At 41.9% G+C, this 288,358-nt stretch overlaps 4 protein-coding genes and 1 long non-coding RNA gene across 9 annotated transcripts in view; 4 read left to right on the plus strand and 1 right to left on the minus strand.

Moving 5' to 3' along the window:
* Positions 1 to 46,432: 46,432 nt before the first annotated feature.
* On the plus strand, positions 46,433 to 189,863 carry LOC118370107 (zinc finger protein 385B-like). 2 transcript variants are annotated; one of them, XM_035754907.2, is made up of 9 exons: positions 46,433 to 46,597; positions 86,389 to 86,724; positions 130,764 to 130,906; positions 161,975 to 162,085; positions 180,689 to 180,878; positions 182,315 to 182,566; positions 182,782 to 182,963; positions 183,784 to 183,891; positions 185,084 to 189,863. In XM_035754907.2, exons 2-9 carry the CDS (start codon positions 86,391 to 86,393, stop codon positions 185,294 to 185,296), a joined length of 1,533 nt encoding a protein of 510 aa, XP_035610800.1. In that variant the 5' UTR covers positions 46,433 to 46,597; positions 86,389 to 86,390; the 3' UTR covers positions 185,297 to 189,863. The 2 variants fall into 2 exon arrangements, with proteins under 2 accessions (XP_035610800.1, XP_035610801.1); XM_035754908.2 differs by lacking the exons at positions 46,433 to 46,597; positions 86,389 to 86,724 and adding an exon at positions 93,156 to 93,276.
* Positions 189,864 to 201,679: 11,816 nt separating this feature from the next.
* Positions 201,680 to 223,560, minus strand: plekha3 (pleckstrin homology domain containing, family A (phosphoinositide binding specific) member 3). The gene is made up of 8 exons (XM_035754909.2): positions 223,210 to 223,560; positions 216,822 to 216,938; positions 216,416 to 216,571; positions 212,876 to 213,021; positions 209,458 to 209,631; positions 205,391 to 205,434; positions 205,049 to 205,164; positions 201,680 to 202,922 (listed from the first exon to the last, which is right to left on the minus strand). The coding sequence occupies exons 1-8, from the start codon at positions 223,247 to 223,249 to the stop codon at positions 202,789 to 202,791; spliced, it is 927 nt and encodes a 308-aa protein (XP_035610802.1). The 5' UTR covers positions 223,250 to 223,560; the 3' UTR covers positions 201,680 to 202,788.
* A 474-nt stretch (positions 223,561 to 224,034) lies between these two features.
* ankrd10a (ankyrin repeat domain 10a) lies at positions 224,035 to 262,805 on the plus strand. 3 transcript variants are annotated; one of them, XM_035754913.2, is made up of 6 exons: positions 224,035 to 224,235; positions 239,282 to 239,434; positions 241,816 to 241,907; positions 252,101 to 252,345; positions 252,612 to 252,695; positions 259,088 to 262,805. In XM_035754913.2, the coding sequence occupies exons 1-6, from the start codon at positions 224,179 to 224,181 to the stop codon at positions 259,555 to 259,557; spliced, it is 1,101 nt and encodes a 366-aa protein (XP_035610806.1). In that variant the 5' UTR covers positions 224,035 to 224,178; the 3' UTR covers positions 259,558 to 262,805. The 3 variants fall into 3 exon arrangements, with proteins under 3 accessions (XP_035610806.1, XP_035610803.1, XP_035610805.1); XM_035754910.2 differs by lacking the exon at positions 224,035 to 224,235 and adding an exon at positions 233,790 to 234,189; XM_035754912.2 differs by lacking the exon at positions 224,035 to 224,235 and adding an exon at positions 233,790 to 234,189 and having other exon boundaries at positions 259,091 to 262,805.
* A 10,712-nt stretch (positions 262,806 to 273,517) lies between these two features.
* Positions 273,518 to 276,566, plus strand: LOC127916648 (uncharacterized). Its single transcript, XR_008095423.1, has 3 exons — positions 273,518 to 273,840; positions 273,954 to 274,655; positions 274,765 to 276,566. It is a non-coding gene; the product is annotated as an uncharacterized LOC127916648 (long non-coding RNA).
* Positions 276,567 to 279,528: 2,962 nt separating this feature from the next.
* Positions 279,529 to 288,358, plus strand: part of cars2 (cysteinyl-tRNA synthetase 2, mitochondrial) — a 10,536-nt gene continuing 1,706 nt past the window's right edge. The window contains exons 1-14 of one of the 2 annotated variants that reach the window (XM_035754915.2): positions 279,529 to 280,248; positions 280,330 to 280,380; positions 280,479 to 280,596; positions 280,691 to 280,762; positions 280,911 to 281,016; positions 281,131 to 281,202; positions 284,551 to 284,680; positions 285,093 to 285,226; positions 285,476 to 285,543; positions 285,709 to 285,775; positions 285,878 to 286,016; positions 286,352 to 286,475; positions 286,744 to 286,842; positions 287,481 to 287,693. In XM_035754915.2, coding sequence (XP_035610808.1) covers positions 280,001 to 280,248; positions 280,330 to 280,380; positions 280,479 to 280,596; positions 280,691 to 280,762; positions 280,911 to 281,016; positions 281,131 to 281,202; positions 284,551 to 284,680; positions 285,093 to 285,226; positions 285,476 to 285,543; positions 285,709 to 285,775; positions 285,878 to 286,016; positions 286,352 to 286,475; positions 286,744 to 286,842; positions 287,481 to 287,693 — 1,641 coding nt within the window. In that variant the 5' untranslated portion in view covers positions 279,529 to 280,000. Of the gene's footprint in view, positions 280,249 to 280,329; positions 280,381 to 280,478; positions 280,597 to 280,690; positions 280,763 to 280,910; positions 281,017 to 281,130; positions 281,212 to 284,550; positions 284,681 to 285,092; positions 285,227 to 285,475; positions 285,544 to 285,708; positions 285,776 to 285,877; positions 286,017 to 286,351; positions 286,476 to 286,743; positions 286,843 to 287,480; positions 287,694 to 288,358 lie in introns of both variants that reach the window. The other variant, XM_035754914.2, reaches the window with a different exon arrangement.

The raw sequence follows: 288,358 nt of genomic DNA on the forward strand, positions 1-288,358 counted from the left end.
GACTTGCCTAGTTAAATAAAGGTTAAAATATTTTTATGAACTTATCCTCTCCAGCACAGGTAACTTGGGGTCTTCCATTCCTGTGGACGTCCTCATGAGAGCCAGTTTCGTCATAGCACTTGATGATTTTTGCGACTGCACTAGAAGAAACTTTCAAAGTTATTGAAATTTTCTGTATTGACTGACCTTCGTGTCAGTGGTGGGCAATTACAGTCCTCTGGGGCCTGATTGATGTCACATTTTCGCCCCAGACCCAGCTATCACAACTTACTCCAATAATCACCTAATCATGATCTTTAGTTTAGAATGTAATTTGATTAATCCGCTGTATTTGCTAGGATGGAGAAAAAGTGTGACACCAATCAGGCCCTCAAGGACTGGAGTTGCACACCCTTGTCTTAAACTAATGATGACTAACTAATGATGACTAACTAATGACTGTCATTTATCTTTGCTCGTTTGAGCTGTTCTTTCCATAATATGGAATTTGTATTTTACCAAGTAGGGCTATCTTCTGTATCTTCTGTACCTTGCACAACACAACTGATTGGCTCAAATGCTTTATTAAGAAGGAAATAATTTCCACAAATTAACTTTGAGAAGTGCACACCTGTTCATTAAAATAGCATTACCGGTGACTAACTCATGAAGCTGGTTGAGAGAATGCCAAGAGTGTGCAAAGCTGTCTTCAAGGCAAAGGGTGGCTATTTGAAGAATCTCAAATATAAAATATATTTTGATTTGTTTAACACTTTTTTGGTTACTACATGATTCCATCTGTGTTATTTCATAGTTTTGATGTCTTCACTATTATTCTACAATGTAGGAAATAATAAAAATAAAGAAAAACCCTTGAAAGAGTAGGTGTTCTAAAACTTTTGACCGGTACTGTATATTTCCTAGATTTCGGACAGACACTTCAAAACCTTGTGTCTTATGATTGATTTTATGACTGTCCTTTTTCCCATTCATGAATGTGTTCATTGTGTTTCTACGGGCTTTAGTAGTAAAGGCCAAAATCAATATATATATATATATATATATATATATATATATATATATATATATATATATATATATATATTGATTTAGGCCTTTATATATATATATATATATTTATTTTTATATTTATATATTTTTTTATTACATATTTTCTATACCTAAAGGGGTCATAAAAATCAAAAGTAAAAATAGCTAAAAGATCCATAATAGAACCATCTTAAATCAATTCCTATGTCAGCTTAGCACCCCCCCCCCCCCCCCAACGCCTTACTCTAAATAATTAAAGATCACATTGACTTTTAGACTAGGCTGAAGTCTCAATGGAGTGGAGTTAAAATTGGATTTGATACATGCCCGTTTTGCTATTGAATGACTGGAGCGCTTTGATCTCTTTGGTAAGATAAACTAAATCAGTGTCATATCTAATATCTATTCCCCTGCATAGTGCAGTACTTTAGACCAGAGCTTGAGGGGGTTGACTAGAGCTCACAGTATAGGACAGTGCATCCTATCATTATTTCCTATCATTTTTGCATTCTTCTGAGAATCTGGCTGCTGTGCATGAGCGCTTAAAAGTTCACCGAAAAGGATCTGTATAGAAATAAGACTGATTGCATTTTGATGTGTGTGGTCATTCGTTCCTGTGTGAAAGTTTGGGGATGGATCCGTGCCTCTGTGGATCACTGGTCTCTCAGACGTGGAAGAGTAACCCTTCTAATAGTCCATCTCTCACTATAGACTATCTCAATGTCATGCAATAAAATGCTAATTAATTTCTTAAAAATCATACAATGTGATTTTCTGGATTTTTTTAGATTCCGTCTCTCACAGTTGAAGTGTACCTATGATAAAAATTACAGATCTCAACATGCTTTGTAAGTAGGGAAACCTGCCAAATCGGCAGTGTATCAAATACTTGTTCTCCCCGCTGTACATAGGCATTTCATCATTAAGTCCTTAAGGAAATAATGTCTGCAGGGTGAAAATCCCAAAACATTCTCTTTTACTCAGAGTATTATTAATATCATCTCCCCTGTCTGATATCTTAACTTTCTCTATACCACAGAATCTAAAAGGTAGAAATGTCATGCTTTATAGGTCATTAAAATGTACTGTGACTAGATAATCCCTGTCGTTTCTCCTGATTGAACTTTTATGGTCACTAATTCTCTACCAACATAGCACAGCCCACATGGACATTTAATAATGTAAATAACATGGGTGTTGGAACATGTAATAATGTCATTTATTTGGAAACGTTTTCCTGTATGTGGGTGGCAGAAATATTCACACTTCATCATATTGTTGCACTGTGCGCATCCTCTGCATTTATAGCTACCATTTGGAAGAGGGCGTAAAAGAGCCTGGCTGATTGTCTTTTGTGGCTGGCAGTTGGCATGAACAAATTTATCGTGTAAATTATGACCTCTCCTATACACAATAAGTGGTGGATTTTTAAATACAGCTGGCAAAACCGGGTCCAATGATAAAATATGGCAGTATTTCTTGACCGGATCTCCCACTTTTCGGGAGTTCAAATTATATGTGGTTGTGAACATTACGGAGTGTTCTTTAGCTTTAGCAGTTTTTTTTGTAGCAGTTCATCTTGTGTTTTTCCCAATGCCAAATTACGAGCTTCATCCACACATTTTGGCTTATAGCCTCTTCTTAGAAACCTAATGCGCATCTCCGCTGCTTTTTCTAGATAATCCTCATGTACGGCGCAGTCTGAAAAACTGGCTTCTTGGAAGTCCTCTTTTTAATGGCTCAGGATGGAACCTGTCCCCCTGTAACAGAGTATTTCTGTCCATTTCTTTTCTATACAGAGTTGTTAACAGGGTTCCATTTGATTTCTCAATCCACATATCGAGGTAATGAACACGTCGAGTGTCACATTCAATAGTGAATTTGAGATTTGGGTCAATGTCATTAAGTAGTGCCATAAAATCTAACGTCAATATACCACTTCAGGACTTTATTCAAAAATAGATTTTTTATTTCATTATCAACAAAACGTTCTTCACAAAGACCAACATAAAGGTTAGCATAAGTCGGAGCGAATGTGGAGCCCATCGATGTTCCATTCGTTTGGAGGTAGTATTCATCATCAAACTTAAAATAGTTATATGTCAAAACATATTCAGCCAGCTCTAGAATAAAGTTTGTTGGTGGATAATTGTTATTTTCTCTGTCTCCCAAATAGTGAGCTAGCGCTGCCAGCCCTCCCACATGGGGAATGCTGGTTTATAGACTCTCGACATCTAATGTGAACAAAATACAGTCTTCTGTTATTGGTGAGATATTGTTTATGAAGAGTGTAGAGTCTTTTACATATGACGGCTGTCACGACCCCTATCGAAGTTGGCTCCACTTCCTGTTCGGGTGACACTCAACGGTCGTCGTCACTGATCCCTTTTCCCCCTTTCATGTTTATTGATTGCACCTGTGTTTAGTTTAGGCTAATTGGTTGGGCTTTATTTACCACTCTCTGCTTCCTGCGTCTGACTTCTTCCCCACTACACCCCGGGCGTAACAATGGCAATGCACATGAGTTTTAATAAAAGAGTCTACAAAGTTTGACAACAGCTCTAGCATTGAGCCTATTCCTGCAACCTCTGGTCTGCCTCGATAATTGCCTTATGTTTTAGATTTGTGTAATTTCGGTAAAATGTACAGGCATGGACGCATGGCACATTTGCAGCAGCGTTATTCATATTCAGGTTTTGAGATGAAGTGGTTTAATAGGGCTTGCTTGAGATTAGAGCATATTTCCCTTTGGAACACCTGTGTGGGATCAACACTCAGTTTTCTATAGAAACGTTAATTGCGGAGTTGTCTCTGAATTTCTTCTTTATATTTGTCATAGTCTAAAACAACCACAGCATCCCCCTTATCTGCAGGTTTCATAACCAAAGATGAATCTTTCATTAATTCATTAAGTGCCTGTTATTCTGTTCTAGTGAGATTCTTCTGAATGTAGTTTGTTTGTCTCATGTGTACTGACATGGCTTCTTGTTTGACTAACCTAAAAATAGGTATTAATCGAGGAGTTGTTAACCATAGGACAGAATTTGCTTTTGGGCTTAAAATGGGTACCAGTTCTTTGATGTGTTTCTATGCCCGAAACAGTGTTTGCAAAAACACATGCTTAAGTTTAATCTTGCAAAATAATTTAAACAGATCTACTTTTGTATCAAATGGTTTATCTGTACATGTAGTACAAAAGAGAGGCCCTTAGATAAGACTGAGACTTCAGCGTCAGTAAGGTCTTTTTTGGAGAGGTTAATTACCATGTCCTGCTATAGCTCCGTGTCCACGGCCTCTGTTCCTGGTCTCCTCTTCGACCACTTGCCTCTCCTAAATCATTTATTTTCTTTCATGGAGCCATATGTTGCTTCCGGGCTAAAAAAAAGTGACTGTGTGCCATGGTAGCTGGAGTCACTGTCTGTAGGGAATTCACTCTTAGTGGATGCCTCTGTGTCCAAGTTTCCATGTTCTCCCGCTGCTGCGTATCTGCATCCCCCAATCAGTGGTGCGTCCCTACATCGGCCTCTCCGGGCTCCTGTCCTTGGGCCTTCCATGCATACACCTGGTTGAGCTGGTAGTCCTCTGTGTCTCACTGATATTTTTTTATCTTTGTTGCTTATTTCAGGATTTCAGAGTGAAAAACAGTGATTCAAAAACTCACAAAAGCTCCGAAGAAGGCCGTGAGGCCGGTACATTCGCTTATTAAAGATCAGTGATACTGTCAAGAGCAGTGTGCCGTTTTCTTTTTCCTTCATCTTATTATTACGAGATGAAATCACATAACATCACGTTGTAACTAAATAATCCATTATCTTATTACAAGAAAGATAACGTTATAATGAGAAGAAAATGTCGATATTACGAAACAATCCGATGTGCGTTATTATGCGAAATAGCCTTTATTACGCAAAAACGTTAGGATAGGCTACTTTGCAAGCTTGGCTTCTTCTCAAGAACAGGTTGAAATTATGATCGGTTTGCTTGAGTTGATCAGCTTTTATTCTCTCCTCAGTTTGAGACATTGGGAGATATGTGTCACTGAGCAATATAGATGGTGTTGTCATTAGTTTATTCACAGTACATTACAGAGAATTCTGAGTTCTCTACGGATCTATAGACAGAAGAATATTATCTGACCTTGACATAGCGTTATTCCTTCTTGAGCAACTGGGCCGACATGGGAAGCTTCATAGATACAAATGAATGCATCTTACATGTATCCAAGCGGGATATGTGGTGACCCTAACCACAGTCAGGTGTTTAGTCTCTGAGAATGAGATTAGCTAGCTACCTTAACTTCACAACCAAGGGGATATAGAGGAACAGTTTAGGTAAGTGTCCTTTTTGTAATATTTGGAAGGTGCATTGAAACAATTAACTATCATGATAATATAATTTCTAGAGCAGCCAACTAGCTGGCTAGCTACTGTGTATGAACAATGCACTGAAATGAGCTACTGGGGGTTCACTATGGCAGCTGGAAAATGACTTTTCTCAAGAACAAGCAAGCCCCTATCTGAGAAGCATGTCCGACTGATCGAGCATTCTATTCAATGAGTCAGTGAGCCCTGATTGGATCAAAGTGCTTTACAGTGGCTTGGAAATACAATGACATTGCACAAGGAGGTAAATAATTAGAAGGAAAACCTTTTGTCATAATTTTGATGTCGCCAGATTGACTTTAAATGCATTATAATGTTAGCTAGCTAGCTTAGATTGAGAGACCACCAATTGTAGCTAGGTAATGTTAATCTTGCAAGCTATTATTCCTAATAAACATTTGCCTACTTTAGCAATGCCATCAGATTTCCAGGCCACTACAGTGTTATTTAGACAAAACAGTTGTTAGCCTCCATCAATCACAACCTTTGGGCGCCACTATAGTGATGCAGGCAGAAGACAGATTGAGAACGTTCATGACAATGGCTTGACGTGACCCAGTGATGGAGATGCAACCTTTGAGTAGCAATATTTGTTTTGCATTATTTTATCTATTTTACCCAGCTCTCACACTGTGTGTGTCTGTCCGTCTGTCTGGCTGCTAGTCTGTCTTTCTTGGAGTTCCCGATGTGGTTGAAGGAGTGGTGGTAGCCACTGGAGGGCAACTTTAATACTGGAGCACATGGAGGAGCTCATTGTCAAGCTGTAGGAGCCAAGTTCATCGCCATTCAACCAGTGGAGGCTCCTCAGAGGAGGAAGAGGTGGACCATCCTCAGTGAATTTCATAAAAATAGTGAAACATTAAAGTTATCCTTTTTAGATTAAACTATACTAAATTGATCTGTTTCACCTGTCTTTGTGCTCGTCTCCACCCCACTTCAGGTGTCGCCCATCTTCCCCCTATGACTGCGGGATCAGCCTGCTCCCAGGCAATGCCCCGGGAATGACTGTACTCTCTGTCGGGTCTGGAGACCAAGGTTATGGAGACCTACAATGAGGACTCTGTAGCTGCAGGGTGTATCCATCCTTCTGCCTTCCCCGCTGGCGCAGGGTTTCTTCATTAACAGTGTTTTCTGTTTTCTTTATATTTTGGTTAGGTCAGGGTGTGACTAGGGTGGGTACGCTAGTTTTTTATTGTCTAGGGTTTTGTTGTATGTCTAGGGTTTTGTAGGTCTAGGTGATTTGAACGTTTATGGTGGCCTGATATGGTTCCCAATCAGAGGCAGCTGTTTATCATTGTCTATGATTGGGGATCATATTTAGGTAACCATTTCCCTTTGGTGGTTGTGGGATCTTGTCTATGTGTAGTTGCCTGTCAACACTCATTTGTATAGCTTCACGGTTTGTTATTTTGTTAGTTTGTTCAGTGTTCATTCTTTTAATAAATAAGAATGTACGCATACCACACTGCGCTTTGGTCCGATCCTTAAAACAAACGTGACAGAGGCCTTAATGACATCACTGTGGAGAACCGCTACCACCTACCACTCATAGCCTCTGCCTTCGAACCGCACCAGGGGGCCACCATTTTCTCCACGTTGGACCTGCGGAAGGCCTACCACCTGGTGCGAATACGGGAAGGGTACGAGTGTAAGACTGCCTTCAACATAGCCAGCGGTCACTATGAATATTTAATCATGCCATTTGGCCTTACCAACGCTCCAACTTTGTTCCAGGCCCTTTCTCCCAAGAACACGTGCTCCACATCCGACAGGTCCTCCACTGCCTCCCGGAGAACCAGCTTTTAGTGAAAGCGGAGAAATGTGAATTCCATCGCTCCACCATCCCCTTCCTTGGTTAAATCATCGCTGCAGGGAATGTACAGATGGATCCCAGGATGGTGAGAGCGGTGGTGGATTGGCCCCAGCCTACATCCATGCAACTGCAACATTTCCTGGGATTGGCCAATTTATCCAGGGTTACATTACCCTGGCTTCTCCCCTGTCTGCACTCACCTCTCCCAAGGTTCCATTCACATGGTCCCAAGCTGTGGACCGGGCATTCCGGGACCTCAAGCACCACTTCACAACAGCTCCCATATTGGTTCATCCTGACCCGTTCCGTGAGTTCGTTGTGGAGGCCGTTGCTTCAGATGTCTGAGTGGGGGCTGTACTGTACCAGCATTCTGTCCTGGACCTCAAGTTACACCCCTGCGCATTCCTCTCCTATCACCTCAGCGCTATGGAGAGGAATTACGATGTGGGGAATCGTGAGCCTTTCATGGTGAAGATGGCGTTGAAGGAGTGGAGACACTGGTTGGAATGGAATCCTTTCATTGAGTGGACAGATCACAAGTACGTGGAAAATCTCTGCACTGCCAAGCTTCTCAATTCCAGACAAGCTATGTGGGCCCTGCTTTCCACCCAATTTAACTTCTCCCTCTCTTACTGACCGGGATCCAGGTATATCAAGCCAGATTCAATGTCACACCGCTATTGCAGCGCGGCTACACCCTCGGACCCCAAAACCAAACTTCCCACCTCGTGCCTGGCTGATGGCAGTCAGATGGGGAATAGGGAAGCAGGTCCGTGAGGGGCAGCGTTCCCAGCCGAACGCTGGGGGGTGCCCAGATAACCGGATTGTTGTTCCTGACATTGTCCATCCCTTGGTCCTGGTGTGGGCCCATTCCTCCAGGCTTACCTGCCACCTGGGCTCCCGTCGGACCCCGGCCTTTGTGCGGCAACGCTTTTGGTGGCCTACCATGGTCCCGGACGTCTCCGCGTTCATCGTCGCCTGCACGATCTGTGCTCAAAACAAGACTCCTTGGCGAGCTCCTGCTGGTCTCCTTCAACCGATGCCTGTCCTTCACCATCCCTGGTCTCACATATCCCTGGACTTTGTCACGGTCTCCCCCATCTAATGGCAACACTTCCATCCTGACAGTAGTGGGTAGGTTTTACGAAGCTACCCACTTCTTTCCTCTCCTTAAGCTACCCTCTGCCAAAGTGTCGGCCCAGCTCTTGGTGCAGCACGTCTTCCGGATCCATGGAGCTCCAACGGGGTTCCTCAGTTCTCATCCCGTTCCTGGAAGGCGTTCTCATTGAGTCGTTGGCCAGCCTGTCCTCCTGGTTCCACCCTCAGTCCAACGGCCAGTCAGAGCGAGCCAATCAACCTGGAGATGACCCTTCACTGCCTTGTCTCTGCCCCACCAGCTGGAGCCAGCAACTCGTATGGGTTGAATATTCCCGCAACACCCTCCCTTGCTCTGCCACTGGGCTCTCTTCTTTTGAGTGTCCCCTGGGTTATCAGCCCCCGCTCTTCCCGGGGTAAGAGGAAGAGGTCAGCATGTCCTCTGTCCAGATGATTGTCTGCCGCTGTCGCCATATCTGGAGGAGAGCACCTACAGTTATTGACGACAAGTGGACCGCCACCAGACCCCGGCATCGTCTCAGGCAGAGGGTATGGCTGTCCACTCAAGATGTTCTGCAAAATTTCCCCCCATTATATCGGCCCTCCCCATCTCCAAGATTACTGTCCCCTCAGCTGTTCGTCTTCTGTTGCACCGTACCCTCCGTTTACATCCCACTTTTCATGTGTCTAGGATTAAACCCATTTATCACAGCCCTTTGTCTCCTGTTTCTAGGCCCACCACTCTTCCCCATTTCATCGACAGCCAACCGGCACCTCCCGGAGGCTCGACCCATGGACAGGGGATTCCAGTACCTGGTTGACCGGGTCCCTGCTAGGGACATCCTGACACAGGCCTCAACACTCAGTTCCAAAGCCGGCGACCCGGTCAACCAGGTATGTGCCCAGGTAGGACGCCAGGTGACGCCCCTGGAGGGGTGGGTACTGTCACACCCTGATCGGTTTCACCTGTCTTTGTGCTTGTCTCCACTCCCCTCCAGGTGTCGCCCATCTTCTCCAGTGTACTTATGTGTTCTGTTTTTTTTGTTTCGTCAAGCCTAACAGCGTCTTTCTCTAGTTCCTGATTTCTAGCTTTCCCGGTTTTGGCCTTTCTGCCTGCCTGCCGTTCCGACTCTGCTCTTGACCTGTCGTTTGCCTGCACCCCTGTTCCTGCAATTAATGTTAGTTACATTGAAACAGTCTGCATCTGGGTCTTCTCCTGAGCCTTGATACTAAATATATTTATTTACATGTCACCAAATAATTGATTAAAACACTGTTTTGCAATGAAGGTCTACACTAGCCTCAACAGTACTCTGTATTGTGGCACCATGGTGTAGCCAGAAGACAGCAAGTTGTTGTCCCCCGCTGTGTACATTGACTTCAATACAAAATGTTGGAGACTCATTGTTTTCACCCCCTTCCATAGACTTACAGTAATTATGACAACTTCTGGAGGATGTCCTCCAACTATCAGAGCTCTTGTAGCATGAACTGACATGTTGTACACCCAATAAAATATCAGAGAATGGATCTAGCACTGAAAAGCATAACCTACCTAGCACTGCAGTTCATAAAATATGAGTAGTTGACTCAGATAGAAAGACAGTAGTTGAACAGTTTTGAACAAATGCATTTATTGAAAAATGAAGGAGAAGCATGAGAGCGAGAGAGCCAGCTATATTTCAAATTAACCTCAGTAGGGTAGGGGGCACTATTTTCACTTCCGGATGAAAAGCATGCCGAAAGCAAACTGCCTGCTACTCAGGCCCAGAAGCTAGAGTATGCATATAATTAGTAGATTTGGATAGAACACTCCAGTTTCTAAAACTGATCAAATAATGTCTGAGTATAACAGAACTGAAATGCCAGGCGAAACCCTGAGCAAAATCCATCCAGGAAGTGGGATTTTTTTATGTTTGTTATATAGGTTCCATTGACCCAAATAGCACTTCCTATGGCTTCCACTAGATGTCAGTCTTTAGAAATTGTTTCAGGCTTGTATTCTGAAAAATTAGGGAGTAAGACCACTGAATGAGTGGACAATGCAGTGTCCCAGAAGTTTTTCATGCACGTGACCGAGAGCCCACCATTATTTTTTTACCTTTATATTGACGAAACTTTTGTCCTGTTGAAATATTGATTATGACTAAAAACAACCTTAGGATTAATTATAAACATCGTTTGACGTGTTTCTACGAACTTTACTGGTACGTTTTGGCTTTTTCATCTGCCTGTTATGACTGCCTTTGAGCCTGTCGTTTACTGAACAGAGGTTTTTGGATATAAAGAGGTACTTTATCGAACAAAACAAACATTTATTGAGTAAATGGGAGTCTGTGAGTGCAACCATATGAAGATCAAAGGTAAGTGATTAACCTCTAGTGACACCCCGTCCTGTGAACGGAACCGTTGTCATCATCTGACACTAATTAGCATAACGCGACAGACATAAATATTACTAGAAAATATTCCTATTCATGAAAATCACAAGTGAAATATATTGAGACACAGCTTAGCCTTTTGTTAATCACCCTGTCATCTCAGATTTTCAAAATATGCTTTACAGCCAAAGCTAGACAAGCATTTGTGTAAGTTTATCGATAGCCTAGCATAGCATTTTGTCCAGCTAGCAGCAGGTAACTTGGTCACGGAAATCAGAAAAGCAATCAAATTAAATTGTTTACCTTTGATGAGCTTCGGATGTTTTCACTCACGAGACTCCCAGTTAGATAGCAAATGTTCCTTTTTTCCAAAATGTTATTTTTGTAGGCGAAATAGCTCTGTTTGTTCTTCACGTTCGGCTGAGAAATCGCCCGGAAATAGCAGTCATGAAAACAGCGAAAAATATTCCAAATTAGCTTCATAATATTGACAGAAACATGGCAAACGTTGTTTATAATCAATCCTCAAGGTGTTTTTCAAATATCTATTCGATAATATATCCATCGGGACAATTAGTTTTTCAGTAGGACCGATTGGAGTAATGGCTACCTCTGTATTTTACGCGAGAATCTCTCTGGGAGCATCAGGTGACAACTTGCGCAATGTAGCCGCCTACGGGTATTCTTCAACATAAATGTGTAAAACTACGTCACAATGCTGTAGAAACCTTCGGGAATACGGAGAAAGAGTAATCTGGTTGATAGACAATTCACGGCTCAATAGGGACACACGCTTTCAAAACACTTCCGGATTGGATTTTTCTCATGCTTTCGCCTGCAACATCAGTTCTGTTATACTCACAGACAATATTTTTACAGTTTTGGAAACATTAGTGTTTTCTATCCTAAGCTGTCAATTATATGCATATTCTAGCATCTTGTCCTGACAAAATATCCCGTTTACTACGGGAACGTTTTTTTTCTCCAAAAATGAAAATACTGCCCCCTAGTCACAAAAGGTTAACCTGTCTAGGACTGGAACCCCATTCCGCTAGCGGAACCCCTCGCCAACAGCCAATAAAATTGGCATCATTCAGACATCATTCAAACAGTTTTAGAAACTTCAGAGTGTTTTCTATCCAATAATAATATGCATATATTAGCATCTGAGACTGAGTAGGAGGCAGTTCACTCTGGGCCCGCTATTCATCCAAAGTGAAAATGCTACCCCCTATCCCAAACAAGTTTATTTTATCGCTATTTCTGAGTTCTCTACTTGGCTGTTAACTGATTGTAATGATTTGTCTGCTGGGCACTGTTCTCAGATATTCGCATGGTATGCTTTCGCCGTAAAGCCTTTTTTGAGATCTGACACCATGGTCGGATTAACAAGAAGTTAAGTGTTATACATCAGTTTAAAGATGATGTTTTATGAATTTTTACAATGTGTATTTCTGTTTTTGAATTTGGTGCTCTGCAATTTCACTGGATGTTGGCCAGGTGGGACGCTACCGCCCCACACCTCCTAGAGAGGTTAACACTTGCCCAGCAAGAAGGTAGTTCTAATCAGGGAAATTTCACCCTGGCTCTGTCACAGCCTATAGTCATTACTATATTAACATTACATTTTTATCATAAACATCACAATTATCCAAACCACAAGCTAGAACTCTCACATTTTCATTTTACTGGGTGAATAGGGAAGTTTCGACTACCTGTGTATTTGTCTGCTCATAGTGAACCACAAAGTCTGGCATTCATAGCAAAAACTGATACCGCCCGCTAGGTAGAGGGGGCATGCCCACAAACGTGAATAAATAATAAATACTCAAACCCCAGTTGTAACTAACCTGATTCAACTAACCAACCTGCTATTTAGAATCAGGTATGGTAGATTATATAACTGGGTATACAACAAGAGTGTTATTTGGTCAGAGTAACATACCAAAAAAAGTCTGAGTGTGTCTCTACGTGTAGAGACCACAAGTGCAGAGAACTGTAGCTACATATTGTTAACACCATGGAACAAACTGTATATCAGATGATAATATCGGGTACACTTTGACCTGGTACAGAACCTCAGTGTACTCCGAAAGCTGCACGCTAGGAGGTGGAGGGGGTAGGCCTACTCTTTCTTAACTGTGCGTGTGTGTGTGTGTGTGTGTGTGTGTGACTTAGAGAGGAGGAAAGGGAGAGAGGAGGGGTGGAAAGAAGGAGGTAGAGAGAGAGGCTCCCCTCTCTCTCTCCCCCCTCTCTCTCTGCACATTTTAAAACCTCAGTGCAGAGTGTCTCTTCGATTCACGCTGGGATGTTTAAAAATACTCTTCCAAACAGCGCTTCGACCTTTGCAAGGGAAATATTAGATGACAAACTTGGAATGAGTCCACCTCCTCAAAGAATATTGACTTTTGCTATTTCAAGAGTGGGGAAAAGTCAGTATTTTCAACTAGATGGAAGCAGAGACGACTACATTTCGTCACATTATCCATCTTGCCAATGAGTCAAGGGCACGATTCCTAGAATCCTCTGAGCTTTATAAATGGTTTATTTGAGGATATTGAGGACATGAGAAAGTGGGTAAAATTCCTAATTCCATATCCATCTTCAGCATGAATGTGATCCCATACAAATGTTAAGAATATGAGAGAATATGCACCTGGCAAGAGTGAAGTAAGTCATTTTTCACAAAAAAAGCAACATGCTGGGGCTAGAGACCACAGTTCAATGATAATGACTCATTTAAGTTGCATAGTGCTTTTCAAGAGACAATGCTTTAGAGCAGGGGTGTCAAAGTCAAATGGACGGAGGGCCAAATAAAAATTTAGCTACAAGCCGAGGGCCGGACTGTTCGAATGTTCATTGAAAATTTTTTAAATTACGCATATAGTCTAGTGAACCTAATTGAACCTACTGAAAACCTAACAAATATATTCCAATATGATCAGATAAATAAAGCAATATTTTCTTATGGCTCTGTCAGTAATCTTTAATTTTCAACAGACACAAAAGACAAATTTCCTTTATATAAAAATCCCCATAACATGAACATTAAATGAAAGAAACCGGTATTCAAGGCACCATCAGTAGCCTATATTTTCTATTTTAGCAAAAGTGGGCTAAATTTACTTCAAAGAAAAAAACAATAATAGCAATTTTCTATCATCCACTCAACTGAAATATTTTTAAAATATAATTGGATTGAAATACAATAAAATAAAGTGCAAAAATCTATTAATCAAAAACAACACTTTGTTTAAGGAGAAGTAACATGCAGTGAAAACAAATATTAAACTTTAACTTTTAAACTTGAACTGAGTAAAAACTCTAAATATGTGATTGCACAGTAATGTTCACTTGTTTGAGGTTGAGGGTGATACTTGGTGGTGTCCCATCTTTTCCACAAGTTCATCAATGTTCGGGGTAAGGCTCTGAGCTGAGGAAATCCTCAGAATTGAGTGGAGGTGTTCAGCAGTAAGTCGACTTCTGTGTGATGTTTTGTTCAAGTTCATCAAAGAAAACAGTTGTTCACACAGGTATGTGCTGCCAAACATAGACAACGTTTGAGCAGCCTGGATGCGCAGCTGGGGCATTGTGTCGGGAGGAAACGGGCGAACTCCGCAGCACCCACTGCCGCATATTTTGCCCTCAGTGCATCATTGCATTGAGGTCAATCAACTCCATTTGGAGGTTTGGTGGTGAGCTTTCCACGTCAACAGCAAATGGGTTACCGAGCAGTTCCAACCTGCTTTTTTGTGCTTCAAAGTCAGCAAATCGGCGTCGAAAGTCAGCGGCAAGCATACCTATTTTATCAGCCAACTGTGCGCTCGGGAACGCACTGGTAGAGAGCTTCTCTTTCATGGTCTGGCAGCTGGGAAAGTGGCTCAAATTTTCTTTCCGCATCTGCGTCTCCCACAGAGTCAGTTTGGTTTTAAATGCCTTCACTGTACTGTACATATCAGAGATGACACGATCCCGACCCTGCAGCTGCAAGTTCATTGCATTCAGATGACTCGTAATGTCACACAGAAAAGCCATTTCACACAGAAACATTTCGTCTCGGAGTTGTGTTGTGTCTTTCCCTTTGCTGTCCAAGAACAGACAAATCTCCTCACGAAGCTCGAAACATCTTTGAAGCACCTTTCCCTGGCTTAGCCATCGCACCTCTGTGTGATAAGGCAAATCACCATGCTCCGTTTCTAACTCCGTCAGAAATGCCTTGAACTGGCGGTGATTCAAACCTTTGGCTCTGATAAAGTTAACTGTGCGCGTGATGATGCTCATTACATGCTCCATTTTCAAGGCTTTACCGCACAACGCTTCCTGGTGTATGATACAATGATAAGCTGTCAGCTCACCTGTCGCGTTTTCCTCTTGCATCTTTTCCCGTATCTTCGCCACCAGTCCGCTCCTGTGTCCACACATCGCAGGTGCTCCGTCGGTTGTCAAACCCACGAGTTTTTCCCAAGGCAGCTCCATCTCATTTACACATCTTGACACCTCTTCATACAAATCATGCCCCGTAGTTGTGCCATGCATAGGACGTAAAGCCAAAAACTCCTCTGTCACGCTTAGGCTGGAGTCCACTCCGCAGATGAAAATTGACAACTGGGCAATGTCAGAAATGTCGGTGCTCTCATCCACAGCCAAGGAATATGCAATGAAATCTTTTCCCTTTTTCACAAGCTGCTCTTTTAGATTGATGGACAACTGGTCTACTCTCTCGGCAATGGTGTTTCTGCTCAGACTCACATTTAAAAAGAGTTGCCTTTTTTCTGGGCAAACTTCGTCACAAACTTTAATCATGCAGTTTTTGATGAAATCCCCCTCCGTAAATGGCCGGGCTGATTTAGCGATCTCTTCTGCCAAAATAAAACTGGCCTTGACAGCAGCCTGGCCTTGTGATTTGGCTTTTTTGAACAGAGCCTGTCGAGATTTGAGGCCTCGTTTTAATTCCTCTGCTTTTTGTGTAACCTTTGTTCCATGTCCATATTCTTGTTTTTGTCCGCGTGTTTCGTTTCATAATGTCGTCTCAGATTATACTCTTTCAGTACCGCCACACTTTCTCCACACAGAAGACACACAGGTTTTCCAGCTACCTCCGTGAACAAATACTCCGACTCCCACCTTGTTTGAAACCCCGGTTCTCAGTGTCCACCTTCCGTTTGCCATTTTTGATGGGTATCTGAAAGTTAATTTTACTGTGATGCTGACAACTGCTGTGCCAATAAATATTGAAATGAAGCAGCCTACTGCTCGGTGGTCACCGTTGCATTGTGGGAAATGTAGTATTGGTGCGTGTAAAAGATCTGCGGGCTGCCGGCTTGCTGCGGTCTGCGGGCCGGTTCTAATAATAAATCAAGATCATCCCAGGGGCCGTAAAAACCTTCTCGCGGGCCGGATGTGGCCCCGGGCCTTGACTCTGACATATGTGCTTTAGAGGATAGGTGTGACATATGTCATTTCCAGGTGTTAGATATTTAAGTCTGTGATTCAGTCATTCCATGGTTCGGGTGTTGTAGAGCCTCGCTGGTAAGCAGGCCAGTGCAAACATTTAGAGGAAGATGACACATGCATCAACTGTATATCATCCAACTGCCGGAGCCCAAAATAGCCCAATTGGCCTCATTGAGGTCTGTTACTATGCATGGCACAAAGACCTAGCGATGCCACCAGATAGAGGTTAGTCATGCATGCCATGCAGGACCCTGGCATTCTGGTGACTGCCCACCTTCTGGTTGTCTTTCAGTGGTTGTCAATTGTGGGTCACATTATGCCAGGCAATGCTCTGGTAAATTCTCTACAGAAATAAGAACCAAGGAGAAAAAGGCATTCACACCCACATGTGCTAATACACAGTCTACATGTTTTTCAAAATGAGGGCAACTGATGCTACTGAGCCAGATGTCTATGTGTGAGGGGAGAAGCTCCAGGTGGTGTCCGATTTTAAGTACTTAGGCATCATAATTAAATTCCAACCTCTCTTTTCAAAGGCAGGTGAAAAAGGTAACTCAAATAACCAATTTCAACCTAGCTGATTTCCAATTTGACTACAAACTGTTCTTTAATGCTCTGATACTTAACAACTTAACATACCGCTTGACTAGTTGGGCCAAGCTTGCTGTACAACATTAAAACCCTTTTAAATGTTTTATTTATTTAACTAGCCAAGTCAGTTAATAAGAACAAATTGGTATACACAATGACGGCCTACCCCGGTCTATAACGATTTTCTTCCTGGGAAGGAGAAGTGGACCAAAACGCAGCGTGGTTAGGGTTAAACAAAATCAAGACGAATACCGGGAAAAACACTACAAATATACAAAACAATAAAATGTGAAAAACGAAACAGTCCTGTGTGGTGAAACAGACACGGAAACAACCACCCACAAAACCCAACACAAAACAGGCTACCTAAATATGGTTCCCAATCTGAGACAATGACTAACACCTGCCTCTGATTGAGAACCACATCAGGCCCAAACACAGAAACAGACAAGCTAGACATCCAACATAGAATGCCCACTCAGATCACACCCTGACCAAACAAAACATAGAAACATACAAAGCAAACTATGGTCAGGGTGTGACACGGTCAAAACCTCCCCTAACCCGGACGACACTTGGCTAATTGTGCGCCACCCTATGGGACTCCCGATCACGGCTGGTTGTGATACAGCCCAGATCGAACCCAGGTCTGTAACTCAAATAACCAAATTCAACCTAGCTAAATTCCGATTTGACTATAAACTGTTATTTAATGCTCTGATACTTCACAACTTAACATACCGCTTGACTAGTTGGGCCAAGCTTGCTGTACAACATTAAAACCCTTTTTTTATTTAACTCGCCAAGTCAGTTAATAAGAACAAATTCTTATTCACAATGATGGCCTACCCCGGTCAAAACCTCCCCTAACCCGGACGTCACTTGGCCAATTGTGCGCCACCCTATGGGACTCCCGATCACGGCTGGTTATGATACAGCCCAGATCGAACCCACCCCTCTAGCACTAGCGATGCAGTGCCTTAGACCGCTGCGCCGCTCGGGAGGTCTAAAATTCAGTCTATCTACAAACAGGCTCTCAATGTGCTTGATCGGAGGCCCAATGACCATTATCACTGTTACATCCTCAGAAAGCACAAGCTCCTGAGTTGAAAAAATATTGTGCAATACATACAGAGCGTCTGCTAAATGACTTAAATGTAAATGTAATACACCGACGCATGTCTTGTATTCAAGATCCTAAATGGCCAAGCTCCCCATCAACTTAGTACTTTTGTCAAACAGAAAATCCAAACTCATGGCAGCAGATCCACACAGTCTGCCATGCGAGATGACTGTATAGTTAAAACCTCTCTGGGATATGTGGAATGCAGACTTTGTGGATCTGCTGCCATGAGTTTCGACTTTCTGTTTGACAAAAGCCAAAAGCCAGGGAAAATGCAGAGTGCCAAATTCAAATAAATTACTATAAAAAATCAAACTTTCCTTAAATCACACAGGCAAGATAGTAAATTAAAGCTACACTTATTGTGAATCCAGCCAACATGTCAGATTTCAAAAAGGCTTTTCGGCGAAAGCAAATGATGCTATTACCTCCGTAAACAAAGAGAGAAACCATATTTCAACCCTGCAAGTGCGACACAAAACGAAGAAATAAAAATATAATTCATGCCTTACCTTTGACGAGCTTCTTTTGTTGGCACTCCAATATGTCCCATAAACATCACAAGTGGTCCTTTTGTTAATTCCGATTAATTCCGTCGATATATATCCCAAAATGTCCATTTATTTGGCGCGTTTGATCCGGAAAAACACCTGTTCCAACGTGACTGCAAAATATTTCAAAAGTTACCTGTAAACTTTGCCAAAACATTTCAAACTACTTTTGTAATATAACTTTAGCTATTTATTTAATGTAAATAATCGATAAAATTCAAGTAACCCAAGATGACCGTACATTACACAAAGGAATAACCTCAACCAATTTCTAAAGACTGTTGACATCCAGTGGAAGCGATAGGAACTGCAAGAAGGTCCCTTAGAAATTTGGATTCCCAATGAAACCCTATTGAAAAGAGTGACCTCAAAAAACAAAATCTGAATGGTGTGTCCTCGGGGTTTCGCCTATATAGGTTCTGTTATACGGACACAGACATGATTCACACAGTTTTAGAAACTTCAGCGTGTTTTCTATCCAAATCTACTAATAACAGTCCTATCTTATCTTCTGGGGATGAGTAGCAGGCAGTTGCATTTGGGCATGCATTTCATCCGGATGTGAAAATACTGCCCCGGTCACCAAGAAGTTATAAGGAAAAGCACCTTTAGTCTATCTGCTTTCTCTGCTTTCTTTATGAGAGCTTCCCATATCTGTAACACACTGCTATCAGACACACACAACTGCACCACCTATCGCACCTTCACAAAAAACGTAAAGACATGGCTAAATCAGACTTGTGAACTTAATCTCTAGCCGTGTATTTCCATGTTAACTGTTGTCTGTTGCTTGTGAGGTGTGTGAACACTTTGTTGCTTTTATGGATTTTGTTTTGTTGCTTTTTGTGCAATTGCTCTGTCTGCGTGACACGTGTTGCTTGTCATATGTTTGTCTGAATGTGCTTACTGTTCATTGTTTGTCTGTACTGTTACTGCCCAGGGACTGAGGTTGAAATTAGCCTGCTGGCTAATACCGGCACTTTTACTGAAATGTTGATTAATTAAAAAATAAAATAAAACTCAACTCACACACGTGCACAACAGTGGAGGCTCCTCAGTGGAGGAAGGGGAGGACCATCCTACTCAGTCAATTTCATAAATTAAAAATAGTGAAACATTTAAAGTTATCCTTTTAAGAAAGGACTATACTCAATATATTCTCATGTCAAATAACTCATTTAAACACACTGTTTCACAATGAACATTACAGTAGCCTCAACAGCCCTCTGTAGTGTAGCATCATGGTGTAGCCAGAGGACAGCTAGCTTCCATCCTCCTCTTGGTACAATGACTTCAATACAAAACCTAGGAGGCTCATGGTTCTCACTCCCTTCCATAGACTGAGAAAGTTATTATGACAACTTCCAGAGGATGTCCTCCAACCTTTTGAGAGATCTTGCAGCATGAACTGACATGTTGTCCACCCAATCAAAGGATCAGAGAATTAATCGAGTACTGAAAGCATAAGCTACAGCTAGCTAGAGCCGCAGTGTATAACATGTGGTGAATATTTGACTCAAAGAGGGAGAAAGACAATAGTTGAACAGTTTTAACCAATTAATTTCTTTAACAATGTAGAAGCTAGAGAGAGAGAGTAAAACGAGAGAGCTAACTATATGTTGTTGTTTTATTTTTCACTTTCACTTAGCTAGCAAATGCAGCTAGCTAGTTTAGCCGAACACCTGGCTCAAACAGAGAGGGATACTATGTTAGCTAGCTGGCTATGGCTATCCAACACTGAAACTTTTCCAAGTCAAGGTAAGCTTTCTTAATTTATTGCCACCGGGGACCGCCGGTGTAACTGCTAAACTGCTTGCTTACACTGTACTGCAAGATTGTAGTGGGTTTACTAATGCTTTAGTTATTTTAGAAATGTTGACTTTGACATCAGCTAATATGGTGACAATGATGTAGGCTGTGTATAGCGGTTTTAAATTGATTCTTTGGCTTGGAAAGTCCACAAGCAAATGAAAAAGGTGAGAGGAGAGCACATAAATGCAAGAAGAAATTATACAACAAGCAACATGATGATGCTGTTTGTGTGTGGCTGCTATGAAAGTGAACTGTGTTTGCGTGTGATCAGGGGTGTACTCATTCTGCCAATTCTGTTGAAAACAAAATCTTAAATGGAAGCAAACAAAACAAAACCAGGATAAACATACCTGAATTTGTCCAACAGAATCTCCTATTTGCAACTGTTGGACTAATGATTACAGCCTAGATCAGCTAGATGCAGGCAATAGTGTTCAAGGCTCTTGTCATGTTCTGACCTTAGTTCCTTTGTTTTGTCTTTGTTTTAGTATGGTCAGGACGTGAGTTGGGCGGGCAGTCTATGTTTGTTTTTCTATGTTGGTTTTTGTGTTCGGCCTAGTATGGTTCTCAATCAGAGGCAGGTGTCGCTAGTTGTCTCTGATTGAGAATCATACTTAGGTAGCCTTTTTCCACCTGGGTTTCGTGGGTGTTTATTTCCTGTTTAGTGTTTTGTCATTTGGGACTGTTCGTTCGTTGTTTATTATTTTCGTTCAGTGTTCATTTTGCCTCATTAAATTATGGACACTTACCATGCTGTGCTTTGGTCCTCCTCACTTTCTCCAGACTACATCCGTTACAGCTGTATTTAATGTGCCAAATTTTTCTCTCAATCTGTGCACCGAGTGTACGTTGTATTCTTTCATTCATAGGCTAGGTTGTAGCAACCTCATGATGGGTATAGGGAAATTTGAGTATCATGTAGTAGCCTAACTCTTATATCTAACATTGAGCTGGGTGAATGGAATAGGAATGACAGTCATCCAATATGCGGTAATAGAAATAAGGCCATGCTCATTAAAAAAATTAGCGTTCGCCCTCATCTTAAACGGCACAGACGACCACTTGTGCGCACGCGCACACACACACGCACACACACACACTCCTCTGAGGCAGAGCAGTTGGCCAATTTCTGAGGGCAGCTTTTTCAGACAAACAGGCAGGAGCAGGAATAGAGAAACCTCTATCTGTTGGTTAACAACAAGTATGCATTCCAAATGTTACCCATTTCCCATTATTTATTTATTTTTATTTTTTTCCACCTTTATTTAACCAGGTAGGCTAGTTGAGAACAAGTTCTCATTTACAATTGCGACCTGGCCAAGATAAAGCAAAGCAGTGCGACACAAACAACACAGAGTTACACATGGAATAAACCAAAATACAGTCAATAATACAATAGAAAAGTCTATAGACAGTGTGTGCAAATGAGGTAGGATAAGGGAGTTATGGCAATAAATATTACACAGTGCCAAAATAATTACAATATAGCAATTAAACACTGGAGTGATAGATGTGCAGAAGATGAGTGTGCAAGTAGAGATACTGGGGTGCAAAGGAGCAAAATAAATAAAATAGGTAATAGTATGGGGATGAGATAGTTGGATGGGCTATATACAGATGGGCTATGTGCAGTGTGCAGTGATCTGTGAGCTGCTCTGACAGCTGGTGCTTAAAGTTAGTGATGGAGATGTGTCTCCAGCTTCAGTGATTTTTGCAGTTTGTTCCAGTCATTGGCAGCAGGAAACTGGAAGGAAAGGCAGCCAAAAGAGGAGTTGGCTTTGGGGGTGGCCAGTGAAATATACCTGCTGGAGCGCGTGCTATTATAGTGCACTAATTGTTACCAATTTTGCACTACGTAGGGAATAGGGTGCCATTTGGGATGCATTAATAGATTCTACAACAGGAGGCTAAACACACACCTCTAAACACACACTGTTGCTCAGCTTTTATATACTGTAAACCATAAAACATATAATGAACCCTTAGCCACTGGCAAGCTCTGTCCCCATAATTCTTTACCATTGGTCGTAAGACAATGGTATGGGAGTTTTTTAGTGGCAGTTGTGCTGCTGCTGGTGCACATCACTAAGGCTAGCAAGGTCAGACTGTGATCTTGAGGAAAGAGAGGGAGGGAGAGAAAAAGGGAGAGAGAGATAGTGATCAAAAGGGATAGAGAGTGAGGGGAGTAGAGGGCGATATAGAGTGAAAGAGAGGGGGAGAGAGTGATAGTGAGAGAGGGATGCATGGAAAGAGGGGGTAGTAGAGAGAGGGGTGGTATAAAGGATGAGCAAGATGGGGAGGGAGATAGAATGCGGTGTACATTTGTGACTGGTGGTGGGTAGCGGAGATGGTGATGTGTTAAATGTGCTATTTACAGGCATCCCCTGGCCAGCGGCGCCTGCTGTTTTATGACTAATTAATCTGATTTATCAAATTGCTCGGTGGCAAGGCGAGGCAGCTTGATTGTAGTCAAATAATTGTATTCTTAATTAACCTGGGGTGGGTGGAGAGAGATGGAGGCTTTGATGTGCTTCCGCAGACCTATTAAGTGGCCAGAGTGTGAAGGGAGAGAGGAGGAGAGGAGAAGCAAGTCCAGCAGAGCTGGCTTCTCCGAAGAGTGAGAGATGCATGTGTAGGCCGCGGCAACGCCAGCAGCTCACAGGAAATTGGGTTTTGCTGTGTACTAGGCAGGGAGAACATGACCAATAGCATGAAAAAAACCTTAGATTTGGGGTTAGACAGTTGAACTAAGCTCATGAGGCATTTATAAGTGATATTCTTCAAGAATCAATGAGTATAGTATCAAAAATATGACCGCCCGGTTCAAATCACCATTTGAAATTGTGTTTTTTACATTGGATAAAAGTAGAGACTCCTAGCTAGAAAATGGTATATCATACACTACAATTGAGGAACAATGGTAAAGTAATTCTGCTTTGAAAGTTGATAAACTTGTAACCTCACTTTTGAAAAAATGGTCTTGGAATGTTTTGGTACTACTACTAGAGAGCCCTTCTTTGTCTACACCCATTCAGCATCAACCCATCTCTTTAGGTGGATCTGAGTGTTCTGTCCTAACAACAGCAGTCAAGCACTGAAGCTAACTGGCTAATGTTGGATAGCTTGCTAGCTACTTCCAGACATGTGAGAGAACAGCTCACTGACCATTTTACTCGCCCTAGCAGAGCTGGTTAGACTGGTTTTATGCTATCCAGAGCGTTAGTAACGGCAACTGTGCTACCGGCAACAATAAATAAATACAAATTTGCTGACACAGGCAATATTCAACGGGTGTTGAACGTTCATAAATTCGTCAGTTATTCTTCACTCTGGCACACTCAAGGCGAGAGTGCTCTGAAATCAGAGTAGATAGCTAGCTACATCTATCAACAGTTTTCGCAGTGACATAATTTAAACCTCTTCAGGATCCCCCCTATTTTTTTTATTGACGCTTTGCCTGTTTGATGGTTTTTAATTAACCTTTCTAAGGCAGGCGTCCTGCTTACAGAACCCCTCGACAACATTCCGCTGAAAAGGCAGCGTGCGGAATTCAAAAATATATATTTTTAAATATATAACTTTCACACATTAACAAGTCCAATACAGCAAATGAAAGATAAACATCTTGCTAATCTACCCATCGTGTCAGATTTCAAAACTGCTTTACAGCGAAAGTACAACATATGATTATGTTAGGTCAATAGCCAAGTCAAAAAAAACACACAGCCATTTTTCCAGCCAAAGATAGGAGTCACAAAAAGCAGAAATATAGATACAATTAATCACTAACCTTTGATGATAGTCCTCAGATGACACTCATAGGACATCACGTTACACAATACATGTATGTTTTGTTCGATATTTGCATGTGCATATTTATATCCAAAAATCTCAGTTTACATTGGCGCGTTACGTGCAGTAATGTTTCGATTCCAAAATATCCGGTGATTTTGCAGAAATACTCATAACAAACGTTGATAAAAGATACAAGTGTTAGTCACAGAATTAAAGATAGACTTCTCCTTAATGCAACCGCTGTGTCAGATTTCAAAAATACTTTACAGAAAAAGCATAATCTGAGGATGGCGCTCAGAGCCCAAAACAGCCAGAGAAATATCCGCCATTTTGGAGTCAACAGCAGTTAGAAATAACATCATTAATATGTCGGAGTGGCATTGACTAAAATACAGTAGAATACAGTATATACATATGAAATGAGTAAATCAGTATGTAAATATTTTTAAAGTGAATGGTGTAGCATTATTAAATTGCTACAGAGGATAAGTTCATTAGAGTTACCAGCCACAGAAATTGCAGCCCAAATAAATTCTTCACAGGGTTCAAGTAACCGACAAATCTCAACATCAGCTGTTTTGAGGAGACTGCGTGAATCAGGCCTTTATGGTCAAATTGCTGCAAATAAACCACTACTAAAGGACACCAATAATAAGAAGAGACTTGCTTGAGCCAAGAAACACGAGGTTTTGACATTAGACCGATGAGTCCAAATGAGATTTTTGGTTCCAATCGCTGTGTCTTTGTGAGACGCAGAGTAGGTGAACGGATGATCTCCGCATGTATGGTTCCCACGGTGAAGCATGAAACATGGAGGAGGCGGTGTGATGGTGTGGGGTTGCTTTTGCCTGTGACCCAGGCTCCCAAGTGGCGCAGCAGTCTAAGGCACTGCATCTCAGTGCTAGAAGCGTCACTACAGACACTGTTTCGTTTCCAGGCAGTATCACAACCGGCCATGATTGGGAGTCCCATAGGGCGGCGCACAATTGGCCAAGCATCGTCCAGGTTAGGGTTTGGCTGGGGTAGGCCGTCAATGTAAATAAGTTAACTTAATTGCCTAGTGAAATAAAATAAACAAATATGTGGATTATAATACATATACATATTTGTTGGGGTTGATGCATTTGTCATTGTTTCTGGATGGCCAGATACAAATGAGTTTCAATCACCAATTAGCTATTATGACTATTTCGGTTGGCTAGTGTCCAATTCAATGGCTCATCTATGTATGGACTGTGACCGATGTCCATCACTACTGTCAATAACTCTTATTCTAACAATAAAAACACAGCATCAGAAATGTATTTAATTTGATTTTTAAACAATTTTTCAAAATGCATATGCTTATTAGACAAAACACAAGATAATTATATTTTTACTGGAGCCAACTGTATGCCTAATTCTCGAGATATGGGAGAGCAGAACATGTCCACACCTCAAGTCTTCATTATAACTCTGTCTTTCATGCTTTTTTTCAGGTTGCATCACTCATGGACATAAACCTCTGAGACACATTACAGATGATGAACACTGAGGTTCACTGGTAAGCTAAATTTACTTTAATGCCTCGTATCATATGACGCTGTACTTACTATAAAGTCAGAAACCTTTGGTTATTCATAACGCATACAGTTGAAGTCGGAAATGTACATACACCTTAGCCAAATACATTTATATTGTTCACAACTCCAGACATTTAGTCAAATCAAATGTATTTATATAGCCCTTCTTACATCAGCTGATGCCACAAAGTGCTGTACAGAAACCCAGCTTAAAACCCCAAACAGCAAGCAATGCAGGTGTAGAAGCACGGTGGCTAGGAAAAACTCCCTACAAAGGCCAAAACCTAGAGAGGAACCAGGCTATGAGGGGTGGCCAGTCCTCTTCTGGCTGAGCCGGGTGGAGATTATAACAGAACATGGCCAAGATGTTCACATGTTCATAAATGACCAACATGGTCAAATAATAATAATCACAGTAGTTGTCGAGGGTGCAACAGGTCAGCACCTCAGGAGTAAATGTCAGTTGGCTTTTCATAGTAGATCATTGAGAGTATCTCTACCGTTCCTGCTATCTCTCGAGAGTTGAAAACAGCAGGTCTGGGACAGGTAGCACGTCCGGTGAATCCATGTAAAATGTCCCTGTCCCTGCACTTAGCCTTCTACTTCCAGCATATAGTTACTATATACATTTTACAGACACAATCTATTTCACAATAGTTCTATTTTGTTTGTATTTTGTCCTTCCTCTATTTCCGATATCCATCCAGTTTATTCCTATTTGTAACTGTGCTATTTCCCAAAAGTTCTGAACCTATATACATTTTACAGACCTCGTAATGTTTTACATTTGTTATCTTGTTGTTTTTACTGCACTTCAGAAACACTGCTAACCACACAACAGAGCAAGTTTCATTGATTTTTCCCATAACTCAAAAGTCATCTCCTGGTGTGGTTTAAGCATTGCTGTAAACACAGAACATCTAATTTTTTTCTATTAAAAAGAGTGTTAAATAAAAAAGTGTGGGAAAACCAGAAAATAATTGGTGAAATCTGAAACCTGGAATAACAAAACCGAGTAAAGTAAACCAAATAATAAACGTCCTCTCACTGTCAACTGCGTTTATTTTCAGCAAACTTAACAGGTGTAAATATGTGTATGAACATAACAAGATTCAGCAACTGAGACATAAACTGAGCAAGTTCCACAGACATGTGACTAACAGAAAATATGTCCCTGAACAAAGGGGGGGTCAAAATCAAAGGAACAATCAGTATCTGGTGTGGCCACCAGCTGCATTAAGTACTGCAGTGTATCTCCTCCTCATGGACTGCACCAGATTTGCCAGTTCTTGCTGTGAGATATTACCCCACTCTTCCACCAAGGCACTCACAAATTCCCGGACATTTCTTTGGTGGAATGGCCCTATCCCTCACCCTCCGATCCAACAGGTCCCAGAAGTGTTCAATGGGATTGAGACCCGGGCTCTTCGCTGGCCATGGCAGAACATTGACATTCATGTCTTGCAAAAAATCACGCACAGCACTAGCAGTATGGCTGGTGGCATTGTCATGCTGGAGGGTCATGTCAGGATGAGCCTGCAGGAAGGGTACCACATGAGAGAGGAGAATGTCTTCCCTGTAACGCACAGCGTTGAGATTGCCTGCAATGACAAGCTCAGTCCGATGATGCTGTGAAACCGCCCCAGACCATGACGGACCCTCCACCTCCAAATCGATCCCGCTCCAGAGTACAGGCCTTGTTGTATCGCTAATTCCTTTGACAATAAAAGCGAATCCGACCATCATCCCCAGTGAGAAGAAACTGCGACTCTTCAGTAAAGAGCACTTTTTCGCTAGTCCTGTCTGGTCCAGTGACGGTGGGTTTGTGCCCGTTGTTGTCAGTGATGTCTGGTGAGGACCTGCCTTACAACAGGCCTACAAGCTCTCAGTCAAGCCTCTCTCAGCCTCTGTCCTTTCCTGGTGTAATTTGAGCAGTTGTTGTTGCCATCCTGTACCTGTCCCGCAGATGTGATGTTCGACTGTACCGATCCTGTGCAGGTGTTGTTACACGTGGTCTGCCACTGTGAGGACGATCAGCTGTCCGTCCTGTCTCCCTGTTGCGCTGTCTTATGCGTCACACAATACGGACATTGAAATTTATTGCCCTGGCCACATCTGCAGTCCTCATGCCTCCATGCAGCATGCTTAAGGCACGTTCACGCAGATGAGCAGGGACCCTGGGCATCTTTCTTTTTGTGTTTTTCAGAGTCAGTAGAACGGCCTCTTTAGTGTTTAGTTTTCATAACTGTGACCTTAATTGCCTACCATTTGTAAACTGCTAGTGTCTTAACGACCGTTCCACAGGTGCATGTTTATTAATTGTTCATGGTTCATTGAACAAACATGGGAAACAGTGTTTATACCCTTTTTTGCTGAGTTTATTTGACTGCACATGACTGCACTTTAGTGTGTCATCCTGCAGCACAGCATTTTGGGGAAAGTTTGGGTCAGGTCCAATATTGGCTATGCACCCAAGAGGGCCATCCTAGAAATGTTTTAAAGTAATAGAATATAATTTAGAAACTGGGTGATTCGAGCCCTGAATCCTGTTTGCCTGACAGCCGTGGTATATCAGATCGTATACCACAGGTATAACAAACCATTTATTTTTACTGCTCTAATTATGTTCGTAACCAGATTATAACAGCAATAAGGCACCTCAGGGTTTGTGGCATATGGGCAGTATAACACGGCTAAGGGCTGTGATTGAAGGCCCCAATTTGTATTTCTGCCTGGTAACTGCTTCTAGAAAGAGCAGTTGGTTCAAAGAAAATGAGTTGGCTACAATTATGAGAATAATACATGCATTTGCTTACCTTATCAAGACGATACACAAATGTATCACAACAAAGAGTGCTTTGAGTGAGTGCACCACAAACATCTTTCCAGGGTGTTGATGCATCCTCATTCCCATGTAACCTCTTTCAACACCATGGGTAGGGAAAAGGTATCCATCTGCAAAAGAAAAGTTTTGCTTTGATGTCAAGTCAGCTCATATTGTTGCTACCCTTAGCTTTTGTGCTAGCTAATATGCTACTCAACAGTGACACAAGGATATTAAAATGCATATACAAAGCCTTCAGAAAGTATTCCCAACCGTGGACTTATTTCAAATGGATTAAATATAGATTTTTCTTTTGTCACTGGCCTACACACAATAACCCATAATTTCAAAGTGGATTTATTTAAAATTCTAAATGTTTACAAATTCATAAAAATGAAAAGCTGAAATGTCTTGACTCTTGAAGAACAATCTGGCCTTAATAGCCATGTGCTCTTTTAATTTCCATCCAGCACAGCCTGAAGAGGACTGACCACTCATCAGAGCCTGGTTCCTCTCTAGGTTTCTGTTGATGTAAGAAGGGCTTAATAAATACATTTGATTGATTGATCGATTCAATAAGTATTCAACCCCTTTGTGAAGGCGAGCCTAAATAGCTTGCTTTAACAAGTCACCGAAGTTGCATGGACTGACTGTGTCCAATAATAGTGTTTAACATGATTTTTGAATGACTACCTCATCTCTGTACCCCACACTTACATTTATCTGTAAGGTCCCTCAGTCAAGCAGTGAATTTCAAACAAAGATTCAACCACGAAGACTAGAGAGGTTTTCCAATGGCTCGCAAAGAAGGGCACCTATTGGTAGGTGGGTAAACTACAAAAAGCAGATATTTAATATCCTTTTGAGCATGGTGAAGTTAATTAATTAATTAATTACACTTTGGATGGTGTATCAATGCACCAAGTCACTACAAAGATATGGGGGTCCTTCCTAACAGTTGCCAGAGAGGAAGGAAACAGCTCAGGGATTTCATCATGAGGCCAAAGGTGAATTTAACACAGTTACAGAGTTTAATGGCTGTGATAGGTGAAAACTGAGGATGGATCAACAACATTGTAGTTACTCCACAATACTAACCGAATTGACAGAGTAAAAAGAAGGAAGCCTGTAATGAAAAACATTCCAAAATAAGAATCATGTTTAAAATATAACTGCAATAAATGTGGCAAAGCAATTTACTTTTTGTTCTAAATATAAAGTGTTAAATTTGGGGCAAATACAATACAATACTTTACAGAGTACTACTCTCCACATTTTCAAACATGGTGGTGGCTGCATCCTTTTTATGGGTATGCTTCTAATTGTCAAGGACTGGTGAGTTTTTCCAGACTAAAAAAAATAAACAGAATGGAGCTAAGCACAAATCCTAGAGGAAAACCTGGTTCAGTCTGCTTTCCACCAGACCCTGGGAGATTACTTCACCTTTCAGTAGGACAATAACCTAAAACACAAGGCCAAATCTACACGGGAGTTGCTTACCAAGAAGACGGTGAATATTCCTGCATGGCCAAGTTACAGTTTTGTCTTAAATCTACTTGAAAATCTATGGCAAGGCCTGAAAATGGTTGTCTAGCAATGATCAACAACCAATTTGACAGAGCTTGAAGAATTTTGACAGGAGTAATGGGCAAATGTTGCACAATCCAGGTGTGGAAAGCTCTTACCCCGAAAGACTCAAAGCTGTAATTGATTCCAAAGGGCCATTTACAAAGTGTTGACTCAGGGGTGTGAAAACTTATGTAAATTAGATATTTGTGTATTTCATTTCCTATAAATGTACAGACATTTCTTAAAACATGTTTTCACTTTGTCATTAATGGGTATTGAGTGCAGATGCATGATTTGTTTACTTTTTAATCAATTTTGAATTCAGGCTGTAACACAACAAAATTATCAAGTTCTATGAATACTTTCTGAAGGTACTGTAGGTTTTAAAAAACAGCAACGTCTTCACCAAAAAATATGTGTTGAAAATATCCAGCGAATCATGAATTCGCAAGCTAGCTATCACATGCAAAAAAATATATGATAGCTAACTTTAGCTAGTTAAGCGCTAGATACTAGCTAGCTAGCCAGTCAGTGGCATTGACAGTGTCACGTTCTGACCATTATTTCCTTTGTTTTGTCTTTATTTAGTATGGTCAGGGCATGAGTTGGGGTGGGCAGTCTATGCTTGTTTTTCTATGTTTGGTTTCTGTTTCAGCCTAGTATGGTTCTCAATCAGAGGCAGGTGTCGTTAGTTGTCTCTGATTGAGAATCATACTTAGGTAGCCTGGGTTTCACTTTTGAGTTGTGGGTGTTTGTTTCAGTGTGAATGTTTGTTGCCACATGTTACTGTTTCGGTTTTCGTTCATGTTCACATTTATTGTTTATTATATTTCAGTGTTCAATTCGTTGTGAATAAATCATCATGAACACTTACCACACTACGCTTTGGCTGTCTCTCCGTCTTCTGCCTACAGGCGTTCCCACCTGTTCAGCGCCGCTAGAGCCTTCCTCCTCTCCAGAGCTGCCAGAGTCTCCCGTCTGTCCTGAGCCGCCAGAGTCTCCCGTCTGTCCTGAGCCGCCAGAGTCTCCCGTCTGTCCTGAGCCGCCAGAATCTCCCGTCTGTCCTGAGCCGCCAGAGCCGCCAGTCTGTCCTGAGCCGCCAGTCTGTCCTGAGCCATCAGAGCCGCCAGTGCCACCTGTCACGCCGGCAACGCCCTTCACTCCGGAGCTGCCGGAGTCTTCTGCCTGTCCGGCGCTGCCGGAAACTCCCGCCTGTCCGGCGCTGCCGGAGTCTCCCGCCTGTACGGCGCTGCCGGAGTCTCCCGTCCGTTCGGGACCCATTTCTAGGGTCCCCAGTCCGAGGTCGGCGGTGAGGGTCGCCGCTCGTAAGAGGCCACGGAAGCAGACAATGAGGCGGACAAAAACTTTGGTGAAGTGGGGTCCATGTCCCGCACCAGAGCTGCCACCGCGGACAGACGCCCACCCAGACCCTCCCCTATAGGTTCAGGTTTTGTGGCCGGAGTCTGTAGGCACTGTAGGTTTTAAAAGACAGCAACATCTTCACCAAAAAATATGTGTTGAAAATATCCAGCAAATCATGAATTCGCAAGCTGGCTATCACATGCAAAAAAATATATGATAACTAACTTTAGCTAGTTAAGCGCTAGATACTAGCTAGCTAGCCAGTCAGTGGCATTGACAGGTTCACGTTCTGACCTTTATTTCTTTATTTCCTTTGTTTTGTCTTTATTAGTATGGTCAGGGCGTGAGTTGGAGTGGGCAGTCTGTTTGTTTTTCTATGTTTGCTTTCTGTTTCGGCCTAGTATGGTTCTCAATCAGAGGCAGGTGTCGTTAGTTGTCTCTGATTGAGAATCATACTTAGGTAGCCTGGGTTTCACTTTTGAGTTGTGGGTGTTTGTTTCCGTGTGAGTGTTTGTTGCCGCACGGTACTGTTTCGGTTTTCGTTCATGTTCACGTTTATTGTTTTATATTTCATAGCGTTCAGTTATGAATAAACGTTATGGACACTTACCACGCTGCGCATTGGTCCTCCGATCCTTCTCGCTACTCCTCAGAAGAGGAGGAAGAATGCCGTTACAGACAGGTTTAAACTGATATATGATGTGTTTCACTCTATCCCATGAAACATGACATTGTTAACCAGGCATTAATTAGCTAACACATTAAAAATGTTTCATTAATAAGTTTAGACACTCCCCGGACAACATTGCAAGGTAGCTATATCCTTGGTCTCCATAAGCAACATATTTTTCTTCTCCCTCTGACTCATCGTCAATGGTTACTGGTTTGGAACACGTGTGTTCACCAGAGACGTCTACTGGTAAACTGTTTGCTACTAGTGGCAATACATATTGTTGCCAAAGGTATGCCACAGATTCAAATATAATCTTGAGAGACTTGTTTGCGAAAAAATTGTTTGGCACCAATAATATTTATTGCCACTAGAGGCAAAGGTTTTCTGGCAACATTTTGTGGCACACTATTTAGTTTGTATCAAATTGGCCACAAGCATGTGGTAAATTTGCAGCAATTTTGGTAAGGACACTGCTTATATGTTGAGATCAGTTTAATTAAATATGTCTGCCCGATTGAGCTATCATCAAGCATATGGGGTAATTACCTCAGTCATTCTTTGAAAGACTCTTTGATCCATAGGTCTCCACTTAACACTGCAGCTGTCATGCCTGCTCCCACTCTCGCTCCCTGGTGCACGGCAAGGCTCCCCAGCATTACGCACTCCTCCCACTCTCGCTCCCTGGTGCGGGCAAGGCTCCCCAGCATTACGCACTCCTCCCACCTGCCTTTCCCCGTCACGCACATCAGCGTATTATTTGACTCAATCACCTGTTTATTACTTCCCCTATATCTGTCAGTTCCCCATCCCTGTTCCCCGCTGCTACATTAATTGTAATTTGTCCTTGTATACCAATGTGCTGACTCTGCTCCTGTCCTGTTCTCTGTCTATTCCTAATTAAATGTAAACTCCCCATACCTGCTTCTCGAATCCAGCATCGGTCCCTAAAGTAGCTAAATTCCTATCATTGTCAGGGTGAAGTCAGGGGTCATTGGGATCGACATCACTGCATAGTGAGCACAATAGCACGGGACTGTTCTCTTGGAGGTTGATTTGAAGAGGGGCCACTATTGCCTTCCTCCTAGACGGCAGCCCGAGCAATGACCCATCATACCGAACCCAACACACCTCTCCCCCTTCAAGCCTCCTTGCCCAGGCCCAAACCACAGCCTGTCATACACCCCTCCTCGCCTGGTGATCGAATCGCAGTGATTAGAAATGTACTCCTACGGTTCTCTGAGCTCACCCCCCAGTCCAGAATGGCCCCCACTTAACTCTCTGAGTGAAGTAAGAGGGTTTGTCAGGCGTTTAGCATAGGACTGGATTGGTCAGGCCCCAGCCCAGAGGTTGCAGCAAAGCAGCAGCCTTTTCACAGTTGACTTGGCAGCATGGTTATAAAAATGCCACATGACCTTACCGGGTCAGAACACCAGGGCTTGCCTGAATAGGCCACATCTAGTCCAAATACTGTATATACAAGACAGGGACACAGTGCTTTGTAGAATGTTTACGATCTCTGCCCTTGCCATTGACTTCTTCTGCTTTGTTCTCCACCTTCCTTTCTCTCTCCCTCTTTCTTTCCCCAGAGTCCTCTGTCATTTACAAGAGAACATCAGAGGTTCCTCAAAATAGCTTTTCCTTGTGCTTAGATAAAAGTGAACCTACTGAACAGTGTCCCAGAAATCAATGATCTGTCTGCAATTATGACTCACCATGGTCGCTTTGATTGAAGTCAGATCAGGGATTTCTGGGACTGTTCAGTAGGTTCACTTTTATCTAAGCACTAAGGAAATGCTCTTTTGAGGAACCTCTGTTCTCCTATAAATGACAGAGGACTCTGTGGAAAGAGAGAGCGAGATAGAAAGAGAGGTCAGGTATATGCTGGAATATAACAGTAGGTAAAGGCATTCATGAGATGCAGAAGTCAACTGATATTCTATTGTGTGTCATCTGTAATTATGGCTCACCTTGGCCGCTTTGATTGAAGTTTACAGACGATAGAATGTCAGTTTACTTTTGCATCTCATGAATGCCTTTACTTACTGTTCTCTTCCAGCATATTCCTGTCTGTGTCACGTGTGCTCCCCCTCAAGCCTCACCTCAAGGTCACCAGGCTGCTCGTTAAGGCGTACACCTGTCACCATCGTTACACGCATTAGTGCAATATTACATTCCTTGATTACCTGCCCTATATATATATATATATATGTCACTCCCCTTGGTTCATTCCCCAGGCGTCATTGTTTCTGTTTCATGTCTGTGCGTTGTTCGTATTTCTTGTTTTGAGTTATGTTGCGATTTTTCATTAAAACACTCACTCCCTGAACTTGCTTCCCGACTCAGCGCACAACGTTACAGTCTGTGTCAAACAGTACTATAATTATAGCAATGATTAACATTGACACGGACATCCATCTCAGTTGTTTGTGTACTTGCAATATTTACAGTGCCTTGCGAAAGTATTCGGCCCCCTTGAACTTTGCGACCTTTTGCCACATTTCAGGCTTCAAACATAAAGATATAAAACTGTATTATTTTGTGAAGAATCAACAACAAGTGGGACACAATCATGAAGTGGAACGACATTTATTGGATATTTCAAACTTTTTTAACAAATCAAAAACTGAAAAATTGGGCGTGCAAAATTATTGAGCCCCTTTACTTTCAGTGCGGCAAACTCTCTCCAGAAGTTCAGTGAGGATCTCTGAATGATCCAATGTTGACCTAAATAACTAATGATGATAAATACAATCCACCTGTGTGTAATCAAGTCTCTGTATAAATGCACCTACACTGTGATAGTCTCAGAGGTCCGTTAAAAGCGCAGAGAGCATCATGAAGAACAAGGAACACACCAGGCAGGTCCGAGATACTGTTGTGAAGAAGTTTAAAGCCGGATTTGGATACAAAAAGATTTCCCAAGCTTTAAACATCCCAAGGAGCACTGTGCAAGCGATAATATTGAAATTGAAGGAGTATCAGACCACTGCAAATCTACCAAGACCTGGCCGTCCCTCTAAACGTTTAGCTCATACAAGGAGAAGACTGATCAGAGATGCAGCCAAGAGGCCCATGATCACTCTGGATGAACTGCAGAGATCTACAGCTGAGGTGGGAGACTCTGTCCATAGGACAACAATCAGTCGTATATTGCACAAATCTGGCCTTTATGGAAGAGTGGCAAGAAGAAAGCCATTTCTTAAAGATATCCATAAAAAGTGTCGTTTAAAGTTTGCCACAAGCCACCTGGGAGACACACCAAACATGTGGAAGAAGGTGCTCTGGTCAGATGAAACCAAAATTGAACTTTTTGGCAACAATGCAAAACATTATGTTTGGCGTAAAAGCAACACAGCTCATCACCCTGAACACACCATCTCCACTGTCAAACATGGTGGTGGCAGCATCATGGTTTGGGCCTGCTTTTCTTCAGCAGGGACAGGCAAGATGGTTAAAATTGATGGGAAGATGGATGGAGCCAAATACAGGACCATTCTGGAAGAAAACCTGATGGAGTCTGCAAAAGACCTGAGACTGGGACGGAGATTTGTCTTCCAACAAGACAATGATCCAAAACATAAAGCAAAATCTACAATGGAATGGTTCAAAAATAAACATATCCAGGTGTTAGAATTGCCAAGTCAAAGTCCAGACCTGAATCCAATCGAGAATCTGTGGAAAGAACTGAAAACTGCTGTTCACAAATGCTCTCCATCCAACCTCACTGAGCTCGAGCTGTTTTGCAAGGAGGAATGTGTAAAAATTTCAGTCTCTCGATGTGCAAAACTGATAGAGACATACCCCAAACGGCTTACAGCTGTAATCGCAGCAAAAGGTGGCGCTACAAAGTATTAACTTAAGGAGGCTGAATAATTTTGCACGCCCAATTTCAGTTTTTGATTTGTAAAAAAAGTTTGAAATATCCAATAAATGTCGTTCCACTTCATGATTGTGTCCCACTTGTTGATTCTTCACAAAAAAATACAGTTTTATATCTTTATGTTTGAAGCCTGAAATGTGGCAAAAGGTCGCAAAGTTCAAGGGGGCCGAATACTTTCGCAAGGCACTGTACATTACGTTTTATAGTTATGTTGAAATTGAAATGGGGCTCAGGTGGTTTTTAAAATGATTGCTGGGAATATAAAGTTGTCAATCAAAAAACAATCACATCAACATTTATGTAAACGCAAATAATTCAAATCACAAGGAAAAGTTCTCCAAGTTTCAGGAAGACAATGTGGATATTTGTGATTTAGGGCTGATGCACATAGTGGTCAGTGCTAAGGGTAGTAGAGCATTATGTCAGGGCAGAGCACAGTGAAAGCTGCCGATACTGTTTATATAAATGATTATGTATGGTCCTGTGTGGTTCAGTTGGTAGAGCATGGCACTTGCAGTGATAGAGTCGTGGGTTTCATTCCCCCTGTGGCCACCCATGTGAAAAAATCTTTGCATGCACTTTAGTAAGTCACTTTGGATAAAGCATCTGCTAAATGGCATATATTATATAAATAATCAAAGTAACTGGTTATCACCACACACAGATCTTACAGTTGCTGTAATATTATCATATTATGTCTATATTAACATGACCTTCGATTGGCTTCATCAATCTCGAATTCATTCAAGTCTTCTTACAAAATCGAATGTCCAAATAACTACTGTGATTTACCGTCGGATAAAACAAGTGTTTAAAATCCCCAATTACGAAGGAGCTATTAATTAATTTTATGCGACAATAAAATATCAGAGCTTACCAGTGAGAGCTAAAATCAGCGGGAGGAGTAACATTTGTAAGCAGCTGAGAACTCACATTTCTATGCAGTCCCTCTGCATCATCTGAGATGGTCAAATACAGCTATATTACCAAACAAAGCATTGGTTCACTTTTAAGCATTGTATAGCCAGCCGCACTTCATCAATTTAACAAAAAATGCCCTCCCACCCCATAAAAAAAAAACATCCAAAAAGCAGTACTTTCACAAACTATCCACTAATCACTCTGACAGTAGAAAAAGACTAACCAAGCCTTTCTCCTCCAACCTTGGGCAGTTCCTTCAAGGTTGCGACAGAATATTTGAATGTGTTATAGCTCATCTAGTGGAGAAAGTTAAGTTTGGAGCAATGATATTGGTCAGGGGGATGAGGGGAAGAGGGGAATGGGAACTCTTGGTAGTCGGCCAAGCACACACACACCTTTCACAGTCCCTCCACAGAACTTTGAGGGAATGTTGCACCTCACCCTCTGAGGCTAATTCCAGGAGCCTGTGTCATTCAGTCACACTCTGTGTGTAATTGTCGAGTCTGACTGAGCAATTGTCAGCGATGGCTCATGTGTTATTATCACTATCTCTCTTCAGCGAAGATGTGCTGCGTTTAATCACAACGTTCATCTCTATTAAAGACTCATCCATCACCGAGGGGATACTAATATATATATACAGTATATACAGTATCAATGTATTATTTCTCTAAAATGGCTTCCTCTGAACAATGTCTTATAAGCGTGTCAGAAGCACTTGATGATCAACTGTACTGTACGGCTGCTTTCACATACAGAGAGAATCCTTGACAGAGAGGTGAGGCAGGCTTGGCACAAGACAGAGCGAGAGAGAGAGCGAGAGAGAGCGAGAGAGAGAGAGAGGGTCTGTAGCAGGGGTGAGTATGGTGCTGGACTAGCTCGTACCAGAGAAAAGTATCTCAGACACACACACACACACACACAGGCCTACCTCCCTATGTTCTCTAACCCCCTCTCACGGTTGCAACTCTTGCTCTTAGCAGTAATATGAATTGGATAACAACACCTTGTCCTGTGTCTAAAGGCACCATCAGGAATACTCCTAATAACCTCTGTGCTTAGCAGCCTTTTCTTCATGGCCTTCAAGATAACTAACCATCATGTTCAAAATAACTACTGTACACTACATTACCAAAAGTATGTGAAAACCTGCTCGTCGAATATCTCATTTCAAAATCATGGACAATAATATGTGGTAGGAACACACCTATGCTGCTATAAGAGCCTCCACTCTTCTGGGGTTTTCCACTAGATGTTGGAACATTGCTGCGGGGACTTGCTTCCATTCAGCCACAGTGAGGTTGGTCAATGATGTTCGGTGATTAGGCCTGGCTTTCAGTCGTTGTTCCAATTCATCCCAAAGGTGTTCAATGGGGTTGAGATCAGGGCTCTGAGTAGTTCTGTCAAGTTCTTCCCCACCGATCTCGACATTTCCGTTTGGACCTTGCTTTGTGCACAGAGGCATTGTCATGCTAAAACAAGAAAGGGCCTTCCCCAAACTGTTGCCACAAAGTTGGAAGCACAGGATTGTCTACTATGTCATTGTATGCTGTAGCTTTAAGATATCCCTACACAGAACTAAGGGGCCTAGCAAAAACAATGAAAAACAGCCCCAGACCATTATTCTTCCTCCACCAAACTTTACAGCTGTCACTTTGCATTTGGGCAGGTAGCGTTCTCCTGGAATCCTCCAAACCCAGATTCATCCGTCGGACTGCCAGATGGTGATGCGTGATTCATCACTCCAGAGAATGCGTTTCCACTGCTCCAGAGTACAATGGCGACGAGCTTTACCCCACTTCAGCCTAAGCTTGGCATTGCACATAGTAATCTTTCGCTTGTGTGCGGCTGCTCAGCCATGGAAACCCATTTCATGAATCTCCTGATGAACAGTTCTTGTGCTGAGTGTTGCAACCGTGAACAGAATATTTTTACGCGCAACACGCTTTCAGCACTCGGCGGTCCCATTCTGTGAGCTTGTGTGGCCTACCACCTTGCTTTGAGCCGTTGTTAGTCCTAGACGTTTCCACTTCACAATAACAGCACTTACATTTAACCGGGGCAGCACTAGCCAAATCAAATCATATCAAATTGTATTGGTCACATACACGTATTTAGCAGATGCTATTGCGGGTGTAGCGAAATGCTTGTGTTTCTAGCTCCAACAGTGCTGTAATCTAACAAGTAATATCTAACAATTTCCCAACAATATAGCCAATACACGCAAATCTAAGTAAAGGAATGGAATTAAGAATAAGAATTAAATATTTAGAGGAGCAATGTCAGCACAACATAGACTAAGATAGAATAGAATACAGTACATACATATAAGATTAATAATGTTGAAATATTTTGCATTACCAAAGTGTCTAGTGTTCCATTATTAAAGTGGCCAGTGATTTCAAGTTTATGTATGTAGGGCAGCAGCCTCCAATGTGCTAGTGATTGCAATTTAACAGTCTAGTCTAGTCTAACCTTGAGATAGAAGCTGTTTTTCAGTCTTTCGGTCCCAGCTTTGACGCACCTGTACTGACCTCGCCTTCTGGATGATAACGGGGTGAACATGCAGTTTCTCAGGTGCATGTTGTCCTTGATGAGCTTTTTGGCCTTCCTGTGACATCGGGTGCTGTAGATGTCGAGGAGGGCAGGTAGTTTGCCCCTGGCGATGCGTTGGGCACCACCCTCTGGAAAGCCCTGCGGTTGCGTGCCTTGCAGTTGCCAAACCAGGTGATAAAGCCCGACAGGATGCTCTCGACTGTGCATCTATAAAAGTTTGAAGGTTTTAGGCGCCAAGACAACTTTCATCAGCCTCCTGAGGTTGAAGAGGTGTGTTGTGCCTTCTTCACCACGCTGTCTGTGCTCATGGACTATTTCAGTTTGTCAGTGATGTGTACACTGACTGACTTGAAACTTTCCTCCTTCTCCCTCTGCTGTTTCCTGAAGTCCACAATCAGCTCCTTTGTTTTGTTGACATTGAGTGAGAGGTTATTTTCCTGGCACCACACACCCAATGCCCTCACCTCCTCCCTGTAGGCTGTCTCGTCATTGTTGGTAATCAGGCCTACTACTGTTGTGTCATCTGAAAACTTGATGATTGAGTTGGAGGCGTGCGTGGCCACACAGTCATGGGTGAACAGGGAGTACAGGAGGGGGCTTGAGTATGCACCCTTGTGAGGCCCCAGTGTTGAGGATCAGCAAAGTGGAGGTGTTGTTTCCTACTCTCACCACCTAGGAGCGGCCCGTCAGGAAGTCCAGGACCAAGTTGTACAGGGTGGGGTTCAGACCCAGGGCCTTGAGCATAATGATGCGCTTGGAGGGTACTAGGATGTTGAATGCTGAGCAACAGTCAATGAACAGCATTCTTACATAGGTATTCCTCTTCTCCAGATGAGATAGGGCAGCGTGCAGTGCAATCACGATTGCATCGTTTGTCGATCTATTGGGGTGGTAAGCACATTGAAGTGGGTCTAGGGTGTCAGGTAAGGTAGAGGTGATATGATCCTTGACAAGCCTCTCAAAGCACTTCATGATGACCGAAGGGAGTGCTACAGGGCGAAAGTCATTTAGCTCAGTTACCTTTGCTTTCTTGGGTACAGGAGCAATGGTGGCCTTTTCGAAGCATGTGGGGAAAGCAGACTGGGATAGGGAGAGATTGATTATGTCTGTAAACACTCCAGCCAGCTGGTCTACGCATTCTCTGAAGATGCGGCTAGGGATGCCGTCTGGGCCGGCAGCCTTGCGAGGATTAGTACTCTTAAATGTCTTACTCACGTCGGCCACAGAGAAGGAGAGGTCACAGTCCTTGTTAGCGGGCCACGTCGGGGGCACTGTGTTATCTTCCAAGCGGACGAAGAAGGTGTTTAGCTTGTCTGGAAGCAAGACGTCAGTGTCCGATGTGTCTGGTTTTCCCTTTGTACTCCTTGATTGTCTGTAGACCCTGCCAGATATGTCTTGTGTCTGAGCCATTGAATTGCGACTCCACTTGCTCTCTATACTAACGTTTTGCCTGTTTGATTGTCTTACAGAGGGAATAACTGCACTGTTTGTATTTGGCCATATTTCCAGTCAACTTGCCATGTTTAAATGCAGTGGTTTGCACTTTCAGTTTTGCGCAAATGCTGCCATCTATCCATGGTTTCTGGTTGGTGTAGGTTTAAATAGTCACAGTTGGTACAACATTTCCTATACATTTCCTATACACTTCCTGCTTTTTCAAGCAGAAATTCGCTTCCTGCAACACTAACTCAAAGAAGTTCTGGGACACTGTAAAGTCCATGGAGAATAAGAACACCTCCTCCCAGCTGCCCACTGCACTGAAGATAGGAAACACTGTCACCACTGACAAATCCACCATAATTGAGAATTTCAATAAGCATTTTTCTACGGCTGGCCATGCTTTCCATCTGGCTACTCCTACCCCGGTCAACAGCACTGCACCCCCCACAGCAACTCGCCCAAGCCTTCCCCATTTCTCCTTCTCCCAAATCCGTTCAGCTGATGTTCTGAAAGAGCTGCAAAATCTGGACCCCTACAAATCAGCCGGGCTAGACAATCTGGACCCTTTATTTCTAAAATTATCTGCCGAAATTGTTGCCACCCCTCTTACTAGCCTGTTCAACCTCTCTTTCGTGTCGTCTGAGATTCCCAAAGATTGGAAAGCAGCTGCGGTCATCCCCCTTTTCAAAGGGGGGGACACTCTTGACCCAAACTGCAACAGACCTATATCTATCCTACCATGCCTTTCTAAGGTCTTCGAAAGCCAAGTCAACAAACAGATTACTGACCATTTCGAATCTCACCATACCTTCTCTGCTATGCAATCTGGTTTCAGAGTCATGGGTGCACCTCAGCCACGCTCAAGATCCTAAACGATATCTTAACCGCCATCAATAAGAAACATTACTGTGCAGCCGTATTCATTGATCTGGCCAAGGCTTTCGACTCTGTCAATCACAACATTCTTATTGGCAGACTCGACAGCCTTGGTTTCTCAAATGATTGCCTCGCCTGGTTCACCAACTACTTCTCTGATAGAGTTCAGTGTGTCACATCGGAGGGTCTGCTGTCCGGACCTCTGGCAGTCTCTATGGGGGTGCCACAGGGTTCAATTATTGGACCGACTCTCTTCTCTGTATACATCAATGAGGTCGCTCTTGCTGATGGTGAGTCTCTGATCCACCTCTACGCAGACAACACAATTCTGTATACTTCTGGCCCTTCTTTGGACACTGTGTTAACAACCCTCCAGGCAAGCTTCAATGCCATACAACTCTCCTTCCGTGGCCTCCAATTGCTCTTAAATACTAAATGCATGCTCTTCAACCGATCGCTACCTGCACCTGCCCGCCTGTCCAACATCACTACTCTGGACGGCTCTGACTTAGAATACGTGGACAACTACAAATACTTAGGTGTCTAGTTAGACTGTAAACTCTCCTTCCAGACCCATATCAAACATCTCCAATCCAAAGTTAAATCTAGAATTGGCTTCCTATTTCGCAACAAAGCATCCTTCACTCATGCTGCCAAACATACCCTTGTAAAACTGACCATCCTACCAATCCTCGACTTTGACGATGTCATTTACAAAATAGCCTCCAACACCCTACTCAACAAATTGGATGCAGTCTATCACAGTGCAATCCGTTTTGTCACCAAAGCCCCATATACTACCCACCATTGCGACCTGTGCGCTCTCGTTGGCTGGCCCTCGCTTCATACTCGTCGCCAAACCCACTGGCTCCATGTCATCTACAAGACCCTGCTAGGTAAAGTCCCCCTTATCTCAGCTCGCTGGTCACCATAGCATCTCCCAGCTATAGCACACGCTCCAGCAGGTATATCTCTCTAGTCACCCCCAAAACCAATTCTTTCTTTGGCCGCCTCTCCTTCTAGTTCTCTGCTGCCAATGACTGGAACGGACTACAAAAATCTCTGAAACTGGAAACACTTATCTCCCTCACTGGCTTTAAGCACCAACTGTCAGAACAGCTCACAAATTACTGCACCTGTACATAGCCCACCTATAATTTAGCCCAAACAACTACCTCTTTCCCTACTGTATATAATTAATTTATTTATTTTGCTCCTTTGCACCCCATTATTTTTATTTCTACTTTGCACATTCTTCCACTGCAAATCTACCATTCCAGTGTTTTACTTGCTATATTGTATTTACTTTGCCACCATGGCCTTTTTTTGCCTTTATCTCCCTTATCTCACCTCATTTGCTCACATTGTATATAGACTTGTTTATACTGTATTATTGACTGTATGTTTGTTTTACTCCATGTGTAACTCTGTGTCGTTGTATGTGTCGAACTGCTTTGCTTTATCTTGGACAGGTCACAATTGCAAATGAGAACTTGTTCTCAACTTGCATACCTGGTTAAATAAAGGTGAAATAAATAAAAATAAATAAATAAATAAAATACACGGCTGTGTCTATAACCGAAGAGAATTCTCTTGGGAGGTAATACGGTCGGCGTTTAATTGTGAGGTATTCTAGGTCACGTGAACAAAATCACACCATGTGTAGTTAATCATGAAACATACACCCCCGCCCTTCTTCTTCCCAGAGAGATATTTATTCCTGTCTAAGCGATGGACTGAGAAGCCACCTGGCTGTATGGACTCAGACAGTACTGTATATCCCGAGAGAGCCATGTTTCCGAAAAAACAGAGTAAGTTACAATCCCTGATGTCTCTCTGGAAGGAAATCCTCAGCCTGAGCTCGTCAACATTACTATCCAGAGACTGAACATTAGCGAGTAATATACTCGGAAGCGGGTATGGTAGTTTCGCTGGTGTGTGCGCCTCCTGAGTCGAACTCCGGTGCACTCCAAGAAGTCCACTCCGAATACCTCCTCTCCGCCGGTGTTCTTTGGGATCGGCTTCTGGAATCATTTACATTTCCCTGGGGGATACGAACAAAGGATCCGATTCGGGAAAGTCGTAATGCTTGTGAGTTACCGCCACTCTGATATCCAAAAGTTATTCTCAGCTGAATGCAATAACACAAAATAATTCTGAGAAAGTAATGTAAGAAGTAACACATAAACAAAAATACTGCAAAGTATTGAAACAGCCGAATACACCGATTTGAAGTGGTGTCCACATACTTTTATATATTCAGTTGAAATTGTAAGTTTACATATACCATAGCCAAATACATTTAAACTCAGTTTTTAACAATTCCTGACATTTAATCTTAGTAAAAATTGCCTGTCTTAGATCAGTTAGGATCACCACTTTATTTTAAGAATGTGAAATTTCAGAATAATAGTAGATAGAATTATTTATTTCAGCTTTTCAGAATGCTTTTAATTTCAGCTATTTCGTTCATCACATTCCCATTGGGTCAGAAGTTTACATACACTCAATTAGTATTTGGTAGCATTGCCTTTAAATTGTTTAACTTGGGTCAAACGTTTCAGGTAGCCTTCCACAAGCTTCCCACAATAAGTTGGGTGAATTTTGGCACATTCTTCCTGACAGAGCTAGTGTAACTGAGTCAGGTTTGTAGGCCTCCTTGCTCACACACGCTTTTTCAGTTCTGCCCACAAATTGTCTATGGGATTGAGGTCAGGGCTTTGTGATGGCCACTCCAATACCTTGACTTTGTGGTCCTTAAGCCATTGTGCCACAATTTTGGACGTATGCTTGGGGTCATTGTCCATTTGGAAGACCCATTTGTGACCAAGCTTTAACTTCCTGACTGATGTCTTGAGATGTTGCTTCAATATATCCACGTACTTTTCTATCCTCATGATGCCATCTATTTTGTGAAGTGCACTAGTCCCTCCTACAGAAAAGCACCCCCACAACATGATGCTGCCACCCCCGTGCTTCACAGTTGGCATGGTGTTTTTCGGGTTGCAAGGTTCCCCCTTTTCCTCCAATCATAACGATGGTCATTATGGCCAAACAGTTATATTTTGTTTCATCAGACCAGAGGACATTTCTCCAAAAGTACGACCTTTGTCCCCATGTGCAGTTGCAAACTGTAGTCTGGCATTTTATTGCGTTTTTTGAGCAGTGGCTTCTTCCTTGCTGAGCGACCTTTCAGGTTATGCCGATGTAGGACTCGTTTTACTGTGGATATAGATACTTTTGTACCTGTCTCCTCCAGCACTTCACAAGGTCCTTTGCAGCTGTTCTGGGATTGATTTGCACTTTTCGCACCAAAGTACGTTCATCTCTAGGAGACAGAACATGTCTCCTTGCTGAGCAGTGTGACGGCTGCGTGGTCCCATGGTGTTTATACTTGCGTACTATTGTTTGTACAGGGCCTCTGTGGCTCAGTTGGTAGAGCATGGCGCTTGTAACGCCAGGGTAGTGGGTTCGATTCCCGGGACCACCCATACATAGAATGTATGCACACATGACTGTAAGTTTTGGATAAAAGTCAGCTAAATGGCATATATTTATATATTTAATACCCTGTGATTGTTGAGGACGGCGCCCCACATCAAAATATTTTTCCATCAGCACAGGTTTCATAAATTCACAAATAGTGGTTAAATATTCACCTACTTTTAAAAAATCTTCCTCTGGTATGTCATCCAAAGAGGCCCAGCTACAACATGTTGTGTCGTTTTGTTAGATAAAATCCTTCTTTATATCCCAAAAAGTATGTTTAGTTCGTGCCATCTATTTGAGTAATCCACTTGTTCAACATGCAAAGAAAGGAATCCAAAAAGCTACCGCTAAACTTTGTTAAAACAAGTCAAAATACATTTCTATGTAATCCTCAGGTATCCTAAAATGTAATTAAATTATACTATTTCATATGGAAAGAAGTATGTTCAATAGAAAAACGATATTAGCAGCTGCGCGTCATCTTCGTTGCGCGTGGATAGACTGATTTCCAAAGCTGTATCCCAGTACTAAAACTCATAATTCTTCTTTGGGAAGAAACCAGCCTGAAACATTGAACAAAGACTACTGACATCCAGTGGAACCCATAGGAATTGCATACTAGGAGCGAGATAAACATTTTTCCCTATACGTTCTAATGGAAGAGCATGGGCTCTCAAAAAAAATTTCTGGTTGGTTTTCTCCTCCCATATCTACTGTGTTATAGTCTCCTACATTATTTTTAAAAATTCTACAAACTTCAGAGTGTTTTCTTTACAATGGTACCAATTATATGCATATCCTGGCTTCAGGGCCTGAGCAACAGGCAGTTTACTTTGGGCACGTCAGTCAGGCAGAAATAGAGAAAAATAGACCCTAGCCTGAGGAAGTTTTTAAAGCTCTTATTTCTCCACTTTCACAGGACATATTCTATTCAATAATTTTGAATGGTGTAAAATGTTTTTGAATAAGACAAAGGACATGTCACATGTATCAGTTTGTAGCATATTGTTGATTTATGTATTATTTATTTTATTTAGCCATCATAATTAATATCTTATCATATAGGCTATATCTCATATGCGGGTTTGGATGAGGCTGGGATACCTTGTTAGCGTCCCAACTATCTGACCATCAGATGCATAATCTCTAACATGTTATCACATCAAGATCACTTATTTTGTCATTAAACCGCACATAAGTGCACGGCGCAGTCAAGGAGAAAAAGTAGGACAACCGTCTGGTAAGGTAGTACAGTAGCCCCCTGAATGCTGCGGGTGAGCATGCGTAGAAAGATTGCAACCCAACATGAATCACATCACCCCAACATTTGGAGCGAACAACAACGCAACGTTATCATCAGTGTTTGACTCGGCATTCCACTGGCATCTGTTGGAAAATTTGCCTATCACTTGTCCACAGGTAAGAATATATAACGTTTATTTAAATAGCTTGACAAATGCAGTGCGCAAGTTTTGTTCTTACTTCTACCCTGGCTGTTGATCGGAAAGAGTAACTTTAATGTCAAAGAGAAATGTCAAGCAGCGTTTTTAATGTATGTTGTGGCTGTTTTGTTCACGAGCGAATAATCTGTCAGTGCACAAAAAAATAATATGATAATGTGTCTGACCTGATACACGGTTCAAATGTATCCGGTCTATTTCAGGACATATTTTACCTGGTCATACATTAAGACAGTCTACAGTAGTGCATTTTGTTCCACCCCAGAATTGGGATCTTGGTTATAGTTGACAGCATGATGATATATGTTCTGGTATTTCTGGCTTTGTGTACCTTTGGCGTCATAAAATCCAAAAGCTATCCGTTTGTTTTGTGTAAGAGCTCAATTATGAAAAAATGTGTTTTGCGACACTCAAACTTTTCTCTCAATGGGGGGATTCAGATACTGTAGATTTCAGCCACGTTTTGATTTTAATCCTCTCTGGTCCATCTCAGTCTGGTCTATCTATATAGTATAAATATGTATCCAGATACCTTTCATTAAAAGCTTTCCTGCTGTGCTCGGACACTTGGACCAACCTACGTTATCAGGAGTGCTGTTCTCTTTGTATTTTGTAATTGACAACAAGTGTGTGTCTAATTTAGCACTCACCAGTCCATTGAGAGCGAGAGAGAGTGTAAAACGTAACACCTTTTTAAACAGATTACAGTTGTCCTCACATAAGAAAGAAATAAAATGTTCTACTTTGGTGAAGGTTCCAAGTTCACATTATTCCACTGTTAGCTGGTTATGTGTTGCTATTTCTTGGTATCAAACAAGTAACACATGGAAAAATGACTAATTTAACATATCTCAAGCACTGTGTCAGAAGCATTCAGATCATTGAAGAATACTAAAATAATGCAGCTCATGGTGTTTGGTATAGAGGGCACTTTATGACCTCCCAAGAGGTGTTTGCAAATGTGTGAATATGGAGCAAGATTCATATTTGTATTACCAGGTAAGGATCTGTTTTGTATATATGTTATGTAGATCATTAGTAGGTTTATAATGCTGCCAGAGCGCATGTCAGCGGCTCTCCCTTACTTTTTTAAATTTGAGAATACATGAAGCTGGTAAAACTATTTACTTAAAAATGATAGAATGACAAACTAAATAAATATGTATAGCAGCCTAGAGGTAGGCCTAGCTACAGGGTGGTTTCTTCCTTGTCTTCTCTGTGGTGGTGGAGGGAATGATGAAGAACTATAGGCTATTTGTGTGAACTGCGGAGGCCCATCACGTTTGACCACTTTGGCCAATCAGAACGTTGATAAAAAGCTGCTGTTTTTGGTGCGTTCCGACATGTGGGCATTTCTGCATCTGCAGTAACCCCCCCTTTATACTTCAACTGGTTAATATTTAATTTAGGACAGGTGGGAGGAGAGGGTGTTCCAGTACAGTAAGTGGTGTTAATGCACAATAATGTTGGATGCCAGCCACCGATAATCCCCAGACTCTGTCGTAACCGGCCGCGACCGGGAGGTCTGTGAAGCGACGCACAATTGGCCTAGCGCCGTCCAGGTTAGGGAGGGGTTGGCCGGTAGGGATATCCTTGTCTCATCACGCACCAGCAACTCCAGTGGCGTGCCGGGCGCAGTGCGTGCTAACCAAGGTTGCCAGGTGCACGGTGTTTCCTCGGAAACACTGGTGCGGCTGGCTTCCGGGTTGGATGCGCGCTGTGTTAAGAAGCAGTGCGGCTTAGTTGGGTGGTGTATCGGAGGACGCATGACTTTCAACCTTCGTCTCTCCCGTGCCCGTACGGGAGTTGTAGCGATGAGACAAGATAGTAGCTACTAAAACACTTGGATACCATGAAATTGGGGAGAAAACTGGGTAAAAAAAATTAATAAATAAAAGAAGGGGCGGAGGCGAATACGGTAGCTCGCTTGCTGTACACTGGTAGACAGTGTCCTTCACCCCTGCGTGTCAGGCACTGTTTTCCCACAGTTCTGTTAACAACAGCGAGGGCAGGTGCTCGGCACGCGGGAGCGAAGGACACTGTGCTAGCTTAGCCAGCTAGTCCTAAGGAGGACTCTAGTACACAGCAGCTGGGAGGTGAGCAAGCTAACAAGCATACTGTGTCACTAACTATCAAGCTAGCTATTATACGGTGTTGCCCAAGCCTCGTGTGCTAGAGGGAGACGGTGATGACCTGTAGACAGTGTACCCCCACCTGTCGCAGACAGTTTTCTCTGGTACACAGCAGGCGGGAGCGACAGTGTGCTAGCTAGCTAACTAGAAAGCTAGCACACTGTGTCGCTAACTAGTATACGGTGTCACCCTAGGCTCCTGTCTGCTGTGCTAGTGGGAGGCAGGGAAGAGAGTGTCCTTCGTCCCCACCTATCGGGCACTGACTGAGGGCAGGTGGGAGGGAAGGACACTGTTGAAAATGTGAATGCATTTAGGTTATAGAACAACAAGTTTTTACCTCATCAGCTCGGGGATTCGATCCAGCAACCTTTCGGCTCCTGGCCCAACGCTCTAACCACTAGGCTACCTGCTGCTCCAAGATTGGTTCCCATACCAGGAGTCGAATCCGGGCCGCCAGGGTAAAAACCACGAATCCTAACCGCTAGACCATATGGGAAATGCATGAATACACCACACCAAAAGCTTGATTTTTATGGGTGTTTTAAAACGATTTTCCTGCAATTCTATGTCGTAAAGATTTATGTTTACTACTTGGCCAATTGATTTGATAGGTGGGAAATGTTCTTGTTACTTATGCTCATGCCAGTCACATTAGCTCAACAGTCCCGAGGGTGAAACACCAATCTGTAGAGATCCTTAAGAGGATTTATTAACCTCTAAAGGATCATTGCCACCTAAAGCGCAACTCTAAATTGTGCCTAGATTCCTAAGTCATATTGGCCTTTCTCATGCATTTCAAAGATGGGGAACAAAAAAATAATGCATGTTTTTGTCTTTGTATTATCTTTTACCAGATATGTGTCATTCTCCTACATTCATTTCACATTTCCACATTTCCACAAACTTCAAAGTGTTTCCTTTCAAATGGTATCAATCATATGCATATCATTGCTTCAGGTCCTGAGCTACAGGCAGTTATATTTGGGTATGTCATTTTAGGTGACATTTTAGAAAAGGGGTCCAATCCTCAAGAGGTCCTTTAAACAGTAACAGCAGCATAGGCGATGAGTCAAAATAGTTAGTGCAAAAAGGGTAAATGCAGATAGTTAACTATTTAGCAGTTTCCATTCCAAGTGGTGATGCTGCACGTCAAGATGCTCTCAATGGTGCAGCTGTAGAATGTTTTGAGGATCTGAGGGCCCATGCCAAATCTTTTCAGCATCCTGATGGGGAAGAGGTGTTGTCATGCCCTCTTCAGGACTGTGTTGGTGTGTGTGAACTAGGGCTGGGTGATATGGCCAAAATATCATCTCTCTTTCTAAATTTAGTTTATAAATAGTGAGTGACCCTAGGGTGGCAACACATACATTCTAAGTTATTTCAATGTGTCTTTTTCCATTCTGATGGTTTTATACTGTTCAGTTCAACTTCAACTGAAAATCATTTTTAGCATTTTCAGCAACTTCTGCATTTCGGGCACTCATTTCAGATCATTTCCACACTGCCACGTAAGGGCTGCACGATATGGCCAAACAATCTAAGCTGTATTTCTAACCAAATGTTGCAATTGTGATGTTAATTGCGATTTAGAGCAACACACTTGGGTAACCTGTTGAAATAACGGAAATAGAATGATCATTCAAATTCTATAGTTAGAATATAATAGTGGGCATTTTCAATAGTGTTTGACATGACAACGAATGAAAATGAAGAGTAGGAACCAAAGTGTTGATAAGTGTTTCCTTGTGGACTCTATAATCTTTGGATACATTTCATGTTCTCTTAGCTACAAGATGTAGCTGACATATTCTTGCTTCGCATATTCCTCTTTGATTTAGAAGATACTGTTGCAAAAACATGCTGATTTAGGTCTACACCATCACTGGTATTATCAGGCTGTATAGCTAATTGGGTTCGCTCTGACTCAGTACAAGTATTAGCTAGCTAGCAATTAGCATTAGCAATTAGTATGGACTATTAGCGGATAACAAGATTCTATTCAGCAAGTTGGGCATCAATCTAGCTGTTTCCAGATGTAAGAAGTCACAAACTAATAGTGTAATTACAGAATGCTAGTGGATTTACAATTGAAGTCAGTTTACATATACCTTAACCAAATACATATAAACTCAGTTTTCACAATTCCTGACATTTTAATGCTAGTAAAAATTCCCGGTCTTAGGATCACCACTTTATTTTAAGAATGTGAAATAATAATAGTAGAGAGAATCATTTATTTTAACTTTTATTTCTTTCATCACATTCCCATTGGGTCAGATGTTTACATACACTCAATTAGTATTTGGTAGCATTGCCTTTAAATTGTTTAACTTGGGTCAAACGTTTTGGGTAGCCTTTCACAAGCTTCCCTCGATAAGTTGGGCCCATTCCTCCTGACAGAGCTGGTGTAACCCTTCTCCACTGACAGAATTTTTTGGCATTTTCCAAGCTGTTTAAAGACAGTCAATTTATTGTATGTAAACTTCTAACCCACTGGAATTGTGATACACGGTATTATAAGTGAAATAATCTGTCTGTAAACAATTGTTGGAAAAATTACTTGTCATGCACAAATTAATGTCCTAACCGACTTGCCAAAACTATAGTTTGTTAACAAGACATTTGTGGAGTTATGACTCCAACCTAAGTGTATGTAAACTTCCGATTTCAACTGTCGTTAAAAGTGAAGAGTTTGTTATGTGGTGATTTTACGTGGGCACACAATCCATAAATGCAATTGGTTCGGATGTTGTAGATCAGTGTTTCCCAAACCTTTTTATAGTCCGGGACCCCTTCAAACATTCAACCTCCAGCTGCGTACCCCCCTAGCACCAGGGTCAGCATACTTTCAAATATATATTTTTCCATCATTGTAAGCCTGCCACAAACACACTATACAATAAATGTATTTAACATAAGGATGAGTGTGAGTTTCTCACTTCCCACGCCCCGGATTGTGACAAAGAGCTCTTATAAGACCACGGCACAAATACGAATACGAATATACATATTATCAATCATTTTGCTCTCTTATTTAGCAATGTTTCCTATAAAACCTTACTTGTTCATCAACAATTGTGAATAACTCACCACAGGTTAATGAGAAGGATGTGCTTGAAAGGATGCACATAACTCTGCAATGTTGTATTGGAGAGAGTCTGTCTTAAATCATTTTCCACTCGCAGTCTATGCCTGTATTTAGTTTTCATGCTAGTGTGAAACGGCCCTTTTTCAGGACCTTGTCTTTCAAAGATAATTAGTAAAAATTTAAATAACTTCACAGATCTTCATTGTAAAGGGTTTTAACAATGTTTCCAATGCTTGTTCAATGAACCATAAACAATTAATGAACATGCACCTGTGGAACGGTCATTAAGATACTAACAGCTTACAGACGGTAGGCAATTAAGGTCACAGTTAGGAAACTTAGGACGCCAAAGAGGCCTTTCTACTGACACTGAAAAACACCAAAATAAAGATCACCAGGGTCCCTGCACATCTGCGTGAACATGCCTTAGGCATGCTGCAAGGAGGCATGAGGACTGCAGATGTGGCCAGGGCAATAAATTGCAATGTTCATACTGTGAGACACCTAAGACAGCGCAACAAGGAGACAGGATGGACAGCTGATTGTCCTCGCAGTGGCAAACCACGTTTTACAACAACTGCACAGGATCGGTAAAAAAATAAACGCAGTTGACAGTGAGATGATTTTTCCTTTTTTGCTGAGTTTAGGCACGTGGTTGCAAAAAGCATGTGTCATTAACTTCTTTGGGATAGTGGTCAGCATTTTCACTTTTGGATGAATAGCGTGCCCAGAGTGAACTGCCTCCTACTCAGTCCTGGATGCTAATATATGCATATTATTATTGGATAGAAAACACTGACGTTTCTAAAACTGTTTGAATGATGTCTGTGAGTATAACAGAACTCATATATGGCAGGCAAAAATCTGAGAAGAACTCCAAACAGGAAGTGGGAAATCTGAGGTTTCTAGTTTTTGAACTCAACCCATATCCCCCTGTGAATTCAATAGGGGCTATGTTGCACTTCCTAAGACTTCCACTAGATGTCAACCGTCTTTAGAACGTTGTTTCAGGCTTCTCATGTGAAGGGGGGCCGGATGGGAGCTGTTTGACTAAGGGGTCTGCCAGCAGCCTCGTTCTCAGTCACGTGCATTTCGCATGAGGTATCTCTCGTTCCATTGCTTTTCTACAGTCAATAGAATTCTCCGGTTGGAACATTATTGAACATTTATGATAACATCCTAAAGATTGATTCTATACTTAGTTTGACAAGTTTCTTCGACCTGTAATAACTTTTTGAACTATTCGTCCGACTAGATCTGAACGCGCTTTTAAAACAAACATTTTATTGTGGAACTGCGATTCCTGGGAGTGCATTCTGATGAAGATCATCAAAGGTAAGTGAATATTTATAATGCTATTTTTGACTAATGTTGACTGCGCAACATGACATATTTATTTTCGCTGGTTTCGGCTCTGACCGTTCTCAGATGATACTTTTTCTGTAAAGTCTTTTTGAAATCTGACACACTTCTCCTTAAAGCAACCGCTGTATCTAAAGTTCCATGCATAACACTTGAATTTTCATCAACATTTATAATGAGTATTTCTGTGAATTCATGTGGCTCTCTGCAATATCACCCCATGTGTTCTGGAACTACTGAACATAACACGCCAATGTAAAATAAGATTTTTGGATATAAATATGAACTTTACCTAACAAAACATACATGTATTGTGTAACATGATGTCCTATGAGTGTCATCTGATGAAGATCATCAAAGGTTAGTGATTTCATTTTATCTCTTTGTGCTTTTTGTGACTCCTCTCTTTGGCTGGAAAATGGCTGGGTTTTTCTGAGTTGGTGGTGACCTAACATAATCATTTGTGGCGCTTTTGCTGTAAAGCATTTTTTAAATCGGACACTGTGGCTGGATTAACGAGAATTGTATATTTGAGAAATTTGCATATAATTCACTGGCTTGTATGCGAAGCAGTAATTGTTTCAAAACATCTCCTGCCATGTCACTGATGTGTCGTGAAACAGTGTTGTTTGATGAAGGAATTGTCTGTATAGTTCCCCCCCCCCCCCATCATTGTGCCAGCCATATCTGTGGCAGTAGGAATAATTAAGTCCTCCACAATACTTACTTACTGACTCTATTGTCCCCATGGGGAAATGTTGTTGCAGTGTCATGTACACATTTTAAAGTGGCATTTAAATACAAAACAAAATTGACAATACAACTTTCATAAGTTACATACCAATACATTTAAAAAATGTGTCTTTTTTTTAAAAGACTGGCATGCTGGCCTTACGGAGTCGATAGGAACATTAGCCCAAGCTATTTAGGATGGATTTCACGCCTGGCACAAATGATTGTCTAGTTCTGTTTTTCCTGCTGAGGGATCCCCTATACCTGCACCCAGAGGGGAGTAGTTCAAAGTCCAGGTACAGGGGGTCTAAAACTATTTTTGTGAGCCTTACGGAGGGTCCTGACCTTAAAGATCTCATCCAGTCCTGACTGTTTGACTTCAAATACCTTGCTTGTTGTGGTAATAATCCTTCTCAACATATTTCTCTGGCTAACAGTGGCATTGCCAAACCAACAAACAATACAAAAAGTTAAAATACTCTCATTAAAAGATTTGTAAAACAGAGGCAATATAGTACAGTCTACATTAAAATATCCCAGCTTTTTGAGAAAGTACAGTCTCTATTGGCTCTTTTTGTAGATCAGGTCTGTACATTTACTCCACTGAAGCTTATTGTCCAAAAGGACACCCAGATAATTGTATTCCTCTACAATTTCTATATTCTGACCTCTGACAGATGTTGCAGAGGTAGGTGTTGTACGCTTCCTGAAGTCTCTGCACATCTCTTTGGTCTTGTTGGTATTGAGGACCAAGTGTGATTCCTAACACCACTCTACAAAGTCATGCAACAGGCTGATCAAGGCAGTTGTCATCAGCGAACTTAACGAGGAACTAGTACAACTGTTACTGTACAGGAGTGGGGACAAAACACATCTCTGAGGAGAGCCTGTGTTGGTATTGCGTATATCTGACACGCGGGGACCTATTTTGAGCATTGGCTCAGGAAGTCCAACAGCCACAAAACCAGCCCCCCCATCTAAGGAGACGTCCCGAATGACATTCTGGCACAGAGACTAAGGCTGGATTGTGTTGAAGGCAGAAGAAAAGTCAACAAACAGAACCCTGACATGGGATTTGGCCCCCTCTAAATGTCTATCGACCATGTTAAGGAGGGTAAGAATGGCATCATCAACTCTGCTAGGCTGATAGGCAAACTGAAATGGGTCGAGAAGCTTCTGGGTGACACTGAGTATGACTTTTTGCAATTTTCTCAAGGCATTCCATTACTAAGGATGTCAAGGCGACAAGGCGGTAGTACAGAGGGATTAGATGCTTTAGGAAATGGTATAATTATTGTTTTTCCACAATACTGGCACGTGTTGCTGGTCGAGTGAGGATTGGAAAATGTCTGTTAAACACCAGCCAATTGTTCAGCACAGTGCTTTACCACACGTCCACTTATTTTGTCTGGGCCTGGGCTTTTGTATACGTTAAATCCCCTGAACAACATTAAAACATCAGACTGTTAAACAACAACTCTCTCAAACATTTGTAATGATGCTTCCATTTTTTTTTTGTTTTTTTTTTGTTATACCTCCGACACAAAGTTGTCCGATTCAAATCTTGAGAAGAAAACATTCAGTTCATTAGCCATGTTCTGGCCCTCATATCCCCCAAGGTCAGCACTGTTTTTTTTCCCCCTGCCTATGTGGGGGGTACTAGCCATGGATTTAATCCCTTGCCAGGCCACCCTTGGGTTTCTTGAGAGGGTCCTCTCCACCCTTTGCTTATATGCCTCCTTGTCCACCAGTATCTGTCTTTTGATCTCACATTGTATATCTCTAAAAGCCTGTCTATCACCCACAGCATGAACTGCCTTCTTCCTAGCAAGTAGCGATTTTAGATATTTTGATACCCAAGGGTTATTGTTAGGGAATACTTTACAGGTTTTAGTAGACACAACTGACTCAACACAAGTTTACGTAGTCTGAAATAACATCTGTGAGTTCATTAAGATCAGAGCTGCTGTGCTCAAATACCTCCCACAGTGTACAGTCAAAACACCCCTGGAGACAAGTGATACTGTTGTCATTCCAGATCTGGACAGTTCTAACAGTGGGTTTCTCCCTCTCCAGGAGCCGACAATAGATTGGCCTGAGGTAGACCACATTGTGGTCTGATGTCCCCAGGGGAGGTCTGGTGGTGGCAGAGAACGCATTTGGTATTGTCCCATAGCACAAATCAAGAGTCCTATTTTTGCTAGTGTGACATTTCACATACTGGTGCTATGTGCGCAGGACTTTGCAAGGTATAGTTTTTTAAAATCCCCTAAAATAAATTTGGGAGCGTCGGTGGAGATGGATTCGAGTTTATGTGACAGATTATAAATGATCTCTGATGCCTTTTTTTATATTAGCTTTCGGTTGAATGTGCACAACGGTAACAAACAATTGGGGGAACTCACAGGGCAGATGGTAAGGTCGCAGTGATACAGAAAACAATAGTATGGGTCTTGCCTGTCCTAGCCACTCGGGGGGCTCACCATCTAACGCTCCTAGCCCCTTCTTATTAATGGCATCTGTTGCTTTTATACATGTCTTGCTACTCAAGTTGTCTTAATTCTCGCTCAGAAAGCATCTGTGGCTTATTTTTCAAATTGGCATGTTTTTTTTTTTGTTTCTAAATTTCTTCACGCGTGAAGGTTTCATCGGGTTGTAAGAGTACTTTTGCACGTATAACACACTGTGGCTGAGGAAAGGCACTACTCCCAATATAAGTGAACCCCCACATGTGGAATTACTAATGCTTGCATTGGATGTGCTCGTGGAAGCAGAACAACTTGTTTCGTCGACACGTGCAGGTGTAGAACTGCTGGTAGAAGCAGTACTACCACCAGTAGACCTGATATGTGTCTCTATGGATGCGGGCATTACTACTTCTTTTTTTTTTTACCATTTTATGTATTTTTGAGCAAAAAGAATGAGCAGCAGCTACGTTTGGCTACATACGGACCGTTAGTGGAATTCCCGTGAGAGAGTAACGGTTAATGTGATTTGATTATTTATTTGACTAGGCTACCTGTATTTGACACGGTGTTGTTATTTCGCTGACCACTATATGGTTACATTTTATTTTTTTGGCAGTGAAACAAGGCTACTCGGGCAAGAATAAAACCTCACAAATGTATAGCACCGTTGGACGGCAGTGTGCGCACCCATGGGGGACACGTACCCCAGTTTGAGAATACCTGTTGTAGATTACAGCATGCCCTTGTTTTGCTGTAGGTAAGCACACTGTTCAAAGAAATAGGATATTAGCTGCGTATCCCAACTCCCTAGGTGACTTGGCTATGTTTTTAGAAATGACTGGGAATCTGTTCAAAACAGTCCATGTATTTCAAATTGGAAATCGGAGGTGGATACTTTGAAAACAGGGTTATGTTAAGTTGGCACCAAACAGTAAAAACTGTGAAATTGAGAGGTATCTCTAATTGTCAAATAAGAAGTGCTTGTTTTCATTTTCTGAAACATTTTGCTACAGTATGCTCTTGTGAACATGACCCAGGCCTCCTGGTAGATACAGGGAGAACTCGGATGCTGCAGGGGCCCCTATACTCGGCCTCCAGGGTTCTCTATATGGGCCTGCGCATGATTGAGAAGATGGTGTGGGAAGATTCATACTGTTTGTGAATGTGCCATTTAGGCAAATCCCACTCACATGAGAAAAGTGCAATCCAGGTGAGCTGTGCTGACTCTAGCCCTGAGGTCAACCTCCATCCCCCCTATCCATTCCCACTTCCCCCTTTCCCTCTCTCTCCCAGGTGTGCACTGCCTACTAGATAAGAAAGCGTCAGGTGCACCATGGGAAAATAAGTCATAAATCAGCAGAATAGGCCTGGGAAAAATTATAGATGCAGGGCTATGCACGTGAAATGCAGAAAGACAAAAACCACTTTGAATGCGAACTATGAACTTGACTTGATACTTTCGTGTTGATATGTTAGAATGGACCCGGACGATGTTGGGCCAATTGTGTTCCGCCCAATGGGACTCCAATCACGGCCCGATTTGATACAGCCTGGATTCAAACCAGGGATTGTAGTGACACCTCTTGCACTAAGATGCAGTGCCTTAGACCGCTGCGTCACTCGGCAGCGACCCCCGTAATGGGTTGCTCTATGATCGCTGTGAGATCCTATACCAGCTTTTGTTTACTGTAGTGGTTCTCATTGACTGGTATGAGACTGGACTGTTGTGCCTTTTTACTGTGAGGGTGGGGTTCATTAGACACTAGACAGAGAAACTGACAGACAGCCAGGGACCACCTGGACCTGTAAGAAACGCTCATTTACATGTTCTGTTGATTGCCCTCATGAACACAACACTGAAGTAGAGTGTTTTTGCACAGTAGTGGGGATAAGTCCTTCAACAAGCTAGAATTGGGAATTACCGTACTATTTGAATGAGCATTTGAGTTGAAGTATCCTGAAGGCTACAATATAGAAATCAACAATTGTAATGTTAATAGGTAAAATGTATGCAATATTGGAATGCTTTCATAACCTTACAATTTACATTTAGCAGGCGCTCTTATCCAGAGCGACTTAGTTAGTGCATTCATCTTAAGTTAGCTAGGTGAGACAACTACAAATCACAGTCGTAGTAAGTCTTTTTTTTCTCTCAGTGAAGGAGTTATCAGCAAAGTCAGTGCTATTACGAAAAGACAAGTGCAGTAAAAAAACAAACATTTATGGGGGTAACAATGAGATGTCTTATTTAAGATACTCTTTGAATAGGTAGGGTTTCAGAAGATGGGCAGTGACTGCTGTCCTAGTGTCAGGGGGAAGCTTGTTCCACCATTTGGGGTGCCAGGACAGAGAAGACCTTTTAATTAGGCTGGGATGGCCAAGAGACCAGACGTGGCAGAAAGGAGTGCTCCCGTTGCGGTGTGGGGTTTGAGCGTAGCCTGAAGGTAGAGGGGGGCAGTTCCCATTGCTGCTCCGTAGGCAACCCTCATGGTGTTGTGGTGGATTCAAGCTTCGAATGGAAGCCAGTGGAATGTGCAGAGTAGTGAGGTGACCTGGGAGAACTTGGAAAGGTTGAACACCAAGTGTTCTGGATAAGTTGCAGGGTTTTGATGGCGCAAGCGGGGAGCCCAGCCAACAGAGAGTTGCAGTAGTCCAGACGGGATATGACAAGTGCCTGGATTAGGACCTGTGCCGCTTCCTGTATGAAGAAAGGTTGTACTCTACGGATTAAACTCTATAGTATGTACCGATCTTTGAGTTTTCCACATTATGTTGCTCTAACATTAGTAAAAAGGTGTTGAGATTTATTTCGAGTCCAAATCTAGACCCCACTCAGCATAAATCAGAGAAATGAGATCCAAAGTTACAGACTACATTGTTATCATGTGGATCCCCCGACCCCCATGTACTTTACCATTGCCTTTGCATTGTGGGGCCCTGTGTTCACCATGAAATGTACATGTTTATACGACACTCGACGGAGCCCGCCATAGAGGTTGCTGGGTAGTGAACTGCACATAAATAAATTGGCTCCATGTCTCGGGTGTCTCGGCGGACCTAAACAAATGGTCGCTGTGGAGATGAACTAGGATATTGGGAAGGTCAGATGGTTCCAGCAATTAGCTGCAAGGATACGGAGAGTGAAGGAGTCTAGGTCTACGTCCCAACTGGCACCCTATTCCATATGTAGTGCATTACTTTTGATCAGGCTCTTGTCAAAAGTAGAGCAGTATGTAGTAGAGGTCGACCGATTATGATTTTTCAACACCAATACCGATTATTGGAGGACCCCAAAAAAAAAGCAGATACCGATTAATTGGCCGATTTTTAAACTGTGTGTGTGTGTGTGTGAGGATATATATACACATTTTTGTAATAATGACAATTGCAACAATACTGAATGAACAATGAACACTTTTATTTGAACTTAATACATATGGGTGTTCTTAAGGTGATTCCACAGGTTAGTGGTATTTTCTGATTTAGCCGTTGCTGACAACATGCTTACATCTTTATTACAAATAAGACACCTTGCTTTCCCCGGTGCCGATTCCATGTAATAGTCCCACACTGGTGCTCTGCTTTTCTCTGCCATCTGTAAAACACACACACAGCTCTGAAGTGACAATGATACTGAAGAGTCTGCTTAGGAGACAAATTCTCTCAATTGTTTGAATAAAAATGTAGTTTAAGTTACCTGTGATGAATGTTGAAACCAAAACTGTAATTTCTACGTGCAGGAAATCCTATTTTATTTTAATAATGGACATGGTAAGAATTGACTACCAAAGTGCGAGTTATAATTCCCATGACACCTAGCAAAATCTGAAAAGCGGTTCCTTCATTCATCTATTCCATAGGATATCTTTTTAGATTCACTTAAAATAAGGTCTGTGTTCCGTGTAGGCTTACACCACCTTGCCAATTTTATAACTGTGTAGATATCCATAGGACAAAGTAACTCTGATCAATATTGGCTAAATATAAGTGAATATCACAGACCTTATTTGAAGTAGATCAAGACCTTCTCTATGGAAGACATGAACGGTAAAATAACGAAGGAACCCCTTTCAAGTTCAGCCGCAAGTTATTACAGGAATTATAACGCGTCGACTATTTCTCTCTAAACCATATACGTTTGACTATTACGAGCCTCCTGCTGCCTACCACCCCTCAGTCAGACTGCTCTATCAAATATCAAATCATAGACTTAACTATAATAAACACACAGAAATACGAGCCTTAGGTCAAATCCGGAAACTATCACCTCAAACAAAACGTTTATTCCGTTCTGTATTTTATCTAACGGGTGGCAACCATGAGTCTAAATATTCTGGCAAATTAGTTCGCAAAAAGCCAGGCGGCCCAAACTGTTGCATATACCCTGACTCTGCGTGCAATGAACGCAAGAGAAGTGACACAATTTCACCTGGTTAATATTGCCTGCTATCCTGGATTTCTTTTAGCTAAATATACAGGTTTAAAAATATATATCTGTGTATTGATTTTAAGAAAGGCATTGATGTTTATGGTTAAGTACACATTGGAGCAACGACAGTCTTTGATTGATTTGTTTTTTATAAGATAACTTTAATGCTAGCTAGCAACGTACCTTGACTTACTGCATTCGCGTAACAGGCAGGCTCCTCATGAGGCAGGTGGTTAGAGAGTTGGACTAGTTAACTGTAAGGTAGCAAGATTTGATCCCCCGAGCTGACTTGGTAAAAAAACTGTCGTTCTGCCTCGTTCCTAGGCCGTCATTGAAAATAAGAGTGTGTTCTTAACTGACTTGCCTAGTTAAATAAAGATTAAATAAAGGTGTAAATAAAAAAAGTAAGGAAATTCGGCGCCCAAAATACCGATTTCCAATTGTTATGAAAACAACTTGAAATCGGCCCTAATTAATCAGCCATTCCGATTTAATCGGTCGACCTATGTAGGGAATAGCGTGCTAGTTAGATGCAGCCTGGGAGCTCGGAGGGGCGGTGCAAGAAGACGGGAGGGCTGGGGAAGAACCCTACTGTTGGGTGATTAATTCATCATTCCTGTCAGGTACAGAGCTATTATGGGTAGAGAACAGAGGGAAAAAGGAGTTCTTAAACAGCAATGGTCTATGTAAACTCATGTCATTAGCACACACACACCCACCCCCCCAAAAAACACATACGTCTATCCGTTGGCCTTCTCACAGATGGGTGAGGAGAGGACAGGCAAGTAGAGGTATGCTGTGAACCGTAGTTCATCTCGGGTTGCCAGTGATTATATGCTAGCCCATCTTGTGTAAGGTTCTCTTTATTGGTTTGGTCATTTTGTCCTGCTCTGCCATTCAGTTGAGCTGTAGAAGCTACCTCTGCACTCCCCCACTCTGCGCTTCCCCCATAGGTTAAAGATGCCAATCTAGGCCCCTCTCTGGCTGTCAGATCTGGAGGTCACGTCCCCCACAACATCGACAGCCCTTAGATGTGAATGTGTGATAGTGCAGATGTAAATGTGTGATAATTCACTCAATGCCCATCAAGGGCAGAGTGAAGGAGAGGAGCTGACGCATATTTGACTGCTGGAGTGCAGAGCAAGAGGCTGCCACCCTCCTCTCTGTTACCTCACCCTCTCCACACTCTCTGCTCTAGCAAAGGCTATTATGTAACTTCAAAACATGGCTCATTCTCCCTTGTTTTCGAAGAGGTATAACTATTCCCTGGGCTGCCTTCGCTTCATTAAACTGAGGTCAGGTTATGTGGCATGTTGAAGCTCTGCCAGTCATCGGGTCTGTTTGGAGAGGCAGTCAGATGGAAAACACTCCTCACAACAAGGCACTGGTTGCAAACGCAGCCCTGTCTCCCACACAATACTTCAACTCAGTCCAGTAGTATTTTCATACCTACAGTAGCATCTGGGTCATATTCATTAGTGCACACTGCTTCAAACCCTTTTGCAACGGAAAAGGAAAACAAGCGTTCAGGTAGGTCCCTCTCTGTTACATTGTGTTTTTTAAATTTGGTACCTGATTAACAAAACCCAGTCAGCAGATGATTCTCTGAAGACCACAAGGCCAACTTAACAGAAGTGATGTCATGGAGTAAAGGTCTACAGAGCCAAAATGGCTTCAATCAGTCCACTTAATCCTATGTTGTGCCGGAATACTTACTAATCAATGTTTACAATCAATATAAAATTGATTTGTCAGCCTGTTAAAGCAACGACTAACTTCATTAACTGATTATCTTAAATACAATGAATTACAGGCAAACTGAATAGCAGTCAGTCCCATAAATGCCCTACATTTATTAATACGTTTCTGAACAGGGCAGAGGTCACCTCAAGTAAGAAAGTAAAGAGTTATTGCATGAAGTAGATAGAAAGAAGGTAGAGGTCTCTTCAGTAAGGTATAGGAGCTGAAGGCACACATCCAAACACATAACTGGTGCAGACCAACCTCATAAGGTTATGATTATATACTGCAGAGTTAACCTTTAACCTTTAAGTCAGGACAGAGATCATACAAACCCTTCAAAGAAGTTTCTTAAAATATTAGACAATTTAATATCCCAGATTTCCAGTAAGTTCCCAGTACATGTCTTATCAAAATAATTCACGTTTTCAATTAAAACTCAAAATGTGTGTGTGTGTGTGTGTGTGTGTGTGTGTGTGTGTGTGTGTGTGTGTGTGTGTGTGTGTGTGTGTGTGCCTCTTTAAGATACCTTGGCACGAAGACCAAAGGAAAACTCACTAAACCCAAATGAAATAGAACACTCACAATAAATCAAATGTAGTATTTTAAAAACACCAACAAATTGTCATATCAGGTGTGTGGTGTGTGAGTATTTGCAAAACTAAAGGTAAAAACAAACAAAAATGGTCAGGCCTTATTTAATTTGGCAGTGTATGGCCTTAATCTCACTCACTACTCTCCCCAAGACCATAGCCCCAGGAAACATTTCAAAGAGAGAAAATGACTACCCACATTATCCTGGGAAAAAAATAAAAAATGTCAATTTCATTAGCATTCACTATAATAATATCAAAATCAGTAACTCAAAGGTTTATGATAAGTCCATTGTACTCCCTCAAATCATTAATCGTTTGTTTTAATGTACCCAAGCGCTTATGTGCGCTCAATTTAGCATGTGCTACCATTAGACTCTGTGGCGAGATACATTTAGCTGTGTATAACAATTCCCATATTATGACTGGTCTCTTTTTCATAACCATATAACATTATTCTGGAATCGTTACTAAATGTACTACTTTTTTAACTATCGCAAATGTCAATTTCTCAGCGTAAGGAATCAGTGATATTTGATCCCAGGCATCTATTAAAGTAGTTTGAGACATGGTCTCCTACGTCTCCCTTAAGGGTTTGTTTATTTTAAGTTTCAATTCCACTTAACATACATACTGTAGGGGACTTCCATCAGTCCTGGAAGGAAGAATCCTACTCAAAACACATCAGATAACACTGTTTCATCCAGTAATCTAATCATTTAAACCTGTCGCATTAATTTAGTAAAAATATAAACCTGTTGTTTAACAAATCTAGAACCTTCAAAAAGTTGGTGCTGTCTCATCACTGTAACAGTCAACTAACTGTCGCCGACTCTTAATTATGATGTGGGTGTTCCCCAAGGATCAGTACTATTCAGCCTGTACATTAATGGTCTGCCTTCTGTCTGTATTGTGGTCTGAAGTTCATATGTATGCAGATTGTTAAAAAGAAAAATACTATTGCAACCTCTCTGTAATAAGGAGTTGAGACCAAAAGCTCAAGAGAAGTTTCAAGTGTTTAATACCAAGGATACAGTCAGCTGAGTGCATGCATTTAGAAAGTTTACAACGCATCTTCCCTTGTGTGCGTCACCTCCCCAGCTACATTGGGGCAAAAAAGTATTTAGTCAGCCACCAATTGTGCAAGTTTTCCCACTGAAGATGAGAGAGGCCTGTAATTTCCATCATATGTACACTTCAACTATGACAGACAAAATGAGAAGAAAAAAAATCCAGAAAATCACATTGTAGGATTTTTAATGAATTTATTTGCAAATTATGGTGGAAAATAAGTATTTGGTCACCTACAAACAAGCAAGATTTCTGGCCATCACAGATCTGTAATGTCTTCTTTAAGAGGCTCCTCTGTCCTCTACTCGTTACCTGTATTAATGGCACCTGTTTGAACTTGTTATCAGTATAAAAGACACCTGTCCACAACCTCAAACAGTCACACTCCAAACTCTACTATGAACAAGACCAAAGAGCTGTCAAAGGACACCAGAAACAAAAAAGCCTGCACCAGGCTGGGAAGACTGAATCTGCAATAGGTAAGCAGCTTGGTTTGAAGAAATCAACCGTGGGAGCAATTATTAGGAAATGAAAGACATACAAACCACTGATAATCTCCATCGATCTGGGGCTCCAAGCAAGATTTCACCCCGTGGGGTCAAAATGATCACAAGAACGGTGAGAAAAAGTCCCAGAACCACACGGGGGGACCTAGTGAATGACCTGCAGAGAGCTGGGACCAAAGTAACAAAGCCTACCATCAGTAACACACTACGCCGCCAGGGACTCAAATCCTGCAGTGCCAGACGTGTCCCCCTGCTTAAGCCAGTACATGTCCAGGCCCGTCTGAAGTTTGCTATAGAGCATTTGGATGATCCAGAAGAAGATTGGGAGAATGTCATATGGTCAGATGAAACCAAAATATTACTTTTCGGTAAAAACTCAACTCGTCGTGTTTGGAGGACAAAGAATGCTGAGTTGCATCCAAAGAACACCATACCCACTGTGAAGCATGGGGGTGGAAACATCATGCTTTGGGGCTGTTTTTCTGCAAAGGGACCAGGATGATTGATCCATGTAAAGGAAAGAATGAATGGGGCCATATATCGTGAGATTTTGAGTGAAAACCTCCTTCCATCAGCAAGGGCATTGAAGATGAAACGTGGCTGGGTCTTTCAGCATGACAATGATCCCAAACACACCGCCCGGGCAACGAAGGAGTGGCTTCGTAAGAAGCATTTCAAGGTCCTGGAGTGGCCTAGCCAGTCTCCAGATCTCAACCCCATAGAAAATCTTTGGAGGGATTTGAAAGTCCGTGTTGCCTAGCAACAGCCCCAAAACATCACTGCTCTAGAGGAGATCTGCATGGAGGAATGGTCCAAAATACCAGCAACAGTGTGTGAAAACCTTGTGAAGACTTACAGAAAACGTTTGACCTCTTTCATTGCCAACAAAGGGTATATAACAAAGTATTGAGAAACTTTTGTTATTGACCAAATACTTATTTTCCACCACAAATCCTACAAAGTGATTTTCTGGATTTTTTTCTTTCTCATTTTGTCTGTCATAGTTGAAGTGTACCTATGATGAAAATTACAGGCCTCATCTTTTTAAGTTGGAGAACTTGCACAATTGGTGGCTGACTAAATACTTTTTTACCCCACTGTATGCATTTTATGACTCCCAATGAGCTTCCCTCTGGCTCCCCTGTGGAATGTCCATGGTCCTCTGTTTGTTAAGCCAGATGTCAGAATCACAACCCTGTCCATCTTCTGTTCTGGCCCTGACCCTGCTCTCCGATCCTCTTATCTGATTAGGTCACGGTTTCTAAATTAGCATGCACACAGTTTCATGGCCTAAACTCCATTAATACTCACAGTAATCATTCACTAAACAGGATACAAACTACATTTTTTAAACTTGAAACATGTTACATTTTAATAGAATCCATCAGTCCCCCCTAGTAAAGGCACAACAGTTTATTATCATTAACTGAAGACTGATAGTTTTTATCAAAGATTCTCTGTAATTAGTTATTACGCGATTAGACTGATTAATCATGTAACCGTAATTACTAGGAAGTCGGAGCACCAAGGAAAAATATTCCGATTACAAAGTTATCATTTCCTAAAATAACTTTTCAGATATTTTATCTGATCAATTAGTCTTCAAATTAATGAATAATTTTCTTTACCTCACGTTAGTCTCATTCCAAACGTTATTTGCACTAACCCAGTCTTCACTATGAGTCATCCATACATCCAATTGTCTTAAATCATTTATTTATTGCTAACTAAGTAATTCACAGAAACGCATAAACAAACAAACAAGGTAAATGTGGTTACATGAAATGAGAGGAGAATGTGCCCTAGTAGGCTGAACCGGCATGGCGGCTTGTTAGACAAAAGGGGAAGTGGGGGTCGACTAAAGTCACTACAAAGTGATAATTATAGCAATTGAAATGCTAATCCTTTGCACATGAACGCTCACTCATTCGGGAACAATTGCAATCAGTATATATATTTACGCTCAGTGTGTTGTCTTGATCGCTGGTGAAAAGTTTATTTATTTTGTAGAATTGTCCATCTCTCTCTCTCTCTCTCTCTCTCTCTTCTCTCTCTCTCTCTCTCTCTCTCTCTCTCTCTCTCTCTCTCTCTCTCTCTTCTCTGATTCTTCGATAGTCTAAGAGTTTAACCACGGTTGTGGTTCAGAGGGGATTGTTCAGAGTGACATTCGTAATAGAATAGATGTTTCGGCGGTTGTCGTTCTTTTCTTTGTTCAATGATACCGAATTCCTAGCTGCAGACTAGTAATTAATATCAAAGACTTGTTCTTATTCTGTCGGTATCGATAGTCTAAGAGTTTAACCACGTGGTATGGTTAAAAGATTCAGCAATGGTCTACAACCTTTGTCCTCCTAATGGAGAAAAACACGGTCTTCAACCTTTAGCCATCTCGTAATTGAGGTAAGCTCGGTCTGCTGATAATTTCTCAAAGTTGGGTTTTATTCGGAATGGCAGAAATGGGGCTGTCCCAGGAGGCCTGACCCTAACTGGGCTCAGGGGCGGTCCTCTGATTTAGTTCAAATCAAAAGGGAATTCTATTTTTCTTCATTAAACAGTCAAATCATATTACACAATTATACAAACAGTATCATACTCATTCATCTTATACAACAATTAGATGTAAACCTCATCTGAAGCTATTATATAAATAGTGTTATGGTAATGTGGCCACACCGTCTCCCATGAGCTTCCCCAAGTTGTGACAAACGGACCAGTTCTTAGCTGGATTCTTCACCAATCTTTTATACTTTCTCCGGAACATGAAATTTGTTCGTACCTCAAGTTCTGTGAGGTGGAAGGATGTCCTTTGTTTTCCATGAAAATCTACTCTCTATACTGTGTGTCCATGAGGAGATTCTCAGGAATTTACGACATCTCTCTGACCACAGCAACCTAGTTGAAGGAGGAAAGGGAGAGCAGTGGGTTTGAGAGTGTGTCCAGATCAACATATCTCTGACTACATTTACATTTTACATTTAAGTCATTTAGCAGACGCTCTTATCCAGAGCGACTTACAAATTGGTGCATTCACCTTATGACATCCAGTGGAACAGTCACTTTACAATAGTGCATCTAAATCTTAAAAGGGGGGGGGGGTGAGAAGGATTACTTATCCTATCCTAGGTATTCACATGCTTCCTGATTGTCCGCTGCAACAGATGAGCTGCCACAACTACTGAAAGCTTTTTCCTCTGGGAATACAGCTTCCTGTATACATGGGTCTGTGGCAACCCTCTCAATTGTTGTTCCCTCATCAGTAAAACCGTCACCATATGTGGATATTAAAGTCTGAAATGACTAAACTATTTCAGCGACGGTTATGATCACTCTCCTAGAGTCCTCCATGTTGAGGTTATCCTCATAGTAGTCCTTCCACTCTGCACAGTGGAGTGGTATCATTCTCTAATGAGTCTATCACCAATTTTCTTAATTTATAGGCGAGTCACATTTATTCCTCTATTTCCTGTCCCTGTAAAGACTATGGCCTTGGTTTTCAGAATACCCTGGAGAGGCCTTACATGGGTTACCCCCACATCTGACATCAACACTCCATATAAATGTCCAGTACTTCCCACACTCTGCCAAAGGCATTGTGTATATGCGTCTCATGAACTAAATAAGGCCTAACCGAGCCTGTAAATGAGCCTTCATCTGCTCATATCCCTCACTTTGCTCATGCCGTTTAACAATCGTTTATCTATCTGGTCATTATACTCTCTTTGCATAATATCATCCAGGGTCTGATTACCCCAACAAGCTATTTCTCACCAGGTCCTTAGCCTCTCACTATCTAAAATCTTCCCAGACCATTTAATTCCTGTTGGTGTTGGGTAATACGGGGTGACGGGTATGTAAAACCTCTTGCTCCGATATTATCTCCTCTTTTGTTTCTGTAGCTTCACCTGGCTTGACGTCCTGTGTCGTATAACTCTCAAAAGTGTTGTTCTCTGCCTACACTAACTTGAATGTTATTAATTCAACTGCTATTCTTATATCTGGAGTCTATCGCACACAATGCCAAGTTGAGGGAGGGTCGAGAATCTGGTTTCATCCCTCAAACTATCTATTCCATTGCGCTCTTTAGAAATGCATGTTTGTAAGAGAACCGTCCTCTTATCAGAACATCCTACGTCTAGGACACTAGACCTATTTTCTAATGGTGCCTCCCATATCCCCATGCCCTTATTATTAGTCACGCTCATGGCTTCAGCAACTTTGGATGTTAGTCTCTCCCAATCAACCCGAGTATCGAGCTATCCACTCTATATGAAGTGGTATTTGGATTTTCTCCCCTTGGAGTAGTAGTGATTATAGCAGCTGCCACAAAAACTACCCCAACTAAAAATGTCCCTAGGCCCCACATTAATGCCCTTCTACAGTGTGATCTACACTCCTTTTCCATTATCACCTCTATCAAATCTTGCTCTAGCCTCTCCCAATTTTGACTCCCATCTAATTTCCCGTGACCCATACAGCCTTTCATCAATTCATTAAATCTATTTCAGAATATGACGAAATATGCCCCCCCGCCCCGCCCCCCCCCCAATTTGGCTCCACATCCATCCATGTCAAATTATTTGGATATTGTTACTGGATCTATATTCAATGACATGGTTAATAGCTTTATCGCCTTAGATGATGACAATATTACCCTGCTAAATTAAGTTGTTTCCTGTCGCAAATGTAACATATATCTTATTTAATCCCTGGCATCTAAAAAATGTTGCGTGAGACGTGTCCTCCCACGTCTCCCTTCACGTAACTCTATGAACCACTATTGATCGAACTGAGGCCATACAACGCTATTTAAACGTTTCCTGCTCCTCTGCCTTTAACAGTTGCTCTGGTCTTTGGTTAAAGATGCAAAACACTTGGCATTGCTGCATTCTCTCCAAATGCACCGGGTGTAGTCGGCTCCATTACTACTCTACACTCATTCTTCCAATGGCCCCACATCTAAAACAGGGATCTATCACCTTAGAAACCAGGGTCTGGCCCTGAGCCATCGCTCCCTGGTACCTTATGGAACAGAAACGGCAACTCATGCTATGGAATGCGGTCACCCAAAGCATCGTAAATCTTCTGTCAGCATTAAGCCCCCCCCCCAGAGGCCCACTTTCAGTTCACACAGACACAATAGAGTTATAAGAACCATCAATGTTGCATTAAACAACCATTGATGCAATACAGCATTATAGGAATCTTGCAGACCATCATAAGGTTATGATTGTATAGAATTAACCTTCAGTACCAGCAGTGTTAAAACATTTAGGTAAAAAAAACTTGTTCTACTTACGAAGTTGTTTTGGGGTATCTGCACTTTATATTTTGTGTTCATTAGGCCCCAACCGAAGAAGATGGACGGAGACAGGAAGGGAGTACCTGGACAATAAGAAACACTCCTTTTCATGTAGAAAAGTCAAATGAATACTTGGACAAGGAGTACCTGGACAAAAAGAAACACTCCTTTTCATTTTCCGTTGCAAAGCTTCCTGCTCTAATGAACATGACCCAGGTGATTTGATTTCTTAATGTATATAATGGCAATCCAGCATAGAGTCCCCACAGGGTAGGCTATGCAGTCTGCGTATTTGTGGAAATTAATTGGACTTTTTTACTGCAATCCCTGGGGTGGAAATTAAGAGCACACAAACATAATAACACATTATAAACAGTATTGGTCCACTCCACTCTCAGTGATGTGTGTGTGCGTGTGTGCCATCATTGACATGTCCACCTCAATGTATTGTTTTATTGACAGCTAAGTCAGAAGGTAGAGAGTAGGGGCTGAGGTGAGGTCTGGAGTCGGCAGTACAACTAGGCCAGACTTCTGCACGGGTGTGTTTGTGAGTAAGAGAGTCATACAGTCCTACTGACATTGGTTTTGCATGCAGCAAGTGTGTCCGTCAGAGTAATGATATCATGCTCGGCCGGATGCTGTGCTGAGCAGGTGCATACACCGCAGACACTTTGACCTCTGACACTCCACATGCCAGCGTGGCAGATGGAGGAGAGTTTAGTCCTACCCCCCCCCTCCCCAAACCCTCTCCTCCCACCGACCGACCATCATCACCTTGTCCACAGCCCTCCGAGGAGAAACTAAATGAAATGTTCCGTCACTGTGTTGGCGCTGGCTCCTCTTCTCCTGGTTCCCTGCCTGGCCATTACCACACAGCCCTGTGTCGGCACAAAACCTGGCTACATGCATGGCACGAGTCTCACTAAGTACCTCCCTATGGAGAGACAGTATGGCCAAGCCGCTAGGGGAAAAGACAAGGCATCAAAATGATGCTGATTCAAGCCCCTATTTGGGATACATAAGTTTTATACAATTGTTTGTTTGTTGTTTATCACAGTGAATATATATATATATATTCTCGCTTTCATCCTTTGTTTTCTGTTTGGAACAGAGGTATTGTGGACTTGTGAAGACTAATTTGCTGAATGAAAAAAAAAAAAACCTGAGGCAAGTACTGACCTGGATGGGAGAATTAAGGGTTGTTGTCTCCAGCTGTTACCCTCCTCATAGGGATTGTTAGCAAACACAGAGGTTGAATCCTGAATGGAACCCTGTTCCCTTTATGGTACACTACATTTGGCTAGTGCCCATAGGGCTTTAGTCAAAGTAGTGCACTATAAAGGGAATATGGTGCCATTTGGGATGCATCCAGAAGCACTGGAGAGATTAGTCAAATAAGATTATTTAACTTGATTTGGAAAGATGAGTAGAAAATGTTTTGTACCTTTTCAGAAATATAAAATACAACTGTTGTCCATATGTTACACCGCCGAAAGATGGACATTTGTCTTCTGCTCCATTCTCAACCCATGCATCCCTGTTGATATTTTAAGTAGAAATTGTGCACCAATATTGAATTCTAAAAGCCTGTTATATTAAATGAATTGCCTTTTAATAAAGAACACATTCATTTTAATATGAATAAAGGCTTGGTAAAGTGCCAACAATCTGCATTTTGACATGTCCCTAATGTTTTCCGATTTCTAGGAAGATTTGTACACACTTAACAAAAATTAATATCATTGTAAAGTTACTTTGTTACCATTTCTGAAGATGATTATTAATTTCACATGATTCATTTTCATTTGTCCTTCATTTTAACATCAACTCTGTCACGTGAACTGAACTCTTGTTTTAATATGGTGAAAATATTCCTTTTAAAATTGTTTTTTTGCAACCGAAACATTGAACATCTAATAGTCAAATCATTATGTAATGGCCAGTGAGCTGGTTCTACTCTTTTTGGCAATTTTCTGGTGTTTTGTGGTGGAAAACTGAGCGGGTCGAGCACAACATGTCAACTCTGTTACCCATAGACAGATAGGCCATTTGAGTTTTTTGTCAAACTTGCATTCAATTGCCCTCCCTGTTGCATACAACAAGCTTCCATTTCCCCTGTCACTATGGGATTTATGACCGATTTTAAGATTACGTCAATCCTGTTACTTTAATTGACACCAGTCAGGGGTGGACATGGGAAATCAGCAAATTATATCACAAATTGGCTTAAACTACGATGCATTGTATTGAAAACTTTTTTCAACTGTTAATTTGTATCTGTCCCTAGTCTATTCAAAACATCTATTTGAAAATGAAGACAGAAAATATTCAAGTTAGATACATGTTAACTTAAGTAGTAACTGACTCCCATTGAATAATTACCAACCTTTGAAAGCAGTAAGGCAATTCCAAGGTAACTTAGACTTGTCCAGGGGCGCGCCATTCACTGGGGACATAATCCCCCCACATTCTGAAAGTGCATTTTTGTCCCCGTCCCCTGGAGTTTAATCATTGCACTGTGATACAAAAAGCGGAACCGGGGTGCCTTAGGACCATGCAGACACCTCAGAGCGGTTGGGTAGGCTGTTTGGTGGTTTTCCCAGACTGGATTTAGGTTGGCGCGGATACCACAGAGCGTGCGAACAGAGGTAGTTGTTGTCTGTGTGTTTTGCTTTTTATCAGAGTTGTAAAGCAAGCAGAGCAGAAACTGGCTACTCTTTATTTGGCTGATGAAGCTGGCAAGGTAACTGCTGTTTGACTTAACAGGAAACAAGTGTTTGCTCTGTGCTGAACTGGTAGTGTAACAGACATGTAAAGTAGGCTAATGTTTCATCCCCTCTTGACTGAAGTTCTGTCTGAAGTGAATTAACGAACTAGCTAGCTACAACAGCCAGTTCAGCTGTAGCCTCGAGCTATCTGCGAGGTAGCAGTATCTAACAGCTGTTGTATGTATGGTCATGTTTTGTAGCCTTTGTTTTGTCCCCTGCCTTTTGTTAAAAATCGCGCAACATTTCAGCGCCCTGCTATTCATGCCAGGAATATAGTATATGCATATGATTAGTATGTGTGGATAGAAAACACTCAGACGTTTCTAAAACTGGTTAAATCACGGCTGTGACTATAACAGAACGTGCGTTCCATCGAAAAGTGCAGGAAAATCTGATCACTGAAAATGGGAAAATATATCCATGCGCAACTTCAACCAATTGTTAAAAGTGACCCACATTAAATGGGGCCGAGGTTACAATACCTACAGCTTCCACACGATGTCAACAGTCTTGTCATTTGTCTCGGATTTGTTTCTTGGTCAAACCGAAACAAGGGAGCCAATTTCTTCCGGTCTCCGACAGGATGTTTTGGTTGAGAAATATCCGGACATGATTTCAAGACGTGGAGCTAAAGAATAAACATCGCCCCGTGATCATTTTGATAGATTATCAACGTTTACTAATACCTAAAGTTGCATTACAAAAGTATTTCGAAGTGTTTTGTGAAAGTTTATCGTCGACTTTTTTAATTTTTAAAAATGACGTTGCGTTATCAAACTCAGTTTTTTCCTTGATTACACAGTCTTCATTGATCGATATCTAGGCTATATATGGACCGATTTAATCGAGAAAAAAAAAGACCCAAATAAATGTATATGGGACATCTAGGAGTGCTAAGAAAGAAGCTCGTCAAAGGTAATGAATGTTTTATATTTTATTTCTGCGTTTTGGGTAGCGCCGGCTAATGCAAAATCAGCCTGTGAAGGTTGGCTAAATTCGGGCAGTGTTCTTTTATCTCAGCATGTCTACAGATTCCCTGTTTTTGTTTGCTTGGGAATGTTGATACTGGAGACTCTTACCTGAATAATCTCTTTAACCAAGCATTTGTGTCTAAGAAATGCTTTGCAATTAATTGGATGGTTGGTTATCCTCCCACGATTAATGGCAGAAATGTCAAGTTATGTATCACTAGATGAATTACAAGATTAAGAGTATACTGTGCAACTTTCATAAGGGGAGATACCTATTTAGGCAATCCCTAGCTACTGGGCTGTTCAGTCCTGGCTCAGGGGGTCTGCCGTACTGTCACTCTGGCCTTTGCCTAACACGCCTGAAACCAATAATGAATGTTTCACTGAGATCCTAAAGCAGACTGGGGTGTTGGGTTGGGACGGTGGACCCCTGAGGGCAGGACGAGATGATCCAGCTATATTGTGTACAAGTAAAAAGAGCTCTACAGTAAGATTAGGCCTATGGTATGAATGACAGTGCCTTCTGTAATTATTGGGACAGTGAAGCATTTTTTTTCTAATTTGGCTCTATGCTCAAAGTTTGGATTTGAAATTAAACATTGACTATGAAGTTAATGTGCAGACAGTCAGCTTTCATTTCAGGGTATTTAAAAAAAATCAATATCGGAAAACGTATTTAGAAATTACAGAACATTTTGTACATTGTTCCCCCATTGTAGGGAGGCAAAAGTATTTGGACAAATTCACTTATGTCTATTAAAGTAGTAAAACGTTAAGTATGTGGTCCCACATTCCATACACACAATGACTACATCAAGCTTGTGACTCTACTAATTTGTTGGATGCATTTGCTGTTTGTTCATCCAGACTGAATAGTGATGAGTGAGAGTTTTATATGCACAAATAATCATAATCATAATCATAGTCATAACTCCAAGACATGCTAATCTCTCACCAATACAATAATAGGGGAGGTTAGTATTTTTGGGGGGCATGATATTCGTGCGTCTAACTTTCTCACTCATCATTCACAATTCATTCAGGATGATCCATAATCATAGTAGCATCCACATTCATGTAAAAGTGTATAGAAATAAGTGATCCCAAAAGGGTCATATTAGATTGTATCAATGCAGGAAATTAGCTTTAGGTCCCCCAGACCCCTACCAGGTTGTGTCCCCATGTCCCCCCCACTTCTAAAACCAAAGTTGCACCCCTGGATTTTTCACATTAAAATATACAGTACCAGTCAAATGTTTGGATACACCTACTCATGCATTCCAGGTGACTACCACATTAATTATATTTATCACATGTGACGAAAACAACGGTGAAATGCTTACTTAAAAGCCCTTAATTAAAAAGCAGCAGTAAAATAACAGTAGCGAATACAGGGGGTACCGGTACAGAGTCAATGTTCGGGGGCACAGGTTAGTCAAGGTAATTGAGGTAATGTAGTTAGAGTTAGTGGCTATGCGTAGATAATATACCCAGAGTAGCAGCAGTGTACTGTATAAGAGGGGTCTGGGTAGCCCTTTGATTAGTCTCCTGAGGGGGAATCGGCTTTACCGTCCCCTCTTCAGGACTGTCTTGGTGTGTTTGGACCATGATAGTTTGTTGGTGATGCAGACACCAAGGAACTAGAAGCTCTCAACCTGCTAGACTACAGCCCCGTCGATGAGAATGGGAGTGTGCTCGGTCCTCCTTTTCCTGTAGTCCACAATCATCTCCTTAGTCTTGATCACATTGATGGAGAGGTTGTTATCCTGGCACCACACGGCCAGTCTCTGACACATAGGCTGTCTCATTGTTGTCGGTGATCAGGCCTACCACTGTTGTATCATCGGCAAACTTAATGATGGTGTTAGAGTCTTGCCTAACAATGAAGTCATGAGTGAACAGGGAGTACAGGAGGGGCCTGAGCAGGCACCCCTGAGGGGCACCCTTGTTGAGGATCAGCGTGGCGGATGTGTTGTTACCTACGCTTACCACGTGGGGGTGGCCCGTCAGGAAGTCCAGAATCCAGATGCAGAGGGAGGTGTTTAGTCCCAGGGTCCCAGTAGTCATTTAGGCAGGTTACCTTGGTGTTCTTGGGCACAGGGACTAGGGTGGTTTGCTTGAAACATGTTGGGATTGCACACTCAATCAGGGACAGGTTGAAAATGTCAGTGAAGACATTTGCCAGTTGGTCAGTGCATGCTTGGAGTACACGTTCAGGTAATTTGTCTGGCCTTGTGAATGTTGACCTGTTTAAAGGTCTTACTAACATCGGCTACGGAGAGCACAATCACAGTCATCTGGAACAGCCCTGCAAGCCCTGCCACAACCAACGAGCGTCAGCACTGGTGGAATACGATTCAATCAAAACAGTTCTGTAGCTGAGAATCTGTGTCATCTGACCACTTCTTTACTGACCGAGTCACTGGTGCTTCCTGCTTTAGATTTTGCTTGCAAGCAGGAAACAGGAGGATAGAATTATGGTCAGATTTGGAAAGACAGTACCGTGCAGTATCGAACAGCCCTCACTGCTGCTCGATCATCCTATTGTTCCAACTTAATTCAGGGAAATATGAACAATCCAGAATTTTGATACTGTCGCAAAGCTAACTAAAAAGTAGCGTTCCCTAAGAGAGTATGGCTTTCACTTCAGCAGTAATGAATTCATGAACTTCTTTGAGGAAAATATAATTAGAAAGCAAATTACGAACTCCTCATTAAATCTGCGTCTTCCTCCAAAGCTCAGTTGTCCTGAGTCTGCACAACTCTGCCAGGACCTAGGATCAAGAGAGACACTCAAATGTTTTAATACTATATCTCTTGACAAAATGATGAAAATAATCATGGCCTCTAAACCTTCAAGCTGCATACTGGACCCTATTCCAACTAAACTACTCAAAGAGCTGCTTCCTGTGCTTGGCCCTCCTATGTTGAACATAATAAACATCTCTCTATCCACCGGATGTGTACCAAACTCACTAAAAGTGGCAGTAATGAAGCCTCTCTGGAAAAAGCCAAACCTTGATCCAGAAAATATAAAAACTCAAATCGGCCTATATCAAATCTTGCATTCCTCTGAATAAAAAAATAAAACTGTTACACGGCAACTCACTGCCTTCCTGAAGACAAACAATGTATATGAAACGCTTCCGTCTGGTTTTAGACCCCATCATTACACTGAGACTGGACATGTGAAGGTGGTAAATTACCTTTAAATGGCGTCAGACCGAGGCTCTGCATCTGTCCTCGTGCTCCTACACCTTAGTGCTGCTTTTGATACCATCGATCACCACATTCTTTTGGAGAGATTGGAAACCCAATCTGGTCTACACAAGTCTGGTTTAGATCTTTTCTGTCAGAAAGATATCAGTTTGTCTCGGTGAATGGTTTGCCCTCTGCCAAATCAACTGTAAATGTCGGTGTTCCTCAAGGTTCTGTTTTAGGACCACTATTGTTTTGACTATATATTTGACCTCTTGGGGATGTCATTCGAAAACATGTTAACTTTCACTGATATATGGATGACACACAGCTGTACATTTCAATGAAACATGGTAAAGCCCCAATATTGCCCTAGCTGGAAGCCTGTGTTTCAGACAAGGAAGTGGACGGCTGCAAACTTTCTACTTTTAAATTCGGACAAAACAGATGCTTGTTCTAGGTCTCAAGAAACAGAGACTTTCTGTTGAATCTGACAATTAATCTTGATGGTTGTACAGTCGTCTCAAATAAAACTGTGAAGGACCTCTGCGTTACTCTGGACCCTGATCTCTCTTTTGACGAACATATCAAGACCATTTCAAGGACAACTTTTTTCCATCTACGTAACATTGCAAAAATCAGAAACTTTCTGTCCAAAAATGATGCAAAAAATGAATCCATGCTTTTGTCACTTCTAGGTTAGACTACTGCAATGCTCTACTTTCCGGCTACCCAGATAAAGTACTAAATAAACTTCAGTTAGTGCTAAATACGGCTGCTAGAATCCTGACTAGAACCAAAAAATGTGATCATATTAATCCAGTGCTAGCCTCCCTACACAGGCTTCCTGTTATGGCAAGGGCTAATTTCAAGGTTTCTCTGCTAACCTACAAAGCATTACATGGGCTTGCTCCTACCTATCTTTGCGATTTGGTCCTGCTGTACATACCTACATGTACGCTGCGGTCACAAGATGCAGGCCTCCTAATCCTCCCTAGAATTTCTAAGCAAACAGCTGGAGGCAGGGCTTTCTCCTACACAGCTCCATTTTTATGAAATGGTCTGCCTACCCATGTGAAAGACACAGACTCGGTCTCTACCTGAAAGTCTTTACTGAAGACTCATCTCTTCAGTAGTGGTGGCTGTGCTATGGCAAAGTGGGTGGGGTTATATCCTGCCTGTTTGGCCCTGTCTGGGGGTATCATCGGATGGGGCCACAGTGTCTCCTGACCCCTCCTGTCTCAGCCTCCAGTATTTATGCTGTAGTAGTTTGTGTGGCGGGGGGCTTATCTTGTCTTATCCGGTGTCCTGTATGGTCCTATAATTCTCTCTCTCTCTCTCTCTCTCTCTCTCTCTCTCTCTCTCTCGGAGGATGACCTGAGTCCTAGGACCATGCCTCAGGACTACCTGGCATGATGACTCCTTGTTGTCCCCAGTCCACCGTGCTGCTGCTCCAGTTTCAACTGTTCTGCCTGCGGCTATGGAACCCTGACCTGTTCACTGTGATTACTATTATTTGACCATGCTGGTCATTTATGAACATTTGAACATCTTGGCCATGTTCTGATATAATCTCCACCCGGCACAGCCAGAAGAGGACTGGCCACCACTCAAATCCTGGTTCCTCTCTAGGTTTTGGCCTTTCTAGGGAGTTTTTCCTCGCCACCGTGATTCTACACCTCCATTGCTTGCTGGTTGGGGTTTTAGGCTGGCGGCAGGGTAGCCTAGTGGTTAGAGCGTTGGACTAGCCTGGAAGGTTGCAAGTTCAAACCCCCGAGCTGACAAGGTACAAATCTGCCGTTCTGCCCCTGAACAAGCAGTTAACCCACTGTTCCTAGGCCGTCATTGAAAATAAGAATTTAGGCTGGATTTCTGTACAGCACTTTGATATATCAGCTGATGTAAGAAGGGCTATACTGTGGGGCAAATAAAGTATGTAGTCAGCCACCAATTGTGCAAGTTCTCCCACTTAAAAAGATGAGACCTGTAATTTTCATCATAGGTACACTTCAACTATGACAGACAAAATGAGGGAAAAAAATCCAGAAAATCACATTGTAGGATTTTTTTATGAATTTATTTGCAAATTATGGTGGAAAATAAGCCTAGAGAAGCCCATGCGCAATGCCAATCTTCGGTTGGAGTGGTGTAAAGCTCACTGCCATTGGACTCTGGAGGAGCAGTTGAAACACACTCTCTGGAGTGATGAGTCACGCTTCACCATCTGGCAGTCCGACGGGCGGATCTGGGTTTGGCAGATGCCAGAAGAACGCTACTTGCCCCAGTGCATAGTGCCAACTGTAAAGTTTGGGGGGGGGGTAATGGCCTGGGGCTGTTTTTCATGGAATGGCCTTAGTTCCAGTGCAGATAAATCTTAACGCTACAGCATACAATGACATTCTAGGCGATTACCAACCTTGTGGCAACAGTTTGGGGAAGGCCTTTTCCTTATATCAGCATGACAATGCCCCCATGCACAAAATGAGGTCCATACAGAAATGGTTTGGAGAGTGGAGGCTGGTATAGCAAAGGGGGACCAACTCCATATTAATGCCCATGATGTTGGGATGATATTAATGCCCATGATGTTGGGATGAGATGTTCTATGAGCAGGTGTCCACATACTTTTGGTAATGTTGTGTGTGTGTATGTGTGTGTGTATATATGTGTATATAAAAAATTAATTTTCTTATCATATGAGCATTAATGATTCATTGAACTTGGTTTATTCTGGCACAAAGAACCAAATCAAATCTACCATTATTTATACAGCCCATGTCAGACATGGACTGCAATGCACTTCACAATATTTTTTTAAATAAAAAACATTAAAATAAAAACAAATATTTTCTACAAAACATAAGAGGATAAAAACAAAAATAATAACAATAAAAACTGAACGACTACAAGGGACCCTAAAGAAAAGCAAAGCTAAAAAGTTGTGTTTTAAGATCTTTTAAATATATCCACCTTTTCAGCCCTCCTCAGGTTCTCTGGCAGGCTATTGCAGAGGTTGGGGGCATAATAAATAAAGGCTGCCTCTCCATGCCTCTTGGTCCTAGGCTTTGGGATATTTAAACGGTCAGTGCCAGAGAACCTTTTGGCTACATCTCCAACAGAACATGGGAGGGGTCTTGGCTGGGGAGTGACTGTTGTTGATGGTCTGGCTTGGGTGACTGTTTGGGTCTTTCTTTCTCGGGTTCATATTGCTATTGGCATTCTCTGTCCTTCTCGAACTGCTGTCCCAGGCGAACCAGTCTATCGACAGTGGTGACTCTTTCTCGGAGTTCACTGGCTAGTAGTGTGTTGATGTTCTTCAAGATCAACTTAATGACCTCTTCCTCCTCAATGCCAGGTTTCCACCTTCTGCACAGGGAGTGGTAACCGTATGCAAAGTCACGGATACTCTCTCTTTACACTCGATTCCTGACTCTGTCTGCTAGCTCATCGGTGTAGTGCTCAGACAGAGATGCAGAGGAAAACTTGGCCTCAGTCAGCACAGGAGGTCGTGGTGAGACGTGCCACATCCCACCAGTCTCGAGCTGTCCCATGCAACACATTCCTCAATGTGGCAAGGAGTATTCGTCAGCCAGGGGATTGAGGGCAAGAAAGTCACAACATATTTCCAGATACATTAGCTGATCAGGACTGTCTTCCTTTTTCTCCAAAGGTTTGAAATTGCAATTTAATGGGCATCGCCCCCACATGACGTCTACTCAAATCACAATGAAGAAAAGAGCTAGGAGGGATTGAGGAGGTAGAGGGGAAGGGAGTTATCAGACCATGAAAATGAACACCAGGATACATGGTGGATTGCATCCTGCAAGGGGTGGCTGCAGCATGGCCTTGTCTTAGCTGTTCTGTGGTGCCAGCTTCGCCAGTGGTCTGAACAGAAGTGGACACCAGAGAAGCTCTGTGCAAGGAGTTGTGCCTAATGGAGGCCATGTTAACAGACACGTCATCCAACATTAACACAATTAGAGCTCTGTCTGCAAGTGGTCTAAAGTGTTAACCAGAGGAGGAAAAAACAGAATTAACATCCTTGAGGACCTCAGTGTGGTGATGTTGCAGGCGCCCTTGGAGAGAGGCAGTGAGTTGGTTTTGTTGGTAGTCAAACTGCCTGTCCATGACACCAGTAATATCCCATCTTCGAACTCTCACTGAGCTCTGTCAACATGGGAGTAAGAGTGGTCAGTGAGTTTCTGAAATCCATTGCACTCTGTTGTTGGTCTTCACTCAGACATTTGAATTTATGGTGGATTAGAGTTTGGAGATGTTGAGTCCGACGAATATCAAGGAGGTCACCTTGAAGTTGTAAGACTACAACCTCTGGAGATAAACCGGACCATGGAGGAAGATTGGGTATCAGAGGGAGGGCTAGCTCAGTACTTCCACACAGATCCCTGTCAATAAGTGAGTAACTGGTTAGACCTCCTGTGGTCCAGACCGAACATTCGGATTCCCAGGGTTCAGACAAATTCAGGGCCGTCACAACAGGAGCATCAAAACCTCTACTACCAGGTTCAAGAATAGCTTTTAACCCAGTGCAATCCGCCTGCTAAACCAAGCAACCTGAGCTGGGGGTTTTTTTCATCCTACTTTTAGCACTTTGGCACATATGACTGAACTGTTTTTATGACCTTACCACTTAGCACTTTTAATTGATGTTATTTTTATTATATTTTTACTGTATATGTGTATGTACTGTCCTGTATGTGAGAGAGCCCCACAAAGATGTCCAATGTATTTATTACTTCTAATGCCTGCAAATGTCAAAAACTACTTGAGCATGAACTAATCTAATGACGTGTGTGTGTGTGTGTGTGTGTGTGTGTGTGTGTGTGTGTGTGTGTGTGTTAATGACCTGCCGCGCGCTTATATGTGTGTGCATTATGGTTGACTATTTTTTTTCGGCATTTTTCAAATGTTCCATCAACATGAAAATATATGTAGCTGCTCTCTTGGGTAAATGAATAAAACTAGCTCCAGAAAGCTAATCGTTTTGAGTGTGAACTGTATTACTCTACTGTATTTTGTTGCTGGATCGAATCCCGGAGCTGACAAGTTACAAATCTGTCGTTCTGCCCTTGAGCAAGGCAGTTAACCCACTGTTCCCCGGGCGCCGAAGACGTGGATGTCGATTAAGGCAGCCGCCCGCACCTCTCTGATTCAGAGGGGTTGGGTTAAATGTGGAAGACACATTTCAGTTGAATACATTGTTGTACAACTGACTAGGTATCCCCCTTTACCTGTATAATATGGACTGGATTTACGCACCTTGTTTAAAGCAGAAGAGGACATGCGATTCTGGTGCAGCACATGCGGCCTACAAAATTACAAGTATAGGCTAGCAAATTTTATTGACATTTTTTTAAATATAATATGGGGCTATTTGTCTAATTAGTAGGCTGACACATATAAACCTTTAATAATATTTCCCCTAATGGTATTAGCCTACCTCCTAATTTCATCTCTATTGTTGCTTAATTCCTCCCTCACTTTCAACAGGTAAATGAAATAAGTTTCGTTAGCCATGTCTTCCTCATTCCAATGGCATCCTTGAACAATATAGGACCAGCAGTAGATGGAGACGGCTTTCTCACTTCTCTTAACAAAGATTGAATGGTTATGCGTCTGAATCGTTAACTGCTATAGCCTACCGTGCTTGCGCGTTCGAATCTTCTTTCTTATATATAGGGCTATATCAATCTTGAACAGGATTATCTGTTTTGTTGCAATTTGAATGGAGTTGAGAGAGACTGCGAGAGGGTCCTCACGTGTGCACTGATTTTTTTAAAGCAATGACATTCAAGTGATTAACTGTTATAACACTCTGCAGCTGCAATTCATTTTTGGGGATCTTTACAATTAAAAAACAAGGTGAGCATAGGATATGCTGCAGCAACTGTAGGCCTTCCTGTCACAAGAGTGACATGATGAGATGATAGGTCTACATCCATTGTGAATTGCTTTCCATACTGAGATGGGTTGTCTGACCCCACCCTGAGCATTGATTCATCTTGCAGAAGCCGTAGATAAGCAGATTTAGACATTGCATATAATTTAACAGTTCCATTTCACGTCATGCTGTTCATATAAATAATTTATTGTCATTCACCGGCTTCTCGCAGTTATTTATCCCGGATAAAGGGAGTGGTAACCGGGTTCCCCGCCATTCAACCCTAGTGTGTATGTGCTTGGATGTGCGCCTGAATGTTTGTAACTGTGTATGCACGAGATGTGTCGCTGTTTGCATGAGAACGTGTGTATCTGGAAGGTTGCGTTAGCAGTTGATGTTATTCTTCAGTAACACACACCCCAAAGCAAATCGTGGGGGAGTAAAATATATTTATTCAAAGAGAACAAATCATAGTTGTTATGCTGGAAAGTATATGTTAGATGTTTATTCTTCCCTGTCCTCCAGTGTTTTCTCCAGTGAACAAAGAGACAGGATGTAGTTTATCCCCAAGCCTGTCACGCCCTGACCTTAGAGAGCCATTTTATTTCTCTATTTGGATAGGTCAGGGTGTGATGTGGGGTGGGCATTCTATGTTTTGTTTTCTATGTTTCTTTATTTCTATGTTTTGGCCGGGGTATGGTTCTCAATCAGGGACAGCTGTCTATCGTTGTCTCTGTTTGGGAATCATACTTAGGTAGCCATTTTTCCCTCCTTTCCGTGTGGGTAGTTAACTTTGTTAGTGGCACTTAGCCCTGTAAGCTTCATGGTTGTTTTGGTCGTTCGTTTGTTGTTTTGTTGGCGACATTTTTAAATAAAAGGAGAAATGTACGCTCACCACGCTGCACTTTGGTCCACTTATTTTGACGACGTGACAAAGCCTAGCCTTTGGTTGACCAATTGGAATTCCTTGCAGTAAAATTGGGCCAATTGCAAAATACCAAGTTTTCCATTTCAGGCTCAATGTAAAAACAGTTTGGACCAATGAGAACTTGCTATGAGTCCCGGACTGAAATTCCTACACAGATCCAAAATAGATGTTGAACTGAAAAACACAAGTTCCATTGCTCTCTAGCCCTCTTCACCTCTAGTCCTCTGCATTGTGTATTTATATTACACCCCAACTGTAAGAATGTTTCTATCTGTTAAGTATTCAGGCCCCTTGACCTTTTACACATTTTTATACAAACCTTATTTGAACATTTATTAAATTGTTGTATTTTTCCCTCAACAATCTACACACAATACCCCATAATGACAAAGCAACAACAGGTTTGTAAGAATTTTTGAAAATGTATAAAAACTGAAATATCCCATTTACATAAGTATTCATACCCTTTACTCAGTATTTTGTTGAAGCAGCTTTGGCAGCGATTGCAGCCTCAAGTCTTCTTGGGTCTGTCGCTACAAGCTTAGAACACCTTTATTTGGGGAGTTTCTCTCATTCTTCTCTGCAGAACCTCACAATCTCTGTCAGCTTGGATGGGGAGTGTTGCTGCACAGCTTTTTTCAGGTCTTTCCAGAGATGTTCAGGGATTTGCACTTGCAACCTTTCAGTTACTAGTCCAATGCTCTAACCACTAGGCTACCCTGCCGACTAGTCCAATGCTCTAACCACTAGGCTACCCTGCCGCGGGTTCAAGTTTGATCTGGCTGGGCCACTCTAGGACATTCAGAGACTGAAGACAGTCCTGTGTTGTCTTGGTTGTGTGCTTTGGGTCATTGTCCTGTTGGAAGGTGAACCTTCACCAAAGTCTGAGGTCCTGAGCACTTTGGAGTAGGTTTTCAACAAGGTTCTCTCTGTACTTTGCTCCATTAATCTTTGCCTCAATCCTGACTAGTCTCCCAGGCCCTGACGCTGAAAATCATCCATGCAGCATGATGCTGCCACCACCGCGCTTCACCGTAGGGATAGTCCCAGGTTTCCTCCACACGTGACACTTGTCATTGAGGCCAAAGAGTTCAATCTCGGTTTCATCAGATTAAAGAATCTTGTTTCTCCCCCTATTGCTCAGTTTGGCCAGCTCAAGGTGATTCCAAACTTCTTCCATTTAAGAATTATAGAGGCCACTGTGTTCTTGGGGACCCTCAATTCTGCAGACATCACCAATGAACTGGTCCAAACACACTAAGACAGTCGTGAAGAGTGCACAAAACACATTTTCCCTCTCAGGAGACTGAAAAGATTTGGCATGGGTCCCCAGATCCTCAAGAAGTTCCACAGCTGCACCATCGAGAGCATCCTGACCTGTTGCATCACTGCCTGGTATGGCAACTGCTCTGTATCTGATCGTAAGGTGCTACAGACGGTAGTGTGAATGGCCCAGTACAACACTGGGGCCAAGCTTCCCGCCATCCAGGACCTATATAATTGGGGCGGCAGGGTAGCCTAGTGGTTAGAGCATTGGACTAGTAACTGAAAGGTTGCAAGTGCAAATCCCCAAGCCGATAAGGTACAAATCTGTCATTCTGCCCCTGAACAGGCAGTTAACCCACTGTTCCTAGGCAGTCATTGAAAATAAGAATTTGTTCTTAACTGACTTGCCTGGTTAAATAAAGGTAAAAAATAAAACAATAATAATAATAGGCGATGTCAGAGGAAAGTCCAAAAATGGTCAGATACTCCAGTCACCCGAGTCTTAGACTGTTTTCTCTGTTACTGCACGGCAAGTGGTACCGGAGCGCCAAGTCTAGGACCAAAAGGCTCCTTAACAGCTTCTACCCCCAAGCCATAAGACTGAACAATTCATCAAATGGCCACCGGACCAGGTGACCTGGTGTTTACCAACTAGTTGCTAATCCATTTGGAACGAGTGGAGTGACAGTGCTTTGATAAACACCAGGTTCACCTCTGGCCCCCGGGAAGCCTGCACCCTCTGTTTGACACAACGAGTGTCTGAGAATCATCATTTTTCATCTCCGTCAAAGAAAAATCACTTGACCTTTTGCTGATAGGCAATTTGGCAGTGAGTAATGCTGGGTCTGGGCTATAGCTTTGTCCCAAATGGCACCCTATACCTGGGATAAAAGTAGCACACTGTATAGGGAATGGGTACCATTTTGGATACACGTTTTGTGATGATGGCAGAGCAGAGGTAAAACAAGTGGTACTAGTTGATGTGTTGACAGTTTTTGAGTGGAACTCAAAGGTAATGGCATGTGAAGACTTTGTGCAGAAGGTGACGCTAAAAAAAAAAAAAAAAGTGGTTTTGAGAGAAGACTTTTCTCCCTCTGCAATTACCGTCCTCGTATTTTTTGCCTGTATCCATGCTCTTGGTGTTACCTCAGGAGTTTTGCTACGAAATCCCAGCCGTTTGCACCCGAGTTGGAAAACTGAAGGGCAGCACACTGCAAGATGTCTAAAGAAGACCTTGCCAATTCTGTACCTGTTACTCATCTCTTGACTCACCCTGTTCCCCCGCTATGTTAATTTCTAGGTATGAAAAGGCCTCGGAGTCCAACCCAGTTGCTGCAGAAAGGCAGTGGCGGTGGCCATGGCGGAGGCGTGTGCTTGCCCTTCAACCTGTGTGGCGAGCTGCTACAGGAGCCCGAAGAAGGACACCCAGATGGCCCTCAGCAGAAGAAAAGGCTGCTCTACTCCCTCTGCGAGGTGTGCAACCTTCAGCTCAACTCAGCCGCCCAGGCCCAGGTCCACTACAACGGCCGTTCCCACCTGCGCAGGGTCAAGCAGCTCAACAATGGAGAGCTCCCCCCGAGCACAGGCAGCGGCACCAGTCCAGCACCGGCCAGCACTCTCACCTGCTCCAGCACAGGTAAGCTGGGACAACTCGCCATTCACCGATTCACTGGAACATAGAATAAAATAGAATAATATGTTATTAGTCTGTCTACTGAGACATAATTATTCTGCTCTACTTCCAACACCCAAAGAGTTGTTTGTCTCTGTTCATCTGTCTCTCTTTCTCTGGGCGTGCATGTGTGTGTGTGTGTGTGTGTGTGTGTGTGTGGGCACTGTGCACGCATGCAATTGTGAACGGAGGTGTGTGTGTTTTTGTGAGTGAGAGAGAAAAGTGCATCGTGTCCTGTGGGTTACTCATGGTGAAGAGATTCCCTGCCCCCCATGGTTGACGAGGCTTGTGATGGGCTGTGCCCTCTCTCTCCCCTGAATTAACCCAGCTGGAGATGCCTGTTTAGGGCCAGAGTCTGAGCATCATGCACCCGCACACCCTAGAGTAACGAGCTCTCATGGAGGAGAGAAGCCATGGACCTGGGGTTGGAGCTCGGCTAGAGCTGGCGATTGAGGGTCAGGCTGGAGCTGAGGCTGTGGGTCAGTTGATGCGGAGGTTGGAGCCCGAAGTCGGGCTGGGGCTGGGATTGTGGGTCGGCTTGGGCTGGAGTTGGGAGGTCGACTGTTGCCTGCTCATGGCAGAGCTGCAGCTCAAACACCACTCTCAGTGTATTATTGGTGAGAGAGCAGGGAGGAGAGAGTGAGAGGATTACATAGGTCAGGTGCAGTGGGGCAGAGGAATATAATCACAGTTACCAGGGCAGATGTACTGTAAACAGCATGGAAAGAGCACTTGCGGGTGAAACACCATTTAATAACACTGATGTTGTAGAGGGATGCATTGGGGAAACAAGATTAAACCCTTACGAATAGGTAAGGTTAGATGTTAATAAAAAACATTGAAGCGATTTGCAGAAACATTTAAATGGAACACCACTAGCTAAACAGTAACAGAGTTTTGGAAGAAAATGACTGGGACCATCCAGCAGAACTAGGTTCAAGTATTATTTATTTTCTTTCAGATTATGAACCAATGGAATAGTCCCCCAAAAAATGCTAATCCCACCCATCTGCCACACAATTGATAAAAAAGTATTTGAAAGAAAACAAGCTATGCTATTTGAACCCAGGTCTGTGTTAAAGTCTATTCATAACTCTCCTTTCAGTCAGGAGGTCCACACTGCTGTTGTTGTGTCTTTGTAGAGCTGTCTGAGCCAAACAAATGTAATTACAGCAGACTCAGGCTAGGACTGGAGATCCTCCTCAGTAATACTATATCATCCTAATCAGGAAGTGATGCAGAGCGCCTGGAAATCTCCTAAAGTCACCACACACCTTGTAAATAAATGAGTCCTTGACCTGCAGTGAACCAATCCGTGGCGTGCCTGGGCCTTCAGTGAAGTCCTACACAGTCCCACCCGAATTAATCCACCTCTTATTATCATCATTATGATGCCATGGCTCTAGACACTATACATTTAGACAGAAACGCAGTATAACCAGGCGTTGCATCACCTTGAAATTTACATTTTTATTCAGAGAATTGCAGGGGAGGAGTACAATACCTTTTCATTGTGCAGCTTTGTTGCCCTGCGCGCTTGTTCGTTGAGCTGTAGATCCACTCGGGTGTCCCCAAAGGTTTTCAAAAGCACCATTGCTTGTAAGTGCCCAGTCGTACTTTGGTGTCTCGTTGCTGTCTTTGTTAGACAACTCAGGTTTGCAAAGACAGTGTGGCTCCAAACACCAAATCGATCACTTGCAAATTATAGGCATGAGCAGTCTGGGTCAGCATGTAATGCTCTTGTGCAACAATGTACCAACATCCAGTGGAAAGCCTTCCCAGAAGAGTGAAGGCTGTTATAGCAGTAAAGGGGGGACCAACTCAATTAATGGCCATGATTTTTTTTTAATGAGATGCTCAACGAGCAGATGTTCACTTACTTTTGGTCTTGTGGTGTAGGTAGCCTAAACAGTACCAACTACCAGCCTACAGGATCCAGATAACACTGGCCTCACCACTAGATGGCAGTGCTGACAAAAAGCAGTAGCCAAGACACTGCACCATAGAGCCGCGGAAAGGGTTTATGGTGAGTGTTGGTGTTATGAATATAAAATATATATATTTGCACAGTAGCCCTTTTTGTCCCATGGTTGATTTAAAAACCAAATAATTGCTGTGGGGACTTTACTCCCCTCACAGGTATATATGCTTCCAGTGATCAGAATATCAATAATTTGTAGACAAAACAATTTGCCTTGGGTTTTCATTGAAATTCTAGCAATTCTTTGAATTTGACCTTTCATGTTCATTGGCATTTCTATGTAATTTGTAAATACAACATTGAAATGTCTCTTTGATGAGAGCTCAATAATAGAAATATAGGAATGTCACCGTGCAAATGGTGGGCAACATCATCCGTGTATATACAAAAATATTATCTGAAAGTACAAATGCAATTGTCTTATGTGCATGTATTTAGGCTACACACAGCATTTACATTTACATTTAACAGCACTGAGGTAAAAACTGTTCTGGTGCTTTGGTAGGTTCCTGAGCTCTGAAGCTATTTTACAAGTACAATGTAAAAGAGTCATGAGTGAGCAACAAAGCACATTTTCACCCATAGTCGATTTTGCATCACCTTGAGATTAATATGACAGAAACAATGACCTCATCAAACCTAGGCTGGGAGCATAACTGTTTGGAAAGTCAATTACTTTATTAGTTAATGAATGTGTTGTGTCTCTTGGGCATTGCTGTAAATATAATCATGTAATGGGATCTTGATTTACCAACAACGACGAGACGGCCTACAGGGAGGAGGTGAGGGCCCTCGGAGTGTGGTGTTAGGAAAGTAACCTCACACTCAATGTCAACAAAATGTGTGTGTGTGTATACGTATATGCTCGTCTATACATCTCCCAACATTGATGACAAAAAAAACGAACAAACACACGCACAAACACATCCCTCTGCCTGTCCCTGAGGACAGTGTTTCCGCAGTGTTTTGTCCTTCTCTTCTGATATAGTCATCGAAAAGACTTTCTGAATCGCACCAGTGACTAATCAGTGATTGCACTTCCCAACCAGTGTTGCAATCAATATGGCACTGGTACTGTATAATTCAAACTCATTTGTTCGCCTCTTTATTTACAATTGTAACAGACACTATTTGAAATCGCCCTTCGAGCATGAAAGCAGACATTGGCAAGATGCCAAGTTGGCCCCCTCTTGGTGATAATTGAAGCATTGCTCCAGATGCTATGGCAGAGGTCAAAAGTAGTGCACGATTTTGGGGAATAGGGTGCCATTTTGGAACGCAACCTTTAATTGAAACTCACCAGTGAGGGCAATCAGACAGGCTTTATTTGTTTCTGTACTTGGCACGGTCAATGGAGAAATGAGCTGCTAGCTAGGTCAGGGAAACTGCTGACACGTCATTGGGGAGCATCAAGATGCTATTGGGACAGATTGCACAGAGGACATTGGCACTCACTCAGACACACACACACTCTTGTGTGCACACACATACACGCATGTACACACACACACACACACACAACACACAGATGACGGCAAGAGCAGTGCACCATTCCGGGCTGTGGTGTGGGATCTCTCTATTTACTTTCCATTAAGGACAACTTCTGTTTAGGTTAGAGAAATAATGCACATGAAAAGTGATCTAATTTTGGTGTGAGTGGCATCCAGTGCCGGTGATTTGGTATTCAGGCACTGTCAAACTGCCTCCTGTCAACAGAAGCAGAGCAGGGCCAACACGGCAGGTTAGGGGGAAGGGAAGCGGGAGGAGAGGGGCGAGGACAGACTGATTTGGGCTTTGGGACCAGTAGGACCTCTAGAGAACGATCTTGAGAGAGCTAGATGTTTGACTGACATTTCTGTTGCTCCTGTCCACCAAGCTCCTTCCTCCCTCTGCCTCAACAGACTCCACTTGGAACACAAGGTCGTTTTCATTAGGACAGGGTATGGAGTACAGCTGGTCCAAATTGCTCCCTATAACCCCTCAATGTGGTTAGCATGTCTGGATAGGTATAAGCAGTGTAGTAGTAAAGCTTCCACCATATTGCTTGCTGCAAGGATTATGGCCAAGTAAAGTGATAGGGAACGAACTGGGACGAGCTTGTTGTGTAGTGTACCCAAGTACAGCGTAGCATTGTGTAGTGTCGGGGGTTGTGGCGGACTGCTGTGCATGCATTGCTTTCACACGCCAAGGTCACTTTCACACTCTTAACGTAGCACGTTTATTGTCTGCTCTTGTAGATTGACATGAGAGAGAGGTTGAAATATATCCCACATGAAAAAAGTTGTTTGAACCAGCGACACCCCCTATGGCTACAGTCCTTGTATTTCATCATTCTCAGTATTACTCCTGGCCAGCACCGTTGACTTGGCAGCACACAGTATATTTGAGGAGCTTTACATAGCCAAGATCTTTTCAGAAGCTTTGTTTTATTTCGGCCATAGTACATCCCTCATGTTTTTCCCCAAGGCTCGAGACATATGTTTGCTATATCAGAAGGTGGAACATTTGTGGCGTTTGGCACATGTCGAGGCTCTCACTCTGTGTCAGTGAGAACACATGCTCTGTCTCTGTCGGGAGCTCAGTGTTTGTAGTTCTCGTCCGTCATCTCTCTCCCTCTTCTCTCGCTCTCTCTCTCTATTCAATTTCAATTTAAGGGACTTTCTTGGCATGGGAAACGTGTTTACGTTGCCAAAGCAAGTGAAATAGATAATAAACAATACAAATGAACAGTAAACATTACACTCACAAAATTTCCAAAATACATTTCAAATGTCGTATTATGTCTGCATACAGTGTTGTAATGATGTGCAAATAGTTAAAGTACGTGTTAAAGTATTAAAACATAAATATTGGTTGTATTTACAATGGTGTTTGTTCTTCACTGGTCACCATTTTCTTGTGGCAACAGGTCGCAAATCTTGCTGCTGTGATGGCACACTGTGGTATTTGACCCAATAGATATGGGAGTTTATCAAAATTGGATTTGTTTTCGAATTCTATTTGGGTCTGTGTAATCTGAGGGAAATATGTGTCTCTAATATGGTCATACATTTGGCAGGAGGTTCTCTCTCTCTTTCTCTCTCTCTCTCTCTCCCTTTCTCTCTTGGCACAGGCCATGCCATCACACTGTGGCCACGGCCAGGCTCCCTGGTGCTGTGTGCCTGGCTCTCCGTGCCAGTCCTGCTTTATATATCCCATGCCTTGACCGTGCCAGGCCCTGCTGACGCCAGGAAGACCTCAGCCCTCCTACTCCTTCATACAGGGATTAAACTTGGCAACCACTAATAGGGACTCAGTGGCACTAAAGGTTCAGAGATTAAAAAGGAAATGCCGATAGGGATATGTCAGTTGAAATTTGATGGAGATGTCTTCTTCCTCTTTAAAAATGTGTATGTGTGTGTGTCACCGGCATACCACGCTTGCTCGCACCTTGCGGGTGGCCCCGCAAAACTACGTGCACGTGTGTCATTTCATTTCTCTCACTATAAACCGTGTGTGCATACATGTGTGGTGTGTACATGTGTGAGAAAGATGACAGAGACTAACAAGAGTAGACAGGCTATCGGCTTGTTAGCTGCTTGGTCAGATAGAGAGGAATGTTATAACATGTTCTGAACGTCAAACACACACACTCTCTCACACACACACACACACACACACACACACACACACACACACACACACACACACACACACACACACACACACACACACACACACACACACACACACACACACACACACACACACACACACACACACACACACACACACACACACACACACACACACACACACACACACACACACACACACACACACACACACACACACACACACACACACACACACACACACACACACACACACACACACACACACACACACACACACACACACACACACACACACACACACACACACACTTATTTACAACTTACTCAGAAGTGTCACTGTGAACTAGTCTCTCCTCACCTCATTTGTTATCTCTAGTGGCATGGCTTATCTGTGTTTGTGTGTACGTGCATGCGCCTGTGCACGTGTGCGTGCCAGCTTGCGTGTGTGTGTGTGCGCGTGTCACTCTCTCTTTCTTCCCACTGAGTGAAGGGTTTTGCTCAGGGGGAAATGAGCCAGTGTCTAGGGAGCTGCGGAGGTGTGCTGATCTTAAAGTGTGTTGTCACACTGACGATAAGGCTCAGAGGCAAGGCGCACTAGTTCTTCACCACTCAACACAGTGCAGCATTTCTCTCTCTTGCTCACTCTCTCTCCCTTTCTCTCTCTCCCTCAGCTCTCTCTTTCTCTGTCTGTTCCTCTCCCTTTTCCCCTACTCTCTCTCTTTCTTAGTCCACCTCTCTCTCCTTCAATCTCCTTCTCTCTGTCGCTCTCTGCCCCCCCTCCCCCCCCTCCACAAACACACACACACACACCTACCTCTCTCTCGATCTCTCTTTTAACATAGGAGGACACAGATTCTATTCAGCATTGGGAGGGAGGAGTTGTGTGTGTGAATATGTGGACCAGTCTACTGAGCCGAGGTGAGCGACGCTGTTCCGTTGTTGCTGATTGTTTTCAGTAGTGATGTGCTTGACAGAACTCGAAGCTGGTAACAGTACAGCAAATGCATGACTTTGAAATTTCTTTCAGTTTATTGGTTTCATAGTAGTTGTTCCCTGCTTTGAGTGAATATGTGTTTGATATACAGTGTCTCTGTTAGGTTACAGTATGCCAACAGATTTTTTTATTTATTGTCTTTTGTATTGACATTTGAGAAGCAATTTTTTTATGATGTATAGTATTTTGAATACACAGTTATGGACAACTCTTTATAGCACACTGTAAAGAGGATGTCGTGAATTTGACAGTAACTTATAGGCAGCTAGTGGTAAGTAAGTTACTGTATTTCATATTGGAGTACAACTACTGTAATCTAAATGCAGTATCAAAGCAAGTACTGAGTAATGACACACAGTAAAATAGAATTGATTGTATTATACTGTTTTTAAAAAAAAGTTAATGCTAATGTAATTGTATAGAATGAATGATTTGAATTAGTTAAATTCTTTAAGAGCAGATGGGATTTGTATTTCACAGTATTATACTGTAATTACATGGGATTGGTGCAAGCAGGTTTGTTGATAGCTAATGTGTTTACACATTACAGCATATCAATTCATATTTGGTATGTTATATCACTTGCACTTCTAGAGGTCTTATCAAATGCTTTCAAATTGGCTGCGACTACAGGGCAACACTGACCAAAAGGACATGTCAAAATGCTCAACAAGGTTTAAGACTTGATGCCATTCCAATCTGTCCCCTATACATTTTCATTTCATGGGGCGCTACTACTACATACCAGTTAAATTGGTGCAGCATTGTTTAAATATGTTAATGTGCCAGAAACAGCAATACCATGCACCCACTGTTGGTCAAAATGGTTTTGCACAATAACATGGTACTGTCCTGTATTCTGTGGGATGGAATTACTGCACACAAACCTTTCCCACAACGCATCATAAATTACAGTATGCTTCAGTAAATCTTTTTACACTATTTTACTGTTGATAATACCCCAAATTACCAGATAAATTACAGTTTTCCATTAGTGTGTCTGTATGTACTCTACTCATCTACTTGGGAATCAGAAGGTGTGTGTGTGTGTGTGTGTGTGTGTGTGTGTGTGTGGTGTGTGTGTGTGTGTGTGTGTGTGTGTGTGTGTGTGTGTGTGTGTGTGTGTGTGTGTGTGTGTGTGTGTGTGTGTGTGTACACAGCTTGTGACCATAGATTGTTGATACTAGAGTAAGGGCTGTTGTATTCTGTAACAGTCAATCATGACTGTGTGTGTCTGTCTGTGTGAGGGTTTGTGACTGTGTGTGTATTTTCTTTGGTTGTGCGTCTGTGCATGCGTGACTGTGTGTGTTTGTTTGCTGAAAGAGCTATATGGAGTCAGGAGTTTTTTCCTCTGTCATTATGCAGAAAGCTTATTCAATAGGTCAATATCACACCGTCTATCTATGTCTGCCTGCCTGTCTGCCTGTCTGTCTCACCATGGGCCATCAGAAATGAGTGAGGCTGCCCTGAACCCAGTATATTGGTCAATTCTAATGCCTGTTGATTGTATTTATTGGTGTTGTCTGGATTTGAATGTATGTCCAGCATTATACATTATGTTCTTCAAGCTTATGTACTTCAATTACTGTAGATCAATAGACACAGTATTAATGTGGAGAATAGCTTTAAATCAGCTTTACGGTGGTAGGGGGGGGCTTCATATCGCCTTCTCACACCATGTCACTTTTATGGGGGGGCTGAAAAGTAGTGTCAGTCTGCTTAATACTCGCCCCTAGGCTCCCTTATATTGGGTTGCGTTCATTAGGGTACGCAGCAAAAAAGTATTTAGCATTTTGCAAGGGAAAAATCCAGGTAGTACCTACCTGTTTCACTCCATTTCCCTTTATTTCGGACCACTTTCTTCTGTTTCTTGCCTAATGAACACAACCCTGTTGGTGTGATGCTTTAGCCTCGCAGTCCACTGCTCCTCCACAGTATAACCAGCTCATAGTCTGGAGGAAGCATGGTGAAATGGTTTCTCAGACGTTTGTCCTCAGACCGGCTGGCTGAAATTAATACAAACATTTGCATTTTCATGTGCATGTGAGTTCCTCTGGATAATTTTTATTTGGTCTCTCTGCTGAGTTAACCCACCTGTTGTGTTCCGGTCGAATTGGACCGATTTTACAAGGTTTCTCTCTGAAAAAGGTACACAGGGCATCTGAACACACAAAATACATTTTGATGATTTTCATTACATTTAGTTTTTTTTATTTGACTTTTGTACACCTGTGGTTTTCCTGGTCAAATATGACCGGTCATTAGAAATTAATGGATGAGACTACAATTAGTGTATAAAATTGAGTTCAGGAACATGCCCATTCATCAGATGGACACACTTCCTCTCCCAGACCCCCACATGCATGTTTGTTTGAGCACACACACACACACACCTCACTCCCCTTCTTGTCTTCCGTAGCAACCCCCTACGGGAACCTTTCCCCAATAGAAGCTTTCCCCCGCGGGAACCACACCTGTTGGCATTCTCACAAACAATCGCAACATTTTAACTTTTCTCGCAGCTCTGGAAAATAAAGCTTTTTTGAGGCCTTGCTCACAATTCATTCTGTGGCAGCACAATGACCAACCAATATACTTTATGTGAGGTTCTTGATCATATCTTTGATCATGACACTGGTGAGGAGGAGAGAGGCCAGGAAACTGACAGTGAAGATGCATTAGAGGAGGAAGTGTCAGAAGTTGAAGACAACACAGATTATGATCCAGACCAAGAGACAACCGATGTGGAACAATCCAGTGATGAGGAAGAGGGCCCTGCTGAGGTTGTTGTTACATTGCAGTGATGAGGAAGAGGGCCCTGCTGAGGTTGTTGTTACATTCCAGTGATGAGGAAGAGGGCCCTGCTGAGGTTGTTGTTACATTCCAGTGATGAGCAAGAGGGCCCTGCTGAGGTTGTTGTTACATTCCGGGTCAAATAATGGGAATTTGTCCTGGTCTTCATCCCCACCTGAGAGGAGAGGTCGGCTGTCAGCTGAAAATGTTATCAGGATGACCCCAGTGCCAACGAGATACGCCATATCCCGGGTTGATGACATAAAATCCTGATTTGAACTGTTCCTGACAGTCAATTGAAACTATAGTGATCAACATGACCAACTTGGAGGGGGAGACACGTTTACAAAGACAACTGGAAGTAGGTAGACCATACAGATGTTCAAGCATACGTAGGTCTCTTGATTTTGGCTGGCGTATACAGGTCCAGAAACAACCTACCACCAGTTTATGGGATGCAGAGTCTGGTCGTGCCACTATGTCATTTCAGACATTTCACCCGTGTTGTCAAGGGTGATTCGCTTCGACAACCATGATACATGACCAGGCCGCCGTCAACCAGACAAGCTGGCAGCAGTCAGATAGGTTTGGCACAAGTGGGTGGAGAGCCTGCCACTCATCTATAACCCAAGTCCAGGCACATGCAACAACCACCACACATTTTCCAACATGTGCATGAGAACACACAAAATGTTACCACCATTGATTGACAGATTGTGAACATTTTAATGTTTGTTATTGTTAGTAATACTGTTATTTTTTACTGTTGTTCTTTAGTGCGTTCAGACATACATTTTGTAATATGGTAAAGTTTTCAAGTGTGGTTTTGGGCCTATGTCCTTTCTTTACTTATAAAATCATACCGGTCAGTTTTGACCGGGAACTCAACCGATGTTATTTTGTGCCACTATTTAAAATGTTGAAATGGTTTCAAAACAAATGTCCTTAATTAACTTTGACACAAAGTGATAAATAGCACAATATGTTTCATCTGAGTATTTGTTATAGTCAAAATAATCCAAACATTATGCATTTTCTTTTACTCAAAACCGAGTTGTATGAGCTCAGGTCAATTAATAACAAATAGAAGTTCAAAACGTGTAATGTTCACAAGAACTTAAGTTGATAAAAAGATCTAACACAACATTAGGTGATAATATGTATAATTATGGATTTATAATCAGCTGTAATGGGGTGGTCATTTAGGACAAGGAACACAGAATGAATTAACATGAAACAAACACAACAGGAGGGTTAATTGAATCTTTGAAGTCTCTTCTGTGATGTTAAGCCCTGAGAACAACTAAGTGGTTGGGGCAGGGAAAAATGTAATGTAATACACTCATATTCATAGACGGAGCAATGGATGCAAGGATCAATGGCAATATATCATTATTTTAAAAGTCAACATTTGTATGTACCAATCCCAGATTGCAATTTCAGTACAACTGAAGTGGGTACCTTTTGGAAATTTGTGCGTCTTTCCACGTTAATATGAGAGTTCAATGCAATTTAATCACTTTTAGTCAAGTCAACTCTAACAACCGACACATTGCTGATTTAGTGTTGTACCAAGATCAAATATTAGATGAATAATGTGAGGAATGTCTTTAGAGATCAAATAGTAGCTTTGGTATTGCCAGTAGCGGTGCGTGGGTAAAATCAATGGGGGGGGAAAAAGCCATTTAACAACCTATGTGGTGTTATAATTGTGTTGTTTGCTCTATAACCGGTTCGTTTATATGCCTTGCAACCGTGATATGTAGGCCTGAGGCCAAAACAATAAGAATACACAGTGGCAGAATAAATTCAACCACACCTTGGCTTCATCACGAAACCGAAGAGCAACCTCTGTCCGGTAAGGCCTGTTTCAAGCCCAATACAATTAATAGGCAATATAAAGTGTGCGTGTCTGCTATCTGAAAGGTTATAGTTAGTCCTGAGCAATTAGTACTTTTCTAGGTCTGTTCGGTTTCAGTTTGATTATTCCGTTTTGCGGACCCCCACAAGTGTCAGGGGACTCATATAAAGGTAACCGTACTGGTTAAGGAAATGAGCCTCCACCGAAACCTCCAGCGACTGTTCACGGCCCGGAACCTCCAGCGACGGTCAACGTTCCAGAGCTTCCAGCGACGGTCAACGGTCCGGAACCTCCAGCAACGGTCCGGAGCTTCCAGCGACGGTCAACGGTCCGGAGCTTCCAGCGACGGTCAACGGTCCGGAGCTTCCAGCGACGGTCAACGGTCCGGAGCTTCCAGCGACGGTCAACGGTCCGGAGCCTCCAGCGACGGTCAACGGCCGGAGCCATCCTCTGCGCCGGTGCCCAGTCCAGGCACGGCGTCCAGTCCCGCACCATGGCCGGCGCCTTTCTCTGCTCCGGAGCCGCCACCAGCGCTAATTGCCCACCCTAACCCTTCAGGTTTTGCGGTCGGCGTCCACACCTTTAGGGGGGGTTCTGTCATGCCCTGACCATAGAGAGCCCTTGGGGTTAGCAACCGCTGAATAGCATAGCGCAACAGTCAAATAATATTACTAAAAAGTATTCATATTCATGAAAACACAAGTGCAATATTGCAAAACACAGCTTAGCTTTTTGTTAATCCACCTGTCGTCTCAGATTTTGAAATTATGCGAAAGCAATCCAAGCGTTTGTGTAAGTTTATCAATAGCCTAGCATAGCATTATGTACACTTAGCTCAGGAAGCTTGGTCACGAAAATCAGAAAAGCAATTAAATTAACCGTTTACCTTTGATCTTCGGATGTTTTCACTCACGAGACTCCCAGTTGCACAACAAATGTTCCCTTTGTTCCATAAAGATTATTTTTATACCCAAAATACCGACGTTTGTTTGTCGCGTTATGTTCAGAAATCCACAGGAAAGAGCGGTCACGACAATGCAGACGGAAATTCCAAATAGTCTTCATAATGTCCACAGAAACATGTCAAACGTTTTTTATAATCATTCCTCAGGTAGTTTTTAAAGTATATATTCGATAATATATCAACAGAGTGTGTAGGTTTTTCAATAACAGCGGGAGGAACAATGGCGGCTTTACTCTGTAGCGCAAAAACTCACTCTGAGAGCCCCCACCTATCCACTTACGCAATGTGATCTTTCACGCTCATTTTTCAAAATAAAAGCCTGAAACTATGTCTAAAGACTGACACCTTAGGGAAGCCAGAGAAAAAGGAATATGGTTGATGTCCCTTTAAATGGAGGATAGGCATGCATAGGAACAGAAGGGTTTCAAAATAAGAGGCACTTTCTGATTGGATTTTCCTCAGGCCTGCAATATCAGTTCTGTTATACGCACAGACACTAATTTGACAGTTTTGGAAACTTTAGAGTGTGTTCTATCCTAATCTGTCAATTATATGCATATGCTAGCATCTGGTCCTGAGAAATAGGCCGTTTTACTTTGGGAATGTTATTTTTCCAAACATAAATAGTGCCCCCTAGCTTCAAGAGGTTAACACTTTTTTTTGGTTACGACATCATTCCATGTGTTACTTCATAGTTTTGATGTCTTCACTATTACTCTATGGTGTAGCAAATAGTTAAAATGAAGTAGGTGTAGGTTAAAAATAGAAAAAGTAGGTTCAATTGAGTAGGTGTGACCAAACTTTGGACCGGTACGGTGTATATGTATTTATTTCTGTATTTTTTTGCCATTTATGAATGTGTTATTCAGTGTGTTTCTCTGGGCTATAGTAGTAAAGTCCAAATTCAATATATTATCCCCAAAGAATTATCCCTAAAGGGGTCCTAAAATTCCAAATCAAATAGTTCAATGATCCATAGTGTGACCACCTTAAAACATTCCAATATGTCAGTTTGGGAACCCCCCCCCCCAACGGCTTCGACTTTTAAAATGTAAGGATTAGCCCCTTTTTTTCCCGCATAAAATGACAAAAGTAGTGCGCTATGTAGGGAATAGTGTGCCATTTGAAGAAGCACACTGTATTGGAATAAGGTGCATTTTGGGACACACCCAAAATGCCAAAGCCTAGGCACTAGATCCCGAGATCAAGAAGAACCCAATGAAAGTTTCAGAAGGCTCCCACCCAATTACTGGCATTATTCAAATCCCAAGCTTGCTAAACACTGCATTGATAAACGGTGCATATATTTGATGTTTATTTCAAGAGCTTGAAGCTTTCAGAAGTTCCCACCTCAGACTGGTCAGACTGAGACATTGAGGGTATTATTATGTTGTGAATGGTGCCAATAAAAATAATGGAATGGTGGACTTGTTACTCTTTGAACTTGTAATTATACAGCACTATAGGTCAAAACACACAGCATTGTAAAAATGCCTTCAAATTGGTTGTTTGTTAGCATTGGCCCAACCACATTCCTTTGTTTGATAAATCCTGACTTTTTGTGTGGTTTGGGTTTTGTTGCACTGCACAGCACACCTATTGTTGGTCTACCTGTCTGTCTACCTGTCAACCTGTCTGCCTGCCTGGTTGTCTGCCTGTTTTGTCTTTCCTTTGGTCGATTCTCATCTGGCACTGTATGAAGCAAAGCAAAACTGCACTTTTACCAACCTCTTTCCATAGTATGTTCCGTCAGCTCAAATGACAGTGACAGTTGGAGAGCGATGACTCCATTGCCTCATTCACACTGTCACACATACAGCACCCCCACCAATGCTGAAAGGGTATTTCAGCACAAAGATTATCTGGAAGGTCTGTCCCGTTCTACTCAATGTTAATGATGTTGTGAACATTGTGGAAATTAAAGCTGGAGTGTATGAACTGTGATTGATGAGTGTGTCAGCTGTTTGGAATGAAAGGCCATTATCACTGGGAGATACAATTATAGATCATGACACAGTTGAATTTCACTGGGAGCTCTTTTCCTTAAGTCTAGTAGCTTAGTCTACACACAGCATCACGCTAGTTGTGTTAAGGGGAATACTCAAGCTTTTGTATTGGTAAGGAGACAGGACAAGCATTATGTTAGCCTCAGAACATCTTTACTAAGACAATACTGGATATGGTGTAGAGAGCATATGGGTTCTGTAGCATAATGCTTCAGCTCTGGTTAATGGTATGATGGTGTGAATAAATAAGAGGTGCTTGTATATGCTTCAATTCAAGATGTCTAAGTCAGGGGTGTCATTGACCCCCACATGACACCATATTCCCTATTTAGTGCACTTCTATTTTAACCAGGGCCCATTGGACTCTGGTCAAAAGTAGTTTAGGTAATAGGTTGCTAATTGAGACACATACCTATAACGCATCCAGGGCGAAACCAGGATGGAGACACAGGAGGCAGATGGTATTTATTGAAATACAATGGGCAGGTCGGGTACAGGCAGAAGTTCATAAACCAGGTCAGAGTCCAAAAGGTACAGTGGGGGTAGGCAGGCTCGAGGTCAAGGCAGGCTGAATGGTCAGGCAGGCAGGCTCAGTATCAGGGCAGGCAGAACTGGTCAAAACCGGGAGGGCTAGAAAAACAGAGGCTAGGAAAACAGGAGCACAGAAAACACGCTGGTAACCTTGACAAGACCAGACGTACTGGCAACAGACAAACAGAGAACACGGGTATAAATACACTTGGGATAATGAGGAAGATGGGCGACACCTGGAGTGGGGTGGCGAGAAGCACAAAGACAGGTGAAACAGATCAAGGTGTGACACATACCCAGTTTTACAGAAGACAAGAAAGGAGTTGTCCTTGGTCACGTTTTATGTTTGGGACCTTGGGAGAGCAAAGACAGCTGCTGTCATCGCTGTGGTTTACCCATGGCATTACGATGGTGGAGTTACAGGCTGGGTTGGTTACACAGGATAGCATTTATGCCACACATGACATAGGTTCTCCAATCTGACCAACCATTCAAAATATATAAGCCTGCTGTTTGTGTGAGAGAGAGTATATAACCTGCACATTTGTATGGGGCCTTTTGTGAAAATCTGACATTTGAGGAGTTGCTTGTGAAGGAAAACCAGATCTGTTTGAAATAAAGGACAAACAGCATTGTATGACCACTACAAACTGGAGAATGGAGTTGCTTAGCAGGTTAAAGGTGACTTATTAGCTTATTTCTGATTTACCAATAGGATGATATAATTGTATTTAATTTCAAGTTTGTTTCTCATGTTATGCTTCCCCTTCCACCTCTCGTTCCTCATACTTTTCAATGCACCGCAAGCTGATTCAATCCATTTCCACTAACATTGCTACATGTTCAAAACATTTTTCAGAAAGGAAGTTGAAAGTCAAAAGCAGTACATATGCTAAAAATTCACACATGGTGAACTATCCCTTGAAAAATCCTCAGGTAAACTTATTTCTGATAACAGAGAATTCAATCTGTTTGTGTCTCTCCTTTTTGCAGCCATGGGCTCTTCTCTCTAAAGAGAGATGTTAAATTTAAATATGAGATTCATTTCAAAGGGGATTCGGGATTCCAACAGCAGCACTGAGCACTTTGTCTCTGTACACATATTTGACTTTCTTGTTTGCTACTTCAAAGGCATCATTGTGCTTCTGGCTTGGTGTTCACCAATCGTGTATTCTAGTCCTGGCGTTTCTGTCTCGTACCGAATTGTTATTGTGCAAGTAAAGTCCTTGGAGAATAAACTGAATGATGTGATATCATACAATATTCAATATTCTTAATGTGAACCCACTTTTTCCTATTTTCTGCAAAATTAAGGATTTATGCTCTTACCAAGTGGGGGGGGGGGGGCGAGAAACAGACTTCAATTTGAGGTAAACCCCACTACAGCTTTGATATTCTTCTTTAAATACTGCTGTCAGGAATCCACAGGGAACCATATGGATTTTAGGGTTGAAAATAGTGCAGTTTATTATAATTGCCACTCAAGTTTCCCTTTATAAGACAGTCTGAGGACTCCCAGTTGAAGTCGGAACTTGACATACACCTTAGCCAAATATATTTAAACTCAGTTTTTCACAATTCCTAACATTTAATCTAAGTAAGAATGTTCTGTCGTAGCTCAGTTAGGATCACCACCTTATTTTAAGAATATGAAATGTCAGAATAACAGGAGAGAGAATTATTTATTTCAACTTTTATTTCTTTCACCACATTCCCAGTGGGTTTGAAGTTTACATACACTCAATTAGTATTTGGTAGCATTGCCTTTAAATTGTTTAACTTGGGTCAAACGTTTCGGGTAGCCTTCCACAAGCTGAATTTTGGCCTATTCCTCCTGACAGAGCTGGTGTAATGGAGTCAGGTTTGTAGGCCTCCTTCCTCGCACACGCTTTTTCAGTTCTGCCCACGCATTTTATATTGGATTGAGGTCAGGGCTTTGTGATGGCCACTCCAATACTTTGATTTTTTTGTCCTTAACCTCTCTGGGATATGTGGAACATATGGATTCCCAATGAAAACTAATTGAAAAGAGTGACAACAAAAAAAAAAGACATCTGAATGGTTTGTCCTCGGGGTTTCGCCTGCTAAATAGGTTCTGTTATACTCACAGACATGATTCAAACAGTTTTAGAAACTTCAGAGTGTTTTCCCACCTGACCAAAAGCCAGGGAAAATGCAGAGCGCCAAATTCAAATAAATTACTATAAAAATCAAACTTTCATGAAATCACACATGCAAGATAGCAAATTAAAGCTACACTTGTTGTAAATCCAGCCAACGTGACAGATTTCAAAAAGGCTTTTCGGCGAATGCAAATGATGCTACTATCTGAGGATAGCACCTCCGTAAATAAAGAGAGAGAACCATCTTTCAACCCTGCAGGCACGACACAAAACGCAGAAATAAAAATATAATTCATGCCTTACCTTTGACGAGCTTCTTTTGTTGGCACTCCAATATGTCCCATAAACATCACAAATGGTCCTTTTTGTTAGATGAATTCCATCGATATATATCCAAAATGTCTATTTATTTGGCACGTTTGATCCAGAAAAACACCAGTTCCAACTTGCGCAACGTGACTAAAAAAATATCTCAAAAGTTACCTGTAAACTTTGCCAAAACAATTCAAACTACTTTTGTAATACAACTTTAGCAATTTTTCTACGCAAATAATCATAACATTGAAGACCTGATGATCTGTGTTCAATACCGGAGGAAAACAAACTGGAGCTATCTTTCTGGTCACGCGCCTCTATCTAACAGTACACTACAAGTGACCCTCGTTCTGAACAGGGCTACTTCTTCATTACACAAAGGAAAAACCTCAACCAATTTCTAATGACTGGTGGCATCCAGTGGTGGCATCCAGTGGAAGCGGTAGGAACTGCAAGAAGGTCCCCCACTTCCCATTGGTCCTCCACTCTTGAGCACGCCCCTGCCAATCCCGAGGAGGGGGGGGGTCTGTGCATATTTGTAAACAACAGCTGGTGCACGAAATCTAAGGAAGTCTCTAGATTTTGCTCACCTGAGTATATTGTGATAAATTGCAGGCCACACTACTTGCCTAGAGAGTTTTCAGCTATACTTTACGTGGCTGTTTATTTACCACCACAGACAGATGCTGGCACTAAGACTGCACTCAGTCAGCGGTATAAGGAAATAAGCAAACAGGAAACCACTCACCCAGAGGCGGCGCTCCTAGTGGCCGGAGACTTTATTGCAGGGAAACTTAAATCAATTTTACCAAATTTACATCAACATGTGAAATGTGCAACCAGAGGGAAAGAAATTCTAGATCACCTGTACTCGACACACAGAGACTCATACAAAGCTCTCCCTCGCCCTCCATTTGGTAAATCTGACCACAACTCTATCCTCCTGATTCCTGCTTACAAGCAAAAATTAAAGCAGGAAGCACCAGTGACTCGGTCTATAAAAAAGTGGTCAGATGAAGCAGATGCTAAAACTACAGGACTGTTTTGCTATCACAGACTGGAACATGTTCTGGTATTCTTCCGATGGCATTGAGGAACACACCACATCAGTCACTGGCTTTATCAAAATGTGCATCGAGGACGTCGCCCCCACAGTGATTGTACGTACATACCAGAAGCCATGGATTACAGGCAACATTCGCACTGAGCTAAAGGGTAGAGCTGCCACTTTCAAGATGTGGGACTCTAACTCGGAAGCTTACAAGAAATCCTGCTATGCCCTGCGACGAACCATCAAACAGGCAAAGCGTCAATACAGGGCTAAGATTGAATCATACTACACCCGCTCCGACGCTCGTCTTATTTGGCAGGGCTTGCAAACTATTACAGACTACAAAGGGAAGCACAGCCACGAGCTGCCCAGTGACACGAGCCTACCAGATGACCTAAATCACTTCTATACTCGCTTCGAGGCAAGCAACACTGAGGCATGCATGAGAGCATCAGCTGTTCCAGACGACTGTGTGATCATGCTCTCCGTAGCTGACGTGAGTAAGATCTTTAAACAGGTCAACATACACAAGGCTGCAGGGCCTGACGGATTACCAGGATGTGTGCTCCGGGCATGTGCTGACCAACTGGCAGGTGTCTTCACTGACATTTTCAACATGTCCCTGATTGAGTCTGTAATACCAACATGTTTTAAGCAGACCAGCATAGTCATTGTGCCCAAGAACACAAAGGCAACCTGCCTAAATTACTACAGACCCATTTCACTCACGTCTGTAGCCATGAAGGGCTTTGGTAATGGCTCACATCAAAACCATTAACCCAGAAACCCTAGACCCACTCCACTTTTCATACTGCCCAAACAGATCCACAGATTATGCAATCTCTATTGCACTCCACACTGCCCTTTCCCACCTGGACAAAGGGAACACTTTTATGACAATGCTATTCATTGTCTACAGCTCAGCGTTCAACACAATAGTACCCTCAAAGCGCATCACTAAGGTAAGGATCCTGGGACTAAACACCTCCCTCTGCAACTGGATCCTGGACTTCCTGACAGGCCAGCCCCAGGTGGTGAGGTTAGGTAGCAACAAATCTGCCACGCTGATCCTCAACACTGGAGCTCCCCAGGGGTGTGTGCTCAGTCCCCTCCTGTACTCCCTGTTCACCCAGGACTGCATGGCCAGGCATGACTTCAACACCAAGTTTGCAGACGACATAACAGTGGTAGGCCTGATCACCGACAACGACGAGACAGCCTATAGGGAGGAAGTCAGAGACCTGGTCGGGTGGTGCCAGAATAACAACCTATCCCTCAACGTAACCAAGACTAATGAGATTATTGTGGACTACAGGAAAAGGAGCACCGAGCACGCCCCCATTCTCATCGACGGGGCTGTAGTGGAGCAGGTTGAGAGCTTCAAGTTCCTTGGTGTCCACATCAACAACAAACTAGAATGATCCAAACATACCAAGACAGTCGTGAAGAGGGCACGACAAAGCCTATTACCCCTCCGGAAATGAAAAAGATTTGGCATGGGTCCTGAGATCCTCAAAAGGTTCTACCGCTGCAACGTTGAGAGTATCCTGATTGGTTGCAACACTGTCAGGTACGGCAACTGCTCGGCCTCTGACCGCAAGACACTACAGAGGGTAGTGCATACGGCCCAGTACATCACTGGGGCTAAGCTGCCTGCCATCCAGGACCTCTACACCAGGCGGTGTCAAAGGAAGGCCATAAAAATTGTCAAAGACCCCAGCCACCCCAGTCATAGACTGTTCTCTCTACTACCGCATGGCAAGCGGTACCGGAGTGCCAAGTCTAGGACAAAAAGGCCCCTCAATAGTTTTTACCCCCAAGCCATAAGACTCCTGAACAGGTAATCAAATGGTTACCTGGACTATTTGCATTGTGTCCCTCCCCCCAGCCCCTCTTTTTACACTGCTGCTAATCTCTGTTTATCATATATACATAGTCACTTTAACTATACATTCATGTACATACTACCTCAATCAGCCTGACTAACTGGTGTCTGTATGTAGCCTCGCTACTTTTATAGCCTCGCTCATACTACCAGTGCTCCCACACGTTGGCTAACCGGGCTATCTGCATTGTGTCCTGCCACCCACCACCCGCCAACCCCTCTTTTACGCTACTGCTACTCTCTGTTCATCATATATGCATAGTCACTTTTACCATATCTACATGTACATACTGCCTCAATCAGCCTGACTAACCGGTGTCTGTATGTAGCCTCGCTACTTTTATAGCCTCGCTACTGTATATAGCCTGACTTTTTACTGTTGTTTTATTTTTTACCTACTTATTGTTCACCTAATACCTTTTTTTGCACTATTGGTTATAGCCTGTAAGTAAGCATTTCACTATAAGTTCTACACCTGTTGTATTCAGTGCATGTGACAAACTTTATTCATGCTTGTGTGACACTTGAATTTGTCTATGCGATTATAATGTGGGTCAAAAGAAATGGGAAATAAAGTATTACTTGAGTTTTTCGGGGATGGACACTGTCTAGGCATCTACCGGTGTCATCCCCACCTCCCACCTGCTGTGTAAAGGTGTCCTCCTAGCTAGCTATCACACAGTGTCCTTTGCTAACGCCACCTTTGTGTGTCTGTGTGTGTCAGAGAGGCAGTGGGTCAGCTCTGATTGAAGTCCTATTCTCTGGGAGCGAACGCCAGGAGCAGAACATATAAAACTTAAGAATTTGTTCTTAACTGACTTGCCTAGTTAAATAAAGGTTACATTTTAAAATATATATTTTCCTCCTGTCACTACACCTTATATCTTACCTCCTAAGCTGGTTGATATCCTCCTACCTCTTACCGCTTTCCTCAAATAAGCTAGATCCTACCTCTTACCTCCTTTCACCTACTGTAGCTCTTACCTCCTACCCCTCTACAGTCGCTCACTATTACCTCTTACATCCTACTTTGTAACTTATGCGGTGCCTGCTCCAACCGCTTACCTCCTACTGAAACTCGTACCTTCATAGCTCCTACACCCTACAGTAACTGTTCCTACCTAGTACTTCCTACATATTACAGTTTACCTTCTACCTCTGCTGTGGCTGCTGCTCCACTGACAGCTGCTTTATTGTCTGAGTGAGTCCGGCAGTTAGCGCACCAGCCACCTCCTCCCCCCACCGTGCCCCAGCGTGTGTTCCCCTGTCCTCACAGTAGAGCTAGCAGTGACAGCAGAATGCCAAAGTGGACCAGGAGGGGAGTTGCGTGGATGTACTCAGGCGTATTCACGATCACACTACATAGTGCAAGCATGCTTTTAGGTGAGTTGGACCGTTGGATTCCTTTTGATTTGATGGGAGCATGCAGTGCGTGGTGAAGGCGTCTGTTGACATGGTGTGGGCAGTTTGTGCTGATGTCAGAACACTCCCGTGTCTGTAGAATTGTCTGGAATTAATTGTTTGTTTGATCTAAATTTGAAAAGGTTTTTGAAATGTGGAAATGTCTTAAGTTGTCCAACAAGGATGTGTTTGAAGACTATATCTGTGCTGTCCTCTGTTACATAATACTTGGTTGTTGTTGCATTCTTATGCCTTTGAAATATGCGCTGTGCTCCTACTGTCACCGTGACAGTGTTCCTTAAGTGAGCAGCCAGCAGAACAGACGATGTTCAAGTGAATTGTGAAGGTGTTTTGAAAGAGCATTGATGATGATCCTACTTCTGCTTCAAATTCTAGATGGCATTGAGCTGAGAAATCAAGCTGAGAAATTCCCCTCCTGCTGTCAATCCCAGATAGGAGAGTACATCTGAAATTCCTGTCAACTTAAATTGAATGATAACAATGCGCCACTCTGAATATAGCAGCAATCACCTGTAACATCACCCTGACTGAATGAATGACTGAACTGTCACTTGGCGACTCGATGAAATGGTGTTCGCACCGCTATCGAATAGCTGGTGTAACATACTACCCTGCTGTCCTAGTAGATCTGTTTCCACTGCTAACAGTGAAAGGATGTATTGTGCATGTGTGTGTGCGTGGTTGTGTTTGTGCGTGTGCGTGTGTGTGTGTGTGTGTGTGTGTGTGTGTGTGTGTGTGTGTGTGTGTGTGTGTGTGTGTGTGTGTGTGTGTGTGTGTGTGTGTGTGTGTGTGTGTGTGTGTGTGTGTGTGTGTGTCCTCATAGGGCCCTGGAGAACACCAATGGGGTCTGTACCAGACTGACCCTGAGATAGAGCACTGCTGGGACCACTTGGCCATTCTGGCAAATGGTCCAGGGGGCTAACAGTTGCTCCTTTCAGACACTGCTTGGTTAAACTGAGGTATAAATGCCAGCATGTTCAACTGCAGTTGTACAGTTTTGAGCTCATGGCAATATGAGTGTATTACAGTATCTACTTTTATATAGTCTGTTTTGTTAATAATTACAACTTTGCAGGAGTAATTACATTGGTTGTGTCTCCACAATCTAGGACATAACTTAAGATCTGTGTGTATGTGTGTGCGTGTGCTCCTGTTCCACTGTCAGGAGAAAATTAAGGGAAGTTCCTCTCCTTATGTAGGCCCTTTGTTTCCATGGAAATCTTAAAGCTGAAACAACAAGAACATGCCCCTATTAAAATCAGTAAATTGAAGTCGATTTCTTTACACAGCTTACACTGTTTTGTGATGGGAAATAATTGATTGCTGTAAGCATGTGCTTGCCTATTTGTTTTCTTTGTCAAACCCCTTTGTTCAGAATTTAACATTTGGTTAACTTTGGGAAAGGTGGGGCGCTAGCTCCCCATCTCGACAACATCCGGTGAAATTGCAGAGCGCAAAATTCAAAATACAAAATATCGTAATATTAAACATTCATGAAAATACAAGTGTCTTACATCGTTTAAAAGCTTAACTTCTTGTTAACCCAGCAGCTTTGTCAGATTTCAAAAAGCCTTTACGGCGACAGCATACCATGCGATTATCTGAGGACAGCACCCCACACACAAAAGCATTACAAATATTTTCCAGACCAGCAGAGGTGTCACAAAAGTCAGAAATAGTGATAAAATAAATCACTTACCTTTGAAGATCTTCCTCTGTTTGCAATCCCAAGGGTCCCAGCTACATAACAAATGGTTGTTTTGTTCAATAAAGTCCTTTATATCTCAAAAAAGTCCGTTTAGTTGGCTCGTTTGATTCAGTAATACACCTGTTCCACTCATCCAAAATGCATACAAAGGAATCCCAAAAGTTATCAATAAACTTTGTCCAAACAAGTCAAACAACGTTTCTAATCAATCCGCAGGTACCCTAATATGTAAATAAATGATCAAATTTAAGACGGAGAATAGTATGTTCATTACTGGAGATAAATAACGAAGTGCAGGCCCTCATCCATGCGCGACAAAACACTACAGTCAAAATGAGAACCACCTAGAAAAACTACAAATTCTAACTTATTTTTCAAAAAACAAGCCTGAAACTGTTTCTAAAGACTTTTGACATCTGGTGGAAGCCCTAGGAACTGCAATCTGGGAGGTATTCCTTTGATTTTTCCCATAGACAGGCATTTTAAATGATGGTCACCTCAAAAAATTCAGGATCGATTCTCCTTGGGTTTTGCCTGCAATATCAGTTCTGTTTTACTTACAGACATTATACAGTTTAACAGTTTTAGAAACTTCAGAGTGTTTTCTATCCAATACTACAAATTCTATGCCTTTCCTAGCTTCTGGGCCTGAGTAACAGGCAGTTTACATGGGCACCTCAGTCATCCGAACTTCCGAATACTGCTCCCTAACCCGAAAAAGTTCTAAGGTTAGCTCAGTGCATTCAATGAATGCAATGGTAGGATATGGCATTGTGCTTTATATCTTTACATTGTGTTTCATGCCAGCTTATGAAAAGTGCATCTTGGGCATTTTGTTGATTCCTTCTGGTAATATGTGGTCTCAAAATAGTGAAGAGAATGCAATGGAAGGCAATTTCATTAGATACATTTTATTGTGTATGCTACTGTATTCAGCATCTCATTTACAGTGTGAGTCATACAACTGTTTTGTGTTTTGTCTCGTGTTTTTCCCATGTTGAGTGGACTTTAAGGGCATAAAGTGCCTTGATATTCATCCAAATGAATGATTTCACTGAGATGTGTGTGAGACTAATAGTGTTGTTGGCTGCTAAATGGAGACGGGCTTGCGTTTAGCTACAGCTTAGATGTGCCTGGATTGGTGTCTGCAGTGGTTTACCTGCATGTTTAATTCATTGGGCATCGTCGCCTCTTCCTGTCCCCATCTTGTGAACTTCACATCTAAGCATTACATTTTCATGTACTGTATGTATTTCATTGTATTTGTCACTGTAATGACTGGTAAAACCCAATACTTTTTTATTATCCAAAAGTTTTCGAGCAGATGTGAACTTCAGACCCACACTGACTGGTTCTCTACCACCTTTGGTCTTTAAGTTGGGCCTAATTGCAATGGTAGATTCTATTTCTTATAAAAGCATTACTGTAGCCTGTTTTCCAATTGTTCTGCCACTGGCTTTGACTTATGAAGGCTGTCTATATTTATTTCCCATGTGGAATCTGGACTTTCTTTTTCTGTAGATCAGCATTTCCCAAACTCGGTCCTGGGGAACCCAAGGTTTGCATGTTATGGTTTTTGTCCAAGGACTATACAACTGATTTAAATAATCAACTCATCATCAAGCTTTAATTATTTGAATCAGCTGTGTATTGCTAGTGCAAAAAAAAAAACCTGCACCACTTAGGCTCCCAAGGACCCGAGTTTGGGAAACTCTGCTGTAGAGAGAGATCCCAGGTACTCCCGTATTTATGGTTTCATTCACACTAGAAATTACTAATATCTTCCACGTTGAGATCCACCACTCTCCTTTCGTTTTATTCCAACATGTTGGATTTGTCTTTGCATTTGTCCATATTAGCAAGCAATATTTAATTATGACTTAATTATGTGGAATGTAGCCTCAGTGTTATACACAGATGCTCTGAAGTTTACATGTTTTAAGGAAGTGGAGCATGTTTTCTGTTTAGTGACCATGTTCACTGCTCTAAACCAACTCTGCCTTATGACTGGCAGCTATCTACTTATTAACCTCTGCTCCCACCAGGTCGTCTGCCTCTGCAATTAAATTAGTCCTCCCTGGCATGCGGACCCAAGTTTGTGATAAGCCCTAATTTAATTTAACCAGCCTGCATCAGGTGCTTCTAATAGAAGGGAACCTTCAATCTTCTCACAAAATCGTCTGTAGCATCCGAACGGTTTGGCCTACAAAATATTATGACCCCTCTATGGAAAGATGAGACTCTCACGAACACGTTTTGCTCTACGACCCCCACATGTATCTTAGGACTCCGTCTGAGTCGGTACAGCCAATCTGCCAACTTCTGTCTGTAGCGCCCGAACAGTTTGAGCTACACACAAATATACTCTCGCGAGACTCTCACGAACGCATACATGTTGGTTGTTTTGCTCTAGGATGCCCACAGTCCTCAGAAGACCCATCTGAAGGTCCACGGGTACCAGTTGAAAAAATGAATGGAAGTACAGAGCCTTCGGAAAGTATTCAGACCCCTTGACTTTTTTCCACATTTTGTTAGGTTAGATCCTTATTTTAATGTCAGGAGTCTGCAAAGCTCTCAAGGCAAAGGGTGGCTACTTTGAAGAATCCCCCCCAAAATTATATTTTTAATGTTTAACACTTTTTTTAGTTACTACATGACTCCATACAGTGCCTTGCAAAAGTATTCACCCCCCTTGCCATTTTTCCTATTTTTTTGCATGACAACCTGTAATTTAAATATATTTTTATTTGGATTTCATGTAATGGACATACACAAAATAGTCCAAATTGGTGAAGTGAAATAGAAAAAAATACTTGTTATCAAAAATAAATAATAAACGGAAAAGTTGCTTTCAATGCTATGAAGCCCCTAAATAAGATCTGGTGCAACCAATTACCTTCAGAATTCACATAATTAGTTAAATAAAGTCCACCTGTGTGCAAACTAAGAGTCACATGTTCTGTCACATGATCTCATTATATATACAACTGTTCTGGAAGACCCCAGAGTCTGCAACACCACTAAGCAAGGGGCACCACCAAGCAAGCGACACTATGAAGACCAAGGAGCTCTCCAAACAGGTCAAGTTGTGGAGAAGTACAGATAAGGGTTGGGTTATAAAAAATATCCAAAACTTTGAACATTCCACGGAGCACCATTTTAAATCCATTATTAAAAAATGGAAAGAATATGGCACCACAATAAACCTGCCAAGAGAGGGCCAAAACTCACAGACCAGGAAAGGAGGGCATTAATCAGAGAGGCAACAAAGATAACCCTGAAAAAACTGCAAAGCTCTGTCCATAGGACCAGTTTAAGCCTTACACTCTGCTGGGATTTACGGAAGAGTGGCCAGAAAAGAATAAGCAAACATGTTTGGTGTTCGCCAAAACGCATGTGGGAGACTCCCAAAACATATGGAAGAAGGTACTCTGGTCAGATGAGACTAAAATTAAGCTTTTTGGCCATCAAGGAAAACGCTGTCTGGCGCAAACCGAACACCTCTCATCACCCTGAGAATACCATCCCCACAGTGAAGCATGGTGGTGGCAGCATCATGCCTTGGGGATGTTTTTCATAAGCAGGGACTGGGAAACGGGTCAGAATTGAAGGAATGATGGATTGTGCTAAATACAGGGGCATTTGTGAGGGAAACCTGTTTCAGTCTTCCAGAGATTTGAGACTGGGACGGAGGTTCACCTTCCAGTAGGACAATGACCCTAAGCATATTGCTAAAGCAACACTTGGCACACCTGTATTTGGGGAATTTACCCCATTCTTCTCTGCAGATCCTCTCAATCTCTGTCAGGTTGCAGCTTTTTTTCGATCAGGTTCAAGTCCGGGCTCTGGCTGGGCCACTCAGAGACATTCAGAGTCCCGAAGCCACTCCTACTTTGTCTTGTCTGTGTGCTTAGGTCATTGTCCTGTTGGAAAGTGAACCTTCGCCCTTGTCTGAGGTCCTGAGTGCTCTGGAGTAGGTTTTCATCAAGGATCTCTCTGTACTTTTCTCCGTTCAAGCTTCACGTCTGGAGGAAACCTGGCACCATTCCTACAGTGAAGCATAGTGGTGTCAGCATTATGCTGTGGGGATGTTTTTCAGCAACAGGGACTGGCAGAGACTAGTCAGGCTTGAAGGAAAGGTGAACGGAGCTTAGTACAGAGAGATCCTTTATGAAAACCAGGTCCTGAGCGCTCACTACATCCAAACCACTTGAAAAATGATCATGTAAATCTGAAATGTCAGACTACAAATTGCAAGACAGATCGCTTTAGGGTAAAATGTTATCAGAATGTGTCATTTGTCCTATTAAACACAAACGATATGTTTCAAGTTAAAATTAGGCAGGTCTGATGCAAAAATAGAAAGTAATTTATTGCTTACTTCCCCCATATTGTATTTTCTTTTAGCAAAAAAGCAGTGTGTAGTTCCCGACCCTCTACATGTCAAAAAAAGTTATTAACCACTGAAAACACTACCTAGATTTGAATTAAGTTCAACTACCACCAAGCTACTTCAAAAATGCGATTACATTACTAGTTGAACTACAGTACATATCACTACTCTCCAACACTGTCACTAAAGACAATAATTAGACCTTTGATTTTAGCAATTTAAGACTTAAGACTTGGGGTTATGTCCCTCGAATTGGAACAATGTGTCTGCACTTAACCAGTGGCAGCCAATAGTTGGGGAAGGAAGAGGTTGTGGTAATGTGGTGGCTGTTTGTCTTTTTAACAGAGCTCAGGACTTAATTATAATAGATGACGCACTGGCTATTTAGCGAACATTGCCAGCTCTGAACAACCAACTGACCAGCATTTACAATTATTGTCATTTTTAGGTTCCCTCTAGCCTGGTCCCAGATTTGTTTTTTTGCTCTTGTCAACTCCATTGCTGCCATTGTCAAACCATGCTTTTTGTCATGACAATGAGTGACAAGGAGTTGACATAAGGGCACAAACAGACTGGCACTCAGGCTATCTTCCATATCATATGAGATCAAATGTGACCAACCGGCTCTATTCTGTTTTAGGCAGCAAAATTTGAAGTTGTGTTTTTTACATTGTATAAAAGTACAGTCAGATCTACAAAATTGTATATCATACACTACAGTTGAGGAACAATGGGAAAGTAATTCTGCTTTGAAAGTTGAGAAATTTGTTAACCCACTTTTGAGAAAATGGCCCTTGAATGTCTGGGTAATGTCACGCTTGCTCCCGCTCTTCCCCCCCCCTGGTGCTCGAGGACGCCAGGCTCCCCAGCGTTACACACTCCTGCCAGCATCATTACGCACACCTGCCTTCCCCCATAATGCGCACCAGCGATTATTGCACTCACCTGGACTCAATCACCTCTGTCATTACCTCCCCTATATCTCTCCGTTCCCAGCTTCAAAATTGATTGTCATATGTCCTTGTATACCCGTGTGCTAACGCTGTTCCTGTCTTGTTCCATGTCTGTTCCAATTAAATGTTTGACTCCCTGTACCTGCTTCTCTACTCCAGTGTCGGTCCTTACAAGTGCACCTACTGGAGAGCTCTTCTTTGTCTACACACATTCATAATCGTCACACACTTAAGCCTTATGCCCACCCATCACTTTAAGGATTCACATGTGAGGCCATGTGCTATACAGAGTAATAATATAATAATAATATATGCCATTTAGCAGACGCTTTTATCCAAAGCGACTTACAGTCATGTGTGCATACATTCTACGTATGGGTGGTCCCGGGGATTGAACCCACTACCCTGGCGTTACAAGCGCCATGCTCTACCAACTGAGCTACAGAAGGAGTAAGTACGGTAGTGTACTAAACAACCAAAGATTTCAAGATTAAAGGCTGGTTTATAATATGTCTATCGACATGTCTGTAGACAGTTGTTGCAGTGACATTATGAACATTCTAGTGTCGTCCGACATCCAACTTGTCGTTGTCTTGATGAAAAAGTATAAACACAAAAATGATCAGGGTTGGTAGTCCAACATATCATAACTGGTGTATTTTAACACAAATAAATCCATTACTGTAAAAATGTATTTTGTGTAAGTCACTCTAACAAACCAATCAACTAAAACCAACTCTCGAAACAATGTTTTGGTTAGATTCTAGCTTGTTAGCTAGAACCCCACTTTTTTTTGGACCGTAACATAAAGCTGACAATGTCTTAACTTTAGCTAATTTGTATTTGTTATTAAAGGAAAATAAACTCGCAACAATAGTTAATGGTGAGCTAATTACAGAAAATAGCTTACGGTTGTGAGTGTGAAGAAATAAAACGAGGGCATTCTACCGGAGAACTTAGACAATGTCTCATTGGCCTAATGCTATATCCTAATTTGACTTTGGTGCAGTTCATGTTGTTCTTCACATTACCATTAACAGTGACGCTGAGAAAAATGGCTTTACAGATTTTTTTTCTAGCTAGCTAGTAAATATGTTGTAAGAGAAAAATACACTGATTTCTCATATTATTAAGTAATGTTTATCATATAAACCATGACCACTGATTTGACCTATGACCCTTTAAATGCAGATACTGCACTCTGCCTTTGTATTACCTTAAAAAACTACACTGAGTGAACAAAACATTAGGAACACCTGCTCTTTCCATGACATAAACTGACCAGGTTAAACCAAGTGACAGCTATAATCCCTTATTGATGTCAATTGTTAAATCCACTTCCATCGGGGTAGATGAAGGGGAGGAGACAGGTTAAAGAAGTATTTTTAAGCCTTGAGACAATTGAGACATGGATTGTGTGTATGCCATTCAGAGGGTGAAAGGACAAGACAAAAGATTTAAGTGCCTTTGAACAGGATATGGTAGTAGGTACCATGCGCACCGGTTTGAGTGTATCAAGAACTGGAATGCTGCTCTGGGTCAGGAGACAGAGGAAACCAAAGGCTACCCTCGGGAACTACACGAACAAACCATGCAATCTTGAGTGAAAATGTCAAAGCTCTTGGCAATGACAAATCTGTTCTTTGCCACCAATTTAAGGGAAACTCTCCCAAAGTGGTCTGAAATCACACTGAACTACTTTTTAAAAATTGGATTACTATACATCAGTCATTATCCACCAGTCAGCTGTTTACCTATACAGGATTAAGTATAGTGGTTTGGCATAGTGGTCTTGTGTGGCTAAGCTAGTAAGGTTTTGGCGCTAGCAATTCCGAAGTGGTAGGTTCAACTCCCGCAAGGATCACCATCATGTACATACAGTACGTAAAATGTATGAACTCAGTACTGCAAGCCACTTCAGCTAAACGGATAGGCTAAGTGGCAGGTATAATTATTATATTATATATTATCAAATATTACTCTGAATACAAGTGAGCACTCACATTTGGTGTGCTGGAGAGTGGAAGTATTTCTCTCTTCTCACTATTTCACCCTCAGTTGGTGCTCTTGGGCCTCATGTAAAGGCTGCAAGACGAGGGTTATATTTTGTTGCATCTTTGTCCCAAACTGAGGGAGTAGGTTTGGGTCACTTCCATGTCAATTCAGGGATTGAAAGGTCTGCACAAAAATAAATGTGTCATTTCCTATTCAACCATTGAAATGCAATGTACAGTGGTTCCTCCTTTAAAAGTTGTGAGCTTGCACCGCGGGACTTAGAGGTACCCAGCGTCACGGCTTCATCGCGCCAGACCACCACAAGGGGGAAATAGAGCACTCGTTATGCATTTGGGTGTCAAGGTTTTTATATGACCAATCATATCGAGTGGTTCCAATGACGAATTTTGACGCGAGCCACCCGTCCCTGGGTGAAGATGGCTGACAAAACATTAAGGTGGAACCAAATGTAAGTTGTTATAACGTCATAACGAGTCAAGCAAAACATGTACAACTGAGAGGAATATGTTAGTTAATATAGAGACAAATGTTTATGCATATGTTATTAACAAAAAGTTAATTTACGAAAATTGCTATTTAGCAAGTTATCTGACTAGTTAACATTAGCCAGCTAGCTAATGTTAGGATAATACATTTGTAATTTGTGTTGTTTAATGTTTTAGGGACTCCTGAGAACCAGCAAACCAGGCTGTCATCTTGTGAAACAGTGGATGTAAAGAATCTAGTTTGCTAAAGCATTTACGGCATATTGAATGTACAATTGTGTAAGCTTGCCTTGCAATGCAGATGGAGTAATATAGCTAACTATTTACTTGCTTATTATGTGGTGGATGATTAAAAATAACTGTATGCCTATGGATGTGTAGCTAGCTACAGTATGTAGCCGATCTGTGTACGGAGCTAAAACGTTCGATTCTGAACTAATATTCATACCAATCTATGAACCTCAGCTATCATAGTTGCTGTATCAAGTCTGAATGGCATTAATGAAGCCTCTGTGTAATCGATGTGAAATGGCTAGCTAGTTAGCGGGGTGCGTGCTAATAGCGTTTCTATTGGTGACGTCACTCGCTCTGAGACATTGAAGTAGTTGTTCCTCTTGCTCTGCAAGAGCCATGGCTTTTGTGGAGCGATGCTTCCGAAGGTGGCTGTTGTCTGTGTGCAGAGGGTCCCTGGTTTGAGCCCAGGTAGGGGGAATGAGAGGGACGGAAGCTATACTGTTGCATATAGATAGAGTAGAATATAATATCTTTATTGTGCCAAGGATGCAAGTCCTATATACAAATGTACTGTAGATATTACCACGCATGAGATTCCCACATTGTAGCCTGTACATTGAATATATTCGCTGATCATGTTCTCTACCTTGGCAAATAAAGGTGTGGTTCAGGTATGAATCTCTGAGTCATTTCCTATACCAGGTGTATCAAACTCCATTATTTGAATGATGCTGTGTCTGCATGTATGTATTACAATTATACACTTCAACAGTGTTTACCACTGCTGCTCCGAGGTGGGGAGAGAGGTGTAGAAGACAGAAAGGGAAAGAGGTAAGAACAGCGGCAGACAGCTTTACAGTGCCACCCTAAAATTCTCTCAGTGCATCACAATTGCGGTGTCTCCTAACCAGCCTTGGGCCCTCAGATGGCCCAAGGGTTATCTTAAGAGCGGGTGAGGTGATGAGGGCGGGACTGGCTTCCTCTCTCACAACAAAACATACCTGCAGACGAGTGACAGATGGATAGAGAGAGCATGATAGAGAGAGCTCACCTATGATCATGCTGTGCCCTCTGTGTCAGCCAGTTCAGATGTGGGAGGGGTTCACCAAAACAGCTAATATACTGTAACCTTGGGGATTTAGGGGGAAGGGGGATAGGGATGAAGTGAAGGAGAGACTGTTGTTGTGTGTGGTCTCACCTGGTGTCCACACTAAGTGGCTACAGAGTACTTTATACTGAAAAACAGACACATGAGGACAAACAATAGAAGATAATGTCAATAGAAGATACTGTATGTGACGCAGACACCTATCAGAGTGTACCTGAAACATTTAAATATAGAAGGCTATGTGTCTCACCACCTGGTAATTGCAAGGCTAACCCTCAGCAACAGACAGCAACACATAGTCTTGTGAAAATGGCTGTGTTTGTGTGGTGTAAATCTGAAAATTAGCAGCTGACATCATAAGGTTTTTTTAAATAAATGAATGTGAGACAGGTTCCATGTACAACAAGACAGGTAGAGATGGAGAGAAAAAAAAGAACACAGAACAGTTTAATTACCTCTGGTTATGGACACTTTTGCCAGCAATAAAGCTTCCTCGGCCTGCTCCTCGTACAGTGAACATCTGGCAATATCTACATTTTCGACCCCTTGATCAGCTCGCTCTCTGAAAGTAAAGAAAACAGCTTATTTTTTATAGATATGAAAACAATAACTGAGATATGACCGTTCAATCTAAAGCAGCAGATGTCCTTTTTAGGATACGTCAATACAGCCCAGTGCTGCTCACCTGAGATGGCTTGTCCGCTTTAACTTCCTTTGTGTCGGGGAAAAGGTTGCCTTCAGAACAATTATTTTTGATTGAAAATAAAGGTTTTGTTCTTGACAAAAAGACACACATGTACCTCCATAGCATATAAGAATTTGCACGTGAATTATTATTTTACCTTTGTTTAACTAGGCAAGTCAGTTAAAGAACAAATTCTTATTTTCAATGACTGCCTAGGAACAGTGGGTTAACTGCCTCTTCAGGGGCAGATCGAGAGATTTGTACCTTGTCAGCTCGGGGATTTGAACTTGCAACCTTCTGGTTACTAGTCCAACGCTCTAACCACTAGGCTACCCTGCCGCCACTGAATAACCACACCTTCATAAAAATGTGGTACTGTATGCAGAATTCTTAACGGACAACCGATGATGCTGCCGTATCCTGCCAGCACGCCCACAAGCGAGCCACTCAGGAGCAGAATGATGATGCATGGAAGAGGGAAAGGAATGAGATGGGAACAACAATTTGTTGCAGGTTGGAGAGGGGGGCTAATAGCTGAACAATAGACTATTCAACCTTTACTAAAGAATAGTCTAATAGCCGAGCTAGGTGTGAAAGACACCCCTCCTATCACAGACTGGATTTGCCCTAACGACCAAGGGGTAGCTTGCTACTCAATGTAATAAAGTAATGACTTTTCAAATAAGTTACCTTACACATTATGTTGGCTAACAATTTGTTAGCTACACTGTTATTACGACAATAGAACAAGTCAAAAGGGACCCTCTGCACCCAAAGACAACAACCACCCTCGAAGCATTGTTACCCATCGCTCCACAAAATCCGTGGCCATGGCTCTTGCAGAGCAAGAGGAACAACTACTTGAAGGTCTCAGAGTGAATGATGTTACAGATTGAAACGCTATTAGCACGCACCCCGCTAACTAGCTAGCCATTTCACACCGGTTACACCCGACTTGAAAAAAACTGTGTACACAGTGAGATATTTGGTGAAATAGACCGGCATGCCTCTCCATAGGAAAACAATGGGGAGAGCTCAGCGTTCCAAGGGCAAAAAGTATTTAGGGGCTAGCATTTGATGACAACCGAGGTAGCTGCCCAGGCTTACGTAATTAGAAAGAGGAGATTCTCATGATTACAATTGCCTCCGACTTGAAAATAGTCCAAATATACACATTGCGAGCTATTTTGCGAAATAGACAGACATGCCAATATTTCCGCCATAGGAAACATTTGAAAGAACGCAGAGTTTTTGTTCTTTACATTTTAACTATAAAACAACGTGAGCAGGTCTCATTTCCCACAATACCGAAGCAGGCATTGTAATGTTGAACAATAAGCTGGGAAGAGAACGTTCAGATGGCGAGTTGATGCAATGGTGCTCAATAGTACTAATCGGAGCTGGCAGGGTGAAGAATGCAGATGTTCATTTAGTTATGGATCCATAACGAATTACTTTGGGAAGAAATATCACTGATTTACAGAAATGTTGGAACAAAGTTGTCTAATGAAGGCAAACCATTTAGAATTTAGAATCCTCCAATCCTGTAGCCTACTCCCAACAATCACGTTGTACAGTGCCATATTTTCCATTTTTCCACATATTTTCCACATGCAAAACCTTAGGGTTTCGTTTTTCTCTGAATGGAAACACCATAATATTAATAAAATTAATTAAGCCAAATATCTTAAAATCAATCCCATATACTATGATATTACAAGAAAGGTTTTAAATTCTCTTGTAATGCCAATACAGAATACTATCAAATGCTTCTCGAAGATGCCATCTGGTGGGTAAACTAGCAATAACTTACAGTAACAGAAGAAATGGCTGAGAATTAAATGACGTGCCACAGAATGCTGCAGCAGCACGCAGGGTGTGACGCAGACTGACGCAACTTTAAAAGGAGGAACCACTATCCCCCTTTATAGATAGAATAGAAATGGCATTGACCTTGACCCTGGAGTAGAGGAACTTCAACTCTTATACGATAATACCCCATAATGACAGAGTGAAAACATGTTTTTAGAAATGTTAGCAAATGTGTTAAATGAAATACAGAAATATCTCATTTACATAAGTAGTCGGTACATGTTCGAATCACCTTTGGCACCAATTACAGCTGTAAGTCTCTAAGAGCTTTGCACACCATCTTTAAATTATTCTAGCTCTGTCAAGTTGGTTATTGATCATTGCTAGACAGTCATTTTCAAGTCTTGCCATACATTTTAAGTCAAATCTGTAACTTGGCCACACAGGAACATTCAATGTTGTCTTGGTAAGCAACTCCATTGTATATTGGCCATGTGTTTTAGGTTATTCTCCTGCTGAATAACTGAATTTGTTTCCCAGTGTCTGTTGAAAAACGAACTGAACCAGGTTTTCCTCTAGGATTTTGCCTGTGCGTAGCTCCATTCTGTTGATTTTTAACCAAAAAAACTCCTTAGTCCTTGCCAATGACATGCATACCCATAACATGATGCAGCTTCTACCATGTTTGTGGTACTCAGTGATGTGTTATGTTGGATTTGACTCAAACATAATGCTTTGTATTCAGGAAATAAAAATAACATTTTTTATGGATTTTTATCAGTTTTACTTTAGTGCCATATTGCAAAACAGATCCATGTTTTGGAATATTTGTATTCTGTAAAGGCTTACTTATTTTCACTGTGGAGTAGTTTGGAGTAACTACAATGTTGTTGATCCATCCTCAGTTTTCTCGTATCACAGCCATTAAATTCTGTAACTGTTATAGTCACCATTGACATCATGGTGAAAACACTGAGCTGTTTCCTTCCTCTCCCTCAATTGAGTTAGGAAGGACACCTGTATCTTTGTAGTGACTTACTGTATTGATACCCCATCCAAAATGTAATTAATAACGTCAATGTCTGCTTTCTTTTTTCACCCATCTACAAATAGGTGCCCTTTGCGAGGTATTGGAAAACCTCCCTGCTCTCTGTGGTTGAATCTGTCATTTGAAATCCACTCCTCGACTGAGGGACATTACAGATAATTGTATGCGTGGGGTACAGAGATGAGATCATGTTAAACACTATATTCGCACAGTCCATGCAACTTATGCTGTGATTTGTTATGCACATTTTTACTCCTGAAAATATTTAGACTTGTCATAACAAAGGGGTTGAATACTTCTTGACAAAAAAAACATTTTGGCTTTTCATTTTTTATTGATTTGTTAAACATTTCAAAAACTTAATTCCACTTTGACATTATGAGGTATTGTGTGTAGGCCAGTGACACAAAAGCTATATTTAATCCATTTTAAATTCGGGCTGTAACACAACAAAATACGGACAAAATCAAGGGGTGTGAATACTTTCTGAAGGCAACCTTGCCAGAGACCTTAAGACTCGTGTTAGCTTCCTGAAGTAATACGAGATTAGTTTATTTGAAGCAAAAAGGTAATTAAAAAAAGAAACGTCCATTTTTCAGGACCCTGTCGTTCAAAGATAATTTGTCAAATCCAAATAACTTCACAGATCTTCATTGTAAAGGGTTTAAACACTGTTTCCCATGCTTCTTCAATGAACCATAAACAATTAATGAACATGCACCTGTGGAATGGTTGTTAAAAAACTAAAAGCTTAGACGGTAGGCAATTAAGGTCATAGTTATGAAAACTTAAGTCACTAAAGAGGCCTTTCTACTGACTCTGAAAAACACCAAAAGAAAGATGTCCCGGGTCCCTGCTCATCTGTGTGAATGTGCCATAGGCATGCTGCAAGGAGGTATGAGGACTGCAGATGTGGCCTGGGCAAAACATTGCCATGTCCGTAATGTGAGACGCCTAAGACAGAGCTACAGGGAGACAGGACGGACAGCTGATCATCCTCACAGTGACAGACCATGTGTAACAGCACCTGCACAGAATTGGTACATTTGAACATCACAACTGCGGGACAGGTACAGGATGGCAACAACAACTGCCCGAGTTACACCAGGAACGCACAATTTCTCCATCCATGCTCAGTCTGTCCGCAATAGGCTGAGAGAGGCTGGACAGGGCTTGGAGGCCTGTTGTAAGGCAGGTCCTCACCAGACATCACCGGCAACAATGTCGCCTATGGGCACAAACCCACCATCGCTGGACCAGACAGGGCTGCCAAAAAGTACTCTTCACTGATGAGTCGCGGTTTTGTCTCACCAAGGGTTATGGTCAGGTGTGCGTTTATAGTCAAAGGAATGAGCTTACACCGAGGCCTGTACTCTGGAGCGGGATCGATTTGGAGGTGGAGGGTCCCGTCATGGTCTGGGGCGGTGTGTCACAGCATCATCGGACTGAGCTTGTTGTCATTGCAGGCATTCTCAACACTGTGCATTACAAGAAATACTTCCTCCTCCCTCATGTGGTACCCTTCCTGCAGGCTCATCCTGACATGACCCTCCAGCATGACAATGCCACCAGCCATACTGCTCGTTCTGTGCGTGATTTCCTGCAAGACAGGAATGTCAGTGTTCTGCCATGGCCACGAAGAGCCCGGATCTCAATCCCATTGAGCACGTCTGGGACCTGTTGGATCGGAGGGTGAGGGCTAGGGCCATTCCACTCAAATGTCCAGGAACTTGCAGGTGCCTTGGTGGAAGAGTGGGGTAACATCTCACAGCAAGAACTTTAAATTCTGCTGCAGTCCATGAAGAGGAGAAGCACTGCGGTACTTAATGCAGCTGGTGGCCTCACCAAATACTGACTGTTACTTTATTCCATTTCTGTTAGTCACATGTCTGTGGAACTTGTTCAGTTTATGTCTCAGTTGTTGAATCTTGTTATGTTCATACAAATATTTACACATGTTAAGTTTGCTAAAAATAAATGCAGTTGACAGTGAGAGGATGTTTCTTTTTTTGCTGAGTTTATAAGTAAATATGCACTCAAAATTCAAGCAAACAAATACAGGTCTCAGGAATAGTTAGAATTTTGCACAGCTATCTTTTGAAATGTAAGGCTATATTGTCTGAGATGGCTTTCTCAGAGAGAGATACACAAATTCTGTTCGTGTGCCTGCATATGTGCATGTTTTCTTTCACCTTTATTTAACCAGGTAAGCTAGTTGAGAACAAGTTCTCATTTACAACCGCGACCTGGCCAAGATAAAGCAAAGCAGTGTGACAGAAACAGTGTGACAGAAACAACACAGAGTTACACATGGAATAAACAAGTCAATATGTCACGGCCTGACCTTAGAGAACCTTTATTTCTCTATTTTGGTTAGGTCAGGGTATGACTAGGGTGGGTAGTCTAGTTTTTTTCTTTTCTATGTTGGCCTGGTATGGTTCCCAATCAGAGACAGCTGTCTATCGTTGTCTCTGATTGGGGATCATATTTAGGCAGCCTTTTTCCACCTGTTGTGTGTGGGATCATGATTTTGTATTGTTGCTTTTTAGCCCTACAAAGCTGTACGTTTCGTTTGTTACTCTTTCTTGTTTTGTGCCGGTTATCATAAATGAAAAATGATTAACCTACCCCACTCTGCATCTTGGTCCGACCATCCTTCCAACAATGATGGTTACACAATAACACAATAGGAAAAAAAGAAAGTCTATTTACAGTGTGTGCAAAGGGCATAAGGAGGTAAGGCAATAAATTGGCCATAGTAGCAAAGTAATTACAATTTAGCAGATTAACACTGGAGTGATAGATGAGCAGATGATGACGAGTAGATGATGGTGTGTAAGTAGTGATACTGGTGTACCTAGCATAGGCTTATAGATGACCTGGAGCCAGTGGGTCTAGTGACAAATATGTAGCGAGGGCCAGCCGACTAGAACATACAGGTCGCAGCGGTGGGTGGTATAAGGCACTTTGGTAACAAAACGGATGGCACTGTGATAGACTACATCCAATTTGCTGAGTAGAGTATTGGAAGCTATTTTGTAGATGACATCGCCGAAGTTGAGGATCAGTAGGATAGTCAGTTTTACTAGGGTAAGTTTGGCGGCGTGAGTGAATGAGGCTTTGTTGCTGAATAGGAAGCCGACTCTAGATTTGATTTTGGTTTGGAGATGTTTGATATGAGTCTGGAAGGAGTTTACAATCTAGCCAGACACCTAGGTATTTGTAGTTGTCCGCGTATTCTAGGTCAGAACCGTCCAGAGTAGTTCAGAACATCTGCGATCTGGTTTTGGGTGAAGGAGAAGCTGGGGAGGCTCAGGCAAGTAGCTGCGAGGGGAGCGGAGCTGTTGGTTGGGGTAGCCAGGAGGAAAGCATGGCCAGCCGTTGAGAAATGCTTGGTGAAATGTTCGATTATCATGGATTTATTGGTGGTGACCGTGTCACCTAGCCTCAGTGCAGTGGGCAGCTGGGAGGAGGTGCTCTTGTTCTCCATGGACTTTACAGTGTTCCAAAACTTTTGGGATTTAGAGCTACAGGATGCACATTTCTGTTTGAAAAAGCTAGCCTTTGCTTTCCTGACTGACTGTGTGTATTGGTTCCTGACTTCCCTGAACAGTTGCATATCGTGAGATTGGGAGCATCTAGCTTAGATTGCAGGACTGCTGGGGTGTTAAGCATATTCCAGTTTAGGTCACCTAACAGAACGAACTCTGAAGATAGATGGGGGGCAATCAATTCATATATGGTGTCCAGTGCACAGCTGGGAGCTGAGGGGGTCTATAACAGGCAGCAACAGTTAGAGACTTATTTCTGGAGAGATTCATTTTAAAATTAGAAGCTCGAACTGTTTGGACATAGAACTGGAAAGTATGACAGAACTTTGCAAGCTATCTCTGCAGTAGATTGCAACTCCTCCCCCTTTGGCAGTTCTATCTTGACGGAAAATGTTGTAGTTGGGTATGGACATTTTTTGGTGGCCTTCCTAAGCCAGGATTCAGACATGGCTAGGACATCAGGGTTGGCGGAGTGTGCTAAAGCAGTGAGTAAAACAAATTTAGGGAGGAGGCTTCTGATGTTAACTGTCATGAAACCAAGGCTTTTTCAATTACAGAAGTCAACAAATGAGAGAGCCTGGGGACACGCAGGGCCTGGTTTAGCCTCCACATCACCCGACGAACAGAAGGATAAGGGTAAGGCTAAAGGCTAGCAAAACTGGTTGTCTAGTGCTTTGGGGACAGAGAATAAAAGGAGCAGATTTCTGGGCGTGGTAGAATAGATTCAGGGCATAATGTGCAGGAAGGGGTATGGTGGGGTGCAGATACAGTGGAGGTAAGCCCAGGCACTGAGTGATGATAAGAGAGGTTGCATCTCTGGACACGCTGGTTATACTGGGTGAGGTCACAGCATGTGTGGGAGGTGGGACAAAGGAGGTATCTAAGGCATGTACAGTGGGACTAGGGGCTCCGCAGTAAACTAAAACCATGATAATTACCCTAAACAACAGTATACAAGGCATATTGACATTTGAGAGAGGCATAAAACGAGGCATAAATCAATCACAGGTGTTGATTGGGAGATTGCTAAGTCATCAACGTGTAAGACAACAAGATCTATTCAGCTAAGACAACAACTACAGGTAAAATGTATGGGCAGGGAAGGGCGGTTAACTATATACAGGGTTAACTACACACAGTTAACTACACAAAGCTAGGGCCAAAAGATAAACTTAGGTAAACAAAGTGGAGTACCGTGATAGCTGATGCCTGCTGGACTGTTCATTTATGTAGCCAAGTGACCATAGGGTGCTTACTATGCTTACTACGCTAGCACGCGGGAGACACTGCGTTTAAAGTTAGCAGTCCGGGGTAAGTAGAAGCATCTCCTCTGTCGTCCGGCAAAGACTGGTTGAAGGCTGATGTAAATACGTCTGCGGGCCACTTGTGGTGGGGCGGGGCGCCGGGCCAGATGGCGAAAGAGGTAGTGTAGTTGTGGTAATTTCGTTTGCTAGCCGGGAGATGCGCCTGGCTCAGGGCTAGCTTCGGGGCTGGGTCACTCAGTGGCAGCTAGCTAGATGTGATGATCAATGGTCCAGGGTTTACGGCAGGAATACGGCAGGTATTATCCAGGCTAAAAAAAAATGGTGTGTGCGTGCTGCCATTAAATAATTTTGTTTTGGTTTTGTAATTTGCTCAACATTTCTTTGAATCGTCATTGTGTTTCCTTAGTGACTATTTCAGATTTCAAATTGCCTTGATGTTATTCAGAACAGAGTGTGCCGGCTGTTTTTGTCTCTCTCCAGTCTGGCTGTGGAGCTGCGATCACTGCTTTGAATATTGATGAGAGTTCAAAGAGATTGTTAGCATATGTTTCTTTCTGATTACAGCATCACTAATATGACCGGTGTATATCTGCTACTGGTGTGCTGTGCTATAACTTATATTGATATTTGAGCATAATCTCTCAATCATGTTTTAATGAGTGAAATTATACCTGCAAAATGTTACTGTCCATCCATATTTTATTGTTTGACAGATATAGTATGAAATGAAGGGGAGATAGAGAGAAGGGAGCTGCAGTGTATGGCCGGTAGATGCTGAGATTTGTACCATGGCAGGCAGAGGAATCATATACATGCTTTAACGACAAGGCCAGCCTCAAGCACCAATAGCTTTTGTTCAAAACATTTTTTTGTTCTATGGCCTGACATTGTCAAATGAATATTTAATCAAAAGAGATGAGAGGGATGCTCTATTGCATCGAGAGTTTGGTATGACCTTAGGAAAGAGGATCTAATTGAGGCCGTTAATCTTAAACTCTGGATTAAGCTGTCAGTTAGCCTGCTCCATGTTTTCAATAATTTTCAATAAACACTCTTTACGTTGACCTTATTCCATGCAGATGTGCATGAGTTATTGGTTCCTTTAAATGACACGGCAACTGGAAAATGTTAGATGTCTCAGAGACTTACCCAAAAGGTTGGCTGGTCTTCATTAAAGTCCCGTAAATCACTTCTGTATTCCCTTTTTGTTTGCTAAGCTCTACTGACCTTAACTTTGCTGTTAAAATATAAAAACATGAGATACCATGGGATTGGTTAACCTGAGGTTCCTCAGGTCTCCACCGACATAGGTAAATCCGCATTTAATTTTAAAGCACCTCATACCTGGAACGGATCGGCGTCCTGTCAACGGGACAGTTGTAAATCATGCAGCGCCTTGTGTCACGATCGCAGATTTTAGAGAAGCAATAAATGTCGGTACTTATAAGTGTCTTATATCGGCTGAAAGCTTAAATTCTTGTTAATATAACGGCTCTGTCCAATTTATAGTAGCTATTACTGCGAAAAAAATGCCATGCTATTGTTTGAGGAGAGCTCCTAACAACAAAACACTTTTCACGCACATTAGGTTTGATAAATTCACCTCTGAAGGTGAAACGTGTACTTACATTCTGAAATCTTGCTCTGATCTATCATCTAAAGGGTCCCAGAGATAACATGAGTTGTTGTTTTGTTAGATAAAATCATTTTTCATATCCTAAAAAGGTCCATACAGCATGCGTGATCGATTTTGTATTTCCACTCGTTCAATTTGCAAAGAAAGGAATCTGTGAAAATGTAACCCTAAACGTTGTGTCAACCAGCCAAATCACATTCGCATGTATTCCTCAGAGATCCTAGAATGTAACCAGACTTCACTATATCATTAGCGGTGTAGTATATCCTATAGGACACTATATTTGGTCAGAGAGCGACGCCTTCATGGCACGCCGATGACGCGGCCGGTCTTCACTTGAACGACTCTAACTTTGTCAAATAAGCACCCATCAGGGTCAACAAAGCTAGCTAGATAGCCAATGAGCTGGGCTTTATGGGAGTATCCGGTAACCCTGTATGTGTCCTAAAATGTAGCTACTAACCTTGTACAACAGCATGCCTTTTCCTTTTGGACAAAAATTTGAATTAATGTTCAGAGTTATGAAGTTATAAAAATTGTTTGTTTTGCAAATGTTGAACTTATAATATGGCTACTAATACCGGAAAAGTTCAATCGAAGTCCAAGCATACAAATTTGACGATATTCTTGCAGAAAAATGTAATATGAATGCAAATGTCTCCTTCACAATTTGCCCAAATGTACCTGGGTGACTTCACACTAGATGTCATGTAGTTCGCTCATACTTCAAGTTATCTGTCTGAAACTTTGCACATACACTGCTGCCATCTGGTGGACACCATCAGACTTACAGAGTGATTGCTTGAACTGGGACTTTTCCCTTGCATTTCAAAGATGGTTGTTTTTTTCTTAGTATTTTCTTCCACCAGATCTATTGTGTTATATTCTCCTACATTCAATTCACATTTACACAAACTTCAAAGTGTTTACTATCAAACGGTAAATATACATATCCTTGCTTCAGGGCCTGAGCTGAGATAGATTTGGTATGTCATTTTAGGCGAAATTGGAAAAAAAAGGAGACTATCCCTAAGAAGTTTTAACTCTTGAGGTTCCTCAGGTCTCCACCAAACTAGGTGAATCCACATTTAATTTTAACCTCTTAGGGATAAGTGAGACGTCTGCGTCCCACCTAGCCAGCAGGAAATGGAAATGCGAAACGCCAAATGCTAATAGTACTCGCTAAAACTCAAACTTTCATTAAAACACACATGCAAGGTACTGAATTTCACTGAATACTTGCGCTCCCAGGTCGCGCAGCAGTCTAAGGCAGTGTCGGCTGTCATTGTAAATAAGAATGTGTTTGTAATTGACTTGCCTAGTTAAATAAAGGTTAAATAAAATAAAATACTTATCCACGCTCCATCTCCTCTTCCTCCGTCCTCTTGATGCCATCCGTAGGAATGAATTACATGTGTGTGCAAGCACTGCTGCAGATATAACCATGGTTTCCTGTGAGTTTGGAAGACCTTTACGTATCTAATTTCTCTCTGTCTCATCCTCCCCTCACTATCGCTTTGTCTCTCTCTACTGTTGCTAAATTGCGTTCTCTCTCTCTTTCTGTAGGAAGTGACTTCCATAGCAGCTGTCTCCCAGCGTTGGTGCGGACCCCTCCTGTTATGATGCAGTCCACTCTGGATATGAAGTCCTTCATGTCCTTCCCGGTGGACACCACATCAGCAGTGGGACTCTTCCCCAACTTCAACACAGTGAGTCTCCTGCTATCACTTCCTATCTCGCTGAACTGCTCTGATCTGAATTGATAAGTGATGCTTTGGGCTGGACAATTAAAGCTAAAGTTGGTGATTGGTACATCCATTTTGGGACTTTAAAATTAATACAAATTAATACAACCTATATACAAATGGCTCATAAGCTTGGATCGACTGTCTTACCCCATCAAAAATGTCTTGTTTTTAGGAGCATTTATGTCCACTTGTTCTCATGTTGTCTTTTTGGTCTCGTCTCTTTCACTTCATTCTGTGCTGTGCACACCTTCCCATTTACTCACAAACGCCAAGCCCCTTTCCCTGCCACTCACAACAACAAAGGTGAAAGATCACTTCTTCCTTTCTGACAAGCGGTTTTAACTCGCCATTTGCATTTGAGGTTTGGTCCAACAAAATCGGTCATAAGGACACTGAAAGACATTTAGACATTATTTGTTAACCTTTCTAACAATACCCTTTTTATGTCTCAACTCCTCAAATTGCATGCAAAACAGACACTACTAAAACAGCACTATTAATGAAAATTGATCCTGGAAAATTCATGCTCAGTTTGTCATGCAGTACCAAGTACAGTTTGTCGTGCTGTACCAAGTACAGCTTGTCGTGCATTACCAAGTACAGTTTGTCGTGCTGTACCATGTACAGCTTGTCGTGTGTGGCATTGCGGTACCAAGTACTGCTAGCAGCATTTTAGCCAAAGACTGTTATACTAACTGTTATACTTTGTTTAGATGTTGAAATCAAGTGGCCTCCCAATTCCTTACATAATTGCAATTTATGCTTATTGCGCCTATGAAATAACACATATAACACAAATTATATTCCCACTAAGACCATACCAGGTGGGATGGTGCATTGCTGCTGAATGCTGTGGTAGTCATGCTGGTTAAGTGTGCCTTTAATTCTAAATAAATCACAGACAGTGTCACCAGCAAGGCCACACCATAACACCTCCTCCTCCATGATTTACTGTGGGAAATACACTTGCAGAGATCATCCGTTCACCAACACCGTGTCTCACAAAGACAGGAACCAAAAATCTCCAATTTGGACTCCAAACCAAACCAATTTGGACTCCAAACCAAAGGACAAATTTCCACCCGTCTAATGTCCATTGCTCTTGTTTCTTGGCCCCAGCAAGTCTCTTCTTCTTATTGGTGTCATTTAGTAGTGGTTTCTTTGCAGAAATTTCGACCATGAAGGCCTGATTCACACAGTCTCCTCTGAACAGTTGATGTGAATTGTGTCTGTTACTTGAACTCTGCGAAGCATTTATTTGGGCTGCAATTTCTGAGACTGGTTACTCTAATGAACTTATCCTCTGCAGCAGAGGTAACTCTGGGTCTTCCTTTCCTGTGGCGGTTCTCATGAGAGACAGTTTCATCATTGCGCTTGATGGTTTTTGCGACTGCACACAGTTCCTTAAATTTTCCGTATTGACTGACCAAATTTTCTGTATTGACGGACCTTCGTGTCTTAAAGTAATGTTGGACTGTCCTTTCTCTTTAATTATTTGAGCTGTTCTTGCCATAATCTGGAATTGGTATTTTATAATTTCTTAACCATTTCAGCGTAGATGATCTCCACGTTCTCTGGTATTGTCCTTTGGTAGAGTTGCAAAACCATTTCAACATGTAGCGACAGCTTCATGTTTTGGTCGAATGTAAATTGTCGGAAGTAGGTTTTATACTTTCAGTAGAAAAGGGGGCGCGTTCCATGACGCCGTGACGCCGTGTAATGTCTGTGCTCACAGGAGCATGGCCACTGACTGATCGTAGCTTACTATGAAAAACAATTATGTGTATACTTCTCAATGTGTGTCTCCTGTCTTTCATGAGGTCATCAAATAAAACAAATTCGACATTTTTTGCTTCCCCACTGACCGGTTCCACATTGTGAAAAAATTTGGGGATGTAGGAGTTTGTGGGAACAGCTTCTTTGTTCCACTGTGAAGTCCTCTCTCCCCATACTGCATGTCCAAACAGGGAGAGGGTCTCTTCAAGGAATTTACAACCTGCCATTTAGTCATAAAACTGTGGAGAGATAGAGAAGGGGGGGGGGGGGTCATGACAGACGCTTGGCCTGAAGAGCACTCAGAAGGACCTAGAACTGTTTTGTTTCTCAGTTTTTTTTGGCACACAATATTTAATAACGTTATTTTCTGGTTGTGAATTTGTTTTCTGGTTAAGAAGACATTATACAACCAGTTTACAACCAACTAATCAAATCAAAGTTTATTTGTCACGTGCACCGAATACAACAGTGAAATGCTTATTTACAGGATCTAACCAATAGTGCGGAGAAAAAAAAAGTATGTGTGTTTGTGTGTTTGTGTGTGTGGTAAGTAAAGAAATAAAACAACAGTAAAAAGACATTTGAAAATAAGAGTAGCAAGTCAATGTACAGACACCGGTTAGTCAGACTTATTGAGGTAGTATGTACATTAATGTATAGTTAAAGTGTATAGTTGACTATGCATATAAGATAAACAGAGAGTAGCAGCAGCGTAAAAGAGGGATTGGGGGGGCACACACAATGCAAATAGTCCGGGTAACCATTTGGTTACCTGTGCAGGAGTCTTATGGCTTTGGGGTAAAAACTGGTGAGAAGCCTTTTTGTCCTAGACTTGGCACGCTGGTTCCGTTTGCCATGCGGTAGTAGAGAGAACAGTCTATGACTGGGGTGGCTGGGGTCTTTGACCATTTTCAGGGCCTTCCTCTGGCACCGCCTGGTGTAGAGGTCCTGGATGGCAGGCAGCTTTGCCCCAGTGACGTACTGGGCCGTATGCACTACCCTCTGAAGTGCCTTGCGGTCAGAGGCCGAGCAATTTCCGTACCAGGCAGTGATGCAACCGGTCAGGATGCTCTCAATGTTGCAGCTGTAGAACCTTTTGAGGATCTCAGGACCCATGCCAAATCTTTTTAGTTTCCTGAGGGGGAATAGGCTTTGTCGTGCCCTCTTCATGACTGTCTTGGTGTTTGGACCAATCTAGTTTGTTGTTGATGTGGACACCAAGGAATTTGAAGCTCTCAACCTGCTCCAATACAGCCCCATCGATGAGAATGGGGTCGTGCTCGGTGCTCCTTTTCCTGTAGTCCACAATCATCTCCTTAGTCTAGGTTACGTTGAGGGATAGGTTGTTATTCTGGCACCACCCGGCCAGGTCTCTGACCTCCTCCCTATAGGCTGTCTTGTCGTTGACGGTGATCACTGTTGTGTCGTTCAGTAAACTTAATGATGGTGTTGGAGTCGTGCCTGGCCATGCAGTCGTGGGTGAAAAGGGAGTACAGGAGGGGACTGAGCTCGCACCCCTGGGGAGCTTCAGTGTTGAGAATCACCGTGGCAGATGTGTTGCTACCTGATCTCTGTTATAACAAGTTAATTAAAGAGACCTTTTTCATGATTTTAAAAATGTTAGAAAAAATATGTCATATAACCAGATGACAACCAGATAGACAGCCTTTTCTGGCTGCTAGAAATATCTTAGTAAAACGTCCTTATATGACCGGTATACAACCTGACCATGCGTTGTAAAATAAAACAGCGTTGTGGTGGAGTGTAAGAGATACTCCGCTGCCCTGGCATGAGGTCAGCAGTGTCCATGCATCCTTCATGGGAACAGCGAGCAGTTGTCCATGGTTACAATTCGCAGTGGTTACTCTTTTTCTGAGCGAAGAGAATAGGCAGGGCAATAGGTGGCATAGTATTGTAGCGTCACGAAAGTCAGAAATAACAATAAAATCAATTGCTTACCATTGAAGATCTTCTTCTGGTGGCAATGCCAAGTGTCCTAACTACCCAGTGAATGTTTGTTTTGTTTGATCAAATCCATTTTTATAGCCTAACACAAAACATTTGTAAACCGGTTGCGTCGTGATTTCTGTCTCATTCAACTTTGGACGAAGCGTTTGTGGTAATTACACACACTAAACAAACGTTTATCCAGTCATGGTTGGTTTCATTGCAATCCTCTGGTTGTTACTAACACAACCATACATGATGGTTCTTTTCCCGGGACGTGTTGACCGAAAAAACCTGATTTGAAGACACCAATCAATGACCTCATTGCGCACCAATGGTAGGACCGGTCTATCGTTGATTGACTGTATTTTGGCCCACTGACCACTGATCCTCTTGAAATCTAGCTTGGAAGATATCCAATGAGCTGAGGTAAACGGCAATATGTAATGGTTAAACGTTCGAAGACCAGCCTTTGTCGTAAACTCTGTCATAAAAGAGGTTCATTCGCCATTGCAAATCCTACTTGACGTAGCCACGAGTGTTACGCATAGCAGTACATATTCAATAGTATTTTCAACAAGTTTATATATTTAAATTATGGCGAATAAATCAGGAAAAGTTCAAACAAAATCTAGGTATACAGATTTAACTCAAATTATAGAGGAAATTGATTGAGACAGCGAGACCGAGTTTCTTCAGGAAGATGAATCTTTCAGCGAAGCTAGTTTTGCTAGTTTTGACTCCCAAGCGGAAGAAATGTTTCTGCACGGAGAGGATGCCATGCTGGATTGGTAAATTCTAGTGCTAATGTCATTGTTTGAAATGAATATGAAATATTATTCATTTTAGATTTTTTTTACATTTTCTTATTTTATAAAAGATATAATCTGTAATGAAATGTGTAAAGTACACATTGGCAATACTGTGTGTGTGTGATATATATTTTTTAATGTATTTGACATAAACATGGATTGGAACAGCACTTCACCATAGTGATTATGTTCCCTGTACTCTATATTTATCTGTATATGTTATGTGTTGATACAGGGCTCATACATGAAAGTATTGTTTCTGATTTTTTTTAAATATTTCACAGTGGCAGTGATTCTGATTTTGAGCCGCCAATGTCTAGGTGTCCATCTCCCTCTGAAGCTGGTTCATCCAGCCGGACCCCCGCTGTCTCCGGCTCCACACCTACCAGGCCATCTAGAGTTGTGAAGTCAGTGACAAAGAAGAGGAGGTGGGGAAAAGAGAAACCTGCAGACAGAGGGCCACAGGGTCGTTGGCACTCTGTGTTAGAAGATGTGGAACCAAATCCACCAGTTTTTAGACCCAAAAGGCAGCCAGGACCTCAACTAACCATGACTGCAAAGTGCAGCCCCCCTTCAACTTTTTCAACTGTTTTTCACCTCATCAGTTGTTGATTCCCTGGTGTCGAACACCAATAAGTATGGGGCTAAGAAGCAGGCAGGAAAGAAAGAGGCATGGAAGACCATTTCCATGTCAGACCTTTTCTGCTACTTGTCAATGGTCATTTACATGGGGCTGGTGAAGTTGAAAACTCTAAGGGACTACTGGAAAACGTCAGCTCTCTATCAACTGCCTTTCCCCATGACTGTCTTGTCTTGTAAAAAGGTTTCTATCTCACGGGCGCTTCACATCAGTGACCCAGAAGTTGATGGGGAGAATGACAAGAAGAGAGGCACACCAAGGTTTGATAGGCTCTATAAAATAAAAACCTCTCTACCCCAGCATCGTTGATGCCTGCAAGACTTATTTTCAGCCCGCCCAGAACCTGTCCATCGACGCGAGGATGGTAGCCTCAAAGGTCAGAATCAGCCTTGAACAATACATGCGTAACAAGCTGTTTGTTTTTGGCTGATTCTGTGTGTGACTACACTTGCATTTTGTTATGAGGGAAAATAACACTTTTGCTGCCGGAAATGGACTGAGTTATGAGTTACGGTCATGTGCTCCAGTATCCACAAGTCCTTCAGTGGAGATCACGTCGTCAGGCGTGTGAAGGATGGTAGCGGGGCATGGACCACAAAAAAATTCCCCCATTCCAGTTGCTGTGAAGGGCTACAACAAGGGCATGGGAGGTGTGGACCTGTCAGATGCGCTGATAGGATACTACAATGTTCTTCACAAGAGCATGAAATGGTACAAAACATTTTTCTATCATTTCATTGACATTGCTGTGGTGAATTCCTTCATCCTCCAGAAGGAAATGGCCAAGAGCTGTGGACAGCCCCCCATCTCACAGTTAGCCTTCAGGGAGCTGCTCATCCAGGAGCTTGCTAGCTACAGCAAGTCCACTGCAGCACCTTCTGCTCCAACCAGTGGTGTTCACCTGCCCAGATTAATCTCTGCAGGCATGAATGTGCCTCAGGGCAAAAAGGGCACAGTAGGGAGACGTCGTTGTGCCGTTGGTCACAGGAAATGCCCCATCACCTGCACCACCTGTTCAGTAAGCCTCTGCTTTACAGCAGAAAGAGACTGCTGTGGGCCATGGCACCAGCAGCACAATATTGTGTAGAGGACTGAGGGTCTTCACAATATTGTAAATAGAAAAACTGTAAATAGTTAACCTTGTTATTAGTTTGTTTATTATTATTTATTATATTTTATTTTTCATATATATATATATATATATATATATATATATATACATTTTTGGGGGTGTGTTAGAATAGAATTTATGTATTTTGTATATAGTTATTTCCTTCAAAATGTATCACTGTACCAATTCAGCCACTTGGGTACATTTGGGTACATTTGTGTGGGACACCTGGGTGACTTCATGCTCAATGTCATGTAGCTCGCTCATTTTTGAAGTTATCCGTCTAAAACTTTGCTCAGCTATTGTTGCCGTCTTATGTCCTTCATTCAAATCATCCCCAGCATCCCATCCGTATGTTTGGCTGTTCTTGGCCATTTGAAAGATGATACTACAACAATTAAAAAAACTGAAAACGTATGTTTATTCCCTTCCGTATTTTATTCTACCAGATGTATTGTGTTATATTCTCCTACATTCAATTCACATTTCCACAATTCAGAGTGTTTCCTTTTCAAATGATACCCTCATTTGAATATGCATATCCTTGCCTCTGGGCCTGAGCTACATGCAGTTTGATTAGGGTAAGTTTTTAGGCGTAAATTGAGAAGAATGGGGGGTACCCCAAAGAGGTTAAGGTTAGAATTAGTGTTAGGGTTAGAATTAGGGTCAGGAGCTAGGGTTAGAATTAGGGTCAGGAGCTAGGGTTAGTTTTAGGGTTAGGGTAAGAGTACGAGTTAGTGGTTAGGGAAAGTTTACCTGTACAAGAGTGTGTGTGTGTGTGTGTGTGTGTGTGTGTGTGTGTGTGTGTGTGTGTGTGTGTGTGTGTGTGTGTGTGTGTGTGTGTGTGTGTACTGGGATTAATGTTTGAACACACCAGACTATAACCTATACACATTGATATGTCTGTTCAGAAAGTGAAAGCCCTTGATTTTCTGGTTGAACTACTGTATCTCCGTTAGTAATCTAAAAGGGCATTCTGTGTGTGAATGTGTCTGTGTGTGTGTATGCGTGCTTATGTTTGCACACATAAATATATACACACACTACTTCCTGTGATGAATGACTAGGCAAGACTTCATTAGAACGATTCCGCGTACCCATCTATCAGGCTGATTAGTGGTGTGTGGCTGGGCATGCTGAAAATGATTTCTACATGATTGCATCATAGCCCCAGAGCCGGTGCTTGCCCTCCATTCTGAGACTGTGTAATCAATACTTGTTGGAAAGCAAACACAGCAGATAATGTCTGCGTTCCAAAGGGTAGCCTTTTCCCAATATAGTGCACTTCCTTTGACTAAAGCTCTTTGGACCATGATCAAAGTTGTGCACTAAATAGGGTGCCATTTGGGACGTAGACAATGGGCAACTAGAGGGCAGCCAAGCCAAAAAAAGGCCCTGATCAAAAATTTAACGGACGCGATTCAACTGTATACAGGGGGCTAGGCAAGAGGTGCTAACTTGACTTATATTAGTGGATGGACAATAAACAAGGTAATAGACAAACACACTCACACACACTCATCCATAGACAGACAGATACCAAAACAAGCAAGCACTCAATAGCAAGCCAGCGACAAACCAACACGTGTGAGTGACAAGCCTGAACACACCGACAAGCACATTCGTGACTATTGCCACCGCTTGATCAAATGAGTTTTTCTTGTGCATGCCGTGTCGGAATATATTTGTCTTGTTCCAAGCGTCTGTTACAGTCAGGTGTGTGTTAGGCTCAACCTATTAGGCTTTAATGGTCTATAACACTGCAACAGCGAGAACCACAGCTTTGCATGTGTGTGCGCGTGGGCATGTGCGTGTGAGCATCTGTGTCGTTAGTTGCTTTTTTCTGCTAGTGTATGCTACAGCCTGCATCTTCATTTGCTGCTCATGTTTTATGCATCCCACAGCACACAACCTCTTTGTTCCCGCGCCAGGATATGTAAAACTGGCGAGCCTCAGCTCTTCATGCCAAGCATTCCTGGCTCCAGACTTGACATTTGCCACACAGGACCTCTCAATGCCTGTTAAGTCAACAAACACTCAAACACTGCACCTCTCCTGTAATGGGGTGCGTGCTGGTGGCTGGGAAGTCAGGCGCAGGAGAATGAACTTGGTATAAACGAAGCAGTTTAATAAGTACTCAGAAACTCCATTAACCAAAATGTACAGCATAAAATAATTGGGTGAAACACCCGTCGTGCACCAGAACATAATCTTGCACAAACATACAACAAACAATGACATGAGGGGAAACAGAGGGTTAAATACACAACATGTAATTGATGGGATTCAAACCAGGTGTGATGTAAGACAAAGCAAAACCAATGGAAAATGAAAAAGGGATCAGCGATGGCTAGAAGGTCGGCGATGTCGACCACCGCCTGAACAAGGAGAGGGACCAACTTCGGCGGAAGTCGTGACATCGCCACTTGTTTTAAACATGATATTCTCTCTCTCTTGCTGCTTTGCTGTGCCCAAATTATAAATTATTGCTCCAAAACATACCCTTATAAGGTGTTTGAGTTAGAACCAGTAGTGGAAAAAATACCCAATTGACATCACCCAGTAAAATACTACCCGAGTAAAAATATTTGGTTTTACATATACTTAAGTCTCAAAAGTAAATGTAATTACTAAAATATGCTGAACCCTTTGACGCGTATGATCACGTATTTGTTGAGTGGTCCCTGCAGCGTATGCTCTCCAATATGTGACTGGAACAGTAGCAACAGAATGTACGACGCAACAAGCGCGTCTAAACAGCATTGTTGTCTGAACAATATCTACATATTGTTTTGCACTGATGGAAAATTAAGGTCTTAAACTTTATTCCTCAATTTGACCTTTTATTGTGAAAGCAACAGAACGTAAAAGATAAATGCGAACTTCATCATCCAAGAAATCACACGGAACACATCCACAGTCAAACTCATTCCATAAACTGTAATGAATACTCAGGGAGAAAAAGGTGTAGATTCACGCGCAGAGGGCAGCAGGTGTTTATTTCGCCCTCGCAGAACGCATGAATCAGTGGTCAAATGCAGGCAAGGCAAACAGGCAGGTGAATCAAAACTAGGACTGGTTCGCACAAACGAGCTAGGAAAAGGCTTAGTTGAGTCAAATTGAACAATACCTCACAAAGGCACAAACAGAATGAACTGAACTGAATAAGGAGCTGATGAGACCAGGTAGGGTAACTAACACAGGTGAAATCAATGAACAAAAATGAAAGACAGGGCTACGTTCAAGAACACAAAAGAAACAGAACACAAGGTTGACTTGCCAGACCTCACCCCCGAGGTAGCCCTCCCCCTTCAAGCCCATAACCTTCCCAGTCCACTAGATAGTGGATTGCACTCTCATGTGTTTGAAATCAAGGATGGCCTGAATGGCGTAGGCAGGTTCCCCTCCGATGTCCAATGGTAGGGGCACACTGGGTTGAGACTGGAGGATGAAGCGGACTGTAGGTGACCAGTTTTAACAGAGACACATGGAAGGACGAGGAGACTTTATATTGACGGAGGGGGTACGTGACAGGGTTGATGCAATGGGTTATCTTGAAGGGACCAATGAAGCGAGGAGAGAACTTTTTGCAGGGGAGGCGGAGCCGGATGTCTCTGGTAGAGAGCCACACATGCTGTCCGGGGTGAAAGAGTGGCGTAGGTTGGCGGCGTATGTCGGCAAAGCGTTTCTGGGTATTAGAGGCTTCCTGCAGATGCCGGTGAGTGGTCTCCCATATCCGCTACTACGCCAAAACCAGTCATCGACAGCTGGGACAGTACCAGGCTTCGCCTCCCAGGGAAATATGGGGGGGTTGTTAACCAAGTGAAACGGAGTAAGGTGGAAGGATGAATGCATGAGTGAGTTCTGAGGGTATTCGGCCCAGGCCATAAAAAGTGTGGAGAGGCAGAAGATTGTTGGCCGAGGTACTTCCCTATTTCTTGGTTCAGGCATTCCGTCTGCCCGTTGGTATGAGGATGGTACCTGGATCAGAGTCTTTTGGCTTTTAAGGGCAGTAAGGGCGGCAGTATAACAGAAGTTAAGAATGAACCGGCGATAGTAGTTTGAGAACCCAATGAAACATTGGAGTCCCTTATTAAAGGAAAATTCCACCCCAAACTATCTTTTTTTAAATTTATTTCATTATTCCATTGTTGACATAGTCCCAACATGTTTTGCTTGTCAGAAATCAAAGTTTTCCAGACATGTAACTTTTAAAATACAGAAATCATCCCCGTTTGGTGCATTTTGCATCATGTGATTTCTGTATTTTGAAGGGTACATGTCTTTATAACTTGATTGCTCACAAGCAAAACATTTTTGGATTATGTCAATAATGGACTAATGAAACAAATGCCAAAAGATAGATTTGGGGTGGCGTTTTCCTTTAAGTATCAAAAATAAAAGTATGAATAATTTCAAAATCCACAATATAGCAGGGGTGTAAAAGCCATAATATACTCTATATATTTTTCCAGTAGCATACTATGATCGATAATGTCAAAAGTCTAACAAAATAGCTCCCACAATATTTTTATTATCAATTTCTCTCAGCCAATTATGCGCCATTTGCGTAAGTGTCGTGCATATAGAATGCCCTTTCCTATAAGCGTGCTGCAATTCTGTTGTTAATTTATTTACTGTGAAATAGCATTGTATCTGGCCAAACACTATTTTTTCTAAAGGTTTACTAAGAGTTGTTAACAGGCTGATTGATTGGCTATTTGAGCCAGTAAAGAGTGCTTTACTATGCTTGTGTAGTGGAATTACCTTTTCTTCCCTCAAGGCCTGAGGGCACACACTTTTTGTAAGCGTAGATTGAAAGATGGCAAAATCATCCGCTATCATCCTCAGTCATTTTCCATCCAAGTTGTCAGACCTAGGTGACTTGTCATTGTTAATCGACAACAAAACAAAGCACCTCTTCCACACTCACTTTAAGGATTTCAAAATTACAATGCTTGTCTTTTATAATTTTGTCAGTTAAAGTTGGATGTGTAGGTTCGGTGTTTGTTGCTAGCATGTCATGCCTAAATTGGCTAATCTTGCCAATGAAAAAATGTGTAATTGGCAATATCAGTGGGTTTTGTGATGAATAAGCCTTCTGATTCAATGAATGATGGAGCTGAGTTTGCCTTTTTGCCAAAGATTACATTTAAGGTGCTCAAAAGCTTTTTACTTTCATTCTTTATATAATTTAGCTTTGTTTCATAGTATAGTTTCTTATTTTTGTTCTGTTTATTCACGATTTCTCAATTTGCAGTAGGTTCGCCAATTGTTTATGCTGCCAGACTTATTTGCCATTTCTTTTGCCTTGTCCCTCTCAACCATCAAATGTTTCAATTCCTCTTCAATCCACGCGGATTTAAGTTTTTCCAGTCATTTTCTTAACTTTTCTAATATTCTCTTGATAAGTGTGTGAATTGTACAAATGTCCTGCTAAATATTCAAAATATAACTAGTACTTTTGGGTGTCAAGAGAAATAAATGGACTAAAGTATATTATTTTCTTGAAAAATGTAGTGAAGTGAAAGTAAAAGTTGTCAAAAGTATAAATAGTCAAGTCCAGAAGATTAAACTACTTAAGTTAATTTCCCTAAAATGTTGTGCACAAAATTGTCAAGATAATCCATCAACCAGACAGATGTGGCATGTCAAGAAGCTGATTTAAACAGCATGATCATTACACAGGTGCACCTTGTGTTGGGGACAATAGAAGGCCACTCTAAAATACCTAGGATAGGATAAAGTAATCCTTCTCACCCCCCCTTAAAAGATTTAGATGCACTATTGTAAAGTGGCTGTTCACAGTATCGAAGGCAGCCGATAGGTCTAGAAGGATGAGAGCAGAGGAGAGAGAGTTAGCTTTAGCGGTGCGGAGCGCCTCCGTGATACAGAGAAGAGCAGTCTCAGTTGAATGACTAGTCTTGAAACCTGACTGATTTGGATCAAGAAGGTCATTCTGAGAGAGATAGCGGGAGAGCTGGCCAAGGACGGCACGTTCAAGAGTTTTGGAGAGAAAAGAAAGAAGGGATACTGGTCTGTAGTTGTTGACATCGGAGGGATCGAGTGTAGGTTTTTTCAGAAGGGGTGCAACTCTCGCTCTCTTGAAGACGGAAGGGACGTAGCCAGCGGTCAGGGATGAGTTGATGAGCGAGGTGAGGTAAGGGAGAAGGTCTCCGGAAATGGTCTGGAGAAGAGAGGAGGGGATAGGGTCAAGCGGGCAGGTTGTTGGGCGGCCGGCCGTCACAAGACGCAAGATTTCATCTGGGGAGAGAGGGGAGAAAGAGGTCAGAGCACAGGGTAGGGCAGTGTGAGCAGAACCAGCGGTGTCGTTTGACTTAGCAAACGAGGATCGGATGTCGTCGACCTTCTTTTCAAAATGGTTGACGAAGTCATCTGCAGAGAGGGAGGAGGGGGGGGGGAGGATTCAGGATGGAGGAGAAGGTGGAAAAGAGCTTCCTAGGGTTAGAGGCAGAAGCTTGGAATTTAGAGTGGTAGAAAGTGGCTTTAGCAGCAGAGACAGAAGAGGAAAATGTAGAGAGAGGAGGGAGCGAAAGGATGCCAGGTCCGCAGGGAGGCGAGTTTTCCTCCATTTCCGCTCGGCTGCCCGGAGCCCTGTTCTGTGAGCTCGCAATGAGTCGTCGAGCCACGGAGCGGGAGGGGAGGACCGAGCCGGCCTGGAGGATAGGGGGCATAGAGAGTCAAAGGATGCAGAAAGGGAGGAGAGGAGGGTTGAGGAGGCAGAATCAGGAGATAGGTTGGAGAAGGTTTGAGCAGAGGGAAGAGATGATAGGATGGAAGAGGAGAGAGTAGCGGGGGAGAGAGAGCGAAGGTTGGGACGGCGCGATACCATCCGAGTAGGGGCAGTGTGGGAAGTGTTGGATGAGAGCGAGAGGGAAAAGGATACAAGGTAGTGGTCGGAGACTTAGAGGGGAGTTGCAATGAGGTTAGTGGAAGAACAGCATCTAGTAAAGATGAGGTCGAGCGTATTGCCTGCCTTGTGAGTAGGGGGGGAAGGTGAGAGGGTGAGGTCAAAAGAGGAGAGGAGTGGAAAGAAGGAGGCAGAAAGGAATGAGTCAAAGGTAGACGTGGGGAGGTTAAAGTCGCCCAGAACTGTGAGAGGTGAGCCGTCCTCAGGAAAGGAGCTTATCAAGGCATCAAGCTCATTGATGAACTCTCCGAGGGAACCTGGAGGGCGATAAATGATAAGGATGTTAAGCTTGAAAGGGCTGGTAACTGTGACAGCATGGAATTCAAAGGAGGCGATAGACAGATGGGTAAGGGGAGAAAGAGAGAATGACCACTTGGGAGAGATGAGGATCCCGGTGCCACCACCCCGCTGACCAGAAGCTCTCGGGTGTGCGAGAACACGTGGGCGGACGAAGAGAGAGCAGTAGGAGTGGCAGTGTTATCTGTGGTGATCCATGTTTCCGTCAGTGCCAAGAAGTCGAGGGACTGGAGGGAGGCATAGGCTGAGATGAACTCTGCCTTGTTGGCCGCAGATCGGCAGTTCCAGAGGCTACCGGAGACCTGGAACTCCACGTGGGTCGTGCGCGCTGGGACCACCAGATTAGGTGGCCGCGGCCACGCGGTGTGGAGCGTTTGTATGGTCTGTGCAGAGAGGAGAGAACAGGGATAGACAGACACATAGTTGACAGGCTACAGAAGAGGCTACGCTAATGCAAAGGGGATTGAATGACAAGTAGACTACACGTCTCGAATGTTCAGAAAGTTAAGCTTACGTAGCAAGAATCTAATTGACTAAAATGATTAAAATGATACAGTACTGCTGAAGTAGGCTAGCTGGCAGTGGCTGCGTTGTTGACTTTGTAGGCTAGCTGGCAGTGGCTGCGTTGTTGACACTACACTAATCAAGTCGTTCCGTTGAGTGTAATAGTTTCTACAGTGCTGCTATTCGGGGGCTAGCTGGCTAGCTAGCAGTGTTGATTACGTTACGTTGCGTTAAAAGAACGACAATAGCTGGCTAGCTAACCTAGAAAATCACTCTAGACTACACAATTATCTTTGATACAAAGACGGCTATGTAGCTAGCTATGTAGCTAGCTACGATCAAACAAATCAAACCGTTGTACTGTAATGAAATGAAATGAAAATGTGATACTACCTGTGGAGCGAAGCGGAATGCGACCGGGTTGTTGAGTGCGGAAGTTCTATTCGGTAGACGTTGGCTAGCTGTTGGCTAGCTAGCAGTGTCTCCTACGTTAAGGACGACAAATAGCTGGCTAGCTAACCTCGGTAAATTAAGATAATCACTCTAAGACTACACGCTCTAAACTACACAATTATCTTGGATACGAAGACAGCAAAGACAACTATGTAGCTAGCTAACACTACACTAATCAAGTCGTTCAGTTGAGTGTAATAGTTTCTACAGTGCTGCTATTCGGTAGACGGTGGACGTTTGCTAGCTGGCTAGCTGCTGGGCAGATAGCAGTGTAGACTACGTTAGGACGACGAAATACGAAGTCCTTGAAGTTCTTGATGATCCGATAAATGGTTGATTTAGGTGCAATCTTACTGGCAGCAATATCCTTGCATATGAAGCCCTTTTTGTGCAAAGTAATGATGACGGCACATGTTTCCTTGCAGGTAACCATGTTTGACAGAGGAAGAACAATGATTCCAAGCACCACCCTCCTTTTAAAGCTTCCAGTCTGTTATTCGAACTCAATCAGCATAGAGTGATCTCCAGCCTTGTCCTCATCAACACTCACACCTGTGTTAACGAGAGAATTACTGACATGATGTCAGCTGGTCCTTTTGTGGCAGGGCTGAAATGCAGAGGAAATATTTTGGGGAGATTCAGTTGATTTACATGGCAAAGAGGGACTTTGCAATTAATTGCAATTCATCTGATCACTCTTCATAACATTCTGGAGTATATGCACATTTTCATCATACAAACTGAGGCAGCAGACTTTGTGAAAAGTATTATTTGTGTCATTCTCAAAACATTTGGCCACAACTATACACCACTGGTTATGATGCATAGCCTGAGGGGTGCCTGGGAATGGTTAGGCCGGGCAGATGCATTAAAAGATGAGGTGTGACACTCTTTATTATCAAATATACACTCAGTGGCCAGTTTATTAGGTACCCCACGTTTACATGCCTCTAAGAAATCAGGCTATTGTGGAGGAAAAGGGTTCCAACCCGGTTCTCGCTGTACCTAATGAATTGGCCACTGAGTGTAAATAGTTCATTGTATAACCAAACTTATAAACATACTGTGAAGATCACACCTCATCTTCTAATTCATTGTTCGATTGTTTTAAGGTAGCACCAGCAAACACCAGTTTTCTCCTAGCCGAGGGTGATGGGAATAGGTTTTTATTGGCTTTGGTACAGGAGTGGAGAGCAGGATGGGGAACATATCTACTATTGAAGTCTGAAAAACACTGAAACCCTGGATAGTACAGTATTTGGCAATAATACATCCCTGGATTATGTTCTATATGATGACAAAGTTTAAATTGATCCAATTGAGTAGAGCACAGAATAAGATCATTTGACAAGGATCGACACAGTGCATCCTCCCAATCATAATTTGATAAAGGATATATCATCACTGGAATAACATGAATAACATTTTATTAGGAATAACACCACAACATATTGTGTAAATATAACTCATTATTGTGGCATTTAGTGTGGTTTAAATATTGCATGCACACACACACACACATACACAGACTCACTGCGGAAGGGAGCTAACAGATTGGCATCACTCATGCGTATCGTGAGTGGTAATTATCTTCTTATATGAAGAGTGGCAGCTAAGGTAGTATGAAGAGTAATGAATGTTGTTTTTACACAGGAACAGAAACAATTAGTCACATCCACTAATCCCCACAGCTTGTGTGTGTGTGTGTGTGTGTGTGTGTGTGCGCAAACTCACAACCATCCATTTCTGTGTCCATGACGACAGTACATCTAGATCTCAGGAAGGCAGTAGCAACGTACTAAGCTAACATATGGAAATGTTTTAAGATGGTCATACCAAGGATCATTTAGCAATTTGATTTTGAATTTTAGGACCTCTTTAAGTATAATATAAATACATCCATTCTTTGTCACCATTCATTGTGTAACAATGAGCATTGGGATTGCAAACAGAGGAAGATCGTCAAAGGTAAACTATTCATTTTATTGCAGTTTGTGATTTTTGTTACACCTGTGCTGGTTGAAATAGTTGTTTTTTTATGGGGCTCTATCCTCAGATAATCGCATCGTATTCTGTCACAATAAATCATTTTTTAAATCTGACAACGCAGTTGGATTAGCAAGATTCTAGGCTTTTGAAACATGTGAGACACTTGTATTTTCATGAATGTTTAATATGACTATTTATGTAGCGATCACCGTATGTTGTCGAATTTCATCCCGCTACCGGGTTCGGTGCGCAGAGAGGTTAAGCCATTTTGCCACAACTTTGGAAGTATGCTTGGAGTCATTGTTCATTTGGAAGACCCATTTAACCCAAGCTTTAACTTCCTGACTGATTTCTTGAGATTTTGCTTCAATATATCCGCAGAATTTTCCATCCTCATGTTGCCATCTATTTTGTGAAGTTCACCAGTTCCTCCTGCAGCAACGCACCCCCACAACATTATGCTGCTACACCCGTGCTTCACGGTTGGGATGGGGTTCTTCGGCTTGCAAGCCTCCCCCTTTTTCCTCCAAACATAACGATGGTCATTATGGCCAAACAATTATATTTTTGTTTCATCAGACCAGACGAAATTTCTCCAAAAAGTACAATATTTGTCCCCATGTGCAGTTGCAAACCATAGTCTGGCTTTTTCATGGCGTTTTTGAGCAGCAGCACAGTGAATTGAGTGTATGTAAACCTCTGAACCACTGGAAATAGTGAAATAGTGAATTATAAGTGAAATAATCTGTCTATAAACAATTGTTGGAAAAATGACTTGTGTCATGCACAAAGTAGATGTCCTAACTGACTTGTCAAAACTTTTTAAAAAGACATTTGTGGAGTGGTTGAAAAACTAGTTTTAATGACTCCAGCCAAAGTGTATGTAAACTTCCGACTTCAACTGTACACACACACACACGGAACCGAACCATGGTCTGTAGTGGCGCCTCCAGCACTAAGATGCAATGCCTTAGACAGCTGTGCTACTCGGAAGAATTAAGAACAATATCTTCTTATTTTCACAATACGATGTGGCACATTGACAACTTAAATCGCTTTGAAAAAGAGCCTTCTAATTAGGCTTCATAACTAATGTTAGCCTATCAGAACATAACCAAACAATACCTTTACGTTCAATATAGAGATAATGAAATAGTTCAATTGAAACTTAAATAAACAATTCCCAGAATCGAATAGGCTATAGGCTCAATCTTTTATCAGCCGCACAGGTTTAGTCTAAACTTTATATGGCCTGCTTATGGTCTAAATGAGCGAAACCCTGAATTAACTAAATGATTGACTGAATTATCGTAATCAAATAGACCTACCTCCTTGCACGTTTTGCAGGCTGTGTATCCATTTACCTGGTTGTTGGCCTCCACAAAGACTCCAAAATTTCAACATTTCACTCACACAGCACCTGTTTCCACAATAGTGTATTCCACGATCATAACCTTTTTGTTCATTAGCTATTTTAAAGTAAGCTGGGCTAGCCAGGGAAAGTACATTTGGCAAGGTGTTGTCGTGTGGGGGGAGGTGATATAAGCTCTGCACGTGGACAAATTAGGAATGTTTCAGCACCACACAAATAATAGACAGTTCCCAGCTCTCGCTGCGTGGCTGTTAGTCTAGGCCTAGGCTACTATGTCTGCCTCACTGCTCACAGAATGGAATTCGCAACACAATACAACAAGCTCCTGGTTTTGTAAAAAAACAAATATTATCTTGATTTCTGACACAATAATTGTTCAATAATTGTTCAGAACCGCAACCGCAGGTTGAAATAATGTTTTCATTCACCCGCCAGCAGAATTTTTTGCGGGTCACCTGCGGGGAACAGTGGGTATCCGACCCGATGCAGGACTCTACTCTGTGCTGTGCTGTAGGGCTAGGTATACTCTTCCACTTCCTTTGACTAACAAAGAGCCCTTTAATTGCAGCACACAGTAAAGAGAAAGGCCAGCCTCTTCCTAACACGGGCACTCTAATGTTGACAACAGCTCCATGGGCTGACGACTATCAGTATATGCACAAACAGGCAGAAGACTAAATAATGAAGCTCTTCAGTTTATAGTACGAGAGAGAATGGGAAGAGAGAGTGATGGAGGGTGAGGGATTGAGAGAGCGAAAAGGGGAGTAGAGCGATATGGGAGGCGAGATAAAGGGGAGAGAGAGACAGAGGCTCAATCCCCATATCCCCCCCTTTAGCCGTCCCACTTAGCCCTACCCACTCCATTTTGTGCAATCCCGTGAGCTGGATGGAGAGGAAGTGGTGTCCCGATTGTACTTTGGCATAGTTCCTTTTCAGCGCTCTAGTTGGCCCTCCATGCAAATCGAATCGAGTTACTGACTTGCTAGCAAGTGGTACCCAAAATTCCCATGAAGCTCAGCAATCCAAGGCTGAAGAGTTGCTTCAGGAAAGATGGCAGCCAAAAACACTAGGATGGAAGCAAATATAAGTAATTATAACTTCATAACAAATCATGAAAAAAATGTACAGTTAAGAAGAATATGTTAGTTAATAGAGAGACAAATGATTGTGCATATTTAGCAAGCTAGCTGACTGGCTAACTTAGACAGCGAGCTCTATATTTAGCTAGATACAGTTGTCGGAGGTTTACATACACTAAGATTGAAGTCATTAAAAGTCGCTTTTCAACCAATCCACACATTTCTTGTTAACAAACTATAGTTTTGGCAAGTCGTTTAGGACATCTACTTTGTGCATGACACGTAATTTTTCCAACAATTGTTTACAGACAGATTATTTCATTAATAATTCATTGTATCACAATTCCAGTGGGTCAGAAGTTCACATACACTAAGTTAACTGTGCCTTTAAATAGCTTGGAAAAATCCAGAAAATTATGTCATGGCTTTAGAAGCTTCTGATAGGCTAATTGACATCATTGGAGACAGTGCCTCTTTAATTGACATCATGGGAAAATCAAAAGAAATCAGCCAAGACTTCAGAAAATAATTGTAGACCTCTACAGGTCTGGTTCATCCTTGGGAGCAATTTCCAAACACCTGAAGGTATCACATTAATTTGGACAAACAATAGTACGCAAGTATAAACACCATGGGACCACACAGCCGTCATACCGCTCAGGAAGGAGACGCGTTCTGTCTCCTAGAGATGAACGAACTTTGGTGCGAAAAATGCAAATCAATCCCAGAACAACAGCAAAGAACCTTGTGAAGATACTGGAGGAAACCGGTACAAAATATCTATATCCACAGTAAAACGAGTCCTATATCAACATAACCTGAAAGGCCACTCAGCAAGGAAGAAGCCACTGCTCCAAAACCGCCATAAAAAAGCCAGACTACGGTTTGCAACTGCACATGGGGACAAAGATCGTATTTTTTGGGAGAAATGTCCTCTGGTCTGATGAAACAAAAATAGAGCTGTTTGGCCATAGTGACCATCGTTGAGTTTGAAGGAAAAAGGGGGATGCTTGCCAGCTGAAGAACACCATCCCAACCGTGACGCACGGTGCTGGCAGCATCATGTTGTGGAGGTGCTTTGCTGCAGGAGAGACTGGTGCACTTCACAAAATAGAAGGCATTATGTGGATATATTGAAGCAACATCTCAAGACATCAGCCAGGAAGTTAAAGCTTGGTCACAAATCGGTCTTCCAAATGGACAATGACTCCAAGCACACAAGTTGTGGCAAAATGGCTGAAAAGGACAACAAGGACAACAAAGTCAAGCTCAGGACCTGAAGCTAGGATATGCATATTCTTGATACCATTTGAAAGGAAACACTTTGAAGTTTTTAAATGTGCAATTAATGTAGAAGAATAACACATTAGATCTGGTAAAATATAATACAAAGAAAAAATATGTGTTTTTTTGTACCATCTTTGAAATGAAGAGAAAGGCCATAATGTTTTATTCCAGCCCAGGCGCAATTTGGATTTGGGCACTAGGTGGCAGCAGTATCTGTTCTAAATGTTGTATCAAGACTGCCCAAATGTGCCTAATTTGTTTATTAATCTCCAGCGACGAGCAATCCCGTATCCGGGAGCGGAATCATAGCCTCAAGCGCATTACCATAACGCAACGTTTCCTATTCTTGAAAATCGTAAATAAAATGAAGTAAATATATTCACTGTCATCTCAGATTTTCAAAATATACGTTACAGCCAACGCTAGACAAGCATTTGTGTAAGTTTAGCATGGCATAATGCTATGCTAGGCTGTGCTGGCAGCAGGCAACATTTTCACAAAAATAAGAAAAGCAACCAAATTAAATAATTTACCTTTGAAGAACTTCAGATGCTTTCACTCAGGAGATAGCAAATGTTCCTTTTTTCCAAAAATAATATTTTTGTAGGTGACAAACGTCACATTTGTTCATCCTGCTTGGCTGAGAAACCGACCGAAAATACTTAAACTATAACGCCAAACTTTTTTCAAAATTTGCTCCATAATATCGACAGAAACACGGCAAACGTTGTTTAGGATCCATCCTCAAGGTGTTTTAAACATATGTATTCGATAATATATCCGTGGAGGCAGTTGGTTTCTCATAAGAAACGATTGGAAAAATGGCTACCTCAGTATTTTACGCAAGATTTTCTGCGGGAGACACCATGCGTCCACTCGCCCTATATGGTCTCTTACAGCCATTCTCCAATGGAAATGCCTAAAAAGACGTCACAATGCTGCAGACACCTTGGGGGAAACGTGGAAAATGTAAGCTGACTCCTAGCTCCTTCACAGCAATATAAGGAATCATTGGCATGAGGCCGTTTCAAAAAATGCTGCACTTCCTGATTGGATTTTTATTTGGGTTTCGCCTGTAACATCAGTTCTGTGGCACTCACAGACAATATCTTTGCAGTTTTGGAAACGTCAGAGTGTTTTCTTTCCAGAGCTGTCAATTATATGCTTAGTCGAGCATCTTTTTGTGACAAAATATCTTGTTTAAAACAGGAACGTTTTTCATCCAAAAAGTTAATACATGTTCAAGTTCATAATTGTGCGCTCTCCTCAAACAATAGCATGGTATTCTTTCACTGTAATAGCGACTGTAAATTGGACAGTGCAGTTAGATTAACAATAATTTAAGCTTTCTGCCCATATCAGATATGTCTACGTCCTTGGAAATGTTTTTTGTTACTTACAACTTCATGCTAATCACAATAGCCTACGTCACGGTTGGGGACACGCACACCGATCCCGTTGAGGTTAATATTGAACACTAGTCACTTTATTAATGTTCACATACTGCTTTACTCATTTCATATGTATATACTGTATTCTATTCTACTGTATTTTAGTCTATCCCACTCTGACATTGCTCATCCTGATATTATTATATTCCTTAATTCCATCCTTTTATTTTTAGATTTGTGTATATTGTTGTGAATAGTTAGATACTACTGCACTGTTGGAGCTAGGAACCCAAGCGTTTCGCTACACCCGCAATAACATCTGCTAAATATGTGTATGTGACCAATAAAATAGGATTTTATTTCATTTTGATCCCAAATGGCATTTTCCCTGAGCCTTATTGAGCGTGGTTCAGAAGCAGTGGGATCATTGCACAAATGAGTGCTTTTTGCTTCCCTTTGGTATTTTAAGTAGAAATTGTGCACCAACATAATATAATAATAATAATATAGTATTTGAAAAGCCTGTTATATTCAGTGTGCCCTTTAATATAGACTAGATGGAGAATTACTATAAATCCGATTTTAAAAAATTTTGAATTAAGACATGCATTAAGAGTGCATTTTCACATATTCCTCCATGTACCTTCTGTCATTTCTATGAAGATTTTAAACTAAACCTCAACATTTCTTCAAGTTTTCACTATCATTGTAAATAAATCCCGAGTTATTTTGTTGCTTTGACAAGGTCATTTCTGAAGGGTATTATTTCGTTAATGTGATTAGTGAAAGAAATAATAACCTGTCCTTCATTTTAAGGTCAACCCTGTTACGTACTCCTATTTTAATATGGTGAAACTATTTACTTTTAAAAATCTAAAGAAACATTGAACATCTCATAGTCAAATCATAGTGTCAAAGCAGGTGGGTTGGTTTTTCTCTTTTTGGCCATTTTCTGGTGTTTTAGTGGTGGAAAACTAAGTGGGTCGAAGCATAACACATCAACCCTGTTAGCTAGACAGCTTTTTGTGAAGCTTGATTTCAATTGATCCTCCCTGTTGAACACAACAAGCTTCCATTCCCCCTGTTACAAGGGGATTTATGGCTGATACAACATGAAATTGTCAACCCTGTTACTTTATTTGGTGCTTAACGGGCACTTTTTATTTTTATTTAACCTTTTGAGATGGGAAAACATGTTTTTCATTGCGTTGAAGATGTGGTCTTTATGACAGAATGTCAAATAGTGGTGAAATCATACGTTTTTTTTTCAAGAAGTTTAACATATCAAAAGGCACCGAATTGGTGGATATACCCGGTGCACTAACAAGGGAATAGGATGCAATTTTGGATGCACCCATAGTCTTTGATGCCCAAAAGGGTTATGGTGGTACTCTATCATTGCTTTTATGGGTTTATAACAAACACCCACTTTCTTTTGTTCTTCAATATGGTTTCTTGCTATTCAGTTTCTTTACTTTGAAGGTGAGATCTAAGACAGTGGAACAGAGAGACTGGGACTTTGATTATACTCTTGTCAACGGAATGTTTATTCTATTAAAGGATAATCATTGTGGATAAACACGTTTGATATTGATCGCTGCTCTGGCATTCACACAGAGAATCAATGACTATGCTGATTTTCCACCTCTCTGCCTCCCTGCTGTTTGCTTTCATCCCTCTAGTGGTTCTAATGTTTTTACTTACATAAACAAAAACTGTTGGTTTGACTTGATATCCCCTGTTTTCCTGTATACACATCTGTGTACATCATCCTTTTTCACCCAAACTCTCTTGCTCTCTCTCTCTCTATCTCTCTCTCACTCTCACTCTCACTCTCACTCTCACTCTCACTCTCCCTCACTCTCTATCTCACTCTCTATCTCACTCTCTATCTCTATCTCACTCTCACTCTCACTCTCAATCTCTGTCTTCCTCTCCATGCTCTTTCCCTCCCCTCTCTCTCTTTGTCCCATTTCTATCACACAGCGGTGCAACTTTGGTTTTAGAAGTGGGGAGGGGGAAGATCAGCTTTAACATTATCATAAATTAAATTGTGAATTTTAATGCTTGGTTGCAAATCCTTTGCAGGCAATGACTGCCTGAAGTCTGGAACCTATAGACATAGGCAGCTGGGTTTCTTCTCTGGTGATACTCTGCCAGGCCTTTACTGCAGCTGTCTTCAATTCCTGCTTGTTCTTGGGGCGTTTTGCCTTCAGCAAGTGAAATTTATGATCAATTGGATTCAGGTCAGGTGATTGACTTGGCCATTGCAGAACATTCCACTTCTTTGCCTTAAAAAAGTATTGGGTTGCTTTCGCAGTATGCTTCGGGTCATTGTCCATCTGCACTGTGAAGCACCGTCCAATGAGATTTGAAGCATTTGGCTGAATCTGAGCAGATAATATATAGCCCTAACACGTCAGATTTCATCCTGCCGCTTTTGTCAGCAGTCACATTATCAATAAATACAAAGGGACGAAACAGTGGATATCTTTCTCAAATCATATCAGGCATTTGAAAGAAAATGCATAAAAAGTATTCCACCAACATCAAAACAAAACATTTCTGTATTCTGAACATCAGAATATTAACCAAATCCATTGTCTGAACATCAAATGGAACTCATCAACATAACTTGGAATTTGGACTAATAAAGCTCTGTAAACTTTTCCCAGTCAGAGTTGCAGAGTTTTGAATTCCTTCGTTTTAAACGGCTCTGGTTCCTTAACTTGAGGCCACGCAAATGAATTATTTCTTTCAGCTGCTTGTTGCATGCAACATCAGATTGTATTATTGTATGGATTGGTGAATGATCAGGATTGACATCATTCTTTCTTCTCCGAAAATGTCATAGTTATGACACAGAATAGGATTCACATCTATTAAATGTTATTAATAGTCTATTGGTAGTAGGCTATACAATGATAACACTTAATAAAATTTGAAAAGTTAAATCAATTCCATCTCCCATTCTCTCTCAAACTTGTTTTGTTACTATTTCATTGCTAATGTTAATAATAATCACTTTACTATAATTTGAGCCTACGGCAACACTTTCCGTTGCATTGAGTTGCATTATTACACGATTATTACATGATAGTTAGTTATAATTATGCATTGTTACACTAACTGGTAAATATCTATTAATGCAGGTACACAAATGCAATTTCAAGATACCTACACAAAATGGCTACATAAAATGCCCATCAAACTCCTTCAATTCAAACTTGTACAGTCTTGATTTTTCATAAAGTGCCCAAAATGTGAGCAGCTATTAACTAATATAATTCCTAATCCATTTTTTTATCCATGTGTGTGTGTGTGTGTGCGTGCGTGCATGTAATATTATATTAACTAATATAATCCATCAGTTATACGTTACCTGCAGTGCAATAAAACATTTACTACAGTGTAATAGTGCAACTTAAAGTTATGTTTTATCCACCCATCTTTATATCCTATTGTATCCTATTCTGTTGCTGACAGTAGCATGAAACCATGAAAACAAAACCTTGCTTTTCTTCTGGCTAGTCTTTCCCCCTTCTCCTTACTAGACAACGGCATCTACAGTATAAAGATCATGTGCCTTGAAATACCTTAAAATGCCATAAATTAGTTTAAAATTATATTATTCAGTATTCATACAACAAGTAAATATGAACTGCATGATTAAATGTTGTAAACTAGTGAAAACGTGGAAAAACATTCAGCATAATGGTGACGTTGTGGTATTACATTCAACTTTTGTCGTGCTGAAGGACAGTCTAATACTGAAGAACGGATTTCATACATAAACATATTTAACAGGCAGTTCCTTATAAAGTAATGATCGTGACCTATAAAGACTATCCTTACTTTTCATATTTAATCTAGCTTTTTATAAAATAATAACATAAAAAGTATGTTTTCTGTGTTGTTGTTACAAAGGTTACTAGACGGTGAAAAGGTGAAATCATCAAATATTTCAGAGAGATTTACTCGCCTCATCACATTCATAGAGCGTCTTCAATGGGTCTTCTTTGTGATGTCACACACTGTCACATGATTACCATCATGTGATATGCTTTAAAATGGCTTTTTTTCCTTTGTTATACTGAATGACATTGATAAAGCACAAAAGTCCGGACAAAAGTTTAAGTATTTTTTAGATACTGTATGTAAATACTGTAATACAATAACGCCATGGGTGTTCATTTATATTTTTAGGATGAATTTCTACATTTTAAAAACACATTTGTCATTCTAATTTTAACCCGGACAGTTACACTGAACTGATTGGCTCAAACGCATAAAGAAGGAAAGAAATTCCACAAATGAACTTTTAACATGGCACACCTGTTAATTGAAATGCATTCCAGATGACTAACTCATGAAGCTGGTTGAGAGAATGACAAGAGTGTGCCAAGAACCTCAAATATATAAGTATATTTTGATTTGTTTCAAACCTTTTTGGTTACTACATGTTTCCATATGTATTATTTCATAGTTTTGATGTCTTCACTATTATTCTACAATGTAGAAAATACAATTTAAATAAAGATAAACCCTTGAATGAGTAGGTGTGTCCAATCATTTGACTGGTGCTGTATACATTTGAAGTTGGATGTTTACATACACCTGAGCCAAATATATTTAAACTCAGTTTTTCACTATTCCTAACATTGAATCCGAGTACAAATTCCCTGTCGTAGGTCAGTTAGGATCACCACTTTATTTTAAGAATGTGAAATGTCAGAATAATAGTAGAGAGAATTATTTATTTCAGCTTTTATTTATTTTAGCACATTCCCAGTGGGTCCGAAGTTTACACAAGCTTACCACAATAAGTTGGGTGAATTTTGGCCCATTCCTCCTGACAGCTGGTGTAACTGAGTCAGGTTTGTAGGCCTCCTTGCTTGCACACGCTTTTTCAGTTCTGCCCACAAAGTTTCTATGGGATTGAGTTCAGGGCTTTGTGATGGCCACTCTAATACCTTGACTTTGTTGTCCTCAGGCCATTTTTCCACAACTTTGGAAGTATGCTTGGGGTCATTATCCATTTGGAAGACCCTTTTGCAAACAGGCTTTAACTTCCTGACTGATTTCTTGAGATGTTGCTTCAATATATCCACATATTTTTCCCACCTCATGATGCCATCTATTTTGTGAAGTGCACCAGTCTCTCCTGCAGCAAAGCACCCCCGCAACATGATGCTGCCACCCTCGAGCTTCACGGTTGGGATGGGGTTCTTCGGCTTGCAAGCCTCCCACCTTTTCCTCCAAACATAATGATGGTCATTAGGGCCAAACAGTTCTATTTTTGTTTCGCCAGACCAGAGGACATTTCTCCAAAAATGTCCCCTCGTGCAGTTGCAAACCGTAATCTGACTTTTTTAAGGCAGTTTTGGAGCAGTGGCTTCTTCCTTCCTGAGTGGCCTTTCAGGTTATGTGAATATAGGACTCGTTTTACTGTGGATATAGATACTTTTGTACCTGTTTCCTCAAGAATCTTCACAAGGTCCTTTGCTGTTGTTCTGGGATTGATTTGAACTTTTCGCACCAAAGTACGTTCCAATCTAGGAGACAGAATCCATCTCCTTCCTGAGCGGTATGACGGCTTTTACCTGCATACTATTGTTTGTACAGATGAACGTGGTACCTTCAGGCATTTGGAAATTGCTCCCAAGGATGAACCAGACTTGTGGAGGTCTACAATTTATTTTCTGAGGTCTTGGCTGATTTCTATTGATTTTCCTTGATGTCAATTAAAGAGCCACTGAGTTTGAAGTTAGGCCTTGAAATACATCCACTGTTATACCTCCATTTGACTCCAATGATGTCAATTAGCCTATCAGAAGCTTCTAAAGCCATTACATAATGTTATAGATTTTTCCAAGCTGTTTAAAGGCACAGTCAACTCAGTGTATTTAAACTTCTGACCCACTGGAATTGTGATGCAGTGAATTATAAGTGAAATAATCTGTCTGTAAAAAATTGTTGGAAAAATTACTTGTCATGCACAAAGTATATGTCCTAACTGACTTGCCAAAACTATAGTTCATTAACAAGAAATGTGTGGAGTGGTTGAAAAATGAGTTTTAATGATTCCAACCTAAGTGTATGTGAACTTCCGACTTCATCTGTATATATTTATATTTATTTATACTTCTGATAAGTCTCCAGATTCAACATTTCCAAGCAAACAAAAAAAGGGAGTATCTGTAAACATGTTGAAATAAATGAACATACTCTTTGCCAGAATTCAGCCAGCCTTCACAAGACCACAACATATGCAAATATTTCCCCTTTGTGCTTTAAACCTCCAGCAGAATAATACAATTCCTGAGTGCATGATATTCAGTTTCACTGGCATATAGTACATTCAATGGATGGTTTTAACTGCAGTAATTTATGCCAGAGATTACTGCAGTTTAAACTTAAACTGCTTAAACTGTAGGTCTACCCATCAATTCGATATGGAACTTTATATCATTTACAACATATACTGCAAAATTCACCTGAGCTCCGTAGACTGGTCTTCCCTGGCTGTCTGACCCTGCTGGGACCCTGTCACTATCTGATCCTGCTAAGACATGATGAGCATAGTGTTGGGTACTGACTGCACTAAAGGGCTGCATTCCCAAGGGATGCCTGCGGGACCTGCGAGTCCCCACAGAGATCATTGCGGGGCGGGCAGCATTTGTCATGCTGCAGGCAGGTGCGGGCGGTCAGACAGACAAAAATGAAAAATGAAAATAGTTTTGTTGTCCAGTAGATTATTTTTTGAAACGGTCCTTTTTCTGCTTTGTTTGCTTTTGCCTAGCTATTATATTAAAATCACGTATTTTTCGCACTATTCACACAGAATGCCCAGCTTCCCCTTCAGTAGCCTGCCTCTCCTAGTTGGGCGGGAGAGCTCAAGTGCGCCTAGAATGTGTGGTCTCAACTACGTTGTAGTTAAACCTGAATTGGAAATTAACTTAAATATGATTAGACTGTACTTTACTAGTGTCTGTAAATACACATTGATAATGAAAAGAAGCGGAGGGCGCTCACCCAACGTGAGTCAAAGTGAAATTCAAAAAATGTAATCATCATTGAAAAGGAAAAGGCACAACGCGCACATAAATTGGGCTTCTATGGTGAGCGGAGTGTTGCGCCTTTTTATTTTCAATAAGTATGGATTACCCTAATATTTGTCTATGTCTGCAAATCGTACTCCTAAAAGGTAGGCTATATCATATAGGATTATGCAAAACGTCACAGGTGTCGCTGTCATAATTCTCGCTGCTTCCAGTTCAGTAGCCATACTTACGAGATCAGGTGCGCGTTTGCTCCCAATTAAATAGAGTAGGCTATAGACCGAGGTAAAGATAGGTTTACGTGGGATATTCGATGGGTATTCGCGCTTTCAAACCTCAATAGCTTTCAAACCACTTGAGCCACAGACTTCAAATAAATGTCATGATGTTGGGAAAATTATTTTCACCATTTCAACATTAATTCGCTTTCCAAAGCTAATAAACATAGAAATGTGAGCAGCATTTTGTATTCCTAGTTGAATTAGTTAGGGAGTGTAAACAAACTTTTTTTTACATTACATTTTTTTTTAACATTCAATAGGTCCTTGCTCATGTGACCTACTTGACTCAAACAAGGTTCAGAATATCCACTGACTACCCTTCTATATTGCACACCCTTTGGTTTGTCCATTTTCATCTCACACGTTTTTTAAATTCTAATTCTAATTTCAATAGCTCCTTGGTAATGTGACCTACTGACTTCAAACACGTTTCAGAATGTCAACTCAGTGGTCCTACACATTGCACACCCTTTAGTACTATTAAACTATTACTATTGAAAATTTTAATTGAGAAAAATTCATGTAAAATGTGTGAGATGAAAATGGACAAACTAAAGGTGTCCACTGAGTGAACATTCTGAACCTTGTTTCGATTCAATAGGTCAGATGACCAATGAGCTTTTGAAATTCAAAAATGTAAATAAATAATAAAAAATTGTGCGAGATGTAAATCGACAAAACAAAAGTGTGGAAAATGTGTGTCTATGCCATCGGGTTAGCTACAACCAGTTTTGAAAGTTTTAGGAGTAATGGTTAAAGAGCTATTGAAATTAGATTACATTTTGATTTGTCACTATGTTGACGGTCCCTAACTGCTGTTGGTGGCCATGAGGAAAGCTACAGGCAAATATCAGTCGAATATCCAACCTGAAACACTATTTACCTCGGTGGCTACAGCCTGTGTATACATGGGCAGAGAAGCACAGGGCAGTTATTCTAAATAGGCCCATGATAAGGCTATAGGTTAGGCTATAGTTTACTACATTGAATAGTAATAGGCCTAAATATTGATCACACATATTTCGCCGTCTGAAAATCTTCCCACTCCTAAAGGATAGGCTATGAAAATAGCTCAAGATGAAATGCAAGTGTCTCCAATTCTGCTCTCTTCAAACTACATCGACACATATTGGCTGATATAGCCCAGTAATACAATGTAAGGGCCATGTCAGAATCTCTGGTATTTTAACTTATTTCTTAAGTTATTTTTACACATTTGATATTGCCTACAGGGCGCAAAATCCCTGGGAACATGGCAGGCAAGTGAGCTAAGTCACATACGCCTAAAATAACATTGCGGGACTGCGGTTGGGTTTGAGACCAGTTCTTGCAGTAGGGAGTGGGAGTCCGACAGAAAGCCAACCGGTGCGGGCGGGAGCAGCGCAGATCACTACTGTGCACCATGACAGTGAAGCCTGTAATGTTAGAGCTGTTTTTTACTGTGTCAGTGTGAACAGTAGGGAATTAGCTTGGGATACTGACAGATCAATAACGTTACATTGACATACTGACTAATATAACTCTCATAGCACTGAAAAAGCATCCGAATATCAATCTTCGATTGTATGGCTGATGGTTTCATCGTTTGATTCAGGTCTAGTTTGATTGAGGCAAAAATGATGGTTCATCAACTGGCGAAAGCTTGCCAGGTTCATTTACTTCTGAAACATGACAACACAAAGGCTACAAAACTATTCCATACAAACAACTGCTGTTAGATAACGATATAAGGTGGTTATTCCAACGTCATGACGCTACTATCTGACAGATAACTACAGGCTAGGGCTGATCTGGCTGTGGTGGCTACTGTAATTTATTCATTCACCTCAGTCGAAAGGGGATGAAACATGCGATAACGTTACATGTCAGTTACAATACTAGCTCAGCAGCAGTTACCAGCAGTTACCTTGCCAGTTACATCAGTCAACTAAAGAGTAGCAAGTACACACTGATTACTGGGGGTAATTGGGGGGGACATTTCCCACCCGTTGCCAGTCAAAGTTGCGCCCCTGCTCTCACACACACATACTCTCTCTCCTTTTCTCTTTCTCCCCCTTTATTTTTAATCTGGTCTCTATGTGCTCTGCTTGTTTTCCAGATGGACCCTGTGCAGAAGGCCGTAATTAATCACACATTTGGAGTCTCCATCGCGCCGAAGAGAAAGCAAGTTATTTCCTGCAACATCTGCCAACTGCGCTTTAACTCAGATGTGAGTACATGGGAATCCTCTCTCTCTCTCTCTCTCTCTCTCTCTCTCTCTCTCACTCACTCACTCACTCACTCACTCACTCACTCACTCACTCACTCACTCACTCACTCACTCACTCACTCACTCACTCACTCACTCACTCACTCACTCACTCACTCACTCACTCACTCACTCAGCTTTGTGCATTGTCATTTGTCTTCAGGTAGCTATATTAAGTGTGTGTTCCCAGACAGTCTACTCTAAAGGTTCAGGGAGTACGATAATGTATGATTAATACAATTAATGATATCAAGACATCTATTTGCTGGCATCCATATTAGGACAAATGTAAGTTCTCTGACAGTCAATCAACTCTATAGGATGTTATGGATCATGCAGAAGGGGAATTTTTTAAATGTGTTCTTTATTTAACTTTTATTTAACGAGGCAAGTCAGTTTAGAACAAAATCTTATTTACAATGACGGCCTACCCAAGCCAAACCCTTCCCTAACCTGGACGACGCTGGGCCAATTGTGCACCGCCCTATGGGACTCCCAATCATGACCGGTTGTGATACAGTCCGGTATCGAACCAGGGTCTGTAGTGATGCCTCTAGCACGGAGATGCAGTGCCTTAGACTGCTGTGCCACTCGGGAGCTAAAAACAGTGGGGTGGACCACTGTCTCTAGTGGGGCGATGTGCTATTCGTTAACATACTGCTTGTTGTGTCTCCTGTTTAATGCCTCTTCAATTGACAGCAGCTGGGCTCTATTGTCCTCGGTCCAAGTGTTTTCCTCTCTCATACTCTCGCCAGACATGTGAAATGACTGAGGGTGTTTGAGACTGTTGTAGACAGGCAGCGTTCAAGAGAGCTTAAGTGTTGCAGTGTTTAAGTATTGTGGAGTTGACATTCTCTGCCCTGTGTAATTAGTTAGCAGTTGACTCTGAAAGGCTCATCAAATAGATGCAGTCAGAGAGAGAGAGAGAGAGAGAGACAGTGACAGAGAGAGGAGGAAAAAAGAGTGAGATCTTGTGAAATAAGCCCTACTGTGGAAGAGGAGGGTTCCACTGTCCTCCACTCATCATGGTCATAAAATCAAACAAACCACAGCACTATGGGTGAAACAGGACTTGGATCATTGACTTTTAAGATTCCTTACCAACTCCTTTGGTACATAATGGAAGTTTCAAGGGAGGGTATTAGGGGAGGTTCTTTCTTGTCAGTGCGTTTCAATGATTATCCAAGAATCTTCCGTTTCTACTGAACTGTAGTGCTGAACTCTTATTCCTGACCTCGTCAGTGTTTCGGAGCAAGAGTGCTGATCTAGGATCAGTTTTGTATTTTCAATCATGATGAATTAGATTACATGGACATGGGGTGGACCTGATTCTAGATTAGCACTCTTACTCTGAAACGCTTTATGAAAAAAGTTGGTTACTATGTGCCATGGTTACTGTGTGATTGAGAGCATAGCTGATTCAATATCAACAACATTGCAGAGGCATTCCACGCCAGACTACCCAAAATATAATTATGATGTTTTGCGTCTTCCCCAAATTAAATTCATAGAAAGGTCCGGGATTCAATCTGCAATGTACGTTTTAAAGCCAATGTTCCCGTGTTCGCAGAGCCTAAATTCACAGGAAATGCTTCAAATGGCAGATTTGGTCACTGATAAGTGCCTAAATTGGAACTTAGTGGCTGTAACATTCTATACAGTACATGATGTCGGAGCCCAGGGTCTCCACTTTACAGCTCTGTATACTATTCAACTGACAGCTGTTCTAAACTTGAGCAGCAAGTGCAACAAGAAGATGCCCCCATCCTCGCAGCAAATTGGGCTACTTTGGCAAATATTTTGTTGTCTGAGTGAGGGGAATGTGCTCTTTACATTTCCGTATTATAAAATTCATGTAATTTACAGTATCAATGTTTATGATCACTATGTTTGATGCACAGTTACAAGGATGACATGGCATTTTTCCTGTGTTGTTCTGAACAGAATGAGCCGATGTTTGTCGTATTTTGGAGAAAATGTGCCATGGAACACTCACTTGAATGCACTCATGACTCCATTCTGTGAGCACCAAACGTGTTATCTCTGAAGAGCCTTGTGAAAGGCTATCACTGTAAGATCGTATTTTATAGCGAGTCATGTCAGCAATTGAATAAGCTTTCAAATGTTGCCCACCTGACCCAGATTGCGATTTATAGTGGGCTGTTTTTGGATTGTGTAAACAACAGTAATTGTGTGATGGTGGGGATGCAGGGCTGTGTTCCAAATAAAAAACTACAAGAATGCTTGCTTCAGTTCCTCAATGGCACAGCCAGACGAGCAAAGAAAATCACATATGAATTAAATTACTTAAGAACTGTGCACACTTTGGAGAGATGTGTGGCAACTTGGAGACACCAGTGAGACCTCTAATTTGAACCCTTGTCATTTTTTGTCTTATGTTGCACCTACCCTAGATTTCCATGAATTCTTATTATATTAATGAATGTATCCAGAGTATTTTCAGATTTCGTTATTGACAAATGCTGCGAAAAGTACAGTAAATGTAAAATGCACATTAAACCAACAGTGTAATGTGTGATGTCTGGACTATCATTAAATGTGAAGACGTATTTAAATCAAATCCGTTCTCTAGGTTTAATTATTATGTGATTAAACTAATCCCGTAAACATTAATTAACTAGGAAGTCGGGGCACCACGGGAAAATGTTTAGAGTTACAGAGTTATCATTTCCCGAATATAACTCTAATTACAGTCTTCCATTAATGATTACTAATTGTTACCTTCTATCAGTCTCATCTGATCGTCGTAAAATTCTTTATCTGCACAAACCCTAGTTTCAATAATGAATCGGCAACATACAAATTGGTTTAATTATGTATTTACTAACACTTGTTCTGTAGTGAATCGATAGCCTCACAGTTTAACCATTTCCAGCTGTGTTCGCCAATACTCCACGTGGGATGGTTGTCTAGTCTTATCGTTTGTAGGGGTCTTAACCATTCACAACCACAGCTCATGCTGGGGTTTGCTTAGTCTGATGTGAATTCGGTCATCCCTCTCCAGCCAATGTCTCTTCACTTGGGTGGGGCCACTGAGTCAGCATAAAATGACTTCTGAAAACAATTCTCTCATTCAGAAGGCTAAAATTACATTTAATATTTTCACAATTAGTTTCATATTTAAACATTTCAATTGCACAACAATTCCATGTGAATCTGAATGTGAATCTGAACTAGAATGTGTAGAGGGAGAAAGTTGGTTTTATGACCCTCACCCAACAGGACAAAGTCATGACAAATGTTTGGATTCAGTCTTGTGTCAGGTGAACTGTTGTGTCCTCACCTTTTGGTTTAATAATTTCTCCATGATCTCCAAAGTGATCCCTTTCAATTGCTACCATGGTTATGCATATGCTTCTCAAATATATTTCAATTTGACCCTTTCCAATACTCACACTCATATTACAGATGGCGTCCTGAGTAAGGCCAAAATGTTTTTAACTTTAATGAATTTTTCTCAAATTATTTTGGATACAGATTTCAAATGTATGCCAAACACCCTTCCCTCCAATGACCTTTCTACAGATTTTAAAGAATATCCAAAACATCATGATTATCATTTGGCCAAACCGGCATGCATTTGCCCTGCATTATTGATCAAGGAGAATTAAAAAAATATATATATAGAAAGTCAGAGGCTGGAAATATATAACCAACTAATACCATTTCTTAAGGCTTGAAGGCTCTCAGTGTCACTCTGAATGGGCCTTGTCAGTTTCTGTATGAAGTCTATAATCAATGGCTTTGTCAATTTTATATTGCCCTTCATCTCTCTCCATGCAAAACCATGTCATTTAATATTGCCTCGCCCCACTTGTCAGGCGATTCAAACCCCACAGGCTGTGTGGTGTCCTCTGGGAGGCAGGTAGAAAAACAGAGGTACAGTGCATTCGGAAAGTATTCAGACCCTTTGACTTTTCTACATTTAGTTACATTACAGCCTTATTCTAAAATGTATTATTGTTTTTTTTCCATCATCAATCTACACACACTACCCCATAATTACAAAGCAAAAACAGGTTTTGAAATTTTTTGCAAATCTATAAAAATAAAAAAATATTGAAATATCACATTTCTGTAATTATTCAGACCTTTTACTCAATAACATTGTTGAAACACCTTTGGCAGTGATTACAGCCTCAGGTTCTCTTGGGTATGAAGCTACAAGCTTGGCACACCTGTATTTGGGGAGTTTATCCCATTCTTCTCTGCAAATCCTCTTAAGCTCTGTCAGGTTGGAATGGGGAGCATCGCTATGTTCAGGTCTCTCCAGAGAGGTTTGATCGGATTCAAGTTTGGGATCTGGCTGAGCCACTCAAGGACATTCAGAGACTTGTCCCGAAGCCACAATTGCATTGTCTAGGTTGTGTGCTTAGGGTCATTGTCCTGTTGGAAAGGCAACCTTCACCCCAGTCTGAGGTCCTGAGCGCTCTAGAGCAGGTTTTCATCAATGAGCTCTCTGTACTTTGCTCTGTTCATCTCTCCCTCAATCCTGACTAGTCTCCCAGAAACTGCCACTGAAAAACATCCCCACAGCAGGATGCTGCCACCATGCTTCACTGTAGAGATGGTGCTTGGTTTCCTCCAGACATGACGCTTGGCATTCAGGCCAAAGAGTTCAATCATGATTTAATCAAACCAGAGAATTTTGTTTCTCATGATCTGAGAGTCTTTAGATGCCTTTTGGCAAACTCCAAGGGGGCTGTCATGTGCCTTTTACTGTGGAGTGGCATCCATCTGGCCACTAAAGGCCTGATTGGTGGAGTGAGGCAGAGATGGTTGTCCTTCTGGAAGGTTCTACCTTCTCCACAGAGGAACTTTAGAGCTCTGTCAGAGTGACCATCGGGTTCTTAGTCACCTCCCTGACCAAGACCCTTCTCCCCCAATTGCTCAGTTTGGTCGGGCGAACGGCTCTAGGAAGAGTCCTTGTGGTTCCAAACTTCTTCCATTTAAGAATAATGGAGGCCAATGTGTTCTTGGGGATTTTAAATGCTGCAGACATTTTTCAGTACCCTTCCCCAGATCTGTGCCTCGACACAATCCTGTCTCTGAGCTCCAAAGACAATTCCTTCGACCTCATGGCTCCTTCTGTTCACCTGATTTAGAATTCCTCACAATCAAATGTAGACCGCATTATCTACCAAGAGAATTCTCTTCGATTATAATCACAGCCGTATATATCCCCCCCCAAGCAGACACATTGATGGCTCTGAACAAACTTTATTTAACTCTTTGCAAACTGGAAACCATTTATCCGGAGGCTGCATTCATTGTAGCTGGGGATTTTAACAAAGCTAATCTGAAAACAAGACTCCCTAAATTTTATCAGCATACGATTGCGCAACCAGGGGTGGTAAAACCTTGGATCATTGTTACTCTAACTTCGACGCATATAAAGCCCCCCTCGGAAAAGCTGACCACGACTCCATTTTGTTGATCCCTGCCTACAGACAGAAACTTAAACAAGAGGCTCCCACGCTGAGGTCTGTCCAACGCTGGTCCGACCAAGCTGACTCCACACTGTTTCGTATTGCGTCAGATAACAATATTGACGAATACGCTGATTCGGTGTGCGAGTTCATTAGAACGTGCGTTGAAGATGTCATTCCCATAGCAACGATAAAAACATTCCCTAACCAGAAACCGTGGATTGATGGCAGCATTCGCGTGAAACTGAAAGCGCGAACCACTGCTTTTAATCAGGGCAAGGTGTCTGGTAACATGACCGAATACAAACAGTGCAGCTATTCCCCCCGCAAGGCTATCAAACAAGCTAAGCGTCAGTACAGAGACAAAGTAGAATCTCAATTCAACGGCTCAGACACAAGAGGCATGTGGCAGGGTCTACAGTCAATCACGGACTACAAGAAGAAACCCAGCCCAGTCACGGACCAGGATGTCTTGCTCCCAGGCAGACTAAATAACTTTTTGCCCGCTTTGAGGACAATACAGTGCCACTGACACGGCCTGCAACGAAAACATGAGGTCTCTCCTTCACTGCAGCCGAGGTGAGTAAGACATTTAAACGTGTTAACCCTCGCAAGGCTGCAGGCCCAGACGGCATCCCCAGCCGCGCCCTCAGAGCATGCGCAGACCAGCTGGCCGGTGTGTTTACGGACATATTCAATCAATCCCTATACCAGTCTGCTGTTCCCACATGCTTCAAGAGGGCCACCATTGTTCCTGTTCCCAAGAAAGCTAAGGTAACTGAGCTAAACGACTACCGCCCGTAGCACTCACTTCCGTCATCATGAAGTGCTTTGAGAGACTAGTCAAGGACCATATCACCTCCACCCTACCTGACACCCTAGACCCACTCCAATTTGCTTACCGCCCAAATAGGTCCACAGACGATGCAATCTCAACCACACTGCACACTGCCCTAACCCATCTGGACAAGAGGAATACCTATGTGAGAATGCTGTTCATCGACTACAGCTCGGCATTCAACACCATAGTACCCTCCAAGCTCGTCATCAAGCTCGAGACCCTGGGTCTCGACCCCGCCCTGTGCAACTGGGTACTGGACTTCCTGACGGGCCGCCCCCAGGTGGTGAGGGTAGGCAACAACATCTCCTCCCCGCTGATCCTCAACACGGGGCCCCACAAGGGTGCGTTCTGAGCCCTCTCCTGTACTCCCTGTTCACCCACGACTGCGTGGCCACGCACGCCTCCAACTCAATCATCAACTTTGCGGACGACGCAACAGTGGTACGCTTGATTACCAACAACGACGAGACGGCCTACAGGGAGGAGGTGAGGGCCCTCGGAGTGTGGTGTCAGGAAAATAACCTCACACTCAACGTCAACAAAACTAAGGAGATGATTGTGGACTTCAGGAAACAGCAGAGGGAACACCCCCCTATCCACATCGATGGAACAGTAGTGGAGAGGGTAGCAAGTTTTAAGTTCCTCAGCGTACACATCACAGACAAACTGAATTGGTCCACCCACACAGACAGCGTTGTGAAGAAGGCGCAGCAGCGCCTCTTCAACCTCAGGAGGCTGAAGAAATACGGTTTGTCACCAAAAGCACCCAAACTTCTACAGATGCACAATCGAGAGCATCCTGCCGGGCTGTATCACCGCCGGGTACGGCAACTGCTCCGCCAGCAACCGCAAGGCTCTCCAGAGGGTAGCGAGGTCTGCACAACGCATCACCGGGGGCAAACTACCTGCCTTCCAGGACACCTACACCACCCAGGAAGGCCATAAAGATCATCAAGGACATCAACCACCCGAACCACTGCCTGTTCACCCCGCTATCATCCAGAAGGCGAGGTCAGTACAGGTGCATCAAAGCTGGGACCGAGAGACTGAAAAACAGCTTCTATCTCAAGGCCATCAGACTGTTAAACAGCCACCACTAACATTGAGTGGCTGCTGCCAACACAGTGACATTGACACTGACCCAACTCCAGCCACTTTAATAATGGGAATTGATGGGAAATAATGTAAATATATCACTAGCCACTTTAAACAATGCTACCTTATATAATGTTACTTACCCTACATTATTCATCTCATATGCATACGTATATACTGTACTCTATATCATCGACTGCATCCTTATGTAATACATGTATCACTAGCCACTTTAACTATGCCACTTTGTTTACTTTGTCTACATACTCATCTCATATGTATATACTGTACTCGATACCATCTACTGTATGCTGCCCTGTACCATCACTCATTCATATATCCTTATGTTCATATTCTTTATCCCCTTACACTGTGTATAAGACAGTAGTTTTGGAATTGTTAGTTAGATTACTTGTTGGTTATTACTGCATTGTCGGAACTAGAAGTACAAGCATTTCGCTACACTCGCATTAACATCTGCTAACCATGTGTATGTGACAAATAAAATCTGATTTGATTTAAATGCACTGTCAACTGTGGACATTATATAGACAGGTGTGTGCCTTTCCAAATCATGTACAATCAATTGAATTTACGACAGGTGGAATCCAATCAATTTGTAGAAACATCTCAAGGATGATCAATGGAAACAGGATGCACCTGAGCCCAATTTTGATTCCAAAGCAAAGGGTCTGAATACTTACGTAAATAAGGTATCTGTTTTTTACATTTAATATATAATATAATATATATAATTTCAAAAACCTGTTTTCACTTTGTCATTATGGGGTATTGTGTGTAGATTGACGTGGAAATTGTTTTATTTAATCAGTTTTAGAATAAGGCTGTAACCTATCAAAATGTGGAAAAGTCAAGGGGTCTGAATACTTTCCGAATGCACTGTATTGTCATATTTCTGAGGTGGAATGACAGGTGATTGGGGTCATTTTCATTAGGACACAATGGAAAACAAAAATGAGCTTTTCTTATTGGACGAGTCTAAGTAGTCCCTCCCTATTTCAGGCTGTTTTCTTCAGTTTGGTGCCTAATGAACACGACTTTGTTTCAGTAAGGATGCATGGAGGGACAGAGACCTGTTAAAGTAGACAGCTAATGGAGGAAACCCAACCAATCAAAAATTCAGTAGTGTTTGCAACTTCCTGACATCCCACAAGTTTGCCTCATGAACTTTGGTTAGGGCTGAATATAATTACCTTTGACACTGAAATATGACACTGTGTGTCTGTGTGCCCGTGCGTGTGTGTGCGTACATGCGTGTGTGCGTGCATGCATGCCAAACTTGATTAAATACTTTTGAAATCATTATAAATACATTAGCTGGGTTTTGAGATTGCCTGGCACAATGGAACCAATAGAATAGTCACAAAAGTGCAAACGGCACCTTCTGCACTTGAAGTAGGCTAAGGCAAATGCTAAAAGTATTTGAAGGGTTTCAAATAGTATTTGAACCCAGGTGTCTGGCGCCTGGGTGCGCGTCTGTGTTTGGCACTATAGATTAAAATGTGATTGATATAATCCAGTTCCATGTATGTTCCCCTCAAGGCACGTACTCTGAGTGAGTGAAGATCTAACCCCAAGAATATTTCCCAAAGGAAGCTAGTGAAGTTAGATAGCAATTTACAGCATTAAATCCGCTGCCACTGTTATTGTATGTTTGGGGGTGAAGCTTTAGTGAATTGAAAGGGAATGAGATAACCACGAACACGTTGATGTATTACTTCTATGTCTGAATCCCACATGGCACTCTATTCCCTATTTTGTGCAAGACCTATGGGTTCTGGTCAAAAGTAGTGCACTTTATAGGGATAGGGTGCCATTTGGGACGATACCTAAATCTAGACGGCAGAGAATAATCAGATGGGAATAGAAGCTGATTCATTGAAGAGACGGAAGAAGCTTTTATTCACTGAATAGAGGATCCATTGTTCTTTCTACGGAAACTTTATTGAGTGGTTTTATATGTAGGCTTCTACTATACCTGTAGAGTCTCTAAACACCACAGCTATAGTGGCTTCCAAAGAAATACATTCAGCAAAAAAAGAAACAGGACCCTGTCTTTCAAAAATAGTCCATAAAAATCCAAATAGCTTCACAGATCTTCATTGTAAAAGGGTTTAAACAATTAATGAACATGCACCTATGGAATGGTCGTTAAGACACTAACAGCTTACAGACGGTAGGCATTTAAGGTCACAGCCATGAAAACTTAGGACACTAAATAGGTCTTTATACTGAAACACACCAAAAGAAAGGTGCCCAGGGTCACAGCTCATCTGCGTGAACGTGCCTTAGGCATGCAAGAAGGCATGAGGACTGCAGATGTGGCCAGGGCAATAAAATGCAATGTCTGTACTGTGAGACGCCTAAGACAGCGCTACAGGGAGACGGGACGGACAGCTGATCGTCCCCGTAGTGGCAGACCATATGCAACAACACCTGCACAGGATCGGTACATCCGAACATCACAACTGCGGGACAGGAACGCACAATCCCTCCATCAGTGCTCAGTCTGTCCGCAATAGGCTGAGAGAGGCTGGACATTACTTTTAGGCCTGTTGTAAGGCAGGTCCTCACCAGACATCACCGGCAACAACCGGACTGGTAAAAAAAAGTGCTCTTCACTGATGAGTTGCGTTTTTGTCTCACCAGGGGTGATGGTCAGATTGCCGTTTATGGTCGAAGGAATGAGCATTACACCGAGGCCTGTACTCCGGAGCGGGTTCGATTTATAGGTGTAGGGTCCATCATGGTCTGGGGCGGTGTGTAACAGCATCATCGGACTGAGCTTGTTGTCATTACAGGCAATCTCAACGCTATGCGTCACAGGGAAGACTTACTCCTCCCTCATGTGGTACTCTTCCTGCTGGCTCATCCTGACATGACCCTCCAGCATGACAATGACACCAGCCATACTGCTCGTTCTGTGCCTGATTCCCTGCAAGAATGGAATATCCATGGCCATGGCCATCGAAGAGCCCGGATCCCATTGAGCACGTCTGGGACCTGTTGGATCGGAGGGTGAGGGATAGGGCCATTCCCCCCAGAAATGTCCGGGAACTTGCAGGTGCCTTGGTGGAAGAGTGGGGTAACATCTCACAGCAAGAACTGGCAAATCTGATGCAGTCACTGAGGAGGAGATGCACTGCAGTACTTAATGCAGCTGGTGGCCACACCAGATACTGACTGTTACTTTGATTTTGACCCCCCTTTATTCAGGGACACATTATTCATGTCTGTGGAACTTGCTCAGTTTATGTCTCAGTTGTTGAATCTTGTTTTGTTCATGCGAATATTTACATTATGTTAAGTTTGCTGAAAATAAACGCAGTTGAGAGTGCGAGGACGTTTCTTTTTTTGCTGAGTTTAGAATCAAGATTCTGTTTCTATGGTGGCAGCTATAACAAGGCTGAAGTGGCCTGTGCTTACACATTTGGTACAAATCAAGGATTATGCCACGCCTCCAATAGCCAGGTATTGCCAGGTGTACAGGGTGAAAGAGGGTAGGAGGGAGCATGAGTTTGCTCTGGAGCACTAGACTGACAAGTGATTCAGATGGCCATGCAAAATCAAGGAGGTATATAGTATATAGGTAGCCTGGTCCCAGATCTGTTTGTGCTGTATAGCCTTACAGCAACAAACATACCTATAGCACAAGCATATATGGGACCAAGCTAGAGTAGTAGTGTTGGGGATTTTTACTTGGAATGACTGTGATATGGTTGTCTTACTTACCTTAGTTAAATGCACTGACTGTAAGTTGCTCTGACTAAAATGTCAAATGTAATCCTAGGTCTTCCTCATGTCATGATATTCTCTCTGTAAACCAATAAGGAAACTGTAGTTTTGGGCATGCGTAGGAATGTATTCTTTCTCTGATATTCTGCCCAAACTCTGTATGCCATGGGCTCTCCAACCTTGTTCCTACAGCTACCCAGTGCATAATTTGGGAAACCAAGTGAAATCTGTTCGGCAACATCGATAGTAACATGTTTTCTCCACAAAACCCATGTCATTTGACTGTAGACAGCCCCTCTATATTTTTTGTTGCACTTTGTACCCCTGATAGCCAATTGGTAGTCCCATCGCTGCAACTCCCGTGTGGACTTAGGAGAGGCGAAGGTCGAGAGCCATGCGTCCTCCAAAACACGACCCTGCCAAGCTGGATTGCTTCTTGACACACTGCTCGCTTAACCCAGAAGCCAGCGGCACCATTGCGTCAGCGGAAACACCATTACAACTCCAAAGTCAACATGCATGTGCCCGGCACACCACAAGGACTTTCTAGACCGCGATGGAACAAGGACATCCCGCCCTGCCAAACCCTACCCGGACGACGCTGGGACAATTGTGCACCACCTCATGGGTCTCCCGGGTTGTGGCTGGCTGCGATACAGCCTGATATTGAACCCGGGTCTGTAGTGATGCCTCATGCACTGAGATGCAGTGCCTTAGAATGCTGCGCAAATCGGGAGGCCCAGCCCCTCTCTCTGTGCTCTTGAGGAAGGAATAAAGGAGAGGGGGAAGAAGATGACCTTATTAGATCAGTGCACTACTTTCACGTTTCGATGTTGGTTTATTGTTTTGCTTTGGAGTTTCACCGAAATAAAGATGTGGAACTCTACACATGCGCCTTGGTCCATCTCTCCTCACAATCGTGACAGGATCAAGCAGCGTGTGACAGAGGTAGTTTTGGACCTGGGAAGAAATGTTGTGAGGTTGTGAGACCCTTCCTTGGAAGGAGACACAAAGGAAGGTGGAAGGACAGCGATTACGCCGGGGACCGTGGCCACAGAAACCCCAAATTTTTCTTTGGGGGGTGGCACAAGGGGTGGTCGGCGGAGCAGCGGAGAGTGGAAGAGCGGGGCATCAGCCATTTGTGCCAGCTCACCGTGAAGAGCCAGAGACCGTCAGGGAGGTGATGGAGAAGTTGGGAGAGATGAGAGAAATGTTGTGTAGGTGTGTTCTGCACGGCATCCGACCTGAAGAGCCTGTCAGCAGTCTGGTGAGTCCTGTGCCAGTTCTCTGCACCCTTCCTGAAGTGCGTGTCACCAGTCCGGTGCCACCTGTGCCGGATCCTCGCACCTGGCCTCCAGTGCGTCTCCCCAGCCCAGTAATTCCAGTGCCAGCTCCAAGGCTGGTGTCTTCCTCTGCGCCGGTGCCCAGTCCAGGCACGGTATCCAGTCCAGCTCCAAGGTTGGAGCCTTCCTCTGCGCCGATGCCCAGTCCTAGCACGGCGTCCAGTCCCGCTCCAAGGCCGGAGCCTTCCTCTGCGCCAGTGCCCAGTCCAGGCACGGCGGCCAGCCCAGCTCCAGGGCCGGAGCCCTCTGCTCCGGTGCCCAGTCCAGGCACGTCCTGTGCCAGCTCCCCGCACTAGCCCTGAAGTGTGTATCACCAGTCCAGTGCCACCTGTGCCGGCTCCACGCACCAGGCCTCCAGTGCGTCTCCCCAGTCCGGCACGTCCTGTGCCAGCTCCCCGCACTAGCCCTGAAGTGTGTATCACCAGTCCAGTGCCACCTGTGCCGGCTCCACGCACCAGGCCTCCAGTGCATCTCCCCAGCCCGGTCCTTCCTGCGTCGGTGCCCAGTCCAGGCACGGTGTCCAGTCCAGCTCCAAGGCCGGAGCCTTCCTCTGCGCCTGGGTGTCCAGTCCAGGCACGGTATCCAGTCCAGCTCCAAGGGCGGAGCCTTCCTTCTATGTTGGTGTTTTGTATGGTTCCCAATTAGAGGCAGCTGGTCATCGTTGCCTCTAATTGGGGATCATATTTAGGTAGCCATTTTTCCCACCTGTATTTGTGGGATATTGTTTGTGTGTGTGCTAGTTTCCAGACGTATGTTACGGTTCGTTTCTTGTTTATTGTTTTTTATTTTGGTTTTTTAAGTTTCACTGAATAAAATACGTGGAACTCAGAACACGCTGCACCTTGGTCCGTCTCTCATAATGATCGTGATAGATATTCTGTAGCTAAAGGTAATATGTCAGCCTATTAATTATGAAAACATAAAAATGCCCTATTACTAGGCTATTCAAAATCAAATACAAATTTGCTACAATTTTAGGGTAACTGTAAATCGTCCTGCACAATCAATAAACCAACAGCTCGCTTAGGCCTATACGTTCTCTCCCAGACTCATGGATAAAACATTTGGAGTGTAGTATAAGGTAACCAGTCCATCCAATATGCATTATAATACAGTCCACAGTCAAAGATGATTACTAGAATTTGTTTAATTTTGCAATAGATGCTAAACCAATTATGTAACAAAGACATCTTAAATCATTTTTCAAATTTGTATTTCTGCTTTACGTAATATGCTGTAGGCTAAAGTTGTATAACATCACAGTCATTATTTTAATTTGTGGTTTGAATGGGTGTTTTGAATTAATCATCACCTTTCATTTTGTTAGGCTTTGAAACAACATCCACTTAGTTTCAACCTGTTGTTCAACTTCTTTCTTCAAATGAATCAATCACAGTGAGGTAAGTTGTTAAAGCACATACTATTTTGATGAGTGGCACAGCGGTCTAAGGTACTGCATCTCAGTGCTAGAGGTGTCACTACAGACCCTGGTTCAATTCCAGGCTGAATCACAACTGGCTGTGATTGGGAGACCCATAGGGCTGCGCACTGTGATTGGCCCAGCGTCATCCGGGTTAGGGTTTGGCCGGGGTAGGCCGTCCTTGTAAATAAGAATTTGTTCTTAACTGGCTTGCCTAGTTAAATAAAGGTTAAATAAAATAGAGCCCTGAGTACTAGGTCATTAGCGACCTGATGATTGTTAGGGAGTTGGGTTGTACCAATGTATGTCCAGAGTGCATTAAAGGAGATTACTGTGACTCAATGGTCACATGTAATTGTACTCCGGTCATAACTTATGACTGCCAGTGTGGCAGCAACAGCCTTAGGGGGAAATGAACAAGTATGTTCTTGTACACAACCGTTGGTTTAGAGAGTGACTGCTGTGAAGTGTGTGTGTGTGTGTGTGTGTGTGTGTGTGTGTGTGTGTGTGTGTGTGTGTGTGTGTGTGTGTGTGTGTGTGTGTGTGTGTGTGTGTGTGTGTGTGTGTGTGTGTGTGAGAGCCACATGATGAAATCACATGCTATCACTACATTTGGGTTTAAATTTCGCTTTCAAGTTCATTATTTTTGTTTCCAATACTAAGAATTTTGTTCTCGACTTCAAAAGTTTTGCTTGATATTAATGGCACAAAAGTAATTCAGTCTAGAGGATTGCGTCGTATAATAACACTATTACTCTACTGAAGGTATTTATAGTGGCAATCCTTAATTGAAACATTAACTAAGTGTACCCAACACCACAGTTTCAGTAAAGAGCTGAAGGATGTGGCTGGAAAAATGCAACCACTCTCAAATTCATAGACTAAATCAAATCAAATCAAATTGTATTGGTCACATACACATGGTTAGCAGATGATAATGCGAGTGTAGCAACATGCTTGTGCTTCCAGTTCTGACTATGCAGTAAAATCAAACAAGTATCTTACAAATTCACAACATCTACCTTATACACACAAATGTAAACGGCTGATTAAGAATATGTACATAAAAATACATGGATGAGCGATGGCATAGGCAGATGCAGTAGATGGTGTAGAATACAGTATGTACAGTGCCTTGCGAAAGTATTCGCCCCCCTTGAACTTTGCGACCTTTTGCCACATTTCAGGCTTCAAACATAAAGATATAAAACTGTATTTTTTTTGTGAAGAATCAACAACAAGTGGGACACAATCATGAAGTGGAACGACATTTATTGGATATTTCAAACTTTTTTAACAAATCAAAAACTGAAAAATTGGGCGTGCAAAATTATTCAGCCCCTTTACTTTCAGTGCAGCAAACTCTCTCCAGAAGTTCAGTGAGGATCTCTAAATGATCCAATGTTGACCTAAATGACTAATGATGATAAATACAATCCACCTGTGTGTAATCAAGTCTCCGTATAAATGCACCTGCACTGCGATAGTCTCAGAGGTCCGTTAAAAGCGCAGAGAGCATCATGAAGAACAAGGAACACACCAGGCAGGTCTGAGATACTGTTGTGAAGAAGTTTAAAGCCGGATTTGGATACAAAAATATTTCCCAAGCTTTAAACATCCCAAGGAGCACTGTGCGAGCGATAATATTGAAATGGAAGGAGTATCAGACCACTGCAAATCTACCAAGACCTGGCCGTCCCTCTAAACTTTCAGCTCATACAAGGAGAAGACTGGTCAGAGATGCAGCCAAGAGGCCCATGATCACTCTGGATGAACTGCAGAGATCTACAGCTGAGGTGGGAGACTCTGTCCATAGGACAACAATCAGTCGTATATTGCACAAATCTGGCCTTTATGGAAGAGTGGCAAGAAGAAAGCCGTTTCTTAAAGACATCCATAAAAAGTGTTCTTTAAAGTTTGCCACAAGCCACCTGGGAGACACCAAACATGTGGAAGAAGGTGCTCTGGTCAGATGAAACCAAAATTGAACTTTTTGGCAACAATGCAAAACGTTATGTTTGGTGTAAAAGCAACACAGCTCATCACCCTGAATACACCATCCCCACTGTCAAACATGGTGGTGGCAGCATCATTGTTTGGGCCTGCTTTTCTTCAGCAGGGACAGGGAAGATGGTTAAAATTGATGGGAAGATGGATGGAGCCAAATACAGGACCATTCTGGAAGAAATATCCAATAAATGTCGTTCCACTTCATGATTGTGTCCCACTTGTTGTTGATTCTTCACAAAAAAATACAGTTTTATATCTTTATGTTTGAAGCCTGAAATGTGGCAAAAGGTCGCAAAGTTCAAGGGGGCCCGAATACTTTCGCAAGGCACTGTATATTCAAACACAAGCTTAGCCTTTTGTTAACAACACTGTCATCTCAGATTTTCAAAATATGCGTTACAGCCAACGCTAGACAAGCATTTGTGTAAGTTTAGCATGGCATAATGCTATGCTAGGCTCTGCTGGCAGCAGGCAACATTTTCACAAAAATAAGAAAAGCAACCAAATTAAATAATTTACCTTTGAAGAACTTCAGATGCTTTCACTCAGGAGACTCCCAGTTAGATAGCAAATGTTCCTTTTTTCCAAAAATATTATTTTTGTAGGAGAAATAGCTCCCGTTTCTTCATCATGCTTGGCTGAGAAATCGACTGGAAAATGTTGCAACTATAACGCCAAACTATTTTCAAAATTTGCTCCATAATATCGACAGAAACACGGCAAACGTTGTTTAGGATCTATCCTCAAGGTGTTTTTAACATATATATTCGATAATATATCCGTTGAGGCAATTGGTTTCTCATAAGAAGCGATTCGAAAAATGGCTACCTCCAGTATTTTACACAAGATTTTCTGCGGGAGACACCATGTGACCACATGCTATATATGGTCCCTTACAGCCATTCTTCAATGGAAAATGCCTAAAAAGACGTCACAATGCTGTAGACACCTTGGGGAATATGTGGAAAACGTAAGCTCATTCGTAGCGCATTCACAGCCATATAAGGAGTCATTGGCATGAGGCGGTTTCAAAAAATGCGGCACTTCCTGGTTGGATTTTTATCTGCGTTTCGCCTGTAACATCAGTTCTGTGGGCTCACAGACCATATCTTTGCAGTTTTGGAAACGTCAGAGTGTCTTCTTTCCAAAGCTGTCAATTATATGCATAGTCAAGCATCGTTTCGTGACAAAATATCTTGTTTAAAACGGGAACGTTTTTCATCCAAAAATTAAAATGGCTGCAATGCTCCAAAGCACCTCTCGCTCACGTTGCTCTCTCAGATATCTCAAAACTTATTAGCCGATGCCAGTCACATGATAATTTCAGCTAAGAAGTAGGTAACAAGTGAATGAAGACAGACACATCAGGGATGCAACTGCGTGTGTCCCTCTTATCAAATTCCGAAGAGCATATTGAAGATGTTAGAAGTGTCCACATTTATCCTACTTTTCATCAGCCAACAAGATGAGTAGGCCTAACGAACAGCAAAAGAACTAGCCTATGTCAATCTACTATTCCTCCATAGTACAAAAGTTGATCTATTCTTGTAGTCAACTTGTCCTTCTGTGCAATAAATTAATATTCCAAACATACTCGCATCAAAAAAATGTTTAAAAGCATTGAGGCTGATGTAACAGATCAGAACCGTTTAGCTTAAAATGTTGATAAACTATTAGGCTATTTCTTCACATTATAAGCGCATCAATGTGCACAAGGTAGTAGGCTATAAATGTGAATATTACAAAATAAAATTAATTAGCAGTAATACACTGTTTCCGAAAGTAACAGCAAATGCAATTATGCATGTAGTGCTGTATTATAAAGGTGCATTTTTATGGTGAAAATGATCTTCCCCAAACTTGAAACTCACATGCAGCCTATGTACAGATGCCAGTTAGGCTCTACACCAGTTATAAAGCAGACTAATGTGCTTAATTTTAAGAAGCTATTTGGCCACAATTGTGATACAAACCTTATCAAAACATATAGGCCTATGGTCTAGGCTACATAAGGTGTGTGACTATGATTTGAAAAAGTCGCAATGCTCTGTTTCTTACCTTACTGTACAAGCTGGGCATCATTCACAAGTGAAAGTATATCATTCACAAGTGATATATTGTCACCCCATCAGACTCTTGTTAATTTAATGTTGTCTTTACATATACTAAATAATATATGTGTGTAATGATCATCTTAATATTAGGACAGTTGATAAATGAATATAGTAGGCCTAGCCTATAGAAAGCTGATGGGATCATCCTGTTTTTAATAGAGGCTTTCAAAACTCTGTTTTCTCACGCAATTACATAGCCTATAGAATTGTTGTGCAACATGACCTCATGGGCTCTCATTAAGTGTTTGATAAATATTTTTGAGTGATGAGTGGGACAATAGAGTCCCCAGTACCAGGCAGTTAGCAAGTCTGGTAGGCTACTAATGACCATCAGTAGAATCAGAGCTTAGAGAAGCCTAGTTACCGTCACGTGGAATTTGACCTTGGTCATCATGACCCGTGACTGCTGGTGTGGCCGTAATAAGGTCACATTAACAGCCCTTGGCCTGCCTGCGTGCGTGCGTGCATGTGTGTGGCAGTAACCTCTGTGTTAGAAATTAGCCTGACGGAACAGTTCATTTCTTCCCCTTTGTAGAGCCAAGCCGATGCACACTACAAAGGCAGCAAACATGCCAAGAAGTTCAAAGCGCAGGAGACCCCTAAACATAAGACCCTGAAGAACAACAGCACACCCAGCCAGGACAGAGGAAAGAGATTCATATCCTCCACCACCTCCTCTTCCTCCTCCAGTATTGCTGTCACTGCCTGCAGCTCTGAACAACCAGGTTAATAGCTCATCTTGTTTAAGGTTGAGTTCCAAATGGCATCCTATTCCCTACACAGTGCATTACTTTTGACTAGAACCCTATGTGGGCTCTGGTCAAAGGTAGCGCACGATATAGGGAATAGTGTACCATTTGGGACAGGCCCATTGTCTACTCCGAATATTTATGCTGCATGCTCTATACAGCCGTTGTCTTATTGGCCTTTGTCTCAAGCGTTTGGACTTGTGATGATGTTAAGTGTGTTTGTGAATGTGTGTATGTGCTTCTCTGTGTGTCATTGTTATACCTCAGCTTAGAGGAGCTTGTGAACATGTGTCAGGGTCATTTGAATGTGCTGCCTACATCAATGTGCCGCGTTGGATTGCTAAAGTCACTGACAAATGAAAGTGGTGTTGGATTGCAATACCCATTGATCTGAGTTGGGAATGGTAGGCTACGCTACCACCTGGGCAGTTGCTTGGTTTAATGATAGATGTATTCGTGCTGGATAAGTAGTGGTGGATCCCAATATCAATCATTTGTTATGATATCGATATGAGCAAGGCATATTGTGAATAAGTTTAACCCCGCTACAGCTTAGGGATGTGGCTGGATAAATGTAAGCACCTGCAAATTCATAGACAAAGCTATGGATACAGGGAATGACCTTCCATGATAGCAACATTATAGGCAAAGTGGCCATCAACAGTTACATTGTTTACAAACAATGGAGTAGAACAAGCTTATATTTTGGGTTCTGATCGGTCACGACAGTTGAATTAAGCTCATGTGGCATTCAGAATTTACTGTGTATTCTTAAAGAATCGATGGATATATATAATTCATTTATGTACCAATTGCAGATTGCCTGTAAAAAAATATATATTTAAAAGAAGCACCATCGTGTGTACGGTCTGTTCCTCCACAGGTCAGCTCAAATTTACTGGCTAATTCATAGTCACGAAAAGGAAGAAACCGGTCCAAAATGGGGAGTCTCTGACTCATCAATCCTGAACAGATGGAAGTCAGATGACGTTAGGTTTGAATAAGGTTAGATAAAACCATCTTCTCTTATGGTAACAAGGGCATGTATCAATACCTTACAGACATGCAATTCAGACTAGTTTGAGAGAGAAAAGGCTCTCAACTCATTCATTCAATTGATCACAGATTGCGTGTATCAATGCCAATTCTGTGGCCTGTCGTGGTCAAGCGGTCTAAGCCGCTGCCTCCAGAATACAGCCGTGCAAGCGTGGTTTCGAGCTCGTGTCCTATCTAATAAAACACACACACCAAAAAAAGCCCAATACCCCTAATTTACTAACTCTGTAGCACAACACTGTGTTAAGTGGGTTATGAGGTGGTTTAACTGTTGTATCTGTTGGATTTCCAGTTAAAATAGGGTTACATCCAAACAATCTCTACACCATGGCGTCTTCAAAATCATTTCCCCCCAGCTGCTGGCCTGGCATTGGCGCCCTCATCTATCCTGTGTAAACCTCTGTGTGAGCCCACACCTGCCAGTCCGGCCCCAGAGATGTCAAAGCCCACCCTCGCTAAACCAACCCCAGTGCCTGCTGTGCCTGCTGCCCCCGCCCCGTGCAAGCACTCCGACGAATCAGAGGAGGAGAAGGCCAAGAAGCTCCTCTACTGTTCGTTATGCAAAGTGGCCGTCAACTCCCTCTCCCAGCTCGAGGCCCACAACACAGGTCGGCTAAATGGAATCTACTAGTTGCTAATTGTTCACGTGAAACTTTGGCTATGGTTCATATACTGTACATATAATGTAATAATATGTGTATTGTCTGGGGAGGTGTAATTTCTGTCCATCTATGGGATGTGCCCCTTTTGGCTCAAGAGCACCCTTTATACGTGACGAATAGCCTCTTTGATTTGCTTGCTTGTTATTCCACATCCTTACCAGGTTCCAAGCACAAAACGATGCTGGAGGCGAGGGATGGAGCAGGGCCCATCAAAGCCTATCCCAGGCCAGGGGCTAAGCTCAAGGTCCAGGCCACCATCACCAAAGGCTCAGGCCTGCAGAATAAGATGTTTCACTGCGAAATCTGTGATGTCCACGTCAACTCAGAGATCCAGCTCAAACAGGTAAAGAAATAGACAATTACAGACAATCTCAACATGTATTCATTGAATTGATCACAAATCCAAAATAATACATTTTACCTCTGTACAACAAGTGGATTGAGTTGGCAGAACAATTGCCTCAGTGTGTGTGCAACACAACACTCCGTCTTCGTCACAAAATCCTGTACCGCGGTATAGTTTTTTATTTCTACAACTTTTTGTGTATGTGCCATGCCATTGCCTGTGTAGTCAAATACATTTGAAATGTCTATAGTATGATATGTCATCTTGCAAAGTTGATCATATGAAGTCTCTAATTCATAGAATATCGCCTCCATGAGTTAAACACTAGGCGGGTGGCTTTTATATTTTTCTCCCACAGGTATCTCATAATTACACTGTCAATCTCCACCAAAATTAGCAGTTAATAACTTCACATTTATAATGAACAGGCCTAAGGCATGGGTTGTCATTTTTGGGATGGCCGCAGTATGTGCAAGCTTTTGTTCCAAATGTTAAAAAACCTGATAAACTAGTCTTGATTTAAAATGTATTATTTCAATTTAATCATGTGTTAGTACTGGGCTGGAATAAAAGCCTGCACATACTGCGACCCTGTAAGACCAGAGCTTCCCATCACTGAGATATGTCCTACAATCAACTAGATCAAACTGATTAGCTCTGAAGAAATACGAAATCAGTGCCAGTTTAGTGATTTTCTTACGTGGGCCATATTGAGTTTGTATATACACTATGTTTCAAATGAGTATGAACGACTTTGAAAGGTAATATTTCATGCGCCTACAGGACTTATGTCAATCCTTTTTTGTACTTGTTTCAGCACATTTCCAGTCGCAGGCACAAAGACCGAGTGGCCGGGAAACCCTTGAAGCCCAAATACAGTCCTTACAGCAAGCAGCAACACGGCACCGCCACCACCACACTAGAAGTAAGGCAGTATTATCATCAGTCATTTTCCTCAGTTTTGGTGGAGATTTGTCAAATCTACACTGAGTGCACAAAACATTAAGAACACGGCAGGTGGCCTGGTGGGTAGGAGCGTTTGCCTGTAACCGAAAGGCTGCTGGATCAAATCGCCAACTTGACAAGGTAAAAATCTGTCATTCTGCCCCTGATCAAGGCAGTTAACCAACTTTTCCCCGTGCGCCGATGACGTGGATGTTGATTAAAGCAGCCCCCCGCACCTCTCTGACTCAGAGGGGTTGGGTTAAATGTGTAAGATGTATTTCAGTTGAATGCATTCAGTTGTTCAACTGACTAGCTATTTCCTTCCCACCTTCCTAATACTCCACCTTCCACCTTTCCACCTTCCTTTTGCCCTCAGAACAACTTCAATTTGGCAGGGCATGGCCTCTACAAGGTGTCGAAAGCGTTCCATAGGGATGCTAGCCCATGTTGACTCCAATGCTTCCGACAGTTGTGTCAAGTTGGCTGGATGTCCTTTGGGTGGTGAATCAGTCTTGATACACATGGGAAACAGTTGTGTGTGAAAAACCCAGCAGTGTTGCAGTTCTTGACACACTCCAACCGGTGCGCCTGGCACGTACTACCATACACCATCCAAAGGCACTTAAATATTTTCTCTTGCACATTCACCCTGTGAATGGCACACATACACAATCCATGTCTCAATAATCTCAAGGCTTAAAATCCTTCTTTAACCTGTCTACTACACTTCGTCTACACTGATTGAAGTAGATTTAACAAGTGACATCAATAAGGTATCATAGCTTTCACCTCGATTCAGCTGGTCAGTCTGTCATGCAAAGAGCACACTCAGTGTATATACACTATGTTTCCAGATGAAAAGAGAATAGCAACTCACTGAAATAATATCCAGTATCCTGAGATAATGTCCTGAGATAATATCTGTATTAATTCAGTTGACAATGTACAGAATTAACTGTATTATCTCACCCGGTGGCTGTTCTCTTTTAATTGATATTACACATTGCCTATGGGTAGTCTGTTTGAGCAGAGAGGCAAGAATCATCTCTCTGATGGATTCGTTTACAGATTTATTTGTTGACTAATCAGTCAATTATAGAATTGGATAGCATTTACACACCTTGCCCCCATGTGAATTGTTGTGTCTCATGGAGTTGCTCTCTTCCCCTCAGGCTAAACTGGCATTCCAGAAGGACCTTCTGAAGCCCCTGTCTCAGGCTTTCCTCTCCAGCCCGTTCATCCCCACCACAATACCCTCCATCTCCCTCCACCCGCGGCCCAACACCTCCATCTTCCAGAAAGCCGCCCTCCCGCCCTCTTTCCTGCGAGCGGCTCCTGGCCCTATCCGGCCAACAGGAGGGTCCATCCTCTTCGCCCCATACTGACTCCTCATCCCGACCACCTGAGCACCAAGGGAGGTCCAGCTTCGTGTGTACAGTGTCCATATTATGACAGCCTCCGAGTCACAAGTAGTTGGTGTCAAACTGTTCCTCAGAGAGCTCTGAGATGTGTATGAGAGGTGTTACCATTGCAATGTTCACACTGGTGCAGTCAGGATTATGGAGCTTGACCCGACAACATGTTTCACCTAAACCTGCTGAACCTTAACCGAGGGGAGCATTGAACTGTCTACACCCTGATTGACTTGAGTTACGGCGGTTTCTCGGGCACAATGTAAGGCCAACACCAGTCATGTGTACGGTGACCTATTAGGACAGCCTCAGTGTCAGGACTTCTTTCAATCTCACCTTACACATGATCGGTGTGAATTTGTGGTAGTGCTGGACAGCAGATGAAGTGCTGTGTTGTTTTAGACCGATGATGGGGGCTAGCTTGTCTCCAGTGTTTGTATGGTGGAGAAAGCTATGGGATACAGTGCCATGATTGACCTCAAATCAGGCTTTTTTCTAACTCTTGTGGGCTGAACAACTGACACCAGCTGCGAATTAACTCTTTCAAATCCACAATAAACATCCCTGCAAAATCTGGGATGTTTTCCTTCGGTCCTTCAATTTCAGTGTTATTATAAGATAAACAACTGTTTGTTTTTCCAAAGACAAAATGGAGAATTGCACATTAATTAATTAACCTGCCTGTTGTCTGGCAGGGACATCATGGGCGTTTGATTTCTATGTGATGTCAACGTTTTTTCAGGGCACTGTATTGTGACCCCTTAATGCAATAATGTACAGAGTTTAAGATACATGTACAGTATATACAAAACTATGTTAGGTAGTATTGTAACAGAGTACTAGAAATAGAGTTTATGCACACATTGTGGTTTGGAGAGTTCGGAAAATACTGCTTTAAACTTTTTTTTAAATCAAGAAACGAAATATGAATGTTAGAATTGTGCTCCTTTAAGTACGGAATTGTGAGCTTAGGATCAAAATTGAAAAACTGCCATCTCTGGATGATACAGTGATGTCCTTTGCTATGCAAGAAGTTGATAACTATTATCACCACATTTTAAGCAATATTGTGTACGGTTTTAACTGCGGCAACAACAGCAAGATTTAACCTGTATGGTGTTAATATTGCGACACCCTCATTCTCAGCAGGACTTGTTTCAATCTTAACAGGCAGTCCTAATATAGACACCGTCAAACAGAGTTGATTACAATAGAAGGTGGCTAGATGTTTATCCATAGGAATTCTTTGAAGGTATGCCTTCAGAAAGTATTCACACCCATTGACTATTTCCACATTTTGTTGTGTTAGAAAATGGGCTTAAATTGGATTTAATTGTCATTTTTGATAACGTTCTACACAAAATGTAATGTGAAAGTGGATATCTTTTTTGAACATTTGTAAAAACTATTCATGAAAAATAAAACACTAATATATCTTGATTAGATACAGTTGAAGTTGGCAGTGTACATATACATCTTAGCCAAATACATTTAAACTCCGTTTTTCACAATTCTTTACATTTAATCCCAGTAAAAATGCCCTGTCTTAGGTCAGTTAGGATCACCATTCAGAGAAAATGATTTATTTCAGCTTTGATTTATTTCATCGCATTCCCAGTGGGTCAGAAGTTTACATACACTCAATTAGTATTTGGTAGCATTGCCGTTAAATTGTTTAACCTCGGTCAAACATTTCGGGTAGCCTTCTACAAGCTTCCCACAGTAAGTTGGGTCAATTTTGGCCCATTCCTTCAGACAGAGCTGGTGTAACTGAGTCAGGTTTGTAGGCCTCCTCACTTTTTCAGTTATGTCCACAAATATTCTATAGGATTGAGGTCAGGGCTTTGTGATGGCCACTCCATTACCTTGACTTTGTTGTCCTTAAGCCATTTTTCCAGAATTTTGAAAGTATGCTTGGGGCCATTGTCCATTTGGAAGACCCATTTGTGACCAAGCTTTAACTTCCTGACTGATGTCTTGAGATGTTTGCAAGCCTCCCCCTTGTTCCGCTAAACATAACGATGGTCATTATGGCCAAACAGTTCTATTTGTGTTTCATCAGACGAGAGGACATTTCTACAAAAAGTACAATCTTTGTCCCCATGTGTAGTTGCAAACAGTAGTCTGGCTTTTTTATGTTGGTTTTGGAGCAGTGGCTTCTTCCTTGCTAAGCGGTCTTTCAGGTTATGTTGATATAGGACTCGTTTGACTGTGGATATAGATACGTTTGTACCTGTTTTCTCCAGCATCTTCACAAGGTCCTTTTCTGTTGTTCTGGGATTGATTTGCACTTTTCACACCAAAGTACATTCATCTCTAGGAGACAGAACGCATCTCCTTCCTGAGTGGTATGACGGCTGCGTGGTCCCATGGTGTTTATACTTGCGTACTATTGTTTGTACAGATGAACGTGGTACCTTCAGCCATTTGGAAATTGCTCCCAAGGATGAACCAGACTTGTGGAGGAGGTCTACAATTTTTTTCTGATGCTGATTTCTTTAGATTTTCCCATGATGTCAAGCAAAAAAAAGGCACTGCGTTTGAATCTTCTAAAGCCATGACATCATTTTCTGGAATTTTCCAAGCTGTTTAAAGGCACAGTCAACTTAGTGCATGTAATCTTCTGACCCACTGGAATTGTGATACAGTGAATTATAAGTTAAATAATCTGTCTGTAAACAATTGTTGGATTACCTGTGTCATGCACAAAGTAGACGGCAGCAGTGTAGCCTAGTGGTTAGAGTGTTGGACTAGTAACCGAAAGGTTGCAAGTTTAAATCCCCGAGCTGACAAGGTGTAAACCTGTCGTTCTGCCCCTGAACAAGGCAGTTAACCCACTGTTCCTAGGCCGTCATTGAAAATAAGAATTTGTTCTTAACTGACTTGCCTAGTAAAATAAAAAGTAAAAATATGTCCTAACCTACCTGCCAAAACTATAGTTTCTTAACAATAATTTTTTGGAGTGGTTAAAAAATTGAGTTTTAATGACTCCAACATAAGTGTATGTGAAGTAAGTATTCAACCCCATGAGTCAAAACATGCTAGAATCAACTTTTGCAGCAATTTGAGTCTTTCTGGGTAATGCTCTAAGAGCTTTGCACACCTGGATTGTACAATATTTGCACATTATTATTTTTTTAAATGTTCAAGCTCTGTCAAGTTGATTGTTGGTTATTGCTCGACAGCCATTTTCAAGTATTTTTAAGTCATAACTGAAACTAGGCCAATTAGTAACGTTCAATGTCGTCTTGGTAAGCAACTCCAGTGTATATTTGGCCTTTTGTTTTAGGTTTTTGTCCTGCTGAATGGCGAATTTGTTCCCAGTGTCTGATGGAAAGCAGACTGAACCAGGTTTTCCTCTAGAATTTTGCCTGTGCTTAGCTCTATTCCATTTATTTTTATCCTAAAAACTCCCTAGTCCTTGCTGATGACAAGCATACCTATAGCATCATTCAGCCACCACTTTGATTGAATATATGAAGAGTGATACTCAGTGATGTGTTTTATGGATTTGCCCCAAACGTAATGCTTTGTATTCAGGACAAAAAGTTAATTTCTTTGCCAAAATGTTTGCAGGTTTAATTTAGTGCCTTATTGTAAACAGGATGCATGTTTTGGAAGATTTTATTCTGTACAGGCTTCCTTCTTTTCACACTGTCAATTAGGCTAGTATTGTGGAGTAACTACAATGTTGATCCATCCTCAGTTTTCTCCTATCATAGCCATTAAACTATGTAACTGTTTTAAAGTGACCATTGGCGTCATGATTAAATCCTTGAGCAGTTTCCTTCCTCTCCTGCAACTTAGTTAGGAAGGATGTCTGTATCTTTGTAGCGACTGGGTTTATTGATACACCATCCAAAGTGTAATTAATAACTTCACCATGCACAAAGGGAGTTTTAATGTCCGCTTGTCCCTTGTCTTTGTGGTTGACTCTGTGTTTGAAAGTAATTATTGACTGAGGGATCTTACAGATAATTGTATGTGTGGGGTACAGAGATTAGGTAGTCTTGCAAAAATCATGTTATTGAGTCCATGCAACTTATTGTGACTTTTGTACTCCTGAACTTATTTAGTCTTGCCATAACAAAGGGGTTGAATACTTATTGACTCAATACATTTCAGCTTTTCATAAAAATGTGTTTTGTAAAAAGCTCTAAAAACATAATTCCACTTTGACATTATGGGGTATTGTACATAGGCCAGTGACAAATTTAATAAATTTTAAATTCTGGCTGTAACACAAAAAAATGTGGAAAAAGTCAAGGGGTGTGAAAAATTTCTTAAGGCACTGTGCCTCTATGGGTCCACAGTGGGATTTGTAATATGGCGTGTTAACCAGAATTTACAAAGTCCTCCTAAACAAATTGGTACCATACATGGGTATTTCTAGAATATTAAGTCATTTACACTGCTCAGATGAGACAACAGAGGTTATTTGTGAGGATGTGGGGACTTGATAAGTGTATAAGATGTATGTATGAGAAAAAAGTATACATTGAAAGTATTTCAATAAAATAATATATTTGTTTCACAACCACCTCAATGTTGTTGTTTTTTACTGCACATTAACAATACTTCTCACCTGAATACAGTATGATCATCCCTGAATTTGAGCGTAAATAGAAATAAATAAAACTGTGTTTGGAAAATGTAGGAGATAATCAATTAAACTACCATCATTATCCACTTATCAGGTGCAATGGAACACGCAATTGGATGATTGGTCTTATTTTTCCTCTTTTGTCCTATTTGCTTGACAAAAATGTCAAGGCAAGATTTATGACGATTTACTAAGCATTTGCTTCAGGTGCAAAATTACAACTGTTTTTTCAACAAGTGATAAAACATCAAAACAATGCTAAAACATGAAACTGCATTATTTACAATTTACTTTAGATTTATTCTTTCTCGTAACTGTTAATTTACTTGTTTTGCTCTGTCCTCAATGTTTAATACCGATTTGAATATTTTTCAATATTGGCCCTATGTGAGTGTAAAAACATCATACTGTACAGTGGCTTGCGAAAGTATTTAACCCCCTTGGCATTTTTTCTATTTTGTTGCCTTACACCCTGGAATTAAAATATATTTTGGGGGGGGGGGTGTATCATTTGACTTACACAACACGCCTACCACTTTGAAGATGCTAAATATTTTTTATTGTGAAACAAACAAGAAATTAGACAGGAAAAGCAATCAGAGACAGCAATCTTTAAGTCATACCACAGATTCTCAATTAGATTGAGGTCTGGGCTTTGACTAGGCCATTCCAAGACATTTAAATGTTTCACCTTAAACCACTCGAGTGTTGCTTTAGCAGTATGCTTAGGGTCATTGTCCTGCTGGAAGGTGAACCTCCGTCCCAGTCTCAAATCTCTGGAAGACTGAAACAGGTTTCCCTCAAAAATGTCCCTGTATTTAGCGCCATCCATTAGCGCCATCCATCATTCTTCTGACCAGCTTCCCAGTCCCTGCCAATGAAAAACATCCCCACAGCATGATGCTGCCACCACCACGCTTCATTATGGGGAAGTGGTTCTCGGGGTGATGAGAGGTGTTGGGTTTGTGCCAGACATAGCGTTTTCCTTGATGGCCAAAAAGTAACATTTTAGTCTCATCTGACCAGAGTACCTTCTTCCTTATGTTTGGGGAGTCTCCCACATTCCTTTTGGCGAACACCAAACATGTTTGTTTTTTGGCCACTCTTCCGTAAATCCCAGCTCTGTGGAGTGTACGGCATAAAGTAGTCATATGGACAGATACTCTAATCTCCGCTGTGGAGCTTTGCAGCTCATTCGGAGTTATATTTGGTCTCTTTGTTGCCTCTCTGATTAATGCCCTCCTTGCCTGGCCCGTGAGTTTTTGTGGGTGGCCCTTTCTCGGTAGGTTTGTTGTGCAATATTCTTTACATTTTTTAAAATAATGGATTTAATGGTGCTCTGTGGGATGTTCAAAGTTTCTGATATTTCTTTATAACCCAACCCTGATCGGTACTTCTCCACAACTTTGTCCCTGACCTGTTTGGATAGCTCCTTGGTCTTCATAGTGCTGTTTGCTTGGTGGTGCCCCTTGCTTAGTGGTGTTGCAGAATCTGAGATCATGTGAAAGATCTTGTGACACTTAGATTGCACACAGGTGGACTTTATTTAACTAATTATGTGACTTCTGAAGGTATTTGGTTGCACCAGATCTTATTTAGGGACTTCATAGCAAAAGGGGTGAATACATATGCACGCACCACTGGTCCATATTTGTTTTTTTCCCCGAATTTTTAAAAAAGTAATTTTTTTCATTTCACTTCACAAATTTGGACCATTTTGTGTATGTCCATTACATGAAATCCAAATAAAAATACTTGTAAATTACAGGATATATTGCAAGAAAATAGGAAAAACACCAAGGGGTGTGAATACTTTACCAAGGCACTGTATGTCATATGGGTTTATCCACCAATGTGAGTAAGTATTAGTGTGACTCATGCGGCAGCAGGATTTCATTATGCAAGCAGGTTATGTAAAGAACATGTGTGTCTTTTGATCCTCCTGCCGAGTGCTGTGTAAGAAGCTCAGCAGCACTCCACTGACACCACATCTAGCTTATACTCATGTTTACATAAAATCACTTAGTACAGGCTACAACGCATGAGAAAAGCATACAAGAACAAAAATATGCAATGGCCAGTTAATGTTTTCAGCCATATCAGCGAAATCACCAGACATTTCATATTTCACAATTTACACATTAGCTACATTGGCCATGTTGATCATTTAGTTCTGCAGTATAGTTTTGAGCCTTAATGCTGCTGTTATGACAGGCAAATCTTACCACATATGTCAAAGAACACAATCTTACCCTAGAAAAGCTTTAAGAAATCTTAGGAAAGTATTTTAGCAGTGTGAAAGACTCAAGTCCTCAAGTCTTTTCCCCCTTTTCCTTTGAAGTGAATGCCGAGGTTAAACCGTGGTTGTCATAGTATTATGAAAGCCTTATGTCAGCTTATCTCCTCTTTTCACTCGCGCTTGATGCGGTTGATCCCACTTAAACACTCAGGCCCCATGCATAATGTTGAAAGCAAGTCATTACAGTCAAGAGCGCTGAAAGAGGAACACAAGTGGAACAAGTGTCGCAAATCTCCCTTGATTGCAGTTAATGCCAGATTTAGAAAGCATAGTTCTCTCCCTTCATATCTTTTAAATGTCAGTACTTATTAACTTGCACAATTGATCTGATAGGCATGGTCGGCTGGTTTGTGCTACTGTAGAGTAAGAATTAATAGTAAATACTAAATAACAATAACACTGGGTAGTTCTCATCATTTTATGCTTGGCCCTACATGAAAATGACCTTGCAAATAATCCAATAGTAAATCATAGAAACATGTACAGTATGTAGGCTACTGAATATTAATGCTATGCCTGTAATGAATACAACAGGAGACAGAGAGCTGGTTTCAAGCACATACAAATCATAAAAATCCAGACAGAAAATATTTACACAAGAAGCAATCTAATATCACACAGTCAAAACTCTCCGTCGTTTAGTTAAGTTCACCAGGTGTTTATTTGTAAAGGACTACAGGAGGAGGCAGGTAGCTGGGTCCAGGGGCAGGCAGAAGGTCATAAACAAGGGTCCAAAAAGGCAACAGTACAGGCAGGGAGAAGGCTACAGACATAGTCTGGGAGATCAGGCAAGAGATTGATGACAGGAAATCCAACAGGCAAAAGTACAGGCAGGGAATAGGCAAAAAGGCATGGTTAGTGAGGATGGCCAAAACTATGGTACACAGGAGGACTAACACGGGCAAACCCAGCACTCCAAGTAGACATGTGTATCAACACAAACAATTCCTCACAATGATGGGGTGCTAGGGAACTGAACTAAATAGTGTGTGTAAATTACATACAGGTGTGTGAACAGGTGATCAGAATTCAGGTGATTGGGATCTGGAGAGTGAGCTGCGTTCAGGGGATCTATGTGTTTGAGAGTGTGAGTTGGAAGCCGACGTTACAATGCCTTGAAACACAATTTCTGCCTACTATGAAAAGGACTCCAAATTGCAACATTTTCTCTATATAGTGTACTGACCAGAGTCCTATAGACCCTAGTGAAAAGTAGAGCTTATATAGAGAATAGGGTGTCATTTGGGATGCAAGCACTTTGTTAACAGTTTGCCTGGAGTGCTTTATATGCACAACCATTAGTCTGTTAATCCTTGTGAGACTGGGAGCAACAGCTCGACTCTAGCCTTCTGTTACGAAAGATGACACCATGGAATCTCTCAGTTTCTCTCAGAGCTAATATCACACTGACATGACTGAACATACCAGAGTATGATACCATTCAGGTAGGAGAGGGAGAATGGACCTCTGTTAAAAACGATTGGGAAAATAAATACAGTAGTTTGCATATGGACATAAACATTTAGAAGAGCATCACTACTTTCAGTTATTCTGGGCTGCCTGCTCACTTCCTCCTGATATACAGAAAGCTCTGTGTTAGTCTTATTGAGTTGGCCCTGGCATCCTCTCTGCAGGGAAGCCCCATTTTGTTCAGCAGTGAGTAATCCAGACAGAAAATATTTACACAAGAAGCAACCTAATATCACACAGTCAATCTCTCAGTCATTTAGTAAGTTCACCATTCTGCGATTCTCCCTCTTAAACATGTCTACTACCAATGTTCATCAGTGCTCAGAAACAACCCCAAGCCCTCCTCCACCTTAGACACTTGAAGATCTGAGAGGATATGCTAATAGCTCTACCTTACCCTTGTTGTGTCTTTGGCTATGCCGGATTCAGTGATATGACATGCTATTCTATAAAATAATTTATCCGTAATTAATATCACCTGATTGAGCTAATCATGTAAATGTAATTAACTAGAGAGTCAGGCACCACAAAATAATATTTATAGAGCTGTTATCTTCCGAATAAACTCTTAAAGACCTAGTAATATCTCCTGGGTGACGCAGTGGCTAAGGGCACACTTTGGCGCGGCTGGCTTCTGGGTTGGATGGCGATGTGTTAAGAAGCAGTGCGGCTTGGTTGGGTTGTGTATCGGAGGATGCATGACTTTCTACCTTCGTCTCTCCCGAGCCCGTACGGGAGTTGTAGCGATGAGACAAGATAGTAGCTACTAAACAATTGGATACCACGAAATTGGGGAGAAAATGGGGTAAAAAAAATAAATTTAAAATTAAATACATTTTTAAAAATTAAAAGACCTAGTAATATTTTACATCAATAGCAGTCAATATTAATCGTCATCTTATTTCAGTCTCATCTGAAAGTTGTAAATTCTTGGTTATCTGCACGAAGCCTGGCTAACAAGTTGAATCAGCAATACAAAATTGGGGTTAATTATTTATTTACTAACTAACTAATCACACAGAATTACATATACAAAGAATGAATTATACCTCGATTGCAAATTACGTCATAAAGGAAAACCTCCCTAGCGGGCGGAACAGATATGACAGCTGGTTACACAAATGAAAAGAAATTGGGGTGAAACTTTGAGTGAAAGAGCGGGAAGACTGAGGGACACAGGGAGAAGCTGTGCTATCCTAAATACAGTATCTCATGCATTCTAAATTACTGCCCATTTGGAAAAGGAAAATGCAATAAATATTTACTTTGAGCTGCGCTTCAGTAGGTTGGTGGTAGATGGGAAAGTCGTGTTGCCAAACCAAGTCCTTTGTCCTTTGAAGAATGTCTCTGGTGGTCAATTGGATACGTTGTAATAGAGTCGTTGTGTGATAGACGGAATACTCTGTCTGTTCCTTCCTAACTCTCGTTTGCAGCTTCTGTTGCTAACTCAACGGCTAGTAGGTATCACCTCTGTAGTGAAGAGTTCAAAATTCATACCATTCGCAACCAAAGCTCACACATATGTTGGCTTCGTTCTGTAGTTATTATCTGGACCATTCTGACATAGGACCGTCAGCCTCAAGTCCTCGGAACAGGAGGTTATATTGTCGTCAAGGGCTTATATAGGAAGGGAGAGGAGGGCGTGTTTGAAAAGTTTTATAGCCCATGTCCCTTCACAGGGGCGGGCCACTGATTGAGCAGAGCCCTATCTTATGAAAACCCAAATCTCACATTTTAGAAGCTAAAATCACATTTCATACCATCACAAATAATTTCATATTCAAACATTTAAATTTAACAACAATTCCATGTGAATCCGATAACACTGATGTGTAGACTTTCCACTGAGTTTATGTCATCTTATCATTGATGTGAATATCTCAGATGACAACTGAACTGACATCATATTCATTATTAAGTACCATCGCATATGTTTAATTGATTGGATTGCCAGAATATAGTTCATTTCCCCCCACCTTCTGATGTTCCCAGAATCTCTATGTTAACCATTTTTTTTTGCAAATGTAACCTCAGTAGGGTAGAGAGAGGAAAAATGGGGGAAGAGGTATTTATGACTGTCATAAACCTACCCCCCAGACCAACGTCATGACACCCTCTTATAGGCTAGGTGGAATAAACAACTGTGCAATCCTCTCACATCTCCACAAGTGCCTAGGCCAGGGGGTAGTGGCGGGCACCTATGTGAAGGTAGCCACAATTAGGATTAGCCACAATAGTAGAATTTACGATTAGCCTCCAAAATAAAAATCACTAATTGAAAGTGATGCAAATGGTTACAAATAGTGTTATCAAGACATATTTGGACTAGATAGGTAGCCTCAAGGTTAGAGCATTTGATGAGTAAATGAAAGGTTATTGGTTCAAATACCAGATCCAACAAAGTAAAAAAAGAAATTGAAATCTGTCACTGTGCCTTGCCTAATTTCTGTACAATGGTGCCACTGAGTAGGCTGATACCAACTTCATGGGTGCACAATCCATAGCTTAGGCTGTACTGTGCATATAAGTACGCCCCCAATGCAATTCTAAATCCACAGTGGGATTTTAACCGACTTTTATTTTTTTGAATTTTTGTATTATTAACTATTGTCATCTGTTTAATATATATAACAACATTCCAACCGTAGCATTATCTAGTCCAAATATGATTCCATTATTTTTAATTAGTTTGAATCATTTTCAATTGGGCACTTTTATTTTGGAGGCGATTCTCAAATTCCACCATTGTAGCTAATCCTTATTGTGGCTAGCTTCACACCGGTGTGGCGAGCAAGGAGTTGTTTCTGGATAGGGCCTATAGACCTTTATTCTAAAAGCCTAAAGAGAAGCACATGACTTGTTGCCAGTGTAAACTAGCTGATAAATCACTTCGGGGGGGCAGGAAGCCTAGTGGTTAGAGTGTTGGACTAGTACCCGAAAGGTTGCAAGATCAAATTCCTGAGCTGACAGGGTACAAATGTGTTGTTCTGCCCCTGAACAAGGCAGTTAACCCACTGTTCCTAAGCCATCATTGAAAATAAGAATCTGTTTTTAACTGACTTGCGTAGTTAAAGGTTGAAAAAAAGTTGAAAGATCTATGACAGTTTATTACAGCTCTCAGATGAATGTGTGGCTGATCATTTTGTGAATTCATGCATTTAATGACATCACTCTGTGTTCCACATTTGTTCGATGATGGCTCCTGATTTGGAGCAATTTACAGCCAATCAGTACAATGCAATTCAAAGTGAAAAGCTTTGCAGGCTCATTTATCCTGAACATAGTCCAGTCAAACCATTTCCATTTCACATTCTCTACACTCAATTGCTCCACAGTGACAGTAAGCAGTGAGGTGAGGTGTATATGATAGTACAATGACAACAGACTTTTCTACAGTTCAAATTATCTTGCCACACCAGAATTACACCACATCTCAACTGCAAACGAGAATGATTTTGGAACTGGGCCCTGAACTTGTTTTCATGATAGTATGGCGCCCTCTACTGTTATATGTGATATAACAAAAGCGCATTGAATTGTAAAAACAAATTTGGACATCCCTTGTGTTTTACGATCTTTTATTATTCCCATTTAATGCTTCTTGTTTGCTTTTACTTCTTTTCATTTTACAATTTTACTGTAAAGTGTGCTGCAATTTTAAATGCACTGCAATTATAAATGATTTTAAATGCACTTTAAAGTTTGATTTCACTTTTAATTTGACCATCTTTCTGTACTAACTACAGGTGGAAGATCTGATTCAGAATGCAAATAGAGCATTTATCACCACAAAAATGACCAGCCTTTTGTCATGACGTGGCCCTTTATGGGTATAGATCGTGGCATCCCCCTCTCTATCTCCTACACCCAGGTTCTGTTATCTCAGGTCGTGCATTTCTGGAGGAGACTCCCTTCCTTTGGGAATGCAGAAAGAGAGCCACATAGAGAGAACAAAGGATTTCAACATGGCGAACTCCTAAATTCCCAAAATGGGAATTTGATACAAAAGGTCCACTTGTGAGAAGGTGGGAATGGTTCGTGGACACTTACGGGACGAGTGTGTTTCATTTGGTGACCTCAGTGAGGACAGGAAACACACATAACTATATCTCTGAATATCTAAATTTCTCAATTATGGGGTTTGCATCTAATTCTTGTATAAAATGAATGAGTAAAGATTAAACTACTTGTGAAATTATATAAGGTTTCCTTTAAAGTTTAACTAAGTCATTGGCCCTCCCCCATGAGCGCAGACATGATCTGGCGTCATGGAACAGTCCTCTTCTACTGTTACGAATAAAACCATCTCCTGAGGAAATCCTCTTCGGACCACAAAAACAGTATAAGCTAAGGTTGTAATGGTTGTTGAATTCCTAACCATACCACATGGAGCATTGGCTACACGGCTGGAAATGGTTAAACCATGAGACTATCGATTCCTACAGAAAAAGAACAAATCTTAGATAATAATTACTTGTCTGCAGCTAGAAATTATGTCAACCAGGGATGCGAAGATAGACAACCACCGAAACACCTATTCTATGAGAACATTTCTAAAAGGTACTCTGAAGTAACCATTCTAACCAGGAAATACTTTGATCTTCAGGGAAGCAGAGAGAGTGACGATGATAAACTGACTCCAACAGACGGACCGGATTCCAACAGAAATCACGACGACACACTGGGCGTAAATATATATTGATTGCAATTATTCCCAAATGAGTGAGTGTTCATGTGCAAAGGATTAGCATTTCAATTCATATAATTATCAACTGTGTAGTGATTCCTTTTTGTCTTTCCGGCCTGTTCTCAGTCCACACCCACTTCCCAAGCCGTCATATCAGCTAGCCCACTAGGGAACCTCCCCTATCATTTCCTTGTAACCATAACTGTTGTTTGTTTATGCGTTTCTGTGCGTTTAGTTGGTAAATAAATGATTAAGACAATTGGTGTATGGATGATTCATAGTAAAGGTTGGGTTCGTGCAGATAACCAACAATTTATGACGTTTGGAATGAGACGAACGTGAGTTAAAGAATAATTCATTAATATGAAGGCTAATTGATCAGATATTAAAATATCTGAAGAGTTATTTTAGGAAAATTATAACTTTGTAATCTGAAGGTATTCCTTGGTGCTCCGACTTCCTAGTTAATTACATTTACATGATTAGTTTAATCATGTAATAATAATTACAGAGAATTGATTTGATAAAATAAGTCTTCACTTTAATGATGCCAAAGACAAAACACTTTCTTTGAAGGAATGAAGTTCCAGTAAGTGACGGTAAAACATTAAGGATCTGTTGGTAATAAAATCAAATGGAAAATCAACAAGGAAATGAATCGAATTGACAGCAATCACTTTTTTTCCCTCTGCACTACATTTTGAGAGTAACAGAATGTTCAGTTCACTTAATTGGCCTTTGTGGGTGTTTGACTCACATTTCTTAGAAATAAAATCAACTGTTGTCAACTATGTGTCCTAAAGACTAGTCTCTCATGACAGACGTTAACATAGGTGTAATTCAAATATAAAGGTGAATAAAAACACATGGCTGACTGACTGTTTGCTGTAATGCTGCAATCAAGAGACAGTTCAGACCTCTTGAGCTGGCTCACCTCGTGATTGACAGGAGGACTATCCTTCAACCACTCCGCTGTCAGGAGGGCAGAAAAGGAACACAGACACCTTACTGTCATAGGATCTGGCCTGCACATGATGCACAGCACTCTGGGCCAGGCCGGGACGCTGCAAGACATGCGGTTCAGCTCGGGATCCGACACAACCTTCTGAGATGAGCCTGGACAGTCAACGGCACCTCAGTACCTCCAGGCTCTGATCAGGCCCTACACCCAAACAAGGGCACTGCGTTCATCCACCTCTGGCCTGCTCGCCTCCCTACCACTGAGGAAGTACAGTTCCCGCTCAGCCCAGTCAAAACTGTTCGCTGCTCTGGCCCCCCAATGGTGGAACAAACTCCCTCACGACGCCAGGACAGCGGAGTCAATCACCACCTTCCGGAGACACCTGAAACCCCACCTCTTCAAGGAATACCTAGGATAGGGTAAGTAATCCTTCTCCCCCTAAAAAGATTTAGATGCACTATTGTAAAGTGGCTGTTCCACTGGATGTCTTAAGGTGTATGCACCAATTTGTAAGTCGCTCTGGATAAGAGCGTCTGCTAAATGACTTAAATGTAAATGTAAATGTCAACCTCCCTCAGGATCATCAGAGGGGTTTCTGGGGTCGACACACAGGATGGACTCCCAGAGGAATTTAGCCTTGCACCGGTCAGCAGTTCCTGCACGGTGAGTGACTTTGAATTCGGAACCAAGAGATGAAGCTGTAGCCGGGTTGTTACCATTGGAGACTGGAGCAGTATGCTACTGCTACTAGAGTTGCATCCTGTGGTAACCTCAGATCCCAGAAAATGCATTTTCTGTCACAAGAGACTATTCCTATGGATTCTTGAAAAGTGAGTAGAGTATTTGGAGATTACAAACTAGGCCTAGTTGAATTTACACCACTTCTAAATAAACGGACATCTTGAATTGAAATGCTGTGAGAAATGTTTTTTTTTACATTTTAGAACTGCTTTTAGGCATAAGCGACAGAAGCTGTAAGTTCAACATTTGGTTGTGCAGCAGCAGTTTTTTTTGTTTTGTCAGTCACTGACAGTCACACAACAGTGCTTTCAGAAAGTATTCATACCACATGTTGTTGCGGTGTGAACAAACTACTGTACAATTCCTAAGCTATCATTCATTACATTAACAGCTAGACCTAGTTCCATGTCAGTGATGCTTTGACCTGCTTGCTTTGACTCTTAAAAGGATCACTTTCCCCCCAAAATCATTTTTGGGTATAAGTCCGCTGTTGATATGGTCCCAAAAATGTTGCATGTCAGCAGGAAGGTTTTTATGATAGAGCTTTTTTGAGTAAAAAGAAGTAAAAAAGCAACCAACATTTTTTTGAATAAAAAGCAAAAAATTGGAGATGCAACATGCACCATATTATTGTCCATGGAAGAACGGGCCACAGAGGTCATCCTCAGTGTGGGACCCTTACAGTCACTACACTGACTATTTCAATTGCATTTCCTTGATTCCTTGCATCCTCTCGTTGCCTCCTTAAAAACCATTGGATGCGATCAGAAAGGAGGGACCTCCCTTCTGATCTTTCAAACCCCAAAAGGATGCCGAAGGACACAAGGAAAGGCAATTGAGATTCTCATTGTGTGACATTTAGTAAATTGGTCTCCTTCACAGTGGCAGGTGCGTGCAACCCTGGAGGTCAGGTGCTTGAAATGGGTCATCAATATGTCAGCAGCACCCCCTGCTGGCATAGATATGTGGCTGTGTCACTTCATTGTCGGTTCTCTCCGAGAAGCTTAAAACTGACTGGCATCTGAAATTCTTTCACAGATAATGAATGCATTGCATAATTCATCTTATTCTTAAGATGAAAAGGGGTTAGGCTATTTGTGACAGCCTTTCAGAATAGAGACACTATATGACAGGTAATTCTGTCAGATACACCAAGAGGGCGATATTCAAAAAACATTTTAGACTAGTAGTACTGATCTAGAATCGGCAAACTCCTACCCATATAATTTGATTCATTATGGTCTAATTGCTAAACTGATCCTAGATCAGCACTTCTACACTGAGGCACTATGAAGATGAGCCCTGCTTCTCATTGCAACATATTTCCAAAGGACATTTTCATAGTGCTAAATAATTGTGGGAAGCGCAAAAATGGCCATAACCCTCATTATATAATCTGGCAGCATACTTTAATTAGGAACTTTTCTTCAACAATGTGTGTTATATTAAAAAAAAAATGTAATCGCCTGCAAGATGAGGTTGACAGTAATTTGACATTGCACAATTATTTTGCATTACGAAAACATCAACCTTTGTCTTCTGTCAGATTTAACAGTATTATGATACAATCAATGTAGAAATTATATACAAACAAGTGATTTCACTTAATTTTTAAGACACATCTTCACATTTTACACATCAACATCATACAGTCACATAACTCCTTCCATGCCCAGAATCTCTGTTAAGGCATTACTCTTTTTTTGGTGGATGTAATGAATGGCAAACATAACTTTAAAAAATAACAATAAAAAGTGTCTGTCACATAGCAATATGGTGAACACTGGGGGCGTGCCAAATTTTAAATATTGGGCAAGTTTGTTTTGCATCTCCCAGTGACTTGGGAGGGTGGAGATTTCACTTTAGGACCAATTGAATGGTCTAAAATAGACAAAACTCTGCCCATCCGGGGTACCAGGAGATGCATGTGAACTCAGCCCATTGATGAAAATGTACCCACATCCACACATTCTGAATTGGTCCTTGGCACAGTTAGCAACCCTAACATTTACGGGTTTTGGTTAAAGGCTAATATGTCCCACCTCTGTGTTTCAAGGACAATTTTTCACTCCATAGTGAATGAACAGTAATGTTGCATATCAAACATTTTATTCCGCAATAATAACATAAAACTTCCTGGAATAGTACAAACATTCAAAAAGGACTTTGTTTTGATCCATAATTCTTAAAGTGCAAAGCAATGCTTCCACAGGAAAAAATACAATACTTTTTGAAAATACCATTAACGCATTGCTAAGCAGTGACTGCATTGCAGTATGTGAGCAATAAAAGCTGGGGAGTGTTCATTAGGCACTGAAGGGAAGAAAATGACAGGGAAGGACAACTAGAGTTGTTCAATAAGAAACACTAATTTTCTTTTTTAGTTTTAAAACGTTTTTCCATTGCGTGCCCTAATGAACACAACCTTAGTAACACCTCACATTACAGTAGCCTCAGATCAGTCTAACTTCAGTCGAGTAACTGAAGTACCTGATACATTCAGCTATTCACGCTTTAGCCAAGTCATTATTCAGAAAAGATAGACAGTACTTTGCCTACAAGTTTGCACAGGCCTACTGACCAGACGGACCAGTCACTTGACAGCAGACGACCAATCTCAACTCCAGGACCTGGATTCACAAAACACTTCGAAAGTCTCTTTATCTGAAGATACTGCAATGTATTTGGTGAGTGACAGGACAGGTCAAATGGACAGGTCAGTATCTGGAGTGTCTGACATAGCTCGGGGACTGGTAGGACTGATGGCACCACACTCCTCGGGGATACTGTGGGAGGAGTCCCCGTTCACACTGGCATTGAGACACAGCACAGCAGTGCCTGTATGGATGAGACAAAATGGAGACCAGGCTCATTTTCAGCAGGAGAATACAGGAGAAAGTATTTTGAAATGGAGGTGCCTCGTCATACATGAACTTGTCCAATTAGAACCCAAAGTGTTTAGGTACGTTGTGCCCTCCCCTACTACACACCAGCCCCGACTAACAACTTAGAAAAAGGGAATGTATGTGTGCAAGAGAAATACTGAACTAACATAACAAAATGCTAAAAAAATACATTTTTTATTTATTTCACCTTTACTTAACCAGTTAGGCTAGTTGAGAACAAGTTCTCATTTACAACTGCGACCTGGCCAAGATAAAGCAAAGCAGTGCGACACAAACAACAGAGTTACACATGGAATAAACAAACATACAGTCAATAACACAATAGAATAAAAGTTTATATACAGTGTGTGCAAATTAGGTAAGATAAGGGAGGTAAGGCAATAAATAGGCCATAGTGGCAAAATAATTACAATTTAGCAATTAAACACTGAAGTGATAGATGCACAGAAGATGAATGCGCAAGAACAGATACTGGGGTGCAAAGGAGCAAAAATAAATAACAGTATGGGGATGCGGTAGTTGGATGGGCTATTTACAGATGGGCTATGTACAGGTGCAGTGATCTGTGAGCTGCTCTGACAGCTGGTGCTTAAAGTTCGTGAGGGAGATACGAGTCTCCATCTTCAGTGATTTTTGCAATTCATTCCAGTCATTGGCAGCAGAGAACTGGAAGGAAAGGCGGCCAAAAGAGGAATTGGCTTTGGGGGTGACCAGTGAAATATATCTGCTGGAGCGCTTGCTACTGGTGGGTGCTGTATGGTGAACAGTGAGCTGAGATAAGGCGGGGCTTTACCTAGCAAAGACTTGTTGATGACCTGGAGCCAGTGGGTCTGGCGACAAATTTGAACCGAGGGCCAGCCAACAATAGCATACAGGTCGCAGTGGTGGGTAATATATGGGGCTTTGGTGACAAAACGGATGGCACTGTGATAGACTGCATCCAATTTCCTGAGTAGAGTGTTGGAGGGTATTTTATAAATGACATTGCCGAAGTTAAGGATCGGCAGGATAGTCAGTTTTACGAGGGTATGTTTGGCAGCACGAGTGAAGGATGCTTGGTTGTGAAATAGGAAGCCGATTCTAGATTTAATTTTGGATTGGAGATGCTTAATGTGAGTCTGGAAGGAGAGTTTACAGTCTAACCAGACACATATTCTAAGTCAGAACCGTTCAAAGTAGTGATGCTGGACGGGCGGGCAGGTGCGGGCAGCGATCGGTTGAAGTGCATGCATTTAGTTTTACTTGCATTTAGGAGCAGTTGGAGGCCACGGAAGGAGAGTTGGATGGCATTGAAGCTCGTCTGGAGGTTAGTTAACACAGTGTCCAAAGAAGGGTCAGAATTATATAGAATGGTGTCGTAAAGGGTAGAGGTGGATCAAGGAATCACCTGCAGCAAGAGCGACATCATTGATATATACAGAAAAATGGGTCAGCCCGAGAAGAGACTACCACACCGTGCTTCTACAACTGCATTGCTTGCTGTTTGGAGTTTTAGGCTGGGTTTCTGTACAGCACTTTGATATATCAGCTGATGTAAGGGGGGCTATATAAATAAATTTGTCCGGACAACAGGTCCTCTGATTTGACATGTTGAACTCTATCTGAGAAGTAGTTGGTGAACTAGGCGAGGCAGTCATTTGAGAAACCAAGGCTGTTGAGTCTGCCGATAAGAATGTGGTGATTGACAGAGTCGAATGCCTTGGCCAGGTCGATGAATACAGCTGCACAGTATTGTCTCTTATTGATGGCGGATATGATATCGTTTAGGACCTTGAGCGACGCTGAGGTGCACCAATGACCAGCTTGGAAACCAGATTGCATAGCAGAGAAGGTACGGTGGGATTTGAAATGGTCGGTGATCTGTTTGTTAACTTGGCTTTCGAGGACCTTAGAAAGGCAGGGTAGGAATATGAATAAATAAAATGAAAACACATGGAAGATGTCTTGTATGTGAATTCACAAATGTAGAGTCTGAGAAGTGACATAATTTGGTAATTACTGTAATGTTTGAGGGGAGCAGTGTGCGTGTATGTGTTTGTTCGTTCAAATATCTCTTACGGTCCATCTCATAAACACAGCTGTCACTGTGAGCCTCTGTGTCCGAACAAGTCCGTATCCTCCTCTGGGTTGACCTTTGACCTGATAACACACCCTCCTTTGGCGGGAGACCAGACCTGGAAATGACAACGGCTTCACTTAGAAACACAGCTCCAGGGTGAATTTCCCCTAGATACAGATCTAGGATCAGCTTCCCCAACCCTAACCATTAGTGGGGGAAATATAAAAATGTCCCAAAGATCAGCGTCTAAGGGCAAATTCACTCTACACCTAGAAGCACACTGGTAATGACAAGGACCTTTGTAGTAGAACCAGTGAAATGTTTTCTGTACGCAATAATACCTGTCGAAGTTGTACGTGCCCGGGTAACTTATGGACCGCTTCATCTGCAAATGAAAAAAGGAAAATGGACACCGTTAGTACTTGTGCCTATCACTGAATATCAAGGACTTTAAAATTACAAAATATGATTCCTATATTGAGCCTATTCACAGCAGCATAAAAGCGCACATCCGTAATTGTGGTATATTCCAAAACGGGTGTATAAAAAGTAAGTAGCATAGGAAACTAAAACACAGTCTCTGTTCAAGTCTACAGAAATGACTTAGTATCTTGTTCAAACGACTTTTAGTACCTTTTTCAAACAATTCTCTCATTTGTCATTCAAACGGTAGTACCTATTTAGAAACAAATTAGTATAAGTAGTTTCAACCACTTATCTTGTTTGAATGACAATTGTTATTTTGTCTAATTAGACCTCATTTGTTATGTAGCTTGTCAGACCATGTAATGGTTGTTGCAGCCATTCCATCCATTGATATGATTATTAATTGACAGTTCTTTGATCGTGCAGGGCTGCTTTTGAATGCCAGAGCATGTAAGTAGGCCGCAGAGCGTAATTTGAGCAGATTTAAAAAATGTTGTCGGCCTTCTCTCCCACTCCAATGTCACTCTGGTACTGCTCAGCCACAAGCTCTGGGCATGCCCCACCAAGCATTTTGTTTCCTTTATCACTATTTCAATTAGGCCTATTCGGTTGTAATCATTTAGCCTACTCCACCCACCGTAGTCTATATCTAGTTTATATTCTACTTTCTAACTGTAGGAAATGTCATTTCAATTTTTAAGGACTTCAAATGTATTAACATATGTTTTAGGTAGGCAATACATTTATTTTTTTATTTTACCTTTATTTAACTAGGCAAGTCAGTTAAGAACAAATTCTTATTTTCAATGACGGCCTAGGAACAGTGGGTTAACTGCCTGTTCAGGGGCAGAACGACAGATTTGTACCTTGTCAGCTCGGGGGTTTGAACTTGCAACCTTTCAGTCCAACGCTCTAACCACTAGGCTACCCTGCCGCCCACATAGGCTACTGTCAAATGTTTTTCTTGGAATAGAAACACCATAACATAAATCAATTTAATTAAGCTAAAATATCAGAAATAAAAAGTAAATAAAAGGCCACTATGAGCTTCTTTTCATAAATAATCATCTCAAACTGCCAGTCAATTGATTTGCGCGCAGCAACAAGCACCAACAAGCTTCACATGTGCAAATGAGTGTGGGAAATGTGCTCGACAAATATATTCTAATTATTATAAAAAGACAGAAAAATACACATGTAAAAGCTTAATTACATAAAGGAATATTAGTGAGAATATAGACAAGAGAAAGTAATATATTTGAAAAGCCTCAAATTGAAAAAAAAAATGCATTGATAAAGCCGCCCCCGTGTGTGGATGTTATTTAAGTAGGGACCGGCACGGAGTTCAGCAGGACCGTGTCAAAAGGCTGCATCGTCGTAGGCCTACACTTCACCACTGCTGGAGGGAATACACAGCCGTCCTTGACTGTGAGCTAGAATTTAAATGTTGAATTTAAATGTGTGCGACACTACACGTAAACAATAGAATCAATGTGGGAAGGTAACGCGATAAGGAAATTGCTTTAGACTGCATTTACCGGTAGGACTAGTTATCTTACGCGCTCTGGTAGAGAAATAGCCTGTTTAATAGCCTCTTTAACAGTAGCCTAAAGTAAAGTATCCATCACCAACAAATTCAGGAATTTCAGAGATAATAGGCTGGTTTATGCTGCGAACAACATGCTTTTATCAGCCTACCAGAATCACCTACAAAAACAGGTTTGTGATAGGCCTTTAATTTAATTGTTCTAGCCCACAGTTTATAAAAACAGGAAAACAAAAATGGATTTAAATCACTGAAATAAAATGAAACTTTCATGACATTTAATTTAATTTAAAGTGTTGGCTAATGGTTTACTGAAACATAAAGGAAGCTATCTGATTTTCAAAAGCACCGATGACAATAACCTATTAACTTGATGGAAAGGCAAAAAATATATATTGATTTGAACGCATCCTTGAGAAGGAGCACTTAAGAGGGAGAACCATGTGTGATGGATGGAGTGTTGCTAAATAAATCCTTGCATTGCAGGGATCCACTTGATTTTTGAATGACTACCTCATCTATGTACCTCACACATACAGATAATTGTCCCACAGTCGAGCAGTGAATTTCAAACACAGTTTCAACCACAAAGACCAGGGAGGTTTTCCTATGCCTCGCAAAGAAGTGCACCTATTGGTAGATGGATACATTTTTTTTTAAAACAGACATTGAATATCCTTTTGAGCATGGTGAAGTTATTAATTACACTTTGGATGGTGCATCAACACACAGTCACTAAAAAAATACAGGCGTCCTTCCTAACTTAGTTGTCAGGGATTCCAGCACGAGGCCAATGGTGACTTTAAGAGAGTTACAGAGTTTAATGGCTGTGATAGGAGAAAACTGAGGATCAATCAACAACATTGTAGTTACTCCACAATGCTAACCTAATTGACAGAGTGAAAAGGAAGCCTGGACAGAATAAAAATATTCCAAAACATGCATCCTGTTTGCAACAAGGCACTAAAGTAATAATGCAAAAAATATGGCAAAGCAATTCCATTTTTTCCTGATTACAAAGTGTTATGTTTGGGGCAAATCCAATACAACACATTACTGAGTACCACTCTCCATATGTGCAAGCATAGTGGTGGCTGCATCATGTTATGGGTATGCTTGTAATCATTAAGGACTGGGGAGTTTTTCAGGATAAAAAGAAACAGAATGGAGCTAACCACAGGCAAAATCCTAGAGAAAAACCTGGTTCAGTCTGCTTTCCACTAGACACTGGGAGATTAATTCAACTTTCAGCAGGACAATAGCCTAAAACACAAGGCCAAATCTACACTGGAGTTGTTAACCATGTTCATGAGTGGCCGAGTTACAGTTTTGACTTAAATCTGCTTGAAAATCTATTGGCAAGACCTCAAAATGGTTGTCTAGCAATGATCAACAACCAATTTGACAGCATTTGAAGAATTTAGAAAAGAATAACGAGCAAATATTGCACAATCCAGGTGAGGAAAGCTCTTAGAGACTTACCCAAAAAGACTCACATCTGTAATTGCTCCCAAAGGTGATTCTAACATGTATTAACTCAGGAGGTTGAATACTTATCTAATCAAGATATTCGTGTTTCAATTATAAATCATTTATTACAAATGTTATAATTTTTCTTCCACTTTGACTTTACAAAGTATTTTGTGTAGACCGTTTCCATTTTAATCCCACTTTGTAACACAACAAAATGTTGAAAAAGTCAAGGGGTGTAAATACTTTCTGAAGGTATTGTAATTAAACAGTATTTTAGGGAGTGCAGATTACCAGCATAGAGCTGTTTTTACACAATAATCTGTGTTCTCTTTTGGTGATATCATCATTGCGCATGCCCTTGGTGAGTGTGTTAGATTATACAGCCAAACATTGTTTTGTCGAGTTAGTAGTGAGTCTCTTATAGAACTTGGATAATTAAGTTGCCTGAGTAATTCAGTTTTATAGACAGGATATTCTTGTACAGTAAAAGCACCTCCCTTGTCCACTGGGTGGAAGGTTATAGAGGTGTCATTCGGCGGGTAAAGTTATTCCTAACATGGGGAATATGAAATGCAAATCTTTGAAATTGTTGCATGTTGAGTTTATATTCTTGTTCAGCATACATAGGGGACTGTATAGCTGTGCTTTGGATCAAGTCAAGCAAGGATGCAGCAGATAAAATTAGGCACCAAATGGGAGAAAACGGATTGAAACGGAGTGACAACCTGTAATCTTCCAATACGAAATGCTTATTTTGCAATATGTTTTAAAACGTTGTCTGTTGCATGCACTAATGAACACCCCTGTGATAAAGCTGTACAGAGTATGGTGAAGTCGCCCCTAGACATTGATCATGGGTGAAGTTTTGCATTTGCCCCACCAATTGGATTGGGGAGGGGAATCTGATCCAAGACCTAGGGGAAACTTCACTCGAGCTAGACAGTACATTGAATACCATCCTACCCGGGCCATCTGTATTGGGGACGGAGAAACAGGGGACATCATCATGTCATCTGGAGGGTTCAACAGCACCATGTCTGTCTTGAACTTTGAGTTGGCCATCTTCATACATTCTTCCAGTGTTTTGATGAAGGTGTTACACGTGGCACTCAGTAAAGAGGAGGCCTCATTCAGAGTCTGGAGCAACAAAGAAAAGAATAAGGAGAGGCAAATCAGTCAACTACAATTGGAGATAGGGCACGGACGAAAATACAATTCATAAATATACACAATATCAAGCCTAATATATTACTACATGTGCCTCAGGCTTTCTTAGCTGGTGTGAAGAAACTACTCCTTAAATTGGCAACACAATTTGTTACTAAAAAGGGCTTGAAGAGTTTACAATGCTCCAAACTACAACCATTTAGCCACATTTCACGACCCTTTGACTTGGTAGTGAAGGTTACATTTTTTTTAAATTGGACATACCGGTGAGAGTTGCACATTTTAGCTGGTCACCTCAATCAAAACTTCAAGATGTTTTGGATGGATAAACTCATGCTTTTGTCAAACAGTAAAGTGCATTATCCTCATGGTTCCTGTAATGAAATTGTCTGCCCTGCCACTGTGCCTGTTTTGACAGGGCCGGCTGATGCAATGAGTGAGTCTCTCACACCCTCTTCTCCCCCCCTCGTGCACCCCGAAAAATGCATTATGATTGTATAACATTAAAAAATGCAGTAGCGGGGGTAAAACAACTTTGGAAGCAAGGTGTTATATTTTTAGTCAGCAACCTAGCTAATGTGTTTGAAATGTTCACTTCCTTAGGTGGTGAATTAGTACCAATTGAATTCTGGAGTCCTATTTGGACATTAAAACATAACAATAATAATTATCAATCCCAAATTCATGACAATTGCTGGATTATGTTACATATCAAAAATATATTGAATTACACATTCCTGCTTGGACATGTTATATGTAACAACGTATTTATTGAATACTATAACAGTCCATTACACTAGCATTGTACATCTAAATTACTTTCTATTGCGTGACCCCGCAAAAATGTTGTGGTGCGACCAAATTGCTGCTAGTGCCACCAACTGAAGAAGTTACTGGCTCCAGTGCCACTAGGGGGAAATGTTAGTCTGGAGCTCTGGTTTAACATAATTAACTTAATTTCTGTACTCATCAAAACAAATATATACTTTTGTTGACTGTTTTTAATTCCCAACCCTGGGCTTCCAGACACACCACACCAAACACACACGATGAGTGCCTTGCTCAAGGGCAAAACTGCAGTACCAGCTTGCACCAAATATTTTCCTGCCAGCCCAGGGATTCACACCGGCAACCGTCCAGATCTTGGCCTGTCGCTCTGATCTCTATCTAGTACAGTGTCACTACCACGACTTCATTTGGCGTAGATGAAGAGTAAAAGAGCAAATAGGGAAAGGTGGATACCTAGTCAGTTGTACAGGGGGGGGGGGGTGTATTTGATCTCCTGCTGATTTTGTACGTTTGCCCACTGACAAAGAAATGATCAGTCTATCATTTTAATGGTAGGTTTATTTGAACAGTGAGACAGCATAACATTTTTTTTAAACATGTCAAAAATGTTATAAATTGATTTGCATTTTAATGAGGAAAATAAGTATTTGTCCCCAGATTTCTGGCTCCCAGGTGTCTTTTATACAGGTAACGAGCTGAGATTAGGAGCACACTCTTAAAGGGAGTGCTCCTAATCACAGCTTGTTACCTGTATAAAAAACAGCTGTCCACAGAAGCAATCAATCAGATTCCAAACTCTCCACCATGGCCAAGACCAAAGAGCTCTCCAAGGATGTCAGGGACAAGATTGTAGACCTACACCTGGCTGGAATGGGCTACAAGACCATCGCCAAGCAGCTTGGTGAGAAGGAGACAACAGTTGGTCCGATTATTCGTAAATGGAAGAAACACAAAAGAACTGTCAATTTCCCTCGGCCTGGGGCTCCATGCAAGATCTCACCTCGTGGAGTTGCAATGATCATGAGAACAGTGAGGAATCAGCCCAGAACTACACGGGAGGATCTTGTCAATGATCTCAAGGCAAGACCATAGTCACCAAGAAAACACTATGCCGTGAAGGACTGAAATCCTGCAGCGCCCGCAAGGTCCCCCTGCTCAAGAAAGCACATATACATGCCCATCTGAAGTTAGCCAATGAACATCTGAATGACTCAGAGGACAACTGGGTGAAAGTGTTGTGGTCAGATGAGACCAAAATTGAGCTCTTTGGCATCAACTCAACTCGCTGTGTTTGGAGGAGGAATGCTGCCTATGACCCCAAGAACACCATCTCCACCGTCAAACATGGAGGTGGAAACATTATGCTTTGCGGGTGTTTTTCTGCTAAGGGGACAGGACAACACCACATCAAAGGGACGATGGACGGGGCCATGTACCGTTGGGTGAGAATCTCCTTCCCTCAGCCAGGGCATTGAAAATGGGTCGTGGATGGGTATTCCAGCATGACAATGACTCAAAACACACGCCCAAGGCAACAAAAGAGTGGCTCAAGAAGAAGCACATTGGCTAGGCCACTCCAGGACCTTAGTCTCCAGAACTTAATCCCATAGAAAATCTGTGGAGGGAGCTGAAGGTTCGAGTTGCCAAACGTCAGCCTTGAAACCTTAATGACTTGGAGAAGATCTGCAAAGAGGAGTGTGACAAAATCCCTCCTGAGATGTGTGCAAACCTGGTGGCCAACTACAAAAAACATCTGACCTCTGTGATTGCCAACAAGGGTTTTGCCAACAAGGACTAAGTCATGTTTTGCATAGGGGTCAAATACTTATTTCCCTCATTAAAATGCAAATCAATTTATAACATTTTTGACATGGGTTTTTCTGGATTTTTTTGTTGTTATTCTGTCTCTCACTGTTCAAATAAACCTACCATTAAAGTTATAGACTGATCATTTCTTTGTTAGTGGGCAAACGTACAAAATCAGCAGGGGATCAAATACGTTTTTTCCTTCACTGTATAACTGAATGCATTCAACTGAGATGTGTCTTTCACATTTAACCCAACCCCTCTGAATCAGAGAGGTACGGGGGGGCTGCCATAATCAACATCCACGTCTTCGGCGCCTGGGGAACAGTGGGTTAACTGCCTTGTTCAGGGGCAGAAAGACAGATTTTTTACCTCCTCAGCTCAGGGATTGGATCTAACAACCGTTCAGTTACTGGCCCAATACTCTAACCACTACCTGCCGCCACGCTGGCGATTCCCGACAGCCAACACTTGGGCTGCATCCCTATGGCACCCTATTCCATACAGTGCACTACTTTTGACCGGGGCCCATAGGTCTCCGGGCAAATGAAGTGCAGTATGTAGGGAAAAGGGTGCCATTTGGGACGCAGCCTAGCTAAAACCTTGCAGGTATAGTTACCTCCGAGCTGGAATTGGAGTGGTCTCTTTCCTGGTCCTCCTGGCCCACAGACTCCTGTATCGTGTGGACCTGCTGCATTAGCAAGTCACAGTAGAGACGCAGCTCGGACATCTTTGTTTTCAGAGATTCTGTCGTCTCTGTTATTTCTTCCAATAAAAAAAAAACAGAACACTGTTATGTTAGTGAAAGGACCTTTAAGGTACTGTAACTCTAGCCTGGTCAGTGGTCCTAGATCTGTTGGTGCTCTTCAGTTTCCCCCTAGGATTTTTATCCAGCAGCAGTGTCAGAGTTAGCGGTGGGGGGTCTCCCTTCAGGGGAGATGGGGTCTTTCTTGGGCATACATCTATACATCTCCATATGTTTTTTTACCATTGCGGCCACGATTGCGATATGCTTGAAGGGTAAACACTGCTATTTCCAACTTAATTTCTGTCATTTGGCATCACAATTCCATAAGGAGTAGTCAGCAAGAGAGCATAAACAGACTGGCATCCAGGCAAAGGTAACACATGATCACTCATCTAAGGGTGTTTTTAGTTCGGTTCCCTTTTTAAGAGCATTGTGAACATAAAGCTCCCCAGGTTCGCTTGTCATTATTCCCGCACCACACAGACTACTGCAACACTGTTTCCCCTGCCCCTCACATTGGTGCCACAAAACAGAGATGATGATGTGAAAGTTGGTGGGAAAAACATGTGCCGTTATTGGATATTGATTAGCGATTTTCAAGGATGGAGAGAAATTCCCAAATATGTGCAGAGATTTGTACTGGCACGATAATATGTTATTAGTTTGCAATATGTGATATACTCCAATGTAGATTTGGCCATGTGTTTTAGGTTATTGTTCTGCTGAAAGTGACATTAATTTAAGCAATTATTTTACTGCTGAACTTATTTAGTTAGGCTTGCCATGCCAAAGGGGTTGAGTACTTATTGACTCAAGACATTTCATTTTTAATTCATTTGTAAACATTTCAGAAAAACATAATTCCACTTAGACATTATTGGGTATTGTTTGTAGGCCAGCGAGAGAGAAATTCATGTTTACCCTGGGAGCTTGAGTGTGCGGCTCTCTTTATCTATTTTTATAGCCTACAAATTAAGGATGTAACACAACAAAACATGTAAAAAGTCAAGGGGTGTGAATACTTTCTGAAGGCACTGTGCATGAATGATCCCAATTCAAGTTCAAAGACGGCGGCAATTACAAAAAAAAAAAGAAAAAGTAGATTGTGCTGATTTACAGGTACACTGAATGAACCGTATCACGTCATAGATCAAAAAGTCTGTGAATAGTGCCCAAACAAAGACGTCATATCTGAATTCCTCCATCTTTATGCACCTTCGCCATTACAGCATTACTTAATCTGCAGTATTCTTCTGCTAATTATTCTGTTACCAATAATATTTACATGCTAATATGTTCTGATTAGAATTGTCTCATCTTTTAACTAAATGCAACCAGACCTGTCTGGTCCAGCTACGGTGGGTTTGTGTCCATAGGTGACATTGTTGCCAGTGATGCCTGGTGAGGATCTGCCTTACAACAGGCCTACAAGCCCTCAGTCCAGCCTCTCTCTATTGCGTACAGTCTGAGCACTGATGGAGGGATTGTGCGTTCCTGGTGTAACTCGGGCAGTTGTTGTTGCCATCCTGTACCTGTCCCGCAGTTGTGATGTTCGGATGTACCAATCCTGTGCAGGTGTTGTTACATGTGGTCTGCCACTACAGGGACGATCAGCTGTCCGTCCTGTCTCCCTGTAGCGCTGTCTTAGGTGTCTCACAGTACGTACATGGCAATTTATTGCCCTGGCCACATTCTGCATGCCTCCTTGCAGCATGCCTAAGGCACGGTCACGTAGCTGAGCAGGCACCCTGGGCATCTTTGTTTTGGTGTTTTTCAGAGTCAGTAGAAAGGCCTCTTTAGTGTCCTAAGTTTCATAACTGTAACCTTAATTGCCTACCGTCTGTAAGCTGTTAGTGTTTTAATGACCATTCCACAGGTGTATATGTTCATTAATTGTTTATGGTGCATTGAACAAGCATGGGAAACAGTGTTTAAACCCTTTACAATGAAGATCTGTGAAGTTATTTGGATTTTTACGAATTATCTTTGAAAGACAGGATTCTGAAAAAGAGACGTTTCTTTTATTAGCTGAGTTTATATGCATAAGTGAGTTTGTGTGTGCTAAGGTGCGGAGAATCAGAGCAGGTGGTCAGTCCAGTTCAAGTGTTCAACAGTCTGATGGCTTGTAGACAGAAATTGTCTCTGAGCCTGTTGGTATCTGACTTCATGCTCCATTCCCTCCCTTACCGTAGGGCAGATGGTAACAGCTTGTGGCTGGGGTGTGTGGGGTCCTTGACGATGGGGTCCTTCCTCAGGCAACATTTTGAGTAGATGTCCTGGATGGGTGGGAGTACGGTCCCAGTGATGCATTGGGCCATCTTCACCACCTGCTAGAGGACATTGTGGTCGTGGACGGAGCAATTAACGTCCCAGGCCGTGATGCAATTGGTCAGGACGCTCTCGAAGCGGTAAAAGCCCTGACCTCAATCCCATAGAAAATGTGTGGGCAGAACTGAAAAAGCGTGTGCGAGCAAGGAGGCCTACAAACCTGAATCAGTTACACCAGCTCTGTCAGGAGGAATGGGCCAAAATTCACCCAACTTATTATGGGAAGCTTGTGGAAGGCTACAAAAAACGTTTGACCCAAATTAAACCATTTAAAGGCAATGCTATCAAATACTAATTGAGTGTTTGTAAACTTCTGACCGACTGGGAATGTGTTGAAAGAAATAAAAGCTGAAATAAATAATTCTCTATTATTCTGACATTTAACATTCTTAAAATAAAGTGGTGATCCTAACTGACCTAAGACAGGGAATTTTTACTTGGATTAAATGTATTTGGCTAAGGTGTATGTAAACTTCTGACATCAACTCTACCTCATTGCTATAGGCTGACTTGTCGTTATTTGTTAAAAGGCCTACAACCTTGGTGTCGTCAGCAAACTTGATGATGCAGTTGGTGTCGTGCAAAGCCACACAGTCGTGGGTGAATGGGAAGTACAGCAGAGGACTGAAGAGGGGCCCCTGTTTTAAGAGTCAGTGTAGGGTAGGTGTTGTTGTCAATCCTCACAGCCTGTGGTCTGGCCATCAGGAAGTCTAGGATCCAGTTGCAGAGAGTGGTGTTCAGTCCCAGGGCTCTAAGTTTGGTGTTGAGCTTGGAGGAAACAATATTGTTGAATGCTGAACTGTAGTCAATGAAGAGCATTCTCACATAGGTTTTTCTCTTGTCTTGCCGTGTGAACAGCGATGGAAATAGCATTTTCCGTGGATCTGTTGGAGTGGGTCCAGTGTGCCTGGCATGATGGCCTTGATGTGGGCCATGAACAGCCTCTCAAAGAACTTCACGATAGTCATTTGGGCACAACAGTAAATATTCAATTAGGACACTGAATGACAACGCATGAGGGTCAATGTGAGAGGGAGACAAGCACAAAGAAAACGAACAAAGAAAACACTGCTGGGTCAGTACCTTTTTCTTTATTGGCCCTCGTGTCAGCAAGGCCAGCTTTGGAACTTCCAAGTGCCACAAGCCACTTCTGTCGTTCGGCAGCATTGACAGCTTTGACGTAAAAATGCTGCTCTCCTGGTATGATCAGTTCCAGTCTGTTATTGTCGGTGGGGTGAACTAATGAAAAATAAGTCAACACAACCCTTCAGCACAAGAATCAAGCATAAATTGAGATTTCAATAGCAAATACTTCCTGTACTGAGATTAGAGGGGTTTAACTGTCAATCTGGGATTTAAAACAACAATGAAGCAGAAACCCTGCCAATGTTTGGGAAAACAGCTGAGGGATGGGAGTTGAGAAATGTAACCACTATCAAATTCATAGGGTGAGTGGCAACAATATAGGCCTTTCAGAAACAAATCATACCTTTGATTTCACAGACGGACATCTTAATACTTCCTTTGCTCCCTTTGCAGACATCATCTTGAGAATCATAGTAGGAAATTATTCCATCGTCTAAAACAAACCAGCGTGGCTGCCACCCTGTAATCATTTCAGATAAGCTAGGTTAGTTCTTCTTGCACTGACAACTTCTGTTTTTACAGGTTGGTTCTTCCTGTGCAGACAATTGATGAATCAAGCTAGCTAGATATCAACACAACCAACCAGTATTACCAAGAACACCTAGTGAAACATTCTCTTCCAGGTAGCCTAAACTCAACTCCACAATTTACGATGGAGTTGAGCGGTGACTAGTGTGTGACTAGTCAATTGCGACCTGCAATTTGGGGCAGAATTGCACGTGGGCATTCTTGCATAAGCAGGAATCCCTCATTATACTTATATTGGTCCATTTTAAGCTAGAATTCCAGTACACAAGCGGTAGGTGGGGGCGCTCCAGTACAGTAGGTGGCAATAATGCACCATAACGATGGATGCCAACTGACGATAAACTACACAGAAGAAAAGACAGGGCGACAACGGTCGCTAGCTATGGTAAACAGTGTCCTTCACTCCCGCCTGTCGTGCAATGTTTTCCTGCAGTTCTGTTAACAAGGGCAGTTCTCCGGCAGGCATTTAGGACAATAGGTGCTAGCTAGCTAGCTAGTTAGCAAGCTAGGTACACAGCAAGCAGCCGGCGGGATAGGTAACTAGCTAGCACACCGGTAGACAGTATCCCTCCCAGCCCCTGCCTGTCAGGCACTGCTTTTCCGCAGTTCTGTTAACGTTGGTGAGGCAAGGTGTTTGGCAAGAGGGAGCAAAATACACTGTGTGCTAGCTAGTTAACTGGGTCATTCCTACATTGCGGTGCCTGTTCTGTCGCCAGGAAATATCAGTTCTTATTTAGTTTAAAATGTGAATCCAAAAAACTGTAAATATGAGATCAGGTGTCCTTTACCTTAACACCCAAATATGGCTATTGAAAGGGCATTTTATGCAATTTGAATATTTTTTCTGTGGATTTGGGTGTTTTTGCCATGTACCCAGGTGTTATTCATCAATTTCTAATAGAACTATAAGCCAGTCCTAGTTAATAAAATCTCTCAATTTTTTTTTTCATGATTGTATTTATTTTTATTGCATTTAAAATGTTCTGTGTCCTTTATCACTTTCCACCTTGTTAGTTTGTCGTAATTCTCCTTTAAAGCTGTAAAATGTAACCGTTTGGGTGACCTGACCAAATTCACATAGAAATGAGTTATAGAGATAGAATTGCTTTCTATGACAATTACATGTGCACTATTTCTATTCAAATCACATACATGGTTAGCAGATGTTAATGCGAGTATAGCGAAATGCTTGTGCTTCTAGTTCCGACAATGCAGTAATAACCAACAAGTAATCTAGCTAACAATTCCAAAACTACTACCTTATAGACACAAATGTAAGGGGATAAGAATATGTACATAAAGATATATGAGTGAGTGATGGTACAGAGCGGCATAGGCAAGATACAGTAGATGGTATTGAGTGCAGTATATACATATGAGATAAGTATGTAAACAAAGTGGCATAGTTAAAGTGGCTAGTGATACATGTATTACATAAAGATGCAGTAGATGATATAGAGTACAGTATATACATATACATATGAGATGAATAATGTAGGTTATGTAAACATTATATTAGGTAGCATTGTTTAAAGTGGCTAGTGATATATTTTACATCATTTCCCATCAATTCCCATTATTAAAGTGGCTGGAGTTGAGTCAGTGTGTTGGCAGCAGCCACTCAATGTTAGTGGTGGCTGTTTAACAGTCTGATGGCCTTGAGATAGAAGCTGTTTTTCAGTCTCTCGGTCCCAGCTTTGATGCACCTGTACTGACCTCGCCTTCTGGATGATAGCGGGGTGAACAGGCAGTGGCTCGGGTGGTTGTTGTCCTTGATGATCTTTATGGCCTTCCTGTGACATCGGGTGGTGTAGGTGTCCTGGAGGGCAGGTAGTTTGCCCCCGGTGATGCGTTGTGCAGACCTCCCTACCCTCTGGAGAGCCTTACGGTTGTGGGCGGAGCAGTTGCCGTACCAGGCGGTGATACAGCCCGACAGGATGCTCTCGATTGTGCATCTGTAGAAGTTTGTGAGTGCTTTTGGTGACAAGCCAAATTTCTTCAGCCTCCTGAGGTTGAAGAGGCGCTGCTGCGACTGTGTGTGTGGGTGGACCAATTCAGCGTGTCTGTAATGTGTACGCCTAGGAACTTAAAACTTACTACCCTCTCCACTACTGTCCCATAAATGTGGATAGGGGGGTGTTCCCTCTGCTGTTTCCTGAAGTCCACAATAATCTCCTTAGTTTTGTTGACGTTGAGTGTGAGGTTATTTTCCTGACACCACACTCCGAGGGCCCTCACCTCCTACCTGTAGGCCGTCTCGTCGTTGTTGGTAATCAAGCCTACCACTGTTGTGTCGTCCGCAAACTTGATGATTGAGTTGGAGGCGTGCGTGGCCACGCAGTCATGGGTGAACAGGGAGTATAGGAGAAGGCTCAGAACGCACCCTTGTGGGGCCCCAGTGTTGAGGATCAGCGGGGTGTAAATGTTGTTGCCTACCCTCACCACTTGGGGGCGGCCCGTCAGGAAGTCCAGTACCCAGTTGCACAGGGCGGGGTCGAGACCCAGGGCCTCGAGCTTGATTAGAGCTTTATTTTGGCGGTAAACAAATTGGTGTGGGTCTAGGGTGTCAGGTAGGGTGGAGGTTATATGGTCCTTGACTAGTCTCAAAGCACTTCATGATGACGGAAGTGAGTGCTACGGGGCGGTAGTCGTTTAGCTCAGTTACCTTAGCTTTCTTGGGAACAGGAACAATGGTGGCCCTCTTGAAGCATGTGGGAACAACAGACTGGGATAGGGATTGATTGAATATGTCCGTAAACACACCAGCCAGCTGGTCTGTCCTCAAAGCAGTATTGTCCTCAAAGCGGGCAAAAACGTTATTTAGTCTGCCTGGGAGCAAGACATCCTGGTCTGTGACTGGGCTGGTTTTCTTTTTGTAATCCGTGATTGACTGTAGACCCTGCCACATACCTCTTGTGTCTGAGCCGTTGATTTGAGATTCTACTTTGTCTCTATACTGACGCTTAGCTTGTTTGATTTCCTTGCGGAGGGAATAGTTACACTGTTTGTATTCGGTCATGTTTCCGGTCACCTTGCCCTGATTAAAAGCAGTGGTTCGGGCTTTCAGTTTCTCGCGAATGCTGCCATCAATCCACGGTTTCTGGTTTGGGAATGTTTTAATCGTTGCTATGGGAACGACATCTTCAACGCACGTTCTAATGAACTCGCTCACCGAATCAGCGTATTCGTCAATGTTGTTGTCTGACGCAATACGAAACATATCCCAGTCCACGTGATGGAAGCAGTCTTGGAGTGTGGAATCAGATTGGTCGGACCAGCGTTGAACAGACCTCAGCGCGGGAGCTTCTTGTTTTAGTTTCTGTCTGTAGGCAGGGATCAACAAAATGGAGTCGTGGTCAGCTTTTCCGAAAGGAGGGCGGGGCAGGGCCTTATATGCGTCGCAGAATTTAGAATAGCAGTGATCCAAGGTTTTTCCAGCCCTGGTTGCGCAATCGATATGCTGATAAAATTTAGGGAGTCTTGTTTTCAGATTAGCCTTGTTAAAATCCCCAGCTACATTGAATGCAGCCTCCGGATAAATGGATTCCAGTTTGCAAAGAGTCAAATAAAGTTCGTTCAGAGCCATCTATGTGTCTGCTTGGGGGGGAATATATACGGCTGTGATTATAATCGAAGAGAATTCCCTTGGAAGATAATGCGGTCGACATTTGATTGTGAGGAATTCTAAATCAGGTGAACAGAAGGACTTGAGTACCTGTATGTTGTTATGATCACACCACGTCACGTTAACCATTAAGCATTCGCCCCCGCCCCTCTTCTTACCAGAAAGATGTTTGTTTCTGTCGGCGCGATGCGTGGAGAATTTGTAAGTCGCTCTGGATAAGAGCGTCTGCTAAATGACTTAAATGTAAATGTAAATGTGAGAAACCAGCTGGCTGCACCGATTCCGATAGAGTCTCTCCAGTGAGCCATGTTTCCGTGAAGCAAAGAACGTTACAGTCTCTGATGTCCCTCTGGAATGCTACCCTTGCTCGGATTTCATCAACCTTGTTGTCAATAGACTGGACATTGGCGAGAAGAATGCTAGGGAGTGGTGCACGATGTGCCCGTCTCCGGAGTCTGACCAGAAGACCGCTCCGTTTCTCCCTTTTACGACATCTTTGTTTTGGGTCGCAGGCTGGGATCCATTCCGTTGTCCTGGGTGAAAGGAAGAAAACACAGGATCCGCTTCGCGAAACTCATATTCTTGGTCGTACTGATGGTGAGTTGACGCTGCTCTTATGTTCAGTAGTTCTTCTCGACTGTATGTAATGAAACCTAAGATGACTTGGGGTACTAATGTAAGAAATAACACGTAAAAAAAAATAAAACTGCATAGTTTCCTAGGAACGCGAAGCGAGGCGGCCATCTCTGTCGGCGCCGGAAGTATTCTTCCCATTCTTAAATTTAGTTTTAGCCTCGGTTTTGTACACCAGCTTCAAACTGCTGAAAATACTATATTTTTGGTTGTGGAAAATATATTTCGCAACAGTTTAGATGGTACAATGATTCTATATAACAACCTTGCTTATTTTGTCACGAACTGAAAATAGCCCATTCTATTCTAATTTTAGCAACCAGAAAATGACAGAGCGATTTCTGCATAGCACATCTTTAGATTTGCTTTCAATGACAATATCATATCCATAACACCTATTTCTATGTTCATGTTGTTGTTTGGTGGGAAAACAATGGTGCGAAGCTAAATAAATATAAAACACTTGGTTTGATTTATTTTCCCACGTTTCATGACACTTGTCTGTCTCACACATGCATTTCCACCCTATTAGGCTAAATTAGAGAAGATTTAACATATTTTCTAAATGTTAAAATACATTTCATATAGAAGTTCAAAACCTGTTCAAATGTTTACCATTATGCTAGTTTAATCTCAATCACCCACAGAGTTACGGCTAATTAAGGCTACACATTTCCACCCTGTTAGGTTTTGGCGGTAGGAGGTGGAGATGGGGTATCCACAGGAACGTGTTGTTTACCCCACTTTTTGTGGCGCCGGTGGGTTCTGTCGCTTGTGTTTTTAATCTGTTGACGCATTGCACGTGATGCTCAATATGTAAAAAATAGCCGAACATAACCGAATGCAGTAGACCGAAGCACATTTCCTCACAATCAGCTGGAAGTGTTTGCCTGTTCGGTTAGGCTCGGCCATATGTAAGTGTTTGTCACATACGAATTGCATCAGTATTGAAAATAAAAACCAGAAATACAAACGATAAACATACCAGCATAGGCCTACTTAATGTCTGGTTGATAACACTTACTCTGAATATTTTGTCTCACACGGTCAACCCAACCGGTGAAGTATTTTATTCAGCATTCTGTCTCAGAGGTCGTGAAAGGAAACGTTCCTGGTCCAAACGCTAACTTCTGTCTAGGGTCTTTAGGCTAGGTTCCACCCTGTTATTATTATGCAATAAGTATGGGATTATGCACCTAAAATAGATCAAGTGCCTTAGTTTGACCAATATGTTTTTCTGTAAGTCAAAGATGTGCTTTTTCTGAATAAAAATAAAACTATTTGTTTTGTATTCTAAAGTTATGAGGTCCAAAAGGTACTGTAATGTAGGTATGACCCAGCTAGGAGGACTCCGATACACAGCAGGCCGGAGGGTGACACCGATAGATATCTAGGACACTTGTATTTCCCTTTTGACAACATTTTAATCGCATAGACAATAAAGGGAAATCCAGAATATCAAAAGTGTCACAGAAGCATTAAGATGGCGTGCACGCAGGAACGCCCCGAATTGCAGGTCGCAATCATACACAATTGACTAGTGTGGGCAGACTGGAACATCAACGTCACAAAAAAAACGACTGATTTCAGCACCCAAAGAACAGCACGCAATTACACACGACATTGGTAATGGTATGTGACAGCTCCAGTCCGCCCACAAGCACAGCTCCATCGTAAATCGTTGAGTTTAGTCGGTTAGTGCAGAGTTAGCTAACTTACATAAGTGTAGGTTGTAAGTTAGTAAGTATTTTATAAGTTAGTTACCTTACACATGTATCAAAATGACACAGCAAGGGCTGTGAAGGGCAGACAAGCAGGGGTAGGTTGTGTATCTAAGCTAACGTTAGCTTAGCTAAATTTAATGTCAATGTGACAGCTATGCTAACGAGATAGTTTAGCTAGCTAGCTTGACTATGGACCAAACACATTAAATGCATAACGTTACCTGTCATATAATTTGTCCACTTATAGAGAACTCCTTCCATAATGAGCTTGCAGAAATACCACACGATCCACGTCCCCCAAAATCTCGTCACTAGTTAATACTGATATCGTACCAAAGCTAGTAAGCAATTTAGCTTGTCAACTTCATGATGCTAGCTAGCTAAAACCAAACTAAATATGTATGTTAACCTCAAAGTATATAGTGCCATGTGAATGACTATGCGTCAGCCAACAACACTGTGTGAATTCCATTCATGGTGTTATCTTGTTGTAATTGAACTGGCGTTGAATAAACAATTGCCAGCGGATTGCTTTTTAGGCAGCTAGCTAGCTGTATTTGTAAACAAAAATAACGTCACGTCCGTTTTGAGACTTCAAAATACAAGCTCCGGTTTGATTTAGATGCTTTCTTTACAAGCACAACTTTACACCCCATAATTATCCTACATGGAAGAGAGAAATAGTAATATCGTCTTTTTGTATGTTTTTTTTTAATAAACTACGAAAATAAGTTATGTTCTAAACACACGTTTAGATCTTATACTTTTTCTTCTATGCGTTCATTTTCACTTTTTGTGAATTTGGATGAATTTATGTAATCAAAAAAAGCACAAAGGCTTATTCATAAAGGTAATGTTAACTGACTAATATTATCTCATACAACAAAAAGTATAACATCTCATAAACCTGGCATTTATACCAAAGGGATGGTTGAACAAACCAGAGGTAACTCATTTCCGGGTTGTAGGACTACAAACTGGCGAGCTCTATAATCGCTGTGATTTCATGCCCCCTGCTTTTGGTGAGATGGGGTAACTGGCAGTTAATCCAAGAAAGAAGACAAGTAGGCTGCCAGTCCATTGCAATAGACACGATTTATCTTAGCTTCCCCTGTAAACTAAAGTGCACTTTAAAATGCTCAATAATATTTATCCAGGCTTCGTTTCAACCTTGGCCAAAACTGCGGACCATGCATATTCTTCTCCTGTACCTTCACCCAAACATGCTGGACTCCTCTTCAAGACTGGTTTGCGCTTTATTTTTCGAGATATTATATCATATACTGTATATGGTGCTATAACATATTCAAATTCGGAATTTCTAACCAATATAATAAATATTGGCGATTTTTTATCGTCAAAGTGACATTTACAAGTCTAACCCCAACTCTGATTTCCAACATGAATTCCACATTTATACGGAATTCCTTAAATTGCTGAAGAACAAAAAAGTATGTAAACTTCAGACAACTGTTATGGATGCAAATCCGATTTTAAGAGAACCCCTGCTACAGTATGTATTGTTGTCCTACTCTTTAAAAAAAAAATGTGTATGTATCCTATTATTTTCATTTGTAAATCCTGCGCAGGCCTTTGTTTGTATGCTATTGTGCAACTATTGTGCCTATTGTTGTAAATTGAATTATTGTGAATATTTTTTCTTCTTCTTAAAACTTCTCATTTGATTAGAAGGCATTACAATTTTACATAAAATAATCATGTTCACAGTTATTGTTTAAATCATCAAATGTAATTATGATTAATACAAATGACATACAATAATAAACACATTTTTTGACATAATAAATTACCAGACAGTTATTTGGACTGATTGAAACTAACATCAAAATGTTAATTTCAAGGTGCCTAAAGAAATAAAATAACTTGCAACAAATTTGAACAGAAAGTTAGCAAAAATAGATACGATTTTGCTATTACGGTAAGGATGTCTATTTGTGGAAAAATCACCATGATTCATTCTTTAGTCACATCCCAGTTTATCTATCTTATTTATGTCCCGGCACATGGAAAACAATTTGTCTTTAAAATAATTTGAGCAAAAATTATTTCCCTTTATTTGGAATGGCAAGCCAGACAAAATAAAACATGCCTATTTGTATAATGAATATGAGTTTTGGGGGCTTAACTCATGAAATATTAAAGCATTAAACCTCTCACTAAAAGCATCAGGGCTCCAGAGTGGCGCAGCGGTCTAAGGCACTGCATTTCAGTGCTAGAGGCGTCACTACAGACCATGGTTATATCCTGGGCTGTATCACAACCGGCCGTGATTGGGAGTCCCATAGGGCAGCGCACAATTGGCCCTGCGTTGTCCAGGTTAGAGCTTGGCCGGGGTTGGACGTCATTGTAAAATAAGAATTTATTCTTAACTGGCTTGCCTAGTTAAATAAAGGTTCAATACAATTCATTTTAAAATCCTGTCATAGAAAGGTTATACTTCAACCTGAACTTGTTCTCCAGTAGATTAGTAAAAATGGATCATCCCTTGTTCAAAAATTGCCTTTTTCCCTTTATCCAGATTACAACCTCTCATTTTCAGTTAAATGAAATGGAACCTTTTTCTAAAATATTTCCTTTTCTGAAACAAGCCACACAAAGCTGGTTGCTATTCCAGTTTCATCCTTGAGAAAAGACAGATCAAATATTCCAACAACTAATATGGTTAAATTCAAATGCACTACACTGAACAAAAATATAAACGCAACATGTAAAGTGTTGGTCCCATGTTTCACAAGCTGAAATAAAAGATCCCAAAAATGTTCCATAATTATGCACGAAAGGCTTATTCCTCTCAAATTGTGTGCATACATTTGTTTACATTCCTGTTAGTGAGCATTTTAGCCCTTGTCAAGATAATCCATCCACCTGACAGGTGTGGCATATCAAGAAGCTGATTAAACAGCATGATCATTACACAGGTGCACCTTGTGCTGGGGACAAAAGGCCACTCTAAAATGTGCAGTTTTGTCACACAACACAACACAATAATGAGGCTATATACAGGGTGTACCAAAACCACGTACCAGCAGGGGTAAAGGTTAGTCAAGGTAATTTGTACAGTAGGGGTAAAGTGACTATGCATAGATACAGTTGAAGATGGAAGTTTACATACACTTTAGCCAAATACATTTCAAATCAGTTTTTCACAATTCCTGACATTTAATCGTGGTAAAAATGTATCGTCTTAGGTCAGTTAGGATCACCACTTTAATTTAAGAATGTAAAATGCCAGAATAATAGTAGAGAGTGATTTATTTAAGCTTTTATTTCTTTCATCACACTCCCAGTGGGTCAGAATTTGACATACACTCAATTAGTATTTGGTAGCGTTGCCTTTAAATTGTTTAACTTGGGTCAAATGTTTCAGGTAGCCGTCTACAAGCTTCCCACAATAAGTTGTGTGAATATTGGCCCATTCCTCCTGACAGAGCTGGTGTAACTGAGTCAGGTTTTTCTATGGGATTGAGGTCAGGGCTTTGTGATGGCCACTCCAATACCTTGACTTTGTTGTCCTTAAGCCATTTTTCCACAACTTTGGAACTGTGCTTGGGGTCATTGTTCATTTGGAAGACCCACTTGCGAACAAGCTTTAACTTCCTGACTGATGTCTTGAGATGTTGCTTCAATATTTCCACAGAATTTTCCTGCCTCATGATGCCATCTATTTTGTGAAGTGCACCAGTCCCTCCTGCAGCAAAGAACCCCCACAACATTATGCTGCCAACCCCGTGCTTCACGGTTGGGAGGGTGTTCTTCTGCTTGCAAGCCTCCCCCTTTTTCCTCCAAACATAACAATGATCATTATGGCCAAACAATTCTATTTTTGTTTCATCAGACCAGAGGATATTTCTCCAAAAAGTATGATCTTTGTCCCCATGTGTAGTTAAAAACCGTAGTCTGGCTTTTTAATGGTGGTTTAGGAGCAGTGGCTTCTTCCTTGCTGAGTGGCCTTTCAGGTTATGTCGATATAGGACTCGTTTTACTGTCGATATAGATACTTTTGTACCTGTTTCCTCCAGCATTTTCACAAGGTCATTTGCTGTTGTTCTGGGATTGATTTGCACTTTTCTCACCAAAGTACGTTCATTTCTAGGAGACAGAAGACGTCTCCTTCCTGAGCGGTATGAAGGCTGCGTGGTCGCATGGTGTTTATACTTGCGTACTATTGTTTGTACAGATGAACTTGGTACCTTCAGACATTTGAAAATTGCTCCCAAGGATGAGCCAGACTTGTGGAGGTCTACAATTTATGTTTTGAGGTCTAGGCTGATTTCTTTTGATTTTCCCATGATGTCAAGCAAAGAGGCACTGAGTTTAAAGGTAGGCCTTGAAAGACATCCACAGGTACACCTCCAATTGTCTCAAATTATGTCAATTAGCCTATCAGAAGCTTCTAAAGCCATTACATCATTTTCTGGAATTTTCAAAGCTGTTTAATTGCACACTTAGTGTATGTAAACTTCTGACCCACTGGAATTGTGATACAGTGAATAATATGTGAAATTATCTGTCTGTAAACAATTGTTGGAAAAATTACATGTGTCATGCACAAAGTAAATGTACTAACCGCCTTGCCAAAGCTATAGTTTGTTAACATGAAATTAGTTGAAAAACAAGTTTTAATGACTCCAGCCTAAGTGTATGTAAACTTCAGACGTCAACTGTTGTAAACAGTGAGTAGCAGCAGCGTAAATAGAAACGGGGGTGTCAATGCAAATATTTGATTAATTGTTCAGCAGTCATATGGCTTGGGGGTAGAAGCTGTTAAAGAGGCTTATGTTTCCCAGTGATGTACTGGGATATTTATTTTTTTATTTCACCTTTATTTAACCAGGTAGGCTAGTTGAGAACAAGTTCTCATTTGCAACTGCGACCTGGCCAAGATAAAGTGTATTAATTCGACACATACAACAACACATGGAATAAACAAAACATACAGTCAATAATACAGTAGAACAAAAAAAGAAAAAAAGTCTATATACAGTGAGTGCAAATTAGGTAAGTTAAGGAAATAAATAGGCCATGGTGGCGAAGTAATTACAATATAGCAAATAAACACTGGAATGGTAGATCGGCAGAAGATGAATGTGCAAGTAGAGATACTGGGGTACAAAGGAGCAAAATAAATAAATACCAGTATGGTGATGAGGTAGGTAGATAGATGGGCTGTTTACAGATGGGCCATGTACAGGTGCAGTGATCTGTAAGCTGCTCTGGCAGCTGGTGCTTAAAGCTAGTGAGGGAGATGTGAGTCTCCAGCTTCAAAGATTTTTGCAATTCGTTCCAGTCATGGGCAGCAGAGAACTGGAAGGAAAGACGACCAAAGGAGGAATTGGCTTTGGGGGTGACCAGTGCGATATACCTGCTGGAGCGCGTGCTACAAGTGGGTGCTGCTATGGTGACCAGTGAGCTGAGATACGGCGGGGGTTTACCTAGCAGAGACTTGTAGATAACCTGTAGCCAGTGGGTTTGGTGACGAGTATGAAGCGATGGCCAACCAACGAGAGCGTACAGGTCGCAATGGTGGGTAGTGTATGGGGCTTTGGTGACAAAACGGATGGCAATGTGATAGACTGCATCCAGTTTGTTGAGTAGAGTGTTGGAGGCTATTTTATAGATGACATCACCGAAGTCGAGGATCAAATCAAATCAAATGTATTTATATAGCCCTTCGTACATCAGCTGATATCTCAAAGTGCGGTACAAAAATCAGTAGTAGAATCAGTACGATGGTCAGTTTTACGAGGGTATGTTTGGCAGCGTGAGTGAAGGATGCTTTGTTGCGATATAGGAGGCCGATTCTAGATGTAATATTGGATTGGAGATGCTTAATGTGAGTCTGGAAGGAGAGTTTACAGTCTAACCAGACATCCAGGTATTTGTAGTTGTCCACGTATTCTAAGTCAGAGCCGTCCAGAGTAGTGATGCTGGACGGGCGAGCAGGTGCGAGCAGTGATCGATTGAATAGCATGCATTTAGTTTTACTTCCGTTTAAGAGTAGTTGGAGGCCATGGAAGGAGAGTTGTATGGCATTGAAGCTCGTCTGGAGGTTAGTTAACACAGTGTCCAAGGAGGGGCCAGATGTATACAGAATGGTGTCGTCTGCGTAGAGGTGGATCAGAGAATCACCAGCAGCAAGAGCAACATCATTGATATATACAGAAAAGAGAGTCGGAGAGAAGAGAATTGAACCCTGTGGCACACCCATAGAGACTGTCAGAGGTCCGGACAACGGGTCCTCCGATTTGACACATTGAACTCTATCAGAGAAGTAGTTGGTAAACCAGTGTCGTGGCAGAATCAGAATTCTTTAGGTAACATTTATAAATACGATGTTTTATTCATTTTATAGCATGCTTATGTGGAAAAAGTTACTTGGGCCCAGAGAAGGGAGAGGTCTGGTTAATCTTATCTGTGGTTATGATGTCGTTTAGAACCTTGAGCGTGGCTGAGGTGCACCCATGACCAGCTCTGAAACCAGATTGCATAGCGGAGAAGGTATGGTGGGATTCGAAATGGTCAGTAATCTGTTTGTTAACTTGGCATTCGAAGACCTTAGAAAGACAGGGTAGGATAGATATAGGTCTGTAGCAGTTTGGGTCTAGAGTGTCACCCCCTTTGAAGAGGGGGATTACCACGGCAGCTTTCCAATCTTTGGGAATCTCAGACAATACGAAAGAGAGGTTGAACAGGCTAGTAATAGGGGTTGCAACAATTTTGGCAGATAATTTTAGAAAGAGAGGGGCCAGATTGTCTAGCCTGGCTGATTTGTAGGGGTCCAGATGTTGCAGCTCTTTCAGAACATCAGCTATCTGGATTTGGGTAAAGGATAAATGGTGGGGGATTTGGCGGGATGCTGTGGAGGGTGCCGGGCAGTTGACCGGGGTAGGGGTAGCCATGTGGAAAGCATGGCCAGCCGTAGAGAAATGCTTATTGAAATTCTCAATTCTAGTGGATTTATCGGTGGTGACAGTGTTTCCTAGCCTCAGAGCAGTGGGCAGCTGGGAGGAGGTGCTCTTATTCTCCATGAACTTTACAGTGTCCCCAAACTTTTTTGAGTTAGTACTATAGAATGCAAATTTCTGTTTGAAAAAGCTTGCCTTAGCTTTTCTAACTGCCTGTGTATATTTGTTCCTAACTTCCCTGAGAAGTTGCATATCACGGGGCCTATTCGATGCTAATGCAGAACACCACAGGATGTTTTTGTGCTGGTCAAGGGCAGACAGGTCTGGAGTGAACCAAGGACTATATCTATTCCTAGTTCTATTTTTTCTTTGAGAGGGGCATGCTTATTTAAGTTCGTGAGGAAGGCACTTTTATTGAATAGCCAGGCATCATCTACTGACGGGATGAGGTCAATGTCATTCCAGGATACCCCGGCCAGGTCAATTAGAAAGGCCTGCTCGCAGAAGTGTTTCAGGAAGCGTTTGACAGTGATGAGGGGTGGTCGTTTGGTCGCAGACCGATTACGGATGCAGGCAATGAGGCAGTGATCCCTGAGATCTTGATTGAAAACAGCAGAGGTGTATTTGGAGGGCGAGTTAGTTAGGATGACATCTATGAGGGTGCCCGTGTTTACTGATTTGGGGTTATACCTGGTAGGTTCATTGATAATTTGTGTGAGATTGAGGGCATCAAGCTTAGATTGTAGGTTGGCTGGGGTGTTAAGCATGTCCCAGTTTAGGTCTCCTAGTAGCACAAGCTCAGAGGATAGATGGGGGGCAATCAATTCACATATGGTATCGAGGGCACAGCTGGGGTCAGAGGGAGGTCTATAGCAAGCGGCATCAGTGAGAGACTTGCTTCTGGAAAGGTGCATTTTTAGAAGTAGAAGCTCAAATTTTTGGGTACAGACTTAGATAGTAATACAGAACTCTGCAGGCTATCTTTGCAGTAGATTGCAACACCTCCCCCTTTGGCAGTTCTATCTTGGCAGAAAACGTTATAGTTAGCAATGGAGATTTCAGGGTTTTTGGTGGTTTTCCTAAGCCAGGATTCAGACATGGCTAAAACATCTGGGTTGGCAGAGTGTGCTAAAGCAGTGAGTAAAACAAACTTAGCAAGCAGTTAGCAGGGGCTAGCAGTTAGCAGACCGGGCAGGCAAGCTAGCAGTTAGCATACCGGGGCCGGCAAGCTAGCAGTTAGCAGACCGGTTTAGCAAGCAGATAGTAGGGGCTAGCAAGTTAGCCTTTGGGGGACGTTGCAATGGGGGTAAGTCTGTTTTTGCCTCTTCGTGTGGTGGTGTCGATAGACAAGTCATGGAATTAGTAGGGTTCCAAGTAGCTCTAGGTAGCTAGCAGGCCTAACTGGTTAGCAGAATGGGTCTTCAGCGGGCGTCGCGCCTGAGGGGCCTGTTGGAGTCCTCGGGCAGATTATGTTGGTAGTCGCTGGTGCGCGATGAGACAAGGATATCCCTACCGGCCAACCCCTCCCTAACCCGGGGGACGCTAGGCCAATTGTGCATCACCCCACGGACCTCCTGGTCGCGGCCTGTTATGACAGAGCCTGGGTGCAAACCCAGTCTCTGGTGGCACAGCTGGCGCTGCAGTACAGTGCCCTTAACCACTGCGCCACCCGGGAGGCCGCTGATTAACTTTTTGAGCATCTGTGGACCCATGCCAAATCTTTTCAGTCTCCCGAGGGAGAATAGGTGTTGTCGTACCATCTTCACAACATTCTTGGTGAGTTTGGACCATGATAGTTTGTTGATGATGTCGACACGAAGGAACTTGAAACTCTCGACCGCTCCACTACAGCCCTGTCGATGTGAATGAAGGCCATGTTCGGCCTTCCTTTTCCTGTAGTCCATGATCATCTCCTTTGTCTTACTCACGTTGAGGGAGAGGTTGTTGTCCTGGCACCACACAGCCAGTTCTCTGACCTCCTCCCTATAGGCTGTCTCATCATTGATGTAGGCCTGAGGAGGCACCCCCGTGTTGAGGATCAGCGTGGCAGATGTGTTGTTGCCTACCCTTACCACCTGGGGGAGTCCCGTAAGGAAGTCCAGGATCCAGTTGCAGAGGGAGGTGTTTAGTCCCAGGGTCCTTAGCTTAGTGATGAGCTTTGTGGGCACTATGGTGTTGAACGCTGAGCTGTAGTCAAAGAACAGCATTGTCACATAGGTGTTCCTTTTGTCCAGGTGGGAAAGAACAGTGTAGAGTGCGATTGAGATTGTGTCATCTGTGGATCTATTGGTGCGGTATACAAATTGTAGTATGTCTAGGGTGTCCGGGATGATGGTGTCTTGAGCCTTGTCTAGCCTTTCAAAACACTTCATGCCTACGGGGCGGTAGTTATTTAGGCAGGTTACATTCGCTTTCTTGGGCACAGGGACTATGGTGGTCTGCTTGAAACAGACACTTGCCAGTTGGTCTGCGCATGCTCTGAGTACACATACTGATAATCCTTCTGGCCCCGCGGCCTTGTGAATGTTGACCTGTTTAATGGTCTTGCTCACATCGGCTACGGAGAGCGTGATTACATAGTCATCCGGAACAGTTGGTGCTGTTATGCATGCTTCAGTGTTGCTTGCCTCGAAGCAAGCATAAAAGCAGCTCACAGATGGGTTTCCCTTTATAGTCTGTAATAGTTTGCATAGTGGGTCTTCTTATAAGTGTCCGTATTAGTGCCCCTCTCCTTGAAAGCAGCTGCTCTAGTCTTTAGCTTGGTGCGATTTTGCCTGTAATTCATTGCTTCTGGTTGGGATATGTACAGTGGGGCAAAAAAGTATTTAGTCAGCCACCAATTGTGCAAGTTCTCCCACTTAAAAAGATGAGAGAGGCCTGTCATTTTCATCATAGGTACACTTCAACTATGACAGACAAAATGGGGAAAAAAAATCCAGAAAATCACATTGTAGGATTGTTAAAGAATTTATTTGCAAATTATGGTGGAAAACGGAAGAGTTGTTGTCTGTCCTTTTGCGTTTTGATGTTGACACTGCCTAACAAAGTTCTGTTAGGATAATAAATTATCCCGTATGAGCTTTGTGCCAAATACATTAAGTTGTTATAGGTGTCAAGCTTATGGGCATGTTGCAGCAGTGTGTAGGAGGGAGGTTCGTAGGTGTGAGAAATGTGATGAAGGGCATGAGACAAAGGAATATGTAGCATTGGGGAAAATAGTGGTATTTGTTAATTGTAGGGTTGCCCATGGGGCTGGGGATCAAAAATGTCCGGTGTAAGAGCAGCAGATTTCCAGGGTTAGAGTAGTGCAGAAGTTGTTGTATGCTGAAGCAATGAAGAAAGTAGAGGAAGATGGATAAAGGAGGAGGGATCCTGAGAGGAGTGGTGTGAATAGTACAGCTGTACAAGGATAGGCCAACAAGTGATATGTTTCAGTAAGATTTGATTTTTAGCATTTCTAGCAATGGTTATCAACTGTACTGCAGGGATAGAATGTAAGTCGCAGAAAATTGAGGTTGTGGTGGCAGCTGCAAGGAGGTATTTGGATATGCAAGACTGGACGTCAGAAGAGTTACAGGGTATGTTAAGTGGTGGTATCCCATCCTTTCAGGCTGTTGGCCTGAGGTAGGACTAAATTGATTTAAACAGTTGAGTAGGATGGTGAGTTTTTAGTGAGTGTAGGGTTAGATGGTAGGGTATTTATTTATTTGTTTATTCATATTTATTTATTTTTTAATTCTCCAGCAAAGTCTAAGGGACTTATATTCCAGTCTAGTAGGTGGCGGTAATGCAACCTTTATTGGATGCCAACCGCCGTTAAACCTCATCGACAAAGTAGAAGATTTAACAAAGGACTCCATGACGGGTTTTGATAGAACCAAGCAGCCAAGAAAAAACAGTCCGTGTTTTGCGATTCGCGCCAAGTTGAAAGCGCGAGCTCTCATCTCTTCCTTTCCTTTGTGTATCACTTGTGCATGTTCCTGTAGGGGCGTGCGAAGCGGGTTAAATTCTTGGCGACTAAGGCAACTTGATACGGCTACTTTTCTCCCAAACATCTGTACACACCGTATCGCAACCATGTCCGTCAGCGTAGAGTCTGGATTTTCAAACGACGAGGTGCTGAACATTCGTTACCCTCTCCACCGGGCGTGCAGGGATGGAGACGTTGTTGCTTTGTGTTCGCTTCTTCAGTGCACCACAAACCAAGCAGACCTCATCACGGAAGACTCCGTCTATGGCTGGAGTCCCATTCATTGGGCAGCACATTTTGGAAAGGTAGCTTGCAAACATTCTAAAACTAATAGAGATTATTCATATTGTCACATTGTTAGCAGGCGTAAATCTAGCAAGAAATGCTATTATCATTTTCGAAAGAACTGACATAGTTAGATTTTCCGATTTGTGATGCTAATCCGATACTTAAATGGTATGTATATTTGTATCAATGTATCTAAAACGTTACAATGTAGCAAGCTGTCTAACTGAACAGCGATTTACGTCATTTGTCTCAACACTCATAAGAATGTTTTCTAATATTTTCTAATTGTTTGGTGTTTGTTCATCTCCATAATCTGAAATCAAATGTTATCACCTAATGTCGTGAAACGTGCGTGCGTTCACACCTGAAAGCAAAGATTGTGTGAATGTACAGCGATGTAATATCGACATTGATTGTCCTAATAGTGCATTCGGGCTGCTGTTGAAGCCTAGTTGTCAGTATTTCAGTTGGGCCATAGCGCTAACGTTAGTCTTCCCGAGAAAGTAGCTAGTCTTCCCGAGAAAGTAGCTAGTCTTCCCGAGAAAGTAGCTAGTCTTCCCGAGAAAGTAGCTAGTCTTCCCGAGAAAGTAGCTAGTCTTTCCGAGAAAGTAGCTAGTCTTCCCTTCCTGTCAGTTTATTTCAGGAAATGTCCAATATTTTATAAAGCACTGCATCGTTTTCTATTGGCTGTACATGGGCCAATGGCAAACAACCCGCCAACAATATCTACAGTTTAAACAACTTGCACGTACGTACGTACCTGCTCTGCATACTATGCTGTGCTCATGGAACAAACCATTTTCTCAAAAGTCTTTCATGACTGTGGCATTGTTTTATTCAAACTTTGTTTTACAAGTATATCCCATAAAAAATTACGTAACCCCCCCCCCCAAAAAAAAATCTTTCAAACTTTTGACTTGTCTAATTGCAATGTACTGACAGGCTCCCAACTGAGAGCACTGGTACTCACAACTTTAAGAAGTTAAGAACGCAACATTACATTTAGGAGCACCAAAATGTTTTATTTGTATTGGTTGAGATATAGCCTATATGAATTCTAGCTACTTCTGAAGCACATGCTGTGCCCAAGATAAACAATATTTAACTGTGTAAAAGCTAAAAATTTTACGATTAAACAGTAATGTGTCATATGAGGTTTCAACATGTGAAATCACAATTTTTCTATTGCAATACATTCTAGAACATTTACACGACGTCTTTAAGAAGTCAAGTTTCTGATGACAACATGCTAGATCTCCTGAAGAAGCTTTTCCTTTCTTTTTGTGCCCCCAAATGTAGGGATATACTGGTAATGTTACCAGGTTGTTAGCTAGCTAATGAGGTAACAAACATCACTGAACAATGTCTAAAACAAATGGTTAAACTTGCCAGCAATTAGCTTTAGAACAACCTGTGACACGGTTTATGAATAAAGCGGGTTGTTTTTCTGGCCGGGTTACCCCCGTGGGAAGAATTTGAGCCGGGTGAGCCTGCTGGGGGTGAGCCAGGTGCCATGCTCTGGCCTATGGTGTCTGCTCAAAACTCTGCTCAAAACAAAAGGGAATAATTAGTGGTTTCAAAATACTTAAATGATACTTAAGTAGTTTTTGGGCTATCTGTATTCTACTATTTATATTTGACAACTAACTTCTACATTCCTAAAGAAAATAATGTATTTTACTCCATACATTTTCCCTGACACCCAAAAGTACTCATTACATTTTGAATGCTTAGTAGGACATGAATGCTCTAATTTGTTAAACTTATCTTTAGATCATCCCTGGTCTAACCTACTGAATCTGATCTGGCGGACTCACTAAAAACACATGCTTAGTTTGTAAATTATGTTGGAGTGTGCCCCTGGCTATCCGCAAAAAACATAAGGTGCCGTCTAGTTTGCTTAATATGAGGAACTTAAAATTTATACTTTTACTTCTGACAAAGTATATTTTCACAATTACTTTTAGACTTTTACTCAAGCCGTATTTTACTGGGTGACATAATTGAGTAATTTTCTAATTAAGTTCTCTTTTACTTTTACTCAACTATGACGATTGGGTGCTTTTTCCACCACTGCATAATTAAGTGATGAGTAGGATTCTGTTTACATATGGAAAAGTGTTTTAATTTTGAAAAAATTGCTGTATCGGCCATTCCAATGATAACTATTGGACAATAGATGCATGTTTATGGACGATGCACCATGCTGCCTTGTTGACAACATGACAGAGCGGTGCAGATTTCTGTTTGATTTGTGAATGGCGCTCCTCCCTCCCTGCTTTCGCTCAGTGACGTGACGGGCCATTGCTTGGTTCAACCTGGGCCAGCGTAATAGAGCTCCCTCAATATAAAATGCATGCCCACAATCCTCGACAGGAAGAAAAAAAACATTGCGCTGGTGATATGGGTCAGATCTTTTTAAAGGGATGGTTCGGGACTTTGGCAAGGAGGGCCTTTTTCTACTTTCCCAGAGTCAGATGAACTTGTGGCTACCATTTTTATGTCTGTTTCCAGTATGAAGGAAGGTAGAGGTTGTTTTGTGAGCATTGGCTAGTGCATTGACTGGAAGTCTATCTGCTAGCATGCAAAACTACCTCTTAACATCCTTCATACTGGACATGGAGACAAAAATGGTATCCACAAGGTCATTGGACTCTGAGGAAGTAAAGGGCCTAATTGCCAAAATCCTCGAAGTACAGTGCCTTGGAAAAGTATTCAGACCCCTTGACTTTTTCCACATTTTGTTATGTTAGCCTTATTCTAAAATTGATTAAATTGAATTTGACTCATTCTACACATAATACACAAAAAAATACATTCTCCCAATCTATTAGGGAGGTGACCAAGAACCCGATGGTCACTGACAGAGCTCCAGAGTTCCTCTGTGGAGATGGTTGTCCTTCTGGAAGGTTCTCCTCTCTGCAGCACTCCACCAATCAGGCCTTTATGGTAGAGTGGCCAGACGGAAGCCACTCCTCAGTAAAAGGCACATGACAGCCTGCTTGGAGTTTGCCAAAAGGAACCTAAAGAAACTCCGACCATGAGAAACAAGATTATCTGGTGTGATGAAACCAAGATTGATCTTTGGCCTGAATGCCAAGTGTCACAGCTGGAGGAAACCTGGCACAATCCCTTCAATGAAGCATGGTCGTGGCAGCCCCATGCTGTCGTGTTGTTTTTCACCGGCAATGACTGGGAGACTAGTCAGGATCAAGTGAAAGCTGAACAGAGCAATGTACAGAGAGATCCTTGATGAAAACCTGCTCCAGAGTGAAGGTTCATCTTCCAACAGAACTAGGACCCTAAGCACACAGCCAAGACAACGCAGGAGTGGCTTTGGGACACGTCTCTGAATGTCCTTGAGTGCCCCAGCCAGAGCCCGGACTTGAATCCAATTGAACATCTCTGGAGAGACTTGAAAATAGCTGTGCAGCGACGCTTCCCATCCAACCTGACAGAGTTTGAGAGGATCTGCAGAGAAGAATGGGAGAAACTCTCCAAATACAGGTGTGCCAAGCTTGTAGCGTCATACCCAAGAAGACTCGAGGCTGTAATTGCTGCCAAAGGTGCTTCAAAGTACTGAACACTTACGTAAATGTGAGGTTTCTGTTTTTTAATTTTAATAAATTAGCGAACATTTCGAAAACTGGTTTTACCTCGTCATTATGGGGTGTTATGTTTCGATTGATAGAACAATTTAATCCATTTTAGAATAAGGCTGTAACAGAATGTGGAAAAAGTCAAGGGATCCGAATTCTTTCCGAATACATTATGTATATTTTGTCGCATATGCGACCAAATTGGTCACACTAGAGATCTGTGTGTGTCACTGGCAAGGTTCCCCTGAGTGAGGTGGTTTGGAGAAAGTTCCACAGATGTTGGAGAAGGAACAGGGCAGAAGAGGAAAGGAATGAGGCAGTTATTAGTTACTATTGTGCCGAAACAACAAATTAAACAGTGGCGTTCTCTGACCCATGTCCACAGCATGGCCATCCGGACTATCATATCTGCATTTTATCTTAATCATATCGGCACTTCTCAATCTAGAGATGCACGTTAGACAGGAGGGAGAGAGATTGTTTAGTTAAGCCAGTCAGGCATACACATTTTGAACAGCTGCTTGGATCATGTTTTTAAACTACATGTACTGTATTTACCAAGCCCGGTCTTCAAGTGGGACTTTGGTACAATATCAACTATGACTCACGGCCTGGTCTTTGTTGCAGAGCTATTAGGCTACAGGTCCTCCTAGACAACATTATTTGATATGGTGGGGTTAAAGTGTCTTTGTTTGCTAGGAAAACTGCAGTGTGTCCCGCCAAAACTGCTTAGGCTGGGTGTGCTCACTCTTCCCACACAGAGGCTGGCCTGAACATAAGTCAGTGGGAGTGACTGCAGTTGAAGCCCCTATACTGTGACCAAATATGGGCTTAGGTGTCCTCTTCGGTACAAGAAGCTCAATACAGGGGGAAAAAAGGAGACCAACAAGATTAGGGATGGGATAATGCCAGTATCGCAATACTCATTACTATCGCAGCAAGGAAACAAAACACGTAGTGTCTTGAACTGCTTTAGGAAAACAGCCCTAATGTTGGAAACAAACAATTTATGTTGTCACCCAGAGTCCCATTTTCCAAGCTATAGCACACTATTTGACATACCGCAGGTTTTTAAAGGACTGAATCAATCAAATGTATTTATAAAGCCCTTCTTATATCAGCTGATGTCACAAAGTGCTGTACAGAAACCCAGCCTAAAACTCAAAACAGCAAGCAATGCAGGTGTAAAAGCACGGAAGAGTTTGCTCTTCGTGTTTTCATTTTTTGGCATGAAAACAATATTGTGATACTGGTATTGTCCAGGCCCTAATAAAGATGCCACTGTTTGGTTAGTGTGCCTTTGGGGTTTACCTCAAACAAACACACTTTCTTTTGCTGTGGTTTGGTTTCTGTAATGACATAGAGCTTTGAATACAACAGTCTGTAGTGATAATCTCACTGTGATTTGCGTAATGGCTGTGTCTTGTCAATCATTAACTCTGCTCTCAACAGAAAAGCTTTTGTGATTGGTCAACTACAGTATGTTGACTCACTCTCACTTTCTTTACAGTTGGAGTGTGTAATGTGCCTGGTGCAGGTGGGCTGCAAGGTGGACGCCATGACGATGAGGTTTGCCCAGACGCCCGCACACATCGCGGCTTTTGGAGGCCACCCAGAGTGTGTGCTGTGGCTGTTGCAGGCAGGGGCCGACATCAACAGACAGGTGGGTCTCAGTCTTACAGGTTACAAGACAATGGCACTTATGACTGGATATACCAAATAACAAGACAGACTACAAGTACTTTCCCTGTTTGCAAAAGTGAGTCAAACCTATGTCGTCTATCTTTTCCATGTGGCCCAAGTAGGCCAGAATTATCCTACTATCTAGGGATCAGGCTTTCTGGGAGACAGAGCTATAGTTCATGCTGTGTGTCGGTTTATCTGAGACTGTCTCTTCACAGCAGACTGTTTGACTAGAGACTATGTATGGCCTCGGAGTCACAGCATAGAGCCAAAAGGCAGGCAGCTGTGTCATGACCACAGCTCAAATAGGGTCTGCCCCGGCCTGCCGGTGCTACTGTTTGTCTGTGACTACCTTTTTTTTTTTTTTTTTTAAAAGCACCTAAAGGAAGCAGCCAGGGAAGCTCTGCTCGGGAATTCAGATTAGGAGGTCATGATTGCATAACATTCTACTGCTTCATCCTTTCCACCTGGCTCTCTCCACTGTGACATTTAGAGGTTCATGGGTCAAGTTCAGCAGTCTGATCCAATGTAATGGGGTAAGTAGGAGAAGATTGTGATGCCTCAGAGGTATGGGAGAGCATCGCTACACTGGCCTGCAACAAACATACACACATAAATAAATAGTAGGGATGTGTATCGTTCCCTTTTAAGACTATTTGATACGCTTCTGGATACATGGCTCTGAAACGATTCAGGAATGGTAAGTTTTAGTTTGAAACGATTCTGTACGGTTCCGTTTACTGCGATATGATTCGATGCACTAATGTTTGTTACATAAACGCATTCATTTTCCATTCGATGTATACTGAATATACCAAACATTAGGAAAACCTTCCTACTATTGAGTTGTACACCCTCCCCCCTCTCTTTGCCCTCAGAACAGCCTCAACACGTCAGGGCATCGACTCTACAGGGTGTCGAAAGCTGGCCCATGTTGTCTCCAAAGCTTCCCACAGTTGTGTCAAGTTGGCTGGATGTCCTTTGGGAGGTGGACCATTTTTGATATACACAGGAACCTGTTGAGTGTGAAAAACCCAGCAAGTGAATCCTGTCCTAGTTATGAAATGATCAACTTTACCCTGTGTATCTAAAAATGACCATACGCCCTTGATTGTTTAAAGCAAAACTACCAGAACTATTGGTGAACCTATAAAACAATATAACAATTAATATAAAATAAAAACTATTGTAAGCCCCCCTGTTCAGCAGGTATAGCCAGCTGAGAGTTGTCTCCAGTAGCTTACTTTTATTATGCTAAAACAACCACCTAGCAAATTACATAGGGTGTCACTCAACTAATAAAGCCTAATATCTAGCCATTTTTGTGTTTGAATGTTTGAAGGTGCCACCCAGATGTGCAAGATCAGGAACAGGCCATGTACTTCACATTGGTTAGCTCGCTAAGCTGGGCACAGTTTGACTAGGCTAATGATATTCCCTGGGGTTGTTCGGTATGCAAAATGACTTGTAGATCAATGACTGTCAACACAGTAACATGCTTAATTTGACACTCAAGGTGAAAAATGCATCAGTTGTAACAAAAGATAAGGTATTTATGGAAGGTAGAAAAAGTAATGAGCAACAGTTGTTGATTTTTTTTGGACCACCGCAAGCTTAATTTGGATCAGTTTGGGGTCCGCCGAACAATGTAATCATATCTTATGCATCTGTCCCTGATTCAAATGTTTTTCAGTGAATGTTACATCCCTAATACATAAACACAGAGCCCCTTATCCCTTCACCACCCTTAACTGTTCACTAACAGTGAAATTGTGCAGCCTGACTTGGAGCAGAACGGGCTGGTAGCTGGAGGGCGGATTTGCTGGCTAGAGTGCAATGTGTCAGTTCTCCTTGGCTTGAGGGGGTGCCGGAGAGCTGGGTGAGGAGTTCAGCGGCTGTCTCCAGTGCCCACTGTCTCTGTTGGCAGCAGACACCTTTTCACAGCCTCTCTCTGTGATTAGTCTCTCTGGAGGACTGTTGCTGCTGTGCTCAACTGTTGGAGCATGCCACACAGATAATTGCCCCTTTCAGCAGACACTTGGAGCCTTATTTATGAGTGGCCACTATCAACGTAAGCGGCAGGTGGTTAATAGCCTAGTGGTTAAGAGCGTTGGTCGCTGGTTTGAATCCCTGAGCCGACGAGGTGAAAAATCTGTGAATGTGCCCTTGAGCAAGGTACTTAATCCTAATTGCTCCTGTAAGTCGTCTGCTAAATTACTAAAATGTAATAACAATGCCTTGTATATTGATATATTGCAAGCAATAATGTTTTTCCATTCTCCCCATTGTACTGGTTGAGTGCATGATTATGATTTTCTATCACTTTGTATAGTGATATGTTTTTGCCTTGTCTTGTTCCAGGACTATGTAGGTGAGAGCCCTATCCACAAGGCAGCCCGGGCTGGTAGTATGGAGTGTGTCAAGGCCCTCTTGATACAGGGTGCTAAACCGGAGTAAGTCCCCCACATCACTGTGCCCGTTTACACCAAACTGTACCACACAATACTTTGTTACCACAGCAACAACATTATTGTTGAAAGGGGAACTCCACCAGATGGCCTCCATTCTGCCCCCCTGAAGTCGAGGCAATTTAGCTGCGTGAATTTGGCACCCCGTATTGCTCAATGATTTGTCTTTGTGCCACTTCTGTGCTGGGTTGTGTTGTAGAAAATGTTTGTGCCAGTAGGGTGTCTTTACAAGCATGCCTGCTCAAACAAATTATTTTATGAACCAAATCAGTACAAACATGGCAGAAACTAATGATAAATCTGGTTGTTTCTGAGTGACCTACTTCTCTTTTTGAATGTAATCACTAATTGACACAATTGTCACAGCGCAGGTGCCAGATGGCTCTGTAATGAAAGGCCTGATCAGGCTGATGATTCGTTCGGGGTGCTTCTGCAGCAAATGGAGCTTTGTAAGGATTTGGCTGTTAGGCTGCTCCATAAGCTCATTTGCATTTCGGTGGGTGACATCCAAATCCTCTGTGTCCATAAGGTGACTCATGATAAAGCCCCTTTCCCAAGGGGTTGATGAGGAAGTTGTTTCTGTGTGATTTATTAAAAAACAGCTTAGTTGGTGATGGCAGTGCCAATTAGTCAGTTCCCAACCTTCTCAGGAATACTCTCCCTCGCTGCACTGTATCATTACCATGTGCCATCCACTTCAACCACTCCAAATTATGGTCTTGAATTCAAATTTGCCACCACAACCACACTCATACTTATTGTAGTTGACATTTTGTCCCAGTTGTCTACTGCCGTTTGTGCGATACAAATGGCTTTTGGAGAATGTTTGTTGGGTGGTGTTCCTCATCAATAAGTCTGCTGTAGTGGTTATTTCAATGTTTACGTTTCATTGTCTTTTATAACTTTATGCTATCTGAATGCGTTTAAAATGTCTGATGTAAATATGTACTAGAAATATACTATTTAGAGTTAATGTACTTCTCTTAGCAGGGCATAGGGCAAATGCACATTTCCTCCTGGCTAATACGGAGTCTGGATTTCTCCCTCCTTGCTAGTGCCATCTAATAATTCTCTCACCATGTGAGGGATGTGACAACAGAACTATAGCATATATGTAGTGTTACGGAACCAGTGGTATGTGATATCTTAACTTAACCTAGGCCTAACGCCTCGATCACACCAATCGCGTCAGTGCATTTTGGTACGCCAGAAGTACATTAATTTCCAATGGAACGCTGCGTTTGCCTTGCAGCGCGTTCTGTATGGTTCCAATGGTATGTGTCAAACTGTATCCGGAGACGGCTTGACAGAAATGGTAGCAGAAGGTGAATGTTGAAGTGTACGTGTTTACTTTGGCATCTTTTGAACTTATTCAGTTGTCATGTTGAGTTTTTAAAAATCTGCTTTAAACTGCATTTTATCGGATACTGGCGCAAACAGTTAGGCCCTGTACTAATTTAGTATGTTTGCTGGTATTGAGGAATGCAGTGTTAAGACGGGCATACCCCACCTTAAGTGTTGAGTATTTTGTAAGCTTGATAACAAGCATTGTACCTGGACACCTCGCCTAATTGATTTGACCACATTTACTGTCAAGTTTCACAGTCAAGCCCATTAGTCACAATGAAGATTTCACTTCCTTGTCATGTTTTTGTCACAATTTCATAAATCTCCACAAGGATTATTTAATCATGAAATAATTGAAAATGAGGAAATGTGCATTTGGTCCATGTTTCCTGCCAAAACTTATCAATGAAAAATGATTTGTAAGAAATGTGGTACAAGTCATAATATAACTCTTAGTAGTCTGCATCTGTGTATATTTATAGCATTATGTAATGCCCATGTTTTTCCATGCCTTTGACAGCTACTAAGATCTAGTATATTAGTCCTTATGTTGGTGAAAAGTTTAGGTAAAATGTATAGTGACTAGTAAAGTGAAGGAAGCTCATGTTTTGTAGACTATTTTAATTTGCAGTCACTCAAGAAGATGACATCTGAGACTGACATTATCATTACTTTGAGATTTTCAACCATTTTGAAAATTTAAAGATCCATGTTAATTCCTTTAAAGTAACTTTAATTGGCACAATACGAGAACCTTAAATCCAAAATGTATTCTACATCCACCAATTTAGAATATGGCTATAAGATAAGAACTCACCATTTCTATGGCTTTCAAATTAATTTCTGTAGCAGGGATTGGTTCTAATTTTAATGGACAATGCTTCTGTATTGACTTCCCCAGGCCAATTGAGCCAAAATACTGGATTAGCGGCTTCCATTAAAAACAGACTATTCAACTGTTTATACCTCAAGAGTTGATATTGCCTCCAACTTTGGCACAATAAGAGTTGAGGTTTTAAATAATGTCTCTCAAAAGTGTGTCCTTCCTCACTACACTCAATCAGGACTGTAGTGTCTTCCAAAAGATGGAAACTTTTGATTTCTCTTGAATCCCTTATCATGACTTCAAAGATGACACGTACCAACCAAAGCCACCATGGAAAAATTGAGTGTTATGTCCTTGTTACACCATATTTATTCTCGTTCAAAGCCTGGAGATTAAGGCAGGTTTTTACTTGTTCACAATTCATTCCACGTTGTGTCCATGGAGAGACTGTTTATATTGATCTTATTGGACATCTCTCCAAATCGTGGGTTTAACGTTGAACTTTATAAGGAGCTTTTTTTTTTGTGGTAGGATGACTCTGTCCTAGACCACATGATTACTCAGTTTTTCTCTTAAAATAAATCGTAATTCCAAATAGAACGTTCTGAGCAAAACCTTTACATTCCTTACTCAAATTACGCCATTACATTTTTTTATAACACCCTCCTCAACCATACCTGAAAACAACATTGCTTGAACAACTATACATCTTGAAGATGTCATTATCAATAAAAACATCACAATAAGGTGCAGAGGATTAGATTTGCCTGCTGGCGGGAAAGGAGACTCCAAGCTCTGCCAAAACCATTGACAACTGCGTGACGTTTTCAAGGGATTGTCAACTATTTGGTTGTAATATCATCCATCACCTCTTGATGAACAGAGTCAGAACTACAAATTTCTGATTATTCCGTGCAAAACAATTGCTCACATTTAGCTACATCATAGTTGTACAGAAAGTAATGGCATGCTTTAAAAGATCAGTAAACATCCATTTATCATGTCCAAATATTGTTTGTTTTGCTTGCAATCTATAGTGATGATGACAGTCGTCCGACTGACAACTTCACTAAGACGAGGACTTGCCAATGTCAAGCTCTTTCCAAAGCTTAATCTTTGTTAAAGCAAGCTAAATGACACGTTGCTTAGCTAGCTACATGCCAAATGGAGAGGTTACACGTGCGAATCTGAGAATACATCATCAATTTATGTTTACTGGTCTTGAAAAGCATGCAGTTACTTGCTGTGTAACACTGATGGAGCTAAATGTGAGCAATTGTTTTGCATGGGATAATCAAAGGCCTCTACATTGTTCCAAATTCCTGCATATACTTTTCCAAAATCAAGTTATGTACATGCCAGTGCCTTGATCACCGGGCTGTAGGTAGCCTAGCTGTTAGAGCGTTGGGCCAGTAACCGAAAGGTTGCTAGTTCAATTCCCGAGCCGACAAGGTGAAACATATCGACGTGTCCTTGAGCAAGACACTCAGCCCTAATTGCTCCAGGGTTACAGTTGATAATGGCTGACTCTGGCTGTGACGTTATTCTCCAAGGTTGTCTCAGGGGAGTTGGGATATGCAAAAAACACATTTCAGTTCCATGCGTATAATACACACTTGTGCATATGCGAAACAGGACTAAGTACCCATCAAATGTTTATTTAGATTTTGTTATTAACTACCCCATGCATTCCAATTCGTTCCATTATTTATACTGCCCGATTCACCTGGACATGGAGCAGTATTTATTTTGGTAATTTCTTATCAACTTATTAACAATCCTCCATGTGCCATAGTTACTAGATTTTGACTAGACTTTTTAACTTCCATGTCTTTGCAAAAATGACTCATTAATTTAAAGATACACTTTCAAGAGAAACCAAATGCATAGTCCTGAAATTTATACATATACAGTTAAGTGACTGCTATATTATTATATTTTTCTACATCATGAGCTTTCAGGTTCTTGAATTTGGTGGGAAAGTCAGTGAAGGGGTGATAATATAGAGATGTTAAGACAGCAGTTCCTGTGTGGGTTTAGGTTGCTTACTTATTACAGCATAACTGATTCATTAATGTTTCCATGTTTTATGTAGGATTGTTTCACTGTTTTGAATGTTCATATATTTGATTTAGATATTTTTGAAATAATTTGCTAAATGGCCATCTAAGAATTGATTGCAAAAAAATTGTACTGTCACTAAAAAACAAATCCCCTGCACGTTTCGATGTTTTGCAGCTATTGAATTTGAACTTGAATTTCCCAAGTAATCCCAGAAAGGGGGAGCATTCCAAATAGGCACTGCAGAATCTGCCACAAGTGCTACAGCGAACATCTTACAGTTGTGGCATTGAGTGTTCTCACTATCGCTTGGTTTCTACACTGGCAAACTGTCAAGGTATTTCTTGCAGTGATTGGTTTTAATGCTAGGATAGCAGTCATGATAGTCATGTCTAGACCTGCATGTTTAGTTTACCTTAATTGTTAATCTATTTTTTTTCCAGGTACTTGCTAACTAACCATAGGATTATTGGTCAAGCTCAGGATTTACAAATCAGAAATAGTGCAGAATGCAGTCCAATAGAGTCATTAGTATGCATTTAGCAAATTTGTTACAGGTCTTACTCTCAATGCCAGACAAGAAAAGTAAGCCTAATTTAATACCCAATCTTGAAAGGGTATAAATCCCATAGAGCCAATCAATGTCATTGGAAAAAGATCAATCCTTTTTTTATAAGAAGCCTGATAAGCATCTTGTTCATTTTATAATCCGACTAAATGACAACAGTAGCCACTGGCATACATACAATGTGTACCAGGCCCAAGTCCATCATAGGATATTGTGTATACAGACTTCTCTATTAATAGCAAACACTGTTGCTATATTGGTCTGTTTTCATGGTCCCCTGGTATCCGGATGTTAGTGGTGCAAGGCAAAACAGTAGTCCTATTCTTCCCGCGCTGAAAGAAAGCCCAAACAAACATGATCACTGAGGTTTTTTTTTGTTTGTTTTTTTTGACAAAGACTAAATGGTGCTTTCCTAACTGATTTTTATTAGGATCTATGGCTTTGTTTACAAGCCACCTCCATTCAACTTGAACGCAAATGGGTGAACTGATTGGAAAATAGATGAGCAGACCATTCAAAGGTGTTGGGTTAGGGTTCTTCCTTGCAGGTTGCCTGGCATTGAGAGCGACTCTCCAGGTGACTCCCCAATACTAAGTCATGTCTGTTATTAGACAGTTAAAAAAATAAAATCTGATCATGTTTGGAAACATTTTATTTGTATATAGTGGATAGCTGGGGTATACTGGGGGAAATGGCTGTATGCAAATCTGTTCGTTTAATTTGTAATGTAATATGATTGTGCACTTGAAATTCTAACTTACAACTAATTGCATTTTGCTGTTTATTTTACTACATTATTTGAGCTTGTTATACAAGTGATGAGGAATAAAGTAGAGCTTAGGCCTATGTTGCATTTGTCTGAATTCATAAATGATCAATCTCCATAAGTAGTAGTAATGACCAAATTTATGTCAAAGGACCTGTAGGGCCTATTTCAACGAACATTGGTCAGCGCACTAATACAAGATTATCTCCTGCACAGCTGATCTCAATTACAACCATCATTGGCCACTGATTTTTACTACTCCTTAAAGTAGATGCCAAGGTTATCCCTACACTGTGCATATTTGAAATATGTAACTAAATCAAGTCAATCATGATGAGTTACATATCTTAATTTATCAAATTAAAAAGTTATTTCAAATGTCACATTATTTTGCAATTTTAAGATGAAGCGTTTGAATGAAGTCTACTACTACTTCTATATTCTTAAGTATTTTACATTCATCAGGCCCATGGTTTCCGATGCTCCCGATAGGTCATTATTTCGTTGATGGGTGGGAATAGAGAACTTGGACAACAAAAGAGCAGCTAAATCACTAGTTTATTCATGTTGGTTTTTCATTGCAATCAAGCTCATTTTTGCACGCATGTGCAGTGTGCTTGTAAACGTCTGGTAGTATAGTTTTGAGAAGAGAGAAAAACGCTCTAACACAGGGCTCAATGTAAAGTCCCTTGTCTTTGTTGCAATGCACCCAAAATTCTGTTTCCACATTACCATAGGCTACCATAATGAGCAACCCTGTACAATTGACTGGTGCTGCAGTGTTGGGAGACATTTATTTATTTTTTTAAACATTCCCTAATTTCAATGTAATTTCAGAAGCTATCGCCTGCAGGAGAATTTCCCTGACAGAACCAATGTTCTGCCCACAGCCCTCTGAGTGCCAAACCTTCTGATGCCAAACAAGTTTGATATTTACCACCTGTGGAAAATACAGTGCATTCTGAAAGTATTCAGACCCCTTGTTACATCCTTATTCTAAAATGGATGAAAATATATCAATCTACACACAGTACACCATAGTGAAAAAGCAAAAATAGGTTTATAGACATTTTTTGCAAATGTATTAAAAATAAACTGATTACATTTACATAAGAATTCTGACCCTTTACTCAGTACTTTGTTGAAGCACCTTTTGCAGCGATTACAGCCTCGAGTCATCTTGGGCATGATGCTGCAAGCTTGGCACAACTGTATTTGGGGAGTTTCTCCCATTCTTCTCTGCAGATTCTCTCAAGCTCTGTCCGGTTGGATGGGGAGCGTCGCTGCACATCTATTTTCAGGTCTCCAGAGATGATAGATCGAGTTCAAGTTTGGGCTCTGGCTGGGCCACTCAAGGACAATCCGAGACTTGTCACGAACTCACTGTTGCATTCTCTTGGCTGTCTGCTTAAGGTTGTTGTCCTGCTGGAAGGTGCACCTTCGCCCCAGTCTGAGGTACTGAGCACTCTAGAGCAGTTTTTCATCAAGGATCTCTGTCTATTGCGCCATTCATCTTTCCCTCGATCCTGACTAGCTTCTCAGTCCCTGCCGTTGAAAAAAAATCCCCACAGCTTGATTCTGCCACCACGCTTCACCGTAGGGATGGTGCCAGGATTCCTCCAGACATGATGCTTGGTATTCAGGCCAAATAATTCCATCTTGGTTTCATCAGACCAGAGAATCTTGTTTCTTATGGTCGGAGAGTCTTTTAGGTGTCTTTTTGGCAAACTCCAAGGGGGCTGTCATGTGGCTTCTGTCTTGCCACTCTACCATAAAGGCCTGATTGGTGAAGTGCTTCAGAGATGGTTGACCTTCTGGAAGGTTCTCCCATCTCCATAGAGGAACTCTGGAGCTCTGTCAGTGACCATCAGGTTCTTGGTCACCCACCTGACCAAGCCCCTTCTTCCCAGATTGCTCAGTTTGGCTGGGCAGACAGCTCTGGGAGAGTCTTTGTGGTTCCAAACTTCTTCCATTTAAGAATGATGGAGGGCACTGTGTTCATGAACCTTCAATGCTGCAGAAATGTGCTCTGACATGCACTGTTCACTGTGTGACCTTATATAGACAGGTGTGCTTTTCCAAATCATGTCAAATCAATTGAATTTACCACATGTGGACTCCAATCAAGTTGTAGAAACATCAAGTACGATCAATGGAAACAGAATGCACCTGAGCGCAATTTTCGAGTATCCTAGCAAAGGGTCTGAATACTTAAGTAAATAAGGTATTTGTTCTATTTGTAATTAATTTAAACAAATTCTGAAACTGCTTTAGCTTTGTTATTATAGGTTGTGTGTAGATTGAGAAAATCTATTTAATCATTTTAGAATACGGCTGTGACGTAACAAAATGTGGAGTAAGTCAAGGGGTCTGAATATTTTCCAGAATGCACTGTATATTGTAATGTTTTTGGCTACCTCTTTTAAATGAGGTAGACGGGGCCAAAGGAACTGACAGTTTAGGTCAGGTGGAAAATGTTCTCTAAACATTTTGTTTACACTGAAACCAAGTAGGGCTGGGAATTGCCAGGGATCTCATAAGACGATATTATCACGATACTTAGGTGCCGATACGATATGTATTGTAATTCTCATGATTCTGTATGTATTGCAATTTGATACTGTGATTATAAAATATATATATATATATATATATATATATATATATATATATATATATATATATATATATTATTTATTTATTGCAATTGAACATTCTAAACGTATAGCTCACCATATGTCTGCTGCAGAGGAACGGGAGAGCTCTGAATTTATTTTGATCAGTCCTACAAATAAACGTGCTGAAAACAAATTTGCTCCCCTTTCAAAAAAGAACAAGCTATGCAGAGTTTTGGTGCAGGTACAGCCAACTAGCACACAAATAATATTGCAATATTGTCAAATTGATACCATAAGAAATATCGTCAAATGATTTCCCATCACTAAAACCAAGGGTATTTTAGTCAGTTTCTTCTCAGAACATGTTTTCTTAAGTGACAAGATAAAGATCAAGTAATATCTTCTACTTTTCGAACCAGTCATATTAAAAATATTTAATTAGTATTTAATTAGATTTCTGAACATCTTGATGTATTGTGGTACAGACAAACCCATACTAGTGACATGCACTTTATGACATGATTTCTTCTATGAATAGTATTGGGAGGCTCAAGTGAGTTACGAGACTAATTAAAGGGTTTTGTTCATTCATGAATTCAGACCAGGATTAGCTCACACTGCAGTGGGAGATGGTCAGGTCTAAGGTGAGGATGCTACAATCCATGTTGATGCTGTGTCCATTCCAAACGGTCACTTGGCCAACATGCCTTTCCTGTGTGTCTCAGGCTGTGTTTACACGGGCATCTCAATAATGGGAATAAAATCTGTATTGGGCTGCTTGTGTTAACACAGCCTTACTACTTTCACATTATTCATTTAGGGTGAAGGAATACAGTTCCTTAACTTCAATTAAACATTATTTTGGTCTCTTCTCTGTTCCTGCTTAGACATTCTGAATATCTAACCTTCTTGTTCGCTATGAATATGGAATGAACGTCTAGGCCTATTCAATGCCTGAAATACCATCTTGGATCATGGCTTTGACGCAGATGTACATTCCGGCAGGCCCTTTCACTTGAACATTCTCCTGTCCATATCCAGAAAGCTTGACAATCTTGGCTTCTCTAATGTCTATAATGAAGGGACACCACACCGGGTCTTCACTTTCTCGATGGATCCCACTCTTACTTCCTCTGCAAATTATCATATTTTTCCGTCATCAACCACATCATGAAGATCTGGACTTTGTGGAGCTTGTTGACATGGCATCCTCTTGGAAAGACTATTTGAACATAAGTTACTGGTAGGGCCCAGAGAAATGTTGACTTCTATTTTAACTGGTAGTTTAGTCAACCAGCACCAATAGGTTGTTGCAGTAGCCTACATTCTCAAGTCTGTTCTTAAAAGGATAGTTTTCTTACGTGTGTTAACTCTTCTTACCATGGAGTCAATGAATGATTAATTGCAACAACCAACTGAGTATTGTAGTGAGTTTCAAAGCAGAGAAATGCTACATCTTTGAATCCTTAAACAACTAAGATGCTCTGTCTACATGGCGTAACATTTTATGCAGTCTACCTTGCTATCCAGAAAATATGTAAACGGAACACTTTTTCTACCAATTGGTTTCAGCACAAGGTTTTTTTCACAATTATATCTTTTTGGGACTGCATTCTCTAAAACCTCACTTTTGGGTTACATTTTAGTTGAAGCTTTGGTCCTCTTCTGTCTAGCTGGACCTACTCTATCCACTGAACTACTACAAAAAGTCAAATTATTTCCTGGATTGTCACGTTTAATGCTACCCATAGATGGACATTAATCATCTCTTACTGCAGTGTTGGTTTCTACCATCCTTCGTCTATTTTTGTTTTGTTATTTCAGGGTAAGATTTGGGTCAGTTTCAGTGTAACTGAGTCAGTGCAATAAAATGTAGAATGATCGCAGAAGTAGAGCAGACAGGGTTTGATATAGAGGGGGCTGTGTGACTTGTCTTGTACGTGCTTGCTTTAGCTTGGAAGTTCCTAACTTTGGTCCCATCTCACCGGGCAGCTTAAGGAACGCTAATGGCTTGACGGCGGCAGACCTGGCCCACGCCCAGGGCTTCTGGGAGTGCGCCCAGCTGCTCTCCAATGCTCAAAACCACCTCAACCAGCTCAATGGTTTCCACTCCAACGGGGCACTAAACGGCCACCGCTCTCTCAGCCAAAGCCAGGGTCTCCTCAATGGGCTGGCCAATAGAAAGAGGCTTCTGGACGGTGTGGAGCCCAATCGCATCAAGAAGGCCAGAACAGACGGTAGGGGCCTATCTAGTCTGTTGCAGGGCCTGAGAAATGTTCAAATGTGTGTATTTATCTTTGTCAATGTGCTTCTTCGATATGAATCAGTTGGACTATCTTTCTAGCTCTTACAAAAATGTAATTGCCTGGCAAGTCAGTGGGCATTAAAGTCTGAACGGCAACTCTTATAGATACCATATGAGAACAAAATTTGATCTGTAGACATTCTTATAGTAGGTCCTTAACTATGCCTAATTCCGCTCTGTCTGTCCGTCGTCCCTCAGGTGTGGACCTGCCCAAGTGGATGCAGCATGGCTGCGGGGAGGAGCTGGAGACCATGTATATGGAGTCTGCAGACCCTGTCTCAGGTGTGACTGGCCCCTCCACAGCCCTGATAGAGCTGGATATCTCTACTGTGGTCTCCATGCAGATCCTATGCCGCTGCACTAACTCCTGCGCCTATTTGTAGTGGCCTTTCTTAAGCCAGTTTCACACTCTGAATCATGTGTATGTATAAGCGAGGTTGTTATCGTCTTGACTTTAATATCTTGTCAAGATCAAGGCATCTGAAAATGTTCAATGGTTCAGAAATGTATTAAGCTTCTAGTAATGTTAACTTTCATTATCCCTGAGCAGCTCATCCTACACCTTCTGCATTTCTGGAACATTCATGTTCAAGATGTAGGAATGCACACAAATCCAGACATGCATATTTTATGCATGGAATGCATTTTCCCATTCCGTGTGTACCCAAATGTCCTTTCCTTACTGTTCAGTTTGAAATATTTCCCTTGTTCTTGATAGGCCTCCACAATATGGTAGTTGTGTGAATGGACCTCAACAAATTACATTTGTTCTTCACAATCGTCTGTCATCCACAATTTGGTTATGCCCTAGTCGAATCCTGTGTACCATTTATGCTTTGGCAACAACCAAATGGCAGAATCGCTACCTGGACTGAAACTATAAGGCTTTAAAGAATGTATTCTGTAGATTTAAGGTTGTCTTGAAAGAGGGTGTTTATGAAGTACATTTTGACTGATTACATGGTATAAGTGTTATTCCAAGTTCGCCCCCTCCATATTCCCTTCTGTCAATACTGAGGTTATTATAGTAAACAATTGTTTTTCCCAATTTGTTAAAATAATGAACATTTAGTTTCAGTATCATTTACTTGGTTATTTTTTAATTTGTTATCCATTGCTACGCCACTTGGAGGACAGTCTAAAGCACTGCTGCGGTGCACAATTGGCCTAGCGTTGTCTGGGTTAGGGAAAGGTTTGGCTGGGGGGGCTTTACTTGGCTCATTGCACTCTATCGACTCCTTGTGGCGGGCCGGCCGCCTGCAGGCTTGACTTCAGTCGTCAGTTGAATGGTGTTTTCTCTGACTCATTGGTGCAGCTGGCTTCCGGGTTAAGAAGCACAGTTCGGCAAATCATGTTTCAGAGCACGCATGACTTAGTTTTCTGAATCTGGTGGAAAAATGCTGCCAGTAGATGGCAATGTTTCAAATAGGTCTAGCTTGTGCATCACTATCACAACCTAACGGGGAAGAAATCTGAGGGTGAGCAATGGTGGCAGCAAAAGGTAAAGCGCTGTATGGGATTGTTTTGAGTACATTGCTGGAAAGGACCATGTATTATAGTGTCAGCAGTGTGTATGGAACAGAGGTAAAAGGGAAGTCCAAACCAATCTCTAAGTTAATCTGAACAGTGCCCACAAAGAATCATACAAACAATTTCAGGCTAAAGACCAGGTGAGACAGCCAGAAGCTACAAGTAGCTGCACGGCAACGTTACGACAACCAACTAGCAGTTTGAATGAAAAGAGCAGAAACATGGAAACCTCATTCAAATCTGGGAAAAAAAACACAAAAAAACAGCACTGGTTAATTTATTCATCCAGTCTGGCAAGTCCACAAGACTGTGTGATGAACCAGCCCTCAGACAATTCAACCAAATACCCCACTGGGCATACATTGGTTGAATCAATGTTGAATTGATGTCTTTGCCCATTGGGACTTGATCCCAAAATGTAAAACTCCTGCCTCTGCTAGAGTAAATGTGTTGATTGCTTTGCAAATGGATATAGCAACACAAAGTTAGGGACATTCTAAAAGAGGCATGAAAATCAACCCTGTGTGTTGACTGCTGGAGCAAGAAAGGACTGACTGCTTTGTTTATGTTTATATCAGCCTGCTTCTATCACCCCTCCAACAAGACACCACGTGTTGCTCAGCCTCTATTGGATTTAACATCCACACACCAGAGTGGTAATTGACTGCACATTGGACGTATAGGACAGAGAAGAGCCTACTCGTAACTGACAACGGGGCGAACATGGCTATCAAGCTTTCCAAACGGGCAAAAGAATACCCATGAACAAGAACCCCCAGAGCTGGCTATGACTATAAACGGCGTGGCAGAAATGTTTGAATCAGACACCGACGATTATCCTTTTAAATCCAAGTCACATTAAGTTCCTTTAAACATTGCCAAACCTTCAGCTTGTATTACTGCCCCCAGTGGCAAGATGTGAAAATCCCCAAAAAACAACAAAAGGCCAACAACACATACAGTGGGGAAAAAAGGTATTTAGTCAGCCACCAATTGTGCAAGTTCTCCCACTTAAAAAGATGAGAGAGGCCTGTAATTTTCATCATAGGTACACTTCAACTATGACAGACGAAATGAGAGAGAAAAAAAATCCAGAAAATCACATCGTAGGATTTTTTTTAATGAATTTATTTGCAAATTATGGTGGAAAATAAGTATTTGGTCACCTACAAACAAGCAAGATTTCTGGCTCTCACAGACCTGCAACTTTTTAAGAGGCTCCTCTGTCCTCCACTCATTACCTGTATTCATGGAACCTGTTTGAAGTTGTTATCAGTATAAAATACACCTGTCCACAAACTCAAACAGTCACACTCCAAACTCCACTATGGTCAAGACCGAAGAGCTGTCAAAAGACACCAGAAACAAATGTGTAGACCTGCACCAGGCTGGGAAGACTGAATTTGCAATAGGTAAGCAGCTTGGTTTGAAGAAATCAACTGTGGGAGCAATTATTAGGAAATTGAAGACATACAAGACCACTGATAATCTCCCTCGATCTGGTGCTCCACACAAGATCTCACCCTGTGGGGTCAAAATAATCACAAGAACGGTGAGCAAAAATCCCAGAACCACATGGGGGGACCTAGTGAATGACCTGCAGAGAGCTGGGGGACCTAGTGAATGACCTGCAGAGAGCTGGGACCAAAGTAACAAAGCCTACCATCAGTAACACACTACGCCGCCAAGGACTCAAATCCTGCAGTGCCAGACGTGTCCCCCTGCTTAAGCCAGTACATGTCCAGGCCCGTCTCAAGTTTGCTAGAGAGCATTTGGATGATCCAGAAGAAGATTGGGAGAAGGTCAGATGAAACCAAAATATAACTTTTTGGTAAAAACTCAACTCGTTGTGTTTGGAGGACAAAGAATGCTGAGTTGCATCCAAAGAACACCATACCTACTGTGAAGCATGGGGGTGGAAACATCATGCTTTGGGGCTGTTTTTCTGCAAAGGGACCAGGACGACTGATCCGTGTAAAGGAAAGAATGAATGGGGCCATGTATTGTGAGATTTTGAGTGAAAACCTCCTTCCATCAGCAAGGGCATTGAAGATGAAACGTGGCTGGGTCTTTCAGCATGACCATGATCCCAAACACACCACCCGGGCAACGAAGGAGTGGCTTCATAAGAAGCATTTCAAGGTCCTGGAGTGGCCTAGCCAGTCTCCAGATCTCAACCCCATAGAAAATCTTTGGAGGGAGTTGAAAGTCCGTGTTGCCCAGCAACAGCCCCAAAACATCACTGCTCTAGAGGAGATCTGTATGGAGGAATGGGACAAAATACCAGCAACAGTGTGTGAAAACCTTGTGAAGACTTACAGAAAACGTTTGACCTCTGTCATTGCCAACAAAGGATATATAACAAAGTATTGAGAAACTTTTGTTATTGACCAAATACTTGTTTTCCACCATAATTTGCAAATAAATTAATTAAAAGTCCTACAATGTGATTTTCTGGATTTTCTTTCTCATTTTGTCTGTCATAGTTGAAGTGTACCTATGATGAAAATTACAGGCCTCTCTCATCTTTTTAAGTGGGAGAACTTGCACAATTGGTGGCTGACTAAATATTTTTTTTGCACCACTGTAAATGGCTCCTAGCTTCCCACACATGGGCTACTTTCTGTCCGTAACACAAACTAAATAATACAACAAAAAAATAGACAGGTTTTAGATTTAGTTTTATGAAATCATAACTGAATTTCAAATAAAATTTGAAGAACTAATAGAAACTAATACAAAATCAAAACTACACTGCTCAAAAAAATTAAGGGAACACTAAAATAACACATCCTAGATCTGAATGAATGAAATATTCTTAATACTTTTTTCTTCACATAGTTGAATGTGCTGACAACAAAATCACACAAAAAGTATCAATGGAAATCAAATGTATCAACCCATGGCGGTCTGGATTTGGAGTGGCACTCAAAATTAAAGTGGAAAACCACACTACAGGCTGATCCAACTTTGATGTAATGTCCTTAAAACAAGTCAAAATGAGGCTCAGTAGTGTGTGTGGCCTTCGCGTGCCTGTATGACCTCCCTACAACGCCTGGGCATTCTCCTGATGAGGTAGCGGATGGTCTCCTGAGGGATCTTCTCCCAGACATGGACTAAAGCATCCGCCAACTCCTGGACAGTCTGGTGCAACGTGGTGTTGGTGGATAGAGCGAGACATGATATCCCAGATGTGCTCAATTGGATTCAGGTCTGGGGAACGGGTGGGCCAGTCCATAGCATCAATGCCTTCCTCTGGCAGGAACTGCTGACACACTCCAGCCACATGAGGTCTAGCATTGTCTTGCATTAGGAGGAACCCAGGGCCAACCGCACCAGCATATGGTCTGAGGATCTCATCTCGCTACCTAATGGCAGTCAGGCTACCTCTGGCGAGCACATGGAGGGCTGTGCGGCCCCCCCAAAGAAATGCCACCCCACACCATGACTGACCCACCGCCAAACCGGTCATGCTGGAGGATGTTGCAGGCAGCAGAACATTCTCCACGGCGTCTCCAGACTCTGTCACGTCTGTCACGTGCTCAGTGTGAACCTGCTTTCATCTGTGAAGAGCACAGGGCGCCAGTGGTGAATTTGCCAATCTTTGTGTTCTCTGGCAAATGCCAAACGTCCTGCACAGTGTTGGGCTGTAAGCACAACCCTCACCTGTGGACGTCGGGCCCTCATACCACCATCATGGAGTATGTTTCTGACCGTTTGAGCAGACACATGCACATTTGTGGCCTGTTGGAGGTCATTTTGCAGGGCTCTGGCAGTGCTCCTCCTGCTCCTCCTTGCACAAAGGCGGAGGTAGCGGTCCTGCTGCTGGGTTGTTGCCCTCATACGGCCTCCTCCACGTCTCCTGATGTACTGGCCTGTCTCCTGGTAGCGCCTCCATGCTCTGGACACTACGCTGACAGACACAGCAAACCTTCTTGCCACAGCTCGCATTGATGTGCCATCCTGGATGAGCTGCACTACCTGAGCCACTTGTGTGGGTTGTAGACTCCGTCTCATGCTACCACTAGAGTGAAAGCACCGCCAGCATTCAAAAGTGACCAAAACATCAGCCAGGAAGCATAGGAACTGAGAAGTGGTCTGTGGTTGCCACCTGCAAAACCACTCCTTTATTGGGGGTGTCTTGCTAATTGCCTATAATTTCCACCTGTTGTCTATTCCATTTGCACAACAGCATGTGAAATTTATTGTCAGTGTTGCTTCCTAAGTGGACAGTTTGATTTCACAGAAATGTGATTGACTTGTAGTTACATTGTGTTGTTTAAGTTTTCCCTTTATTTTTTTGAGCAGTGTATAATAGCCTTGTCCAAAACTCTGTTTGATCTTTAGAAAATTAAGAGAATGAGATCCAAGCTGGTGCTTTGGTTTAACTCCTTGTAAATCCTTTGTTTAAGAGCCAAAGGGTAGACTTCTTACTCCCCTGACTGATTCTAAATTTCAAAGGGAAGCGATGAGAAATTAACTTGTTTGTACTATAACATTGGCCAGTTGTGGTTTAATCAGTTCAATGAAACATAATATGGACTGCATTGTATAATAATTAAGGATTTGTGCTGTGCCACTGTATTTGACAAACCTCAGCAAATAATACATTTTCAATTTTATTTGCATGGTATGGTAGTTATTAATCTGACAGTATCTTTCAACTGTACGTTACAGAAATAATTACCAATGTTTATAGTACACCTAGATTTATTTCTGATTCTGACAGTTGTATTCATGTTTTGTTAGTGTAAGTACAAATCTAGTTTGGCCAGGGGTATATATTTCTGGTACATTGTCATGTGTTTGAAAGGCACATCGATAGAGAATGTATACTCAAGTCATATTTTTATTAACCTTTTTGATGACCTTGACGTGATGAAATTTCATAGGCATTTAATTACATTGAAATCATCTGTCTAGGGTAAAGTAATTGTCTGGGTCATATTCAATGGTTTATTTTTTTGTAAAAGTATCATGAGAATCGGACAAGGATATGTTTGCAAAACAAAATCAAGTTGCTTACCTCGTATTTATGTGTTTGGAGAGTTGCTACCAAATCCTGTTCATTAACCTGCCAAGTGTGTTCTTTCTATGTGCCATCCAACATTTGAATATGACTAGTCATGTCTTTTTTTCAACAGCAGATGACCCCAAAGCCACCACGGGTCAGACGAACGGCAACAATGGGCCACAGAACGGTGCCATCTCCACCAATGGCCACATGCCAAAACACCTAAGTGGGGACAACCCTGCTGTGCTGTCAACCGGCTTCTCCACGCCATGGGGACTGCCGGCCGTGGCTACTTCCACTGAAAACGGTCTGTCGTCATCACGGCTAGCTAATCAGGAGGCGGAGGAGACCCGGCGGCATTCAGCCCACGAGATGTGCGGTTCGCTACACCTGACGGGAAGCCCCAGCAGCTGCGTGTCCCACCGACCCTCCTGGGAGGCCATGGCCAGCGACCTGGGAGACACTCTGCACTACGGACATTACCATGGCTTTGGGGACACTGCAGAGGACCTGGCTGAAGAGCACAGCAACTCGGTGTGCGTGGAGCAGTGTTACGACCAGGCCGTGCTCAGTGACATGCACCTCTACCACGGATCCTAAATTGGGGAGGCTGGCCCTTCCCATGTAAGTAGTCAGTCTATCTACCTACCCCAGCGGTGACACAACTTTGCATAGAGCCGCTAGCCTGCCTTAAAATCCAATGGTTACCATAACATCATTGTTGCACTGGGGATGGAGTGGAGAGCGACACTTTGGCCCATCTACCAAAGGGAACAAGCACAGTTGAAGTCGGAAGTTTACATACACCTTAGCCAAATACATTTAAACTCAGTTTTTCACAATACCTGATATTTAATCCTAGTAAAAACGGCCTGTCTTTGGTCAGTTAGGATCACTTTATTTTAAGAATGTGATGTCAGAATAATAGTAGAGAGAATTATTTCTTTCAACTTTTATTTCTTTCATCACATTCCCAGTGGGTCAGAAGTTTACATACACTCAATTAGTATTTGGTAGCATTGCCTTTAAATTGTTTACCTTGGGTCAAACTTTTCGGGTAGCCTTCCACACTCTTCCCATAATAAGTTGGGTGAATTTTGGCCCCAGTTTTCTATGGGATTGAGGTCAGGGCTTTGTGATGGCCACTCCAATACCTTGACTCTGTTGTCCTTAAACCATTTTGCCACAACTTTGGAAGTATGCTTGGGGTCATTGTCCATTTGGAAGGCCTATTTGCGACCAAAGCGTTAACTTCCTGACTGATGTCTTGAGATGTTCAATATATCCACATTATTTTCCATCCTCATGATGCCACCTATTTTGTGAAGTGCACCAGTCCCTCCTGCAGAAAAGCACCCCCACAACATGATGCTGCCACCCACGTGCTCCACATTTGGGATGGTGTTCTTCAGCTTGCAAGCCTCCCCCTTTTTCCTCCAAACATAACAACGGTCATTATGGTCAAACTGTTCTATTTTTGTTTCATCAGACCAGAGGACATGTCTCCAAAAATTACGATCTTTGTCCCCATGTGCAGTTGCGAACTGTGTCTGGCTTTTTTAATGGCGGTTGTGGAGCAGTGGCTTCTTCCTTGCTGAGTGGCCTTTCAGGTTATGTCGATATAGGACTTGTTTTACTGTGGATATCCAGTCATGGCCAAAAGTTTTGAGAATGACACAAATATTAATTTCCACAAAGTGTGGCTTCAGTGTCTTTAGACACTGATGTTACTATGGAATACTGAAGTATAATTACAAGCATTTTGTAAGTGTCAGACTTTTATTGACAATTATATGAAGTTGATGCAAGGAGTCAATATTTGTATTGTTGACCCTTCTTTTTCAAGACCTCTGTAATCCACCCTGGCATGCTGTCAATTAACTTCTCGGCCACATCCTGACTGATGGCAGTACATTCTTGCATAATCAATGTTTGTCAGAATTTGTGGGTTTGTTTGTCCACCTGCCTCTTGAAGATTGAACACAAGTTCTCAATGGGATTAAGGTCTGGGGAGTTTCCTGGCGATGGTCCCAAAATATTGATGTTTTGTTCCCCAAGCCACTTAGTTATCACTTTTGCCTTATGGCAAGGTTTGCCATCATGCTGGAAAAGGCATTGTTTGTCACCAAACTGTTCCTGGATGGTTGGGAGAAGTTGCCCTCGGAGGATGTGACCGGAGGATGTGTTGGTACCATTCTTTATTCATGGCTGTGTTCTGAGGCAAAATTGTGTGTGAGCCCACTCCCTTGGCTTAGAAGCAACCCCACACATGAATGGTCTCAAGATACTTTACTGTTGGCATGACACATGACTGATGGTAGCGCTCACCTTGTCTTCTCCGGACAAGCTTTTTTCCGGATACCCCAAACAATCAGAAAGGGGTTTCGTCAGAGAAAATGACTTTACCCCAGTCCTCAGCAGTTCAATCCCTGTACCTTTTGCAGAATGTCAGTATGTCCCTGATGTTTTTCCTGGAGAGACGTGGCTTCTTTGCTGCCCTTCTTGACACCAGGCCATTCTCCAAAAGTCTTCGCCTCACAGTGTGTGCAGATGCACTCACACCTGCCTGCTGCCATTCCTGAGCAAGCTCTATACTGGTGGTGCCCAGATCCTGCAGCTGAATCAACTTTAGGAGCAATTCATCTGATCACTCTTCATAACATTCTGGAGTATATGCAAATTTCCATCATACAAACTGAGGCAGCAGACTTTGTGAAAATGTATATTTGTGTCGTTCTCAAAACTTTTGGTCACGACTGGATAATTTTGTACCTGTTTCCTCCAGCATCTTCACAAGGTCCTTTGCTGTTGTTCTGGGATTGATTTGCACTTTTTGCACCAAAGTACGTTCATCTCTAGGAGACAGAATGCGTCTCCTTCCTGAACGGTATGACGGCTGCGTGGTCCCATGGTGTTTAAACTTGCGTACTATTGTTTGTACAGATGAAAGTGGTATTTCCAGGCGTTTGGAAATTGCTCCCATGGATAAACCAGACTTGTGGATTTCTACAATTTATTTTCTGTGGTCTTGGCTGATTTCGTTTTAATTTTACCATGATGTCAAGCAAGAGGCACGAAGTTCAAAGGTAGGCCTTGAAATAGATCCACAGGTACACCCCCAATTAACTCAAATGATCAGAAGCTTCTAAAGCCATGACATCATTTTCTGGAATATTCCAAGCTGTTTAATGGCACAGTCAACTTGGTGTATGTAAAGTTCTGACCCACTGGAATTGCGATACAGTGAATTATAAGTGAAATAATCTTGTCTGTAAACAATTGTTAGAAAAATTACTTGTCATGCACAAAGTAGATGTCCTAACCAACTTGCCAAAACTATAGTTTGTTAACAAGAAGTTTGTGGAGTGGTTGAAAAACAAGTTTTAATGACTTGTTTGTGTATGTAAACCTCTGTCTTCAACTGTAGCATTGTCGTTTTTGTATTTGATATTTGAAATTCTTATTTTATTACTGTCTGTTGTAGCGCAAGAGATGTGATTGTGGTAAGCTGATCCTAGTTTGTCTGGTGATGGTATTGCATAAAATGCAGGTTATTAGAATTATGAGTTATGATAAGTCGGCGATGCCTGTTTTTTATTTTTTTTTAGACCAAAAGGGTAAATTACTTGTGTTTGGCATGTAGGTTATGTGCCAACACTTATGTTAAATCTATTATGGCATAAAAAAAAGTGTTTTTACTCAGTTTGTTTTACCTTGTTGTTCATTGTCTGTACTTGGAGCACTGCAAACAGTATTTATCATGTAGACAATCTGTAAACTGACTTATGACAGTCCTTTTTAGATTCATTTTTTTGGGTCTTCTGAAATAAACGTGTTACCAAATTGCATACTTGACCATGTCTTCCCTTCTGCTTCTATGACGTTGCTAAAATGTTTGAATGATTTTGTTGAATGACCTTGTCTTATCTTGCTTGTGCAACTAGCATTTATTTTAAATGGGAATTATAGGGTTGTGTTGGACTTAATAATACAAACTCAATCATGTCTGAAGATGTGCTTTCATGGGATACTACTGTAATCAAATCAAATTTGACCACATGCCACGAATAAAACTGGCGAGACAGAGGCATTGATGTGAGTAACCAGTCTTGTTCAGTACATCACAACACATCCGGGTATCTCAACCACCCCGGTAAAACACAAGAGTTGCAGAAATGAACATTTACCAACAGATGGCATCACTGCGCCATCTTAAACCCATAACATCTTCCATTTAATAAAATGGGACAGGAGGTGTCAATTCACTAACAAAACAAACCTATTAACAATTTCCAACATAAACAGTTTATTTTTATTTGTTTATTCTCAGGTAACAACAACACATTTTGATATTCTCTTCACTTTTATCTCTGTCTGTCAACAATCCCTGATGGGAAGCCTACAGATGAAGTCTTTTTGGTGGCTGGGACAGACGCCTGCAGCGTGAAGGACTGCGGGTCCCTGCACAGGCGTGTCACCTGACTGTCTTAAGGGGAGAATTGATAGGCGAGGGAGCGGCCGACCTGTGATCCCCTGGCTCTTCGCCCAGTGCCTCAGGCCCCATGTGACTTGCTGGGGTTCTGTCTTTTGTCATGCGACCCCTTTGGCCATCAGGGTTCGGAGTAGGTGCTGGCTCAGCAATCCGAAGGTCAACCCTGTTACGACGGTACAGTGATCCATTCACTTCGACCAAGTAGGAGCGTTGTGCCACTTTCTGTACACAGGATCTGAGTCTCCAGAGGCCTGTCCGGTCCCCTGGTAGTGGCTTCATTCGCACCGTTTCACCTACCCTGAGCTCAGGTAAGTCTTTTGCTGATTTGTCGTAGATGAACTTGGAGACCTGTCTTCTGTGTCGTAGCTTCACCAGCACGTCTGTCACCACACATGGCTCCAGGAGAGTGCTGGCTACTGGCAGAGCTGCTTTTAAGCGCCGTGCCATGAGGTGCTGTGCCGGGCTGCTATCCATGCCTTCTGTCGGGGTATTGCGCCACTGCAGGATTGCTTTCCAGGCATCTTTGCCCTCCCACAGAGCCTTTTTGCAGAGGTACTTTGCGATTTTTACTGCGGACTCCGCCTTCCCATTTAGCTTTTGGGTGTCGTGGTGATGAAGTGACGTGCTCAAATTCCCATCCTGCGGCAAATTTTCGGAACTCAACTCTGGAGAATTGGGGTCCATTGTCTGAAATTACCCTATCTGGCTGGCCATAGCGGGCAAACTGAGCCTTGCAGCGTTTGATCGTTGTCTCTGCTGAGAGGTCGGGGAGGAGGTCAATCTCCCAAAAGTCTGAGTAATGATCGACTACCAGCAGAAAGTCTTTGCCACTGTGCTGGAAGAGATCTAGACTTACTATCTGCCAGGGGCGCATCGGTAGCTCATTGGACATAGTCTCTCTCTGTTGCTCAATGGCATATTCATTGCAGATTGTGCATTTACTGACACAGTCTTTGATTTCACTCTGCATTCCTGGCCAATACAGTGTGTCACATGCTTGTCTGTAACAGGCCTCACCTCCTATGTGACTTGACTGCACGCACGCCAACATCTCAGGGCGCATAGGCCGGAGAATAACGACTCTCTGACACTTGAATATTACTCCGTTTTGAACACTGAGCTCCTCTTTGACTGGCCAATATTCTCTGACGGCTAAAGCAATTTCTTCCTTGCAGTCAGGCCAGCCCATCAGAATCACAGACCTCAATGCCTGGAGTTGCTCGTCCCTGTCTGTGTGCTGTCTGATTTGTATAAGGCGCTGGTCCGTAACATTGAGGTAGTCAGTCGTTTTGGGGCATTCAGAAGAGAGAAGGAGTGCCTCAGCTGAAGATAGCAATAAGGGGCTTGTGGTCTGTCTCTGCGGTAATATTGTCGCGCCTGTACAGGTAGTGGTGGAAGCGTTGGCATGCAAACACAATGCTGAGGCACTCCTTCTCTATCTGGGCATAGTTCTGCTCTGTTGGGGTCAGTGCCCTAGAGGCGAATGCCACAAGCTGGCCCTCCTGCATGAGGCAACAGCCAAGTCCATACTGGCTTGAGTCACTCTGAGCCCGGTTGAGGTGTTTAGGATCAATGCATATCCGTAGCTTGTCTGTTTTTTTTACGATAACCATATTACTTATCCAGTCTGTAGGCTCGGTGACGGATATGATGTGGCCATCTGCTTCGTATTTGTCAAGCTGAGCCTTCGTAGCTGCTTTCATGGCCACTGGTACATTGCGGGGTGCACACTGGACAGGCTGGATTGCTGCGTCCAACTCAAAGTGGACTTCCCCGGGAACTGACTCGACCGGTGCGTTGAAGACATCATGGTACTTGCTTAGGAGTGTCTCCTTGCTCAGGGGCCCAGCCTGGACTTTGTCTATAATGTTAAGATCAGCTGGGATGGTGAAGTTAATAAGCCCAAGGCGCTTGCATGTAGAACCTGACAGTAATGGCTGTTGACTAGCCTCAACTATTTCAAACTCAAGGGTGTGTTTCTGGCCACATAAAACACACTCTGTCACAAACAGGCCAAAAGAGGTCATGAACTGGCCTGAATACAGTTTCAGCTTGGTGCTACTCTGTGTGAGTTTGTTTCTGGGCGCGAGCCACCTTTTGTCTTTAAGGCTCATAACGTTGCACGTGGCCCCTGAATCTAGCTGGCATTGCTGTGGTGTATTATTAAGTAGCAGAGTGACAAACCACTTTTGTCCTTTTGCCCTCACTGCCCCTATGCACTCGCTAGCATATACATCCTCTGTGCTTTCGTTCCCTTCATCTGTGTTTGTTTCCATGGAGTGCACTTTACCCTCCTTTCTCTTGCTTTTCATGCAGACCCTTGCGAAGTGATTAGCTGTACCACAGGATTTGCATATTTTTCCATAGGCTGGGCAGTGTTCTTTTCCTCGTCCATGAGAAATGCCACAATATCGGCATGTATTGGGGTTGTCCACTGCAGAGTTGGCTGTAGTATTAGCATTAGCTGTGGCAAAGGGGAATTTCTTTACTGGCTGCCTGAATGTAGCATTGACATTGTCCATATGTTGCCTTTCTAACTCCATGGACCTTATCCGTACATCAGTAAACTCTGCTGCACGGCATGTCTCCACTGCCAAGGCCAGCGTCAGGCCATGTTCTCTCAGCAAACGTCTGCAGGTGCCCTCATCAGTTATGCCAAGCACAATCTTATCTCTGATCAGTTCATCTCTTAAAGCACCGTAGTCTCGTGTAGCTAGCTGCCTTTTCCCTTAACCTAGTGACAAAGCTGTCAATGGACTCCCCGTCCGCCTGTTTGCAACGACCGAAAACATAACGCTCATAGATGACGTTCTTTGCTGGTGTAAAGTAATGTTCAAGAGCATCAAGAATAGCTATAGCGTTACCTTGCTGAGCTGCTGTTAGGTTCAGGTTGTGTTTGTATACATGTCGGCATTCAGTTCCCATTATAGTCCTCAAAGTGGCAGCCACTACATCATCGTCCTTTTCCAGAAGTCCCGTTGCTAGCGCATAGTCCTCCCATTCACCTCTAAACATATCCCAGTTCGTGCTCCAATCCCCGCTGAGCTTCATAACGGCGGGAGGGGGAATGTTCGCTGCCATGTCTAACCGGTGCTAACAACACTGAAGCTAACTAGCTCACTAGCTAGCTAAGGCCAATTCTGGGCAACATTTTACACAAATAAGCATTTGTTTGGTAAACCAGAACAGGTGACTAATTTGCGGAAAGCATGGTTAGTTATCCGACTCTGACACCATGTTTGAATGTTAAATGATGAGACAGAGGCATTGATGCGAGTAACCAGTCTTGTTGAGTACATCACAACACATCTGGGTATCTCAAGCACCCTGGTAAAACATGAGTTGCAGTAATGAACATTTACCAACAGATGGCATCACTGTGCCATCTTACACCCATAAGACAAAATGCTTACATTACTAGCTCCTAACAACGCCGTCAAACAATTTAAAATTAGCCTAAAAAAAGGCAAGGGCTGCAGTCCAAACACTTAAAAGACACCCTCGTCCACTTGCCCTCGAGGAATCCCCGTCGCCATCTTGGAGGGTGGTCCAAATGATTAGCCAAGCAGGCGAAGTTTGCAATTTAAGCCCTTCAGCCCTCCTTTTTAGTCGGCTTTGCGAGTGTACAATTATGTTCACTTCGGGGCCTGAAACGGCCCATAATTCAATTTGCGACAGTTGTACATCTAAGAAAAGTCAGCAGAAACTTAACTCCATCATTAATATGGAGAAGTCAACATACAAGTGTAAAGTGAAAACGAATGTAAATACATTTGAAATGGTGATACTAATGCAAATGGCGGAACAAACATGTATTGTAAAAGTAATGTTTTTGTTTGGTTAGCTTTTGGAAAATGTAGAAATAAAACATTTTCCTTCTTCAGATGTTCCAGCTATGCAGACTGTTAGTTAGCGAATTGATTTGCTAGCTATCATACAGTGGGCATATGTAAACAAAACAAAAAAATTAAAAAATGTAATTATAATTGACTGTGGCTGAAAACACAATCATCGTGGGATGAATTTCCGGCCAAGGGTGGGCCATTTAAAAAATCATTCCTTCCTCCCTTGAGCTGCAAGTGTATACTCATCAGACATCATGATACGTCGTCAGAAGAGTCCACTTAATTTGAGGGCTGAGGGGATAGGCTGGGTATTTTAAGGGTTTGAACTGCAACCATAGTCACTCCTAGCCTGAAACTCCCCATAATTCAGTTTCCGACGATTTTCATCCGCTAAGAAAAGTCATCGAAAACTTAAAAACAACATCAATGGAGAAGTCAACATACGTAAATGTAAGTAAAAACTAATGCAAATAAGTTCTAAATGTTGCTTTACTACGTAAAAAGTAAATATGTTTTTGTTTGGTTACCTTTTGGAAATTGTAGATGTAAAACATTCTTCTTCAGAAGTTCCAGCTAGGCAGGCTAACGTTAGTTGGCAAATTAATTTGCTAGCTATCATACAGTAGGCATATATTAATAATTATATACAATTATGCACTCATAATTGACTGTAGCGCATATAAAGCACCCACAAGTTACCGGTGTCAAAACGCAATCATTCGGCGGTACAAACCAGTGACGAATTTCCGGCCAAGGGTGGTCCATTTAAAATGAATTCCTTCCTCCCTTGCCCTGCAAGTGTATACTCGTCAAATGGCATGATACGTCATCAGAAGTGTCCACTTAATTTGAGGGCGGAGGGGATAGGGTTTGTCTTTTAAGTGTCTGTACCACACAAGGAAATAAAGAATGGTGGAACGAATCCAATTAACAGAAATATCACTGTAGCAGTATCAAAATCTATACATATGTACACATATTTACACAAGATAAACTAAGAATGATATGTACAGCAGTAGATATATTACAGTAAGCGTCAATAATTAGGTATATAAATGAATATGTGGTGTGTATAAACAATGTAACTAAAATACAATATACAGTAGTAGAAATATTAGAATACACTATGTTGGTGATACAGTATTTGAAATACACAGTGTGAAACGGGAAGTGACCGGTGGTTCAATGTCTCTATAACATGCTACAGCAGCGTTGTCTGTGTGTGTGTGCATCACCAGGTAGATGGCTATTGATGGCGGTTTATCAGACTGGCCTGGTAAAAGAAGCTGTTTTTTCGGTCTTGGCTTTGATGCAGCTGTACGTCTCAATCTGTCAGATGGTATGAAGAGTAAACTCTGGCGACTGTGGTCCTTAAAGTGACAAAGGAGCCGTGTCGATTTTATCATGTAAATCTTGGTGGGGCAAACAAACAAAAGCAGTGGGATGCATGACAGGAAAGCCACAACACTAAACAATACATGAATTGTACTATAACGGTGACAAACAGTGCCCACAAACTATTAGGGTCCATTAGAGTCCCAGCAGCAGTCCCAACACCTTACCACCACAACACCTGGCTTTCAGAGGAGCCTTGTCTGGCAGCGAAACAGTTAATTCACCTTCATTTACAGCATAAAAATTTTAAAAAAGGAAATGCGTGATTTTGATTAAGACATTCATGAGCGAGCGACGATGGACGTAGTAAATATAACTATTTCTTCAACACGTTTGAAATGGACAGCAACAGAATTCAGAACATGGGCTGTTCTTACAGTACAACAAGTCAGAACCGTTTGATAAATAAAGGGGGCAGATAAACCGACAATGAAAGCTATTACAATATTCAATGATTGTGGAGACCAGGTCATCTGATGCAGCACTCCATCACTCATCTTCTTGGTAAAATAGCCCTTACACAGCCTGGAGGTGTGTTGGGTCATTGTCCTGTTGAAAAGCAAATGATAGTGGGACTAAGCACAATCCACATGGATGACGTATTGCTAGAGAGTGCTTTGGTAGCCAAGCTGGTTAAGTATGCCTTTAATTCTAAATAAATCACAGACAGTGTCACCAGCAAAGCACCCCCACACCATAACACCTCCATGTTTTACGCTGGGAAATGCACATGCAGAGATAATCCGTTCACCCATACCGCGTCTCACAAAGACATAGCGGTTGGGACCAAAAATCTCAAATTTGGACTCCAGACCGAAGGACAAATTTCCAACGGTCTAATGTCCATTGCACACGTGTTTCTTGGCCCAAGCAAGTCTGTTCTTCTTATTGGTATACTTTAGTGGTTTCTTTGCAGCAATTTGACCATAAAGGCCTGATTCACACAGTCTCCTCTGAACAGTTGATGTTGAGATGTGTCTGTTATTTGCACTATGAAGCATTTATTTGGGCTGCAATTTCTGAGCCTGGTAGATCTATTGAACATATCCTCTGCAGCAGAGGTAACTCTGGGTCTTCCATTCCTGTGGCGGTCCTCCTGAGAGCCAGTTTCATCATAGGGCTTGATGGCTTTTGTGACTGCACATGAAGAAACTTTCAAAGTTCTTGAAATGTTCCATATTGACTGACCTTCATGTCTTAAAGTAATTATGGACTGTCGTTTCTCTTTGCTTATTTGTGCTGTCCTTGCCATAATATGTACGTGGTCTTTTACCAAATAGGGCTATATTCTGTATACCCCCACCCACCTTGTCACAACACAACTGATTGGCTCAAACGCATTAAGAAGGAAAGAAATTCCACGAATGAACTTTTAAGAAGGCACACCTGTCAGATTTTTTTTCAATTGCTAACAAGCATCGGTCAATACTGAAGACACTTTTTCAAAACTCTTCACACAGTCTGCATTACCAACATGCATCAAACCACCAAAACGCTTTATACATGTCTCAAAATAAGCTCATTCGACCATAACACTGGCAACAATTCTCACTCAGAAAGCATACATTGTCACCCATAACACACTGACCTAAAAAACACTAACAACAGGGACCATTACATAAATGATTAACTTTTTTCTTTGAAGTTTGAATGATTTTTCACATAAGTATTTCATGATAGAATAAGAATAACACCGTTTCACTTTAATGACTGTACTAAAATATATGTAACAAGAATTAATCAGAAATGCAGCTATTTGCTTCAATAGCCTTTATATATTTTCTCTATCTTTACATATAGTAATTTTCTTCTACCCCCAAGCCAATAGACTGCTGAACAATTCATAAAAATAGCCACCGGACAATTTACATTGACCCCCCACCCCCCCTGTACACTGCTGCTACCTGTTAGTTTGTTACCTACACTGACTCGGTACCGGTGCTCCTTATATATAGCCTCATTATTGTTACTTTTGATTATTTATTTTTATTTTAGCCTACTTGGTAAAACATTTTTCTTGATGTGCACTGTTGGTTAAGGGACAGTAAATCAGCATTTCACGGTAAAGGCTACACTTGTTGTATTTGGCGCATGTGGCAAATAAAGTTTGATTTGAGCTCTGCTGCGCTGTATCAGCACAATGAACAGCGTACTACAGAAAGGCCGTTTTGGTTATGGATATACGCCTCAAGATAGATAGGGCAATTCACCTATTACAAATAGTTTTTGTGAATGCAAGCCACACACACAGCTGTCTTACCAAAATAATGCAAACTAAATGCTGAAAGTGATAGCCTAGTTATTCATGGCTGCAACAAAAAAAAACAGAAAAGCAGTTTGGCTTAGAATACAGACACAGTAAACTAAAGCTGAATGGAGATCCAAATGACCAAAATGCAGCCTACTACGGTGAGATGCATTCATGCACAGCTGTCTTCCCAAATAAATACACATATGCAGGCCCGCTTCAAACATGGAAAATCATGCCCCTAGCTCATGAGTTCAACATAAACACTTTTCCAATACGTAAAGTAACATCTACAGCAACGAAAACCAATAGTAGAATGTATATACGTCTATGATGAAACATCCTGATATGTGGTTCTTCCTTTCAAAGGTGTCATACTGCGGTACACCTGGCGTGCTGCTCCAGCATTCTGTGGCACGTCATTCAATTCTCAGCCATTCTTTCTGTTACTGTTTGACCACCAGAGGGCATATTTGAGAAGCATTTGATAGTATTCCGTATTGGCATTACCAGAGAATTTCAAACCTTTCTTGTAATAACATAGTATATGGGATTGATTTTAAGAAATTTGGCCAAATTAATTTGATTCATATTATGGTGTTTCCATTCAGAGAAAAAAGAAAAACGAAACATTTAAATGTAAATGTAAACCCTAAGGGTTTCTGTTAGGATGGAATGGAAAATACGGCGCTGTCGGGAGTAGGCTTCAGGATTGGAGGATTCTAAATTGTTTGCCTTCATTAGACAACTTTGTTCCAGTATTTCTGTAAATCAGTGATATTTATTCCCATAGTAATTCGTTATGGATCCATAACTAAATCAACATCTGCATTTTAAACTATTATTTTTTTTTATCTTTATTTTAACGAAATGTGTTTATTTGTTTATTAGGATACTGTGCAGTCCACAATACATACTGTAGTAAACATGGGAAAGTGCCTAATTCCTTAGATATGGGAGAGCAGGCAATGTCTGTAATACAGAATGCAGGGCATGCGGGAGGTCAGTGTTATTTCATAGTTTTGATGTCTTCAGTATTATTCTACAATGTAGAAAATAAATAAATATCCTGGAATGAGTAGGTATGTACAAACTTTTGACTGGTACTTGCTTTTAATTTAATTAATATTATGGTGTTTCTACTCCATGAAACATCCTCTGTTTTTCCGTTAGGGTAGAACAGAAAATATAGCGCTGTACAACGTGACGCTCATAAATTCAGAGCATTGTCAGTTTGTAAATTCAGACCGTTTTGCTCTCGGAGCGCACACTGGACGTTCGGGCCGAGGTGTAGGGTTGATTTGAGCGTTCTGGCCTTACAACGGCCATCACGCTGGATAGCTACTTCCAGACACAAATGAGACCACTCTGGCCATTTTACTCGCCCTAGCAGAGCTGGTAAGGCAGTGTTTGTGTTAACCAGAGCGTTGGTGACTGTAAATGTGCTGCTGGAAACAATTTAATTACGCGGTTTTTCCTACATTTACTGACACTGGCCAAATTCAACGGGTGTTGAGCGCTCGTAAAGTAATTATTCTGCACTCTGGTACACTGACCAGAGTGCTCTGAAATCCGTGTAGATAATAGGCTGGACACGTGAAATTTTTAACGTTATTTTCTGATTTAAAAAAAACTAGTTAATTGCATCCGCCATGGAGCCCAGTTTCATAATATGACCATATTTCCCAGCTGCTTGCTGTCGATTTGAAGTAATCGCGAAAAAAAAACAGACTTTAGTGCATTTTTCAAACTGTCGGCTCCTATTAGTTCTATTGAGCACCAACGTCACAATGCCTGCTTCGCTTTTGTTGACAACGAGACCTGCCCACATTGTTTTATAGTTAAAATGTAAACAACAAAAATATAATATTGGAACTCTGCAGTCTTCCCATTGTTTCCTATGGGGGAAATATAGGCATGTCTGTCTATTTCACAAAATATCTCGCAATGTGTATATTTCGATTTTTTTTTCCAACTCGGACGCCATTTTAATAATGAGGATCTCCTCTTTCTAAATTATGTAAGCCTGGGCAGCTAGCTTGCTTGTCATCATGCTAGCCCCAAAATACTTTTTGCCCTTGGAATGCTGAGCTCCCCCCATTGTCTTTTTCAGAAGTTTTAATTTCTTTCCCAACTTTGTCATTACGGAGTCATAAACACAGTTGACACCATCAAGGTGCGGATGATACTTTCTATACAAGTAGTTTTTTTTTTTTTCCAGTTTTGACTCGTTCTATTGTCCAGCCTATAGATAGCCAGAGCGAATTTACAAAAGCACCCAAATGTCCATTGAGAAAGCACAACGACTATACCATTTAGCTAAGCTAAGAATGACGATTATAATCAAGTCAGGAAACGTTGGGCAGTTAGTTAGCCGAAAGTTAATATACTGGCAAGTTTGATGTATAACTACTAATGTTAGGTAGCTAGCTGACTGTGACGACCCTCCCACTCTGTCTGACGAATTCTTTCTCTTTACTCTTGTTTTCCCTAATAGGATGTCGGTGGGCGGAGCCGGGAGGGTCGTCAGTGGGGGGGGGGGTTCACACTTAGCTCGGCTTTTTTAAGACTATTCTTTACTAAAGAGTTTTATAGTCTGTTGTTCAGCTAAGAGCCCCCCTTCCCAACTTGCAACAAATTGTTGTTCCCATCTCATTCCTTTCCCTCTTCCATGTGTCGTCATTCTGCTCCTGAGTGTCTCGCTTGTGGGCGTGCTGGCAGGATATGGCAGCATCTTCGGTTTTGTGTCAAGAATTCTGCATACAGTAGCACGTTAGTTTGAAAGTGTGGTTATTCACAGGCAAATTGTTATATGCTATGGAGGTACATTTTGTGTCTTTTTGTCAAGAGCAAAACCGACACAAAGGAAGTCAAAGCGCACACCTACGAAGATATCATCTCAGGTAAGCAGCACTGACGTATCCCAAAAAGGACATCTGCTGCTTTAAATTGAATGGTCATATCTCAGTTATTGTTTTCATATCTAAACAAAATAAGCTGTTTTCTTTACTTTCAGAAAGCGAGCTGATCAAGGGGACGAACATGTAGATATTGCCAGATGTTCACTGTCCGAGGAACAGGCCGAGGAAGCTTTATTGCTGGCAAAAGTGGCCATAATTAATTAAACTGTTCTGTGTTATTTTCTCCATCTCTATCTGTCTTGTTGTACATGGAACCTGCCTCACATGCATTAATTTAAAAAACCTTAAGATGTCAGCTGCTAATTTTCAGATTTACACCACATAAACACAGCCATTTTCACTGGACTATCTGTTGCTCTGTTGCTGCCAAGTCATGATTTCCATTGTGGTGAGACACATAGCCCTCTATATTTAAATGTTTCAGGTACACTCCGATAAGAGTCTGCGTCACATACAGTATCTTCTATTGACATTATCTTCTATTGTTTGTCCTCATGTGTCTGTTTTTCAGCATAAAGTACTCTGTAGCCACTAACGTGGACACCAGGTGAGACCACACACACACACAATAAGTCTCTCTTCTTCACTTCATCCCTCTCCCCCTTCTCCCTAAAACCTCTAGGTTATATCAGCTGTTTTGGTGAACCTCTCCCGCATCGGAACTGGCTGACACTGAGGGCACAGCATGATCATATGTGAGATGTCACTTGGTCGGGTCAACAGGAACTATTATTAAAGAAATGCTTTACATTGAAATCCAGACAGAGATGTAGTAGTCCCAGAGTTAATGATCCAAGGTCAGTTTTGCATTTCACCTCCTGATTATGATGACTGACTGTGTTAGAATAACAAAAAAAACAAGGCTTAATCATGCTCTCTCTCTATACACATGTCACTCGTCTGCAGGTATGTTTGGATGTGAGAGAGGAAAGCCAGCCCTGTCATCGCCACCTCACCCGCTCTTATGATAACCATCGGGCCAAAAGGGGGCCCAAGGGTGGTTAGGAGACACCACAATTGTGATGAACTGAGAGAATATTTGGGTAGCACTGTAATTCATGAATCATATGCTGTCTGCCACAGTTCTTACCTCCTTTCCCCTTCTGTCTTCTACACCTCTCTCCCCACCTCAGAGCAGGAGTGGTAAACACTGTTGAAGTGTATAATTGTAATACATACTTGCAGATATGCAAGCAGACAGTATTTAAACCACATACAATATGCCCTCAAGTTTAACTGAAGTATTATCAGAAACCTGTTTCTCAGCTTCTCATTTAGTTGAAACCGGTCAAACTGAAGACCTTTGGACATTTTGCACAGGAACATTTTGCACAGGAACAATCTTCCTGCTGTTTTGGAGTTGCATTTATTCGGTCCGTAAACTAAATACAACTTCATCAGTGTGAACTAGAATACTAATGCATTAATTCTATTGATGTAAGACATCATTATGGGGAGCACTACTTTATTTAGTCTTCTGGAGCAACAAGTTATGACAGAAGAGAACCTGCATGTATCTAACTACAGTTGACAAATAAATGGCCTACCAAATGTCAGAAATTATAAGCAGAAATGTATCTAAATTAGGGATAAAAGTAGCCTAAGCCAGTAGAGTACAAGGTCCGGTACAGAGCATCGGTGAAATAAATTATTATGGGGGATAGAACTGCTCAGCTAGCCTACATTCTGAAGTGATTTGTTTGACAATTAGATGAAAACATCAACACCCATGATTTCCGAAACTAAGCCTACTTAGACCGTGAAAAACAACTGTAAACGGGATAAGATGTTTACATGCCACAGTATCCTGTCTAAAAATCAGCATATCCCAGGCATTTAATCCAGGTTTCTCATAACCGGGATTCAAGTTTTTTTGGGTTATTGTAAACGGGATATGATGTTTATATGTGTCAAAACAGAATACTTGAATATCCCGAATAACAATGGGATATTGGAGTGCATGTAAACGTGGTCAGTGATATGCATGGGCATATTTTAGGGAGGTTGAGATGCAGCTCTTCCTCAGAGTAGAATCAACTGGACTTGTACTGTTAGTGTCGTGACCCCATACACTTGATTGCAATCCACAATCCGCCACACCATATGCATGAATGCCTCCGGCAGTGTATGTCTGTCTCAAACATGTATATAGCGAGAACACATCTGACTTCATGTACAGTATCAGCACAGGTTTTTTAAATTACTTTTTTTTTTGCACTTGTAATAAAAAGGGCAACCTTCATAAAAAATATATATAATTTTTAAAAAAGCATTTTGTTTTCTTTGTTTTCAACGAGAAATACCAGGATGTAATGCAGAGATGGAGAAATTAAGCGATGTCGCCGTGATATTTTAACAACCATCTAATTTTGCCATTGATCTTAAATATTCTATGGAATATTAATTGTGTAGCTCCACTGTGTAACCCACAGTATATCTTAGTGAAACGAGCAATGTTAACTTTGCTGCACATTATGCACATGACAAAAGGCTACATACAACCACATGACATGCTAATAATATCCAAAATAGCTCATTATAAAACACAGAAAAACAATTGGGACCTTATTTGGGGATGAACATCTGTTGAAACAACACAGGAAACCATTTCAGGTTGTTTATTAGTAAAGGAGTCGTTCACGTTTTCTGGTACATCTTTTACATATGACTCAACACTATACACGCCAGCTACGACAGCAACTGAAATGACTGCAACACTTAACAAAGAGCTGCAGTTAGTTTTGGAATGGGTAGCAAGGAATAAGTTAGTACTAAATATTACTAAAACTATTGTATTTGGGACAAATCATTCACTAAACCCTAAACCTCAACTACGTCTCGTAATGAATAATGTGGAAATTGAGCAAGTTGAGGTGACTAAACTGCTTGGAATAACCCTGGTTGGTAAACTGTCATGGTCAAAACATATAGATATAACAGTTGCTAAGATGGGGAGAAGTCTGTCCATAATAATGTGCTTATCTGCCTTAACAACACTATCAACAAGGCAAGTCCTACAAGCCCTGGTATTGTTGCACCTAGACTACTGTTCAGTAGTGTGGTCAGGTGATGTATGTGGTGCTGTAGGGATGTTATGTGATGTACTGCTTTATCTTTAGCTCATTCATTACAAACAGTTCACTGTTGTATCTTTTGTTGTATATGTAATGTGGGTGCTTTGGTGTGTTTAGACCCCAGGAAGAGTAGCTGCTGCCTTGGGTTAGGTTGAAAAGCTGTGAGGTTGAGCATCCCACTGCTACACGTTTAGATGACTGTTGGGAATATACTAGTAGACAGGCAGTGGTTTTGGTTGGACATTTGGAAGCTTGCTGATGAGAGTGGTTTGAAGGAGTTGGAGGTTGGCCCTTCTGTGGTGATAGGGGATGATCCTCCATGGTTATTCCCAGATCCTGTTGTTGATCTAACCTTGGTAGAGAAAAGGGACGTTTGGTCACAAGTCAGTGATAGAGGGAAACTGGTTAACAGTTACATTGTCAGAAGTTTTTCACAGATGGATCCAAGTACTCAGAATGTGGGCGCACAGTAGCAGGCATTTATGTTCCTGAATTTGATGTGCAGATATGTAGAAGACTAACAGATGAACTGTCAGTATACTCAGTTGAACTATTGGCGATAATAGTTGCCTTCCAGTGGGTGGAGGAAGTGCAACCTGTTAGAATTATAGTATGCTCAGATTTGTTGTATGTATTGAATAGTTTATCATCTGGTAAATCGAATAGGAGTGACCTGCTATTGGAGGTATTCATGTTATTATGGAGAATTGAGAGAATTGGTGTAGTAGTGAGATTCTGCTGGGACCCAGCACATTTGGGTGTGGATGGAATGAAATTGTAGACCAGTTAGCCAAAAGAGCTTTAAAACGAGATATAATTGATATTAATGTTCCACTGGGTAGAGGTGAGGCCAAACATAAGATGTGTGGCAGAAGAGACGGGACTCTGAGAATAAGTATTTACAGTGCATTCGGAAACTATTCAGACCCCTTCCCTTTTTCCACATTTTTTTTAAACGTTATTGCCTTACTATAAAATGTATCAAATGTATCAATCATCAATTGAGACTACCCCATAATGACAAAGCGAAAACAGGTTTTTAGCAATGTTTGCTAATTTGTTCAAAATAAAAACCAGATACCTTACACCCTCTAGTGGTGTGGGGGCTGTGCTTTGGCAAGGTGGATGGGTTATATCCTACCTGTTTGGCCCTGTCCGGGGGTATCATCAGATGGGGCCACAGTGTCTCCTGACCCCTCCTGTCTCAGGCTCCAGCATTTATGCTGCAGGAGTTTATGTGTCGGGGGGCTAGGGTCAGTCTGTTATACCTGGAGTATTTCTCCTGTCTTATCCGGTGTCCTGTGTGAATTTAAGTATGCTCTCTCTAATTCTGTCTGTCTTTATTTCTCTCTCTCGGAGGAGCTGAGCCCTAGGACCATGCCTCAGGACTACTGGACATGCTACCTGTCCCAGACCTGCTGTTTTCAACTCTCTAGAGACAGCAGGAGCGGTAGAGATATTTTCAATGATCGGCTATGAAAAGCCAACTGACATTTACTCTTGAGGTGCTGACCTGTTGCACCCTCGACAACTACTGTGATTATTATTATTATTATTTGACCATGCTGGTCCTTTATGAACATTTGAACATCTTGGCCATGTTCTGTTATAATCTCCACCCGGCACAGCCAGAAGAGGACTGGCCACCCCTCATAGCCTGGTTCCTCTCTAGGTTTCTTCCTAGGTTTTGTCCTTTCTAGGGTGTTTTTCATATCCACCGTGCTTCTACACCTGCATTGCTTGCTGTTTGGGGTTTTAGGCTGGATTTCTGTTCAGCACTTTGAGATATCAGCTGATGTAAGAATGGCTATATAAATACATTTGATTTGATTATTTACAAGTACTTACAGACACTTTGCTATGAGACTCGAAATTGAGCTCAGGTGCATACTGTTTCTATTGATCATCCTTGAGATGTTTCTACATCTTGATTTGTGTCCACCTATGGTAAATTCAATTGATTGGACATGGGCTCCTGAGTGGCACAGCGGTCTAAGTTACTGCATTTCAGTGCTAGAGGCATCACAACAGACACCCTGGTTTGAATTCAGGCTGTATCACAACCGGCGGTGATTGGGAGTCCCATAGGGCGGCGCACAATTGGCCCAGTGTTGTCTGGGTTTGGACAGTGTGTAGGCCGTCATTTGACCTTAATTGACTTGCCTAGTTAAATAAAGGTTAAATTTTTTTCATTTTTTTCTTTAAAAAAAATGGAAAGGCACACACCTACCTATATAAGGTCCCACTGTTGACAGTGCATGTCAGAGAAAAGACCAAGGCACAAGGTCAAAGGAATTGTCTGTAGAGCTCTGAGACAGGATTGTGTTGAGGCACAGATCTAGGGAAGTGTATAAAATAAACTCTGCAGCATTAAAGATACCCAGGAACACAGTAGCCTCCGTAATTCTTAAATGGAAGAAGTTTGGAACCACCAAGACTATTGGTGACTCCTTGCTGTCCTCAGTCTACAGCAAGTGTGTTGTTCTATTTTTGTAAGTATGTTGAAGTATGAAGTGTAGGGTCCTTCAGGTTGGACGGGTTGGGAAAGGATTTTGTGGATGGGGGAAGGGTCTATTAGAAGTTAGTAGTGCTCTTATTTTATCTTCTCGGAAGTTCTGCGTTAGGTAGGAGGATTTAGAAACGTTATAAACCGTGAATGACCACACCCTCCAGCACAGTAGGTGGCGGCAGGCACCTTTAACGTTGGTTTGCCGACCACGATTATATCATAGAAGAAGAAAACTCGCGAGATCTGGATGTGTGGTACTAGTCTAGTTGTGAACGGGATGCAACTTTGTTAGGCCGAGTACAGCAGCTTTCAAGATTCGGTTTACGCACGTGCACTTTACAATCAAATACTGAAGCATGTCGAGATAGCGATCAGGCACAGCGGACGACTTAACGACACATTTGTAAGTGGCAGTTGAGTTGCCTGCTAATCTACATTACTTAGCTTTATTGAGAACTGTCAAGCTAGGTAGCTACTTGTCTGTCACACTTGACAAGAGAGACTGGAAGAGTGGCTCCATCGCCAGGTACATCCTATTCTTTTGCACTCAGTTGTAACCATGTGGCCCTGCATAACAATATGTAGGCCGCTTCTATTGAACTTAAGAAGCAGGTATGCTTTCTCAAAGGACACTCGGCAAACGTTAGTGTCACCAAGCAAACTGATCTTCAGACCCAGTGCATCATGTACAGGGGTGGGGAAGAAATGGACTCGACCAACAGGATACGACACGGGGTTGAAGACCTACAACAGCCTCACCAAACAGAAAGAACCACTGGTATTGGCGCAGGAAGGAATTGCTACTTGGTATGGAAAACATGGGATTTCATATAGCTACTGTTGCTGACCGGGTATTGACGGTAGTAACTATTTGTACTGTTACTGCAGGTATAGCTGCGGACCCACTGTCTACGACCATGCTCACCTGGGGCATGCATGGTAACCCACTCTCAAAGTATATTTTCAATGATACAAAATGAAATGTCATAAGTTGATTTTGCTGTACTGAAACGGCTGAACTTTAATCTCTCTCATAGTTCCTATGTCAGATTTGACATCATCCAGAGGGTTCTATCCAGGGTCTTTGGCATCAATGTCATTCATGTCATGGTCATCACTGACATCGATGATAAAATCATTAGAAGAGCTTTGGAGGTAGGCTTATTCTCCAATGCAGCCCCTATAATTGAGATGCTGATGATATTGATGTAATTTTTGTACGTTGATTGTATTTTTGATGTCATTGCAGAAAAGCGTATCTCCAACAGTCCTGGCCAGAATGTACGAGGAGGAATTTAAAAATGACATGTTAGCCCTGAAGGTGTGTGAGTATGTACTGTTTGCTGGGTGGAAAAAATGTGAGCTTTTGTTAGCTGTGTATTATATAGTACTTACCCTGCATACATTAATTACTGCACATATATTTGATATGTTGGCAAAGATATGCATGTTTATTTATATTTTTCAAGGTTCTTCCTCCTGCTGTGTACTTGAGGGTCACTGAGAATATACCTCAAATCGTGGCTTTCATTGAGGGCATCATCAGAAATGAACACGCCTATGCCACAAAACAAGGTATGTCTATATGTAAAAGTCGTTGTTGATACATTCTCGTTGTTACTTTCTCAAGCCAAGATCAGTTTGCAAATAGTTGCAGGATCTGAATTCCGGGTGTTCATTCTGCTGCAGGGGACGTGTATTTCGATATCGGGTCCATCGGGGACCGTTACGGCAAGCTTATGGGTGCTGGAGATGCAACTGGTGAGCCTGGTACGTGTTTACATCACTTCATTGTGACATGTTTTTGTCATACTTTTAAAAAATGTATTTCACCTTTATTTAACCAGGTAGGCCAGTTGAGAACAAGCTGCAACCTGGCCAAGATAAAGCAAAGCAGTTTGACAAAAAAATAAGAGTTACACATGGGATAAACAAAAGTACAGTCAATAACTATAGAAAAATCCATATATTTTTTTTATTTATTTTTTCCTTTCTAGGCAAGTCAGTTAAGAACAAATTCTTATTTACAATGACGGCCTAGGAACAGTGGGTTAACTGCCTGTTCAGGGGCAGAACGACAGATTTGTACCTTGTCAGCTCGGGGGTTTGAACTTGCAACCTTCCGGTTACTAGCCCAACGCTCTAACCACTGCCGCCCCGGTGTGTGCAAATGGAGTAAGGAGGTAAGGCAATAAATAGGCCACAGTAGCGAAGTAATTACAATTTAGCAAATTATCACTGGAGTGATAGATGTGCAGATTATGATATGCAAGTAGAAATACTGGTGTGCAAAAAAAGTCAATAAAAACAATATGGGGATGAGAGAGGTAGTTGGATGGGCTATTTACAGTTGCAGCGATCTGTGAGCTGCTCAGATAGCTGATGCTTAAAGTTAGTGAGGGAGATATGTCTCCAACTTCAGCGTTTTTAAAAAAAAATTGCAATTCGTTCCAGTCAATGGCAGCAGAGAACTGGAAGGAAAGGCAGCCAAAGAGGCATTGGCTTTGGGGATTACCAGTGAGATATATCTGCTGGAGCGCGTGCTACGGGTGGGTGTTATGGTGACCGGTGAGCTGAGATAAGGGGGTGCTTTACCTACCAGAGACTTGTAGATGACCTGACGTCAGTAGGTCTGGGGACGAATATGTAGCGAGGGCCAGCCGAAGATGGTGACAAAACGGATGGCACTGTGATAGACTGCATCGAGTTTGCTAGGTAGAGTGTTGGATGCTATTTTGTAAATGACATCGTCGGGGATCGGCAGGATAGTCAGTTTTACGAGGGTATGTTTGGCAGCGTGAGTGAAGGAGGCTTTGTTGCAAAATAGGAAGCCGATTCTAGATTTAATTTTGGATTGGAGATGCTTAATTTGAGTCTGGAAGGAGAGTTTACAGTCTAGCCAGACACCTAGCTATTTATAGTTGTCCACATATTCTAAGTCAGAACCGTCCAGAGTAGTGATGCTAGACAGGCGGGCGGGTGCGGGCAGCGATCGGTTGAAGAGCATGCATGTAGTTTTACTAGCGTTTAAGAGCAGTTGGAGGCCACGGAAGGAGTGTTGTTTGGCATTGAAGCTCGGAGGTTTGTTAACACAGTGTCCTAAGAAGTGCCAGATGTATACAGAATGGTGTCGTCTGCGTAAAGGTGGATCAAGGAATCACCCGCAGCAAGAGCGATATCATTGATATATACAGATAAAAGGGTCAGCCCGAGAATTGAACCATGTGGTACCCCCATAGAGACTGCCAGAGGTTCGGACAACAGGCCCTCCGATTTGACACACTGAACTCTGTCAGAGAAGTAGTTGGTGAACCAGGCGAAGCAGTCATTTGAGAAACCAAGGCTGTTGAGTTTGCTGATAAGAGTACGGTGATAGACAGAGTCGAATGCCTTGGCCGGGTCGATGAAGATGGCTGCACAGTACTGTCTTTTATCGATGGCGGTTATGATATTGTTTAGTACCTTGAGCGTAGCTGTGGTGCACCTGTGACCAGCTCGGAAACTGGATTGCACAACGTAAAAGGTACGGTGGGATTCGAAATGGTCAGTGATCTGATTGTTCACTTGCCTTTTCAAAGACGTTGGAAAGGCAGAGCAGGATGGATATAGGTCTGTAACATTTTTGTGTCTAGAGTAGAGGTCGACCGATTAATCGGAACTAACGATTAATTAGGGCCGATTTCAAGATTCCATAACAATCGGAAATAGGTATTTTTGGACGCCGATTTTTATTTTTATACCTTTATTTAACTAGGCAAGTTAGTTAAGAACACATTCTTGTTTTCAATGACTGCCTAGGAATGGTGGGTTAACTGCCTCGATCAGGGGCAGAACGACAGATTTTCACCTTGTCAGCTCGGGGACCCAATCTTGCAACCTTACAGTTAACTAGTCCAACGCAATAACGACCTGCCTCTCTCTCGTTGCACTCCACAGGGAGACTGCCTGTTACGCGAATGCAGTAAGCCAAGGTACGTTGCTAGCAGGCATTAAACTTATCTTATAAAAAAACAATCAATCATAATCACTAGTTAACTACACATGGTTGATATTACTAGATATTATCTAGCGTGTCCTGCGTTGCATATAATCTGACTGAGCATACAAGTATCTAAGTATCTGACTGAGCGGTGGTAGGCAGAAGCAGGTGCGTAAACATTCATTCAAACATTACTTTCGTGCATTTTTCCAGCAGCGCTTCGTTGTGCGTCAAGCATATCAACTCCCGAGATGAGGCTGGTGTAACCGAAGTGAAATGGCTAGCTAGTTAGCGCGCGCTAATAGCGTTTCAAACGTCACTCGCTCTAAGCCTTAAAGTAGTTGTTCCCCTTGCTCTGCATGGGTAACGCTGCTTCGATAGTGGCTGTTGTCGTTGTGTTGCTGGTTCGAGCCCAGGGAGGAGCGAGGAGAGGGATGGAAGCTATACTGTTACACTGGTAATACTAAAGTGCCTATAAGAACATCTAATAGTCAAAGGTTAATGAAATACAAATGGTATAGAGGGAAATAGTCCTATAATTCCTATATTAACTTCAACCTAAAACTTCTTACCTGGGAATATTGAAGAGGAACCACTAGCTTTCATATGTTCTCTTGTTCTGAGCAAAGAACTGAAACATTAGCTTTCTTACATAGCAGATATTGCATTTTACTTTCTTCTCCAACACTTTGTTTTTGCATTATTTAAACCAAATTGAACATGTTTCATTATTTACTTGAGGCTAAATTGATTTTATTGATGTATTATATTAAGTTAAAATAAGTGTTAATTCAGTATTGTTGTAATTGTCATTATTACAAATAAATAAAAATTGTCCGATTTTAATCGGTATCTGCTTTTCTGGTCCCCCAATAATCGGTATCGGCGTTGAAAAATCATAATCGGTCAACCTCTAGTCTAGAGTGTCTCCCCCTTTTGAAGAGGGGGATGACCGCGGCAGCTTTCCAATCTTTAGGAACCTCGGACGATATGAAAGAGAGGTTGAACAGACCAGTAATAGGGGTTGCAACAATGGCGGCGGATCATTTTAGAAAGAGAGGGTCCAGATTGTCTAGCCCATCTGATATGTACGGGTCCAGGTTTTGCAGCTTTAACATACTGTTTCCTAGGGGACAGAGAGAAACGGGACAGCCGAGATTTTGCCCTGTGGAAGGCTTCCAAGCCGCAGGAGCCCTCCTGGGAGTCTCCCTGGGGCAAGGGAAGACCCGGCTGGCACATCGAATGCTCCACCATTGCCAGGTGCCAACCTCATTTTACTAACCCTTGGTTATTGAAGAATAACCCTATATTCATCATTTAGGATTAACATAGTACCAGATCTGCTTGTGCTGTCTTGCCAATGAAAATGACCAATGGAGTTGGCAAGACGACACAAACAGATCTGGAATCAGGCTATTTTAGGTCATCATCATGTATTTGCTTTTGTTTTCAACTCATTCTCAGTCACATCAAGAAATATTTGCCTACCTACCATGGCTTCTGTTAATCTGATCAAATATGCATTTTATTATCACCATGTAATTTATATGTTGGGTGTTCACTGTATGGAGTTAAATAATCCCCCTGATGTCTGTATCTTTGGGCCAAAAGTATATGGGAATGCATATAGATCAGTTTCTGAAGATTTACTTTCACCTCTCTGGTCTCCAAGCTCTGTGTTTGGAAGTCAGCTGGACATTCACTCTGGTGGCATCGATTTGGCCTTCCCTCACCATGAGAATGAGATCGCCCAGTGTGAGGCCTACCACCAGTGTGGCCAGTGGGGGAACTACTTCCTGCACTCAGGTAGGACTCCACAGTCTTGTGACACGTAGGTCGTATTCAGTAGGGCACACCGTAGCAAACGGAAAAGGATGGTTTGTTATTGTACATGTCCAAGTCGGTATTATTTAGTTTGAAAGATAACAAACATGACTGTGATGTCCACTTACATAGATTATGCTTTACGTACGTCCTCCATGGCTAATGTTGGAGAATGGCAAAAGGAGATGATTCATATCTGCATTTCTACTTTGACTTTATTTTCTTACGCAGGACATTTACATCTTAAAGGAAGTGCTGAGAAAATGTCAAAGTCCTTGAATAATTATATAACGATAAAGGTAAAGTGTTGATCTACAGTACATTACTACTTTTAAATAAATACACATTATTAAATGGTTTCAGGCTTGCACTATAGAAAAGGTCATTTTGTTTTATAGCAAGTCTTCGTTCTTCCTAATCGAGGTAATAGGTACTTCATGTGTATTCGTCTCTCTCACTTGTAGGATTTCCTAGAATCTTACTCGGCCAATGAATTCCGAATGTTCTGCCTTCTGACCAAATACAGATCAGGTGTGAACCCTTTTTGGTTGTTTTTATGATGGTAAACTGGTTTTCATTTTACTCAAGTGATGTTGAGCTCTGAGGTCTTTTTTAAATATTTCTTTTTCACAGCAATCGACTACAGTGACGCCAGCTTGAACGAAGCTCGGAGCTCCCTGGCAACCATTACTGCCTTCACCCATGATGCCCAGGCCTACATGAGGGGCCAGCTGCAGTGCCAGGCTGTGGAGGAGGGGGCATTATGGGAAAGGTAGGGCCTACATCTCTTTTCTGCTGTTGTACTTTATATGTAGTGTAGTACAGCATTGAATATACACACACACAAATTCATTCTAGTGCAGGAACATCACATCAGTAGAGTCACATGCATTCTCAGTTCATTGAGACATTACTGCCATTTTAGTTTCTGATGACGCCTTTGTCAGGGTGATACATTTACTGGCATATTTTACACAAGGTGGGTCACTTATCTATGTTTAACTGTCATAGGTCAAGTTGAACAGTTCATTTTCCTACCACATCCCATGTCCTTCAGAAGGTAAGCAGATAAACCTTCACCAATTCCTTGGCGTCTGTGTTTTCAAGGTTAGCTGAAACCAAAGCAAACGTTGTCAGAGCACTGGCAGATGACTTTGATACGCCAAGGGTCGTTAATGCCATCATGAGCCTTGTTTCCCATGGGAACCGCCATCTTCAGCCCATCACTAAGGTAACCTGTCAAGATGAGAACCATAACAAATGTGGCGTACCACTCTGAGGAACAGTTTCGGGCAAAGGAAATCAACGTCTCAGCATGTCAACACACAACTAACCTGAATAAGATGTAACATAATCACAAGTCATACCTTCACACATTGCATTGAATTGTTACAAAGATGACACAATTTCTCATGTAGATTTTCCTGTGTTTCACAAGGGGATGGCTTGTACTGTATGGTGAATGGTTCACTGTTACTTGTTGTGCCTTGTCTGAGTAGCCTGACAGATCACCAAGGAGCCCAGCTGTGTTTGGGGCCTTCCTCGCCTACATCAGGGAAGTCTTTGAGGTCCTGGGGGTCGACCTGCTGGACAGAAAGGTCAGAGATTAAAGTTCATAATAACACATAGTTGTCTGACATTATGACAGCACAATAGGAGTGTATCTCCTCAAATACTCAGCGCACCACTAAAGACCAGGGTTCAATCCGATCGGGCTTGGAACCTTTTAAAGCAATGTTCCCTCATTCGCAAAGACTGTATTCACAGTAAATTCAGCATGCCGGCTCAATCAGAAATAGAATTTAAATATCAAGAAGCACTATTATACGGATCTACCACTGATTGGATTGAATCCCGGCCTTATTCCAGTGCAACATATGATTGTGTGTCTGCACCATTTTAATGGTAAATGTCCATAAACGATTGCCAACATCTCTTTGATATAAATGCCAGCAGTACTGGTAGTATGGGGTAGTAGGTTGTCTTTTTGTTGCAAGTTACTTTTTTTCTGTGGTTAAAATGGCACCTATTATGGGCCTAAAATCAGGTTAATTATAACCATTTTACGTAACATTTGACATTTTAGTAATTTAGCAGACACTTACGTAAGTGCATACATTTTTCTACTGGTCCGCTGTGGGAATCGAATCCACAAACCTGAGCCACACAGGACCATAAGGGACCATAAACCCTAACTGGTTTACTTGTTCCATATCTCACCTCTCTTAATCTTCAGGAGGCTCATTCTGCTGATTCTTCGGGGACCCTAGAGAACGTGGTGGAACAGTTGGCTCGTTTCCGTAGCGATGTGCGGGCCTTCGCTTTGTCCGTGCAAGACACGCCCCCTGGAGAGCCCGCCAGTCCAAGTCCATGCTCAGAAAAGTTACCCCTCCTCAAGGCCTGCGACACCCTGCGGAAAGACCTTGCATCTATGGGAGTGCACATAAGGGTTAGTGCGTGTGTATGTCAGTGGGGGCTCCTCAAAGGAGGAAGGGGAAGACGATCCTACTCAGTGAGTTTCATAAAAATAGTGAAACATTAAGAAAGTTATCCTTTTTAGATGAATCTATACTAAATATTTTCACACCAAATAACTGATTGAAACACAATTTTTTAAAATGAAGGTCTACAGTAGCCTCAACAGCACTTTCTCAGGTAGTGTAGCCAGAGAACAGCTAGTTTCCGTCCTCTGGGTTTATTGACTTCAATGCAAAACCTAGGAGGCTCATGGTTCTCACCCCCTTCCATATAACGACTTGCAGAGGACGTCCTCCAACATATCAGTGCTCTTGCAACATTAACTGACACGTTATCCGACCAATCAAAAGTGTGGACATTTACAAGCTAAAATGAACGAGAGAAACTGTGCAAATTACTTGTGCTAATTTTGTTAGCATTTTTTTCATAGACGCCCAATGGACTTTTTGTATTTTTAGCGCCCCCTTGTATTCTAAACTGGTAATAGCGTAAATCCCGTAATGGCAGAATAGCAATATACAAATCTGGATAACACCCAAGCTTATTGTAGTGTGTTGACTGAAATGAGCTAATATGGTGATAATTGTAGGCTGTGTGTAGTGGTTAGCGGGTATGTTATGAAAGTTTGTCTTGGAG

This window comes from Oncorhynchus keta, chromosome 37 (assembly GCF_023373465.1).
Source record: "Oncorhynchus keta strain PuntledgeMale-10-30-2019 chromosome 37, Oket_V2, whole genome shotgun sequence".
NCBI lineage: Eukaryota > Metazoa > Chordata > Actinopteri > Salmoniformes > Salmonidae > Oncorhynchus > Oncorhynchus keta.

Excerpts from the sequence above, each read along its gene's own strand:
- LOC118370107 (XM_035754907.2), top strand. The coding sequence starts at position 86,391 with ATGAAAAGGCCTCGGAGTCCAACCCAGTTGCTGCAGAAAGGCAGTGGC. Across the intron at positions 86,725-130,763 it reads TCTCACCTGCTCCAGCACAG|GAAGTGACTTCCATAGCAGC; the intron begins GTAAGCTGGGAC and ends CTCTTTCTGTAG. Across the intron at positions 180,879-182,314 it reads CTGCAGCTCTGAACAACCAG|CTGCTGGCCTGGCATTGGCG; the intron begins GTTAATAGCTCA and ends ATTTCCCCCCAG.
- plekha3 (XM_035754909.2), bottom strand. The coding sequence starts at position 223,249 with ATGGAAGGAGTTCTCTATAAGTGGACAAATTATATGACAG. Across the intron at positions 213,022-216,415 it reads GAGGGCCAATAAAGAAAAAG|AAATAACAGAGACGACAGAA; the intron begins GTACTGACCCAG and ends TTTTATTGGAAG. Across the intron at positions 205,165-205,390 it reads GGCACGTACAACTTCGACAG|GTCTGGTCTCCCGCCAAAGG; the intron begins GTATTATTGCGT and ends TGTCATTTCCAG.
- ankrd10a (XM_035754910.2), top strand. The coding sequence starts at position 233,992 with ATGTCCGTCAGCGTAGAGTCTGGATTTTCAAACGACGAGGTGCTGAAC. Across the intron at positions 241,908-252,100 it reads ATACAGGGTGCTAAACCGGA|CTTAAGGAACGCTAATGGCT; the intron begins GTAAGTCCCCCA and ends CTCACCGGGCAG. Across the intron at positions 252,346-252,611 it reads CAAGAAGGCCAGAACAGACG|GTGTGGACCTGCCCAAGTGG; the intron begins GTAGGGGCCTAT and ends GTCGTCCCTCAG.